We start from the raw sequence: 265,436 nt of genomic DNA on the forward strand, positions 1-265,436 counted from the left end.
TCAAAGGGCGCACTCAACAGTAGCAAGCCTCCTGGGAACCAGGGTCAGTGGGAGAGGTCTGAGATTCAACAACAACGAACAGAGGTTCCGAAATGGGCAGAGGACTTAAGCAGATGTTGCACCCAAGGGGATGGACAAATGTGCAGTAAGCATGGGGAGATGCGCGTCTCTGGTCATTGAGGAAAGGCAGGTCACTAGTGAGGTCCACCTCGTGGCCCTCAGGCTGAGCCATCAAAAGAAAGTGGTGGCAAAGATGGAGAACCAAGGCTGAGGCCTTGCACATTGTCGGGCCCCAGAGGCCCAGGTGACCCAGCCATGCCTTGGAGCATGTATTCAAAATAATCAAAAGCAGGGGCTCAGAGACCTGTCCATTCCTCCCGTGTCCACCACAGGGTTGTTTACAATAGTAAAAGATGGAAAGCACCTGTGTGTCCATGCGTGGTGGATAAGGCATGGCCTGTGTGTAGAGTCCTGTCCGGCCTGAGAGCAAGGGGGTCCTGGCGTGAGCAGCATGAGCCCCCTCAACTGGAGGAGTGCAGGTGAGTCCACCTGCAGGAGGCCCAAAGCCTCTGACTGAGAGGTGGCAGGCAGGAAGGACGGGACCCAGGGCAGGACACTGTTCAGAGGGTCCTTTGGCAGCCACTGGCACCAAGGGAGCTTAGCTTAGCTTTTTGCTCTGCCCACCAGCAGAAAGTGTCCAACTGGCAAGTGTCAAGAGGCTGAGGCAGGAGGATCGAGAGTTCAAAGCCAGCCTCAGCAATGGCAAGGCGCTAAGCAACTCTATGAGACCCTGTCTCTAAAATACAAAATAGGGCTGGGATGGGGCTCAGTGGTCCAGTGCCTCTGAGATAAATCCCCAGTACCAAAATCAAAACAAAAGAAACAAAACACCAATTGCCACAGTGTTGGGAGTGCGAAGTGTTCCCAGCAAGTCCAGGATGTATAACCTGTGTGCAGTAGAAGCCACAAACGTCCTGTCACTCTATGTGGGTGAGATGCCAGTCCTTCTGAAGTCAGCGCATCAGTGCTAGCCCAGCAGACCCAGAGAATGCAGGGAAGGAGAGTGGGTGTAAGGGTCCGCCCAGGGGGAGGCAGAGCAGCCAGCCTCAGGGTGACTGGTCCACGGGCAGGATCTAGGTCAGGGCCACCCTGTGGGACTCTGGGCTGGTTCTTGAAAACCTACTCTGAGGTGTGAGGTGGGCGAGAAGACCCCCCCCATCACCAGAGACTCACACAAAGATGATGCAGAACACTCGCCCAGGCTCCCGCAGTCCCCGTCAAAACCATCTGAGTTTACTTTTCATCAGACTTTTTTACACAGTTCTGTCTCCCAGGAGTTAAGCAGAAAGCAGAGCTCCCTGGACCCATACCGGCAGCTGCGGCCACCACCAGCACCCGCACCCGCACCCGCACCCGCGCCCGCGCTTGACACCCACGGCACACAGGCTTCCGGTAGTCTCTGGCCTCAGGGGTGCGTCCCCTTCCCTGTGTCTTTCCCTGGCCTCGGCTTGCCTCTTTGCAGCGCTAGTCCCACGGTCTGGGTGCCCACAAGTGTCAGAACTCTGTTGCCCTGAGACTTCGCTTCCCCTGGGCAGAGACCAAGCCCCAGGGAGGGTGCCTGGTAGGGGACTCCCAGCTCCCTCTGGCAGAGTGACTGCCCCTGGTTCACACGCTCCACAGTGCACAGCTGCCCACCTTGGGTTGGGCCACTGGATCAGGTGTGCAGGGCGTCCACGGCTGTCGTCCATCGAGATTCCTGGGCAGTGGACCTTTTTGCCATTTGTGTCTCTTGGTGAAGAGGGCAGATATTGTGCCCACTTTAAAACCACGTCTTGGGGCTGGAGATGTGGCTCAAGCGGTAGCGCGCTCGCCTGGCATGCGTGCGGCCCGGGTTCGATCCTCAGCACCACATACAAACAAAGATGTTGTGTCTGCCAAATATTAAAAAATAAATAAATAAAGTCAATTGTTTAAAAAAAAAAAAAACACGTCTTGTTTGCTTCCTGTGTGTTGAGTTTCAAGAGTGTGTTCTGAGTGTCCTGGACAACAGTCCTTCTTCAGATATGTCTCATCTCACAGATATTTTCTCCCAGTCTGTCTGTGTTTTTCTTCTTGAGTTGATTGGTTTTTAAATGCTTTTCTGCTGTCTGGGAAGGGGCCAGGACGTTGCACCTGTCAGGCTGCATCTCCAGCTCCTAGATCAATTGTTTTTTTGAGAAAGAACAAAAGCAAATCAGGGAGAAAGGATCGTCTTCAAAAACTGGTGCTAGAACGATTGGATATTCATATGTGGGAGAAATTCGATCTATATTGCCCACCATATAGAAATCAACTCAGATCACTGATTTAATATAAAATGTGATCCATCAAACTTATTCAGGAAGTTGAGTTGGGCAGATTTTGTTAATCTAACACTAAATGTGTGGTCCATGAGCAAAGAAATGAGTCAACTGGACTTCAACAAAATGAAGCACTTCTCTCCAAAAGGCAGCTCCAAGAGAGCGCAGAGACAGCCCTTGGCAACTCCCCTCTGCTGAAGGCTCGTGTTCAGAACACAGCAGAGAGCAGGAGGTTGCTGTCACCCGAGGCCACCACCTTCACAACACAGGGACCATTATGATCTGAGAGGTCATGAAGATGGAGCAGCCAGTGGAGCTTCACAGAGGTCCTGCTTCAGGACAGCGGAGACCAAGTGTGCACACGCGTTCCCTTGCTCTTACTGCACACAAGGCACCAAGGCACCGCGAGGCTGGGTGCAGCTCAGCCACAGCGGGCCAGCCTCCCACGGAAGCCCTGGTTTCCTCCCCAGCACTTCAAACAAAAAGACTGTTACCAGGGACTGTGGTCTCGCTGTGATCCCAGCAAGGTTTGTAAGGAGACCAGCCTCAGCAACTTTGTGAGACCCTGTCTCAAACTAAAATAAAAAGGGCTGGGGATGTGGCTCCATGGTAGAGCACTGGCCTAGTACATGGGAAGTCCTGGGATCCATCCCCGTACAGCAAAGTAGATAAATAAAACAGTGTTACAATCCTGTTGGGTCACAGCCTCATTTCCAGAAGATGCATCTTGGCCAGGTACTTCACGTCTACCTCAGGGTCCTGAGGGGCCGGACATCTGCAGTACTGTCAGAGCAATCACAAACTTACACCTCTCCTGGGGAACATATTTGTATAAACACAAAGCAAATCTTTAGTTATTTGATCTTGTTTGGGGGATATTGTGATAATTGGATTATATTAAAATTTTTTGAATAAAAAGTGGGAAAAAGAAAAAAGAATTAAATGTACCCATAAGAACAACTAAAAGGAAAAAATAGGCTGGAAATCCTTGTAAAGTTAAAAATGCACTGTATTTTGTAGGGATTCCATTTCTAGGACCCTCACATACCCCAAAAAATGCCCTAGGGTGTAGAGAAAGGTGCAGGGATGCAGCCGCGCTGTGGACAGCCAGGCAACCACAGCCAGGTGGCCACTGACCTGCACTGCTCAGCAAAAACTGCCCTGGAGGGCTGGGGATGTGGCTCAAGCGGTAGCACGCTCACGTGGCATGCGTGCGGCCCGGGTTCGATCCTCAGCACCACATACAAAGATGTTGTGTCCGCCGAAAACTAAAAAATAAATATTAAAATTCTCTCTCTCCCCCCACCTCTCTCTCTCTCACTCTCTCTTTAAAAACAAAAAAACAAACAAAAAACCTGCCCTGGAGACTTCCGGTCCCCTCAGCAGCATGCCAGCCGTGTCCCTGTACCAATGAGCCTGTCATGATCTGCCTTTTCTCTTCCGTGGCATGGGCTAGGCAGTGTTTTCTCAGGGCACCAAGCACCAGGTACACAAGAATAAAGATATAAAACTTTTCCAAAAAATAGGCAATGTTTTGTAGAGAAAAATCTGACAAAGGGCATGTATCCAGAAGACACAAAGAACGCTCACAACTAACCAAAAACAAAAAGACAAAATTTTTTTTTTTTTAAAGAGAGAGTGAGAGAGAGAGGGGAAGAGAGAGAGAGAGAATATTTTTAATATTTATTTTTTTAGTTTTCGGCGGACACAACATCTTTGTTTGTATGTGGTGCTGAGGATCGAACCCGGGCCACACGCATGCCAGGAGAGCGCGCTACCACTTGAGCCACATCCCTAGCTGAAGACAAAATATTTGAAGATGCTTCATTTAAAAAGAAGAGAATGGCCAATACACACAAGAAATATTTACCTTCATTAGTCATCAGAGAAATGCAAATTAAAATCACAAGTGCTACCACACACCTGTTCGAATGGCTCAAATTTTAAAAACTGACACCACCAAGTTTGGGCATGAATGCAGAACAAGTGGGGCTCTCCCAACACTGCGGGTAGGAGCTCAGAACTTTTTTTTTTTTTTTAAAGAGAGAATTTTTTTAATATTTATTTTTTAGTTTTTGGCGGACACAACATCTTTGTATGTGGTGCTGAGGATCGAACCCATGCCAGGGGAGCGCGCTACCACTTGAGCCACATCCCCAGCCCCAAAACTTTTCTTAAATGTGGATGCACAGTACGTGTGTGCCTGGTTGTTGCCACAGTGCAATCTGTGCCCCGGTGCAGGCGTCCTCTTCTGGCTCAGCCCTCGCACTGCCAGGGACTGAGCCCCAGAGAACACCCGCAGGTATCTCTGCCGGCACCAGTGACCACTTGGCAGCAGGTGCACCTTTTCAACAGAAACCAAGAGGGTGAAACAGGACACGATATTCTAGAAGAGACGGCTCCTGTGGGTGGCAGGCCACCCTGAGTGCGATCACCAAAGCACCAACTGCAAGTGCGAGGGCGACGTGGCATAAGTCGCTAGGCTAGGCAAGGGGACAAGCTGCAGCCCGGCTGGGTGATGGGAATGAAATGTGGATAAACCTTCGCCGTGTGCGCCACTCTTTTGGAACCCAACCGAGGACGTGAACCCCAGGACTTGAACACCCAGAGGCCACCCTGGCCGGCTCAGAGGCGCGTGGCTGAGGCCCAGTGCCGCGCTGGCCCGCTTCACCTGCGCGGGGATGCACGGGAGCCCAGGGTGCAGGAAGGAACGTGCAGGTTCCAAAATAAGCAACAGCTGGAAAATCCTTCAGGTCCCTGGGCCGGGCAAGCGACCCCGCCAAGCTGAGGGTGCGGGCAGGAGCAGGTGGCTGGCCCCAGAGAGGACTCGACGTGAAGTCCACTCGGAATGCGGAGCGGGTGGACACCCCCAGATGTCTGGTCCATTTAATAAAAGCCTACAGAGGGATCAAAGAAACGAACAGACGGCTCACAAACCAGCCCTTGAACCCGCAGAAAGGGCATTTGCTCCACTGGCACGGGAAACAAAACAGAGGCCAAGCACTGGCCCTGCGAGGAGCAAACAGAAGCACCCTGCGGAGGGATCTGGCGAGGCCAGCAGGACTGGCCTGTCCGTCCGACCCACGTGCCCACGTCCATGAATGTACCCTGGAGATGCACGGTAGGAAAATACAAGTGCTCCTGGTTACTCGAATCTGTATTTTATTGAAAATTGGAAATCAGTTAAATGCCCCTTCGGAGAGCGGTCGGCTGAGTAGCCACAGCACATCTATATCCCCGAGTCTGTGTGGCCCTGGGAAGCAGTGAGCCGGCTCTGCAGCCCCGACGCTGCACTTTCCAGGAGATTCCACGGTGGAAAGAGCAGAGGGCAAATGCGCACAGATGCTCCCGTAAGAAGGGGCCCAGGCCTGCCCACCTCCAGAATGCACACTGGAACTTCCTGTAAGAAAGGGTGCCCGAGCCTGCCCTCTGCCAGAGTGTGCTCTGGAGCTTCGTGTCATGGTCTGCACGGCCACGAGGAAGGGCGGTGGGCCTCGGGGACTTCAGGGGAAGAGTGGCCCCACACGACCCCACGCAGGCCGGGAGCAGCCAACCCAGGGAGCGCATTCCCCTTGTAGTCGTGGGTGGGAGTGAAGAACCCTCACAAAGCTCACCTTTTTATGGTGGGTTTGTTTTGTACAATTGTGTGACAAACTATTTAATGTCTTCTTATTGAGCAAAGCAGTCAATGTGTGGATACCGCTGGAAGCCAGGATTCTCACCATGGAACAGAGTTGGGTAGAGGGAGCCCAGAACCCTATGAGCTTTTTGTGAACAGCTCGCGCTCAGCAGACTCAGGAAACACGTCTTGGTGCCGGTGCACCCGCAGGTACACGTGCAGTGCCTGCAGTGTGCACGTGAGCTCACGGTAGTGACCTGTTCTCTGTCACCCTGTGCCTGGCAGTATCCCACCCTGAAGTCTGCTCAGTACAGCATGACTGCACCAGACTCCCCCAACGCAGTGCTAGACAGGGTGGCCTCCAGAAGCAACTGCAAATGAGAGACACTGCCTAAGAAAACATCTGAGACGTTCATTCTCATTCTTTTCAACATGTTTACCTCCTGAAATCACCTGAATGCACGTGAGGGCCTGTGAGCACAGAAGCTGCAGGGGTGGGAGGGCAGGTGCTGAGGCCCTGGCCATGGGCAGCACGTGCACCTGGGGGCAGTGCACAGTGAGGGCCACCACCAGCCAGCTGCTGGGACTGTCTTGCCTGGCCTGCTATCCCCTCTTGGTTGTGAGGGTGCCCAGATGATGAGAAGGGGTCCCCGGGGCCACCAGTGCCTGTGGCAGCAGCTCTGAGGCCTTGTCCTGTCAAGCTGTGTGCCCCAGGAATGGTGGTGGACAGGTCCCAGCCCTGCCTGCCCTGGGGGCAGTGTTGGGGGCACGCTGTCACCTATCCCCTTTGGACGGCTGGACAACTCTCTCCAGAAGCACCAGCCTGGTCTGCAGGTTGATGTCAAAGGGAGGCAGTCTGGTCAGGTTCAGACTCACACCACTGGTGCCCAGGATGCGGGCCAGGACACGGTGTGTGTCCCTGTAGAGGGCCAGGTGGCTGGGGGCTGCCTCCAGGAGGATGTGCGTGTAGGCTAGCATGTCTGCCGCCCCGGGCTGCAGGTCCTCCCTCTTGTCGTATCTGGGGAAGAAGATCGGGCCGTCCCATGTACACCCATCCCCACCTGCCACCTGCGCCACTTGACAGCCCTCCCCACAGCTCTGGGTGCCCCATGGGGACCTGGAGGTGGCCTCAAAGAGGAGCGCTTCCAGAATCATACCTCCAAGCACTGTTGACTTGCAAGAACCGCGACACACCTGTCTGGGCGGCGGCTGCGTCGATGTGCAGGAAGACATCTAGGGGGACCACACTGGGTGAAGACCACGCGGGCCCACAGGCGGGCCCACGGCACCCCGGCACCCACCTGTCCAGGGGGGCACCAGCTCGTGCAGCCGCTGCATGGCGATGCCACCAGGGTAGTTGAAGTGGGAAACGCGCAGGCACACGGCAGCATAGGCGGCATTCACCACCAGGTGTCCCGCCACAAGCAGGGTCCCCGCCTTGTAGAGCCAAGACTTTCTGTAATTATTCAGCCTGAAAAAGGAATGACTGAGTTCCACAAGGAGTGCCCAGCAACGTCCAGGACAACCTGCTCCCACTCAGTCAGTCACCGAGGACATGCAGCCCCCTCGCACAGGTGGTCACAGGCCCCTTCAGGAGGCCTTTCCACCCGAGATGCCAGTTTAAAACCTAAACTCTCAGAACAACGCATGCTCTTAAGGATTCCCAAGTCACTGCGGGGCCTGAGGGCTTCTGCTTCTGCTGTGAACAGTTAGAAGCAAAGAGACCCAGGCCTCAGGCCCCAGGGAGGGGAGGACTGGCACCATTCCACCCACCTCCAGGAAAACTGACAACGGGCAGCATGCGAAAACCACCAGCCAGGCCTTGCTCCCCACACAGTCCCCTGCTGAGGGCCCCCTGCATGACCCCTCTGTGCAAGAATGGGTTCTTGTCCTGTCCTATCCTTGAGAGCTGCTGACCATGACCTTCAAGCCACCCCACCTGTGACTGTGACCTTCCACCCCTCCGAACGCTGGCATGCAATCTTCCTTATAGGCCTTGCCACCCACCTGTCCCAGTCTAAATTCCCAACAGTGTCACCCCCATGTTTGGCTTCCACCTTCAAGACATGAACCCACGTCCCCAGCTGTGCTCTCCTCAGTCTGGGCCTGGCCTTACCCAGATGCCCAGGCTTTTGCTGCCCTGGGGCTGACCAGTGACTAGAGTTAGGTGTTGCCGCGCTGCATGGCCTACGGAAGACAGCCACAACTCTGGCTCATTACAGAAAGTTCACCAAGGTCAAGGTCGTGGCTGGCCTCTCCTCCACCTTGGGCAACTAAGATGCAGAGTTTCAGCTTATGTGACTTCGCCCACCCCACTCCAGCAAGGGACTTCAGCAAGCAAGCTCTGGAGTGGCCCGGGCCTAGGTGCCTGCGGGAGGGCTTCCGCCCTGCTGGGGATTCCTGTTTGCCATGGCTCATGCATTGGAAAGCCTACAGTGTACAGCCTGACCCTACCCTGGCCATCCAGGACCATCAGACAGACTCCCAGCAGGACTAGGGCCCAGCCCCACCTTACACACTCCCGTGGCCACGGTGGTGCAGAAGCTGGCTCCTATCTGGACAAGCCAGTGTGCCCACCAGGTGCCCTCACCGCATGGGCCAGCCCCAGGGCAGGCAGCAAAGCCCAGCTACGGACAGGCACCAGCCAGCAGGGTGCACCCAGCCCCCAGGCTTCACAACATGTCCCCTCTGTCAGTGCCCACCAGGGAGCAAGCTCTCCTGCGAATCTTCAAAGACAGCGGCCAAGCAGCAGTGCAGTAGTACGGGCCCTGGCTTCATGCCCAGCACCACAGGGACAGGGAAGGAAGACAGCAGCAGGAGGGCAGGACTCACAGGTAGGCACAGCCTCTGGCGGCCACCACGTTGAGCACTGGGAAGGTGTAGATGATGAAGCGCAGCTCCTTGTGCGGGAGCAGGGAGTAGGACGCCACGAAGCCCAGCGCCGGCAGAGCCAGCACCCGCGCCCGCCTGTCCATCACGCCCAGGGGCACGAAGAGAAGGCTGCAGCCCAGGCCCCGGGGCAGGGCCGAGTAGAAGTACCACAGCAGTGGGGAGGTCTTCCAGCCAGGGTTAAGGAAGTGTGGGTGAGAGGGCCATGTCCACTTAGCGGAACCCCAGCTGGGCAGCAGGGTCGAGGCTCACCGGCCTCCTATTTACACAGCCTGCTAAACATGGTTGGGACCCTCATGGGACCCATCAGGGCCAACATCTCAGGAAAGGCCAGGGCTCAGCCTGCACCTCAGAAACAGCAGAGGGACCCCAGGCACAGCGGAGGGGGTCCCTCCTCTTGCCCCTGTCCCCACTTTAACAACAGAGCACATAGGTGCCATGGGCCCTGGGGAGCCACAACGACCCACATGTGTCTGGGGCCCTCCAGTCGGCACTTCTCTAGGGTGGCTCATCACCAGGACTCGGGGAAGCAGGGATGCGCCATAGGGAGGTGGGTGCTCCCAGGGTGCGTACAGGGAGCCAGGGAGGACAGTCCTCAACACCCACCCTGCCTGCAGAGGCACACAGGATACGCCCCAGTTGGAACTTTTGTTCAGGACAGTGTTGTACCAGAGCACCTTTCCTTCCGGCCACACAAGGTAGCGCCAGAAACAGGAGTCCACAGTGACCGTCAGTCCTGGTAGAAACAAAGTTTCCCAGTGAGGAGCATGGCCACCTGTCACACGCAAGCCCTGGAGTCCTCCCCAGGGGCAGTCAGCCCCTGCAGAGTGGCCTCCTGGCCACAGACACCACCGTCTGCTTCACAGGAAAGCTTCTGACCATGCCAGGGACACCACTTCCCCAACAAGAGCTTCCCAGAGCTGCAGATGAGCTGCCCCTCCCCACCCAAGGCCTTCCACCCAGCTGGGCAGCTCCCAGGACAGAGGGGCAGGCAGAGGATCCCAGGCAGCAGCAGAGAGCAATCATGGAGCCACCACAGAGAACAGCTTGCCGGTAGCTGGACTTAGACCCTTGAGTACTCTAAAGTCAGGGTAACTCTGTTTAACATTTCTTAAAACCCAAATTTCCGTCCTTGTGAAATAAAACGAAATCCACCTGAAACCAGCCTGCAAGGCCAACCTACCTAGACAGAGCGCGCCCGCAGGGACGGCGTGCTGCAGCAGTCTGGCCACAGAGACCCTTCTGTGGTACAGCGCCAGCAGCAGCATGAGACCCAGCAGTAGGCACAGCTCAGCCCGGAAGATGATGGTCGCAAAGGCCGAGAGCCAGATGAAGAGGGTCCACCGGTGCTGTAACCAGGCCGTGAGGGCCGGCAGGACTGCAAGACATGGGCACCTGTCACAGTCCCACCCAGTTCAGAACACACCCATGCAACGAGGGAGGCTCATAGCATTGTAAGTCACAACCGCCATGCAGTGGGTGCATCTGAACCCAGCCCTGAGAACAGAGGGGCCTGGCTTCGGATGACGGGTGGTGTTTCTGAGGAGCTCAGCTCAGGGCAGGGTCTTCCGGCAGAGCCTGTGACTACATACCCACAGCCAGGGCCAGCACATTGGGGAGCGTCCGCGAGCAGTAAAACATCAAGTGGAACTGTGTAGCCGTCACCCAGCAGAACATGGTGGCCACCGTGGCCCCAAACTGTCGTCTCACTTCTTTTTGTAATGCCCAGAGTCCCAAAATCACGCTGAGCCCGAGGACTCCTCTGACTAGACAGACAGACAGACAGACAGCAATATCCATGACTGAAGGGGACAGTGAAGCATCCAGTCCTTCCAGGTGTTAGGGGACAGGAAAGCAACCCTGAGGGGTCATCTCTGGTCCCAGAATTAGAGACCTGTGCCCTGTCCTTGGCACTTCTGTTGGGAACTGCACTGCCTGGCCCTAGTTCTGCCCTGGGCCCCGCGAGCTGGCCAGGGGCCCAGGAATGAAACAGTGGCCATGGGCAGGATGCTGATGGGAGCTGCCCAGAGCCAGTGGGCTTGTGGAGGTGCCCAGGACAGGGCTAGCAGATACCATATGTTCTTGGAGTAGACAGACCTCATGGCTGCTGCCAGAGACTGAAGCTGGGAAGAAATGGCCTTCTGGAGGCCAGGACTGCAAAGTGCCCCTGTGAAGGTCACAGGCCAGGTGACATGGGCAGCCTCAGGGGGCTGGTGCTACAGACTCGAGAGGCCGAGCTGGTGTCTGTGGGGTGGGCCTGCCCCGGCTGTTTGGAACTGATGTCCACGAAGAGGCAAGTCCAGCTGCCGTTCTAGCACTGAGATGCCACTGGCGGCTTCCACGTGGTACTCTGTGAAGTTCCTTTATTTCCTTTGAGTCTGTGTCTGAGGCCCTTCACCTGTACCTGGGGTTACCTCTGCCCTCTCTCTTCCTGGGTGTCTAACCATCCCTGAGTGCCCAAGACAGGGCTGGCAGACAATGACAGTTTATGATACAGCCCCAGTCCCAGGGGACATTATTGTCTTCCTGTAAGGAGTCAGTCTCCAGACTGCCTTAGTGCCGTCAGGAAGGAAGACAGCAGCCAGGCCTTGCTCTCAACCAAATGAGAAGCGTCTCTCCACTGCCCAGGATACAGAGGCCTCTGGGGAAAGTGCACCCCAACCTGGAAGTGCAGATTTCCTCCGCAGACTGTGGCCCAACCCTCTCTACCTGCCCCTGCGCCAAGACTTCTGCACAACAGGCATAACTAGCTAGCTGCCCATGTGGTGGTCAACCTCCAAGTCCTGATCAGCCCTTCCAAGAAGCAGAGCTGCACTTTAAAAGGTCTCCATGCAGGCTGCATAAATGGGCTGTGAGAATAACACGTCTGAGTGAGTTGGGAAAACTTAAGTATGATTCGTATTAGATGTGATAAAAACTTACTGAAGAGGAAAAATGATGATCACTGCCTAAAAAGAACCAGCCATTGGGCCTGGGTTGTGGCTCAGTGGCAGAGCGCTTGCCTCAAAAGCATGAGGCACTGGGTTTGATCCTCAGCACCACATAAAAATAAACATATTAGGGCTGGGGATGTGGCTCAAGTGGTAGCGCGCTCGCCTGGCATGTGTGCGGCCTGGGTTCAATCCTCAGCACCACATACCAACAAAAATGTTGTATCCGACAAAAACTAAAAAATAAATATTAAAACAATTCTCTCTCTCTCTCTCTTTAAAATAAATAAATAAATAAATATATTATTAAAAAAAAAAAAATAGAATCATGTGGTGGAACAATGTACACAGAAGGTTCTCAGTCTAGTTTTGGGAAAAAACACAAGCAACAAAGTGCAGTTAGCAGCAACACACTATGGTGCTCCACGGGACATGTGGCACCAAAAGGTGACTGCTAACAGCTTACAGGAGACTGAGAACAAGGAGAGCCTCAGGCTTTCCCACAGAAACGGCCTTGGCCCAGGAGCCAGAAATGCTGACTGCCCAGACATGGCCACTGCACACTGCCTGTGTGTGCTGTGCCCCAAACATCAGCACACGCATCCATGTCACCACACATCTCACAGACACAGGGAAGTCCCAGAGACCTGTACATAGGCCAGCACAGTGGCCCCCAAGAACGTGAGGCTGTCTGCCTACTCCCCAAAGCAGGCCCACTGTCCTGCAGCAAGGACTCTTTGCATTGCAGGCTGTCCCGCTGAGGAGGGAGCCAGGGCCTCACAGGCACCTGCCTTCCCACGCTGGCCCTGTGGAGGCACAGAGCATGCCACCCATCCCTGGTCTGCCTGCAAGGCCATGCTCTGAGCCTCAGCCCAAAGTGACCGAGAGCAGCCAGGCACAGGCACACCCCTATAATCCCAGAAGGACCCCAAGTTTGAGGTCAGCCTCAGCAACTCGGTAAGACCTTGTTGCAAACTGAAAAATAAGGACTGAGATGTAGCTCCGTGGTAAAGCACCCCACCCCTGGGTTCAATCCCCAGAAGCAAAAAAAAATTAAGAAGTAAAAATAAAAGCAACTAAGGGCTTTTGACATTTGGAGCTGTAAGGAGGACATTCCCAAATGAGAAGCAACCAGCCCCACAGAGACTATGTGCTGCTATCACAGTCCACCCTCACCTGTCAGCTGGGAATAAAACCTGGACACTTCCAACAGTGAAAGCACATAGACCAGGGGGCTGGAGACTGCCGCCATCAGCAGAGGCCCGAGGAACGTCCTGGGGACAACACCGGGAAATTCATGGTGGTCATACTGCAAGAGAGGGGGCAGTTGGCACAGCGGTCAGGCAGGGAGCACACTGAGGTCCTCCCCAAAGGCATTAGCAGCCTTACCTTGTCCATGTCCAGTCGGTGGTACAGCAGGTCGTGTGTGGCCTGCAGGTTGAAGCTCTCCTCCACCTTGGTGTAGGGACAGGAGAAGAGGTGGACGGCCGCGACTGCAACCAGCAGCCCCAGCAGCAGCAGAGGCTGCCGGCTGAGCGACCTCTTTCCAGCCATGTGGGGCTTTAGACTTCACGTGCCTGGGACAGATAACAAACTGTCAGAAGCCTACCCTGCACATTCTGAAAGGATAAGTAGACCCTGGAGCTTCAGAAACCATGCCTGAGGTCACATTTGTGAGATCTGGGGGAGGCAGGCAGGAATGCTGTGAAATCTGGAAGTTAAAGGAGAATCCTGCATAAGAAGCTGTCTGTCCCAACATGCTTCGAGTGCTGTTGGGAGGCCTACTGCAGGACCTGCAGTCTGCCCTGGGAATCAGGTGAACCAGCCAGGGGAGACAGACAGGCGCTAGCAGGGTAGGGGCTGGGGGAGGCCCACATCCCAAAGATGAGAAAGGAACAACCACAGGGGTGCAGCAGGCTGGACGCAGCACAGCTGCTGGGGACATGGGGTTCAGGGTGCTACAAAGCTCCACCCTCCAGAACAGTGGGGTGGGACTATGGATGTCCACCCTGCTGTGCTCTGAACTTCCCAGGGGCCTGGAGCAACACAGGCTTTCCCCAGGTGGCACCACACTGGCCATGGCCCTGAATGTGTGCCATTGACACTGCCTGCCAGGAGTCACCCAGTCCTAAAGACGGCTTCAGGGACTTATGACATGGAGCTGCTGAGAATCCATGAGACCACCCAGCTGCACCCCTGGAAGACCTAGGAAGAGGAAGGGAAAATGCTTCTTCATGTTTCTGGGTGATTTAAAGAAGGTTTGATTTTATCCAGTGAAATCCAGAAAAGCCAGAAGCAAAGCGAGACCATGCCCTGGGACTTACCATTTATTAACACCACTGCCTGATTAGATGGTTAAGAAGTTGGTGCACTCCAGAGAAAGCAGAGGGGCGTCCTGGAGGAAGGGGCATCTACAGATCAGAAGGAGCAGAGACCATGTGGTGGGCAGTGGGGAAAAAGCAGAAAGAGACTTAAGTGGTTTTAGAAAAACCAAAATGGTACAGAAAAAAATACAAAAATTTGGTACCAAGCTGGACACAGCACACCTGCAGGCTGAGGCACGAAGATTCCAAGTTCAAGGCCACACCGCGTGACTCAGTGAGATTCTGTCCCCAAATAAAAATTTTAAAAAGGGCTGGAGGTGTAGCCAGAGAGGGAGTGCTCCTGATTTCATCACCAGCACTGCACGTGCACACACACCATTTCAGTACCAAAGAGATCTCAAGGCCACTTAGAACCACTGTCCACAGTTGTCCCCCTCTTTTAAACTACCGGAGGCCAGGGTTTTCTGCTGTTTTTCCCAACCAGGGTCACATCACAATCAAAAACGGAGGCTGGCCCTCCGACCCAGCACCAGGAGCGGGCACTCACACAGCTGGGCTGAGGAAGGCCTGTGGCACAAAGCCTCCGCGGGCCACGTCTGCATGGGGACGTGCTGGGCCCAACTTCCCGGGCGGCAAGGGGACGCCCTCCCTTCCCGCTGCCCGGGGACCACGGAAACCGGAAGCACCGACACGCACGCCACCGGCAGCTGCGCGGGGCGTGCAGCTTGGCAGGGACCCTGACACAGCGTCCCAGCCGTCTCTGCTAGAGGTCAACACCCAAGCGAATGTCCAGTCCCCAGGTGAGGGCCGCCCCCAGGTGAGAGACCCGGTCCTCACGTAGAATTGGCGGCTGTCACGCGCAGGAACGCCCGAGGAACGATACGACCAACGCAGACTAGAAGTCTCCTTCACTCTCCCCGAGTTCCCAGCCTCGGTGGCGCGCACAGACCTCTTCTCACCGCCCGCACAGTCCCTCGGAGCTTGACGGCCGGGACTGCCCTCAGCCGGAAGCCGGGCGGCGGAAACAGCGGAGGCAAGGCCCTTTCCCGAATCTAACATGGCCGCCGTGTCTCCGACTGCCGCCACAGCGGAGCGCCCACCTGCCCAGAGTAAAGATGGCCTCCACCGGCAGCAACGAGGGGGCGGGGCGCGAGTGCCGCTTCCGATTTCTCCGCCCCGCCCCCTCCCGCTGGTAGCTGACCCGGGGCCTTGCCATTGGTCACCGCTCGTGGCGAGCCCGGATTGGGCCACATCAGGCTGGGACAGATCCAGCCGGCCAATGGAGGTGTGCGGGCTTCGGGATGGGCGGGGCCTCGGCGGCGCCGTCAAGTAGCCCCGGGAACGGCCGGCACGCTGGCCGGGTGGGCGGAGGCCCAGCGCTCGGCCGCGGTTTGCCGCCTGTCGCCCGCCCGCCATGCGTCCACCGCCACGCACCGCGCTTGGGTTTCTGCTGCTGCTGCTGCTGCCGCCCGCTCCGGACGCAGCTCGGAAGCTGACGCCCTGCCAGCAGTGCCGGGCACTGGTGGACAAGTTCAACCAGGTGGGCCGGGGCGTCGGGGCGGGAGCAGCGGGGACCCCGATAGGGATCCTGGGGCGGTGGGGCCGGGGCAGTGGGAGTCCTGGGAACCGGGCAGGGTCGCGGAGACTGCAGAGCTATGGACGCGAGGTCCCGGCTGTGCGAATCAGTGTCTCGGGGGACCGCAAGGTTTGGGTCATGGTGGGGAGTGCCCCCCTGGGGGCGGGGTCCCAGATGCAGAGTAGTCTAGCCCGTCCACCTCCTCAGGGGATGGCCAACACGGCTAAGAAGAATTTCGGTGGCGGCAATACAGCCTGGGAAGAGAAGACGCTGTCCAAATACGAATTCAGGTTGGCTCCCAAGCACCACCGGGGTTGTTGGAGGGCCCTATCTTGAAAGCCCAGGGTCTGCCTTTGGAACCTGCGATGAGGACAGATACACAGAAGGATCCCTTAGATGCTATCACCTGTCCTTGGTCTCCTCTGCCTCCGGCCTGGATCTAATGTGATGGCCCCTCACCGGCCTGGCTGCTTCAGCCCTGCCCCCTGTCCCCTGTGGTCCATTCTCCTTGCATACACGGGATGACCTTTTGAAAATGTTAACTGAACACCAGCCTCCTGGAATGCTCCTGCCTGATTTACAAATTGAACCTCATCATAGGTTTGCATCTGTAGGTAAGAAACAGGTTTAGAGGGCTTGGTACTCCAGGGTTCACGTGTCCACTTGCCCCTTGGAACATCTCCCACAGGATAAGGGAAGAAGTGTTCTTTATCCCTGACAGGTGGGATAAATCCCCTTCCCCCTCTGCCCAGAGCCTGGTACCTGCCTGCCCTCCCTGACCACCCCAGGGTATGGGCTGCTGTCCTCTATCCATGTGTTGGTTTGAGGTCTGCTTCAGTAGAGGGGCTGTGGTCCCAGCCTGGCCCACAGTTAGGGCTCAGGACTTGTCTGAGTGAGTAAGCCAGTGCCCCCTGATGCTGATGGTGTTTGTGTTTCAGTGAGATCCGGCTCCTGGAGATCTTGGAAGGCCTGTGTGAGAGCAGTGACTTTGAGTGCAACCAGATGGTGGAGCAACAGGAGGAGCGCCTGGAGGCCTGGTGGCTGCAGCTGTGAGTGTGTGGCCTGGTGGCACCTGTGCAGTCACCAGACATACCCAGAAGTTGCTGAGGCAATGGTGCTCCTATGTCCCCATTGTCCCTGTCTCCTGTTTTAGTCATATGTTACCATTTTTTATTACCAGAGTATGACTCTCACAGCCAGGAAGCTAGCTAGAAATTCCTATGCACACCTAACTCTTGTCCCCCAGAGGGGCCTCAGGAGCTCATACAGTGCCCTGTACAATGCCCCCTGCCCTCCAGGTCTCTTCCCATACTCGGTAGCAGTCTGAAAATATTACATGGAAAATCCAGAAAAGAGCAATTCATGCATTTTATTAAGTTCTTGTTATAGTATTTTAAAAATTGTTGTTATTGTTGATCTTTCACTGTGTCTGATTACAAATTGAACCTCATCATAGGTTTGCATCTGTAGGTAAGAAACACATTTAGAGGGCTTGGTACTCCAGGGTTCACGTGTCCACTTGCCCCTTAGAACATCTCCCACAGGATAAGGGAAGAAGTGTTCTTTGATGCTGCATTCAATGGACATTTTCAAACCATTAGGAAGAAGAAGTACCCTGACCTGTTCGAGTGGTTCTGTGTGCAGACACTGAAAGTGTGCTGTTCTCCAGGCACCTATGGGCCAGACTGCAGTGGTATGTTCTTGGGGAAATTTCAAGTCTACATCATTCCTCTAGTTTCTTTCTGGTTCCCAAGTGGTTAAAAGCCCACGGGAGTACTGGACTGCCTTAGCTGCATTAGCTGGTGTGTGGGACCCTGCCTCCTGTGTGCAGCAGGGACCCTCCAACACCTGCCCTGGGGGAGCAGCATCTCTGCTTAGCTTCAGAGAAGTTCTTCCTCGGACTGCAGAACTCTGAGTCAGTTCCAGTGCTCTTTTGGTGCAAGGATCACAGACTCAGCAGCCCCCACACTGCAGAGGACTGTGGCTGGGTTGTCCACTGGCCCTGATGTGAAGCACTCATTGAAATTCGAGCTGCAACTTACTGTTGGGTTATAGAAGCCAGTCATGTTAGTCAGGCTGGGTTAGGTGGCAGTTCACGTTCACACCCTGCCTCCAGTGCTACAGCCACTTCCACCCATCTCTCCCACTTTCCCTGGCTGCGTGCTGGATGCACATGCCTCCCGGGGGTCCCACCACCTATGCACAGGCAACCTTGAATCGTCCCAAAGTCATGCTTTGTAATGAAACCAGGAGATGTGGCTTGTTCCTGTGCAGGTAATCCAGCATCAACCCTGTCAGCCCCTGGAGGCTGGTGTCTCCAGGTGCCATAAGCAAACTCGCAGGCTTATCTATTAGCAGGAATGTGCAGGGCTTGGATTTTAGTGAGAAATCCAAATACTCTTTGGTTAAAAGTAACTTGAGGGGTGTCCTGGAGTTTTCCCACCAGCTGCCCCTGGGTGTGTGGTGAGTATGGGTTTTTGTCATTCTCCCCCCCACTGCCCAGCATGCCAGGGGGGCTCTGAGAGGCCCTGCAGCGGAAATGGCCACTGCAACGGAGATGGCAGCAGACAGGGGGATGGGTCCTGTCAGTGCCACATCGGATACCAGGGACCGCTCTGCAAGGACTGTGTGAGCAGCTACTTCAGCTCACTGAGGAATGAGACCCACAACATCTGCACAGGTAGGCCCAGTGCCAGTGTGCTGCCCAGCCCACCTGACAGTGAGGCTGTGGGAAGCCCTCTGCGGGAGCTGTGGAGGTGGGAACAGGGGCAACCAGGGACTCCTTGGCCCCACGTGTCCAGGGGAGCTTAGGAGACCTGAAGATGTGACCCTTAAGAGAGACCCTTAAGCCAAGTGCAGTACAGCATGCCTATAATCCCAGCCGCTTTGGAGGCTGAGGCAGGAGGATCATGAGTTCAAAACCAGCCTCAGCAAAAGCAAAGTGCTAAGCAACTCAGCAAGACCCTGTCTCTAAATAAATCACAAAATTGGGCTGGAGATGTGGCTCAGTGGTGAGCAATCACCTAGCATGTGTGAGGCACTGGGTTCGATCCTCAGCACCCCCATAAAAATAAATAAAGTTATCACGTCCATCAACAACTAAAAGAAATTCAAAAGAAAAAAAGAAACAGCCCTGAGCCAGGCCAGGGTGCACCTCTGTAATCCCAGCAGTTTGGTAAGCTCAGGCAGGAAGATCACAAGTTCAAAGCCAGCCTCAGCAGCTTAGCAAGGCCCTGAACAATTTAGTGACACTCTGTCACAAAAGAGCTGGGGCTGGGGTCAATGGTAAAGCGCCCTGGGTGCAATCCCCAGTACCAAAGAAACACCACTGAACAGCCCCCAGAAGGAGAAGCTGCTCACGCCTGCTGTGAGACGTCCTGGGAAGGACTCGAAGTCTCTCGTAGAGTGGCAGGTTGTCACCCCTGTGGTAGGTGCCCTTGGTTCTCGGGCTTGGCACTTAGTGGGGCACACGGGAGGTGCTCATGGCCACTCAGACGCGCTGAGCCGTGCCGGAGTTGGCTGCACAGGAACTAGGAGGGCTCTTGGAGGCCACTCGGGTGTCTGACCCCGCCTGGTCCCTGTGCAGCTCCCTTCCTGCGGATGGGTCCTGCTAACCCTGGCTTGGCCACAGCTCCAGGGCTGGGCAGGCTTCCCCAGGGGCCCTCCCTTGAGGGAGCCTCCAGGGCTGCCCGTCAGGTCACACAGGCCAGTGCGGCCTTGGCTCACACGCACAGTGTGGTTGCAAAGCCGCCCTCCCTCCCGCAGCACAGCTCTCCCCATCAGCGCCCTTGCCCAGGGGAGCTGTTCCTGGACTTCTGCTCAGGGTGCCTCTCGGGGACAGGTGAGGCCAGGTCTCGGATCCCTGCACCTGTCTTCCTCTCTCAGTGTTGGGGGCGTGCCCACCCAGCCCGTTGGCTCCGGAGTTCGGGTGGCTGTCCTCTCCGGGCCTGGAAACCCTCTGGAGTCCTGAAGGGCCCCGGAGCCTGCGGTCTGCTTGCCTACCGAAGTCTGTAAATACCGGAACCACACTAGCAGATCCCCCTGCTGACCCACTCTGGCTTGCCTGGAACTTTTGTTCTCCTTCTTTCTGTCCCGCTGTTGAACTCGAGGTCCTCTTTCTGAAAGGAGGGTAGAGATTGCAGGGCGTTTCTGACGCAGCTGCTTTGCCTTCCAGCCTGTGACGAGTCCTGCAAGACATGCTCGGGCCCGACCAACAGAGACTGCCTTGAGTGTGAAGAGGGCTGGGCGCGCGTGGAGGACACCTGCCTGGGTGAGGAGGGCACCGGGCCAGGGGACCCCACAGGGGCATGAGGGTCGTAGCAGGCTCTCATCCACTGCTGTGTCTCTGCCCTGTTCTGGTTGGTGAGAAGGTGATCTGGTGTTTTCATGGCCTGGGTAGAGGCTGACGTGTGACAGTTTTAGGAAGGACTGTCCCTGCCACAGTGTCCTTGTTGCCAGTGGCCCAGGGTGGCTGGGAGCTGCTGGTCCAAGCTGCCCCCTGGGTGGCTGACTGTACCGAGAGCTCACCTTCCATCTCAGGCAGGGTTGGGGGCCTCCCTGGGCCGACACCCCACTGTGCCTGTCCTGTGGGGGGGACCTCTGTCCTGGTGTGCAGGCCCAGAGAAACTGAAGCACACACCTCCCCTGGAGAGCTGTGTCCAGCCACCAGCTGCCTGTGACCTTCCACCACCCTGACTCACAGCGGCTCTGGCTTCTTGCCCGACAGGGGAGATGGCCCAGATCCCACCTTGGGGCACTGCCCTAATGCAGGCCTGCTCTGTGCTCTGCGTCATGGTGCTGGGAGGCTCTGTCCTGGCCGACACACCATTGTCCGCTTGTTTCCTGCCTGCCTGTGGCCACCACCTGCTCCAGTCTTCTTTTGTGTTACCCCCTCTGCTGTAACCACTTTGTAGCATCCTGGAGAGCGGGCACCAGCCTGGCCTTGCTGCAGCCAGGTGCTTGGTGGTGCCCTCCCCGTCTGCGGGCATTGGTTTTGGTCTTTCCTCTCAGCAGCTGCTCAGCCTTAGGCACATTGGGGGCATGGCCCCACAGGTTTCACCCTGGGGGAGGACACCAGGTGCCCGAGTACCAGAGGTTTGTCACGGCTCCCATTGCAGCCCGTCCACCTGGTGCCAAGTGCCCAGCATGACAGGCTGCCACCTCGTCCCCACCCCTGCCCTTGGAGGTCTCAGGATGGTGGCTGTGGGGACTGGTGTCCACCCAGGCAGCCTTGCTATTCCGTTCCAGATGTGGACGAGTGTGCGGCCGAGACGCCTCCCTGCAGTGAGACACAGTACTGTGAGAACGTCAATGGCTCCTACACGTGTGAAGGTCCGGCGTGGGCACATCGTCCTCTCTGGGCTGGGGGGCTCTTGGACCTCAGGTCCACCGGTCACCTCTGGCCCTGCCACAGGCCTTGGTCCTCCTCCCTCGGCAGCATGCTGCCAACTCGTGCGTCACACGAGGGCCTGGGGGCACGGCCTTCTCCACACTCCCTTGAACCGTCTGGTGTGTTTCTCACCCTTACGTACTTGGGCTGCCGTTGTAGCTAAAGCTTTTAACATTGACTGTTGTCTGGGATCACTTTTCAAATTGCCCTGCCAGGGGGATGTATGTGGAGGGTCATCCTGTCCCCAAGAAGGTCGTGCCGCTTCATTGTCCCTGCAGACCCCCATGTCTGCAGCTCTGCTGTTGCAGCCGGGTCCTGACCAGGAGATCACACTGGAGACCTTGTAGTCCCCAGCAGAGATTTTCCCAGGCTCCTCCTGGACGGACAAATTTCTGTCACCCATCTTGAGGTGACTTTGGGAAAAGTTCAAGTCCTGTTTCCACTTCAGCAAGAGACTTGGGGAGGGCTGTTGTATTCCGTGCTTCTCCTGCCCGGAGTGCTTTCTCTCGGCTCTTTGGGAGCTCGATGGTCGCAGGTGGTCATTACAAAGTCACTCCAGTGGTTGATGAGGGAAAAGCCTGAATTCCCACCTCTGTGGGCACCTCTGACCCTCATCAGTGTGGCTCAGGCCCTGCACTGGCGTGGAAGGTGGTCTGACGTCCCTTCCCTCCTCGTTTCTAGAGTGTGACTCCACCTGTGTGGGCTGCACGGGAAAAGGCCCAGCAAAGTGTAAAGAGTGTGTCTCTGGCTACTCGAAAGAGGATGGACAGTGTGCAGGTCAGTGATCCTGTTTCGGCCGAAGATGGGACCTCCCCGGGGACCACTGTGAGCCCTAAGAAACCATCACCCAGTGGGTAGGAAATTGCTCTCCTTTTCCTGCAGATAGGTCCTCCACCTTTCCTGGGTGGGGACCGGGGGATGGTGGCCAGTTGTAGCCGTGAGTGCTGAGGCTAGGGGTGCTCAGCCCTTGGCTCTAGGCCACTCACGGTGGTGTCCCAGGCTTCCTGCCTGCACACTGCCTGGTGTCTCTTGTTTCCTGCAGTCAGGGGCCTGGCCTCCCCCTTGAAGCCTCTCCTGATCTCCGTCACTCCTCTCTCTGACACGCAACCCCTGGGCCTCCCGGGGTGGATTTCTTGGTCTCTGGTGTGTGTTTGCTAAAGGAAGTGATCTATGGAAACTGGACGTTTTTATTTCAGATGTAGACGAATGCTCACTAGCAGAAAAAGCATGTAAGAGGAAAAACGAGAACTGCTACAACACCCCAGGGAGCTTCGTCTGCGTGTGTCCTGAAGGCTTCGAAGAGACGGAAGACGCTTGTGTGCAGACGGCACAGGGTGGTGAGTGAGGCGGCCTTGGCTCCCAGGTGCTGGGCTCGGGGACACCTGCTGCCTGTAGGAACAAACAGGAGAGCACTCTTGGGTGACAGGTTCCTGGGAGGCAGCTGTGGGCAACCTCGGCAGCGCACGCCGGGCACCAGCTCCATAGGACACAGACAAGCTGGGGCAGTGGACAGCACCTAGTGGAGGAGTAGTGTTCAGGCTGGACGGTGGGGTCCAAGGTGAGGCCAGGTCGGCAGGTCGCTGCAGGGAAGGAGAGGTGGAGGGTAGGAGAGCAAGATGGTCCCACTGAGGGTCTGGGTCAGTTTTCTGGGGCTTCAGCAACAGAAGGGTACTCTCTGTGTTCTGGAGCCCGAGGTCAGGGTGTGGCGGGGCCTGCTCTTTCTGAGCCTGTGAGGGAGGGTCTGTCCAGGCCCTGTGCTTGGCCTGCAGACAGTCGTTTCCTCATCTTTACATGGTTGTCCAGGCATGGGTGTCCAACTCTCTGAACTGGGGTTTCTGTGAGGAGTCCTGGTCCCATTGGCCCCAGGCCCACCCCGGCGACCTGATCTTTAAGATCAGCTGCAGATTCCCTATTTCCAGACAAGAGCACACTTGCAGGTGCAGGGTGGGGAGGCACAGTTCAGCCTTGGGCGGGGGTCTTGTAAAGTTCTAGAATGTGGAGAGGGAGCGGGCAGTGTTCAGGGAGATCACAGCAAGAGTTGTGCAGAACCAGGAAGGTAAGATCCAGAAGCCCCGTCCATAGGCCCTGCCTGTGCAGGAGCCAGAGAGGAGGGCTTGTCCTCAGCAGTGAGGCAGGGCGGGAGGCCAGGCCCCAGAGCCCTGGGCTGCCCCGGAAGGCTGCAGGTCCAGGGGGAGCCAGGGCATGGGCCAGGGGTGTTGGGACGCGAGCTCCTGCGTGCCCCGTGTGCCCAGTGAAGATGGGAGGCCTTCCCGTGGGCCTTTGGTCAGTGATCCCTGTCGCCTCCTGACAGAAGTCCCGGAAGAAAGCCCAGCCCAGCCACAGCCGCCCTCACGTGAGGATCTGTGACAGCGTCGGGTCAGTCAGTCCCACCCTTTAAGTTATTGAGAGTGGCGTCCTGTGGGAAAGGCGGCCCTGTGGATGGCGGGGGAGGAGCTTGTCCTGGGAATGGGACGCTCACCTGGCCCTTTAAAGGCTGCACTTCTCGATTGTTCTTGAGCAGATTTGTATATTTTGATACCATTCTTTATAATAAAATTGACCATTGAAAGTAGTTGGAAACAGCACGCGCGGGCTCATCTCGCTGACCCTGTGGGCCTTGAGCACTGCCCCAGCAGGGACAGGCAGGACTGCCTGGGCCTGCAGAGGGCGCAGCAGAGCAGCATGTCGGGGCGCAGGCCTTCCCCAGCAGGCTGTGTCGGGAGGGCCCTGCCTGCCCTGCTGCCCGGGCTCAGAAGTGCCCCTGTGTGGAAGGCTTGTTCCCAGCCAGTGGTGCTCTGGGGAGGTGGGGAGCACCCTCTCCTGGGCTGTTGGGACCCCGTCCCTTCTGTGCGCTTTCACTCCCACCATGACACTCTGCCTCACCATAGGCCCAAGCAAGGCGGCTAATCAGTCAAGGATTGGAACTTTCACAACCAAAACAAACCTTTGCTCTTTTTAGGTTGATAACCTCAGGTGTTTTGTTTCTAGAAGAAAAAGCTGTCTGGTAGCAGTGCAGCCTGTGACCTGCCAGTCAGTGGTGTCCAGAGCATGCAGGGAGGAAGGGGCTCAGGTGGGGAAGGACCGACTGTGTGCTGCTTTGAAGAAGAGGAGTCCCACCAACCCCAGGGTCAGGTCCTCGTCTGAGAATGAAGAAAGTCTCAGAAGAAAGTCAGCTGTGGGGTGGAGAGGCGGTGGCCTCCTGCAGCCCCACTGGGACGCCCCCTCCCCACACGCCCTGCACCTGCCCTGCTCAACAGAGAGAGACAGAGGACAGACCCTCCACTGTGTCCCTCCAGGAGGGAGGCTCGGGTCCCCAGGGGTCCGCCAGCCCCAGCCCCCTGGCTTCTTGGTGCCCTCCTGCTCTCTCCTCATCCATGTGAGATGGTGGGAAGGGGTGACCCTCCTGCTGTGTCCTCCTTCCCCTGCCTGACCGCACAGAACCATTGGCCTCACCTCCGCGCACAGGCCGACATGTCACTCTGATTTCTCCCAGGTCTGTCCGCCCGTCCCACTTGCCACACTGGCTCTCTCCTCTCCATCTCCCAAGGGGACTGAAAGCAGCCTGGCTCACCCTGGGCAGGCTGCCTGGTCCAAGTGGGTAGGAGCCTGAATGGGGACAGAGGTGGCCAGTAAGCTGACAGAGCTGTCTCCCTGGGAGCTAAGAGGACTGTCCAGAGACTACTGCAGTATTCAGGCCCAGTGGCCTTGGTCAGCAGGGAAGCAGCTGGGGAGACCCACTGGGGCTTCTAGAGTGGGCAGCACATGGAGAGGGCAGAGTGATGGTGGGAAGGAGTGAGAGGCAGGGAGTGGGCAAGGATGTGGCTGAGTCCCTGGGGGACCAAATGGCCACTGGATCTCAAGTGGAAGGATGGAGCCTGCCGCAGTCTGGCTGGGCACAAATCACAAGCCACTGAAGCAGGAACAAACTTTATTTTTGAACTGCAAGTAAAAACCTCACACACGCTCCCGGGGAATTCTCCCAAATCACACGCGGCTCGTCCAGGAACCCACAGCCGGAAATATCTCTCCCGGAAAACCCTCCTTCTGCACTTCCCCAGCCAATGGGAACTCTCGGGGAATCCCCGGAAATCCCCATGAGAACTCCAAAGTAGTGGGAGAACTCAAAAGTGGCGGCAGAGGCAGATAGTAATGCCTCGCCTGTCAATCAATACTGTTGGCAAAATGCCAGGGGCAATACAGACTCGGCCATGGCTCTCAGCATCTCCCCCCTTGTGTTTAATTAAATAATAAGCAATGTGGCTTAGGGACTGTGCCTGTTAGGTAGTCCAATTCAACATATGGTTCTTCCCCGTCATCGGATGAGCTGACCTCTAGGCGTCAGCCTCCTGTCTTAGGTTGGTACCCCTGCGATTGGATCATACCCGTCATTGACTACCGATCCAGCATACAGCCATACTTGTGGATAGGCCTTTGCACCAGTGGGGGGGTGAGGTTCTTTGCCTCACCTCTATTGGCCCCCAAATTTGGCCTTGGTGCCAGTGGGGGGATGAGGTTCTTTGCCTCACCTCTGTTGGCCCCCAAATTTTAGACCATCACTAGTAGAAGGGAGGAGGATGCAAAATGCCACGACACTAAGCCAATTGAGGGCTCCTTTGAAAAATTGTACCACCGGTAACACCATGAGCGAAAATACTCCAGCACTACCACAATTTGCTGCACCAACAGATAGTTCACAATGCATACAAGTGATACATAGTCCAGGCAAGTTCTGCAAGCAGTTCAAAGCGGAGGAATCTATCAATATGTCCATTTCCTCCCAAAGTAAATCGACTCCTTGACTGAGCATTACTTGTTGAGTTATTATTCATTGATGTATCAGTTTATACAGTTTGTTGTGATAACTATCGAAGAAGCTGTAGTTTGGTTTTATCTTTGTCTTCACCGGCACTGGGATGAAGACAGGAATTCTGGCAATGATGCTAAAAAAAAATTATGTAACATTCCAACAGGCACTAAGAAAACAACTTTTTTGAACAATTTACATTATCCTGAACAGAATTATTAAACATAATAAAAAGGAAAGGTGAAAGTAAACAAACAGATCTGTTAACCTGCTTATTTGTTCACATATTAAAACAATTTTCAACAGCGGTTTACCCAATCTAAATTAAACCATTAAAATCACGTGAATAAAAAAATTCGGATCCATTTATTCATGAGTGCTCCTCATATATGATCTATGGACATACGCACATACAGACATACAACACAAAACAGAAGTGTGCACACATAACATACAACACATAAGACAATAGTAAAGGCCTTGTAGCTTTACCTAGGTGAAATATCCATTGCAATGTTTAAAAACTCCACAGTCAAAAAATAAAACTGATCAGAAAAACATTAACCTAGGTCTGTATGAGCTCAAAAATAAAATAGAACTTTATGATGTGGGAAAAGGCAATAATAAAATAGATATTGAAAAAAGTATCCTGGTTAATCACTGTCACAGATGTAAGAATAGCCAAACTGGAGCTCTGGATATCAGCTGTTATGGATTTGAGTCAAATCACCTTTTTTTTGGTCCGTAGAATTCACTTTGGTTAGTTTCTCTGGAATCCAAATCGGCTGCTGTTCTCCCTGTGGAAACACACAAACAGACCCCCGACTCCAGACAGTCACTGGGTCAGGACCTTTCCATTGTCCTATTAGAATATCCTTCCAAAGCACCTTAGGCTTATGTACATTTTTTGGACACATATGCCTTTCTGCAGCACTAAGCCCTGATGAATCCAAATTTAAAAAGTTTAGAGTAGGGGCTGGGGATGTGGCTCAAGCGATAGCGCACTCGCCTGGCATGCTTGCAGCCCGGGTTCGATCCTCAGCACCACGTACAAACAAAGATGTTGTGTCCGCTGATAACTAAAAAATAAATATTAAAAATTCTCTCTCTCTCTCCCTCCCTCCCTCTCTCACTCTCTCTTTAAAAAAAAAATAAATAAAATAAAATAAAAAGTTTAGAGTAAAAAGGGTTATTTTAAGTTTATCTTTGGGGGATATATACCCCTTTCCAATTCCCTCTTTTTGCTTTAATAAGTACATTTTAATAGTTTGATGAGCTCTTTCAACTATGCCTTGTCCCTGAGGATTGTATGGGATTTCTGTTATATGAGTAATGCCAAATGATGAGCAAAATTGTTTAAAAGAGGTAGAAGTATAACCAGGACTATTATCTGTTTTTAACTGTTTTTGGAACGCCCACAGTGGCAAAATTTTGTAAGCAATGAGCTATAACATCTTTAGTTTTTTCTCCGGCATGAAGGGAGCCCATCAAAAATCCGGAAGAAGTATCAACTGTAACATGCAAATATTTTAATTTTCCAAATTCTGGCAAGTGTGTGACGTCCATCTGCCAAATATGGTTAGGTATCAGTCCAAGATTAACTTGTGGTAAAAAGGTCACACAATTTTGACATTGTTTTATTATTTGTCTAGCTTGTTCCTTAGTTATTTTAAAACACTTCTGTAAAGTATTAGCATTGACATGGAACCTTTTATGAAAATTTGTAGCTTCTTCTAGTGTAGAGAAAATATGTATGTCATGTGTAGTTTTATCTGCTAAATCATTGCCCAAACTAAGGGCTCCAGGCAATCCTGTATGTGCCCTGATATGTCCTATAAAGAACGGATCTTTTCTGTCCCGGATTAGACTTTGTATAGTGAGAAAACAGTAGAGGAAGGGGAAATCCTACCAGCATCTTGAAGGGATACTATAGCATTAACTATATTCTGACTATCAGAAAATAAATTAAATACAGAATCTTTAAACATCACAAAAGCTTGTAAAACTGCATTAAGCTCTACCTTTTGAGCTGATTGTTTGAGTACTAAAAATGTAAAAGTTTGATCAGGGGTAACTACTGCTGCTGTACCATTATTTGACCCATCAGTGAATATATTTAGAGCATTCATGATAGGGGTTTTTCTTGTCATTTTTGGAAAAACTACAGGATGCGAAGACCAAAAAGACAACAAAGGATTAGATGGTAAGTGATTATCAAATGAAACATTAGATTTACACATGATTATTGCCCAAGTATTTAACTCATTAGCTAACTCATCAATTTGATCCATAGTATATGGAGTAATAATTTTATTGGGAGAAATTCCAAACACTCCCTTTGCTGCTTTTATTCCTTTGAGTATTAATTGTCCTACAGCCTCAGGATACCTAGTAAGAATAGTGTTAGGAGAATAAGATAAATGTATCCACAATAATGGACCTTCCTGCCAAAATACTCCTGTAGGAATATTTTTTGTTGGTAGTACAATAAATAATAAAGGCAAAGTTATATCAATTCTATCCAAATGCATATTTTTCATATATGTTTCAATAATTTTTAATGCCTTTCTTGCTTCAGGCATTAACATTCGGGGTGAATTTGGATCTGATGGACCTTTTAGGATATCAAATAAAGGTCCCAACTCTCCTGTTGGTATGCCTAGATAAGGCCTTATCCAATTTATGTCTCCTAATAACTTTTGAAAGTCGTTAAGTGATTTGAGTTGATCTACTCGCATTTGAATTTTTGGTGGACGGACCATGGTTGAGGATAATAGAACTCCTAAATAATTAATTGGAAATTTTAATTGTACTTTATCTATTGCTATCTCTAGATTATAATTTTTTAATAAATTTGTAAGTGTGGATAACATTCTAGCAATGTGTTTTTATCTTTGTGTGCTAACAATACATCATCCATATAGTGAAATATTTGTAGTTCAGGATTTTGATTTCTAAGTGGCTGGATTGCTTTGTTAACATAAATTTGACACATAGTTGGGCTGTTAGCCATCCCTTGAGGGAGTACTTTCCATTCATATCTCTGATCAGGACCTTCATGATTCAGTGCAGGGATAGTAAATGCAAAACGTGGACTATCCTCGGGATGAATTGGAATTGAAAAAAAAAAAAACAATCTTTAATATCTATAACTAAAACATGCCAGGTTTTTGACAAAGCAGACAATTGAGGAATCCCCGATTGAGCAGGTCCCATAATAACCATCTCATTATTAATGGCTCTTAAATCTTGCAATAATCTCCATTTACCAGATTTCTTTTTAATGACAAAAATGGGAGTATTATAGGGAGATACGGAAGGTTGTATATGTCCCTCTGCTAATTGTTGTTTGACCAGGTCATGGGCTGCTTGTATCTTTTCTTTAGTCAGGGGCCACTGAGGAACCCATACTGGTCTTTCTGATTTCCAAGTAATTTTTATTGCCTCAGTGACCCCTTCTGAAAACCCAGTCCATGTCTATTTATTCCTTGATCTATTTGAATTGGTGCTGCTATACCTTGTTCTTGTTCTCCTAATCTTTTTTCTTTCCTGAAACCTTGTCTAGCCCTAATGGTGGGCACATTTGGATTGATGTTATTTGTTAATGTCAAACCTAATTGATCTAGGACATCTCGTCCCCATAAATTTATAGGAAGATGATCCAATACATATGGCTGTATAGTTCCTTCACGTCCTTCAGGATCCTTCCAATCTAATACCATTGCACTTCTATGGGGATTAGTTGCCACTCCTAGGCCTCGAAGCGTTTGAGTGGCTTGTTGTAACGGCCAATGTTTTGGCCATTCTTGATGAGATATGATGCTAAGGTCTGCACCTGTATCCAGTAGCCCATTAAATTCATGTCCTTGAATATTTAGTTTTAGCATGGGGCGAGAATCTAAATTTAAAGACAGCATAGCCCAATCTACACCTGTGGAGCCTAATCCCCTGGAACCTCTTTCTATACTACTACTGGAAAATTTATCATGCAGGCTGGGTATTATTAATATCTCCTGGTGAAATTACTGATATACCCTTTGGAGAACTAGCTATAATTTTTATTTCACCTTCATAATCGGTATCAATTACCCCAGGACTTATCATAAGTCCTTTTAGAGTAGAAGAACTGCATCCTAACAATAAGCCTACTGTTCCTTGGGGAAGAGGTCCTTTTACCCCTGTGGGAATGATTTGAACTCCCATCTCTGGAGTTAGTACTGCTCTGGCGGAGGCGCAGATGTCCAACCCTGCGCTCCCTCTGGTTCGTCTGATGAGGGAACTGATGGATAATGTGTCCTGGGCACTACCCTGATGCTGTTGCTGGGTTCCTCCATGGGGTTTCTGGGTTCCTCCAGTGCCCCGTATATTTGTGGTCGTGGGCCCCGGAGCATTGGGCCCCCCTGTCCATTTTTTGGCAATGGAGCCCGATGCCTTTCTCCAAGACACCTGGTCCTTGTCCATTTTTTGATAACGGAATACCCTCTATGGTCTTTTGAGAACGGCATTCATTAGCCCAATGTCTTCCTCTATGGCATCGTGGGCAAATACCCTGGTATTCTATTCCTTTGATACCTAGCTTTGTTAAGCCCTCCTCCTATGGGGCAATTCCTTTTAAAATGTCCTTTTTGTTCACAATTGTAGCATGTTTTTGACCTGGCATCTAAAGCCTGTTGTACTGCTGCCAAGACTTGCCCTTGTTCATTAATGTCTCTACATAATTTAATATATGTGTTTAAATCTTCATGTCTCCATGGTCTAATGACCTCTCTGCAGCAACGATTTGCTTGGTCATAAGCCAGTTTTTTTTATAAATGGCATTTCTTGTTCTGTATCCCCCAAAATTCTGGAAGCTGCTTGAATAAGCCTATCTACAAATTCAGCGTAAGGTTCATTAGTTCCTTGTATTACCTTCGATAATTGTCCTTGTAAATCTCCATGCCCCTGTAGAGTTTTCCATGCCCTAACCACATCTACAGCAATTTGTGCGTATAAGCCAGGATCATATTCAATTTGTTGCCGTTGACCCTCATAAGGTCCTTTTCCTAACAACATATCTAGATTTCTTTGAGGGTAACCGGCTGCTGCATTTTGCCTAGCTGTCTCCCTGCAAAATTCCTCATTGGCAACCTTCCATAACAAATATTGTCCTCCATTTAGCACAGATTTACACATACTAGCCCAATCTGCTGGCGTCATGTCCAAGTTGGTAATGGATTCGACCATGCTTACCGTGAAGGGTGCTTGAGGACCATAAGTTGTTACAGCTTCCTTTAACTGCTTCACTGTTTTGAAATCTAAAGCACGGTGAATTCGCTGCCCTCTTGCCTGCTCAAGTACAGGGCATGCTAATCGTTGAGGTCCTTTCTCAGGATCCCATCTATCAGCTGCGGGGGTTGAGGGCCACTCAGCTATCTCCATAGGTGGAGCTGTTGGTTGAATTACGCCCTCTGGCGATAGAACGGTGTTAGTAGCAGCCTCCTGTTGTAGCTTTTTCCCTAATAGCTGTTTCTCCTCTAAGCTTTCTTCCTTTAAATTTTCTTCCTCTGTCTGACTATCTCGAGAGACCTTCTCTTTTGCTTGATCTAAAATGTCTTTCTCCATGGTCTGAACCTCTAACAATTTACTTAACACTCTTTCAGTTTGTTTTTTACTAATTTCTAATCTGTTATAAAGATAATGCAACCCAATAAGATAACACAAAACAAAACCGAAACAGAATGAAACAAAAACAGAACAAAAAATCGTTGTATCAATTTTCCTATTTTCTTGACATGTGCATTTGTGGTCTATTTCTATCTCTTCCTCAGGGGCGAACAACTTCAAACCTTGAGCCAACCATTTGTCCCAGTCTGCCTGAGAAAATTCTAGGCATAGGCAGCTTGAAACAAAAACAAAACAAATCAAAACAAGAATACATTGTTTTTTAAAATGTTCACACATTCTCTCGCCTTCCCTTAGGGGCGAGCAATTTCACTTACCCCCAAGCTTCAGATGTTCCCCGTACGGGCCGCCAATTGCCGCAGTCTGGCTGGGCACAAATCACGAGCCACTGAAGCAGGAACAAACTTTATTTTTGAACTGCAAGAAAAAACCTCACACACGCTCCCGGGGAATTCTCCCAAATCACACGCGGCTCGTCCAGGAACCCACAGCCGGAAATATCTCTCCCGGAAAACCCTCCTTCTGCACTTCCCCAGCCAATGGGAACTCTCGGGGAATCCCCGGAAATCCCCATGAGAACTCCAAAGTAGTGGGAGAACTCAAAAGTGGCGGCAGAGGCAGATAGTAATGCCTCACCTGTCAACCAATACTGCTGGCAAAATGCTAGGGGCCATACAGACTCGGCTGGCTGTGGCTCTCAGCAGTCAGGAGACAACCAGGACCCCCCCAAGGGCGGCACAGATGAGGGAGGTTGTTGGAAAAGGCAGGTCTGCACTGGAGGTGCCTGGGGGTTCAGATGTGTGTGATGGCTGGCAGCTGTCTGCAGGTGGTGGGAGGCCAGGGGAGCTAGAAGGAAGCTCCTGGCCCTGGGGTACCTCAAGAAGTCGGGATGTGGTGGGAGGGGGTGGGGCGGGCACCTTGTGCACAACAGCATGTGGGGGTCCAGCAAGCCCAGCTTCCTGCCAGGTCCCCCAGGTGGGGTGGCATGTGAAGCCAGGCCAGATCTCAGTGGCATAGCCCCAGAGCTGCAGCCTCTGTCCCCTGAAATCCAGAAGGGTCCTCTAGGTGGCACTGTGCTCCAGCTCTGCCGCCCAGGGCAATGTAGGGTACAGGGCATGTCTCTCTCCTGTGGATGGTGGCCTGGGGATGGGTCGTTGCTGGGACACTGGCCACCGCCGGGCTCCCGCACCTGTCTTGGGGCGGAGGGAAGAGGTGAGGTGGGCAAAGGTCAGCTGTCCTTGCCCCTGGGGACACGCCCCAGATCCCCCCCATCTGCCCCCAAACTGGCACTGCTGAGTGACCAGCTCCTCCTCTCCTGCTGAGGCTGGAAGGACACCAGAGCCTCAGCTTTCTCACCTGTGAACAGGGGGGGTGTTTCCAGCAGAAGGAGCTGGGGCCATTGGGGGTGACCTGGCCCGAAGTGGGAGCAGGGAGTTGGGCAAGGGTGCGAATCGGGCAGAAGGGCTGGGCGGGGCTGGGCAGGACGAGGGGCACAGCGGGCTCCACGCGGGAGTGCAGGGACGTGGGCCCGCGGGCTTGCTCATCGGCGCCCCTACCGGCCTCCAGGGGTGCCCCGGGGCTGGCGCGCGCCTCCCGCCCGCAGACTCCCGACCTCGCCCAGGCCGGCAGGTGGGGCTGAGGGACTGTTCAGGCTGGGCCATGGCCTGGACAGCTGCTTCCTGAAGCCCTGTGACCGCGACAGGCCCACTCCCCTGTCCCTCACCCCACCGCGGTCCCCAAGCGTGGGCGCAGCGGGAGTCTGGCAAGTTCTCTCTTGGGCCAGCATCAACATTGCACGGATGGAAAAGGAGCCCTCCTTAGGTGACCTGGGTTTGCCCAGTGCTTTCTCACCTGACCTAGAGCTCTGCCACAACTGGTCCTAAGGTACCCACCTCCGTCCCTCTCCTCAGCAGATGGCCTCTCTCCAGGTCAGCAGGGAGTTTAGTCATGAACCAGGGAGTCAGGGGTTCTGCCAGTCTCTTGGTGGGAGCTGAGGCTGGGGTCGGCAGGCAACACAGCACATTCTGGGGCCTCTGCCCAGGTCCTGAAGGACACACATCCAGGTCCGGCACACAGCCAGACTTCATCCCAGCAGAACTGGCCTTCCCTGGCCTTGGGCCTGTGGGGCGGGAAGCTTCTGGAAGTGCCCTGCCACCACTCCCCCACACTAACTCCTGTAGAGTGTGTCTTGATGCAGGGGTTCTGGAGACTGAGGTCTCTGTGAGCCCCACATTCTCAGCAGTTAGTCACTATGTCCCCAGGAGCTTGGAACAATGTCTGGAGACACTGGTTCCTATGACTGGGTGAGGGAGGGAGTCAGTGGGGCCAGGGATGTACTCATGCTGGGAACACAGACCTGCTCTGTGGGGACAGTCACACGTCTTCTGCAGTGACCAGTACATTCTCACCCTGAGGCAGCCTCACTGTCCAGTGGGTGCATGGCCTCTGTCCTCTCACAGCATGGCCGTGTGGTCACTGTGCCAGCACAGAGACTGATGGCTGGCTGGCTGTGTCACCTGCTAGGCTATTATCTCTACCTGGTTATCCAAAGCCTCCTGCATGGTGATGTATTCTGGTGGGTGTTAAAAGGAATTTAAATTGTCCATATCTAGCCAGACACAGTGGCCACACCTGTAATCCCAGCAACTGAAATCTGAAGCAGGAGGATTGCAAGTTCAAGGTCAGCCTCAGCAACTTAGTGAGGTCCTGTCACTAAATAAAAAATAAAAAGGGCCAGGTGCAGTGGCACATGTCTATAATCCCAGGGGCTTGGGAGGCTGAGGCAGGAGGATTACAAGTTCAAAGCCAGCCTCAGTAGCTTAGCAAGGCCCTAAGCAACTCAGCAAGACCCTATCTCTAAGTAAAATATAAAAAGGGGGCTGGAGTGTGGCTCAGTGGTCAGTGAAGTACCTCTGAGTTCAGTCTCTAGTATCAAAAACAAAAAGTCCACATCTGTGTGTTAGGCCATCTGCATAGCTCTCCCCAACCCCCTCATCCCTGACAGCTCCATCTTTCTCTGACCAGCCCCCTGAACAGCCAGACAGGCCACTTATCCACTATTCTATCCCACATGCCCCTGTAGGGGCCAGACATCTATGAAGATGCCAGGGACCACCACCCTAGCATCTTTTGGGTCTTAAAATAACTTCCAGGATGTCACACTTGTGGTTTACTCTGTCGAGGACAGTTGCAGAAGTCTGCACTAGACTTTTCTGCTACTATGGTTACGTATATCTGTCCCTCTCTGTTCTAGGACTGGAGAAATGACTCCTGATGGCTGTGCACACTCTATTGGTGGTATGACCTGGCTGCCATAATGTCCACCCTCTGGACACCTCCCTGTCCTGTGGGAATCCCCCATCCTTATGGCCAGGACAGCAGTGACAGGTAGGTGTGGAGGGTGTCATTGTGGAGTGACTGGGGGAGCACAGGGGCCTGTGGCACTGTCCACTCCAAGAGTCGTTAAACCCACAGGGGTGTCAGGCTGCTGGCCATGCTCCAGTAGATCCCAGGGGTTGAAAATGAGCATCACAGGCGGGGGCGGGGGCCGGGGGGGGGGGCAGTAGGCTGGAAGAAGCAGGGCCTGGTTCCTGGGGACAGTGTCTGCATGTGGTTGGGTCCAGCCTGGGTCCTCTGCGGGGACTGCAAGCCCCCCAGGACACACTCCCTCTGTGCCTGGCTCAGCGCGCTCTCAGAACGCCCACTGGGGCTGGCTCTGCTCCAGGAGGGACTGCGGCCAGCTGGAGCAGAAAGACCTCCTAAAGACCTGCCTCGGATCCCCGATCCCCGGGGTCTTCGGAGAGATGTTTTAGTATCCCACCCGCTGTCAAGGACCCGGTCCTTTGGCACCCATTGCCTGCAGCCGGGCATCTTGTGCGGAGGGCGCCCCGGGCTGCGCCCCCCCAGGCCCTCCGCCGCTGTAGGGAAGGTTGCCCTCCGGCCTCTGCGTCCTTTCAGCCGGGGCGCGCGGATCCCACAGCGGTGGGGCGACAGCGGGGCGACCCCTGAGAGTCCCTTCCCGCTGGTCGGCGCCCTGGAGACCCCATGGCAAGGAGGCGACGGACGCGCGCCCCCGGCCCTCCTTGAGCGCGCGCCTCGCGGTCCCCACTCGGCCGGGCGACCCAAGTCTGCGCCGCGCGCCACCGAAGGGCCACCGCCCTGCGCCGCAAGTCCGGGCGGGGGCGCGGCAGGCGGGAAGCGCGGGGCGCGGCGCTGGCGGGAAGGGGCGGCGCCGGAAGCGTCCGCGGCTTCCCCAGGGCCCGAGGAACGAGGGGGGCGCCGGCTGCCGGCCGTGCGCAGCTCCGGGGGCTCGCCCCGCCCCTGCGCCTCTCCCCCGCCCAGCGGCTCCGGGAACTCCCATTGGGAGCCAATAACAACGCGGCGGTGGTGACGGTGGCGGCGACACCGGAGCTTTCGGGGCTGAGGATTCTTGGAAAGCACTTGGCGACAGGTGACCCGCGGCCGGCGTTCTCGGGAGTCCCGCGGACGATGACCCCAGAATGGCACCGAGTCTAGGTTCCGGAGCCCTGAGGAAGCTAGGGGTCTGCAGAGCACGTCGCAGAGCTGCAGCGGTCCCGCCAGTCCAGCGCGCCACGCGGGCCCTGGACATCGCGGCCGCCAGCGGGCGCACGTCTTTGTGCGTCGTCTGCAGCCTGACTGGGCCCAAGGAAGCGGGGCGCCCACGCCTCCCCTTGAGGCTGGGACACACGCCAGGGCTGGGGCACATCCCTTCTTCAGGTTGCGCCCACTGTGGGTTCCGGGTCTGACCTTTTCAGCTGAATCACTTTTGCAGATTCAAAAAGTCAGCGTAAGAGCAGGGGCTGTGAGGTCCACCCCCCACACCACCCCCGCCTGGGGCGGCCCCGCTCCTCTGGTCGCTCAGGGCCCAGCGGACTCCTCCCACATCACTTGTCACTGCTGACACTTGGTTAACCTGCCAAAGGTGGGGCAGGTGGCGGCAGGGTCAGTGGCCTGGATGGCAGGAGCTCAGCCTCCACAGCCCAGCACCGCCCCTCCCCACCCCACGTGCTGTCTGTGAGAGCCAAGCCCAGTTTCCAGCAGCCTGCTGCACCCTGGGTCCCCCGCTACCCCCTGTCCCGGGCCTCACTATTAGCACCCTCTTAGCCTTCGGTGTCGCTGGAGAGTTAACTCTCTAGCTGCTGCCCCAGGTGAGCCTGGACCCCCGGCCCAGCTGCTGCCCAGACAACAGTGGCCCTTGTCTGACCGCCTGGGTGGGAGCTGGTACCAGCCCCGGGTGTCTCCTGCCCAGCCCCCACCCCACCAGGCTGCCCGCATTGTCCATTCACCCTCCGCCCTCACTATTAATAGCTCTCTGGGAGAAGCATTTGCTATAAATAGCCCCCAGCCCCTCACATGGGCTCATCAGACCCTGTGCCTGGGTGCACACAATCACCCGCACACACTGCATACTGCACACTGCGCGCTCCGAGTAGCATGCTGGGCACCCTGCCCGTTCCTGCCTCTTTAGGGCAAAGTGCATGGAGGGGCACCACCCCACCTGCCCTCCAGACAGATGCATGGCCATCCTTGTGCCCCTCACCACCTGGGGTGGGAGGCTGACCCAGCCCTGCCTCAGCTGGCCGGGCTTGCTTCACAGCCCAGCCCACTTCTGTGGGTCACTCAGGAGCCTGGCCTGCAGGCTCTCCCTCACTCTTGAACTCTTTGTGAGGCAGACACTGCAGCCCACCTGGCAGAGCACCCGATGGCCGAAGCCAGCCTGAAGGAAGGCCTTTGGACCCCTGCCCACTCCCGGGGTCCAGCCACTACAGGGACCCAGCCCTGGCTGTCTGCTCTGGATACTGCCAGGTCAGGCATGAGGATCACAAGGTCCTATCAAGCCCCATGGAGACACAGGCTCAGCACAGCCTTCACCCACTGACTCCCACTCAGGGACCCCAAGGTGGCTCAGCCTCCCACCTGCCCTATGGGCCAGGCGTCACTGAGCTCCCGTCCCATGCTCTGACCCCAAGGCCTCAGCAAGCAGGCAAACTGTGGTCCCCCTGCGACAGGGTGGCTGCCTGGCCCAGGATAGCCTTCCCCGCTCAGACGGCCTGGCCCCTGTGGTTGGCAACAGGATGGGGAATTGGGGGCTGCTGTTATTGTGTAGAGAGGGAAAAGGGAAAACAACCCTGTTTACGGAAAAGGCGCGTCCGGTGCCGCTGGCCAGTGGCCTTCCTGGTGGGACAGAGGTCCTTTGTTGGGAAAACAGGAAGCGAGGGTTTCCATGACCTTCTAGCCACCCGCCGGCCGCCTGCCCCAGCTTCCGCTGATTCTCAACAGCTCTGCCAGCCATCAGCTGCTGCTCTGTCCATCCACTTTTTGTCCATTCCTCTGACTGGTGGCCAGGCGACCAGCTTTGGGACAGATCAGCCTGTCAAAGTTCATGGGCAGGGGTAGGTCACCTGGAGAGCATCTCCTGCCCTTGGTGCTCCCAGTCACACAGGAAGGAACACCTGCAGGGCTCCAGGTGCCTGGGTGCAGGGGAGCTGAGCCCCAGGCTTGTGGCTGCTTGAGTGCAGCTGCCCGAGGCCAGCCTAGCCGAGCCCAGGAACGTGAGTGTAAGCGGTCTCTGTCAGGTCCTGATGGCGTGATGCCCCCAGGGTGTCCAGAAGCTAACCCAAGGAGCAAGGGCCTGTGCACAGCTGTGTGCCAGGGACAGCTGGCCAGGCCTTGGGAGGGGCCGAAACACCCAGAGGCCCCCAAGATGCAGACACTTCTCCACACCTGATATGATCCTGGGGGCAGAGTTCACTGTGTCCCTGCTGCCCAGGCCAGAATCCACCCATGGCCTAGACACTGCTCTGTTCACTAGTGGTTCCTTCCTGATGTGGGTGGCTGTGCACACCTGTGTTCACATATGCACCAACACCACACATGCCACAGTTGTGCTCAGTGTCCTCACATGCACACGCATGGGACACACATACTCACACACCCACACCATACCACACACAGGCAGGCGCCTCTCATCATATGCAGAACAGGAACAGCTGTGCCCCAACCAACCGCATCTCAGCCATTCCCCTGCCCGGGCACCTACGTCTGCCCAAGCTGGCCTGGGAGGGTCTCAGGACCAGGCTTCTGTCTCTGCAGAGCACGCAGAGTGTGCTCCATGGCGTTGGCTCCGCACCCTCACTGCTTCTCTGACTCTCTGGGTGGGTTCCCCAGGCTGTGCTCCCTCTTGGGCCCTTGTGGGTCTGAGGTGTCCTGTGTGGTGCTTGAGGCTCTGGGTATGGTGGCCAAGAGGACTCAGCACTGACCTCTTGGGGTGGAAGCTGCATGGAGGGAGGCTGAGGGGACCCCTTTGTTGCAGAGATGAACACAGTGTGCCACCTGGGATGGGGACTTGGAGGCGGGGGGTCCCAGCTACTTTACAGGTTGCTGATGGGCCCGGAGGAAGGACTAAGGTGGGGCAGAAGGCCAGGCATGCAGCAGGACTGATATGGATGTGCTGACCTTGTGCCTCAGCACAGAGCCACCCTGGGACCACACCCGTGTCTGGCTGTCAAAGAACTCGCAGGTGGGAGAGCCGGGAACGGCAGGGACTAGAGGCAGGGAAAGGCCCTGGTGCCACTCGGAGGGCATCTGCTGCCCTCCTCCTGTTGCAGGTGTGCTGCTCAGGTTAGGTTCTTTAGTCTGGGTCCAGCATCCCTAGTCCAGATCTAGGACTCATGGTCCAGATCAAGGGTCCCAGGGGTCACCCCTGTTCTGTCACCAAGGGGGACCCATGATCCACACTATCAGGCTTACAGCAGGTGCTCAGGCTCCACCCCTCAAATTCTTCCGGAACCCAAAGACCTGCATGCTTGAAAGGTCACAAGAGTCCAAGGTTGTGCAGGTGAGAAAAGGAGGTGGGGCGGAGCTGTCCTCCAGGGACCCCGCAGCAGTGCAGCAGCTCCTGGCCAGGAGGGCAGCTGGCTGAATGGAAGGGAAACCAGAAGTAAAGGGCCCGGGTGCAGGTGTCCCCTCCCACGGCCACCTCTCTGCCGTGCCAGTGTCTACCTCTGTCACCTCTCCAGTCCTCTGCAGTGCGCAGACCCAAGGCTCCCCAGAGGTTCACTGGACAGGGAGTGAATGAAGGAACCACCGTCCACACAGCCCTCCAGCTCCTCCCCGCACCTCCACCTGGCGGCGGGTGGACGACGTGTGCGTGAAATGTGTGTGCGAGCTGCCCTCCGCAGCGCCAGCCCCACGCAGACACCCTCCCAGGCAACAGAGGCTGCCCGTGCGTGGGAGGGGAAAAGGCCCAACAGGCAGAGCATGTGACTCTGGAGCTGCAGGCAGCACCGAGGTGTCTGGGTGGCTGAGGCCACCGCCCCCCCTTCTGGAGACACAAAGCCGCAGCTGTTCCCGGCCACAGTGGGCCCGTGCAGGGCAGTGTTGTAAGGGCAGCTGGGTCCAGGCTGAGGCCCCAGAGAGGAGGGTCAGGGTCCAATGGACTCGCCCACTGTGGTGAGGTCACCTGACAGAGTGGGCAGTGTGAGGACCCCTAGTGCCCACCACAGCCTCCAGGCCGAGAGTTGGCCTCCGTGTCCAGATCCCTGTGTCAGGGGTCCTGTCATCCCACTTGGAAGAAAGCTTCAGTCCCTGGACCTGCAGGCTGTGGGATGGAGCCCGAGAGAGGAGCCTGCAGCCATGGGGGAGCAGCCTGGGGTCACCACGGGGCTCTGGCTGGGTGCCTGTGCCTCAGCTGCTAGGGGACCGAGGGGCTCCCCAGGCCCACTCAGGCAGCACCTAGGACGCATATACCCTTCAGATGAAAGGTCAACACAACCAGCACCCTGACTCTCAGCAGGTGGCACCTGGAGGCACAGAGAGGTAGCCGAACCACAACTGGGTCTGCCCCAGGCACCATGAGCTGATCAACAGCCCTATGAGAACAGGTCATCTGCCCTTGAAGGAGAGCTGGGCACTGGCTGGAGCCCTGGCAGGGACAGGGAGGGGAGGGGAGGGGTATGGATCCAGAACGGGGTGCTGGCCCTTCACTTTGGTCAGCGATGGATTTGGGTGGGTGGTGGCAGGAGGGCTGGGGAGGGAGGTAAATGAGGACTGGAACAGGGGGCACTTGGGGGACGTCCTGGGGAGGGCAGGGGAAGAAACCGTGAGCCTGGGCCAGTGGCATCTGCTACAGAGAAGCAGAGGAAATTCCCACCAGTGAGACCTGGGTTACAGGAGGGGTCCAGACAGGGGGTCCTGAGCCCAGCAAGAGAGGGGACAGGGAAGGAGGTGGCTGGGCACTATGGACCAGCCCAGTGGAGGGCAGCCATGGAGTCTCGCTGTGAGGATTGGCCTGGAGTCCACGCGGAGGTGCAGAGAGGCTGTCCCCATAAGAGGTGGTCTATGAGATGCTGTGGGGGGCTGGTGACCCACAGAGGGAGCCTGTAGGGGCACCAAGCAGGTGTGGCAGCCAGGTGTTGGTCAGGGAGCAGAAGAGCAGGTAGGTTTCTCCAGCCATGTGGTGGGGAGGCCACGGGGTCAGGTGTATGTGATCGGAGCTGACTGGGGGACAGGAAGGAGTGTTAGGGGAGTGAAACCTGGGGACTGCAATGGGAGGCCACCAGGAGGCTGCCAGCAGAAAACAGGCAGCAGCAAGTGACCACAGGGATTTGGAGAAACTGGGCCTTCGTGCCTTGGTGGTGGGAATGGAACCCAGGCAGACCCAGGCTCAAAATGCCAACCACGGAGCCCCAGGCCTCAGACTGTCTGAAGTTCTGAAGACCAGGGAGTCCACGCAGACGGGCTGCACCTGCTGGGGGCTCTGGCTGAACCATCTCTGGGTGGAGGCGGGGAAGAAGGGGAAAGGTGGGAGACCCATTCAGACAGTGGCACCACGTGACCCAGCAGCCCAGCTACCGCAGGGACAGGCCTGGAGGACCTGCTCAGTGAGGAAGCCTGTCCCAGGAGGACAAGCATTGCCTGAGTCCACTTGGGTGAGGTGCCTGGGGTGGCCACATTCATAGACAAGGAGTTAGTGGCTGTCCCAGCAGCTGGGGAGGGGACAGGGTTTCAGCTGGGGGGGTATGACAGGTCCTGGAAATGATGGGGTGGCCGCACAGTGCTGGAGCTGGGCCCAATGCCACTGGACTGTACCCTTTAAAGTGGTTACATGGAAAAATCTGTGTTTTCCTGCCGAGTACCGTGGCACACGTCTGTCATCCCAGCAGCTCGAGAGGCTGAGGCAGGAGGATTGCGAGTTCAAAGCCACCTCAGCGACTTAGCAAGGCCATGAGCAACTCAGCGAGACCCTGTCTCTAAATAAAATACAAAAAAAAAGGTCTGAGCTGGGATGTGGTTCAGTGGATAAGCACCCCTGGGTTCAGTCCCCAGTAACAAAACAAAATAAAACCCACCTCCAGCCAAGTTAGTGAGGCACAGCATGTCTAGTGGCCTAGTTAGAGCAACCACGCGTGGGTGAGCAGGAGTGGGAACCATGCTGTCGCCAGGATCCCACGGGCTCCAACACTGGCATTAAATCTCGCCTTGCTCCACATAAAGATAAATGGTGAGATTTACAATAATGTCTTCAAAATTTAATTTTTCCTCACTTAGAACTGCGCAGCAGAAGACACAGGACAGGCTGAGGAGAAGAGCTCAGCACTCACAAGGCCACTGTCCCCTGCTTTCTGAACAAGGGACCCCGGATTCTCCTTGTGCGCTGGACCCTGCAGAGCCAGCAGCCAGCAGGGCCTGCAGTCAGGCAGAGAAGCTGATGCAGATGGTGGCAGCCTCCCCTCTCCTGCCCTGCTGCAGCTTGAGCTGGGTACCTCAGCAACGGGGTCTCAGGAGGGACCCAGCAGACCCACGAGGGGTGGCATGGTGAGGCACAGTAGGGCGCTAGGAAGAGGAGTAAGCGGGGCGGGCCTGCAGGTGCTGGCAGGGCTCTGCTGGGTGACCTGTCCCCGCGCCGTGACTGCATAGGTCCCGAGCTCTTTTAACAATGTCTGCATTCACACGCTTTTTCCACTTGTGCTAGGGATTGAGCCCAGGGCCTGGCACAAGCCACGTAAGTGCTTTGCCGCTGGACAGAAGCTTCTTTGGGCTTCTCTCGCCTTGGAGGGGCCTCCCCCACCTCTGGCCTTGGGAGCTCAAAGATGCTGGGACTGTGTAGTTTCCCACACCTACCAGTTCCCCTCAGGCAGCAGGGTATCTGCCCACCCCTGTCCCCTAACTCTACCCCTGCCTGGGCTCCCACCACCCAAAGTCCATCTGCACTCTACCCACCCTGTCCTCCCCTGGCTTCCCAGAGGGGAGAGACCCTGGTGTCTGCTCAGAACCAGGGAGGACAGGGAGTTGGTCCCTGTTGGCAGACTTCCTGCCCCGCTGACCTACAGAGCCCTTCAATAGCTCAGAGGGGTGCTGGGCATTGGGCAGTGATGTCCTTGGGCCTGGGGTGCCCACCCTCCCTGACACTCAGGCTGCTCCGATGAGGAAATACTCTGAGACCCAGTGGGGCCTGGGCCCTGACGGTAGCCAGGGCTGGGCTTCGGCAGGCTGTCCCCAGCAGGGAGAGGGCCTCGGGGCCATGGCGTGTGGGGCACAAGGGGGCTGGGGCCTGACCTCTGATGGGCAGGGACATACTTGAAAATAGCCAGACTCAGCCCTGCGTGGCCAACTTCAGTGCCTGCTGTGGCTGGTGAGGAGGTCACAGTGCTGTCACCTGGGGAGTACAGAGGTTTCCTGGGAACCCATTTGTCATGCAAATGTGCCTCCTGGCCCTGCCGCCTGCCCCTGGGCTCTGCTGTCTGTCCAGGTGGACCTGGCTGGTTGCCTCCGGGAGCCCCCTGCAGTGCTGGCCGCTGAAGGACATTCCCTCATTAACAGGGCGCAGCTCCAAACCTGGCCTGGCTGGGACTTGACCCTGCCCAGCGGGGGGTGGGGGCGCACCGTGGCTGAGCCTCAGTACCCAGCCTGGCCCCTGCCAGCCGCAGCCTGGGCCCCCCACGTGAACACTGGAATGCCGGGGCACAGGACAGAGGGCCTAGGCCTCAGTACACCTCCTTGCTGTGCTGGCCTGGGAGCCATGAGACATGTGGGCCTCTCGCCCCTGCACCCCACAGGCCGGGCCTCAGCCCTGCTCAGCCTGCCACCGCCCTGGTTGCTGAGCCTGCCCCAGCTGTCCCCCACAGGGCTGTGTCAGCTCCCTTGTCCCTGGGGCCCAGGCTCAGGATGTCTAGGCTGTAAGTGAGGGCCCTGCCCTGGGGCTGGTTAGCCTCTGGGCCCATGTCCTCCGTGGTTAGTGTGGCTGGCACTGGGTCACTGAGTGACAGAGGCTCTTCTGTCCTCCTGTGGGCTCAACGGAGTCTCAGTGTACCCTGTCCTGCCCCTGTGCAGCGTCCAGGCACCCAGCCAGCAGGAGGCGGGCTCAAGCTGAGCACAGTGCCCACCCTATGGCTGCCTCAGCACTTGACACTTCATGAGACTGGCCAGCTTGGCCACCATCAGTCCTGGGAACAGACGGCAGCTCTGGGACCCATGGAGCAGCCCTGTGGGCAGGGTGACATGGCCCTCTCTTGGGGCCCTTCTCATGCCTGGGCCCTACCATCAGCGTCTGTGCCTCAGGGTGGCAGGGGGTCCCTGAGGGCCCTCAGCACCGGCTGCCCTCCAGCCTGGGCCCTGGGCCTGTGCCTCTCACTGTCTGCCCCCTGAGGTGTCTCCCTCAGGTACACTGTCACCCAGTGGTGAGATGGCTCGGGCGCGTCACTTGGTGTAAACGGGCCGTGTTTCCTGTGGCTGGAGTGATGTGAGGCGAGAGAAGGCCATTGGATGTGGAAGCCACCCAACACCCGCTGCGCCCATCGCCCAGTGACCTCTGCCCTCCAGCCCTCTGTCCCCCCAGCTGGGCAGAATCTGAGGTTCCCACCGGCCCAAATAGCAGCCCAGCCCTGGTGGACCCCTTCTTCTCCCAGCCCCTGCCCAGGCCCTTGGGGAAGAGCCTGTCCCTGTCCTGACCCCCTTTCCTGACCAGGGCTCTTTCTAGTGTAGATTGGGGACCTGGCCACCCTGCCTTGGGGCAGTTCTGGGACTGATGGAGAGCCCTTGGGGGGGGAGCCAGGAGCCCTGGCAGGGTCATTCCGTGGCTGCCACTCACTGTCCAGACAGCATCAGCACCCAGGAAGGATGCCCTCTTCAGGACTAGAACCAGGACTGTGCAGCCTGGCCTCTGTCACCGCCAGACTCCAGAGGAAGCCCAGGGCTAAGGCCAGGTCCCCAGAGCCAGTGGAGACAGCCGCCCCAAAGGAACCTGCAGGGCTGCGGGGAGCTGGTGAGTCCTCCCCCGCCCCGGGAAGCCTAGGCAGGGGAGGGCCCAGCACCCAGGAGGTGTGGCGAGGAGGGCTCCGTGGAGTCTGCAGGCTTCGGACAGGGACCTTCGTGCTGCACGTCCTGCCTGGGCTGCCCTGCCCACTGGCCCTGAGCCACGGCCAGCTGGGGACACGGTGTGCGGCAAGAACAGGGTGTGTGTTTGCTCAGGGTGCCCGGAGCCTGGTGAGGGACAAGGGCCCATTGTATCCCAGGCTGCCCTGCCCCACTGGTCTATCCACAATGCCCCCACCCATCAACCCTGCTCAGAGACCCCACCCCTGTCTATAGCTGCTGAGGGTCCCGTGGGGCAGCTGCCCTGCTAGGCCTGCTCCATACACACTAGGGGTCTGCTGCAGCCCCTTCTCAGGTCCTCTGGGCTGAGCTCAGAGAAGAGGGCCTGGCCGGGCCCCTTGCCAGAAGGGCCTCAGGGGGCAGGGGTGTGGATGGTGGCGGGGTGAGTGCACTTCCAAGGCCACTCAGCTGCACTGGGAAGTCTAGGGACAGCCCTTCCCCTTCCCCAGCTGTGAGGTGTATCTCAGGCTCCAAAGGGCCTTGAGGTGGACAGTAGTGCCTAGCTCACCAGTGAGGAACGGAGGCTGGGGGGTCACCAGGACAGTGAGGACATGGACACAGCAGGCACACATGTGAGTCATAGCAGAGGAAGGACTGGCCAGGTGTGCAGAACTGGTCTGACCAGATGCGGGAGGTGTGTGGGGGTGTGTCTGTGCTTGCTCACCTGGATTTGCGGAGGGGCCCACCAGGAGGCAGGCGGGACAGAGGCCACAGCCTGCGTCATGGGCATCACCTACGGCAGCATGATGGGCAGGTGGCCACCGGCGGGGGCATTCGCTTACTGGGAGTGGCAGGGCAGGTCTGGGTGCTGAGCCTTGATAGATAGGCCAGAGGGAGTCTGGCAGGCAGGTGGACAGGGCCCAAGCAGGCACTCCACCCGCCCTCACAGGTCAGCGATGCATTGATGGGGACGTGGACATACCACAGTGGGTGGGATCAGGCTGGGTTGCCAACAGGCCCCACTAAGAGGCCAGACCTGGCTGGGGCCCAGTCCCTGGGGAGGCCAAGACCCAGCTCCACAGCCCCACCTCTGGTTCCGCCCACAGGCCGCCGTCAGTGCCCTCCAGAGCCCTTGAAGTGGCTGAAGCAAGGCCAGTCTGTCGGCTACCTGAGGCTGAAGTGGCTTGGCCAGCTCCATGTTGCCCCTGCCCAGGTCTCACAGAGAGGCTCCATGCCCAAGAGGCCACTAGTCACCTCTGCTGAGGTCTCAGAGACAGACTCTCGGCTGCAGTCCCTTAACCCAGCTGGACCGGCTCCTTCTTCCCTTGAATTGCCCCACTTCCTCCCACCCCAAGCCCTCTGTCCAGGACAGCTCCTCCTGACACTCCTGCCCCAGCAGTGGCCTCGCCTCCTCCCTGATCGCAAATCCTTCCCAGAGAGATGCCAGCCCCACAGGGCCAGGGCTCTGCCCTGCCTGCTCACTCCTGGTCCTGGACTGACTCAGGTGTGGCCACCCAGACTGGCTCCCCTGTGGCCACTTTGCCTTCCTGAGCCTCAGTTTCCCCTCTGTAAGTCAGGACCCAGAGGAGGACGGGGCCAGGGCTGGTGGGCAGTCTGAGGGTATGGACTTGGTGCTCGGCTCTGCTGCGCTGCTCCCCCACTATGACAAGCTATGGTCCACCCTGACGCAGGACCTGGAAGGGCCCCACCCCTAGACCTGAGCCCAGTCCAAGCCGGCACACACCCCATGGCTTGCCAGCCAGCCTTGAGCAACAGGGCTCTCGGCCAGGTTGAGGCTGAGATGGCGTGGGAAAGAGCAGGTGTTAGGTCCTATGGGCGAACAGCATTGGTGGGGGATCCTGGGAGCTGGTAAGGACAGGTCCTCCCGGGGAGCCCGTGGTCCTCACGTTGGAGGACAGTGGAGGAGACCCAGGGAGCCAGGAAGGGCTGTGAGCAGGGCAGGGACACTTCAGAGACAGCTCCAGAGGCTGTGAGGAGTGAGTAGGGCCCCGTAGGGCATAGGACAGTGGACAGGGGTGCGGGCCTGTGGGGACAGGCAGGGCCCGAGGAGCCGTAGGGATGGTGCAGCAGGCGATGGCTGAGTGAGTGCCATTCTGGCTGTCCCTGGGCAGCCTCTGCCCTGGGGTCCCAAAGAAGCTGACTCACCCACCTGGGAGACACCAGGGCCAGGTCGAAACCCCAAAAAGGTGCGTCCCAGAAACCAAGAGTCAGGGCTTCCCTCCCACTGCCTCGGGCAAAGTCACCCAGATGAGGGTGTGGCCAAGACGGGGCACAAAAGGCAGAGAGGAGAGATGGGGCCTGGTGGCCCATCCCACCTGCTGGGCAAAGCGCCAGTGTGGGTTCGTATGTCCTAGGCTGCAGGAGTTCTGGAGAGACGTGACTGTGAGTGGGCCAGGTGGGCACCTCTGTGCCCGGGGATGCTGGGCCCGGACCTACCTGCTCAGCTGGATGGCTCTTTCCCCAAGGGACCAGCTGGAGCAAAAAGCTGGTTCTCTTTCTCTGGGCAGCCCCCATCTCAAACAGGGGCCCCTTCCCAGCATCACCTGGTGGATGTGTGCCTGTACTCCTGAGCAGATGTGGACAGGGGTTGGCCTCAGCGGTCAGTCAGGACTCCAAAGGGCAGATCACCCCTGCCCCTGGCCCCATCAGACCCTGAGGGACCCTGTGGGTCTCCTTCTCCTCTTGCTGGCACTGCTCAGTCCTGAACCCAGACAAGCCACTTGCTCAGGTGGCAGTGGCCCTGAGGCTGGGTGCGGGGCAGGCTGCCTGCTCAACCCCGATGCCCTGGTCTACCTGCAGCCCAACCCCCCACCACCCACCCTCTCCCCAAGAGGCGGGTATCCCAGGAAAACACACCCCAGCCAGGGACAGCACGAGGCCGTCTGGGAGGGGGAATATGCAGAGGGGCAGACAGGACAGGTGTGAGCCAGGTGGGCAGCAGGCTCAGCAAAGTTAGCCAGCACTGACCCAGGAGCAAAGGGCACGGGAACCCCAAACAGCTCACACCTGCAGCACCACCAGCCCCAGCAGGTCCTTGGAGGCCTGCAGCAGGCAGCGAGGACACAAGCAGGTGTGCTGTGGACAGGCCTCGACCAGGCCTCACAGCCTCCAGCAGAGAGTCCTATGGGACCCAAGCACCCACCGAGGTCAGAGAAGGCAGAGGTTCTGGGTGGAAAGTGGCCCAGGGCCTGCATGAAGCTGGGATGGGGAATTTCTTGGGGGTGGGGAGGCCAGCCAGAGAGTGAAAGTGCAGAATTCCTACCATTCTTTCCATGTCTGGGCAGTGACTCAGCTCTGAGCTTCCTGTGCCTGGCCAGGAATGTGGGGCCAGGAGGCCAGTCTGCACCCCCTCCCCAGCATGCCAGAGCCCTGCCCTTCTTCCTCGCCAGTGCCGCCCACACCCTCACTGCCTGTCCTGCCCATCTCTTGCCTCGCCTGGCTCTCCGGGCCACCATTTCACAGGCAGAGAGGACTAGACCCTGAATCTTGTGGAGAGATCCACACAGGGGGGCCATGAGGTCCTGCCCCACCCTTGCTGTGACTCAGATACCCCACTTAGGTCGTAGCAGAAGAAAACACAGTGACCTCTCCCTGGGCCTTAGGCTTCCCATCTGGACATTGGACATTTGGCAAGACCCTAGGTGTCCAGCCCTTGGCCACCCAAATGAGGCCACCCATCTCCTTTCTGGAAGAGAGGTGGAGTCCAGGGCTGCAAGACTGGAGGCCCTGCCCCTTACCTGGTGACCCCAAGGTGGCTGGGATGGCCTGGCTCTCTGCAGTGCATCAGGGGCTGGGGGAAGAGGAGGCTGCAGCAAGGGTGCCCGCTCTGGGGCCAGCTGGACGATGTACACACGGCCCAGTGCTCACCTGGGAAAAGTTGTGGACACAGGTGCGTTGTTCCCTGCACCCTGGTCCAGACTGAGCAGCCACCAGAGTGCTTGGGATGTCCTCCACACCAGACTGGCTGTCCCAGCTGCCAGCCTGAGAGTACCAAGCACAGCACCTCTCCAGGACACTCCTGGCAGCACAGTTGGCTGGGCTCTGGGCACCCAGAGCACACGGGGTGTGTGAGGTGAGCTGACCAAGACCTGGAGGCACCCCTCAGCAGAGGCTGGCTTCCCTTCTGGCCTGGCCTGGAGGCTTCTCCGCCCACCCCAGGGAGAAGAGTGGAGCTGTGGCGGCCTCCCCACGAAGGGCACCCTCTGGGGGATGTCAGGGGCCCTGCCAAGCTCAGCGGGCAGTTCTTCCCGGCCCTGTCCTGCTGTCCTTGAGCCCCCATCCATCTGTGCGTCCCTGTGCTCTGCTGGCCCCAAGGACCTACCAGAGGCTAGAGGAGGCGGGGCCCAGGCTGCCAGAGCTCTGGACCCCGCCTGCCCCATGAGTGTAGGCTGGAGTCTGCCTTTGGGAGTGCTCAGAGGGGTCCACTGAGGCTAGGGAGGGAACCTGCCCCAGCCCCATCTCTGACCCAGACTCTGCCAGCCCACTCTGATCCAGGGCCATGAGGTAGGTCCTGGCAGGGCATTCAGCTCAGAAGTGGCTGGACTGTGTTCCACCCGCAGGGCCACTTCCCTGTTCTTGGGAAGTGAAGGGGGTGGGCGGAGAAGCCTCCAGCCAGCCCAGAAGGGAAGCCAGCCTCTGCTGAGGGGTGCCTCCAGGTCTTGGTCAGCTCACCTCACACACCCCGTGTGCTCTGGGTGCCCAGAGCCCAGCCAACTGTGCTGCCAGGAGTGTCCTGGAGAGGTGCTGTGCTTGGTACTCTCAGGCTGGCAGCTGGGACAGCCAGTCTGGTGTGGAGGACATCCCAAGCCCTCTGGTGGCTGCTCAGTCTGGACCAGGGTGCAGGGAACAACACACCTGTGTCCACAACTTTTCCCAGGTGAGCACTGGGCCGTGTGTACATCGTCCAGCTGGTCCCAGAGCGGGCACCCTTGCTGCAGCCTCCTCTTCCCCCAGCCCCTGATGCACTGCTGCATCCTGGGACCCAGGTGCTCCTAGTGCCGCTTACTGCCTGCCGGGAGCCCCTCCCAGGAGCCAGACCTGGGTCCATCTGGCAGAGGTGGGGCTGGAAGCTCCTTGGGGAACAACAGCACAGCCTGAAGGCAGCATCAGCTTTATGGGCTCCCACACCTGCCCCAGCCTGACCTGGCTCCAGGCTGTGGCTGCTGGATCCAGTCCCTGCCCAAAGGCCTGAGAAGAGAGGGGCCAGGCGAGGGGGCCTCCTGCATCAGGTGCCCCATAGGTGCTGAGCTCTGGGGAAACACACCAGTGCTATTCTAGTGCTCCTCCAGCAGAACTCTGGGTCCTACTTGTTCTTGCTTAGAACCGCTGGCTGCCCCCACCATGCCCCGGCCCATTTCTGAGCCATTAAAGATGGAGACCCACAGGCTTGCAAGCCCCAGACTGTGTGGGCTGGCAGGGAGGGGCCGCTGGGCCTCATCTGAAGCTGCTATCTGTCTTGCTGCATCCAGGCCTGACCTGTTCCTGGGCAGAGTTCATGCTCTGGCAGCAGCACTCCTCTCTGAGTGCACGGCAGGGCCAGCTGCCAGACACAGTCTCATCCTGCTCCTGAAGTTCTTCCTCCTGCCAGGGCCACTGCTGTCTCTGACCACATGCACAAGGGGGTGGGACAACAGTGCCCCCCGGGGCTGACATGGGCAGCCCAGGCAGGTATGCAGCAAAGTGCTCACTAAACGGGCACATCCAAGGTCATAATCATGTCCAAGCCCACATTTGGGGGAATGTTTGCTGAGGCCGTGATTCCTGGGGTTCACCAAGAGAGGGGTTCCTTTGTGACCTGCTGGGGTCCAGGCACCACCTGGGGCCAGTCCTAGGACCATCCACAGCAGCTTCAGAACTTCTCATCACTGCTGCTGCAAGTTCCAGGCTCCAGGGTTCCAGAAGCCGCTAGGACTCAGGTCATGAGCCCCTACCCCTCTGGGAAACCACCTGATTGACTCCAAACTGCATAGCCCTGATCCCAACCCTTGGCCAGTTATGGCCCCAGCCCTAGCCAGGTGCTGGGCCTCTGGGCAAGTTCTTTGCCCCCACCTGCCCCCTCTTCTACCCAAACTTGGAGACTCAGGAAAGCTAGGTTCCCTCCAAGGAGCCCCGAGTGAGGGGAGCTGTGCTCCTGCTGACTTGGGCCTGCAGGCTCTGAGCTCCCCTGAGGCCACACGCAAACCCCTCTGGACCCCTGGGGATTCGCTGCTGTGGCACCTGGAGTCTCAGCCACTCAAGGGGTCAGGGTGTGTCAGCAGAGGCAGCCCTGCACCTCAGCCCCTGTGGACCCTGTAGAACAAGTAGGAGGAGTCACCCTGGCTCCCACCAGCGGTAGCTCACTGGCCTTGAGCATCTCCCCAGAGGTGGCTGGGCCATGTTGGGCCCTGAGGCCAACTTGTCCTAGGAAGCCACAGGACTCTATTGATGAGGTTCTGGGGTCTGTGCCTGCAGAGACAGCTACATCCTCCTTAGCCACACCTATGAGGCACCTATTGTGTGCGGTGGAAGTGCCTGTCAGCCACAGGCTTGCACAGGCCTCATTCTGCAGACAGGGAGACAGGATGGGAGGGGCTGGGCATGAGCTGCCATTCCAGGCCAGGTCATGGCAGGTCGAGGCCTTAGCTGGGTCATGAGCAGGGCCTGGGCAGAGGGAACCCAGGCTGGGATCAGGGGATGTCCCCAAAGGTGAGCCAGGGAAGGCACTGCAGGAGGTGCCGACCAAGTTGGCCCAATGTGGTCCAGCCCAAAGCTGCGGGTAGCCTGGCCCTAACCAGAGGCCACAGTGCTTGATGGAGAAGCACCTGCCCCACCCAATGCCCAGTTCAGGCCTGCTGCCACAGGGCCCTTGCAGTCCCTCTCCGGGCTGCTGAACCCAGCTGGGTCACCTTGCCCACTCGGCTGTCAGGGACCCTGTTTGAGCCTGGACATTCCATGGCACCCTGCTTTGCAGGATCAGGTGAGGACAGGTGGCCATCCACACATATAGGCTCAGGCTAAAGGGTGGCTTGGGGTGAGCACCGCTCAATGGCAGCAGGGTAACACCAAGGGGGCAACAGCTTCCAACCCTCCGTGGCCGCAGCTGGGCCAGAGTTCACGCGGGCTGCCTTCCCAGTTCCTCCCGAGCCCTCTCCTAGCACTCCCAAGCCTCTGGGGGCTGTTGCAAAACCCGACCAGCCTCTCCAGCTCTTCTCCCCGCGGGTGAGCGGCTGTGCCAAGGAGTGTGGAGGCAGGAGGGGAAAGGGTGCCACCTGTTCCTTCTGTGTCCTGAGAATACCACTCCCAGTCAGTGTCACCTGGCAGCCACCCTGGGTGCCCGCACAGGGTGTGCAGTGGGCCTGCGTGGTGCTGACCCAGCTGGTCAGGGCCACGCTCAGGAGGGGTTAGACTACACAGTGCCCAGCCTGGAGCACCAGGGGCCAAGTGTGGAACCAGTGCCAACTGGGCCTTGAGGGCTGGGGAGGAATCAGCCCAGGCCAGGCCAGGAGTCCTGAAGTGGAAACCAAGGTCAGGGTGCTGGGTGTCCTACTGTGCCTGACTGTCACTGGGACCGACCCTGACAGCCGAGGGGGCACATACTGGAGCCCAAACCAGGCTGGAGGGGAACAAAGGGGCCCTTGGGAAGGAGGCATGAGAGGTGACACAGCCACAAGCCCTGGTGGGGGAGGGGCAGCGAGAACTGGACACACCCAAGCTGGAGAGATGTCAAAGATGGCCTGTGGTCCGTCCAGGGCAACTGGACACAGATTAAGGAGACCCCATCACTGGCGTGGGACTGGGGTGGACAGACCCCAGGGAAGGGAGAAGAGGGCCCACAATGCTTAAAGGACACAGGACAGAGAAGGGTAGCTGGGAGAGTGTGGGGGAGGCACCCTCAAGTGTACTCACCCCACTGTCCCCTCTGTGACGCCCAGCTTAGCAGGAAATCTGTGTGTTCCCAAGTTGTCCTGAGCAAGAGTACCTGTGTGTGTGAGTGGTGATGTGTGTGCACGGACGTGTGTGTGTGTGTGTGTGTGTGTGTGTGAGAGAGAGAGAGGGGGAGAGAGAGGGAGAGAGAGAGAGAGAGAGAGAGAGAGAGACACGGGGCTGGGGATGTGGCTCCAGCAGTAGCGCGCTCGCCTGGCATGCGTGCGGCCCAGGTTCGATCCTCAGCACCACATACAAAGACGTTGTGTCTGCCGAAAACTAAAAAATAAATAAATATTAAAATTCTCTCTCTCTAAAAAAAAAGAAAGAAAGAAAGAAAGAAAGAAAGAGAGAGAGACTAAGAGGATCTGGGGCTGCCCTCCATCCCACCCTCCCTTCTTCCCCAATCCAGGGAGGCCAACCTGGCTCCTGTCACCACGGCGACAGCAGGACAGGGTGACCCTGTGGGACTGACTGTGCATGGTGTCCACACCACTGCAGGGCAAGGATGCTGTGAGCTGGGTCTGCTCCTCAAGCCCCCTTTTGGGGAAACGCCTGCTTTGGGGACAGGCAGGTGGAGGCCCCAGGTTCTCTGTGAGGCTGCCCCTCTCAGCAGGACATCCAATGGGGCTCCCAGTCAACACTGGCCCTGCTGGCCTCTCTGCCTGTAGGAGAGCCCCAGCTCTGTGCCCATGGGCCACACCTGCTCATGGGCCCAGAGCTATTTTTAAGGTCCACTGGATGGGCCTTCCAGGGACCAGGAAAACACAGGTGGGGACTGGTACTTGGCTCTGTGTGGGCCTTGGCCAGGAGGGACCTATGTGGCAGGTGTGACCTAGGGTCATACCCCAGGGGCCAAGTCCAGGGTAAAAGCCCACCCACACATCTCTGAGACTGAGCCTGGCTCCCTGAACAGAAAGGCAGAGCCTCTGTTTGCCAAGCTGAGAAGTGGAACAGATCATGCCCCGCCCTGGGCAGGGGCAGGGCCAGACACAGGGGTCCCCAGGGCTCTGCCCCAGTCATGGTGTCTTCGGTGGCCACACAGGCAGAACCATGAGGTCCCCCACAGCCACTCCTTAGACCAGAAATGGAGAAGGAAGGAGGCCTGATGTTGGATGGGCAGCCCCTGGCAGGTGGGGACGAGGCTCCATTCTGAGTCCAGATGAGGCCACAGACCACACAGGCGTGTGGAAAAGTGGACCCACCGCACACACCTATGCTGGGAGAGAAGGGCTAGGGGGCCCACCACCCCAGGAAAGGCTGCCTCCTGTCTGCCTCCAGGACCAGGCTGCAAGACCCCTCCCCAGTCCGAGAGCCCTCTGGAGTCTTGCACAAGAGGAGCTCTGCAGGGGGCTCGGGGTCTCCAGCCCACCTGTCCACAGGGGAGCTTACCTTCCTGTTTCAGTCAGTTTTTTTTTTTTTGTTTTTTGTTTTTTCTGCAGTGACCAAAAGACCCGACAAGAACAATTTCAGAGGAAAAAAAAGTTTATTGGCACAGGTTCAGCGGTCTCAGTTCACAGACGGCAGATCCATCCTTTGGGGCCTGAGGTGAGGTAGGACATCATGGCACAAGAGTGGGGTAGAAAGGAAGCCCAGGACACAGCCACAAGGAAGCAGAGAGGGGTGGGGGCGGGGGGGGGGTAGAAAGAGACAGAGAGGGAGGGAGGGAGGGAGAGCGGTGGGGGGAGAGGGTGAGTTCCCCTCACCTGGGACCACACCCCAAGGGCACGTTCCAGCTACACCCTAACTCCCCAGGGTTACTCCCAGGTGATCCTCAGCAGAGGATGGAGGCTAACTGGGGAAAGGCCCTGGTCACCCACCACTTGTCCTCTAACCTCTTTTGCACTGTCTCACACAGGAGCTTCTGGAGGACGACTCACATCTAAACTATAGCATCACCCCAGATCCTGGTCTCCCAAAAGTGACTGAGACCAGCCTGAGTGACAGCTAGGACGGGGTGGGGGCACTGGCCTGGAGACTCACACAGTGGATAGTGGCCCACTGTGAAGGGACCAGGGACGCAGCTCCTCCCAGGTGTTGACCCCTCCATCAGGACCTGCCACGGCCACCACCCGGATCCCAGACTGTTCTCCAGCACTGCCACCCTCCCCAGTCTGAAGGTCCAAGGTCCAGTAGAGCCTGGCTGTCCTGTCATAGGGGAGGGAGCCTCAGCCTGTCCTCTGTAAGGACCTGCAGTGGACAACAGCCCCTCCTGCCTTGTCTGCAGAGAGGTGGGCTTGGGCACCCTACCTGGGACTTAACCCTGTGGGGGGGGCCCTGTGCTGGCTGGCATGGGAGGCCCTGGTTTAAATGGCCAGCCCTGGCCCTGCCCTCATGGACCACACTACAGAAAAAGGCCAGTCAGAGCCCCTAGGGCCGAGAGGGAGGAACACAGGCCAAAGAGCAGGAAGAGACAAGCAAGGCTGGGTCCCCAGCTCTGGGCAGATGGGGTGAGAGCTACACAGGGGCTTCTGAGTCACAGAGGGTCCTGAGCTGGCCCTCTGCTAGCGCAAGGCTACAGGACCCTTAGAAAGGCTGGGTGGGGGTCACTGGGACCAGTGGAAGGAAAGTGCTAGTGCTGGTGAAGGATGGCAGCCAGGCTTGGGCAGCTGGAGGTGCTGAGGGAAGCCCAAGACAGGCGTGTGCAGGGTCAGCCCAGGGGGCTAGAACAGCCCCACAGTGCTAGGATCCCTGCCTGGACACCTACTGGGAGCACCTGACAATGGTTCCTTTGGTCCCACAGCCCTTAACTCACTCTTGGGGCCAGGGGAGCTGGCAGATGGCCACTCACACCCAGAGTCCTGAGTTGCTCCTAGGTCAGTGACTTTGGACTGGACAGAGAGCAGCAACCTGTAGGATGATATCAACCCTGGAGAGTCTGGGGTCTGGACAAGAAACAGAAAAGGGAATGGGTAGGCTCAGGTCCCTACCAGGATCGTGTGGACCAGGGCCCGATCACAGCCACCGCTGCAGGCGGGGAGGACCCTCTGGTAAAGGAGAACAGCCGCCAGGGCGATGCCAAGAAGATGAGGGGCAAAATGAGAGCCCTCAGGCACAGGTTGGCAGGGCAAAGGAGGGCAGGCATGTTCTGGAGGGCCTGGGGCCATGTTCGGAGGTCTGAAACAGGGAGAAGAGGTGGCGCCCCGGGCAAGGCGGGGACTTGGTCGCCGCGGAGCGGCAGCAGAGGGGTTCTCCCCATACCGGGTGAAACGTGAACTGGGGTGCGCAAGGCGCCAGTGACGTACACGCACAGTGTAAGTTACACAAGGCCTCGGGGTACCGCGGGGGTTCTTCGAGGACTTCTCTTATCAGCGGGGCCGGGTACCCACTGCCCTGCGCGCTCTCGGGGCCCAGCGGGGAGGGGGGGGGAGAGAAACGCGTGTCTCGTCGGCCAGGCGGGTGACCTTCCTCTAAGCCGCCTGTAGGCGGAGCCGGAAGGCCCCGCCCCCCGCCGCCACTGGCTGGGGTCCCGGTGTCCTTTCAAAACCCCAGTTCTCATTGGCTCCCGCGGCCCCTCCCGAGGTGCGCGGCCACCGCCCGCGCGCAAGCTGCGCGTGCGCGGAGTGAGCGAGCGCGCGGCAGGGAGCCGCTGCACGCCGTGCGCCTCCGCGACGCCACTACGGCAAGCTAGTCCCGTCAGGTCGCCGCGCCCCGCCCGTTGCGCGGCCCTTGTCTACCGGGCAGGCGAAGCCCGGCTGCCCCGGCGTCACGCCGGCAGGTTCCGGGCTGCAGCGCCGCGCGGGCCGCGAGCGGAAGGGGGCGGGGCCTCGGTCGGTCCCGCCCCCGCGGAGGGATACGCGCCGCTGCGGCCCAAAACCCCGGGGCGAAGCGGCCGGGGCGTGTGAGCCGCTCGGCCTGCTGCGCGTCTACGCGGTCTCCGCGCGGCCCGCCTCGCCGAGCGCCGGCCTCGGGCCCCCAGGGCCGGTGTGCGGCGCGCCCGCCCGATCCGCCAGGCTGCTGCGGCCCGGGAGGCCGCCCTCCCGCGTCCGCGCCGGCCCGGCGAGAGGCGGCGCAGAGCGCGAGGCCGCCCGCGATGCTGCTCTCCAAGTTCGGCTCCCTGGCGCACCTCTGCGGGCCGGGTGGCGTGGACCACCTCCCAGTGAAGATCCTACAGCCAGGTACGCGCGCGGGCGCCGGGCGGGCCGGGGCGGGGGCAGGGGGCGCGCCCTAGCCCGCACCAACCCGCCCGCGCGTCCCCACAGCCAAGGCGGACAAGGAGAGCTTCGAGAAGGTGTACCAGGTGGGCGCCGTGCTGGGCAGCGGTGGCTTCGGCACGGTCTACGCGGGCAGTCGCATTGCTGACGGACTCCCAGTGAGTAGGCTGCCGGGCGGACCCGGGTTCTCCCGCGCCGCGATTCCGCTGCCGGTACTGACCGCTCACGTCCCCTCCGCAGGTGGCCGTGAAGCACGTGGTGAAGGAGCGAGTGACGGAGTGGGGTAGCCTCGTAAGTCCGCGGGCGCGGGACGGATGGACAGGCGGGCGCGGGGCGGGTGCCGCCGCGCCTGGGCTTTGTGCGCTGACCGCCTTGTCCCCCAGGGCGGTACGGCCGTGCCCCTGGAGGTGGTGCTGCTGCGCAAGGTGGGCGCGGCGGGCGGCGCGCGAGGCGTCATCCGCCTGTTGGACTGGTTCGAGCGGCCCGACGGCTTCTTACTGGTGCTGGAGCGGCCCGAGCCGGCACAGGACCTCTTCGACTTCATCACGGAGCGCGGTGCCCTAGACGAGCCGCTGGCGCGCCGCTTCTTCGCGCAGGTGCTGGCCGCCGTGCGCCACTGCCACGGCTGCGGGGTGGTGCACCGCGATATAAAGGACGAAAACCTGCTGGTGGACCTGCGCTCGGGCGAGCTCAAGCTCATCGACTTTGGCTCAGGCGCGCTGCTCAAGGACACGGTCTACACCGACTTTGACGGTGAGCGTCGCGGCGGCCGCGTTCCGGCAGAAGCAGGCGACTGTTGAGCGGCCGCGCGCCGCTCCGGATTTGCGGGGGTGGGGGCGGGGGAGCGCCTGGGCTGTCCCCTGAGCCGCGTTGGGGCGCTGGGATCTCTTTATTAGGGAACTGGGGTGACAGCCTGGGAACCCCACGGTGCGCGCATGACGCAGGGCGCAGTCTTCTGTTCGCCACTGCCGCCCCCCTCCCGGAGCCTGGGCGGCGCTCGTGGGACTCCCTGCCTGCGTGCAGCGCGCGGGGGCGCCGCGGCAGAAATCCCCGCATTGCGGAGCGCGGGGAAGCCCGGGCTCCCCGCCTCCTGGCCCTCAGCGTAGTGGGCTGGGGCGGGGCCTAGCCGGGAGGCCGCTCCCGTCGCATCTGTTTGTTGTGAAACTGGAGCTCTGGCTCATGTGACGCGCTCCTCCGCAGTCGGGCCAGCTGGGGGCGTGCTGGCCCCTCCCTGCCGGTCCCTCCGCGGTGGGCAGGCCCACGGGGTGTTTCCAGCCTGATGACACGCAGGATTTTGAGGCTAGGCTAGGACTAATTAGCGGGAGCACCCATCGTGTGGGCCTGACCCTGTGTGTCCTCTCAGGCACCCGGGTGTACAGCCCCCCAGAGTGGATCCGCTACCACCGCTACCACGGGCGCTCTGCTACCGTGTGGTCCCTTGGTGTGCTGCTCTACGATATGGTGTGTGGTGATATCCCCTTTGAGCAGGACGAGGAGATCCTCCGGGGCCGCCTATTCTTCCGGAGGAGGGTCTCCCCAGGTGTGTAGCTGTGCATCTTGCTGCGGGGAGGGGCTGGGAGTTGAGCCCCTCTGATGCTGTCCTCTCCCCCACAGAGTGCCAGCAGCTCATTGAGTGGTGTCTATCCCTGCGGCCCTCCGAGAGGCCCTCGCTGGACCAGATTGCTGCCCACCCCTGGATGCTGGGGGGAGAGGAGGGTGCCCTTGAGAACTGTGACCTGCAGCTTTGTTCCCTGGACACTGACGATGGGGCCAGCACCACATCCAGCAGCGAGAGCTTATGAGGAGGAGCCTGGACTTCCTGCTGGGGGCTGCGCTGGGCTTAGCGGACCTCCCAGAATACTGACTTCTCTTCTGCCTGGGCTGTCTCCTGCAAAAGCAGTGACCTCTGACCCCTGGTGACCTTGCCCTTGGCACCGGGCCTGTTTCCTTTGCTTTGAGTGCCTTTTTGAACGCTGCTCCCTGGGACTGGGTTTTCTCGAGCTCTTCTGTCCAAAGATGGCTCGGGGCAAAGCAAGGTCCCACCTGCCCTGGGTGGATACTTGAACCAGAGACTTCTCCCACCCTACTGCCCCGCTGGGGGGGGGCAGTCTTTCCATCTGATGGTGTCTGATCTGGAGAGCCCACCTCCTTGTCTCCAGTCTCATGGTGTTCATCTGGGCATGTCCCTGCACAAGCAATGCAACGTCGGGCCTCTGCTGCCCACTGCCCCACCGAGCTGTGTCCATGCGTGCCAATGTCAGTTATTTATGGTGTGACCCCCCTGGAGGGTGCCCCTGCCCGCCGGGCTATTTATTCTTTAATTTATTTGCTGAGGTTACTTCCTCTGAGCAGTCCTCCAAGCCCCTGGGATGGCCAGGGGCAGGCAGGTTGGGGGAGGCTGTGTGGTCCCTGACCCTGGTTCTATTCCTGCACCTGGAGTTGGTCCCCAGACCCACCGTGTCTGTAGGAGGAGGGACTTGTACAGTGGCTAACTTAAGGGGAGTGGGTGATTCTGCCACCTTGGGCACTCTGCCCCGGGGTGGGTTTTAAATTATTGACCTTGTACAGTCTGCTTGCTGGCTCTGAAGGCTGGGGGTGGGGGGCCAGAGTCTCAAGCCCTTAATTTATTTTAGCAGCCGTGTTTCTGTGACCCCGGTGTGAGTAGGCATCGGGAAAGTGTGAGATGTCTGGAGATCATATTTTTTATACAGGTATTTCAATTAAATTTTTTTTGTACATAATGGATCGGATGCCCTGTGTTGATTGGGCTGGGTGTTTGGTGGAGAGGGGAGCTCTGAGAGGAGGGGCCCAGACTGCCTCTTCCTGGTGTCCCCGCCCTCAGGCCAGGGTCCTGCAGTGGTGCTGGCCTGGGTGTCATCCCATTCTCTGCACCAGCTGGGGGCAGCTGGGTCCAGCAGGGTAGTGGGAGGACAGTGCTGCTGTCAGCCTGAAGGCCTTGCCTGGGAATGGCCTCTGACCTCTAGGAGGCCCAGCTGGGTGAGAGATGGAGATGGTCACTCAGGTGTGGAGAGGGAGAGGTGTGTGCTCCCTTGTGTCTGGGACTAGTAGGAGTTTGTGGGAGGGATGGGAGGTGTCAGAGGCGAGTGCTGGTGTGTGCAGGTGACAGGCCTGGGGTCATGAGGTCAGAGTGCTGACCAAGAGGCAGCCGCAGTGGTTGGGCACTGGGCTGAGAGGTGTGGGGAGGGGACCAGTGGAGCCACGTCCAGGTGTGGAATGGGTCAGGTATGGTATGTCTGGTGGGTAGATGTGGTGTAGGCCCCTGGCCTTGTGTCCCCTGCCTCTGGGACTTGTGTGGTCACTAACTAGCATCCAGTGCTGGGACTTCAGAATGGGTCACTGTGACCCCCAGAGAGCCCTGCCTGCCACCTGCCAAGGAACCATGGTGGGCAGTGGGAAGCAGCCTGGGGCTGCAGCAGAGGTGGGGGTTTGGCCCACGAAGTGGGAGAAACCACCTTTTCTTGTCCAGCAAGCAGGGAGGGGGCTGGTGGGTGGGGGCTCCAGCCCTATCAGAGCATCACTAGCCTTTGAGACTGGGAGGGGCGCCTGGCCTCACCTGGGAGTGTGGTGTCTGCTCTGCCTCTCCTGAGAGACCATGGTGGAGGCTGGGCCCTCCCAGGTCAGCCAGGCAAGGGAAGGGGCAGGGAGTAGCGGCTCGCTCACAGCCTGGACCTGGTCAGCCCTCCCTGAGCCTGCTGGGGAGCAGAGGTTCTTCAGTTAATGCACCCCTCCTGCACACACCAGAAATGGGTCTTCAGACAGCACCACCCTAGGGTGGGGCTCGGTGGAGCACTCAAGGGTTTCCTGGTGTAAATGCCCCTGGTGGGGACAGTTCCACAGCCACCCTGGTGACAGTGACCCTTTGGTCACCATGGGCCAGGTCTCTCCACTTGCTAGCTGAGGGTGCCCTCCTATTCATCTATCCACCTACTTCCCCTCCCCTTCATCTCTGCGCATCCATGCATCTGTCCACCCATCTGACCACTGGATAATCCTCAGGGAGCTCACCTCTGCTGGTCCTGCAGGAACATCTTGGCTGTGATGGTGGGAGTGTTGTGGGGACCCAGCAGGGCAGCGGGTGCATGGTGGCATCTTGGAGGCTGACCCATGTCCAGGACAAAATGCTCATGGAGGGTGGTGCTGGTCGGCCTGCTCAGCACAGAGGTCAGGTGAGCAGAGCCTGTGGGGGCTTCCCATAGCGGCCTTGTGCCACGGGTGTCCTGAGGGATGTGCTGTTCTCTGCCACACACCAGTGCTGGCGGGCAGTGTCCTAGCACTCCACAGTCGGGTGGGGAGCATACTCATGGGCAGCACATAGCTTGCCATAGGCCACTGCCCAGCAGGGGTTCCCAGTCTATGCAGGAATGTGCCAGGCCTGGGCAACCTCAGAGTGGAAGGCCAAGCCACCTCAGGGGTCCAGCCTGCCTGGGACCCTCTGGGACGAGAGGAAAAAGGACGTCAGCTCTGCTAGGCCCACCTCCCCACCCCACCCACAGTCCTGTCTACATTCTGATCATGGGGCCTGGGGTGCTGCTGTCTGCCCACTCCTTGGCCTGGATGCCATGGGTGTCAGTAGCTCCACCAGGCAGGGACTCCCAGGTTGTTCTAGGGGACACCAAGGCCCAGAGAGTCAGGTACCTGTGTTTGCCAAACTGTGGTAGCCCCCCCATGCTCCCGAATGGGGCAGTGCCAGTACCCCGGGTGGCAAGGGTGTGGGTGCAGGCCCCTGGATCCTGGCCGCCTAGTCCAGGGGTGGCATGCTGAGGAGCCTGTGGCACCGCCAGGCCCTCCTCACCCTTCCACTGTGGCTGTTTGCAGGGCTGGGCACCACTGCTGACCGAAGGCACCCTACTGAGTCCCAAGTCCTGGGGCTGTCCTTCTTGGGGGTGCCAGGAATTCACAGTGTCGGCTTTCTGTCGCTGACACAGATGTGAGGTTCACTGGAGAGGAGGAAAGGTTTGTCCTGGGCGTCGTGTCGGAGGTGTGGTGCCTGCCTGGTGCTCAGCCGCCGCTCTGGGCCTGTGGTGGTGTGGCATGTCACGTAGGGAGCATGTCACGCGGGGAGCATGTCACGCGGGGAGCACGCAGCCCTTGTGCTTCATGGAGGCAGAGGCTGGAAGTTGGGCCAGGAGGGGCTGTGGAGCCTGGGAGGCAGGTCCAGGAGGGGCCACGGAGGCTGTGTGTCAGGGCCAGGAGGGGCCACAGAGGCTGGGTGTCAGGGCCAGGAGGGGCCACGGAGGCTGGGTGTCAGGGCCAGGAGTGGCCACGGAGGCTGGGTGTCAGGGTCAGGAGGGGCCACGGAGGCTGGGAGGCAGGGCCAGGAGGGGCCAGTCTCAAGACCCCCTTCAGGCATGCCCATGGCCAGGTTTCCTCAGCAGGCCCTGCTCCTGCAGCTTTGCCTGCTCCAGTGGTGTGGAGGCTGGACCTTCCAGGGTCCCTGTGGCCCCCGCAGAGGCAGCCCACAGAACACACCCTGGCAGGGCTGCTGCTGCTTCTGCCTCCAGGGCCACTTGGAGGGCAGAGTGTTGGCTCACCCCTGCTCCCAGGTCCTGGGTGTGGAGTCTTCAACCCCCTTCCCCAGAGCCTCCCCTGGGCTCTGTCAGGCTGTAGGTGTCCCATGCTGGGGTGGACTTGAGCCTCTCCCGCCCCAGGCCCTGAGGTCTGGTCACTCCCTGGAGAGAAGGCCCAGCAGAGCCCGATTCAGCTTCTCCAGGCTCCTGGGTGGGGGCTGGCTGGGGGTGTTCAGCCCCTTCTTCACTGACTGAGCAGTCTCCAGGACAGCACTGCCCTTGGCCACTCAGGCCCAGGCGATGGTCTGTGGACCCCTGTCTTGCTCACACCTGCAGGGCATGCAGCAGGCTGGCCGGTGCCTGTCAGATCTGGGTGCCCAGCCTCCTCCCTCTCAGTGCAGGAGGCCATGCGGAGGGCAAGGGTCCTGCTGACTCTGCAGGTCCTGGGTGTGTGGGGGACTCCTGCTGCTGGGGGCAGGACCTGCTGCTCACTGGACTCATCCTGACTCTGCAGCCTGGGGTTAGGGTCTCGGAGAGTGGTCCCTCAGACCCAGGGCTTCTTGGGGCCCACACCTCCCCAAGGCCAGCGCTGTTGTCCCTGAGGACATCTGTGGAGCTACAGCGGAGAAGGCAGGCCACCCCAGAGGACCGTCCATCTGCAGGCTGCCCTGGTTTCTCCCCTGCTTCCTCTCCCACTCCAGGAGAGACTGCCAGTCCCGAGCTCCCCTCTGCCCGGGCCCACACGCTGTCCTCGCTCAGGCCTGACCAGGTGGCCCTGATCATCCTCTGCTAGCCTGGGCCCCATCACCACACGTCTTCATATCTTTAGTCAATTTTGCTGACTTAGCACATAAAAGTCTCCTGCAGAACCACTGGTCAAGCTCTGGGAACCCTCTGGGCCCTGATGGCAGGGGTGTGGTGTCCCGTGTGTTCACAGGCTGTCCCACGGGGTTGTCTTGCTCACAGCCAGGCCCCAAGCAGGTCATAGGATGAGCCAAGGCTGACATGTCCCCAGTCTGCCCTGTGTCCTTGAGGTAGTGAGGCCACCATCCGTGTCTGCCTCTCCTGGCCTGCTCACCCACTGGGCCAGAGGCCAGCTCGGCTTCTCAAAGAGGGGGGCTGGGACATAGACTTCTGTCTCCAAAACTGGCCGCTTGCAGCGGCCAGGGCCTCTGTTTTTCTCCTCTGAGGCAGCTCCAGAAACCAGAGCTAAGGCTCGGCAGGGCTCTGGCGCTGAGGCTGCACGGGAGGGAGGTGATCCCTAGGGCCCCCGGGGCCACCCACAACCTGGGCACCCAGACCCCCATGGGCCCAGCTGCCCTGAGCAAGACCAGGGCACGTCTGGTCACACAGGACTTCCTGGTAGGCTGGGCAGCACCCTGGGCAGCGCCTTGGGCAGGCCAGGCACTCACCCATTTGATCCTCAGTCCAGGCTTGAGCCCCAGCTGGGGTGGCCCACAGGCCTAAGTGTTTGAGTGTGAGGACACTTGGCACCACACAGGGCCTCCGTGAGGGCAGTGTTCAGGAGCTGCTGGGGCCAGTATCAGGGAGTGTCAGCAGACCTGGCCCCTGCCCACAGGTAGATAAAAGCCTGGCGGTCCCTGTTCATCCCTGGCCCCTGGCCAAGGCTTGGGTGCAGGCCCAGGCAATCCTGGGCCTCGGATCCCTCCGTGGGCCTTTCCTCTGCAGAGGCCTCTGGTGGGGGTGCCTGCTCTCAGCATGGGCCTTGCAGGCAGCCGTAGGGACGTCCAGGTTTCTTTACCTAACTGAGCCCCACTCCTTGCCCTTCCCGGGTTCTGACAGGCATGGCCATGCAGTGGAGGGTAGGGCCTGCTTCTCCGTCACTGGTCACTGCCCTCCCCTGGTCTGGCACTGCAGGAAACCCCTCTCAGAGGGCCATACCCCAGCTTTCAACCAAGGTGGGGGCAGGGTTGCCCCGGGATGAACAATAAGGGACCTCCCTTGGGGGTAGGTCACTTCTACCAGAGGCTGAGTCAGTCAATGGGGGAAACACGGTCAGGGAGACCGGGCACTGGTCAAGGTGTAAGCAGCTGCACAGGCCCAGACCCACCACTGGAGCCCAGGCCCCTCCACCAGGGTGAGTGTGGTGAAAGGCTCAGGAAGGAAGCTGCTGCCCACCCCCTCTGGGAGGTCACTCAGCCCTGCCTGGCCTGAGCTGCCCGCTGGTCTTCCATTGATACAGATGGTATCAGAGAGAAGCCTGAGGCCCTGGGGCCCAGTGGATGATGGGGGCCATGACAGGCTTCTGGCTTGCAGCCCTCCCTGTGGCTGCCTGCAGAGGTGGGGTCCACAGGGGGGTGTAGGTTGAGGGTCTGGCCCACCGGTGGCCCTCTTGGGCTGTGCCTGCCCGAGACAGAAGCCGTTACTTCATTGTGTCCCATGGGCTCCTCACAAAGACCACTGTGCCCAGTGGCTCCACGCTCTGGCCAGCACGGCAACCAGGGGACCAGAGAGAGAGGAAGTACTGGTACCCAAGGTCTTGGGTTAGACCCAGCCCAGCTGAGGCCCCCCAGGAGCCTCACCAGGCCTGGCTGGAGGACCAGAGGGTGCCCTTGTCAGGCAACAGGGCCACTCTGGTTGGCAGGTGCTCTGGATCTGAGGAGTGGCCAGGTCATGTTGTGGCTTTCTTCATACCCAGTTTCAGGGATCCGGGGCCCTGGGTATGAAGGAGCTGGGGAAGAGGCCCTGTGTGCCTGGCCCTCCTGCCCAGGGCTGCTGGTCGGGCTCCCTCACCACGGACAGTACGGCCACAGGCACGTGCGACGTGGCCTGGACCACCGAGGTTTGGATGCTTTCTGGGCTCACCCATCCCATGTGTAGGGAGGCGCGTAGAGAGGACTGGGGCCCGGAGGTTCCCAGACGGCATCTTGAACCACATGCACAATGGCCGGCTGGGTCCCAAAAGGGGCACCCAGTGGGGTCCATTCAAGTCTCCCTCCCTCGCCTGCCACCCACTGACCTCCTAGTCTCATCCACCCACCCGTCCCTCTGCTTTCCAGTGTCTGCTCTCCACACCTTCCCCCATTCACTCGGGAATGAGCCGGACCCCTCTGCCCCCCGACGGGGCTCAGCCCTGCCAGGCAGCAATCAAGACACAGATTGGCAGGACAGTACTCACAGATGAAGAGACGCAGGGCCAGGGTGCAGGTGGGACAGCAACCAGCTCTGCAGAGACCTGGGAGGGGCTGCGGCAGGGTGTGCAGCAGACACACAGTCCCTGGGGCAGGCCGAGGAGCCGGGGTTAGGGGAGAAACAGAAGGGCTGTGGAGTCCTCTCCTGCACCCTGGGCCTGGGCAAGAGTGCACAAGGGTCAGCAAACAGGAGGAATGAGCAGAGGGAGGCAGGGCCTCAGGGGCAGGAGGGTGCTGTGGCTGCCGCTGGGACATGGGGTTGGGACAGAGAGGGGCAACACAGGTGACCCATGCTGGCCCTAGAGCAAGTCAGGGGCTGTCTACCTGAAGCACTAAACCCAGCCCTGGAGGACCCTGGGTCCCAGCCCTGTCCTTCTCCTTTCCAGGCCCTGAGGCAGCCTTTTCAGTCTGCCCTGGGCAGGGGCCAGCAGGGTCCGTCCTCCCATAGGAGGGTTCACGTAACCCTATGAGGTCTCACGTGTGCTCATGTCTGGGTGTACCAGTGAGGGTGCACGTGAGTGTATCGGTGTGTGAATCTGTGTGTGTCTGGCGTTTGTGCATGTGGGTGTACGTCTGTGCCTGAGTCTGTGCACATGGTCTGTGTGCACCATGTGTGATTCCATGTGTGTTGTGTGTGCACCTCCGTCTGCGTGTCCGAGTGCCTGTGCACTTACGCAGGTCACCTGCTCTGGGCTGTTCCCCTTCCCCCACCCCCACATGACACCAAGTGTGAGTCACCCCCTTCCCTTGAAGGACACATGGGGGAGTCTCCTGTGACTCAGTGCCTCCCAGGAAGCCCGGTCAGCCAGGACCACAGGAAGGTAGGGGAAGGGGACACTGGCCACCCAGGAGCAACCTAGAGCTGGGGAAGAGGCCCTGTGTGCCTGGCCCTCCTGCTCAGGGCTGCTGACTGGGCTCCCTCACCACGGACAGTACGGCCACAGGCACGTGACCTAGACCACCAAGGTCTGCCTGGGTGGGACTGTTCAGAACTTCCCTAGGACAGCGTCCTGGGCCCCTAGGACCCACTTCTGAGGAGCTGCCTAGAGGGCATCCAGGGTACTGCAGAGTTGGGGTTGGCTCCCGGAGGACTGGGGTGCTGGCTGCCGAGGCAGGAGGGCAGAGGATGGGCCAGGCGAATGTGGAAGGCGGTGGTGTGGGGGTGCTGACCTGTGGAGCGTCCAGGTCAAGCTGTTCAGCGCAGGCAGGAGGAGGGCCGAGTGGCCGGAGTCCAACCCAGGGAGGAGGTTTGCCTGAGACGCTTGGGAGGGCAGGAGGTCAGTCTGACCCAAGCAAGGCTGGAGGCTGGACAGACGGGAAAGACCTTGCCCCACAGACGCAGGCCCACGTGGAGCCCCTCCGTCTGAAGCACAGCAGTGAGCATGGGCAGCCTGCAGCAGCCTGGGCGTGCTGACGGTCACGGGCATCGCGACTGCTTGTCCTGGGGAGTGGAACAGAGCTTGGGGTGGGACTAAGGACCGGGGCTGTGGTCCCTGGTCTCTCAGCTCCCCCCCCACCCCCAGCCTTTGGGACAGTCTGTTCCTACCACGAGGTTAGCCGGGCCCAGCCTCAAGGCACCTGACCCCTATGCCCCATTCCCAGCTGGCCAGCTTAGCTGTGGGCACCCTGAGCCAGCAGCGGGGAGAAAGGGGGCTGGGGAGGGAGGTGTCCAGCAGGCCTGCTTAGAGAGGCATTGTGCCTTTGCCCAGGTCACCCAGGGACACCTGCCGGCACAGTGGGCTGGACCACAGGGTGTGGACAGGGACCAGCTTCCCATGCTAGGCCCAGTCCTGGGTGGGCAGCTGCAGAGCTGGCTGCTGTCCAGCTCCCTGGCCATGGGACGCCCAGCTGGTCTCTACCTCTGGCCCTTCATTCTCTCACACAATTCCCTCAGGGGTAAAAGCAGCAGAAGACACCACCCTTGGGTCAGTGGGGTTTGTCCAGTATCAGAAGGCAAGCCCCGAGCCCACCTGGCCTGCAGCAGGCTGTGCCCTGAAGGTGGTGAGGTGCACCCTTCCTAGGCTGGCCACGCTGCAGTGGTCTCACCTTGGGAACAACCGAGCAGGGTGCAGGGACCCTGGCCTTGGGTCTGCAGCAGTATGGGAGACCAGGCTGGCCCAGCCACCTCCTGCCCAGCCACCTCCTGCCCTCCTCCATCCTAGTAGGAGCCCAGGCCCATGAATGCTGGCCCCTGATAGCCTGCCCAGACCTGGCAGAGTCCACTGGCCGCGGTGCCCCCTGCAGGCCACAGGTACGGGCACTCGTACCTTCCTGCAGGCCCCCAGCCGTGTGCCCCAGCCGTTGCCAGGTGCAGGCACCACTCCAGCCCAGATGGGCACAGGGCTTACCCCACACAGGTGGGTCCTGCCCAGACCCAGGCTCCTGCCTTGCACGAGGCCCCTGGCCCTTGATCCCTAGTCCCCTGCAGGACTGGGAGGCCCCAAGAGATGGGGCCACACTCAGGGACACTCTTCCCAGTGCCCATGGGATAAACTACCATTTGAGCGTGTGTGGCAAGTGTGTGTATGTCACGTGTATGTGTGTTTATGGCATGTGGGGTGTGTGTACATGTGTGTGTATGTCACGGGGTGTGTGTACATGTGTTTATGTCACGTGGTGTGTGTGTACGTGTGTGTATGTCACGTGTATGTGTGTTTATGGCACGGGGGTATGTGTACATGTGTGCATGTCACGTGGTGTGTGTGTACGTGTGTGTATGTCACGTGTATGTGTGTTTATGGCACGTGGGGTGTGTGTATATGTGTGTGTATGTCACGTGTATGTGTGTTTATGGCACGGGATGTGTGTAAACTTGTGTGTATGTCACGTGTATGTGTGTTTATGGCACGTGGTGTGTGTGTACATGTGTGTATGTCACGGTGTGTGTGTGTACATGTGTGTATGTCACGTGGTGTGTGTGTACGTGTGTGTATGTCACGTGGTATGTGTGTTTATGGCACGTGGGGTATGTGTACGTGTGTGTATGTCACGTGTATGTTTATGGCACGTGGTGTGTGTAAACTTGTGTGTATGTCACGTGTATGTGTATTTATGGCATGTGGTGTGTGTGTACATGTGTGTATATGTCACGTGTATGTGTGTTTATGGCACGTGGGGTATGTGTACGTGTGTGTATGTCACAGTATGTGTGTATGTCATGTGGTGTGTGTGTACATGTGTGTGTCACGTGTGTGTTTATGACATGTGGGGTATGTGTATGTGTGTGTATGTCACGTGTATGTGTGTTTATGGCACGTGGTATATGTGTACGTGTGTGAATGTCAGGAGTATGTGTGTTTGTCCCGTGGTGTGTGTGTATGTCACATGTATGTGTGTTTATGTCATGTGGTGTATGTGTACGTGTGTGTGTCACATGGTTTGTGTGTTTATGGCACGTGGGGTATGTGTGCGTGTGTGTATGTCACGTGTATGTGTGTTTATGGCACATGGTGTGTGTACATGTGTGTGTATGTCACATGGTGTGTGTTTATGGCACGTGGTGTGTGTACGTGTGTGTGTCACGTGGTGTGTGTGTTTATGGCACGTGGTGTGTGTGTACATGTGTGTGTATGTCACATGGTGTGTGTGTGTATGTCACGTGGTGTGTGTACATGTGTATGTCACGTGGTGTGTGTGTGTCACGTGGTGTGTGTACATGTGTGTGTATGTCACGTGGTGTGTGTATGTCACGTGGTGTGTGTGTTTATGGCACATGGTGTGTGTACATGTGTGTGTGTATGTCAAGTGGTGTGTGTGTATGTCACGTGGTGTATGTGTACATGTGTGTGTATGTCACGTGGTGTGTGTGTATGTCACGTGGTGTGTGTGTACATGTGTGTGTATGTCACGTGGTGTGTGTGTTTATGGCACATGGTGTGTGTACATGTGTGTGTGTATGTCACGTGGTGTGTGTGCTCACGTGGTGTGTGTGTACATGTGTGTGTATGTCACGTGGTGTGTGTGTACATGTGTGTGTATGTCATGTGGTGTATGTACGTGTGCGTATGTCACGTGGTATGTGTGTTTATGTCACGTGGTGTGTGTAAACTTGTGTGTATGTCACGTGTATATGTGTTTATGTCACGTGGTGTGTGTACATGCGTGTGTATATCAAGTGGTGTGTGTGTACATGTGTGTGTATGTCACGTGGTGTGTGTATGTCACATGGTGTGTGTGTACATGTGTGTGTATGTCACATGGTGTGTGTGTATGTCATGTGGTGTGTGTGTGTGTGCTCACATGCTCCTGTGTGTTGCGTAAACGCTGGGTGGTGACAGGAAGGGACCCGCTCCTCTGGAGGTCAGTGACGGCCTCCTGGAGGCAGGCCCTGGGGGGTCCTGAGGCCAGGCTTGGAGTGGACCTCAGGCCCACACTTCAGGGTCCTGGAGGCAGCCGCGACAGTGGGCCAAGGGGCACTGGGCTCTTCCAGGCTGCAGGGTGGACGGCGGCTCCAGGACAGGAGCTGGCGGGGCGGGACGGCCTTCTTGCAGTGCAGAGCATGCACAGAGCCCAGGAGAGGGCCCAGGCAGGAGAGTCCCTAAGACAGGAAGAAAGCCCTCCTGGACCAACCCTGCCTCACTGCGAGCACATCTCCGAGAGTCAGAGGAGAGCCCCTGAAGCCGGGGAAGGGAGTGTTACAACAGCTTGACTGGGGGTGACTGGCACACCATCCAGCCGCCCACTGAGCAGCCCCGCCGTCCACCCACACTTGAGGGAATTCAGAGAATTTGCTGCTTGTGCGACCATCCCCACCAGCCAGTTTTAGAACATCTCCGTCACCTGAAGGTGCCCTGGTGCGGGTGGGTACCATCCCCGCCCCAGGCAGCCACAGCCTCTGCGTCAACAGACCCGCCTTCCCGACAGCTCAGTGGAGTCTGGCTGCTGCTGGGCATGCTCACTGTGAGTCCATTGGTGCTCAGCTGTGTCCACCGAGCTGCCCGCACTTGGATAAGCCATGTTTGCCTGTGCACTCGGGTCCCGTCCTGTCACCACCCAGCTTTTACCCAACACACAAGGAGCACGTGAGCGCGCGCACGCGCACACACACACACACACCACATGCCAGTGCACGGGTACTCTGTGTGTTCCTGCATTTGGGCTGTGGTCATTCAGGCCCAGGGCACAGTGGACACGCTGTCATTTCTCTCGGGTAGATGAAGGAATTGGGTCCTACGGAAGCTGCTCCGCATTCCCCTGGTGAGGGAGTGCCGCTGCCTCCAATCCCGCCAGCACTGGTGGCCTCCCAGGAGGCCCTTTTGGGGTGTGAAGTGAGCCCTCCGACTTCCACTTGGATACTCCTAGTAGCCAATGGTGTCACCACCTTTTATCTGTCAAAAACTTTCCTCTCTTCTCTGTTGAAATGTCTAATGTAACAACGTCTTGCCGATATTTTTACTATTTTTTTAAAATCATGTTTATCTATTTTATTTACATCTAGGAAACATTCTGCCCCTGAGCTGCAACTCCAGTCCTTTCTGTTATGATTATCTTGAGACAGGGCCTAAGTTGCCCAGGCTGGTCTTGAACTTGGGATCCTCCTGCTTCACCCTCCTGAGTAATGGGGATTACAGGTGTGTGTCACTGCACCCAGCTCGTTTTTAATTGGGTAAAATATATAACATTTTACCAGGCGCAGTGGCGCATGCCCAGAGGCTTGGGAGGCTGAGACAGGAAGATTGCAAGTTCAAAGCCAGCCTCAGCAAAAGTGAGGCGCTAAGCAACTCAGTGAGACCCTGTCTCTAAATACAAAATAGGGCTGAGGATGGGGCTCAGTGGTTGAGTGCCCCTGAGTTCAATCCCCAGTATCAAAAAAAAAAAAATGTGTGTGTGTATATATAGTTTTAAAACTTACCATTTAAGCATTTTTAAGTGTTTGTTTTGTTGCTGAAAGCTCAGTCCTTGTCCCCGATGCCAATCCATAAGGAGGACACAGTTTTGAGAAAAAGGAAAAGAAGGTCTATGGCTTTGTCAGCAAAGGGGAAACGGGGACCTGTCCCATCAGCAGGAACAGGGGCGTCAGAGGCGACTCCAAGGCACACGTCACCTGTCTCTGTGGGAGCTGAAATTCACTTGTTAACCTGGGAGACACCATCCCCAGAGTAGGAGGGCTTCCTGCCTATGGAGGGTGTGTGCTGGGACAGAGGAGTCTGCCCGACGGGAAGACAGTGACCTGTTTCCCTGAGGTCAGGGAGGGGGAGCTCAGGGAGGAGCAGGAGAGAGGAGGAGAGAAACCTGTCCCATTAAAATCTGACCTGCAGTGGCAGAGCAGCCAGGGCGGCCGAGTGTGAGTGTGAAGTGCGAGTCCTTTGTCACAGCGGCAATCTGCAAATGTTTTCTCCCAAACGTCACTTCCTTAATGAAGTCATGGAGCATGGAACTGTCAGTGTGATGGGCTCAGTCCCTCTCCTTCACGGACCCTGCCTGGGTGTCTGTCCAGGGGACTGTCTGGCACAGTCGCGGAGATTCCCCTTTGCTTTGAGTTCAGGGTTCCATGTCTTCACGGTTTCATTTGGGCTCATTTTTGTGATAGGCATGAAGCGAGGGGCTCCACTGTCTTTGACACATGGTACCTGGACACGTTGTGTCATGGTGGGACAGACAGCCCTTTTCCCCACGGGAATCCTTGGCACCGTCGTTAACTGACCGGTCCAGATGGGCCTACCTGGGCTCCATGGATCTGGACGTTGATCGCTCACTTTATTACTATAGTTTTGTAGCAAGTTTTCAAATTCAAAATTGTTAGTCCTCCAACTTCATTCCTTTTTGAAATTGTTTGGCTATTGTGAATCCTTGCACTTTTTATATAAATTTTATGATCAGATTGATAATTTTTTCCATACACACACACAAAAAGATCCTGTTCACGTTTTGATGGGCCTGGGGGAGCACGGCCTTCGAACAGTAGTGAGCTTCTGATCCTTGGAAGTCCGATGTCCAGAGCTCCTCAGCACCGCACACTGGGAACGCTGTGGGACGTCACTGTGCCAGACTGTTTTATTAAGCCCATTTCAGGTATATTTTTATTTTTGAGGCTGTTGTGAATAGAATCGTTTTCTCAATTTCATTTTCAGTTGCTGATGTGTGTCACTCTGGATGTGGCAACCTCCCAAATGGCTCTTCAGCCCTCTCCCTTCTCCTGCCGTTTGGTCACAAATACAGAAGTGATAACTGGAAAGTACCAAAAAGTCGCAGAGAAAAAGAAGCGTGAGGAGGACATCCCAAGAACTAATCTGCAGGTGTGTGGATCTGAGCCCCCACCAAGGGGGTGCACAGGTAGGCTAGCCCGGAACCTACAGCAGAGCCCTGGGAAGTGAGCCAACACAGGGACCATATCCTACAGGAGGTTAAAATGAAACATCAGCTTGGAGTCTTATTATATAATATAAAAATTTCCCAGGACAGAAATAAAAACCATTGGACAGACGAGGAGGGTGAAAATCCCAGCCACAGCTGGCAGCATGCAGAGCCTCGCACGCGTGATCTGTTCATCAAGGACTCCAGAGAGCTCTTGTAGAGATGCTTGAACCAACAACTGCAAACAGTCCTGACATAAATACTGGCTCAGCAAAGAAACAGGAGGCATCAGGTAACGGAAAGCTTGTCCTTATCCCCGATGCCAATCCAATCATGAGGACATGGATTTGAGAAAAAGGCAAAAGAAGTTTTATTGCTCTTCTAGCAAAGGAGAAGCACAGGCCCCTGTCTCAGAGCTGTGATCCTGCCCACTGGGGGCCAGAGGTTGTTGACGAGGTGATTGAAAGGCTACGCTCCAGGTGTCCCTGCTGTTCTCTGTCCAGTGTCATCCTGGGGGTCTGAATTGCTTCATATCAGTGTGGACCTGTGCTCAAGGCCAGACAACTCAGCTGAGAGTGGAAAGAAAGGTGACCCTGTCCTCTACCCCGCCCCAGATTAGTGATGGGAGAGATGAGGGAGGGGAAGGGAATGAGGAAGGGAAAGAAGCTCATCTGTTCTAGATCAAGCCACAGTGGCAGGGCGGCAGGACTGTATCCAAAACATGACGTGAGACGGGGCTGGGGCTCAGCAGTAGAGCGCTCCCTAGCATGTGCTGGGCCCTGGGTTCGACCCTCAGCACCACATAAAAGTAAATGAATAAAATAAAGGTATTGTGTCCAACTATAACTAAAAACATATACACATAGAGTGGACCACTCTTGAAAAGGAGAACCAAAGCACAATCTTAGAACTGAAAAATGCAATAACTAAAAGAAAAAAGGACCTCACTGGTCAGACTCAATAGCAGAATGGACAGAAGAGAGGAGAAATTAATCTGAACAATAGAAAAACAATTTAAGAAAATGAACAGAACTGGCACAATGGTGGCCCTGATACCCGTGTCCCTGGAGCCCTAGGAGTGGCGTGTCAGACTGAAAAAATATATGGTAAAATTCTAGCTGAAAATTCACAGAGCTTAGTGCACGACATAAACCTGCAGATTCTAGAAGCAGAGAATTTCACTCCAAGGTAGGTTACTTTATAGCCAAATTCTGAAAACCAAAGACAATAAGAGAAAACTTAAAAACAAAGATGATGTGTTACCTACAGAAGAGCAGTGGTCCCCGGGGTGGGACACACTGAAGGAGGACAGGAGGACAGGGAGAAAGCACTCAGAGAATGAACTGTCAGTGCAGACTTTTGGTCCCAGCAAGTTGCCTCGACCTTGATCCGGCCTGGACAGAAATCTACAGCCAGCGCAGCTCACAGCTCGCAGCTCCTGGTGAAAGGCCGACAGGGTCAAGGTGGGGATGGCCCCTGCACCTGCAGAGGAAGAGAAAACTGTCCTTGATTACTATGTAGAAAATCCCAAGGAGTCTCTTAAAAAAACGGAGGAAGCCTGGGGTGTGGGGCGGTATGCACCCCTGTAATCCCAGCAGCTGGGAGGCTGAGACACCAGGATCAAAGCCAGCCTCAGCAACTCAGCCTCAGCAACTCCCTGAGAGCCTGTCTCCAAACAAAATACAAAATAGGGCTGGGATGTGGCTCAGAGTTGAGTGTCCCCGAGTTCGATCCCTGGTACCAAACACAACAACAACAACAACACCAATACATAAACAAACAACAAAGGAACTCCCAGGAGGAGTTCCGCCAGGTGACGGGACCTGGAAACCCAGGTTTAAAAGGTCACCATTTGTCACCTCTCCCAAAGTGCCTGGGCCAGCTCCTGACAAGCACAAGTTCTGTCAGGGGGAGACTAAAAACCCTCTTGAAACCAACAGCAAACAAAATACCAGAAGGGCAAAGCTCCACCAGCGGAAGACCCACTGTGTGTATGCCCTGAAGGCTGGGCACAGGCGGTCGTCAGCTCTGCCCAAAGTGCTCCACAATCTGACAGGAAAGCCAGTCGAGATTCCAGCTGGATCTTTCGGGGAGTTGAGGAGAAGCGGATCTGGAAAGGCAAGGAAACAGAACCAAAACAAATTTGAGAAAGAAGGAAAATGTTGGATGGGCACACCACCCGATTTCCAGCCCAGGTGGCCAGGGCTGTGGTGGCACAGCACGCCCAGGCGGAAAGCGACAGCCAACGCCGCCAACCCATGGCCCAGAAAGCAGCCTCTTCGTCTCTGAGAATGTGAACCCGTGGGTCAGTGCCACTCACAGACCCTCTGGGGTGTCCGGGAAGACCTGGGTGAACTGGGGAGGGACACTAGGCCCCTACACACCTGGGTGACCTCCCCAGGAGCAGGTGCTAGCTCCACTTCTCCAGAGGTGGGGGTCAGGTGACCCGGGGGCATAGAGCTGTCCACACTGTCCCAGTGGGAGCCTCCCTTTGGTTCTTGTTGGCAGAGGCCCAGAGGCCCTGGGTCACCCAGGTAATGGTCACACTGGACCTGGACCATCCAGCTCATCGAAGACTCTCTAGGGAAGAGAAAGGAGGGACCGAATCACCTGAGCTCGAAGTTTACCTGAGCCCATGGCTGAGTGTGGACGTCTGGGGCCATCTCTCCTCATGAGGGAAGCCTTCCATGGGCCAGGGCCTAGGGGACATCAACCACTCTTGTCCTGGGAACCTGTGACAAGAGCATGTCCTTAAAGACATTCCCCCCAAGGCAAGCAAAGCAGAGGAAGGGGAAAGGCTTGACCCTTGAGACCCTGGCTCTGCCCCCTTCCTTATCCCTGCCCAGGGAGGCTCCAGGGAAACGTCCACTGCCTCCCACTGCCTCCCACTGCCGCAGCCCGGCTGGCTGGGCAAACCAACGGTGTGTGTGTGTGTGTGTGTGTGTGTGTGACGAATAACTTGTGTATGTTGATGCAGCAGGAGTGGGAGCCGTTCATTGTAGGACAACAGAGGTATTTATACGTCCACACAGCTTATCTAATTAGCATAAACTCCATACAGCAGTCAACCGATAAGGAATCTCCACACTTAATGGCTCACTGGCTACTTCACAAACCACTCCAGCTGGCATTTTGCCAGGCGCCACCCTGACTTGTTTACAGACTCTAACACCCCACCCTTCCAAGAGCCCTAAGCCAGGTGCAGGCCCCGCACCCCTCCTAAGCGCACACCTAGCAGGTCGCAGGTCGCAGGTCGCGCCCCCCGCCCCCAGCTGCTGCCTGTCCTTGTCCCTACCAGTGCCCTCAGTCTAGCACAGATGGGAAACCGCGACCCTCCCCGCTCAGCCTTGAGGCCAGGCAGAAACCAGACCTCGAAACCCAGGAGGGAGGTGGGCCTGGGGATCGAGCCTGTCCCCACGGCACTGGATTTCGCTGGAAGGCAGGTGGCTCCCCTTGCCCCCAGCTTGGGTTGGCTTAACCTGCGCATCTCGGAACCAAAATGGCTTGGAGATGGCTCTGGCTCCGCGGGGCTCATGTCCTTCTATGTGATCAGGGCTGAGGCCTCTCCCAAGGGCTCTCCCAAGAGCGCCCCGCCCTCTGTCTGTCAGTCCTCATTGCGCCACCCCACGCCTGGCCTCTGGTGTCGCGCAGGAGCCAGCTCCCCGGCTCCCCTCCCCACAGAACCGTCTCTCACACCCCTGGCCAGTCTCCGCCTTCCCCATCCCACCTCTGCCCCAGCCCGTCCAGCCCACCTGCGCCTGGGTCCGCTTCCACCCTCCCCGCACGCCCCGTCCTACCGCCCGGCTCTCCACCCTGGAAAGCCACGTCTGTCCCCAAGTCTCCTGCTGTACACCGCAGTCCACGGTCACTGAACCCCGTCTGCCGGTGTCCTGTCCCTCCTGTTCTCGTGGGACCCACGAAAGCCGTAAGCTCGCTGTGCCGCGCTTGGGCCAGCGACCTGCGCGGAGCCGTCCAGCCCGCGGGAAGGAGGATGGAGGGCTGGGGCCCGTGGTTCCAGGTGGCTCCCCGCCCCGCGAGCCAGGCCAGGGGTAGTTCCAAGTCGCTTCACAGCAGAGCGGAACCCTAACGGAAGCTGGGACCGGCGTCTCCCGGGCGTTCTGCGCCGCAGGAGGCCGACCCCTCCCGCCCCACCCGGAACGCGCGGCCCGTGGGCTGGGCGGGTGGCGGGGACGCCGGTGGCCGCGCGCTGGAGGACGCACGGCTGGAGGGAGCCGGCGGGTCGCCCCTCGCCACCGCCTCTCCCGTTCCTCCCTGGACCCTGCGCACGGCCTGGCCTGCCACCACCCGCAGGGTCCGCTGGCCCCGGAGCCACCTGCCGCCGCCCGCGCCGCTCGCGGCTGCCAGACCCCAGCCCTGGACGTCCGCCTTCCGGGTCTCCGCCTTCGCCGCTCTCCACAGCCCCAGGGGGACTCGCCCCCAGGCTCCCCCTGGCAGGGCTCGTGCCCGGGTGCGCCCCGCGCCTGCTGCAGGCCCTGGCCCCTGCTACGGGCGCAGTCCGCCCGGGGACACGGTCCGGCCACCCCGGAAGGATCTGTGCCTGTCCACGCCTGCGAAACTACCCGCGTCTGTCACCACACGGCGGTCTCTGCCTACCTACCGACCCGTCCATCGCCCAGCCTCCTGCCCTCCTGGGCCCTTGCTGCTCCCCCTCCAGGGCTGGCCACGCGGCCGGCAGTCCATCCTGCGGTCCAGACGGCTCGCACCTCCACCGCGGCTGCAGAGGCTTCAGGTCTGCGCCCCTGCTTCTGCCCCTGGCCCTGTTCTCCTGCGAGCCGGGGTTCCTGGAGGTAAAAGCCCCTTCACCGCTCGCCCCCCTCGGCGACCCGCCTCTCCCAGATCCGCGAAGGCACGTCGCTGGGCAGGCGGCTCCTCCTGCGAGTTGCAGGGAACAAATCTAAAAAGGAGCCTTCCCTGCTGCCAGCCCGGGGGAACCCCAACACACCCCTTCTCAGAGCACCTCCTGCAGAAACTCTGTAGACCCTTCCTGTCACCTACGAGGACTGCAATCCCTTTGAAAAGCTGCTCAGCCATCAGCCTCCCCAGGTCGCAGCCCAGGAGTGTTCCTCCCAGGGCCTGGGAGCCCTCTCTCCTTGGGACACCCGCCTGAGTCTCCCTGACTCGGCACCTGTGGCTCTCACAGAGAGGCCTTCACACACACACACACACACACACACCCACACACACCAGGTAGTTTAGGATGGTTCTGCAAGTCCTCTTGAAAAAGTGCTCTTCACTGAGGTAGAACTCACACAGTATAAAGGCTCCGGGTGTGGAATGGGTGGCATCCACCGGGGACCAGCGCCTCCCTCCCAAGAACTGGAAAGTCTTCCCCGGCAGAAGCTCTGTGGCCGCACAAGCCCTGGCCCCAGGTCACAGCAGCCTCCCCCTGCTTCTGTCCTCTGGAGGGGCTGGGCTGTGTTTCACTCAACAGCGACCTGAGATTTGCCCAGGAGGCAGCCTGGGTCAGAACTTCCTTCTTAAGGCCAAATGATATTTCCGGGTGCTTCAGCCATCAGTGGACACCCAGGTCCACTGTGAGGCCCTGGCCCTGAACCTGAGTTCCTGCCGTCAGTTCCCCTGGGTGGACACTATGAGTGGAATCGTGGCCTCACCTGGCACTTCTCCAGTTACCTTTCCCAAAGTCCCCAGGCTGCTGTCCCCTGGGGCTGTAGCATTCTTCGTTCCAGGAGCAATACACGAGGATTCGAAGCTCTCCACATTGTCTCCAACACTTACTACTTTCTGTTTTTTTCATTCTTTTACTTGTAGATGGATACATTTATTTTATTTTATTTTATGTGGTGCTGAGGATTGAACCCAGTACCTCCCAAGTGCTAGGCAAGTGCTCTGCCACCAGCCACAACCCAGTCCCTGTCTATTTTTTTTTTTTAATAAAAGAATAGTGATCCTAATGGGTATGAAGTAGTATCTCACTGTGGTTTTGCTTTCTTCCCCATTTTTAATTGGTGCATTGGAATGTACCTAATGATGGGCTTTACTGTTACATATTTGTGCACACACACAATGTCACTCCTTAGCCCTTCCCCCTCATCCCTGACCCTGTGGTTTTAATTTGCAGGTTCTTACTTGCTAACAATGTTGACACTCTCTGCATGTGATTATTGGCAACTTGTATATTTTCCTTGGAAAATGTTTATTTGAGACCTTTTTAAAAACTTGGTTTGTTTTGTTGTTAGATCGTAGAAATTCTTTTTATATTCTGGATACTAGAGCTTATCAGAGATACGATGTGCAAATTTTTTCTTACATTCTGTCAGTTGACTTTTTGTTCTTTTTCTTTATTGTTGGTTGTTCAAAACATTACATAGTTCTTGATATATCATATTTCACACTTTGATTCAAGTGGGTTATGAACTCCCATTTTTACCCCGTATACAGACTGCAGAATCACATCAGTTACACTTCCATTGATTTATACATTGCCATACTAGTGTCTGTTGTATTCTGCTGCCTTTCACTTTTTGTTCTTTTGATAGAGTCATTTGATGCACAGAATTTCTAAAATTTTGATGAAATCCAGTTTATTTTTTTCTTTTGCTGCCTGTGCTTTTGATGCCATATTTAAGAAACCATCGTCAAATCTAATCATGAAGACTTCCCCCTATACTTTCTTCCAGGAGTTTTACAGTTTCAGCTCTTAAATCTAATCTTTAACCCATTGAGAGTTCATTTTTGAAGGCGATCTAGATAAGGATTCAGTTCCATTCTTTTGCTGTGAATATCCAGGTTTTCCAGAACCATTTGTTGAAAACACCCTCCTTTACCCTCTGGGTCCCTTACTCTGCTGGAGGTCAGTCCTGGCTCTCGATTCTGGACCTACATGTCTACTCTTTTTTAAAAAAAAATATCTATTTTTTAGTTGTAGCTGGACACAATACCTTTATTTATTTTTATATGGTGCTGAGGATGGAACCCAGGGTCTCTCACGCGCAAGGCAAGCGCTCTCCTCTGAGCCACAGCCACAGCCCCTACATGTCTATTCTTATGCCCGATTCACACCTTCTATTCCTGTTACTTTGTAGTGCGTTTGGAAATCAGGACATAAGCTTTCAAAATTGTGGCTGCGCTAGGTTCGATTCTCAGCACTCATATAAATAGAATAAATGTCCATTGACAAGTAAAATAAATAAATGATGAATAAATCACTTTGGCTATCAGGAACACTGGGATTGCTTCTTTCTCCTTTATTTTTGTTCTTTTTGCTGTCTCTTCTTCCTCGTTGTTTTTTTTTTTAATTATTTCTTCTTATTTTATTTAATTTATTATTTGTGTGTGTGTGTGTGTGTGTGTGTGTGTGCTGGGGATTGAACCCAAGAGCCCATAACCACTGAGCCCCATCCCCAGCCCTATTTTGTATTTTATTTGGAGACAGAGTCTCACTAAGTGCTTAGCACCTTGCTGTTACTGAGGCTGGCTTTGAACTTGTGATCCTCCTGCCTCAGCCTCCCGAGCCACTGGGATGACAGGTGTGTGCCACCGTACCTGCTGGATTCTTTAGGATTTTCTACACATAAGATCTGACACCTGTGAATAGATTTTGATTTTTCTTCTCTAGTGTGAGTGCCTTGCATTTCTTTTTAACTTTTTTACCTAGCTTTACTTTTTACTGGTGCATATTAATTGTTCAGGACAGTGGGTTTCATCATTACAAATTGGCACATGCACAGAGCTTGCCAGTTCCTCCCCTGCCCTCTCATGGGCTCCTTCCTCTGGCTACCACATTTGAGAGAAAGCAGAGGACCTTGTCTTTCTGAGTCTGGCTTATATCTACAGATGCCCTGCGGTTCCATCCATTTTCCTGCAAATGATGTAGTTTTGTTCTTCTTCCTGGCTGAAGAATACTCCACAGTGTACATGTACCACATTCTCTTTATCCATTCTTCTGTTGACAGACGGCTGGGCTGGCTCCCCACAGCTTGGGGACTGGGGTGTGCTGCTGTGAGCATGGCATGCAGGCATCTCTGAAGCTCGCAGACTTAGTTCTTTTGGGTAAATACGGAGTGATGGTATGTGTAGCTGGATCTTATGGTGGGGCCAGTTTTAGTCTTTTGAGCACGCTGATTCCCAGAGTGGTTGTGCCAACAGGGTATAGGGCCCCATCTTCCCCAGCATTCATTATCATTGTGCTCTTGACGATCGCCACTGTGACTGGGGGAGATGAAATCTCAATGGAGGTTTTTTTTGTATGTGGGGGGGCAGTACCCAGGATTGAACTCAGGGGCACTCAACCACTGTGCACATCCCCAGCCCTAGTTCATATTTTATTTAGAGACAGGGTCTCACTGAGTTGCTTAGTGCCTTGCTGAGGCTGAGGCTGGCTTTGAACTTGCAATCCTCCGGTCTCAGCCTCCCATTGACGTAGAATTAGAGAGGCAGTCTGTATAGACAGGTAAGTCGAGTCAGGTCAGATCAAGTCAGGCCAATTTTGAGTGAGTCCCGGGAGGTTGGAGACTGCCCGCTGAGGGACTGAAATGTCAATTCCTCAGAGCCCTTCCTCACCCTTATCATGAACCTGCCCCTGCGCCAACCTGTTGCTAAGGTGCCCGGATCGCCCCTCCCTACAGGGAGCTCTAAGGTTGTTGATAACGTGTCCTGGGCTGCTCCATCCTGCCCTGCCCCCTCCGCCCACCTGGTTCCCACCTTTGGGCCCTCCACCCAGCATCCCTGGGCCTAGTCGCGTGTGTGCGCAGGAAGGAGAGGGAAGGGGAAGAGGGCAGGAGAACAGGAACCTAGGACATAAAGGGCAGAGCCCCTCGCTTCTTGGGACACCAGGACGCCAGCTAAGGCCCCTTCTCCATCCCGGGAGAAGGCTAGGTGACCCCTTTCTAAATAAACCCTGCTTCAAATGCTTGCCTCGGTTGCTTCTGTAATGTCAGACTTCAACGTGTGGGGAGCCGGACTGTCACCGATGAGCACGGTATCGCGGTCATTAGTACTTCCTCGGAACGTTCAGCTGGTCACCATCTGGTGGGTGGGCTGCTGGAGCCTTTGGTGGTCGAGTTTCTGAGTTTCATGTGGATGTTCATCTCTGTCCCAGGAGCATGGTTGGGCACTGGTCAAAGTTCAGGTGACCGTGGCTGTGGGGTTTGTCTTTGGGTCTCCTACTCTATTCCATTTGTCGGATGAGTTTGGAAATACTCCTCCTCTTTCTATTTCATGGAATAATTTGAGGAGCATTGTTTTTGGATCTTGTTTAAGTTTTTCTAAGTCTCATCCATGAATCTGCCTGGCCCTGGACTTCTCTTTCTTTGGAAGCCTTTATTACTGTTTCAATCTTGTCACTTGTTATTGGTTTTCTATATCCTCTTGGTTCAATTTTGGTAGTCTGTATGTGTCTAGAAATCTATCCATTTCTTCTAGATTTTCCAATTTATTAGAATCTAAGTTTTCAAAAATAGAACCTACTGATCCTCTGGGTTTCACTGGTATCTGTTGTAATACCGCCCTCCCCTTTTATTAATTTTTTTTTTAGTTGTAAGTTGGACACAAAACCGTTATTTTATTTTATTTTTTTATGTGGTGCTGAGGATCAAACCCAGTGCCTTGCACGTGCTAGGTGAGCGCTCCACCACTGAGCCACGACCCCAGCCCATAATAGCCCCGTTGCCATCTCTAACTATATTAATTTGGGTCTTCTCTGTCTTTTGGTTAGTTTAAAAGTTTCTCAATCTCATTTAGCTTTTCAAAAAACTTCATTGATCATCTGTGTTGTCTGTTCTCAATTTCAGTTTTGACCTTTTTTGTTTTTGGTACCAGAGATTGAACCCAGGGGTGCTTAACCACTGAGCCACATCCCCAGCCCATTTTTTATGTTTTATTTACAGACAGGGACTCACAAAGACAAGGCTGGTTTTGAACTTATGATCCTCCTGTCTCAGCCTCCTGAGCCACTGGGATTACAGGTGTGCACCACCACACCCAGCTCAGTTTTGATCTTTATTATTTCTTTTTAAATTTTTTTTAAAAAAATTTATTTGTTTATTGTATGTGGTGCCAGGGATAGAACCCAATGCCTCATGCATGCTAGGCAAGTGCTCTACCCCTGAGCCCCAGCCCTGGCCCCTAAATTTTTTAAAAATACTATTTTTAGTTGTTGATGGACCTCTTTACTTTATGTATTTATTTGTATGCAGTGCTGAGAATCAAACCCAGTACCTCACACATAGTAGGTAAGTGCTCTACCACTGAGCCACAACACCAGCCCTATTATTTCTTTAATTCTACTGGTTTGTGGATTGGTTTGTTCTTGTTTTATAAGACCTTGAGATGCATCATTAAGTTATCAATTTGAGATTTTTTTTAAAAATAGTGTAGGAACTCATAGCTAAAACTTTCCTCTTTCAGATTTTGCTATGTTGCATAGAATTTTAAGATCTTTCCCCAATTTCTTTAATAACTTGCTCACTCAAGAGTGTATTTTTGATAGGCAGAATTAATGTTGTCAAAATGACCATTCTACAAAACACTCTATACATATTTAATATGATTCCAATCAAAATTCCAATGACATTCCTCATAGAGATAGAAAAAGGGAAGAGAACAAATGAAATTCATTTGGAAAAATAAGAGACTCAGAATAGCTAAAGCAATCCTTAGCAGAAGAGTGAAGCAGGTGGCATCGCTATGCCAGACCCTAAACTATACTACAGAGCAATAGTAATGGAACCTGGCATGTTACTGGTACCGAAATAGACTGGTAGACCAGTGGTACAGAATAGAGGTCACAGAGACAGACTCACATAAATACAGTTATCTCATACTAGACAGAGGTGCCAAAAACATACATTGGGGAAAAAATAGTCTCTTCAACAAAGGGTACTGGGAAAATTGAAAATTCATATGTAGCAAAATAAAATTAAATCCCTCTCACCATGCACAAAGTGGATCAAGGAATTAGACCAGAGACTCTAGACTAATAGAAGAAAAAGTAGGCTCAAATATTCATCATGCTGGATTAGGCCCCTACTTCCTTAACAAGACCCCTAAAGTATAAGAAATAAAATAAAGAATCAATAAATGGGATGGTTTCAAACTGAAAAGCTTCTTCTTAGCAAAAGAAATAATTTGAGGTGAATCGAGAGCCCACAGAATGGGAGAAAATTTTTACCACATGCACATCAGATAGAGCATTAATCTCCAGGATATATAAAGAACTCAAAAAACTTAACACTAAAAAAAATGAATAACCCAATCAATAAATGGGCCAAGGAACTGAACAGACACTTCTCAGAAGAAGATATGTGATCAATTAACAAATATAGGGAAAAAATGTTCAACATCTCTACCAATTAAAGAAATGCAAATCAAAACTACTCTTAAGATTTCATCTCACTCCAGTCAGAATGGCAGCTATGAAGAATACAAACAACAGTAAGTGTTGGTGAGGATGTGGGGAAAAGGCACACTCAGACATTGCTGGTGGGACTGCAAATTGTGCAGCCAATATGGAAAGCAGGGTGGAGATTCCTTGGAAAACTGGGAATGGAACCACCGTTTGACCCAGCTATCCCACTCCTCAGTCTCTACCCAAAGGACTTAAAAACAGCCTACTGCAGGGACACAGCCACATCCATGTTTATGGCAGCACCATTCACAATAGCTAACCTGTGGAACCAACCTAGGTGCCCTTCAGTAGATGAATGGGTAAAGAAACTGTGGTGGATATACACAGTGGAATATTACTCAGCAATAAAAGAGAATAAAATCATGGCATTTGCAGGTCAATGGATGGAGCTGGAGAATATCATGCTAAGCGAAGTGAGCCAATCCCCAGAACCAAAGGCTGAAAGTTGTTTCTGATATGTTCATGCTGATCCATAATGGGAATGGGGGGACATGGGAGGGATGGAGGAACTCTAGATAGGGCAGAGGGGAGGGAGGGGGTATGGGGTAGGAAAGATGGTGGAACGAGATGGACATCATTACCCTAAGTACATGTACAAAGACGCGAATGATGTGACTCTACTTTGGGAAAAACCACAGAAATGAAACATTGTGCTCCATTTTTGTACCATGAATTGAAATGCATTCTGCTGTCATGTATAACAAATCAGAACAAATAAATAAATAAATTTTAAAAAGTGTATTGTTCAATCTCCATGTGCTTTTATATTTTCCATAGTTTTTCTTACTGTTGGCTTCTAATTTCATTTCATTATGATCTGCACACTATTTTTTTTTTTTTTTGGTACTAGAGGTTGAGCCCAGCTGAGTCAAATCCCCAGCCCTTTTTATTTTTTATTTGCGAGAGAGTCTCGCTGAGTTGCCTAGGGCCTTGCTATCCTCATGCCTCAGCCTCCAGAGCTGCTGGGATCACAGGTATGTGCCACCGTGCGCAGGGCTTCAGGATCTGATAAGATGCAGATAATGATTTGTGGTCTGATATATGATCTGTTCTGGAGAAAGTTCCATGAGCTGATGAGAAGAAAGTGGACTTACCATAGGAGGAAATATTCTGTAGACGTCCATGAGGTGAATGTGACTTAAGTATGGTTTAACTCTGCAGCAACTGTGCTGAGTTTAGATCTGGATGATCTATCAGTGAGAGTGGTCTATTAAGTCACTCACTATTATTGTATTGGAGCCTATGTGAGCCTTTACGTCAAGTGGTGTTTGTTTCATGAACTTGGGTTCAGTGATGTTGAGGGCATATCTATTTATAATCATTGTGTCTTGCTGTGGATTGTTCCCGTCACCAGTATGCAATGACTTCTTTGTCTCTTCTGAGCGATTTTGACCTGGCGGCTGCTTAGCCAGGGGTGAGAGAGCTCCCACAGCCGACTTTCAGATCCCATTTCATGGAATACTGTTCTCCATCCTTTTACTTTCTGTCTGTGAATGTCTTTGACTGAGAAATGCGCTCCTTGTAGGCAACCTCCAGTTTGGTGTGGTTTTTAAATCTAATCTACCAGTCTACTTTTAATTGGAGAATTAAGATCATGTGCCTTCAGTGTTATTAGGGAGAGGTTCTTCCTGTCTTTTTGTTTTATTCCTGATGTCTGGTTCATTCCTGATTCTCATTTGCATATCAGCTCTTCTAATGAGATGTTCCCTGTGCTACTTGGCTGTGTTTATCTGTCTCTTCTGTGTCTAGGACTGTCTTCTGCAAGGCTGAATTAGTGGTCATGATCTCCTTTACTGTATACCTATCTTGGAAGGTTTTATTTCTACTTAATTCAGAAGGATAACTTTGCTGGATATTGTAATCCGGGTTGACAGTTATTTTCTTTCAAAGCTAGAAATACATCATTTCCTGCACTTCTGGCCTTTAGAGTTTCGGCTAAGAACTCTGCTGTTACTGTGAGGTGTTTGCCTTTATAAGTGACTTGGCATTTCTCTCTTATGGCTAATATCCTTTCTATGTTCTGAATTTTTGGCATTTTAAGTATAATAAGACCTGGAGAGGTTTTTTTCTGGTCTTATCTATCTGGGGTTCTAAATACCTCCAGTATCTGTATGTCCATCTTCTTCCTGAGAACAGGGAAATTTTCTGCTATTGTTTCACTGCATAAGTTTTCTTTTTCTTAATATTTTTTTTTAGCTGTAGTTGGACACAATACCTTTATTTTTATTTATTTATTTTTATGTGGTGCTGAGGATCAAACCCAGGGCCTCGAACATGCTAGGCAAGCGCTCTACCGCTGAGTCACAACCCCAGCCCCGAGTTTTCTATTTATTAACCTGTCACTCCAATCCTTACTCAAGACCTACGAGTCTCAAGTTTGGTCCTCTGATGTTCATATTTTCTTATTTACTTTTTCCTACTGTCTGAATGTCAGTCTGTCTACCCTGTTGTGGTTTGGATATGACGTATCCCCCAAAAACTCACGTGTGAGACTGTGCCAGAAAGTTCAGAGGAGAAATGATGGGTTCTGAGAGCCGTGACCCCATGGGATTATCTGAGTGGTGAGTGAGGCTGGAGGAGGTGGGCACTGGGGCCGTGCCTTCGGGGCTTATGTTGTGTATCTGGGGAGCAGGGTCCCTGTCTGGGCTTGTGACCATCCTGTGAGCTGCTTCCCTCCTGCACACTGTCTGCCAGGAAGTTCTGGTGCATCTCAAGCCCTGAGGAATGAGCCAGCTGCCGATGGTCTGAGACCTCGAGACTGTGGGTCCCCAGACACACTTTCCTCCTCTACCGTTGTTCTGATCAGCCTTTTAGACACAGTGGTGCAACAGCCAACTAAAACACTCTTCAAGATCTGACACTCTGAGCTGGTCTGTGGGTGAGACCTCCACTGAACTTATTTGGTTTATTGAGTTTTTAATTTTGAGATTTCTATTTTGTTCTTTTTCAGAATCTCTGTATCTATTTTTTTATTTTAAATTTATTTATTTTAATTTGTTATACATGGCAGCAGAATGCATTTCGATTCATAGTGCACATATTGAGCACAACTTTTCTTTTCCCTTGTTGTTCCCAAAGTAGAGTCACATCATCCGTGTCTTACTACAATCATGTCCATCTCGTTCCACCTTTCCTACCCCATACCCCCTCCCTCCCTCCCTCCCCTCTGCCCTATCTAGAGTTCCTCCACCCCTCCCATGTCCCCCCATCCCCATTATGGGTCAGCATGAACATATCAGAAACAACTTTCAGCCTTTGGTGTTTGGGGATAGGCTCACTTCACTTAGCATGATATTCTCCAGCTCCATCCATTGACCTGCAAATGCCATGTTTTTTTGCTCTTTTAACTCTGAGTAATATTCCACTGTGTATATCCACCACAGTTTCTTTATCCACTCACCTACTGAAGGGCATCTGGGTTGGTTCCACAGTTTTAGTTATTGTGAATGGTGCTGCTATAAACACTGATGTGGCTGTGTCCCTGCAGTAGGCTGTTTTTAAGTCCTTTGGGTATAAACTGAGGAGTGGGATAGCTGGGTCAAACGGTGGTTCCATCCCCAGTTTTCCAAGGAATCTCCATATTGCTTTCCATATTGGCTGCACAATTTGCAGTCCCACCAGCAATGTCTGAGTGTGCCTTTTCCCCACTTCCTCGCCAACACTTATTGTTGTTTGTATTCTTCATAGCTGCCATTCTGACTCTCGGTATCTATTGAAATACTCTTTCATATTCTATATTGGCTTTCTTAGTTAATTCCTTAAATTTTCTTTGAACTCATTAGTATTTTGCCAGCCAACTTTTTGAATTCTTCAGCACTTCATCCACTTCAGTATCTATGGATTCCATTATGGAGGAGTCATGAATTTTGGGGGTGTGTCTTATTACCGGGTTTTCTCATGTTTCCTGTGTGTCCCCGTTGAGATTTGCTCACCTGTGGGATGGCTGTCTCCTCCACAGTTAGGTGAGGGTTTTCTAGTGACGGTTGACTCTGTAGTGAGTTCTGGGCTGGGCTGTAGTGAGCATCACAGCACCCACTCAGCGTGCTCCAAGAACCTGCCTAGTCCCCAGGACCTGAGAGGAGAGAGCGACTACGAACAGCAGTGACAACTTGGAAGCCAACCTCATAGTGACATGTAGTAAAACGTCTCCGACAATGCACTGCTGCAGAGAAGCAAAGGAGAGTGATGGCACAGGCTGGAAAATCAGGCAGTAAAGAATGTAAAGTTAATATTACACCTCAGAGAACAAAGGGCTAGGGAAAGAAAGACAGGGGAGAGCAGGGAAGAGAGACAAGAAAGACGAGAAAGGCAAACTAGAGAGGGGAGCATAAAGGAGAGCAGAAGAAGAAAGAGACAGCTGGGGTTGGGGCTCATGGTGCAGCGCTGGCCTGGGTCTGATTCTCAGCACCACATATAAACAAATAAAATAGAGCTCCGTTGACAACTAAAACATATTAAAAGAGAAAAATTAAAGAAAGACTAAATCCAAAGAATAAATTAACACTATTATTATTTTGATACTTTTGTGTGTGTGTGTGGTGCTGGGTTGAACCTAAGGCCTTGTGCATTGCCAGGCAGAGGCCCTACCACTGGGCCCCATCCCCAGCCCTTTTTATTTTGAGGCGGGGCCTCGCTAAGTTGCTGAGGCTGACTTTGCATTTGTGACCCTCCTGCCTCTTGCCTCCACCTCCGAGTTGCTGTGATCACCGGCTACATATGAACTTCAAAAGGAGACGGGGTTGGAAACAGGTGAAGGGGCAGGCGTTGTGGCTCAGGGGTGGCGCGCTCGCCTAGCACGTGTGAGGTCCCGGGTCTGATCCTCAGCACCACAGAAAAATAAATAAAGTAAAGGTATCGTGTATAACTAAAAAATAAACATCAAAAACAGGTGAAGTTATATAAAAATGTGCAATAACAAATAATGAGTGAGATTTAAACAAACCAATACGGCGGCCAACACTAGCAAAATCAAAAACTAACCCCAGGGGCTCAGGGCAGAGCCCTGGGCGAGATGCTCAGCACCACAGAAAAACGACCAGATAAACCAAAGGCATCCTGTCTATCCACAGCTACAAAAACAAACAGCAACAACCTTAAAAACCCTAACGTCAAAATATTGTGAAACAAAACCCACAGAAATTTAAAGACGTCACTGATGTTAAAAACGCTGGACTTCTCCTTGGGGAGGTTTTCAGGAGGGACTTTTTTCAGGGCCGCATCTGGACTCGTCCGCGCTGTGGCTGTGCCGGTCAGGGGTGGCCTCGGAACGTCCGCGGGGAGGCCCCGGGCCCCACCTGCCCTGCCCCGGGCGGAGGCGGCTGCACGGCGCGGCTGCAGAGGATGCGCGGAGCCCGCACCCGGCGCCTGTGCGCAGTGCCCGCCGCTGGCCAAGAGGGGAGGGCTCCCAGACCCGCGCCCGCCCTTCTCCCGGTCCGAGGGCCGGTCCGAGGGCCCGGGCCCCGCGCACAAGCCTCGCGGCGGGAGCCGGGCCGTGCGCGCCAACGCTCTGCGCCGAGCTCGGAACGCGCGCCCCGGGGTGGTCCGGGCCCACCTCGGAGGCGCCCCCACGACAACACTCGCGGCTGTCTCCAGAGCAGATGAAGAGCCGGGCTGCGTCCTTCCCCGGGCGGCAAGCTGGGGCCACCCGACCGAGCGGCTTCCCAGCGCGCGGGGGACGCGGGGCGCAGCCCGCCGAGCGGCCGGTGTCCACCAAACCCTCCGCTTCTCTCCCGCGCCGCGCCTCCCGACCCGGCGCTGCCCCTCCCGTCGGTGACCTCGCCCCTGCCCTGCCCCAGGCCGCTGCAGCCCGGCAGCAGGGAGCCCCTGTCGCGCGCCACCTCGGGGTCGCGGTGGGTCTGGTTCTGCACCTCGGAGTTGTCGCTGTCACCACCGGGCCGCGTGGCTGGCTCCGGCTCGGAGCGCGGGGACAGGGAACTCGCAGCCTCGATTACCCTGCGCCCCGGACGCCGGGGGCCGCGCTGCTGGCCCCTGTCCTGGGGCGGGGATTCAGTGCTGGGCACAGTTTCAAAGCGGGCGTCGGGTCTTGTCCCTGGTGGGCTGAGCTCGACGTTAAGTGTGGGCTTTGCACATCCGGCCCTTGTCCCGTTGAAATTTCCTTCTGTTCCCGGCTCACGGAGGTTTATGGTGGAAGGCGTTTGGATCCTCTCCAGTGCCCTTCTGCCTCCGCTGGGGTGCTCGTGCGTTGTGGCCCGCCCTTCTGCTGCACGTTGAGCCAGCTTGCATTCCTGGGATGAACCCACTTGGTCCTGACGAACATATAATCCTTAAATAAGCTGAATTCAGTCTGCCTGTTGTTAAGAAATCTTGCATCTAGCTGGGTGTGGTGGCACACATCCATGATCCCAGGGACTAGGGGGCTGAGGCAGGAGGATCTCCACCTCAAGGCCCACCTCAGCAATTTAGCAAGGCCCTAAGCAACTTGGTGAGATGCTGTCTCAAAAATAAAAAAATACAAAGGGCTAGGGATGTGGCTCAGTGGATAAGTCCAACTCCCTGGTACAAAAAAGAAGGGAGGACGGGATCTTGCATCAATATAGAAATGGGTATTTACCAATCATTTTCTTTCTTATGGTGTGTCCTGGCTTTGGGTTTAGGGTAATGCTGGCTTCACAGAAAGAGCTGAGAAGTGTTTTTTCCTCTTTTTTTTTTTTTGAATGGTTCTTAAAGAGCTGGGTTTTCTTTAAAGGTTTGGTGTACTTCTCCCGGGAGCCCCCGGTCCTGTGCTTTCCCTTGGAGGTTTTGAGCATTGATTCCATCTCCTTACTTCTTAGGAGTCTGCTCCATTTTCTCTTTGTCCCTGAGTCTGTTTTGGTAGTCTGGGCCTGTCCCTTCCATCTGGCTACCCAATTTGTCGCTTATACTATTCTCTTTTAATCCTTTTTATTTCTATATAATCGTTGTAACGTCCTCACTTAATCCGTGATCTCAGGGAAGTTAGTCTCCTCTCATTGTCAAAGTCATTAGAGGCTTAATGATACATGGGAACACCAGTTTATCATTTATAAGGACAGAGAAAACTTCCATGTAGAAGAGACACTGGGGTGGCCTGGCCAGAGTGTGTGTTCTCAGTAGAAGAGTACAGAGAGCCATTCTGGTCCTGCAGGACACAGGGTCAGGAGGACTGGGTGCGTGTGCATCTTGCCCTAACCAAGGTGGGCACAGCAAGGGGAAGCGTTTGTGGAATTGATATTTTCAATGTACTCACTTTTAATTTGTTGATAGTCTCTGTTTTTACATTTGGTATGCCACTAGTCTCCAGACAAATCTTTACTACTCCCTTCTTCCTACTAGGCTTCAGGGTTAGTTTGCTCTCTAATTTTTGTAGAACTGAAATGTGGCATCTATTGAAAGATTTAAAGAGATATTATTATTATTATTATTATTATTTTACATTGAAGGAGATTTCTCTAGGGTCACTAGCTGACCGCAGAGATAGCAGAACAGAAACTTGAGAGACTACACTTAACAAGGAATACAGGCTTTGCAAATGCAATTTGGAAAAATCACTCAACAACTGGACTTCTAGAGCCTTGAACAAGCAGAGGCTGAGAGGATCTGATTTTGAGAGTTACATTATAATACTCAAGATGTACAATTTTCTTTTCTTTCTCTTTTTTTGAGGGGGTCTGGGGGTTGAACCCAGGGGTGCTTAACCACTTTGCCACATCTCTAGACCTTTTGATTTTTTATTTTGAGACAGGGTCTTATTAAGTTGCTTAGGGTCTTGATAACTTGCGATCCTCCTGTCTCAACCTCCTGCATCACTGGATTACAGGCGTGTATCACTGTGCCCCCCAAAATGTCCAATTTTCAACACAAATTGGATGACATCCAAAGAAATAGAAAAGTATGACTTATTTGCAGGAAAAAATAATTTTACAGAAACCATTCCTGAAGATGTGCAGACACTGAAATTGATAATAAAAAATTACTGTCTTGTATATATTTAACGAGCTAAAGGAGGGTGTGGACAGAGGGAATCAGGCCAGCAGGGTGTAAACAAAGAGATGGGCCAACAAAGGTCTGTAAATCACGACAAGGAGCCAATAAAAATCCATGCTGAGAAGCACAAGAGCTGAAAGGAAGTGTCCCTGAGGGTCACCCCCAGATCTGAGCCCGGGCAGGAGGGTCAGTGAATTCGAAGGCCAGGCCACTGACATCACCACGGAAGGGAAGAAAGAAAAAATGAATGAAGAAAGACGGCATGACGGTGGGACGCCATCCAGCACCCAGCACCACACCGTGGGAGTCTGGAGAAGGGCAGAAAGGTATTTGAAGAAATAACACCACCAATTTCCCAAACTTGATGAGGTGCATGGATGTGTGGACCAAGACCCTCAGTGAAGTCCAGGGGGGGCTGGGCTGGGACGCAGAGGTGGAGCACCTGCCTGGCACGTGGGGGCACGTTATCAAGTCTCAGCACCACATATAAGTAAATAAATAAAATAAAGGTTTTGTGTTCATCTACGACTAAAAAACATTTAAAAACCCAAAAAATACAAAGAGAGAGAGAGAAAGAAAAAAAAAAAACTCCAGGTAGGATAAACTCAAAGGGATTCATCTCAAAAAATGTTGTCAGGACAGAGGAAGATGGCTGCGAATGGAGTGCATCACCCCCGTGTACCGCATCACTGTGCAGGTGAATAACGAGTTAGAACGGCCAAAAGCTATCTTGTTAGGAATTTCCAGCAAAATTGGGGTGCACCGAAACCTAGAGGAAGGATTTCCATCGCCCGAGGATCAGTTACTGGGGCTCAACCGCGAGTGAACCGTCCGCCCGGAGATTCAAGCTGTTTGTTTGGCGGTGGCGAGCTAGCAACCAGAGAAACGGTGCTGCAGATTCTGTGGGCTCCTGCCGGCTGTGCCCTCACTGTGCTCCAGGCTGAGTTCTGGGTTTGAGACGGGGGAGGAAGCGGTCCAGTTCTGTCCTCCACACTGGACAGCCCACGAGGAAGCCAGGGGCCACCGTCTTGGAGAGACAGATTGCAGCTCATTCAGCGATAGAACAGGTGTGTGTCATTTAGACCATCTCCCATACAGCGGGGAAATCGCATAAAATCTCTCCCTGGCTTTCCTGGGGCGTGATTAACAGAGTGAGCGTGAATAGAGGCGTGGGGAAAGGTAAAGGCACCTGACCTCCAACTCCCACCTCCCACCAGCGGCGAAAACGAAACCTGTCTCGCCAGCTCTCGGAGGAGGGGCTAGCGGAGGGAATCAAAACAATAAGGTGCCGGTTCCCAAAAGCCCAGCTCCACGTCCAGGAAACTGCAGACCCAGAGTGTAGCTTGAACTGCCCAGAGGTATCACACTGGGAAAGGCCTGGCTGGAGGAGAAGCCAGGGGACTAGAGACCAGGAATGAACCTAAGCTAACAGGTTTTGAGAGACATCAGGGGCGGGAGGAGGGAGCGGCCTCACACGGATTGTTTCCTACAGCCAAAGGGCAAAATCCTGGCCCGGAAGGCACAGCACCACCTACTGGAAGCGAAGAAAATAGAAGCCTAACAGTGCCCCCCTCCTTTTTAAAAGTTTTTTAATTTTTTAATTTTAATTTTTAAAAATTATATTATTATTTTTATTGTAATTTTATTTTACTGCATTTTATTTTTTTTATTATCATTTCTTTTTCTTTTCTATTCTTTTTTCTTTCGTTCCACTCTCCCTCTCTCTTTCTTGGTTTGCTTCCTTACCTTTTCCCCATCTTTCCTCTTAAGCGTGACCACCCAGATTACATACAACTTACTAAATGCAAATAGATGAATACTACAAATCGGTCTATAGTCTGCCTAAACCCTTAACTACCCCCAAGTACTCCTGTCTATTTTCTTGTTAATATCCGCCTGCATTTGAGCAACCCCCCAAAGAAGCTAACATATACTAACCTCCATACCATCAAATCGCCCGACCTTAACATAAAATCCTAAGTTCAAACCTCAATTCTATACATGCCATCAAATTCTGTAGGCCTTTAATGAAACTAATGAATTTACCTTAAATCACAATTAAATCCAACATTTCTAAACATTGTCTCCCAACACAAAGGAGAGATATTGGAACTATAAAAACCAAAACAAATTTAAAGAAGAAAACAGAAACACAGCAGTCAAACAGAGTTAGAAAGTAACGTGAGCTCCATGAAAAACAAGGGAAAAAGGATTACAAACAATGCAGGACAACTTAAATTCACAGGAGAACATAGAGGCATCAGAAAAATGGACAGAGAAAGAACTCAAGGCATGCCTAACTCAGATGGAACGGAATCTTAGAGAAGACTTTAAACAGCAAGTCCAAACAATGAAAGTATACTTTGAAAACGATAAGCAAATTCAAATGGCAAAGAATGAGCTCTACCAGGAGATAGAGATTTTAAAAAAATCAAACAGTAATCCTAGAAATGCAGGAAACCATAAACCAAATTAAAAACTCAAATGAGAATAGACTAGATCAAATAGAAGTCAGAACATCAGATAATGAAGACAAAGTTTATCATCTTGAAAAGAATATAGTCAACACAGAAAGGATCCTAAGAAATCACGAGCAATCCATCCAAGAGATATGGGATGTCATAAAAAAACCAAACTTGAGAGTCATTGGGATAGAAGAAGGTGTAGAGGTTCAAACCAAAGGAATGAACAATCTATTGAGTGAAATAATCTTAGAAAACTTCCCAGATATGAAAGATGGATTGGATTGCCAAATCCTGGAAGCCTACAGGACCCCAAACATGCAAAACTGTAATAGACCAACTCCAAGACACATAATTATGAAGATATCCAACATACAGAACAAGGAGAGAATATTAAAAGCTACAAGAGAAAGGAGGCAGATTACATTCAGGGGTAAACCAATTAGGTTAACGGCTGATTTTTCATCACAGACGTTGAAAGCGAGAAGATCCTGGAACAACGTATTTCAAACGCTGAAAAATAATGGATTCCAACCAAGAATACTGTATCCAGCAAAATTAAGCTTCAGATTTGACAATGAAATTAAAATATTTCAGGATAAACAAAAGTTAAAAGAATTCGCAGCCAGAAAACCAGCACTGCAAGGCATTTTGAGCAAAACACTACAAGAAGAGGAATGAAAAACAGCACCCAAAACTAACAGTGGGAGGTAACTCAGTAAAGGGGGGGAAAATAACCAAAAAGGAAAAACTAGCATATTAAAATAAATAAATAAATAAATAAGCATGACTGGAAGTACAAACCATATATCAATAGTAACCTTAAACGTTAATGGCTTAAATTCACCAATCAAGAGACATTGGCTAGTAACCTGGATTAAAGAAACAAATCCAACAATATGCTGCCTTCAGGAGACTCATATGATAGGAAAAGACATACACAGGCTGAAGGTGAAAGGTTGGGAAAAATCATACCACTCACATGGCCCTCGGAAGCAAGCAGGAGTGGCCATACTCATATCGAATAAAATCAACTTCAAACCTAAGTTAATCAAAAGGGATAAAGAAGGATACTATATACTGTTAAAAGGAACCATCCACCGACAAGACATAACAATTATCAATATGTATGCACTAAACAATGGTGCTGAAACATTCATAAAACAAACTCTCCTCAAGTTCAAGAGTCAAATAGACCACAGCACAATAATTATGGGTAACTTCAACACACCACTCTCTCCATTGGACAGATCCTCCAGACAAAAGCTGAATAAAGAAACTATAGAACTCAATAACACAATCAATAACCTAGACTTAACCGACATATATAGAATATATCAACCATCATCAAGTGGATATATGTTCTTCTCAGCAGCACATGGATCCTTCTCAAAGATAGAACAACGTATTTCAAACGTTGCCATAGGGCAACTCTTAGTAAATATAAAGGGGTGGAGATAATACCATGCACCTTATCTGATCATAACGGAATGAAACTGGAAATCAATGATAAAAGAAGGAAGGAAAAATCCTGCATCACCTGGAAAATGAATAATATGTTACTAAATGATCAATGGGTTACAGAAGACATAAGGGAGGAAATCAAAAAATTCTTAGAGATAAATGAAAACACAGACACAACATATCGGAATCTATGGGACACAATGAAAGCAGTTTTAAGAGGGAAATTCATTTCCTGGAGTTCATTCCTCAAAGAAAGAAAAACCAACAAATAAATGAACTCACACTTCATCTCAAAAACCTAGAAGAGGAAGAGCAAAACAACAGCAAATGTAGTAGAAGACAAGAAATAATTAAAATCAGAGCGGAAATCAATGAAATCGAACCAAAAAAAAAAAAAAACCATTGAAAAAATTGATAAAACTAAAAGTTGGTTCTTTGAAAAAATAAATAAGATCGACAGACCCTTAGCCATGCTAACGAAGAGAAGAAGAGAGAGAACTCAAATTACTAACATACGGGATGAAAAAGGCAATATCACAACAGATGCTACAGAAATACAGAAGACAATTAGAAATTATTTTGAAAACCTATATTCCAATAAAATAGAAGATAGTGAAGATATTGATAAATTTCTTAAGTCATATGATTTGCCCAGACTGAGTCAGGAGGATACACACAATTTAAACAGACCAATAACAAAGGAGGAAATAGAAGAAGTCATCAAAAGACTACCAACCAAGAAAAGCCCAGGACCGGATGGGTATACAGCAGAGTTTTACAAAACCTTCAAAGAAGAATTAATACCAATACTTTTCAAGTTATTTCAAGAAATAGAAAAAGAAGGAGCTCTTCTAAATTCATTCTATGAGGTCAATATCACCCTGATCCCGAAACCAGACAAAGACACTTCAAAGAAAGAAAACTACAGACCAATATCTCTAATGAACCTAGATGCAAAAATCCTCAATAAAATCCTGGCGAATCGAATACAAAAGCATATCAAAAAAATTGTGCACCATGATCAAGTGGGATTTATCCCTGGGATGCAAGGCTGGTTCAATATACGGAAATCAATAAATGTTATTCACCACATCAATAGACTTAAATAGAACCATATGATCATCTCGATAGATGCAGAAAAAGCATTCGACAAAGTACAGCATCCCTTTATGTTCAAAACGCTAGAAAAACTAGGGATAACAGGAACTTACCTCAACATTGTAAAAGCTATCTATGCTAAGCCTCAGGCTAGCATCATTCTGAATGGAGAAAAATTGAAGGCATTCCCTCTAAAATGTGGAACAAGACAGGGATGCCCTCTCTCACCACTTCTATTCAATTTAGTTCTCGAAATACTAGCCAGAGCAATTATACAGACGAAAGAAATTAAAGGCATAAAAATAGGAAAAGAAGAACTTAAATTATCACTATTTTCTGATGACATGATTCTATACCTAGCAGACCCAAAAGGGTCTACAAAGAAACTATTAGAGCTAATAAATGAATTCAGCAAAGTGGCAGGCAGGATATAAAATCAACACGCATAAATCAAAGGCATTCCTGTATATCAGCGACAAATCCTCTGAAATGGAAATGAGGAAAAACACTCCATTCACAATATCCTCAAAAAATAAATAAATAAAATAAAATACTTGGGAATCAACCTAACAAAAGAGGTGAAAGATTTATATAATGAAAACTACAGAACCCTAAAGAGAAAAATAGAAGAAGACCTTAGAAGATGGAAAAATACACCCTATTCATGGATAGGAAGAACTAACATCATCAAAATGGCGATATTACCCAAAGTTCTCTACAGGTTCAATGCAATGCCAATCAAAATCCCAAGGGCATTTCTTGTAGAAATAGAGAAAGCAATCATGAAATTCATATGGATAAACAAAAGACCCAGAATAGCAAAAACAATTCTAAGCAGGAAGTGTGAGTCAGGCGGTATAGCGATACCAGATTTCAAACTATACTACAGAGCAATAGTAACAAAAACAGCATGGTACTGGTACCAAAACAGGCGGCTGGACCAATGGTACAGAATAGAGGACACAGAGTCCAATCCACAAAACTACAACTTTCTTATATTTGATAAAGGGGCTAAAAGCATGCAATGGAGGAAGGATAGCATCTTCAACAAATGGTGCTGGGAAAACTGGAAATCCATATGCAACAAAATGAAACTGAATCCCTTTCTCTCGCCATGCACAAAAGTTAACTCAAAATGGATCAAAGAGCTTGATATCAAATCAGAGACTCTGCACCTGATAGAAGAAAAAGTTGGCTCTGATCTACATATTGTGGGGTCGGGCTCCAAATTCCTTAATAGGACGCCCATAGCCCAAGAGTTAATAACAAGAATCAACAAATGGGACTTACTCAAACTAAAAAGTTTTTTCTCAACAAGAGAAACAATAAGAGAAGTAAATAGGGAGCCTACATCCTGGGAACAAATTTTTACTCCCCACACTTCAGATAGAGCCCTAATATCCAGAGTATACAAAGAACACAAAAAATTAAACAATAAGATAACAAATAACCCAATCAACAAATGGGCCAAGGACCTGAACAGACACTTCTCAGAGGAGGACATACAATCAATCAACAAGTACATGAAAAAATGCTCACCATCTCTAGCAGTCAGAGAAATGCAAATCAAAACCACCCTAAGATACCATCTCACTCCAGTAAGATTGGCAGCCATTATGAAGTCAAACAACAACAAGTGCTGGCGAGGATGTGGGGAAAGGGGTTCACTTGTACATTGCTGGTGGGACTGCAAATTGGTGTGGCCAATTTGGAAGGCAGTATGGAGATTCCTGGGAAAGCTGGGAATGGAACCACCATTTGACCCAGCTATTGCCCTTCTTGGACTATTCTTTGAAGACCTTAAAAGGAGGGATACTGCCACATTGATGTTCATAGCAGCACAATTCACAATAGCTAGACTGTGGAACCAACCCAGATGCCCTTCAATAGATGAATGGATAAAAATAATGTGGCATTTATATACAATGGAGTATTATGCAGCACCAAAAAATGACAAACCATGGAATTTGCAGGGAAATGGATGGCATTAGAGCAGATTATGCTAAGTGAAGCTAACCAATCCCTAAAGAACAAATGACAAATGTCTTCTTTGATATAATGAGAGCAACTAAGAACAGAGCAGGGAGGAAGAGCAGGAGGAAAAGATCAACATTGAACAGAGAAATGAGGTGGGAGGGAAAGGGAGAGAAAAGGGAAATTGCATGGAAATGGAAGGAGACCCTCATTGTTATACAAAATTACATATAAGAGGTTGTGAGGGGAAAGGGAAAAAAAAAACAAGGGAGAGAATTAAATTACGGCAGATGAGATGGAGGGAAAAGACGGGAGGGGAGGGCAGGGGGGATAGTGGAGGATAGGAAGGGCAGCAGAACACAACAGTCACTAATAGGGCATCATGTAAAAACGTGGATGTGTAACCGAGGTGATTCTGCAATCTGTATACGGGGTAAAAATGGGAGTTCATGACCCACTTGAATCTAAAGTATGAAATATGATATGTCAAGAGCTCTGTAATGTTTTGAACAACCAATAAAAAATGTTGTCAAATTGTCAAGGAAAAAGAAAGAAGCAGCAAGAGAAAAGCAGCCTGTCACATACAAGGGACCTCAGTGACACTCTGAGCAGATTCCTCATCAGAAGCCTGGAGGCGGAAGGTGGTGATGTATTTAAATCCCGAAAGAAAAGCAACCCTGTCACCTAAGAATTCTAGGTTCAGAAAAACTGTCCTTCAAAATGAAGAAGAAATTAAGATTTTTCCAGATAAACGAAAGCTCAGAAGCTCACACTGCACCTGGGCCCTAGAAGGGGAGTTCTTTAGGCTGAAATTCAGACTCTAGGAAGTAACTCCACATTATATCAAGAAATAAAGAACAGCCGTCGAACTAACTATATGGGAAGACATAAAATATTATAGCTGTGGTTAGGAACATTTTTTCCTCTATGTGATATAATAGGCAAATTTATAAAGCAAGAATCATGAATCTGTTGACAGGCACGTAGCACATAAAGATACATCTGTGCCGGTCATACTGGGGGAGGGATGGAGCCACGCCAGAGCCGTGTTTGCGCACCACTGAAACCAAGCTGGCATTACTTCACACTGATTGTTAGAAGTTCAAGGTTTTGATTGCAATTCCCAAGGTAACCGTTGATTTAAAAATGGAAAAGTAGGCTGGGTGCAGTGGCAGCTTGGGAGGCTGAGGCAGGAGGATTGTGAGTTCAAAGCCAGCTTCAGCAATTTAGCAAGGCCCTAAGCAACTCAACAAGATCCTGTAGCTAAATAAAATATTTAAAAGGGCTGGGGCTGTGGCTCAGTGGTTAAGGGCCCCGGGTTCAATCCCAGGTACCCCCCCGCAAAAAAAAAATGTAAAAATGGAAAAGTATTCAGAAAAGAAAAAAAGAAGGGCTTAAAATTTTTATATTATAAAAAATAAATACCCAAAAAGGCAGTAATGGAGAAATTAAGGGGAACATTTTTAAAACATGTAGACTAAAGGAATGACTGAATGGCAGAAGTTAGTCCTTACCTACCAGTAACTACTTTAAATTACCCTCCAATTAAAAGTCAGGGGTAAGGCCGGGCACAGGGGTGCACGCCTGTCAAAAAGCCAGACTCAGTAATACTAAGTGAGGCACTAGGCAACTCGGTGAGACCCTGTCTCTACATAAAATACAAAACAGGGTCGGGGATGGGGCTCAGTGGCACATGTCCTGAGTTCAGTCTGCAGTAAAGAAAACGGACAGAGAGGCTGAAGGTAAAGGACGAACAAGACACATTGGTGGTGACGAGTGGGGGGGCACGCTAGTGTCAGACACCTGGGCTTGGGTCTGTGCCTTGGAGAAGGCCGTCATTGGTCGTTGCGGCTCTGTGCAGTGCGCTGTGCCGCGGGCTGGGGTGGACCAGGCCCCCTGTGCCTCTGGAGCAGCTCATGACCTTCATTTTCCCGGGGCCCCGACTCCTTTCTGCTCATCTGGAGAGGACTCCCTGCGTGGAAGGAGATTTGATTCCATTTGTCTGGGCTTTGGAGTTTCTGTCTTTTGCGGTGCCGGGTTGAACCCTGGTGGCCACCGCTGAGCGGCTCCTCCAGCCCTGGGACAGCTGACTTGATTGTCTGTCCTGGGGGAGGGATGGGGTCACCATAAAGGTGTGCTTTGCCTCCCTCCTCTTCACGTCCGTACGTGAGCTCCACCCTATGAGCCCCGTCCCAACCCTGCCCAGGACTGTCCCTCCCCTGACCCTACTCTGCTTCTTCTGAATGGCCCTTCCTGTGTCCTCACTACTTCACTAATTTTAAAGTCTGTGCCTGGCTCCCTTCCCCTGGTCACCAGGGGAGTGGGGTTCATTCCTGTGGAAATGAACAAAGGTCTAATAGCTGCCGCCAACTTGCCTGGACCAGCTCCTGACTGTCCACAGCGGTTCTGCCACGTCCCCCTCCTCCGCTGACCCAGGCCAAGACACTGTTCTTCCTACTGACACTCACCTGCGGGGAAAGGCCACCGCCCTACCTCCCACACAGCTGCCCACCTGCCTGCCAGGCCCTCCCCCGGCCTCCTTGGCTCATTGGACCCACAGCCCAGGCCCCACCTCTGCAGCCATTCAGGCCTCTGCCGCTCCCAGGGACCACCTAGTTTAGGTGCCACCGTCCCCGCTCCCCAGTGGCTCTCCTGGGTGCATCTTCTCCATGCCAAGCTGGTGTGGGCCCCCAGCTCTGGCTATCTCTGGCTTGCTTCCTGTATCCCTGTGCAGAGGTCATCTCTGGGTGGAGCGACCCAGGCCCGGACTGCCTGAGCCTGCCCTGGAGTGTCCTGACCCAAGGACCCTTGGCCCTGGGCAGACCCAGACTTGGTCCCCCAACTGCAGAGACTGAGAATCTTCCTCGATGACATTTTTTCTGTGCTGGTCATTGCCTAGAGGCCCAGTGGGTGTGTGACACACGCTTGATGGGTGAGTGGACGAGGCACAGACCTCTGAGGACTCTCCCCAGTCAAACTGTGGGTCTGGGAGGACCCTGCTGTCCCCCTCGGGGTGGGAACTCGCTGCTTCTCCAGGGGCACCCCTCGTCAGCCGGCCCCACTCCTCAGCATTTCCCTGCTGCGCAGGTGTGGCCCAGTGGGGTGGGGTTTCTGTGGGGAGGGCACCGTCGGGCATGGCAGTGGACCAGGTGGCTGTGGGTCCTGGTGTCTCAGAACCCTGGGGAGTGGGTGTCAGATCCAGCCCAGAGCCAGGGAGTGCTACTGCCACCTGGTGGCAGCACACACACCCTCCAGCAGCGCCTCCCTTGTCTCAGCAAGATGGCAGGGCAGCGGAGGTCTGCGGGAGGCCTGGGCCTCACCTTTCCCACCCGTGGGTCATGCAGGGCCATGTCTGGTGGCAGCAGGGTCCCGCAACACCCTCCAGCAGACCTTCCCTCTCAGACTACAGGGGTTCCCGTGCTAGTCTGTGCGAGAGACTCGGTGGATCCAGGGACAGAGAGGCTGAAGGTAGAGGACAGAACAAGACAGACGGGTGGTGACGAGTGGGGTGGATTGGGGTGGGGGCTTGGACATTGTAAGGGCGCCCGTGTGGCCAGGAGTCAAGAGCAGGAACTCGTGCCTGACGCTGGTCATCCACCCACACGGGCCTCTCTGGGGAGGGGACAGGCTGTGGGTGGGGACCCTGGAGATGTGGGAGCAGAGCTGCAGCCAGCCATCCCGAGGCCCGAGGGGCAGGCCTTGCCCAGCACCCAAGTCTGCCCTCTGAGCCCCTTGCCTGACCTGGCTTCTGTGCCCCAGTGTTGAGGGCACGACTGCTCCTCTATGGGGACCTCTGGAAGGGGGTGTCTGGCCACACCACGTGACACTGGCCCCGTGTAACCTGAAGTCTACTCTGAGAACACTGCCTCACCCCCTGGCAAATCCCAAGGTGCCCCTTCCCTGGGGCCGGGACAGCCTGTGGGGTGTCCTGGGGTCCAGCCTCATGTGGGGTGGGCCCCATTGCTTTCCATGGTCTGGCCTCGTCCCTGGCAGCTGCCACTGTGACATCCTTGCCCCTGCCATAGGCCTTGGCCCTATTTTAACTAGTTCATGTGGGTCCCATGTCCCCAGGGGCAGCCTGGCCAAGGCTGGAGGTCAGAGGGTGCCTGCAGACAGCAGCAACTGGCCGTGCAAGGCCAGGCCGGGTGCCTGTCTCTGTACCCAGACGGTGAGAGCAGCTGGGGAGGGCAGCTGCAGGAGAACTCCGGGCGGGGGGCCCTAAGGCCTGCTGCTGAGGGACCCTGGCCTGGGGCCCAAGGTGATGCTGTGGGGCAGAGAGGCCCTCTGTGGTCCCTCTGCAAGCAGGGCACCTGAGGGCCCTTTGTGAGCATAGAACATTGGAGAACCCACCTGCCAGCAGACGGCCCCGGGGCAGGAGGCCCGTCATGAGGGAACTCAGGAAGCAGGCTGAGGGGCTTCAGCCACATGGGATGGAAGCAGGACCCACTGGCTGATGTCACCCTTGGCTGGGGACCCCCACCCTCCTACCAGCTCAGTGCCTGTGCCCGCGGCCCAGCCTCTTTCCCACAGGGAAATATGCCCCAGGTCTAGAGAGGTGGGCTGGGGCCTCTGTGCTTACAGGTGGGCACTGGACACCCATCCTGCATGGCCACTGGGTAAGTGGAGTGGGCTGGATTGTCCCCAGGAGTGCTGGCCTATAGGCAGAATGCTGCAGGAGAGAAAACTCACGCCCACTTCTGCCCTGATGGCAGTTGGCAGCGGGCCAGCTTGGCAGGGCCTGGGAAGGCCATCCAGGAGACAGCCGGCCAGGACACAGAGCCTGGCTCCAGAGCCTGGCCCAAGGCCCCCAGCAGGACTGCTGCTCTGCGTGGCAGAGGCTGCCACATGGGCCTTTCCAGGTGACACACATGCTACCCTAAATGTGCCCTCCCAGTGTCATGAAAGGGGCCACTGTGACCTGAGTGGATGACCTCAGGGTGGATACAGGCCATGGAGCCAGGGCACTGGTCTCAGGGAGTCCATGTCGCTGGGCCCCTGACCCCCGTCCCTTGCCAGCTCTCCAGGCTGAGGCCCAGGGGGCTCCGGTCCTTTCACAGGGCTGGGGGATGTAGATACCGTGTCTGTGACTGTCACTGAACACCAGGACGGGAAATCCACAAAGACAGAGGTTTATTCGGCTCACAGTTCTGGAGGCTGGGGAGCCCAACAGCATGGGGCCCAGCTGAGGTCTGGTGCTGGTGGCCTCTGTGCTGAGGGAGTCACGAGTGGAGGCTGCGCAGTGTGCCCACCAGAGCCAGCTTCTCTAACAGATGGCCGTGACCCCGGGGGCTTGCCAGGGCCCCACCCCTCAATGCTGCTGCACTGGGGACCAGGTTTCAGGGGAGATGAGCCACAGCAAGCGCCCCTTGTCCACACGGGTCCATCCAGTCTCTGCTGACAGAACCCTTGGTCCTGTACAGGGGCCAGCAGCTGGGGGCCTTAGGGGCTTTCCCGATGCCTGGGTCTCCCTGGGGCCCTCACCCCTGGGCCCAGTTGGCCCACTGACGACCAGAGGACCTAGAAGTCCACTGCCATGGAATCTGAGGGGCGGGACCCAGATGACCCCCACTCCCCGCTCAGCACCGGGCTGGAAGGAAACAGGTGCGAGGGACCTGGACCCGCACAGCCAGGTTTGTTGAACAGGTGAAGGGATGAATGAAGGCGTCCTGCGGGCGGGCAGGGACGCGGGCGGGCGCGGAGGGGCTCCGTAAGAAACACCAGGGGGAGACTGCGCTTTCTCTAAAATAGCTCTGTATGCACCGCCCTCTCGGGCCGGCTCCGGGCCGCCGGGCACGCTCCCTCGTCCCGGTCCTCGCCTTGGTCCCGTCACGGGGTCCACGGGCTGCCAGACCGCCCGCCGCCGAGCGGCACGAAGGAGGCGCCCTCCAGGACGGCGGCGCAGAAGGGCCGGGAGGGCGTCAGGGAGCGGCACACCAGGCACGGCGGGGCTTCCAGGTCCGGGGCGCGCCCTGCGGGAGAGAGGGCGCTGAGGCCACGCCCCGCCCGCCCACGCCCCGCCCACCGCGGCTCGAGGGCCCCAAGGCCACGCCCACCCCGTGGCCAGGCCCAGACTGCCCTGGACTCAACGGCCACGCCCACCGCCCCCGACCTTGCCTGAGAGCCTCCGCCATGGCCACGGTGGAGACACCAGGCAGCTGCCCACCAGAACCTGTCCACAGCCCCAAGACCATAGCCACCATCTCAGCTGTGCTCACCTGTCCCTGAGACCTCATCTGCTAGCTCTGGCTGCACCCACGGCCATGACCACGCCCACTGGCCCCTGAAGCCGCATCCGGCGGACTGAGGACTGCGCCGTCCTCCTGAGGCCACGCCCCTCGGGGAGGCAGTCCTGCTCCGGGTACGCCCACTTCAGGTGGCCCTCACACTCTGACCCAGGCCTCACACAAATCCAGGCCAAACAGTGGGGGCGTCCTGTCTAGGGTGAAGGCCTTGCAGTCGAGGGAGCCCCCGTCGTTCCTCCCACTGGCTTCCCAGCCCAGAAGCGAAGGCGATCCCGCCAGGGGCAGTAGGTCGAGGGGCTCTGTGTCCTTGCCCCTGCCCTGTGGGACTCAGTGTCTTGGGACACTGCGCAATTCAGGCTTCCGGAGGCACCGCACCGTCCGCACCCCCAGAGCAGTACCCAGCAGCACCACCAGCTCCTCTGGGAGGCGCCCCCGCCCTGCTGGGAGGTCAAGGGAGAGGAGCCTGCCCACGGGGCGGGGCCCAGGGCTCACGACACTGGCCACAGCTACCACCTCCAACCCCCAGGCCGCCTCTGGCCTCCTCCCTGGGTGGCACTCAGGAGGACCAGTGGCTAGGCTGTTCTGGGAGAAGCCCCAGCCCCTCCCGCCCTGGGCCCAGGACCAAGGTGGGAGGTGGGCCCAGGGCAGCCAGGAGATGAGGGCAGGTTGCTCCTGTCCACACCCGCGGCTAGTGGCCCTTGGTCTTGGCTGCCTGGCCAGCCCTCCTCAGGGAAGGGGTGGGCCTAGGCCAAGCCCCCTGCCCCAGGTGAGATCCATCTGGGCCGGAGGCCACATCTGCAGCAGTGGTCAGGGTCAGGGACCCAGGTCGCGAGCTCCTAGAGGCAGGCTTGAGCCTTCATGGGGAGGGAAGGATGGGTCGGGCAGAGAAGGCCCAGGCAGGTGGCTGAGGGGCAGAGGAGCTGCCTAGATGAGGCAGGCGCCCAGGCCGTGGGCCGTAGGGCATCCAGGTCAGACGTGGGCATCAAAACCCAAAGCGCCCCCAGGAAGTGAAGGAAAAGCTGGCAAAACTGTGAGGAACCATCGACCCCCGCAGGGCAGGGGGCCAAGGGGCCCCGAAGCTGCTCCTTCTGAGGCTCCGCCCACCAGGGCGGGGGCTGTGGGTCCCCGGGGAAGAGCACCCCTGCAGGGGGTGAGCCTCCAGCAAGAGAGCAGCCTCCGCCCAGGGCTGCACCTCAGTGAAAGCACGGCACCAGGACACACCTTCCACACCTTCCACACCTTCCACACCTGCGCCCCTTGGCCAAGAGGGGTCTTCCTCTGTGCTGAGCCCCGCGGGCGATCCCCAAGTTAGCCCCGAGAGATTCCCAGGGCACCGGGTTTGCAGAGAGATGTCTGGGGCATCCTTCCCCAGGGCCCCGTGGAGGCAAAGGCCACTCTAAGAGAGTGCAGAGAAGGCCCGCGGCTTTTTTTTTTTTTTTTAAAGAAAATGAGCAATTTATAATAAAATATGAACAAGTGTCAGCAGACAGAGCCATCAGGGCCAGGGACTTCAGTTATTGGGGTTACCAGACCACTAGACACAGAATACGCACACCTTCAAATACACCCTAGAAAGCACAAGCAAGAAAAAGAACTAGTATAGAAAACGAATACAGTCAGGTACAATGGCATCATCCGTAATCCTAGCGGCTTGGGAGGCCAAGGCAGGAGGATAGCAAGTTTAAGGCCAGCCTCAGCAATTTACTAAGGCCCTAAGCAACTTAGTGAGACCTTGTCTCAATATAAAAAATAAAAATGACGGGGGAACAAATAAAAATAATAGTAAAATAAAAGGCACCCCTGGGTTCAATCCCTGGTACCAAAAAAAAAAATGAGTACATATTGTGTGAATGTGTGTGTGTGGGGGGTGGAACCCAGGGCCTCATGAATCCCAGGCAAGTGCTGTACCACTGAGCTACACCCCAGTCCAGTCGTTTATTAAAAAGTAGAACTTCTAAAAAATGAAAACTAGATTAACTGGAATTGAAACTCAATGGATTCAATCCACTGAATTCCATGAAGACGGAATGAGCCAGAGCCAGGCAAGAGGGCATCTCAGACCACAGTGCAGGAACCCAGCCGGCCGAAGGAGACAGCCCGGTGGCCGCACTGTTTAGAGAGCTGGGGGTGGAGGGAGTCCGTGACAATGACAGCGGCGCACAGGTTGAAGAAGCCACAGAACCCAGCTTGAACAAGGAAGACCCAATTCCTTATCCAGAGTGTATCCAAAGGGCCCACGCGGCGGGCTCTTTGATTTGTCTGCTGAAATTCTAGGTTTCACTGTCACCAGTTTCAAAACGGTGCTATTTGCCTGTTCTTTCCTCTGCAGCTGAAGACTTTTCCACTATTTAGAATTTCAGTCCCCTGTGAGTCTTTTTCGTGAAGCGTGGAGTCTGCGAGGCACAGTGCCACTCGTCCCCGTCACTACTGTACGGTGGTGTCCCACTGTGTAAAGCGTGGCAGCCAGCTGTGGGTTGTGATGCCACTCCTCAAGGTCTGTCTGGCTTGTCGTCCCTCTCTGCATTCCCCCATGACAGGCAGCACGTGTTCCTGTGTCTTCTGCCTGCACCTGGAAGTGGGCTGCTGGGTCCTAGGGTGGGGCATCTAGAGTGTGCCAGTCATGAAGCTCTGGTTTTCTTTTTCTTTTTTGGTACTGGGGGGATTGAACCCAGGGGTGCTTTTCCACTGAGCCACCACATCCCCAGCCTGTTTCCCTCTCTGTTTTATTTTGAGGCAGGGTCTTAGCTAAGTGGCTTAGGACCTCGCTCAGTGGCTGCGGCTGGCCTTGAACCCCAAGCCTCCTGCCCCAGCCTCCTGAGCTACTGGAATTACGGATGTGACCACTGAGCCTGGCTCACCCTTCTAATTTTTTTTCAATAAATTGTTTTTTAGTTGTTGATGGGATTATTTTATTAATTTATTTATATGTGGTGCTGAGCATCGAACCCAGTGCCTCACATATGTGAGGCAAGCGCTCTACCACGGAGCCTCGACCCCAGCCCCCTGATTTTATTAATACAACTTCGTCCTCTGTTACTAGCTTGGCTGCCTAAGTTACCCTGATAACTTAGATTTCCCCTTTTGTTCTTCTCTTAAGCTGTACGCGGCACTCCCCAGCCTCATAAGTAATTAAAAGTTATTAAAAATATAAAAGAAGCGGTCTAAAGGCCAGGTTTCCCAGGCACGGGGAAGCGCAGCATGATATGCCCGGGACTCGCTCTGCGGCAGAGTCTGGCTTGTCATCAAGGGGACACCTGCTGACCAGAAGCTCCCTTGAGGCATTCTCATGAATGAGAGGGACCCCAAGGAACTCTGAGGTCCGGGAGGCCGAGGCCCGAGGAGCTCACACAGGTCAGCCTAGGCAGTGGCTGCGATGGCGGCGATAACGCCCGTGGATGGGCCAGCGTCGAGCTGCGTGTCCACCGCAACCTGACGGGTAGGGGGGTGGGTCTTCCCTGCCTCAAGGTCATCACGTTATCTGGGTCGGGGCAAAGGTATGATTTTTTTTTCCAGTGCTGGGGAGCAAACCCCCAAAGTAAGATTTTCTTTGCTTTGGGCTTTGTTAAATAGTAATTTTTAAAAATACCTTTGTTTTATTTATTGGTTTATTTTTATGTGGTGCTGAGGAGGGGATCGGGGCCTGGCGCAGGCTAGGCCAGGGCTCCACCGCTGAGCCACAACCCCAGCCCCTGTTAAATAGCAATTTGACCAGAGACAGAGTGCACAGCTTCCAAACCAGAGGAAGAGAGACAGCAGGGCACAGTGGCTCACACCCTGGATCCCAGCGACTCTGGAGGCTGAGGATCTCAAGTTCAAAGCCAGGCCGGGCAACTTAGCAAGACCCGGCCTCAAAACAGAAAGTGAAAAGGTTCTTTGGGCCAGAACCTCCGTCTTCCTGCACAGGGCAGGGAGGGGCCCACACGTGTTCTCCAGGCTGGTGGGAGCATGGAGCTGTCCCCTTGTACCATGCATCTACAAGGTATGTAGAATCTACAGGAATGGTGCTGTTCAGAGAGCACGCCTGGAGAGTGTCCCCAGGGAAAACCTGGGAGAGCGCCTGGCATTACCCAGCACACTGTCACCTGGCAAACAGGCAGTTCTGCCGGAGGACAGTGGTTCAGCGTGTGAACTGAGCAACTCAGTCTCAGAGCACAGACAGCTTCCTGAACCCTGTGAAGGAGAACAGTCAGGAAAAGGCAGCCAAAGAGAAAGGCCATTCACTGGAAGGCAGCCACCCTGTGCAGAGAAGCCCGGTGAGGACCGCCCAGGAGCGCCTGCTGGGAGCTAGCCCCGTGGGGCAAAGGAATAAAGGACTCTGGCCTGTGAACACGGTTTCTTAACTGAGTAGCAGTGTGGGGGTCCCTCTTCCAAAGAAAGAGTCCAAGGAAAAAGTGGGTGGCTGGGGACGCGGCTCAGTGGGAGAGCCCTCCTGGGCTCAACCCCACCCCCAAAGAAGGAGAGCTGAAATGAGAAAGAAACAAATCCATCCAGAACAGGCGGGAACAGAGGGCGAGGAAGCTGGACTAGGTGGGCTACAGGGCAGTTAGCTGAAGTGGAGGGTGACTGCTGGCCCCACCTGCTGCCCTGTCCCTCCCTGGTGCAGTCAGGACTGTTCTGGAGACGGTGCATAGCAGTGGTGCCGGTGGCTCTCAGGCCGCCCACTCCCCGTAGGCGGGTCTCTGCGCAGCAAGCCCACCCTCAACGCCGCCCTGGGGGCTGCCCATGCCCTGGTGTGGGCTGGCGGCCTGGTGACCGCTGGTCAGCACCCAGGGCTCCCTCTGACTGCAGAGGCGTCGGACTCCTTGCACACCTGGGGCAGACACAGAAAGCTCAGGGAATGTGCAGAGTCTCTCAAGAGAACAAGGGGCTTGGAGGGTGGTCACTGAGCAGCCGGAGTGTGAACGGCAGAGAACAACGGACACAGGCACTCGCAGAGACGACACATGTGCAGTAGCAACCAGACCAGGTGTGATGACACGCACATGCCCTCCAAGGAGCGTGCGGCGCAGTCACAAGTCCAAGGTAGTGGGAATGCAGATCCTTAATCACCAGTTTCCCCAAGTTGGCCTATGGGTTCAATGTGACTCCCACCGCTCCCTCAGCAGGGCTTTCTGTGACACTTCATAAGACAGTTGTGACATGTGTCAAGAAGAGAGTACAACCAGAGGGACCCTCCCCTGCAGATATAAGATGCGGCAGCTGGGCAGTGTGGCCCTGCGCTGGGACAAAGGAACTTCCAGCAACGTGGAGCAGGCTCCAGGCCCAGCTGTGCACCCAGGCGGGACATCAGCCCATCAGAGGAAGGTTGTCCAACAAGTGGCTGAAAAGACGGTTGTCTGTGTCGATGTAGAGTTCGATCCGTACCTCACACTGTGCACACAGATCGACTTCAGATGGGCTAAAGGTGTTCATCGAAAAACAGAACTTGAAGCTCTAGTAATTAATACAGGAGAGTAGTATTTTAAACTTTGAGATAAGGAAAGATTTCCTAAAACCAAAATAGCACTGAAAGAAAAAGATCGATAATTTGGCCACACGAAAATGAACAACTTTTGCTGATCAAAGGGCATCTTTTAAAAAACTGAGGACAAATTGCTAACTGGGAGAAAAGGCAACGGTAGGAATTGACATTTCACAGAAGGAAGTCACACAACCAACAACGCACACCAAGAAACCCAGCTGTCAATCAAGGGTGTGTGAGACATTAGCACAATCAAAACCACCACCCGTCACCCCTCCAGTCCACTCGCTGGCAGCACCTGATGACCCACTTCTGTGGGTCCAGGAGGCCTCTCACAAGCTTCCCGTTGTCTCCTTAACCGAAGCATCAACAGATCCCATGAGCTAGCAATTCCATCCTGGAAATACACTCACAAGACACTTGCTCATGGCCATGGGGCATAAGGATGTTCACAAAAGCGCTGCCCCAAAAAGCAAAGCCTGCTACAGCCTAAACGCAGCCACGGGCGAGCAGGTCCAAGAGCTGCAGGATCCCCACAGGGACTGCAGCCACAGGGACCAGCGACATGACGTCTGTGGGAATGTCCGTTCCCCACCATGGGGCACTACTATACCTCCTTACAAGTAAGAATGGCCGAAGTTCAAAGTCTGTTAAAAGAGAGCACATAGGCTCAATAACGAGAATCAGAAAGGGACGCCCAGGCAGGACTGGCGGGCGTAGGAATAGCGGCTCAGTGCTGGGGAGTCCCGCTCCACTGCCAGGCCGCGCTCACACCAAGGGTGCCCAGAAAAGCAAAGCAGGAGGGCGTGATGGGCTGAGGCCGCTGCGGCGGCAGCTCATTACTTTATCACAGTGACTGAGAGGAAAAACAGCCCAGCAAGGACGTGAGTGTGTCATGAGCTGAGAACCACGATCAGCCACAGCACGTGCACCTGAGGCCCCGGAGTGAGAGAGGAACGAATGGACGAATCAGATCGAGTCCTGGCCAGGTGATTAAGTAAGGAAAAAAGGTACGACGATGATAAGGGTGAAGACGATTCATGAGATGATATGATCGCCTATGTGAAAAATCCAAGGGAATATTGATCCATAAAACTGACAAAAGTGTCCTGTGAGATGACTGGATTTAAAAAATCAACTCCATTTCTATAAACCAGCTGTATTTTACAATAGAGGAAAAAGAAGAATAAATCTACCCAAAAGAGAGCAAGAGCCTTACAAAGAGAACTACAGGGGTTTATTGAAAACTCTGAGGGATCAACAAATGGAGAGCCACCCAGTGTTCACAGACTGGAAGACTCGAGGCCGGGAAGGACTCGGCCCTTCCCAAATTAATATGTGAGTCTGATTTAACCCCAGTGAGAGCCTCGGCTGGTGCTCCTCTGTGCACCCTGTCTAGAGCGCAAGGAGCTCGGGGCCTGTCCAGGGAGGATGAGTGTGGGAAGCCAACCTTACGGACGACTGAGTTACACTCCCCAGCTGGGTGCTGAGGCGCTCAGTCACAGAAATGGGTGTGTCTTGCTACAGCCCCACGGGTGAAGCTAGGCTCACCTGTTCCTTTGTAATATCACCCCTTGGGCTGTTTAGGATAGAATCCTGCATGGGAGTGCCTTGTGTGTGTCCCCTTCTCTTACCCTGCCCTTGGGTGTGGCCTACCCAGGTGTCAGTCAACCTGCTGACAGTGGACATCATGAAGACAGACTCAGACCCCTGAAACCTGACCCCTGGCCTCATTTGAATAGCTTCTCCTCAATAAAAGGGGTCAGCGCTGCTCTCTCTCTTTCTGCGGACCCTTAAGGTCAGAGGAGCCGTCACAGCGACCCCAAAGAAAAAGGTATTTGTGTCTCTTGTGTGGTTATTTCGTGAGCCCAGTTAGCCCAGTTCAACTGGAGTGACCCCTGAGCCTTTTGTCGCGGCAGAGGAGGCTGGGACCTGCCTGGGGGATGCAGGCCCAGGGCAGAGCAGACCCACGCAGCAGGCCCAGTGGACGCACACCAGTCACGGGGGGATGTGTGCCCAAGAGCGGGGAGAGGCTTTCCCACAGGGGCCTGTCGGCACCCACAAAAGTCACCTAGACCCTGACCCAAAGGACACTACAAGCCAGTTCCAGGAGACCTAGGGGTAAAAGGCAGCAGCAGTCTGCTGAAAGACTCCTCTGGAAGTCACCTCCGTGACCCTGTGCTAAGAAATCACCTGACCTAGGAAGTCGATGCTTACATCGAAGGACACCCCGAAGGAGTGCAAAGACAGGACACCGGGTGGGGAGAAGGTCTCTGCAATCAGAGTCAGCTGAGAGGAAACTGCACATGAAGAGGAAGACCAGCACTCGTGGAGCAGTGGACGGGCACATTCCAGGACAGGGAACCTACGTGGTCACCAAGTGTCTGAAAGAGCGATTTGCATTCCATTTATGAGTACTGTACACCACAGAGAGGCCCGTGCTGAGGTGTCGGGAGCAGTGGCCGCTGCAGGGGTGGTCAGAGTGCAGACCAGCCTGCTCCCTAGGCTGCTTACAGCACCCAGGGAATGGGTTGGCAGTGTCCCCCAAATCACGTCCATCTGGAACCTGTGGAGGTGACCTTATTTAGGAACAGAATCTTTGCCAATGTCATCAGTGAATGACGTCATGCTGGAGCAGGTAGGCCCACCTGCTGTCCTTATGAGGGATTCTGAACGTACAGGCACAGGGGCAGTGTGCATGGGGACAGACCTAAGGGGGTGATGCAGCCAGCAGCCCTGGGAGCTGGAGGAGGCAGGAGGGAGCCTCCCTGGAGCCCCCACAGTCCTGCCCACACTCTGGCTTCCAGAGCAGAGAGTGTCTGTTGTTCTCAGGCTGTGGTACGTTGGGCAGTGCACACACCCAGCTAAGGTGCAGCTGTCTGTCTGCTGACCTTTCCCCCAGGCCCATGGAGGCCCCTTAGTCTTCCTGGAGACACCGTCTTAATAATGTAAGCCTGGAAGTCACCCACACTGGGATGCCAGGCATCAGGCAGTAGGACAGACAGGCCTTGGTGACAGGTAGGACAAGGGGCTGGCAGTGTCCTCCAGGGGCACTGCCAGCCCTGCAGAGGTATGGTGCTGCTCCTGCCTGGAGCCCCCGTGGGCAATCCGTGCATCCGCACGTCCAGCAGACCTGCTGGGAGGCGGGCATACCCAGGCACTGGGGATACAGAGGAGGGGACAGAGCGGCAGCCCTGCCCAGAGCTTCCCATCTAGGGGAGACTGGCATGGCCAGGAGGGCTGCTGGGAGGGACCAGGTAAAGTCAGACAGACAGATTGACCACGGAGGGGACAGCCAGTGGGAGGGGAGTGCACCAGGCAGAAAAGGTGGGGGCTGGCTGGCCCTGGGTCTCATGGCTACACTCGGGGCAGCACTGGCGTGCAGATACAGTCCAGCCACACTGCCCCAGCTCAGGCACGACATGGCTCCATCAGAACCTTCAAGAAACCAAGGCCAGAGCCTGGTGGTTCCGCCGCTTTGGGAAGCTGTTGGTCTAGTGACATTTCCCTTGCCTGGCTCTGTTCAAACACTCTGGCACAAACCTATCTGCACTACATCCAGAGAGACAGGGCACCGCCCACCGAGACCCCGGGCAGGGACACACTGGAATTCCTGCTCCCAGCACTGTCTCCACCAGAGACCCCATGCTGATGCCCCAGTCCCATCCCTTCAAGACACAGCCGCTGCAATCCCCAAACAAGCACAGGTGACCTGGGGACACAGTCCTGAGCGCGCATCTCACCTGCTGCGGCGGGTGGCGTGGGGGACAGCGAGGTCTGCACCGACTTGGCGCTCTGCGGCGCGGGCGCCAGGGGGCGCACGCTCAGCGAGCTCGCATCCAGGAGTTCGGCGGGCGGCGCCTTGGAGAAGGTGCTTTTGGGGGCCTTACTGTCCGCGCGCGGGCAGGCGCAGGCGGGCAGCGCGAACTTCCCGCCCGCCTCGGCGTGCGCCGGCCTCGCTCTGCAGCTTCGCTCTGCCGGCCGCTGCGGGGGCGCGGGCAGCGGGGAGCAGAGCGCCTTCGCGTCTTCCCGCTTCCAGTCCTGCACAGCCCCGCGCGGTGCGCCGCCCGCCGGGCCCAGCACGGCCGAGGGGCCCCGCACTTTGAGTAGCTGAGCGTCGCAGAGGGAAGCCGGGAAATTGAGGTTGGTAATGGGCGGCATTTGCCTCTTGGCCTTCTTCATGCCAATGCCCTCCACGCAGAGGTCGGATCCGTTGAAGGGCGGCAGCTCCACCACGGGCTGGGGAGAGGATGCGGAGCCAGGGTGGGCCTGCACACCTGACTCCGGGGTGATGTGGCCCCAGGTGGCTCTTGGGACCTGCAGGCCAGGGGTGGTCCTCTGACCCCACACCCGGGGACCAGAGGTGCCCTTCCTCCCAGTTCTGCCTCCGTGGTGAGGCCTCAGCCAGGCACCTGGGCCTCCTTCAGAGTGATCTAGGGCACAGGGCCTGACCCATGGTGCAGAAGCCCAGAGGTAGAGGCCCCAGATAGCCCTGCTGTCCAGCCTGCTGGAGACTTCTCCAGGGGAGGAGGCCCAGCAGGCCCTGGAAATGCAGCCTGGAGTCTCGGGGAGCCCAGGGAGTGCTCGCCAGGACCCAGCCGTGGCCACAGAGTCAGGATAGGGGCTGAGAACCAGGGGCGCAAAGTTAGACTTCAGAGGTCCTGGGACAAGGTGGCCAGGCTGCCCAGACCTCCCGGGGTCTGGAGTGAGCTCTTTGCTCAGTGCAGAGAAGACTGAAGTCAGGGGAGCAGGGCAGGCCTAGCGCTCAGCGCACACCAGGACCAGGCTCACCAGACCTGGGCTCTGGACCCGTGTCCTCCAAGATCCAGCAGGGCTGGTGGCCTGTGGCTCTGCCCAGCTGCTTCCAGTAACAGGAAGTGGAGGTGGCTGCAGCTTGGGACCCAAACCCATCCCATGGACAGGTGCTTGCAGCCAAAGGGGCAACTGCTCTCTTACCTGTCTCCACAGAAGCTCAAAGTTGCCGATGTCACAGTTGCGGTCGACCTTGCGGTCCACCACCACCTTGATGGTGTCCTCCTGTACCTGGGCACAGAGCTGGGCTGTGACGGGTGTGGATGGGTGCATGGTGGGACTAGAATTGATCTCGATCAGCCAGGGCTTGAAGTCCCGCCCGAGGATGAAGTCTGCGCCATAGAGTTCGAAGCTGTTCTTGCGGGCCTCCACGTGGTCCTGGGCCACCTTCATGGCATTGGTGATGGCCCTCTTCATGGAGGGGTAGATGACGCTGCCCCACATGGCCCCACGGCCCCGCTTCTGCAGGTACTCCTGGAACCTGGAGCTGGACCACATGTTGTGGCCAGGCAGCAGTGGGCTGCGCCCCTGGTCATTCCTGAGCCGCTTCTGGATGGAGTGGTTGCACAGGTGGATGGCACTGCAGGGCAAGGTGCTGTGAGGCCTGGTGCCATCCTCCATCACCCGCCCAGGTGGCCCAGGCCTTGCTGTGCTCGGGACCCCACACCCAGGTGGAGGCAGGAGGGGCCCATGCCAGTGGACTGGGTTCTTCAGGCTGTGCCACCTGGGGCCACCGGGATTGTCCGGAGGCAATGCAGAAGCCCAGGGAACTGTCACAACCTCCCCAAGACTGTTTCCCTATCTGCATGTTGGAAGGGACACTGACCCTTGAAGGGCTGATTTGGTGAGACAGATCCTGTGACATCTTAGTTATACTCTTATCTGGCTCTAAATGGATTCAAAATAAACACCACCTTTTGGGAGACTATAAATGCGACATTGGGGACCGAGGACATTTTTGTTTGAACTGTAGCTGTGTCGGGCCAGCACCCTGGGCTGGGAGTTCCAACCTGTTCTGGGGGCGGGATCTGCTCTCACAGCCACACGTGAGCACTACCATGTGAAGTAGAGGGAAAGGAAAGAGGTCGGAGCTTCTGGAAGCTAGAGAGCCGTGGGGCCAGGCCCTGGGCCTACAGGCCCTGCCTGCCACTCGGGTCTGTGCACAGGCGGCCACAGCCACGCAGGCAGACTCTGGAATCCTCTGTCGGTCCAGGTGGAGAAGCAGGCTCGGCAAAGGTGTGGGACCTGCAGGCAGGCGCTCATGGCTTGGTGAGGCATCGTGGGGCAGGCGTGGGGCAGGCGTGGGGCTGGCGGGGGCTCCCTGGGGTTCTTTGCACAGAGAGTTCCCAGATCCCCTCCCTCTGGACCCCCTTGTTCTGGACAATTAGCCAGCAGCCCTACCTCAGGTGTGACCTAACAGGTGGGACTTGGGTGTGGCTGCCCACCCCCCGTCAGGGTAGAGTTCATCCCAGCAAGGTCTCTGTTGGGCCACTCACAAAACTGCAAGAGGAAGCCCTGGTTCGGGCAGAGGCTGGGGATGCTCGTGTGGATGGCACGTCCCTTAGGAGTCACAGACAGGCCCTCACTGTCCTGTCCATGCTGGTACCTGGTGAGGTGGGGTTCACCACCGTGGGTGCCCTGTTCCCGGATGTCTGAGCCTCTGCCTGGTGCCCCAGTGCTTTGGTGGTGGAAGGCGACCGTGAGTGTGTAGAGCGGTCGGCAGCTGGAGCACCTGCCCACACACACCCCAGTGCTTGGCACTGTGGGCATGACAGCCCTCCACTGACCTGTCAAGATTGTCCAGGGAGAAGCGCTGTGTGGAAAACCGCAGGTAGCTCTCCTTGTAGAACCAGATGGTCAGGGGGTTCCAGTCTGTGACGAGGAACCACTGCCTGATGTCGAACTTGGTGTCATAGATGAGCATGGGCGTCTCGATGTACTTCTGCACCACCCACTTGTTGTCCTTGGTGGGCAGTTCCTCAGCCGCCAGCTCCAGGATGTCCTCCACCCGGTCCATGCACACTATGTCTGCAAGAGGCCACAGCTCAGGCCTGCGGCACGGCCTCTATGGTCCCAGCTCAGCTCCAGCGCCCACCTTGCCTTGGGTCCAGGACCAGGAGACAGCACGGCCAGCTGGGCAGGGCAGCTTCACCCTCAGTGGAGGAAGCCACAGTTAGTGCCCAGCTCGCCCACTGCAGGGCCACCGTCCACACTCCAGAGAGGGGGATGCAGAGATCCAGGAGGGACATGGCAGGGGCAGTGGGACCTTCGAGGGCTGGACAGTCAGGACACTAATGGTGCCCTGATGGACGTGGTGCGCGTGGGAGGTGGAGTCCCTGAGTTCTCTCTCTGTGCCGTGGCAGGTCTGCGGTTCCCATCACCCCCTTAGGCCAGGTGACTTGCAGTGGCTGGGACACGTGGGCAGGAGGGCAGGCCTCACTGTGTGCTGGCGTCCCTGCCTTTCTCTGCCGTGACAACTCTGAAGCCTGAGGGAATGAGGTCCCCAGGTAGGGGACTTGATGGGCAGAGCGCCTGGCGGTCTGCCCAGGCCAGCCACAATGACCACAAGCCTGAGTGACAACGTTTTGCCGAGGGCCACTGAGATTTGGGGCTGCCTGTTTCCTGACACCAGGGGTCTATCCTGGGTCTATCCTGCCTGACACAGGGTGGAGGGACGCTCTGTCCACAGAACTCCAGAGGCACGAGACTGGTCCCTTCAGTTCCAGGGAGTGGAGACCCTGCCTGACACAAGAGCTCAGGACATGGCAACCAACTCCTGAAGTCACTGAGCCCCAGGCACCTGGGCAGGAGCAGGGAGAGCCCAGCAGGGGCCAGAGAGCAGTGCTGTGCTCTGGCTGCAGACAGGGGTCAAGGTGCCCATGCAGTGGGAGGAAGGTCTGGCTGGCTGGACGGGCAGGGTACAGGGCAGGGGTGGGCAGAAGAGCAGAAAGAAGTCTGCAGGACACGGGGTGTGGACCACACCTGCCAGGCAGGAGGAGGCTCAGGGAGAGGGTCAGGACTGAATGCCACAAAACCACACATTGATGCATGTTTTAAGATCACAAAGATCAACAAACTATTCAAAATACTTCAGGATGCAAATAGAATATCCAAACTGAAAATAAAGCTGACTCGGACACCCAGGAAGAAGAGGGCATTCTGGATCACAAACAAGAGGGTGCCGCGAAGGCTGTCCACAGAGGGAATCTCACAGCACTGGGGACAAGTGAGTCCAGCACTCAAGTCAGAGATAAGGGGGACGTGCCTAACAGGAAAACTGGAAATGCCACCAAAAATCGATTGAAAACACGGGTAAATTGAGAAAACCACCTTGAGTTCTACCGAAACACACAAAAACACTCACTCCATTAGGAAAAAATCAGAATATAATAATGGCTGTAATTTGAGAAAATGAAGTAAAAAACCTGAATAGGCAGTACCCACAACCACAGACAAAATCTAAGCAGTGTTAGGGCTCTGCTCTAAGAGAGAAGCTGGTCTTTGCTTTAGCTGATTAACGTGTCTAGTTTTCAGCACTGGGGATTGAACTCGGGTGCTTTACAAACCCTGAGCTACACTGGCAGTCATTTTTATTTTTTATTTTGAGACAGGGTCTCACTAAATCACTGAGGGCCTCACTAAATTGTGAGGATGGCCTTGAACTTGTGATCTTCCTGCCTCAGCCTCCTGAGTTGCTGGGATTGTAGGTGTGGCCACCACACTCAGCAAGAGTCTGGGTTTTAGGGATGAGTTTGCTAGTGAATTAAGGTGTAGGAATCGCTCCCCCTGAGATGAACGTCCACCCTCTGTTTTAAAGGCTGGTGAAGCCTGTCACTAAGCTCAACCAAGGTAACAGAGAAGGACGACCACAACCAGTCTAACCTGGGAATGCAGACAGGAGACACTGGTTAGCTGGCAGACCTGAACCTAGCTCTGAGACGGGATTGTGCGTCCTCCTCCTCCACCAGGCACCTGTGAGTCCTGAGCCCCCAGTGACCGCCACCCCAGCTCCCCACCCCCCCACAGGGCCACAAGCTGGAGACCACGGCTCGCTCCCGACACCCCTTGGGTGGGTGTCAACAAGGGTGGCTCGTGCCCATGGAGCGCCCATTCCCGGGGCACTCACCTCGGCCCCGGGACTTGGCTGCAGGCTTGATGATCCAGATGTTCCGGAACCCGTCGATCTCTGTCTGAGGGTTCACAGAGGTGATCTTATTCAGCAGAGCCTGGCACTGCGAAAAGTAATTCCTTGAACTGGAGATGAAAGCATCGCCACTACAAAGCAAGAGGCGGAAAGTGCGTGAGGCTGCAAAGCTGGCCACGCCCAGTGCGCGTGGGTCTAGGACCGGCTGGGGCAGGCCAGGGTGTCCTGCCAACCAGAGCACAGCCGGGGACCCAGGCCTGCCAGAGTGCTCCTGGACAGGGTGGCCAAGAGGTGGGGACCCACCTTGTGGATCTGGCTGCATGTGTACCCAGGATGCCAGGCCTGGGGCCACGTGAGAACCACTGGAGGTGGCCGGTCCCTATGCAGAGGCTCCATCTGCATGTACTGCATCCGATGGTCCCCCGTAAGAAATGGACGTGCCATGCAGACCTTCCAGTCCACACCAGTGGCCAGTGACCACCCTGTGAGTCCACTGCTGCCCAGACCCCAAGATATTATTGGTGGCTTTGCAGAGCCAGGCAGCAGTGGCCTGACCCAGGAGGCCCCAGGAGGCCCCAGGATCTTGGGGCACTAAGGCCAGTGGAGCTGCCGAGCATCTCAGAGTCTGCGGCACCCTCTGCACCTGGAGAGGCTCCCGTGCAGCACCTCAGCAGCCCACGGCATGGGACCCTCTGCGGGTGGCAGCCCAGCAGCTCAGGAGGAAGTACCAGGCCGCGTTTCCTGCACAGGGCCCAGCACACTGGCCATGACCAGGCTGAGGGGGCATCTGGGTTCTGTTGCCCTGCTGGGAGGGAGGGCAGCACCCAGGAGAAAGTGAAGCCTGGGGGCCCTGGCCATGTGGGCGGCCACCACTGTGGAGCTGCAGTGGGGGGCAGGAGAACATGAGCCCCCAGCAGTGACTGCCCTTCTGGGGGCAGGGGCAGGGGCAGGGAGGGCTCTGCCTTGCTGGCTGAGTAGCAGTCAGGGCTCCACTCCCGAGAGCCCTCCTGGGTGGTGGAGCCGCAGGGCGTCGAGGCTCAGCGAGCAGGTGCAGCCCCTGCCCCAGAACGCTGTGGCCTGAGCTGGCCCCAGACCTGCCGCGAGGTGGCTCCTGGCCACAGGCTGCTCCCGTGGCTTTGGCTTGGGCAGGTTAAGCAGTGGCCGCCCCAGGGGAAGGAGTCTCTCAGCCTCTCCCAGGACACGGCGCCCAGGTCTGGAAGGACCCCTCCTCCAGGAGCTGCCCCGCCTGGGTCTACTGTGGAGGGGAGCTGGGAGGCCACAGCTCTGAGAGCCAGTGCGCGTGAGCCAGAGCCCAGCCGGGCTTCAGGAAGGACCGACAGGCCAGGCTCTGGACCCTGCCGCTCAGGAGAACAGATGGAGTCACTCCCACCCCGACATGAGAAAGGGTGGTGCAGCCGGCCAGGCTCACTTGGCCAGTAAGGACACGTGCACCTGAGGCTCCCTGCTGGCCCCTCCAGAGCCCAGACCAGACTCCACTGCCCACCCCCTGACCAGACGCAGGGGGCCTCCGTGACCCCTGGGACCTGCCTTTTTATTGAGGTCTAAGAAATGAGGTCAAGCGCATAACGCCCTACCCAAAAAGGGGAGTGCTCAGCACCCAACTGCCAGGAGGAGGAAACGCTGCTCCCAGCAGGTTCCCTAGGACTCCGCCCATGGACAGCAGCCACTTGCGTTGTGACTTTCTACCGCCTGCACCGGCTTTGCCTTGAACTTACACCTGGAACCACACACGCACCCTGATGGCCTCTCAGGACAGGCTGCGAGGCTCACCTGGCCGCTGCGCCACGGGCAGCAGAGCCAGCGCCAGGTCTGGGCTCTCGGAACAAGGCCTTTCTGAGCACACGCGTCCGCCCTCGTGGGTGAAGACCTCGGGATGACCAGTTGTGGGAACCGTGGGAGTTGCAGGGGCCCACACGTGTGGGGTGGGTGGCCTCCGGATCCAGGAAGCCGCTCTCCCCTGGCGAGCTCCTGTCTGGGGGCATCTGAAAACCTTCTCTTGTGGACTCCTGAACGTTTCCATCGGACGCCTCTTCCTGACCCACAGCAGTCCTCAGTGACTAGGGGAGGCCTCACCAGACCCGCGGGCTGTCATGGTCTCCAGGACACTGCGTGGCTCGCCTTTCCATTCGGTCCACAGTGCGCCCCAGTCGGCTGGTCACCACTGAGACCAAGAGACCCGACAAGAACAAGAGAAGGGAAAGCTTATGTGGGGCTCGTGGTTTAGAGGTTCAGTCCTTGGGCAGCTGACGCCATAGCTCTGGGCCCAGATGGGCATGGGGAGGAGAGCAGCTCAGGGCAGGGCACCAGGAAGCAGAGAGCTCTGCTCACCAGGAGCAAAGTGTGAACCCACGGGCCACCCCCGTGACCCAGCTCCTCCGCCACCCCCACTGCCAGCAGTCACCACCAGCTAACCCCTGCCGGTGGGTGAACCCACTAACCAGGTTACGGCTCTCATAACCCCGTCACTTCACCTCTGAACCTTCTTGCCTTGCCTCATGAGCTCCGGGGACGCCTCGCAGTGAACCTCAACACGGTGCTTTCTGAGAAGCGAACGGCTCATAACGGCCACAGCACGCACGGCATTGGTCTTCTCGTCCTGGTGGACTGTGGAAATCTTCCCTGGGTGCTGGAGGTCGCCCCAGTGTTGGTTTCTTAACTCTCTCACATCCTGTCTCAAGTTCCTCTTTGTGTGTCTGTGAAGCAGGATTCCACGTGCTGCCCGTGGTCCCAGCGCCGTCCACTGAGGGGCCTGGCCTCAGGTTACATGGCCAATTGAATGAGGACCCGTTCCTGGGGTCTCCGTCCTGCTGCGCTGGATGGATCTTCTATTCTATCCCAATATCCCTTATTATTACAGACTTAGTCTTGAAATTGGAGCATAAAATCCTCCAATTTTGTTTTTCTTGATCGAGCCTTTCTTGTCTTAAATTATTATTATATTGCTGTATACATTTTAGAGTCACTTTAATTTCTCTTGCCTCCAAAGAAATCCCTGCCCAGATTTCAGTTGGGATTCTGTTGACCTTTGGGTTGGTCTGGAGGAACAAACCACACCAGTAAGTCTCCTGATTTGTGAGCACATTTTTACACGCTCATACACATATATTAGGCACCTGACACCTCTGAGCTTATGACTTTCAGTTTAGGGACTTGAATGAGTTTTGCTAGATTTATTTCTAGATCTGTTGTTGCTTTTTATTGTATACTGTGATTTTAAATGTCAGTCTTACCATCTCTGCTAGCACATGGAAATAGAATGACTTTGTATTAATCTTGAGTCCGGAGACTTTGTTAAATTCACTTAATTCTAATGTTTTTAAATTTCTTAAAATTTTCTATGTGCACCATCACACCATCTACAAATAACGAGCCTCTCCACCGGTGCTCTTTGTCTTTCCCCTGTCTCCCAACTGCTGGACGCAGCAGCCTGCTGATCAGAGGACTGCTGTGAGCATCTGCGGACCATTCTGATTTCAGGACCCACTTCAGTGTATCCCACCAAGAAGCATCAGCTGTGGGATTGTCACAAACCACCCATCCACAAGCTTTTCTCTTCCTGGTTTGCTGAGAACTTGAACATGGACAGGGATAAAATCCTATCAATTTTGTGTATGTTGAAATCATCACTTAATCTCTTCTGCAAAGGTGACAGAATTTGCTGGTCACTTTTTTTCCTTTTTTGGTATGGGGGTGAACCCAGGGGGGCTCTACCACTGAGCCACATTCCCAGCCCTTGTAATTTCATTTTGTTCTGACTCAGGGCTCACCAGTCTCCAAGGCTGGCCTTGCACTGCATTCTTCTGCCCCAGCCTCCTGGCCGCTGGGACCACACCTGGCTGCCATGGGTCACTTTTAAATGGGTTTCTGGGTTTCCAAATGTGCATCTTTCACACCTGTCCTCTGAGGTTGCTGTCTGGCTTAGCCCTTTCTCCAGAGCCCATGCCTCCATGGCGTTCACGCTGGGCATGGTCCCTGCACCTGCCTGGTGGGCGCTTTGACCGTCAGGTTTCACTTCTGGCTCTGAAGGCGCCTGACCACGACGCGCCCGTCTGACCAGATGCAGCCACACCAGCCTCCCTTGCTGCTGCTTCCCCTGAGCTTCTTCTCTTGGTTTCACTTCTGAGTGTCCCGCAGTCACATGTAAAAGGGGTCTCCATGAACCTGGTTGAGTCTTTGGGGGTTTTTTAAAGGATTACTCTGGAAGTCTTTGTCTTCAGGGTACTTGCTGCATTTAGTGGAAAGGGGTAATTTTGTTTCTTCATTTCTAATCTGAATTATGCCCATGTTATGTACAACACGCATATGTTTGTAGGCTACATAAAGACGAGCAAACACGTTACTTACACACAGCATTGCATCTTAACACGGACTCACCTATGTGAATATATTCAAAGGGCTCCGTGATTCTTATGTGCTTGGAAACTGGTAAGATGTTAAAAATCAAGAACCTATGTTCAAATTATAACTCAATAAGTATATTTTTAAACTTAGGCTGAAATAGAAGAAGTGGACATATGATCACCAAGGTGTATGTGGACTCCCGGAGAGCCGGCCAGACCATTCCCTTGGAAAGTCTGTGTCTATAGTGCCTCTGTGCAACTCTGACGCGGGTCCTGGGCTTGTGACAGGGCCCTGGGGCCACCGATGACCTCACCATCCATGCCGTGGTGTGTCTGGGGTCCTGAGCCACAAGCACAAGTTAGCTGGAGGTGGCGGGCCCGCACACAGAGGCAGAATGGGGGCCAGAAGCAGCGAGGCTCTCTGCAGTGACTTCCAAAGTGTTCTCCCAAAGAGAAATGCAGGTAGATGGGACTCCAAGAGCGGAGCATTTTCCGGCCACACCCCTCATACCAGGATTCTGAGCGCACCCCACAAACCACCTGAAGAATGGGCAGGAGACGCGCCCGGGCTCAGAAGAGCCTGTGAGGAGAAGCAGCAGAGACCGACCTCCTTGGTAGGAGCATGGGGAACACGCCCACTGAGGACAGAACATTCTGAGGGGCCAGCAGGGCGGGGTCTTCCTGTGATGGCGTGAGCTGTGACTATGTAGGAGCCGCCCTGCACGGCTGTGTTTGGCTGAAGGGAGGACTCAGGCTAGTATCCAGAGTGGACCAGAAGGGCCTGGCACAGGGCAGGGCACAGCGGCCAGGGGGAGGCAGCTGGCCGCACACTGCACCTGCGGTAGCCAGCAGTTCCCCAGAGCCGCGGGACAAGGCCCCCTCAGGATGAGCAGGAAGACAAGGACTCCCAGGACCGCTGCCCAAGCCACTGAAACCAAAGCCAGAACCTCGGAGCAGCAGGAGGAAGCACCTGGCCTCCTGGACAGGAGAGTGCTGAAGGGTGAGGGAGCCGTGGCCGCAAGGCACAGCCGAGCAACCCAAGAACTCCGCAGATGGAGGACTCCGCTCCAGAGGAGACGTCCTTCAAAACTGAAGGGACAGGCTGAGAAAGCCGCAGACCATCCCTGGAAGGAATATCAAAAGCAGCTCCTCAGACGCAGTTGAGGGCCACAGGAGTCAGGAGCTGCCCTGGGAAGGGGCAAAACGCAGAAAACCAAGCAGGACTGGCCCTGCAAAGCCACGGAGAATGGCCCTGGGCAGCTTGGAGCCCAGAACCAGTGGACCAGGGTGGGCGCCTCAGGGAGCCAGGGCTGTGAGGGAAGCAGGGCAAGTGCCAGTGGGCAGTGGCAAGGGAAGGAGGCACAGCAACCGGGCAGGCCACCGGCAGGGACGGGCGTGCCACAGGGTGAAGCACAGAGCCCTCAGGGCTTCCTCACCAGGTGGCAGGGGTGGGCACAGCGGCCATGTGCCCCTGGACAACCTGAAGAGGACCTGCTGTGCTGCCAGTCCTGGCCTCTGACCCACGCAGCACTGCGGAAGCAGGGTGGACGCAGGAGTGAGGCCCAGGGGGCCTTTCCTCTGGAGGCATGTGGGTCATTTTCTTCCCGGCTGCAGGCTGGGGCTCAGGCCGGGGGAGGGCGTCACTGAGGGAGGAGAGGCCACGTGGCCATGTGAACTGTCACTGGGCCTTGCCAAGGGGCTGGACGCACAGCGTTTCCCAGCTGTCCTCCCTCAGTGGAACCTGGGTCATCTGCACAGAAGCAGTGAGGCCGCCCCGGCTGTGGGGCTCTGGGCCGGGCCTGCGGCAGGCTTCTCACATCCCCCAGACACCTGACCCAGGGCTGGCCCACGGCCACCCACAGCTGTCAGCTGGACCTGAGGATGCAGCTCAGAAGCACTGACTGGCTGAGGACCTGGGCCCCTCGCCATGGCTTCACCGCCACAGGGTGTGGCCCCAGGAGACGTCACACACAGCAGTCCCCACTTCCTTCCTGCATGAGGTCTGGCTGGCAGGAAGAACCGAGGAGCAGGAAAAGAGAGCAGAATGTGAGTGGGGACCCAGACCTGGTGCCAGAGCCAGGCAGACCACCAGCAGGGATGGGCGTGCCACAGGGTGAAGCACGTGGGTCCAGACGGAACCAGGAGACCTCAGACAGGGCAGTGGAAGATACCCAGGTCGGCCTCTGAACAGAGCAAGGAGACCAGGAGACCCACCGGGTGGTCTCCACGATAAAGCCAGGGTGCAGGGAGGCCGGTGGGCACGGGGAGGCCAGTGGGCGTGGGGAGGCCAGCAGGGAATGGGGCCTGGCAACTCCTGTGGAGGCAACAGACAAGAACTTCTCTAAACCACAGAAGACAGCCCTAGATTTAAAACTCCCCAAACCCTGAGACAGAGAAACCAAAGAAAGCCACATCCAGGCACAGCAAAGTCAAACTTCAGGAAAAGAAAGAGAAAACCTTGAAAAGCAGCCCAAGAAAGAGTGCTGGGGGCATGGCAGTGGGAGCCGCAGCTGGCCGCATCATGGGGAGGCACTGTAGAGAGCTCCCCAGCTGCCCGGCCAGCTCGCCCCTCAACTCGAAGACCAGCTGCAGCCTGCACAGGAGACTTGGCAGCAGACATGGGGAGGACCACAGGCTGGAGAAGAAGCGATGGAGGCGCCTCAGGGGTCACTGCCTGCAGAAGGGAGACCCTGGGGCAGGGGAGGGGCGCTTGGCTGCTGGAGTCTCCCACTTGTCTAGGGAACAGTGAGACAACTCTGAGGCAGACCATCAGAGTCGAAGATGTCCAGAGCGATGCAGAAGTGTCAGAGGGAAAGGCAGTGGGGACAGAAAGCAGGAGGCCATCTGTCATCAGAACAGAGACTGCAAGCTGGACACTCATGGCATCGTGTGCAGAGGGCTCCTGGCCTGCACTGATGGAAAGACAGCTTGATGGGCAAACAGCAGGCCCAACATAACTGCTTGTTGTTTATCTTTGCAGCCCTGGGGACTGAGCCCGGGGTGCCCTACCACGGAGCTGCAGCCCTGGGGACTGAGCCCGGGTGCCCTACCAGCCCTGTTTATTTACTCTTTTATTTTGAGGCAGGTTCTCACTAAGTTTCCAGGTTTGGCCTTGAATGTGACCCTCCTTCAACAGCCCCCCAAGTCTCGGGGATGACAGCGACACTGTGACACACTTTAAATATAAAGGTACCAATAGATAAAAAGCAAAAGGTTGGAACAACAACAACAAAAAAGATCCATACCTTGCAAACTAAAGAACGCTGGTGTGGAGGGTAGGGTAGCTCAGTGGAGAGGGCCTAGCAGGCCCCAGGCCCTGGCTCCACCCCGCAGCCACACACACACACACACACACACACACACACACACGCACGCACACACGCACAGAGAGTAAACAGAAGGCCAGCATCGCTGTTCTTTATCAGAAAAAGTGGAAAGTAAGGGAAGAACCACTCAGAAGAGGCTAAGAGGGTATTTCTTTGCGACAGAAGAGAGATCTCCTGTGATCACAGAGGAGAAGGCCACCTCACTGCATCCGAGCCAGCGGCCACAGGGTCAAGAGGGACACAGAAGTCTCCAAATGTGGCTGACAACTCTAAGGTCCCCGCGGCATCTCAGGAAGAAGGAGGGACACCATCAGGTCCTCAGAGGAGTGCCAGCACCTTCGGAGTACCCAGGGGCCACAGAGCGGCAGTGCCGTGTCCACTGCCCACCTGCCTGCCCCGCCCTTGTCCTCTCGCCCCTGGCTGGCAGGAAGCAGAGGCGAGCCTCCTCCCAGGTGGCCAGGCCTCGGGGCTAGCTTGGTCCCCTCCTGACAGCGTGTGGCTGCCAGGTTCACCCCCCATCACCTGCACCCACGCTGCACACCACACCAGTGACAGGGTCCACTTTGTGCCTCAGCAGGACAGGAAGGAGGAAGGAAAGAAGGGACAGGGACCAAAATGCCCTGGGATGGCATGGAGGCCCAGCAGACCTCCTGAATGGGGGCTTGTCCCCCTCCTTTGTCCCAAGGGGCCTGGGCCGCCTCTGCCCCTCTCTTCTCCCCCATGGAGGCTGGGAAGGACTTGGCCCCTGGCGGAAGGGAGGTGAACAGGGCTGTAGCAGTAGGGATAGTGAGCATCCTGGACAGCCCAGGCCTGGGCAGCCCTGCAGACAGTCCCTCCTCACCTACTACCCAGAGCCAGCCAGGTGCCGCTGCTCAGACCTGCCAGGCTGCTGTGTGATCAAGTGAGGCTACACATAAAGGTGGTCCCCAGAGGCACCCGAGGGTGTCTTCCTGTCCACAGCCAGCAGGGAACTGGGGGACAGGCAGCAGAAGACCTGGGCAGGCCAGCACCAAGAAAGGCGCCCAACACCCAGGCAGGAGTCCCAACACCCAACACCCAGGCAGGAGTCCCAACACCCAGGCAGGAGCCCCGACACCCAGACAGGAGCCCCGACACCCAGACAGGAGCCCCAACACACAGCCCAACACCCAGGCAGGAGCCCCAACACCCAATAACCAGGCAGGAGTCCCAACACCCAACACCCAGGCAGGAGCCCCGACACCCAGACAGGAGCCCTAACACACAGCCCAACACCCAGGCAGGAGCCCAACACCCAGTCAGGAGCCCCGACACCCAGGCAGGAGCCCAACACCCAGACAGGAGCCCCGACACCCAGGCAGGAGCCCAACAGCCAGAAAGGAGCCCTGACACCCAGACAGGAGCCCAACAGCCAGACAGGAGCCCTGACACCCAGGCAGGAGCCCAACACCCAGGCAGGAGTCCAACAGCCAGACAGGAGCCCCGACATCCAGGCAGGAGTCCAACACCCAGTCAGGAGCCCTGACACCCAGGCAGGAGTCCCGACATCCAGGCAGAAGCCCCAACACACAAGCAGGAGCCCCGACACACAGCCCAATGCGGGCTGAAGTCCCACTGCTCAGGCAGGAGCCCGACACCTGGACAAGCACCAGACATCCAGGCAGGAGTCCAGATGCCCAGACAGGAGCCCAGCACTAAAGGCGGCTGGCCCCAGGAAGCTCCTGATACCCCCAGGGGAACGGAGGCCAGTGCAAGTGCCCACATCCGCGCCTCTGCACTCAGGGCCATGGGAGGCATGTCTTACTGGACAAGGGAGTAGTACTGCTGGGTCAGGTCATTCCACTCATCCTCGGAGAGCTCCTCTGTGCTGCTCTCGGACACGTCGATGTCCTCGTGCTCCAGCTGCCCCAGGTAGGCCTGGCACACCTTGCAGGCTGTGTCCACAAGCTGCCCCGAGAGGCTCCTGAACTTCTCATCTGCATCCTCAGGATCTGAAACCCAAGCACAGGGGCTGTTGTGTCCCATGCCAAGGGGACAAAGGCCATCACTCAGTCACAGAGGTCCTCTAGGCAGCCACCACAGGGTGATACCTCCTTCTGGGCAGGGGACCTCTCCCCGCACTGGACCGTCCTCCTCTGCTGGGCGTGCACCCCTTCCCCTCTGAGTACACCCTGCGACCAGACAGCTCTCCTGCCAGCAAGGAGATGCCACTTGCAAACTTTTTTAAAAACTCTGACATGACCACATTGGGCGACTGCAGGTGCTCTCCAGCACTTCCGGCTTCTCAGAGCACATGCACAGATGTCCCCGAGGCCCTGCCCCTGCCCATCACAGGGCACCACATCCTTCTGAACCCCAGGCCTCGGGACCACTGTTCAATCTCAGGAAGTGCAGGGTGAAAGCAGGTCTTGGGCAGCATCGGGGATGTGGGCCCTGACTGAGAGCGACCATGGCCCCCCGGCCCTGGGCGAGCCTGCAGTGTGTGCCAGCACGGGGGACTCAGGACTCGCTTGCAGGGGCAGCTGTGATGTGGCACAGACTCCCAGCAACACTTCTGCAGAGATGACCGCGGGCACTCAGATTTCCTCCTTTTTTTTTAAATTTGTTTTTAGTAGACGGACACCATACCTTTATTTTATTTATGCATGAAAGTCACACTCCATTCTCACAGGAAACAGCTGAGAACATGAAAAACTGACAGCTCTTCCCTGATCTATCAGAGAAGTGAGGCAAAAACACCGTCTCCAAGCTGGAGAGACAGACGGACAAGCCCAAGTCTGAACTGCTGGAGGCAGGGGCACAGCAGGTGGACACAGAGAGGAAGTCCACAGGAGCAAAACTCACTTAGGTGGGCTGTGGAGCCCAGTGGAGGCTTTGCCCTGGATGCCCCAGCTCTTGCTCTCCACACACGGGCTGAGCACCCACATTCTGTGTGGAAACCCTCCCCTTGACCTGCAAGGCAGACTGACTCTTCCTTCTGGATCTGTCATGAGTCTAGTCTTTTTGCTATTCCATTCTGAATGTCTCTCTGTGTGTCACATCCGACTACATATTAAATAACTTAACTATCTCACTTAACAGATAACATCAAGAGGCTAAAGAAGCTGGACGTGGTGCTGCATGCCTGTAATCCCATCAGTTTGGGAGGCTGAGGCAGAGGATCACAAGTTCAAAGCCAGCCTTAGCACCTGTGAAACTGCCTCAAAATAAAATACAAAAAAGAGTTGAGGATGTGGCTCAGTGTAAGCACCCCTTACTTCAATCTCTGGTACCAAAAAAACAAACAAAAAAACTAAAGATCAGATGCAGGAAAATAATTTGACAAAATCCAACACCCACTCGTGATAAAAGCCCTCAGGAAGAAAACTTCTTCAATGCGAAAAGAATACCCACCACAGATGCACAACTAGCATCACACTTAATGGTGAGAATCAGCAGCTATCTTGCAGGGATCAGAACAAGGCCAGGACATCCTCTCTCACCACTGATTTTCAACACTGTGTTGGAAATGCTAGATAATGCAGCAAGACAAGGAAATAAAAAGTATACAGATTGGAAAAGAAGAAATAAGACTGTCTTTATTCCAGATGGCATTGTTGTCTATGTAGAAAATCCAAAACAGACACACACACTCCTGGAGGAAATAACTTTATTATATAACAACAATGAACAATTGGAATTTGAAATTAAAAACAAAATAGCATTTATATTAGCACCCCCAAAATTGAAATATTTACGTATAAATAAGAATAAAAACATATGTGTAAGATCTGTGTAAGAAAAACCCCACAAAACTGTGATGAATGATCTCAAAGAACTAAATAAATGAAGAGTTATGCTGTGTGCATGAGTAGAAAAGACTCAATATTACCTTAATGTCAGTTCTTCAGAGTTTGGTCTATACATAGTCCCAACCGAAATCACATCAAGTTATTTTGTGAATATTGACAAACTGATTCTAAAGTTATACCTAGAGGCCCAAGACCAGAATCTGCTTCAACTCCAAATCGAAGGAGAAAAACTAACCTAACTAACTCTAGCTGACTTAGCAACTTCTGTGCCTGCTGTGGTCAAGACAGCATGGTCCTGGGGACAGAATACATAGAGATCCGTGGACAGAATAGAGTCCAGAACAGGCCCACACAGATGTCATCCTCTCTACCAAGGAGCAGATGTAACCATGGGCAAAGACAGTCTTTCAACCAAGGGTGTGGAGCAGCTGGGGGTCCAAACGCAGAGGCAAACAAAACCAAATCCAGGCACAGAATGCACATCTTCCCTCAAATTAACTCCCAAGGGTTTCAGGCCCCATGTAAAGTGGAAAACTACAGAACTCCCAGGAGAAGAAACAAAATCCAGACGACGTGGGGTCTCGGCGCCTCTTCACGGGGGGCCAAAGGTGCCATCCGTGAAAGAAATCACTGGGAAGTCAGAACTCATTAAAAGCAGATGTGTCTGCTCTGTGAGAGGCCCTGTCAAGGAGAGGGGAAGACAAGTGGCCACCTGGGAGAAAACACCTCCCAGTTTGGTAACGGAAGGATCCAGCGCAGCAAAGAACTCTTGAAACAGCAAGCAGACAACAGCCAGATTTAAGATGGGACAGGAGATCTGACAGACGCAGATGCAGAGACGGCCAGCAGTGCAGGACAGGATGTTCCACATCCTGTTGCTGGGGAGCTGGAGTTAATAGAGGGTGATGCTGTGACCACTCTGCAGCACCAAGGACATGCAGCACATCTGTGAGCGCAGGCTGGTGGGAAGGCAGGGTGCCACCACCTGGGTGCCACACAGTGGGCGATTTCTCATGGAACTCAACACATTCCTGCCACAGTGCCTTGCAACCGCACTCTGTGGAAGACTCACACCCACAAGACCCGCCCACGGAGCTTCACTGCAGCTTCATCACACAGGTGCCCTTGGGGCGAGCAGATAAACAAGCCAGAGTGCCAGGTCGTTCAGCCCTGCAGGGAACAGCCCTCAACCCATGGTGGACAGGACCTCAAAGGGTCATGGACAAGCAAATAAAGTCAGTCTGCAGAAACTACGGTCCTGGGACTCCAGCTATACCACCTTTATATGGAACAACAAAGGGACCAAGGCCACAGAGGCCAGCTGAGCCAACCACAGGTGGCCAAGGGGACGTTGGTCACACATCTTCAACGTCCCACCTGGACAGGCAAATGAGGCAGCAGCTCCAACCTGAGGCAGCCAGCGACATTTCTCTCTGCTTCCACACCTACCCCATAACGGCCCTCCCCTGTTCACCTTCCGCTGAACTGGGAGCCCCCGGAACCACTTGTGGCCTGGGACTGCCACATTCACAAATCAGTTTGCTCAAATACACGCCTTAAAATGCCAACATTTAGCCTTTGACTGTAACAAATGCACACTCTTGGGGGTGGCAGTGGTGGGCAGGGTATAGGAGACTCCTGTACCTTCTGCACAATTTTGCTGTGAAGCTAAAATTTGCTGAAACAAATCTTCCAGAGTAACCCACTTATGTCCGTAGGCCACAGGGGGGCGGGAGAGTGTGGTCCTCTCCTGAGGCAGCACCCTTGGCACTGTGAGCTCTGGGGCCACTGTGGGATGAGGGTCATGACCTCCCAGGCCCCCAGTAAAGGCGGAAAGGCCAACCAGTGAGAATCACTGGGAGAGCCAAATGCGCGGGCGCCAGGGACAGGGCTGCTCAGACCCTAGAACCACGGTGCCACCCACCCGCCCTTACCTTTCCTGGGGCCAGTGTCGCTTTGCCTGGCTTCCTCCCGCCTCCTGGACCTGTTTCTGTTGTAGTTCTGGTGGCTGACCACCCACTTGAGGATGCTAGAAGCCACCGTGCGCCGGAAGTCCTCTGGAAGGAAATGGAGGCCTCAGCTGCATCCCCATCCCACGTCCAGGACTGGGGATGGGGATGCAGTGGGCAAGGCAAGGCTCCCCTTTACTCTCAGCCAGCACCTAAGCCCTGCAGGGCCTCACTTCTGCCCCCAGCTGCCCTGTCCACCCCCCTCCTGTGCTTTCTTGGGTCCTGTCTTGAGCCCCCAGCTGCCCTGTCCACTACCCTCCTGCTCTTCCCTCCCTGTGCTTTCTCGGGTCCTGTCTTCAGCCCCACCCCCATCTCCACCAGTCTCAGCACAGGGCCAGAGAGATCTTTCTAGAAGCTCTTCTGCTACAGCTCCAGGATGCTCTGGGGTCTCCCAATCACTATCCCCATCCCAGGGCCTCTCTGGGCCCTCTGGACCCTCAGATGGCTGAGCCCTCCTGCCCAGGGGTCTTGTCTGCACCCCCCAGTGCAGATGCAGAACACAGTGGTGGGTCCTAGGTTCCCAGGCTTGAGGCCCAGCCTGGCTCTGAGCAGCACAGTGGTCACTTAGTCCAGGTCAGTGACAAGCAGGCAGAGCAGCTCAGAGCCAATCAGCCGACCCCCAGCTCTGCAGCCTCTGTCACCTCCTCCCTCCCACGCTCCCAGCATTGCCAGTGAAGTCTCTGGACTGGTTCTCGCTGAGTGCATGGTGGTCCTTCCTTAGCGGTCCTGGCCCTAGGCCGGTGGACTGTGGGCCCCAGGAGGCAGTCCGTCACTTACCCAGGAACTCCTGCTTTTCGCTCTCAGTGCAGAGGCTGTAGCAGCGCGGGAAGAAGGAGTCGGGGTTCGCCTGGACGTACCACGGCAGGCTTCGCATGTTCACACACAGCCCAATCTCCAGAGACAGCGGCACGTCAGGGGCCCGCATGGGCAGCCCGGCTGCACCGCACCCGCAAGGTGAGGACTGTTCGTCCACCTGGGACCCGTCCTTGGCTTGGCCAGTGTGCCCTGAGGACGGGGCTTCTGTGGCCCTGGGAGCACGCGGTGGTATAGCAAGAGGCACAGGGGCGCCCTGGGGCGTGGGCAGCCGGGCAGGTGCCCCGCGACCAGCCACCGGAGGTGGGGCATCCTGGGGAGGAGCCCACTGACCCGGCGCTGGCTGTCCAGCCCTGAGGCCCGGGGCCTGCCCGCGCTCCGCCCACCGGCGCCCGGGGCCCCTGCTCCGCCCACCTTGGTGGTGAAGGAGGCGGTCTTGGCGTAGTGGTTCAGCATCTGGTCGTAGGTCAGGCTGTGGTAGTCCACGACGTCCCTCTTGATAGTCCAGAGAAGGTACGGCATCTCGTTCTTTACCAACCTAGACTGGCAAGAAGAGACCTCTGTCAACAGCCGCCACTCAGGTCCGCCTCCTGGACAGCGGGACACTGCCGACACACGCAGGACCGGACAGGGCTGTGGCCTGAGGGCTGCAGCAGGCCTTCCACCACGGTGCTCCACGAACCCTGGGGGGCTGTCTTCTCCCCCACGGTAGGCGACGAGGTCTGGGCGGAGCTGACGCTGCGGCGGGCGACCCTGGCTGTAGGTGATTTTCTAGTAATGACCGGCAGTGGCGTGAGTGTGCTCAAATGTGACCAAGCGGAGACTCTAACATCCCGCCCCGATAACCCTGCCCCTTCGCCTTGGTGGAGTGAAGCCCCTTCCGGGCCAGTTTCTGCAGACAAGCTTGTGTGGCCCGAGGTGCGGACCGCCGGGCCGTGAGCGTGAGGGATCCTGCGGCAGGACTCCACCAGCTCTGGCCTGGCTGCTGGGCCTAGGGCCTCCTCCCACCCAGCTCGTGGCCACGCCCCAGACCTCCTGGTTCGCTGGACTCTGGGGCACTCTTCTTTCCAGGGTGGGACCTTTTCCCACCCTTAGAGAGAGGTCCATGGTCTGGGTCCTCACTTTGGGGTGGAGGTCTCCTTTCTAAATCCTGTTATGCATTCCCTTAGAAGCATAAGAGCACCCAGCAGGGGGGTAACCACGGCGCCGGGGTGAAGCATCGTGAGCAGAGCTGACACCGCTGGCCCTGCTCCCGGAGGTGCCCCGTCTTCCATGGCCACAGGCGGAATGTCCTGTCTCCCAAATCCACACAGGCATCTTCACCCCCAAGGTGAGTTTTAGGGCAGACTCTGGGAGGAAATGAGGTCACGGGGTGGAGCCCTCATAAATGGGATCAGTGCCTGTATAAAAGGACCTTGGAGAGACTCACCCTTCCCACCTTGTGAGGACCAGCAAGGAGTCCATCACCTGCCAACCAGGAGGATACCACCTGGCCCCAGGCGTCCAGCCTCCAGAACTGTGAGATGGGCCACCAGTGCATGGTCCTTGCCCAGCAGCCTGAGCTAAGGCCCCCGCTCCCTTTCTTTGCTGCACAGAGATGCATTGCTAAGTGGAACCCGCCCTGAAAGAGCCTGTGCTGGACACTCAGGCCCCAGGGCAGGGCTGTTTAGTCTCAGTGGCCCACCTCACCTGGGGACCTGCCCACAGGGAGGAGCCTGGGCTGTGAGCGCATCTCCCTCCCTGTCTGCAGCCCTGGATGACCCACTGTGGTGGCCCCCAGCGCAGCCTTGGTATGGGACTCCCAGCCTCCAGACCCTCCACAGCGGTGAGTGCCTCAGCCGCGGGTCCTGCACGGCAGACCAGGACAGGACCTGGGCTGCCACGTGCAGCTGGAGTTAGTGCTGTGAGCTCAGAATGGTGTGCTCCTTGGCCGTTCCTGAGGTGTCTAGGCACACTGGCCTGTTTTTCTGTCTTTTCCTGGTTGATTTGTGAGTTCTTATAAATACTCTGGATACTTGGATTCTTAGGTCATTTGCACCACTCGTACCTCCTCCCACACTTCAGTGAGGCACATGTACCTTCTCCATGGAGGGTCCTCTCCAGAGCCACTGAGTGGGGGTGAGGTGCTGCAGCTGCTGCGGGCAGCTGTGTTTGTGGAGACCCTATCTGGCGCATGGCCACATCCCAGGATCTGCCTTACAGCACAGCCAGCTCCCCACCGCCCCACACAACCCAGGCCCACAAAGGCCCTGACCCATCTGCGGTGAGCTGGGTCTGTTGTCCCTGCTTGTGCGGGCCAGAGTGTGCGCCAAGGGAGATGGTAGCACGAGGGACCTTGCCAAGGCATGGTCACCAGGGCCCCTGGGCCGGTGCGTGGGCCTACCATCACACTGTGGATGTCCTCCATCTTCTCCAGGGCTATTGCTTGGTTTTCTCTGATGTCAGTGCATTTGTTATCTGCAAACAAAACATGCATGAGAGACAGGCTGGTGCAGCCGGGCACCTCACTGGAGCCCCTCCACCGTCAGGGTCATGTAGCAGACAGAACAGCCACCTAAGATCTCCGTGGCATGGCACCCACCTGGGGTAGTGCCAGGGTTGGGGCCCCGGGGCCCTGGAGGCCCAGATGTCCCCATGTGGAGGGGCAGTGGAGGCAGCCCAGAAGTCAGCATGATGGAGTCTTAGGACCTGGGCGGTGGAGGAGGGTCCCTGCTGGGACTTGGGGGTGGGGGAGATGTGTGGCCTGAGTCTCCACGCCCTGAGACTGTCTAGTGCAGACACACTGTGCAGAGCAGCACAGGGACAGAGGGTCCTGGGGGAGCAGCTGGCATTGTGGGCGCCTGAGGACTGCAGGGGGCTGGGCCAGAGGGGGAACACTGGGGCTGGGCATGGACATGTGATGTGAAGAAGTGACCAGTACCCTGATGGGCTTGCCCAGTGGATGGGGAGCTGGGAAGGTGGTGGAGATATGGAATGAGACCCCAGCAGGAGGGGGCATCCCCACACACAGCTCGGCCCTGCGACAGACTAGCAGAGCGCCCCCTACGGAAGCACAGGCCTCTCTGATACTCTACCAGCGGCCCCGTCCCCTCCGACCTCCACACTGGGAAGGGCCTTGGGAAGGAAGTGGAACTTCTTCTCTACCCAGCCCTTCTTCCGCAGAGCGGCCCGGATCACCGGGTAGTGTCCATAGATGGAGAAGATCTTCTTTTCCTAAAATGGCAGACATGACTTAACAGAAGCACAGAGAGCCAGGGGTCTGTCTCCCCCAGGGGGGTTCGCAAAGCAGAAGGAGGCAGACTGTGCAGAGGGCAGACCTTGCCTCCTGTTCGGAGAATACCGCCCGGTTGGGTGGGGGGCGCCTGTGCAGCGGGGCTCACCCACGGCTGGGACCAGGGGCTCATGTGCTTGGGGCATGGTCCCCAGTGCAGGTTGCCAAGAGGCACTGTCTTCACCAGGCAGGCCTGGGGGAGGTGGCTAGGCCATTGGGGGCTGCCCCAGGTCTCCAGGGCCACGTTAGCTCTCCCACAGTGAGCTGTTATAAAGATCACCTGGCCCCCGCCGCTCTGGCTCCCTCTCTTCCCACATGTCCTCCCTCTTGCATGCAGTCCCACCTTGATGCCATCTATGGTGATGTGATGCCAAAGGGGGCCTCACCAGGGGCTGCACAGAGAGGGCCACCTCAGCTTGGAGTTTCAGCCTCCAATACATGAGGCAAATAACATCTTTCCTTGATACAGTTCCCAGTCTTGGGTATTTTGTTATAGCAACAGAAGACAGACTGACAGTCATGAGGGCATCCCTGAACCAAGGTAGAAGATACAGCCTGGACTCAGTCACTGCCAGGCGCAGGGTCAGTGGGGCTGAGGCAGGAAGAGGGGCTGAGTCACCAGGGTCCTGGTGGTCCAGGCACACTGAAGGTGCCATGCTGAGTTGAACTCTGCAGAGCCCCTGCTGCACCAAAGGCAAGGCCTCTGTCCCACCCTAACCAACAGGTGCCTGCAACAGGGAGGTCAGGATGTCACCAGGACTGTTGACGTCATTCGTTGACTCTGAATTAGGGAAAAGTCAGGCCCCGCTGGGAACCAGTCAGGAGAACCCTGCAGCAGCCGCAGAGCTGTCCCTTCCCCACTGCTGGCGAAAGGACACCAAGGAGGCCTTCCGATGATGCCCAGGGAGCTCAGAAGCAGACCCTCCAGCCCACCCTGCCTGATGTCAGTCTTGAGACCCTGGGTGGACACCTCCAGGCTGCGCCCCAGAGATTGCAGGACGGTCAGCAGACGCTGTTCTATGCAGCTGATCCTGGAAGCAGGTCATGCAGCATTAGACCACTGCACGGTCCCCAACAGGGACCTGTGCGCCACGCCCAGGAACACATAGCTGAGGAAGGCCGGAGGCCCAGCCGCCCTCCACTTGGCAAGCCCAGGCAGCCTGACGGGCCACAGGGAGCTGGACAGTGCGAGAAGGCAGGCTCCCTGTGGCTCCCCAAGGCACACGCCAGGCTCTGCTCAGCCCCATGCCCTGTGCTGCATGACTTCACAAAATAGGCTCATCTTGGTAAGTCAGCAGAATACCATTCCAAAGGCACCACAAAAGATGGCAAGAGGGCTGGGCTGGGGCTCAGCGGTAGAGCGCTCGCCTCGCATGTGTGAGGCCCTGGGTTCAATCCTCAGCACCACATAAAAATGAATTAATAAAATAAAGGTATTATGTCCAATTACAATTAAAAATATTTTTTAAAAAACTATTTTAAAAGTAGATGAAAAGAGTATAAGACTCTTATCACATGAGACAGAAGGAAATGCAATAAAAAATGTCATCGGTCCAGGGCTGGGATATGGCTCTGAGGCAGAGCACTTGCCTGGCATGCACAAGGCCCTGGGTTCCACCCCAGAAACACACACACACACACACATACACACACACGGTATCAGTTCAAGAGAAGGCACAGAAAGAGAAGAAAAGAAAACTGAACAGACAGGATACGATGAGCAAATGAAATCAGACAGCAGACCTGCTGCACACCCAGTCTAATTACAGGCAAGTACACTACACACTCAGGCTAAAGGACAGACCATGCATTTTTGTTTATAAGTCAACTCTGTTGTTTATAAGAGATCATTAAAAAACATAAACCTACAGCTAGGTTAGAAAATAAAAGGATAGACACAAGACAAAATAGCATTTGAGACGAATAAACATTATTAGAGTAATCATTTCATAATTTGAAATAGTTTCAACTTACCAGAAATATACATTTCTGTGAACCTATTATGAGGGCAAGAAAGTATATAAAGCAGAAATGGGCAGACCTACAAGTAGACAAGCCACAATTACATCAGGCGATTTTAACGTGCTTTTCAGTAAATGATAGAGCACAGATAAAAAAACCAGTAAGGCCACAGAAGATCTGAACAAGTCGAATGACAAACTCTCCCTAATGAGTGTGAATGGACAACTGTATGCTCACTCTCACGCAAATTAAGAAAATGTTAGGCGTAAAACAAGCCCAAGCATCGCTCAATGGAACAACACTCCATGTGTCACATTCTCAACCACAAAGCAGGTTGGAAAACAAGGACAGTACACTCCAGAAAACCTCAAGTACAGACATGAAGAATTGTGCTTTCAGGTAACTCATGGATCAATGAAGAAATCATAATATGGATGATGAGATACTTTGGGCTGAATAACAACAAAAATTCTACAGAATAAAATCTTATGACTAACAGCTAAAGCAGTACTTAGAGGAACATTTGTAGCCCTAAACGCTTATATATTCTAAGCTTTCAGGGAAAAAAATGTGAAAATCAATGAGCGGCACAGTCTTCTTACATGGAATTCCAGAGAGGTCAGAGGTCAGAGATGGAAAGCACAAAAAGCACACCGTGGTGGTCAGGATTTGGGGCCGGGAGGGGACACCTGCAAGGGCCAGGAGGGTGATGGAGCTTTCCTCACCGTGACTGACACTGCTGAGACCTGTCCTGCTGGCTCTGCCCGGAGCCCAGCCTGTGACACCTTGCTCCTGCCGCCTCAGGGGAAGGTTCAGGCAGGAGGCTGCTGCAGGTGGCTGGTGTCAATGGCCTTTCACATTCCTGCCCCAGCGCGGCCCTGGGAGTAGGACCACCAGCGCCCAGGCAGCAGTCCCTTCCCCGGTCACCTGAGCTTCACGTTGTCCCCCACACAGGACAAGACACCTTCTCCATTTCCCAGGTCCCATGTGGGTGTCGCAGGGGGAGAAGACGGGCTTCCTGCCCTCCCCCCAGAACCCAGGAGCCTCCACCCCAGAATTCCTCTCCCGTGGCACCAAGCCCCGCCCACACCCCAGGGCGCCAGGCACTGGTCACCACGTCGGCCCCCTGGGGGAAGGGGGGGGTCTCTGAGCAGGGGGATATCCCTGGCCCTCCTGTCAGGAGAAGTGTGCAGACGGACATGGGGCCACACCCACACCACCGGCAGGGAAGTGTCTCCACCAGCAGGCCGCCAAGCCCAGCAGACACTCTCCAACTCCCAAACAGATGCCTGCTTCAGAGAGTCTCCCCTGGTCCCAGAGGTCTTACCCTGATGGCTTTTTCTGTCAACTGCCGTGCTATTTTGTATCTGTCCAGTTTGGGGGAAGATGCCGAGGCTTGGGAAACTCCTTGCTTTGATTCTGCAAAAGAGAGACAAGCATCAGAACAGAGGACAGAGCGCCCAGTTCCACACCACAGCACCCGACCTGACGGGGTGCTCAGCCATGGTGTCCCACTGCCCACCCTCCCAGTGCATGTCCCCACCGGGCCCACTCACCTCATGCTCCAGCACCCAAGCCCCACAGCCTCTCCCCTCTCCCCTCTTCAGCACCTCTGCCCGCCACCTCCTCCCCAGCCACCACTTCATCCTCCTCCCCTGGTGCCCTCCCTGCTGCCCCAGAGCAGAGGCAGGGCGCAGGCCCAGGGCCTTCCACAGACCCAGGGCTGGGAACCCATTCTGCAGAGATGAACCAAGACCACTGGATCATAGGGACGTCAGTGGGACTGAGGGTCTCACAACATCACCTGGAAACACAGCCCCAGCCACGTGGGGTCACGGGCACAGATTTTAGGGGCCAACAGACCAGTGGGGACAAGGACTTGAACATGACCTTCAGAAATGTGACCCACTCCCAGACACTGCACAGGTTTAAGAGCTGCTCCGGGCGGGGCACATCTGAACTCAGAATTCAGACACCAAATATCAAATCCTGAGTGAGGTGTCTCCAGCTCTGCTTATTAAGGAATTTCTAGTTGTATAAGCATCTATCAGAAAATAATAAAAGTGAAACACAATGAGTTAAGGGTGTATCCCAAGCAGGTGGAAAGAACACAATAAAACCTGAAGAAACTGTAAGAAAAAGAATAAAAAGCAGACGTTAATGAAAGATATCATTTTAAACATAATAAAGCAGATCAACCAATCCCAAAGTTTGGACTAGTAAAGTTGACAATGCCGTGGTGAGGCTGGTGCACAGACGAGGCTGAACCCTGACAAGAAGATAGGAAGCACCAGGCATGGTGGCCACACCTGTCATCCCAGCAGCTCGGGAGGCTGAGGCAGGAGGATCACGAATCCAAAGCCAGCCTCAGCAATGGTGAGGCCCTAAGCAACTCAGTGAGACCCTGTCTCTAAATAAACTACAAAATAGGGCTGGGGGTGTGGCTCAGTGGTCAAGAGGCCCTGAGATCAACCCCTAGTGCCTCCCCCACCCACCCCAATAAAAGGCAGGAAGCTCCAGGGACGGTTAGGGATCTGGAGACACTCTGGGCTTCACAGCAACAGACCTGAAATTTAGATAAAATGAACACATTCCCCAGAAAATTCAAATTACCAAAACAGACTTAAGAAATAGGAAATGTAAAGAACACTCTACCTGCTGCAGAAACTAAATCCTAGGCTGAACACCACCCTGGTAGGAAAGCTCCGGGCCTGCTGGCCTTGGGGCGAGCCCCGGTGAACTGCTCCTTCTGGGGCCACCTTGTCCATGGGGCCTGGATATGGCCAGGACAGGCAAGAAAGTGAGGCCACACACAGGCAGCAAGAACGAACACCAGGGGCTGGGGATGTGGCTCAAGTGGTAGCGCGCTTGCCTGGCAAGCGTGCGGCCCGGGTTCGATTCTCAGCACCACATACAAACAAAGATGTTGTGTCCGCCGATAACTAAAAAATAAATATCAAAAAATTCTCTCTCTCTCTCTCTCTCTCTCCTCTCTCACTCTCTCTTTAAAAAAAAATCTATAAAAAAAAAAAAAAGAACGAACACCAGAAGAGCCTGGTCCAGAGGTGGACAGGGTCCGCTCAGCCTCAGGGCTGTCCCATTCTGGGCTCGGAAAGTGAGCCCAGCAGTTCCCCCACAGAGAGAGTCAGGGAACCTGACAGCAGGGCAGGAAGGCCGCCTCCTGCAGGGACAGCACAGAGAGGCCGATTCCCACAGCCCGAGAAGGCCGTGAGCAAACCCCTCGGCTCCCCGGGAGACAGCTGGCAAGGGCCCTGGTGTCTTGGGCCCTCCCTGCAGGAGGACCAGGCCTGCTGGAGGGGTGAGGTGTGGGAGGCCCAGGTGGCCTCAGGGCGTGGGAAGACCAGAGGGTGCTCCATGAGCCAGTGGAGACCACCAGGCACCACCATGGTGGCCAGCCCCACGAGCCGACTGCCCGTGAGCACAGACGCGCAGACAGCACCACCAAGGGACCTCACCAGCCCCCGGCGCCTCCGTCACACCAGCCATCCCTGGAAAGCGGGCCGGGCTGAACAGCTGCGCTGACCTGGGGAGGCCTGAAGGCCTCTGGGGAGGGACCCTTCTCACTGAGCTGGTCAGCCACCCATGTGGGAGGCGTGGCCCAAGGAAATATCCAGAATGCCGACCCGCTGGGCGGTGCTGGGCAGGCAGGAGGCAGGAGGTGGGAGGCCCCCACAGGGGCAGCTGTACCTCACACCCTTTCTGCCACAGGGGCAGCTGTACTTCACACCCCACCAGGTCACACCCCCCAGAGTGGTTCAGGATGACCTCCTGGAGTCCTGGGGGCTCAGCATTGCAGCCTGCTCCCCCGCCCTGTGTTCTTCACAACACACAGTACTGACCAAGGGCCCCAAGCCACCTCCTGCATGCTATCCCTGCACCCTGGAGGTCGGCCCCAGGGTACCTCCAGAGCTGCTGTGCTCTCTGCCTGGGTGACCCTGGCCACCGCCTGCTCTTTGGTTAAGTCCAGGACAGCAGCGACAGTGTGGCACAATGGGGTCTGTCTTGCTCCAGACGCTGGGCAGGACAGAGCACACAGCACCCCTGGAGGCATCTTGGCAAAGCCCCATTGAGCTACTGATATCTCTTCTAGGCCCAGGGCACACTCACTGGGCAGAGGGACAGGTCAAGCACTCCAGGAGGCCACTGGCAGACAAAGCCTAAAGCAGGGCTTCCCACAGAACAGGTGCCCTCCTGTGCAGCAAGTCTGGGTCACGCAAGCACAGGGCAGAGGCCAGAGGGGGTTAAGAGGAGCACCCACAGGCAGCATGCAGATGCTGACCAGGGCAGACACTGGCGAGGAAGTGGGAAATAAGACATCTGCTGGGAATCAGGTTTTACTAAGGTGCTTTTGTTAACTTGAGTGAGTGTGGAAAAAGAACTTGGTTACCTAAGTAAACATCACTTTTGGAGATGCATAGTAAATACCTAGATACATACTAACACTTAGGAACATTAATAAAAATTTAGGGAGACATTTCATAACATTAAAAAGACTTATCAGGCTGGGCTGGTGGCACACACCCGCAATCCCAGCAGCTCAGGCAGCTGAGGCAGGAGGATTGCTAGTTCAGAGCCAGTTTCAGCAACTTAGTGAGACCCTAAGCAACTCTGAGACCCTGTCTCTAAATAAAATACACAATAGGGCTGGGGATGTGGCTCAGTGGTCAAGTGGCCCTGGGTTCAATTCCTGGTACCCCACCAAAAAAGAAAAAAAAAAAAATCAATCTGCTCAGCTACTCAGGGAGCTGAGGCAGGAGGGTCACAAGTTTGAGGCCAGCCTTAGTAACTTAATGAGTCCCTGTTTCAAAATAAAAGTTAAAAGTGTTAGAGGGTGGGCTAGGGCTGTAGTGGTACAGAACTTGCCTAGCATGTGGGAGGCACTGGGTTCAATCCTCAGCACCAGATAAAAATAAATAAACAAAGTAAAGGCATTGTGTCCATCTACAAGTTAAAAAAAAAAAATGGTTAGAGGGTGTAGCTCAGTGCTTACCTAGCATGTGCAAGCCCCTGGGTTCAATCCCAGGTACTTAAAAAAAGAAAAGAAAAGAAAAGAAATCAGTTTGTCTGGAAGGTACAAAAATTCCAAATGTGTATACACCTAATAATATAGCTTCAAAATAAATAAAAACAAATTGAAAGAAGCAAAAGACAGAAAAATCTACCATTATTTTGGGATATTTTAACCTGCTTCAGTAAGTGGAAGATTAAGCAAAGGATTCATAGAGTACAGGAAATCTGGACATGGTGACTAGCCACCTGGACCTCATCCCCATGCAGAGGGCACCTGGGGGCCCCAGGAGCATTCCCAGCCAGCCATCACCACTTTCCACAGGGCTGATGAGATGAAGCCGGGATTCTCCATCAACTGCCAAACCAAACCAGGAAGTAACGACACCAAGACGAGGAGACAATTTCCTAAATCTTCAAAAATCAAGTAGCACACTTTAAAAAGAAAACAAGGAGGAGAAATCAAGTGGAAACTTAAAAGTGCTTTGAAGTAAATGATAAGGAAAATATGATACATCAAGGCATTACCATGCAGTTAAAGTGGAAAGAAAAAGGAAATCTATAGCTTTTAATTCATGTTTCAGAAAAGAAAACAAATCAACAGGGCACAGTGGCCCACACCTGCCATCCCAGTGACTCAGGAGGCTGAGGCAGGAGGACAGTAAATTTGAGGCCAGCCTCAGAATCTTAGCAAGACCCTGCCTCAAATAGAAAACAAAAAAGGCTACCATGTGCCTCAGTGATAAATCACCTTTGGGTTCAATCCCCAGCACCACAAAATAAATAAAAAGTGTTACCCAAAATGAAAACTCCCGGTCTAATGGTATTTCACATCAATCTCTCCAAATATTTAGGGGGAAAAACTTTATATAAGCCACTTCACTAAATAGGAAACTCTTTCCAACTCTTTTTATGAGGCCATAATTTAATATCAAAACCTGATGAGAACACTAGGCAAAAGAATAGTGTATGCCAATGTCGCTCATAAAGATAGGCACAAAGATCTTAAACAATGCATTTGTAAATCAAATCCAGTAACAGAAAATGCAGCATAACCACATGGGGTTTTCAAATACTAAACCAATTTTTATCAACAGAACACATCATATAAATAGTCCAAGGGTTGGGGATGTCAATGCTTTCTTCTCCATTTGCATTCACCACTGCAAATGGAGAAGAAAGCATGGCATCTGTTCATTTAAAAACTCCTGCTAGGCCATCGATAAAAGGAAACTTTACCACCTACAGAACATCATAGTTTCCACTTAAGTTTGGGGACAAAATAAAAATGTCCACTATACCATTTCTACTCTGTTTTTCTGAGAACACTAGCCAATGCAATAATGCAAGAAAAGAAAAGTCATAAAGATTGAAAAGATTTGTAGAGGAGGACTGTATACATGAAAAATCTAAATGAATCTATTACAAAGTGTACTTAGAAAGGTCACCAATTACTAAGTCAGTGCACTAAAACAACTGTGTTTTCAGAAAAGGTGAGAAAAATGAAACTGAAAAATGTCATCTATAGCATCTAAAACATCAAATATCTAGGAGTAAATCTAGCAACAGAAGTCCTGTGTATATGCACAATGAAAACTATAGACACTGCTGAGAAGAATTAAAGGAAAGTCAGATGCTGATGGGCTGGAATAGTCAATATTGTTAAGATTTTGATTCTCCAAAATTGATCCATAGACTCAATGTAATAATAATTAAAATCCCAGCACAGTTTGTATGTATGTAAATTAACAATTTGATTCAGAATTTACATGGCAGTGCAGAAATCCAAGAAAAACTAAGCAATCTTGAAGAATAAGGTCAGGGGACTTAAACCACCAGATAGTAAGACTTATTATAGAGCAACCAGAGCCAGGCGTGGTGGTGCATGCTTATAACCCCAGCTGCTCTTGAGGACGAGGCAAGAGAATTCAAGTTTGAGTACAGCCTGGACAACTTAGCAAGACCCGTCTCAAAATTTTGAAAAGAAGAAATCTCCTGGAATCATAATGGTGGCACAGGGTCAGGATGGCCAGCAAAATCAATAGGATAAAATGGGAACCCACACTTGAGAATAAGGATAGCCAGAAAGACCAAAGAACAGATGGGGATCCATGACTGGATGACCCCAGGGGACCTGCCAGGCAGAGGCTGAATCCCCTACAGAATGGGGAGTGTGCAACCTGGTTGACCCCTTGATATGCAAATGTGGGGATGACCCCTGCTTCACTCCATGTGCACCACTCAGTCCCAAAGGGTTGCATACCCAAATGTGAAAAGTGGAATTATAAAGCTTCTTTAAAACAAAAACAAAAACAGAAACAAAAAAACCTCAGGGTAGAACTCTCTGGACAAGGGAGTAGGCACAGAGTTTTAAGCAAGACCCCAAAGCACTAAGGATAGGAGATCGATAAGTAATCACACTGAAGCCAGAAGCCCTGGGTGCTGAAGGAGTGGTTGAGTGACTTAAGTGACCCCACAGATATTTATGATAGGCTCTGACAAAGAACTGGTATCCAGAACACACACGGAATTCCCACGTCAGCAATAAAATAACCCGACTCGACCACAGCCAAGATCTGGAAGGAGCTCTCCAACGGGGCTGCGGGAAATGCAGAGAGGGGCTGTGGGCGGGCCAGCTCCTACCCAGGCTGCAGAACTGTCAGCACTCCACAGAGCAGAGGGGGTGCCCAGCTGTGGTGCGGATTTCACTCCTAGGACTTGAGGTATTTACCAACCACGACCCTGTCCGATGAAAGGGAAGCGCAGGAAGGCAGCGGAAACCTCAAGGGAAGCCCAGTGGGAGTCCCCACCCCACCCTGCCCAGCGCCTCCCCCGGTGGGCCTGGGCGAGACACCTCCCTCTGAGCACCTGTGACCTTGGCCTCGCGCCCACTTAAGGCTGAGGACAGCGGGGACAGCCCGTCTGAGCGCTGCCCGACTCTGGGAAGCAAAGGCGGGTGCAGACTATTTTCTTCTCGGCGGTCTCCATCCGACAAGGCAGAGGACAGCTTCTGGCCTGGCTCCATGATGGCCTCCAGCTCCTCCTTCAGGCTGTGGGCACCTGCTGGAGAGGGGCACGAGGGAGCAAGGTCAGCAGGCAGGCTGGTGGGAAGATCCAGGTGGGGCACAGGTCTGGGAGAGGGTAGGTCTGGGGGCGAGGGTCTGGGTGGGAGGATAGGTCAGGGGTGGGGGGATAGGTGTGAGTGTGAGGGGGTCTGGAGTTGGGGGAGACAGGTCTGGGGTGGGGAGACAGAACTAGGCTGGAGGGACACGCCTGGGACACCAGAAAAGGGAGACATTTAAGGAGTTCCAAGGGGAGGGGAGCAGCTCTTCCCGGCGGGAGGGGGGTGGGCAGGTGGAGGGTTAGGGTAGGGAGGTTCTGGGGTTCCAGAGGGAGGAGGGCGGGTTCCGAGTGCGGGGAGCAGGGGCCTGTGGGGTCAGAGGTGGGGACAGGCAGGCGTTGTGGGACCGCTGCTCACCCGGGACCGGCCCCGAGGCGCGCGCCGCGCCTCCGCCCCCCGCCGCGCGTCCCCAAGTCCTGCGGTTGCCCAGGGCGACGGGCCCGGGCTGCGCGGCGCTTTGTGCAGGACCCCGGCGCTGGCGGTAGAGCCCGGGACGAGTGGTGCGGCGGCCGGCCCGGGGCGTGGGGCTGCGCGGACGCGCGGGCGGCGGAGGGCGGCGGGCGCTGCGGTGGCGGCGCGCGGGGGGCGTGGGTGGCGCGGGCTCAGCCGGGTCGCAGTCAGTGGCGCTCAGGCTGGGCTCCGGCTGGGGTTCTAGTCCCCGGCTGCTGTCCGAGCAAGCGCGGGGGCGGGGGCCGGGGCACAGGAACACGCGGGCCATGCGTCTGGGGAGGGCCCGCGAGTGGCCGCGACCCCCGCCCGGGTCACGCGCTTTGGCCCCGCGCGGAGGTCGGGGTCACACGGACCCGCCCTGGCACTTAGGCCCCTGCCAAGTCACAAAGACCGTGGTCACACCCTGCCCCTCCCGGGGCACCAGTCCAGGCCCTCGCCCCCTTGCTGGCCACAAGACACCCCACCGGGGCCAGAAGTAGGGGGTGCAGGGGCCGGTGTTGTGGTGGGGTCCTTCCCCACAAATGCATAGGGCCCTCTCCCTGGACAGGGTGTCCTCTAGAGGGTGGTGGCGATGGGGTGGCAGGAGCAGCTAGTAGGTCCCACAAGGAGCCTGCAACAGCCTTGGCACCCTTAAGGTCATTCTTGGGAGCAGACCCACTCTCACATGGGCACTTCCTGGTGTTTTGCTGGACCCATCTTCCTGGCCAGTATTGCTTGCCATGCAGGACCCCTGCAGTTCCTTTCTTCTTTGTCCCTGCCAGCCCAGCTTTTTGGGGGGTGGTTAGGAGAGACCCGCCCACTCCATCAGGGTATTCACTGCTGGGGATGGTTTAGAACATGGAGGTAATCTACATTTGGTTTAGATGCATCTTTATTTTGGAAGTTCTCCCCTCTGTGCACAGGTGGGCAGCTTCTCCTGGGCTGGCCAGTGCCTTCACCCACCAACACCTCTGCTCTGCCCCAGGCCCCACCTCCAAGGGTTATATCTAAATCAAGGAATCAATACCAAGGTGCCCTCAGCTCAGCTCACCCTCCTGTTCTACATCTCCATTTGTTAAGAATGTGGGCAGGCAGATGCCCGGACACCCCACATAAACAAACTGCTGGCCACATTTGTATGTTAGCGTTTATTGTTCTAGCGTATTAAATGATATATAAAAAAAGTGTAAATCAGAACTGACAATTTTGAAATTCCACTTGGGTTGTTTAGTTCTGTGGAGTGCAAGCCAGTAGTGATCCTCCAGCCACATCTGTCCCCTGATGACCACTGCCCCAGGGCAGTCCCTGTGACTCCCACCCACTCTCAGGAACAGGGGAGCAGATCCCACCTGGCCTCCTCACGCCAGAGCTGCAGGGAGGCAGTGGCCTAGCCTGAGGACCTGGGCCTCACGTAGGCAGGAGAATGACCTCCATGGTGGTGCTCATCTGGGCATGGCCTAGCTGGCCCTGACTTTGTCCTTTGGAGCTGCCCAGGACAAGGGCTGCAGAGAGGTCACCCAGGGCTGGAGATAGCTGCTTTCTTGGCACCTTCCAGCTTCCTGAGTCTTATCTGCATTCCTCTTCTCCAGCTGAACATAATGACCTCCCAATCATGATTCCTGGCAACCAGGGCCACTGGGATCAAGAGTAAGATCTGCTGAGAAGGTCCTCACGTGCCCCTGGCCAGGCTGCCCATCCCACCAAGTCCCTGGTTTACTGGTCCATTGGTGATAATGGCCTCCAGGCCTTTCTTCAGCCTCCCTGAGGTGGGGGCAGCGGTTAACACCCAGCTCAGTGGACAGCAAACATCAGTGCCTTCCTGAGCACGGCTTCTCCTCTTGTCTGCAAAACATGCTGGTACCCAACTCACCAGGGATTAACAGGTGCCATGTCAGCGGGAGGATCCTGTGTCCTCAGAGGGTAGGCAGAGGGCACACAAGCCAACTTGTGGCCATGGTTTTAACCGAAACTAATATTATTCTCACCCAAACTGTCCCTGTAGCCTGGCAGCAGGCAGTGACAGACATGCTGGAGAGGTACACAAGTGCCTGAGACACCAACAGCTGACCCTGGCCAGAGCTTGGTGAGCAGGGATCAGTCAGGCAGTGAGAGGCCTGGGGCACAGGGACTGCCCACGCTTAAATGGGGTCTATCCGCAGGAGCCAGGCAAATGTGGAGACCAGCTTCAACTGTCACTGCTGCAGGGTGGTGAGTGGCTACGCAGTCAGATCCATTTTTCCAAAGCCCCACAATCAGCTCCCTCCCTGAGAACACTGGCGGTCAGTGGTCATGCAAAGCTCCAACTGGACCTGAGGATCCCAGGGACACCCTCCAGGGCTGGGGAGGAGGTGGAGCCTCTGGCATGCTGGGTGTATGGAAGACCGGTGGGGACTTGGGGTGTGGGAAAGCAGTGGCAACTATGTGAAGTGGCCAGTTCTAGGGGTGGGACAGAGCGCTGGCCTGCTCTGGGCGGTGGGGAAGGATGCTTGGCGGGCTGGGCCCTTGAGAGGTGTCATCTCAGAAGGGGAAAGCGCAAAGTGAGGAAGAGCCACAGCACACACAGGCCACAGGGAAGGGCACACCAAGGAAGCTGGACCAGAGAGGCCTGGAATGTGGAGAGGCCTCTGTCCAGCTGCCCCTCTGCCATCTTCGCAGGGGCCTGGGTGGCTGGGCCACCAAAGTAGCATTAAGCTGACGGATCCCACAGGACAAAACAGCCCACATTCACCTACTCCAAAGTTAAGTCTGATGAGAATAAAAGCTGCCCTCAGAAGGGAAAGGGTGTGTTAGAGAGTCGTGGCCACAGGACAGTGGGGTCTGTGCAGCTGGGCGTCTACTCTGGTCACTGGGCCATCTGCACCACAACGGCTCTCCAGGCTTTCTCCTTGTCAAACTCCTTCAGGGGGCTTCTGGCCACCTGTGAGGCAGACAGGACCTGGGTTAGCTCACCAGAGCCACGCCTGATGCAGAAGGCAGAGCAGCAGCCCCCCATGCACCAGCAAGCTGGACAGGAGGTTGAGAGAGGCCTCCACTGTCCTGCTGTCCTCAAAATGACAGGCCCCTCCCTCAGGGTTGGTCTCTGAGTCTCTGCACGTATGGAGCCTGGGGTGGGGCAGGCTCCAGGGGTGGCTGGGCACATTCCTGGCAGCTGAGGAACAGGTCACCTGAGGCAGAGGTGACTGCATGCTGCCAGGCAGCAGGGAGGACAGCAGCCAGCCTCGTGGTGCATCCAAGCGCTAGCACGGGCAGTTCTGGACTCTGGAAGCACAAGGTGTCCACCTAGCACTGCCCCATTCTGGACTTGACCCAGAACCAGGAGGGTCTGCACTAGGCCAGGGACAATGCTGGGACAGACAGGAGACCTCCCTGGAGCAGAGAGGACCAGGTACAGGGGCCCTGTGGCTGCTGCTCCCAAGGGGCCATGAGCAGCTTTGTCCAGGGAGGGGCAGCCCACAGAGAGCTGCTGAGCCCCTGCTGTCAGTTGTGGCAGCCTCAGGACTCAGGCTGGCAGCAGGAGGTGGGCAAGAGGCAGGGTCTGAGCAGAGGGCCATGCAGGTGGCTGTGGCCTGGCTGAGGGGTGGGCATGACAACCTATATTCCAGGCTGGTGGGCACCCCTCCCCTGAAGACCTGGCACCCTCTGGAGCCAGGGAGGGAACTCTGATGCATGGGAGTCCCTGGAAGGAGGCTCTGTGTTTGTGAGAGCAAAGAAATTCCTGAGGCCCTGGTACTTTTCAGGATCAGAAATGGGTTTGTATTTGCCTAATTATTTTTTTAAAATAATGTGTTTCCTAATTTACTTCTTCAAGATTTTTTTCTGGGTTAAATTTAAAATACAAAAAAACATGAAAGGTTTTGAAGGACATTAGTGCAGGGGATGGTCACCTCCCCTGGGTTCTCAGAGGCCCCCAAGACAGGGAGTCTGTGAGAACAGGCCACTCACCTCCCCCTCTGGGCGCTCCTGGTGGCCAGTCTGGGTGTCCCAGGACGTGCACTGCAGCTTTGTGCTGACCTTGAAGCTCACGCACTGGATGGCGGTGCCAGTGTTGAGGCCGCCCTGCAGCAGCAGCACCAGCAGCAGCAGCAGCAACAGCAGGTCATAGGACTGTGAGGCAGATGGAGCTGTGAGCGACCAAGCAGCAGACCTGCCCACGGGCTTCCCCAGCACCCAGCACCTGCCAGCCCCATCAGCCACTACCGTCCCCTGCATGTTCTGCTGGTGGTGTCAACAGGCCTAAGAGTGCCCCAGAGGCTGCCAGGCCCTGTGGACAGCATGACTGCTGCTCCTGTCCCCACCTCAAGGACCCCAAGGACAGATAAGGAGCCTACAAGACCACTGTGCTTCACACCTCAGAGGGGAGCTGGCAGAAGGAACCACACCTTCCAATGAGGGAAGGAGAGAGAGGGTGGGGGTCCCAGGCAGTGGGACTCTGACCCACCAGCAGAGTGGCCCAGCTGTTGGAGACGTAGGACCGGGTGCCGTGAGGAGGGGAAGGAGGTGGGAAGGGCTCCGGGGAGGAGGACAGGCCCAGAGTCCTCCTGGCAGCCAGAGAGCCCAGGCCAGACATAGCACCTAGGTGCAGCAAGGGAAAGCCTCCGTAAAGCACCCAGCACCTTCTTCTCCACACAGGGAAGTCCCTCCAGGTGGCCCATGAAACACAAAGCACAGGAAGGAGTACAGCTGCCACTGAAGGGGAGGAAGTAGGAGGAAACAGGGCACAGTTCCCAGAGGACCGCAGTGCTGGCCTCCTGCAGCCCGGCCCTGGATCTGAAATGCATGTAGAAAAGCAGGTGTACCCCAAGAGAAGGCACCCAGCCCTGCCGGGCAGAGAAGGAGGCAGGTGCCCACTCTACCATGGGCACAGGGTCCTGGCACAGGTGGAGACGGCCGTGGCAGAGAATGGGAAGAGAACAAACAGACCTCCTGGGTAGGAGCACTGCAGATGAAGGGGCTGAGGAAAAGATGGGTTTTTAATTTTTTAAACAATGAAGGGTCTCATGACACAGGTCTAGCTGGGTCCCGGCCTGTTCTTACAAAACCTGGCTGAAGACGCAACTCAGATGTCCAGATGCAACTCAGGACATGTTGAAGAAACTCCCCCTTGCAGGGCCAGGAGCAGAGGGGAAACCACTGCCAGGCCCTGAACCCTGCTCCACACCTGGAGGGCGCCTCCCCAACAGCAGCGCTCCAAAGCCCCCTAGAAAGTGGGCTGGAGATGGGAGCAGAGCTTGCCGGGCTCAGTGAGGCCACACACGCTTCACCTGCATGGCCAAAGCAGCCTCCCCCTGCCTGAGGAGGAGATGACCAGCCCACAGCATGGATGCACCGTCCCCTGCAGGCCCTCTCCCAGCCAGCACTCCAATAAAGTGCTGTGCAGATGGCTGGCAGTGGCTGGGCTCCCATCCCTAGGGCTGGTGGGATAAGGCTGGTGGTTACAGCTGTACGGGGTAGTAAAGGAGGACAGAAGAACACTGGCTCCTGGGTGTTCAGGAACCACCAGAATAAATAAGTTAAAAAGAAAAAAAGTTGGGTATGGTGGCCACACCTGTAATCCCAGCAACTGAGGCAGGAAGATTGCAAGTTTGAGGCCAGCCTCAGCAACTTAGTGAGGCCCTGTCTCTAAATAAAAAATAAAAACAAAAGGGCCTGGGAATGTAGCTCAGGTGTTGAGCACCTCTGGGTTCAATCCCCAGAAACAAACAAACAAACAAAAAAGAGCCAAGGTCCAGAGTGATGGTTTTCGAGTCAACCTGACCAGCATGGAAGGGAAGACTGTGGTGATGTGGCTACCTCCTGGACAGCAAGTCAGCAGGTCTTTACACAGCTTTGACTCTCGAACCATACAAATGTTTTAAACATTTACAAAATATCATTAAAAAGGAAAAAGGAGGGGCTGGGGTTGAAAGCTCAGTGGTAGAGCACTTGCCTGGCATGTGTGAGGCACTGGGTTTGATCCTCAGCACCACATATAAATAAATAAAGGTATTGTGTCCGTCTACAGCTAAAAAAATAAGAAAAAAAGGAACCAAACCCTAAAGCTGAACACATTAGAAACCATACGCTGTGCATGGCACAACCCTCAGGGAGCCACACAGCAGGTGCCCGCCCTCCTTGGTGGGATGGACCTTAAGACTGCCAGTAGGGACGCCGGCCCCTGTGGTGGCAAGCAGCTGTGTGTGCCTGAGAAGACAAAATCTGGAGCCAGTGCACAGCAGCCAAGGAGCCCCGTGCCTGGAACTGGAGCAAAGAGGTGCAGACCAGGACTTGCCGAGTCTGACTGGAGACAGCATGCAAACCCCACTGCTGAATAAGTCTGTCCAGCTCTGTCCACCGAAGGTTCGGGAGCTGTGGTCCTCAGGTGTCAGTGCTCGCAGCCCCATCTACGCTGTGCACACTGTCCCCACCCAGCCCTTGTGCATGTCTGGACAGAGACAGAAAGGGCAGGCCTTCCGGTGTCTACCAGAAGCACAGCGCTGGCCACAGTTGGGTCAACTTGAGTACTGAGAGAGGGACAGCTGTGACCCTCTAAAGCCTGGAAAACTTGGCGGGTCCTTGGCGGTGCTCAGCAGAGGAGGGTGGCAGCCCACCACACAAAGCGCCAGCACAGGAGCAGAGGAGGGGTCTGAGACCCCAGGCTTACCCTTATTCATTCCTGAGGTAAAAATGCCACCCTAGTGCCCTCACTAGACCAGGGGAAGACAGCAGGGACTAGGACCTGTGTGCAGCCAGAGCCTGGCCAGAGCCCAGCTCCACAAGCACCCTGCACCACATATAAATAGGTAAAGGGATTGTGTCCATGCGCCCCATGCATCCAGGTGCGCGGGGGCCTCCCAGTCAGGGAGGAAGGAAGAGGGCCCCTGTGCTAAGGAGCCAGAGACCAGGCATCCACTGTGGGGCTAAGAATCACATGAGGACAGACACCAAACAACACTGTGTCGGAATTTTGATGGTCACAGGTGTGATGATGAGACTGTGATGTGTGGGGGCAGCTGTCACTTTTAGAAATGCTGACCTAAGGCCAGCCAGCATGAAGGGTCAGTTGTCCACGCCAGACTGCACTTTCAGATCCTCCCATCAGTAGGAGCAGCAGACGCAGAAGGCAAGCTGCTATGGCACCTGTGTCCACTGCATGGTCTTTTCAGTCTGTGCTGAGGTTTCTGGGAGTGAACTCTAAGGAGCCGTGAGGAGGCGGCTGGAAGGCCACGCAGAGCTCCACCTGGAGACAGTCAGACTCTAGCTTTTCTCTGACTGACCTGCGCCCTCAGTGCAATTCCGAGCTAGACCCAGTGACAGCAGTGTCCCACAGCTAGAGAAGCAGAGGCAGCCTGGGTGGAGGCCAGGGCAGAGCTGCCCACTGAGCGGCGGCAGCAGGGCAGTCAGGTGGGCAGCCATGCCACTGTCCAGGGGAAAGGCACGTTAGAGCCACCTCACAGTGCACGCACACTGGCTGCACCTGCGGCCGACTGAGGAGCCACTGTGGCCACATGGTAGGTGCTTGTCTGTGCTGGCCACTGCCAGGACAGATCCAGTCTGCCCCAGAGTCCTCCTCAGACTCCTGCTGACTACGAGTGGCCGATTCTAGGAAGTTGCAGAAGAAAATGAAGGGTACATACTTTGATGGCTGGTGGGTAATCTTTGAAGATCTCCACGAGCCTCACCACGCTGAAGGACAAGTACCCGGATGCCGTGAACAGCAGGGGGGACGTCAGGCTGCTGATGGCCAGCAGCACCTCCACCTGGGGAGGCAGGCAAGAGCAGACGGGGTGGGCCATGTCACTGCAGTCAGCAACGGCTGGGCTCCTCAGGCAGCAGGCGCCCAGCGCAGGGCAGCCTTGGGAGCAGTGGGCATCACAGGTTGCCCAGCCCTTCCACACACCACTCCCGCTCACCAGTCCCTGCCTCGGAGATCTGTCCCGCTGACCTCCCCATCTTCCCAACTCCTACGGTACTGCAGGTCAGACTGGGGAGGGGCTTTGAAGCCAGGAACAGATGCTCCCCGCACAGAGCCTCAAGCATGGGCAGCACAGGGCGGAGGACAGCCCACTGAGAAAGGACTGGTTCCTCCCCTCCCTTGCTCAGCCTCAGGAGTGTCTCTGTCCACATCCGAAGTGCGCACTTCCCTGCTATCCACAGACAGGGCAGCCCAGAGCCCTCTGCGGGCGGTGGGTCCAGCTGCAGCCCTCCCACTGCCTCAAGAGCTGCTCCTCCCTGGCCCCCCCCCAGCCCCCGCCCCAGCCCTGCAGCTGCCAGTGTGGGCCAGAGCCTTGTCTCTGGCACGGGGGAGGGGCAGGCAGAACTTCACCAACCAGGCACTTGCTGGGACACTCCGCCGTCACATGACTGGCAATGGCGCTTGGAAAACACTAGAAGAAAAAAACAATAACAGATTTTTTTCTTAAATTTTGAGACAGGGTCTAAATTGCTGAGGGCCTCCCTAAGCCACCGAGGCTGGCTCTGAACTGGAATTACAGGATCACCACGCTCAGCTGGGTTTTGTGAACAAAGAAAGATCTCAGAGCCGCTGCAGTGAGATGGAGTGTTGTGCTCTGCTCCGCCACACTGAGCAGTTCCTGCTTCCAGCCAGGGCCGAGGAGGTGGGGCCGTTTGGGGCTGATGGGTGCCTGGGCTATTCCCTGGGGGCCTGGAGGCAGGTGGTCTCTCACTGGCTTGCTGGGCTCCTTGTTCCTTGAGCATTCATTAAAAATTTTAAGCCCCTAGAAAATCTACAAGAATGGTGTGACTCCCCAGAGTCACCCTGCTGGTGCCTTCTGTGCCCTCAGCTGAGCACCTGGTCACTTGTGTCCACACACTGGGGGTGGTCCTCACACAGCAGGTGTGGTGCAGTCCCGGCTTCCATCCTGCAGACCCTCTGCTTCCAGATCCAGGGTCCGGTTCCCTTCACACTCTGCACCTGTCTGTCTGTGGGCCAACTCTCGGCTCGGGCACCCCTGAGGGCTGCACACCACTGCTGCTCAGGTTCTCCCTGGGTGTCCAGGTGCTTCAGGACTAGACAGGAGCTGCAGCTCCCAGGCGTCCACGTAGCCCACTGGGTCAGGCATCTGCTGGCTCTTCCCCTTTGAACTAAGAAGTGCCTCTTCCCATCTACCTCAAGGAGCTTGATCTAGTTCCACAGAGCAGGCAGAGGGAAGGTGGTGGGTGGCTACCCACCTGGGTGTGCCCTCTGGTCATCCCCCTGGGCCATCACCCCTAGGCCTCCGAGTGCCTAACATGGCCTGGTGAGCTAGTGACCCAGGCAGTTTCCCAGCTCCAAAGTTCCTATCCACATCCTGGGGCAGTGGTGTTGGCCAGTGACAACTGACTCCTCTCAAACAGGAATGACCTTTTTGTCAGGGCCCTGAGGAGAAGGTAAGTAAACGCAGAGAGAGTTGATGAGGGAGGTGAAGGAACTGCATGTGCAAAGTCCCCGGGGTTGGACCAGATGTGGCTGCAGAGGTGGGTTTGGCCTCAGCCAGGAGGCAGAAGCATCCACACATTTCCCAAAGGGCCTCTGGCTACAGCAGGAGAAGTGCTGAGGAGGGAATAAAAGATGGGGCACAGCCAATTAGAAAGCAGCTGGGGTGGCCACCCACCATGGGGAGAATGGGGAGGACCCGGCCTTCAGCCTAACTCCAGGCCCTGGACCCTGCCTGGCGTCCAGTGATCTATGCCCTTGACCTCTCTGGCCACCCCTGGCAGGGATGCAGGCAAGCCAAGCCAGGTAGCTTCCTACCCGAGAAGGTGTCCCACCTGAAGTGACCCACCCTCTTCCTGGGGTCTCCTTACCCCACAGCTGCTTGTTCCCTGCAGGAGGAGGGAGGGCCCTGTGGGTGCATTTAGGAATGGCCAGGGGACAAGGAAGAGCACCTTCCACTGTGAACTTGGTCTCTGCACTCAGGGGCTCAGGGTCTAACCCCCAACCAGCTCTGTTGCAGACACAGACATCAGACATGTCCCCTGCTCCTTATGGGGACTGTGTGCTCAGGCTGCACCCTGGGGAGCTCTCCTCCACCCCACCCACCTTCCTGCCAGCTGAGTGGCTCACCCCACCCCCATTCCTGCACTGTCCCAGGAGCCCCTGGGCAGAGAGGTCTAGGGAGTCACGGGCCCCCAGGGGGAAGCGAGCTGCGGCCCCCATGCACCACCCAGGCACGTCAGACCCCACCAGGGCCAGTCTCCCTACAGTGGGGGTCGACTGCAGCCAAGCCTGCGGGGCAGCCTCAGGAAGGACCGCTGCTGCTCTGAGGAGATGTGGACAGGACATGGGTGCTTGCCATGTCCTGTTCTTTTCTATGAGATGGTAGGGCAAAACTGAAACGTCCGCAAGGCCAGGCATGCAGCGTGGACAAGCTGTGGCTGGTGGCAGGTGCAAAATGACGCCTGGGGCCCAGGTCTTCTGCACAAAGTACAGAGGGATAGCAGCTCTGGGTATGAAGGGATACTGTGGTGTGACGGTCCCCAGGGGGGCCAGGAAGGCCGACTGGTACACACTGTGCAGGTTTGGGCTTAGCCCTGAACAACGTGAGATCACATGGCAACTGAAAAGACCTGCACAGTGACCTGAGGACCAAGTTCAGAACAGAGGCCATGCGTCCACACTTCCTTCGTGCCAGGTGTCCTGCTAAGCATCTGCTGTATCAGCATTTAGTATGAATCACAGCAGAAGTATCACATTCTATAAAACATATGCTACAAGTTGCATGGGATAATACAAGTAATTGGCTGTCTTAGGAAACACAGGAGTGATATAAAATATTAGCAACGAATATAAAATCACACGCTGATCGTCCAGCCCTATTTCCAAGTATTCTGGGTCAGGGGCCAGCAGGACTCTCTCCAGGTGCTTTCCTGTCAGAATGCCATAAGACAGAGCTCAAGACCAGCCACCTTGGTTCAAGAAGAGGAGCCCATAGCTGTGGCCAAGACTGTGTAACCAGAGCAGCTGTGCATGGACAGGGTGGCCAGCCAGGAAGTACTCACAGCCACTAAGATCCAGAAGAATGTCACTGAGAGGTGTGGGCCTGAGACCGCTTCATCCACGTTCATAGCAATGACCCCACCGAGGACAGCAGAGACACCAGCGATGACCTCGACCACCTGGGAGGGGACAGTGGGGCAGCATCACCTCACAGGGCCACCACTCTGAGGGTCTGCACCCCCATGAGGGAGAAAAGGCACCGTGTAGATTTCGGCTCCCAGGGTAGGCCATGGGGTCAGTGGGTGGCCTGCTCTCAGGCTGAACAGGCTGAGCCCCTAGAAGCTGATGCAGGGGACCCAGCTGGCCTTGGGTGAAGCTCACGGAGGCCACGGGAAAGCTGGATGTGGATGTGGCCAGCAGGAGTGCCAGAGGACACACTGTCACAGGGCTTGTGCTGGGGACAAGACTGGCTGGTCATCCTCCTTGCATTCAGACCCCACCAGACCCCACATGGACAAAGAAAACTGCCCCGTTCAGAGCAGTCACAACACAGGACAGAAAGCTCCCCAAAGAGAGGACACCTGCAGAGGGCGGTGACGATGGCCCACCACAAACCCGCAGGGACACCGCTGGCCTGGAACTAACACTCTACTGGGCAAAACAGTCTCCATGAATGAGGTGACCTGCAAAAGTGGAAGCTGACCAAAACAGACACCCCTCCCAAGGTGTCTGAGGAAGATGCACTAAACAGGAGAAAAGTGGGGCAGGAGGAGGACAGAAGCTTGGCAGAGGTGGACACAGAGCCCTGGGAAGCCCAGGAGCAAGTCAGGAGCCAGACCGCGGAGGCAGGAAGGCACCTGGCGCCCTCCCCTCCCCAACCAGGCCAAGGGGAGAGATGCGCACTGTCTACAGGAGGCAGACTGAACAGGAGGAGGTCTCCAGCTGAGAAATGTGCAACTTCTAGTCCAAAACCACCAGGAAGAGGATAGGAGAAGCCTCGGCTGACCCAAAAGAAGGCAGGGGAGGAGGTAAAGGCAGAGGAAAAAATCCAGAAGTAGGGAGGAATAAAAAGGGTAAAATAGATAAAATTATGTTAGAAACCACTCTCAGAGGAAATAGGCTAAACTCAAAAGCCAGGCAGATTAGATAGAAAAACTAAAATAGAGCCTTGCACCATTATAAGAAACATACCCAAATATCACCAGAATAAGATAAGCTGGAAATAAGAAGGGTAAAGATGCCTTCGGCCGAGGCCAGCAGAGGACAGTGATGTGCTCACGCAGTGGGAAGAGTCCGTGGCCGGCCCTATCCGACACAGAGAAGGTCGCTACACAATGCTCAAGGAAGAGCGGCTTGTCTGTAACTGAGAACACGGGCTCCCAGATCCAGGCTGGAAAGCGACAGAATTACAAGGAGAAGTCAGTACCCACACTCTACTGGAGGTTTCTGAACCTCCCCAGGAGAACAAGCGATCCTGAACAAACAGGAAATGGAAAGGGCCTCCAGAGCTGGAGGTTCCAGGGCACAGTGCAAGCCAGGCCCCTCCTTCTTCAGCTGAGACCCCAGGAAGCTCAGGAACACCAGCTTCTCTGAGCAAGGCACGGCTGGCCCCAGTGACGGACAGCTGCAGTGGCCTCAGACGAGGGCAGGACTCACGTGCACGCCCTGGCCAAGTCCTGGACATCTTCAAACATGAGAACGAGGATCTGACCCAGCCTCACACACCCAACCAGTGAGAGGAGATTAAAAGGGAAGTTTTTCTTACCGAATAGGATTTCAGGACCCGAGTAGGAAACGGCACTTCCTCCAGAATGTTGCTGCTGTCGGAGACGGAGCCCTTCAAGGAAGCGAGGCTCATTAGCCACAGTCATGGGCTCGGGGTTCAGCAGTGCTGACCATGGCATGAAGGGGCCACTAGCTGGTGTGGCCCAACAGACTTAAGGGGCATGCTGAATTGCCACCACTGCGGGTCTCAGGCATCATGGGTCCCAGGCACCATGGGCCCCTGGCACTGTGGGCAGTCTTGGGGGCAGAGATGCCTTCCTAGGTAACAGCCAGGGGCACCACCCCACGCCCGCCTCCTTGTGGCCTGAGTTGCCTATGGGGACCCTGGGGCAGCCAGGCCACATCAGGGTCATGATGCCATTGTGGAGGCCACCCACCTTCTTCCTCCTGCAGGGCTCCTCACTGGACCGTGCAGAGATGATCACTGTGGCTGCCATGAGAAGCTCCAGCAGGAGGAGCAGAATGAGGTTGAAGTTTATCTGCAAGGGAAGCAGGAGCCTCAGCCGCCCTGTTAGCCTCTCATGGTGGCACAGCAGGGCAGGCTGCGGGCCGGCGCCCAGCCCCAGATGGGCCATGCACCCCACACTGCCTCGGTCCCAGGCGGGCCTTTGGGATTTTTGTTTATTTCCCCACTCTCATCAAGGACTATGCAAGAACATGCTGCGGATGGATCAGGTTGTTGGGTGGCATCTGCCGTTCCCTGAGCTAACCCTCTCACTTATACAACAGGCTGACACTCGGTTTACAGCAGCTCCCAGTGTGACTGCCAAAAACTGCAAACACAGGGGTCTGAAGGGAAACAGAACTATTCTGGGTCCTGACTGCACTGGCAGATTCCAGAATTTGCACTCTTGTTAATATTCTCAGAACCAAGCCAGTCAGACCCCCTGAGAAAGGCAGATGCACCCTGAGAACTGAACCAACAGCCTGTCCGCCAATAAAAGATGGTATGTGCTTTCTCCTGTTTGCCAGCCCTCAAAAAGTATGCTGTGCACTCCTCCATTCTCCACTGGCTCACAGGATCGCTCAACCTCAAAACCAGGGCATCACTAAAGCTGGAGGCCTGGCCTGCCCATCTTCAAGCATGGACTGGACCAGAGCCTGCTTCACACCACCACTGGCACATCTGCGCTCCTCCCTCCCTCCCCTGTGGCTGAGCCATGGAGTCTAGAGCCTTGCCTGGCAAGTGCAATGTTCTGGATTTGATCCCAGCCCCACAAATACATAAACACAATAACAAGACAATTTAACTGATAACTAAAAACTAAATTTATAAAAGAAAGAATGTGCTGGATACAGTGGTGCACAACTGTAATCTCAGCTACTTGGGAGGCTGAGGCAGGAGGATTGCAAGTACTAGGCCAGCCTCAGCAACTTAGCAAGACTCTGTCTCAAAATAAGATAAAAAGCATGGGGGTGTGGCTTAGTGGTAGAGCACCCCTGACTTCAACCCCTACATACTGCAAAAATACACGTTGAACCACATGAAATTAACATTAGCATCTCAAAATACACAAAGTAATTAATAACAGAACCACAGGAATAGGTGAACCAATGGTGATAGGTGAACAATTTGACATACTTTCCTCAGAAACTGACAGAGGAAAAAGACAAAAGCATTAGAACTCTCACAATCACAAGAAAGTTGCTGCATTAACCATGTCCCCTTTGATGCTCTTCCATCTGGGGCTGGGCTGCCCTGGACAGGCTGCCCCTCCTAGGGCTGGCTAATTCTGGGATTGGCCAACGACATCATGTTCAAAGCACCCAACCTGCGCCCTTCTATCTGCTTGCCCATGTGGGGCCACCACCCACCTACCCAGTCAGCCCAAGGCAGCCAGGGACAGCTCTGTGTCCAGTACCTGCTGAAGGTATTCAGACTGGCTGATCCTAAGCCCACTACATGCCACGCCTACTCCTTCCTGGCTCTGCGCCACCACTGGTAGATCCATGCTCCTCCCTCCTGCCCTGTGGCTGAGCCACGAGTCACAGTGGGGATGCTTCCTCTGCCTGTACCAACCCTGATGCTCCCCTGAGTGGCCCTGCGTGCCCCTCCTCTGGGGTCTGTTAGACTGTTAGTCTGTCTTTCAATAGCCGGCATCTCCTGCTCTGCTGACCTCACCATATCTGAACAGTAAAAAGCCTGGATTTTAAAACAAATGCAACTAATAAGCTCATCTACAAAACTCTGCATGCCAAATAAGGCAGAATTTCCATTCTTTATAGTAGTTGTATAGTACTAACAGAACTGAGCAACTATTAGTCCATAAACAGGCCTGGTAAATTTCAAAGAACCAATGCACTCTAGATCATGTATTCTGGTCATAATACAATAATGTCATGCAAAAATAAGCAGCTGATATTTAAAAATAGGGACTGGGATTGTGGCTCAGCTGTAGAGTGCTCACCTAGCAGGTGCAAGGCCTGGGTTCTATCCTCAGCACCACATAAAAATAAATAAATAAAATAAAGATTAAAAAAAAAGAAACCAGACCCATGCATCTATTTTTTTGGGTCCTAGATAGTTTATGGACTTTGTTGTTGACAAGAATGGAGTCATGTTTTTTGTTTTTGTTTTTTAAGTTGGACACAATACCTTTATTTATTTATTTTATTTGGTGCTGAGAATTGAACCCAGGGCTTTGCACGTGCTAGGCTAGCCCTCTACCGCTGAGCTACAGCCCAACCCTGGAGTCTTGTTTTTTTTTTAAGTTGTATTTTCAGATAGACTACTGCTAGTACAGAGAGACACTTATTGAATTTTTAAAGAAAGTTTTATTTTGAAATATTTTTTTAAATATTTATTTATTTTAGTTATTGGCGGACACAACATCTTTGTTTGTATGTGGTGCTGAGGATCGAACCCGGGCCGCACGCATGCCAGGCGAGCGCGCTACCGCTTGAGCCACATCCCCAGCTATTTTGAAATATTTTGAAAAAAAATTGTAATAATACTACAGACTTCCTATATGTCCCTTTTAAATATTTTACATTTTTATTTATTTATTTTTTTAATTTTGAGAGAAGGTCTTGCTGAGTTGCCCATGTTATGGGCCAGGCTATATGGGCAATGACCAAACAGATTCCATTTTGCCCTGAAACTCCACGTCCTATAAGAAATGCTTCCCTCAGGGAAAGCCCCACCTCTGTACCCATCAACAGTTGCTTAGCATAGCATGTTAGGCAACACAACATGCCAATTCTTATACAATGTAAAATTGTTCTCTCTTTGGTTCCCATTTTTCTTGGATAATGTACCCTGTCAGAGATTGACTGTCTAGATGTTAGAAACCATTCTTTAACTTGTACACAACTAGAGATGTTTTGGCCCACTGTCTTTTCTGCTTGATTTTAGATCTCATGACATTTATGGGTTTTGAATCACAGCAACAGTCATGTAGACTTGCAGCCTACCCCCTTGGACCACCAGCTGATGGACCCGGACCTCCAACTGGTGAATAAAGTTTCCGTCTCCTGCTTTAAGACTGACATGGTGATCTATTGCAATCTTGTCTTAACACCCAGATGGCCTTGAACTTGTGATCCTCCCGTGTCAGCCCCCAAATTGCTGGGATTACAGGTGTGGACTGTCACTCTCAGCAACTTACATTGTTTTTTTATAAGTTGGTTTTGTGTTTCACAACTTTTCAGAATTCTTATTTTTCTTCCATCCTAGGAGTGAAACCCAGGGGCTCGAGCACGCTGGGTAAGTGCTCTGCCACTGAGCCACAACCCAGCCCTTCATCTTGTTCCACAGTTTAATTTGTATCTTCGTGACAACTATCATGCCAGTCTTTTCAGAGACCCAGCTTTTGGGTGTGCTGAGCTCTGTTCACTTGTTTGTTCCATGTTATTCTTTTCCTTCTATTCAGCACCCTTTCACCACTGTACTGTCCTGATGAGCTGGTTTCCTTCCACTGGAGTGGCCAGACTGTGACCTGGATTAGTCTGGAAGTTCAGGCAGGCTCTGCTACACTGCTCTGCTGGGGGCTCTCTGAGCATCCCCTGCCCCTTCAGCCACCTGCTGCCCCCCCACCCACACTGTGCAGACTGTGGGAACGATCCCCTCCCTAACTGTACACTCCCTTTTGACTGTCCCTTCTGCTTCTTGCCAGACCCTAAAAAACAGGCATGTGGGGCTATATTTAAATAGCACCCACTTATTGATTTATAATATCATTATATTATGACCAGAATACATGACACTCAGAACTGCAGCTCTGAAGGCCACGTGAAAACAAGAAGTCCGTATCTCTGCTGTCCTCTGACTGGGAACAGTGTGAGTTGATGACCCCGGGCAGGCAAAGCTGCAGGATGCTCAGGCTGGTGGGGAGGACTTGCAGCAGGCGGCACTCTGAGCCTGACAGAGCACAGGCATGACCCACAGCCAGCAGCCTCACTCCTGTGGCCCAGAGCAGCCTGGCAGAGTGTGCAGGCGCAAGGCATTGACATGCCACCAATAGGGGACGTGGTGGTTTGGAACTCTGGGGAGAGTGACAGGCTGCAGAGACCTATGACCAGATGGGCAGGTAGAAGGATCAGGAATGGGTGCGCTGTGCCACCAGCTGCCAGCAGCGCACACCTCCGAGAGCCCAGAGGACCTGGTGACGGCTAACAGGACGCTCATGGCACGCAGCGCGGACCCAGCCTGCAGCCTGTCTGGCTCTCCCCACTGTGTGGTGCTCTGCCCCGTGGCTCATGCCTGTGTCCTTGAGCACAAGCACAAGCAGCTCCAGGACTTCCTTCCTGGTCCCCACTGCTCAGTCCTGTCATAGCTCTGTGGCTGGAGCTCGGGTGGTGCTGGGTTCTGCAGGTACGAGGCCCAGAGATGCAGGGCTGCGGCTCCATGGCCACCAGGGGATGTAGTTCACCCCCTTTCACCACGTGGTTATCCGTCTTGTCTCCCACTCTGTAGTCCACCTGCGTGTACAGGCACTGTTCTAGGTCACGGACATCTGTTTAGACAAGGAGTTTTTGATGGCAAGTGTCACTGCTGTGACCTTCACATGTGTACTGCCTGGTCACAGATGTGAAGCAGTTCTCCAGGGCTTGCACCTGGGGTGGCACAGCATATATTTTAGAATGTCCAGCAAATCCCTAACAGTTTTTCAAAGGGCCTGCACTGGGCATCAGAGTTTCCCTGGGTGTGCGTTGAGCATGTGGATGGCTCTCGCTGGCTGTAGTACGCCTCTTCTCCCTGCTGCGCGCCTCTTCTGCCTGCTGCGCGCCTCTTCTGCCTGCTGCCAGGCAAGCTGAGCCCAGTCCTCGAAGGCTGTGGCTTCCTCCTGGGGCACTGGTCTCCCTGGGGAACTGAAGGGGTGCTCCATGTGTACTGGGCAGCTTCCCCATCCATCACCCTCTCCCTCACAGCATGCTTCAGAGTCTCAGGTCTGGATCTCCCTGGCAGGTGGGAGGTGGTCCACCCCAGGTGACCAGGCACTTGTGTTCCAGATCACAGACTGCCATCCATACATGTGAGGAGGCCCAGGCTGACCCAGTCAGGGTTGTTTCCCCTGCCTTTGCCAAGACCACCCTGGCAAGGACAGCTTTTTAATAAGCCTGGGGGTGTGCCCCAATCTGTTCTTCAAGGGGCTTCCTTTCCCAGCCCGAGGTTCTGTGCAGAGCTGCAGGAATTCCATGCATTCTGGAAGATTCCAAGAGGTATCCCCCCCATGCAAACATGTATGAGTCTCCTGCATGGCCTTGCCCTCCGATGGTTCAGGATGTCTTGAAGAAAGAAGCCTTGTATGCCTGAGTATCTGATAATAACTAACAGAAAAGACTCTTCTAAAAGTCATGTTGTCCTGAGTTAATCTGTCTGACCAACAGAACTGCAATTGACAAATCCAGGTCCCAAAATGTGCACAGATACCCAGAAGCCATGTAGAGCTCCCTTGTCTGCTGTGTCTACTGCTGCCTTTATCAAGGCCTCAGGCTGCATCCTGCGTTTCTTCATCTCCTAGGATCTTTCAGACTGCAACAGCCTCTTGGTAAAGATGATGTCAACATGAGATGCCATCCGTCCCAGCAACTGAGACAAGTCTCTTCTGTCCCCATTGCACCACGCTGACAGAGACTTCAGATCCCTGGCTAGACAGGGCCATCACCCCTGTCATCTCAAAGCAGCCACAGAAGATACATCTTGACCCTTTAAGAATAAGGGATCACAAGGCTGGGGGTTGGGGTGACATAGGAATTTGGGGATACAGAAAAGGAAAGACAGTCCATCCCAAAAGAGAAGTACCCCCAGAGCTATTGGGATGCAGGAAACACCCATGCATTTTTTCAATGCAAAACAAGCATTGTGAATAACCCAGCCTGTCCTTAACCTGTACTGGGGCCCTCACCCTTGATCTTTGCCCTTGCCTGCAAAAGTTACCCAGGTGCCATGACCAAGTGCAGAGAAAACTGGCCTAGAATTGTGTACTCTGGCCCTGGCTTCACCTCTAGTGCACCTTGTGGCCCCTGTACCTCCACATTAACACTCACATCCAGGGGTTGCTGTCTCTCCCTCTGGAGATGGCCTGCATTCTCCCTTGAATGGATATTTCTTACTTTACCCCAAAAGACATCTCCCTTGATACAGTCCACATATTCCCCGGAATGTATATCTGCTTTCCTAAAAAAGGAAGGGCGCGCCATCATTTTTTCACTGTAGGGTCTCACAGATCTCAGATTTCTGGATTTATCCCAGGAATTTGATATGTTTAATTCTACAGAATGATATCTGCATGTAGGTTGTTGATACAGTTAAAAGTTTTATGCTGTTTTTCATGTTCAGCAAGTTTGCTACATGCTCTGAGTCCCTGTGTGAAACTGGCAGGAATCCCTCTTTCTGTAGGTGGCAGGTAGAAGTCCCTTTCCCATCCTTCATTGTCCTTCTGTTTCTCACCTTGCAAGGCTAAGACACTTCAAATTTTGTTGAGGTTTTTGTTTTGTTTTGTTTGGTACCAGAGATTGAACTCAGGGGCACCCAACCTCTGAGCCGTATCTCCAGTCTTTTTTTTTTTTTTTTTAGAGTCTCACTAAGTTGCTGAGGTTGGCTTTGAACTTGCAATCCTCTTGCCAAAGCCTCCCAAGCTCCTGGGATTACAGGCATGAGCCACTGCACCCAGTTGGTGATATTTTTATTTGGAGGCAAAATTGAGGTGACAATGTTCTTCCACTTCCCTTAGTAGTATGTAAACTGACTGTGTCTTATGACCGACAGCATCACAGTTACTAAAACGTGTTTTTGTCCTGCCAGTATGGAGCCCAGAGCCTGCTCATGCAGGGCGAGCACTCTATCACTGAGCCACATCCACAGCCCTGTCACTATTAATTTTTAAGAGTTGTTGCAAAAGAGATGTTAAAATATTGCTTATAAATAAATTAATTCACTGAAATCAGTTAAATGTTCAGTGGAGATAATTCTCCTCAAAAGCATAATCAAGTTCTCAGCACTGTCAATTTGGGAGTCTTGGAAAACATCAGGGCATATCCCCACTCACTCAGACATCCACTGCACCCCCTCAGTGCTGGCAGAAGCCAGCAGCTGATGTCAGCAGAAGGTGTGGCCCAGGTCCCTTCCAGTGACTCACGTTGATCGCTGATGGATTCAGGACCAGTTTGCACCCAAACCAAATCAAGCACGTGGTGGTGACAGCGAATGTGGAAACAAACAGTATCTGAAAGTTGGGAATCTGGAAGACAAGGCAGCTCATCAGCTAGAACCCTGAGCACATGAGGGGAAGCACTGGGGGTGGCCACCTATCCCTGGGCAGCCCTATGGGCAGCCCTGTGGCGGACCCACCTCCCCCACGCCCTGTCCTGTGGAGGCTGCCCAGAAGGACTTACCGCACTGACATTTCTCCTTGAAACAGCGAAGCTCACGATGGCTGAGGGGATGCACTGCAAAGAAAGCAGAGCTGGTGAGCACCCTGCTGACCATGGCTTTAGTCCCAGCCCTGCAGTGACAGCAATGCCTGATGGGATGATCCCAGCCATGTTGGCAAACAAGTGTTGGGAGTCACTTGATGCAGGGGACCCTCGACACTGACAGCCCCAGTTACTTCAAAACAATTTATCCTGAAAAAGGGTTTCTAGCCAGGCACACTTGGATCCCAAATATAATTTAGTATCATTGCACAAGACCAGAATGGTCTTACCTGGAGAACTACACAGAAGGAAAAAGCCTTGGTGGGGAGGAGGCACAAGAGTTCTCTGATGTCCAGGGTCCCACAGCCCAGGAGTGCTCATCCAGGCCACACACTCTGACCCCACTATGGTCCCAAGGCTGGGAGTGGGCCAGCTAATAAGGGGACCAAACCCTGGGAGGGGCTGTGGATAGGGCCTCTGAGAAGCAGAGAGGATGTGTCTGCAGACAGTGGGGATGCGAGCAGGAGGAGCCCATGGGGGGCCTGAGCTGAGGATCCAGGGGGACAGGTTGGCTGGTGTCCTAGGGGCCAAGCTCTGGTAGCCAAGACAGGCCACCAGAGGCAGAGCTCTCTCCCAGACAACTATGAGGGGGAAGGGACACTGCCTAATGTGGAGCCGACCTGAAGCACTCTGGGTCTCAGGTGGAGGTCACTGCCCCTGACAAGGGCAGCTCCCATGGTGAGGACCTGAGGCCAAGAAGGTGGTTCCAGAGAGCAGGAGGGAAAGATGTCACCTTCTGCTAAGAAGGTCTGTCCTAAGAGCCCAAGGGAGATGCTGGGCGTGGGGCGTGAGGAAGCTCATGTGTTGTCTTTTAGGGCACATGGCCACTGATGGGGTGGGGCAGGAGAACTAGCTGGAGGCTGGAAAGGGACAGACTCCCAGGACCTTCTGCCTGTACAGGCCTGTCACCAGCTGGAACCCCAAGGAGAACCCAGACCTTGGTGGCTTTCCCTACTGACACACAAGACCTCAGTGGACAGTATGCTCTATGATTGAGCTGGCCAGACAGGGGATGGCCGGAACCACAGGACCTGGAGGTCTGCAGTTGTCTCTCCTCCCCTCCTGTGAGGACCACTGCCTCCTCCCCAGCCAGCCTGGGGAGGAAGTGAAATTCCATAAACAGGGCACCAAGCTTTGGTCCCCCAAAGACAGATTCCCCCACCAGCTCACTGTCAGCTGGAGCCTATGCAACTGCAGGTAGGAATCAAAAGTGCTATTTCTTGTACCAAGTCTTGGGAATGAGATTCAGACCTACTTCACTGGAGCTTTAGAAGTAGTAAACCCTATTTGAAGTTAAAGTCATACAAGAGATCATTGAATGAGAAACAAGTGGCAGGAACCGAAAGTCAGGGCAGGGACTAGGGCACTGGCAGGCATGGCTGGAGGGCTGCTTACAGAGCCTGCTGCACACCGTAAGTAATCCATCTCAGAGGGGAACACGTTGCCCAGGTAGAGGGAGAATCCCGAGGTCACAAGAAGGCAGCTCTGCAAAATAGCAACACAAACTCAGTTCACAACATGGTTCTGTCTGCAAATTACACATGCAAGGAGTGAGTGGCCTGACACTGCAGCATCTCAGAGCCTGCATCTGGCCTTGCCTGACCAGAGCCCTCTCCAGGGACAAACGAGTCCTATGCCTAAGGCCAGAGCAGGGACCTCTGTGATGTTATTTAGTGGAGAAGACAGGGGCTGTGTTAAAATCAAAGGCAAGAAGTGGTACCTCTCCCCAGGGAAGCCCTAGCTCCACCTGGTGTGCCCATGTGACAAAGGTCCACTCAGAATCTGGACACAGTGCCTGCCCCACCGCTCTGCAGAAGCAAACCCTAGCAAACATCTAGAACTGGCTGCTGGAGTCAGACTCTACAGCCCAAGGTCCGGGCTAAACCTGGAGTTGTGAAGAGGCTGCTGAGGGCCAGGTGTGGTTGTGTCCATCCATGGGGGTTGCTGCAGGTTGGCCAGAAGAGCCTGGGCAGGAGAGAGGTTGCAGCCAAGATGTTGGTTCTTAGTCCAGAGCCACAGGGAACTGGGTCCTGCCATGGAATGGTGTGTCCAGGGGCCTGTCCCTCAGCTATGAGGACCACACCACTCCTTCAGGTCTCCAGCTATCTGCCATCTATGTAGGAACATCCCAGGAAAGACACTTCAACATTTGATGCAGGCCTGCCTGGGGCCAGCTCAGACCCGAGACCCCCTCCCACCCTTGCAGCCTGGGCCTCAGGGACCCACAGGAGTAAGGAGGCCACCTTGAGCTAGTGCTGACCGTGGGCTCAGTACAGTCCCCTGGTGGGACAGCAGTAGACCTGTGTGGTAGGTACTAATTGGAAAAAACAATTCAGAGGACACAAGCATGATAAACTCGTCAGTATTCAAGAGGCTCTCCAGCATTCCCCTGGGGGCTGCTCCTGCCCATCTCTAGCCTGGGAACAAGCAACACCTCCGCCGGGGGCCTCGGGCCACTGTCTTCACTGAAGGGGTGTGCTTGTGGACCTCACCCCAGGGCCGTTGTCAGGCTACTCACCCCCATCAACACGGAGAAGACCCAGGTCTTGTAGCTGAAGCACGAGGGCAGCCTCTTAGACAGCTGAAGGTCGCCAGGCTTTGCGTCCGGGGTGTAGCTGCCCTGGTCCTGCCGGCCTGGGTCCTGCCGGCCCCGCTCCAGTGTGGGCATTCGGTCGTAGCCCAGCTCCTCCCTGAACTGCCCCTCCCGTGTCATGGCACTGGGGACAGGCATGCTGCGAGTGGTGACATGCGGCCGTGCTGAGACTCACAGTTACAGGCCACCGTTCACTGGTTTGTAACAAAATTGTCAACTTTGACCCCTGAGAAAGCTTCAATTGCAATAAGCTGTTTTCAAGAAATAATTTTTCTTAACAAAGAAATATTGTGCACACAGAAATGCTATGAATTTAAAAAATAAATACTTATTTCTATAAGTGAACAAATCACTTTTCCAGTCAGACAGACCTAGGCAACATGGATTCGGGGTAAGACTTGAGGCTTCACTTGCTTTGGCAACCTGGGTCCTCAAACACACACCACTTCCACTCAGTGAGCAACTTCCTACACACCTCACTCTGCCCTGGGGTCTCACTGCTACTAGGCTCAAGGTGGTGACTGCCCAGGAGACAGCCCAAGACTCACTTGTTCTGCAGCTTACGTCTGTGTGCTTACCTCCGATGCTGTCCGGCCGTTGGGAGAGCTCGTCTTGGGGTGAGGGGCTTCCAGCAAGAACTATTCACACATGGAACAAAAGCCCAGCAAAACTGCACTTGAGCCAAGGGAAGGAGCACTGCCTCCTGAATTTCAATGAGATGGAGTAGATCCTAGAAACTTCGCTGCTTGGTTGTGTAACCGTGGCTCAGAGCTGTCCTAACCCAGCAGGAGAGAAAGGGCCTCCCTGCTCCTGCTCATCACAGACTTGCCAGGTGGGCATCTCCGAGGAAGAAGCGTAGCTGAGAGCAGAGTCCACCATGTGCAGGATCCCGGCCAGCCTGTGCCTGGAGCATAGCTCTATTCAAAGGGTGTACTACATTCTCCTGCAGCCCTTTTCTGTCCCCTGTGATCACATGATGGAATCTCCTTCACAAGGTCACACAGACCTTTCTGTTAAGTACTGGCTGGACTGGCCCTTGCTGTGGTCCAGGTTCCGCCCACTGGTTCCTGTGGCAGTCCCTAGGGCTGGCATGGTATCGCTGCACCCTTTATTTCTGCTCACCAAGCAGAGAAAAAGGACATGAACATATTTCATCCAGAGACACTGGCCCCTGGCAGTTTCTTTGTGAAAACTGGCTCTTTAAACCACAAACCCACATCAAACCTGGACACTGTTGTCAAGTTTCAGATCACGGGGGGTTTGCTTGTATCAGCTTCTCAACCAAGCAAGGACTAGGGATGATTCACAGAAACTAGCACCTGTGAAGTCAAGAACTTATTTTGAGTGGGTTGAGAAACTTTCAAAACTTTTAATTTTAAGGCAATTAACAGTTACAGAAATTGGTCCAACTGGATTGAACCCTGTGTTTCTTTTTGTTTGAAGAAAAATGCGGAGCCAATTTCACCCTTTGGAATCTTTCAAAAGCTGCTCCCTACCAAGAAACAAACAGTGGCCTTGACTCAGAAGTTGCAAAGCACACCCCAGGGCCCCCAACGCACAGAGTAGAAGTGCATCCTCCTGGCTGGAACAAGTCCTGTGCTCCTGCATGCTCTTCCAACCATTCTGTCTCAGAGCCCTTCCTCCCTCTGCCCACTGAGCCCTCCTCTGCCCCGACATTTACACGGCCTTCAGCAAATATCTGAGTGAACAGCGCAGGCCACGGTCCTCCACACAAAGGTTCCTGCATGGACAGGAACACGTGTGCACCATAAATCATGTCAGCCGCATGGCACCTGACCTTCTGTCTCCAGGAAGAGAAACAGGAGGGGGACAGGCCTCAGTGAGAAGACTTGAGAGCCAAGGCATGCTGAAGCAAGGAGGGCAGACAGAAGGGCTGGTGGCACGGCAGGTGCAAAGGCCCGGGGTGGCCTGGGCAAGGATGGAAGAAGTGGGCACATGATCCTGGGATGCAAGGGTGTCCAGGTACAAGATGCCTGTGGGTGTGCAGACCACTTGCTTTTGACTCTGAGACAGACCTGCTGGAGGGGTCTGCTGGAGAGCAGGTGGGGAAATAGGGCAGGTGCTGCCTGGCACCAAGGTGGCAGCACTGGGAGTGGAGGGAAGAGAGCCATTCAGGAGAGACCTGAAAGAGCCAATACTATGTGCTGTCAGTGGCGTGGGCTATGCTCAGCCAGCCAGGGGGAAGCAGGCTCAGAGCTAGGGTCTTGCTTTTCATTTTGGCAAACCTGTGGATGTCTCAAGTAGATGGAGTTCAGGGATAGTCCTGCCTGGCAGTAACTTCCACCACAAACCACCCCTGTTGGGAAGCTGGACCCGTGAACCCAGCCCCCATGTCAAATGCCCTGGTCTCTAGGGTGTCTCTTCCTACCAACTCAATACATCCCTGGGATCCTTCTCATTCACCTGTGAACTCCCAGGATGAGTCCCAGGATGAGTCCAGGCACGGCAGGACTCCACAAGTGTATAAGGAAGGGGTCACTCCCTCCCAGCCCTCAGAAAGGAGGTTGTCAATCAGACTGCCAGGTCTGGTCTAGTAAAATACAGATGTCCTGACCAGAACTAGTGGAACCTTGGCCAACACAGCAGAACACACATTGCTCACAGCAGTATGTGGAACATTCTGGCAAGAAAACTATTTGTAAGAGAAAGAAAGCCTCAATAAATTTCAAAGACTGAAACATCCGGGTTTTATTCTCTGACCATGACCAAATTAAACTGGAAATCAGGAAAGTTCTCAGGAAAATCTCCAAATTTTTATAAATTAATCAATCTATGTTAAAAAATTAACAAAACAAAAGCCCCTGTGGTCAAAGTAGAGATCACAAAGGAAATTGGAAACTCAATGAAAATGGAAGTCAAATTTTGTAGGATACAGATAAATCAGAGCTCAAAGAGAAACTATTAAATTTTAAATGCTTACATTGTCTAGAGAAAAAGTTCCCAAATTAATCAGATAACTTTCCACCTGAAGAAGCTAATAAAAACACAAATTAAACCAAAAAGGTAGGTGAGAAATAACCAAAAAATAACTGAAATAGTAAAGACATACACAATAAAGACCAATGAAACTTGGAGGTGTTTTTAAAAAGACAACAAAATCGACAACTCTTAAGAAGGAAACAGAAGGCTGACCTGAACAACTGGCCTCTGCAGACCGCGCACCCACGAGAGACCGGGATGGACAACTTCATGCCAGCAATCTGTCAGGTGGGAAGAAACGGACAGGCTCCTCAAAGGGCGGAATCAGCAAACCTGGACAACCCTACAGCCACGGCAGAAGACGGCTTGTCATTTAAGGCCGTCCCACGAGGAAACCGCAGGCCGATGGCTTCACCAGCGCTGGCTTGAGTCCGCCAGCCTACAGCCTCCACAGGAGGAAGGGGAGAGGGCCGGGGCCAAGAGGAGGCCAAGGCCAGGACGCCCCGGGGCGGAGGCAAGAGAGAGCCCTGGCCCCGCCCCGGCCCCACCCAGGCCCACCTCTGCCCTGCGGGGGAGGCCTCCCGGGCCCGCCCCGACCCGCCTCAGGTTGCTGCACGCACTACTCAGGCATGACGTCACTGCAGAGCGCGGGGTCTTCCAGAATGCTGACCAACGCCAACCGCCAACCGTCGCAGGCACGCTGCGCTCCAAGGGAGTCAACGCAGGCGCAGGCGCAGGCGCAGGCGCAACCGCGGCGCCCCCATTGGCCAGGAGCAGAGAGAGGCGATTGGATCCGCAGCAATCCCATTGGCTGAGCTCCGCGGGCGGCGCCCCCATTGGCCGAGGGAGATAGCCGCGTGCCGTGCCTCAGGTGGCCAGCGAAGTCAACTCGGCGGGGAGAGCGGAGCCATGCTGCGCCTCGCGGCCAAACTGGTGGCCTTTTTCTGGAGGAGGGAGGACGTCCCCGAGGAGGAGCCCGGGCAACCAGAACCGGAGCTCGCGGAAGGTGCGCGTGGGGTGGGCGGGCGCCCCTCAGAGAGCCTCCGCTGGGAGGCCCAGGGCTGCGGGCTGCGACCAGCCTGACCTGTGACCTGTGACCTGTGACCGTGACCGTGACCCCACGGAGCCGCCTACCCTCGCGTGTTGGGGCCGCAGCACGTTCTGCGCTGCGCGCGGACCAGGGCCTCGCCTGTCCTCCAGCCCCGTCAAGCTGAAGCCGCGCCTTCAGCTTGGCCATCAGCTCCTCCCCTCCCAGCGCAACGCAGGGCCGCCCTTTTGGCTTATGCACAGTTCCTGGTTTGGACACGGGTCCTTCCCGCTCTTTCTGGGAAGAACGATCTGGCAGTCCATCTCCATCAAGGCGCCCTCTTGCTCTCGCGTGTGTGCCTGCGAGGGCACCTCCGACTCTGCACGCCTCTGCCTTATCTCTTTCCCTGGCGTCACTTGCAGTTGTGAGCTTTCCTCATTCCAAAAAAACGTCATCCGACCCTCTTCAAGCGTGCTTTCTGAATGTGATGAAATCGCTCCTCCTCTTGTGCCGCTAATGCTGGCAGACTGCCTCTCCCTGGTGCAGCTTTCCCCCAAGGTTACAGCTGTTTCTCCCTGTTCCTCCTTCTCTACAGGAATTGAGTTCAGGGTAGTGCTTCCCTTTGGCTTTCTCTAACCTCTAAAACGATGACATTCTCCACAAGAGAAGCCAGAAATATCAGAAATAGAGTGAATTGGGGGCAGCACAGTAAAGGCCACCCTATGCTGATGTGTTAAGGCCTACAGCCAACTGCAACCTGGAGCAGGTCACTCATCCAGCTGGTCTCATCTGTAGAATGGCTTTCAGCAACAGCTTGCACTCCAGCAATGTGCATCACTGAGATTGCTCAGCTCTGATGTGGCCTGGGCCCCAGGCTTTCTCCTGTGAGAAGTCGCCGGGAAGGCACAGCAAGGACTGCAATTACAGTTCTCAGGAGATCTCTCTGGCTGAGGGCCAGTTGGTTCTTTCCCAGTCTCCCTGGGCTGCTGCCGCTGCTGTTCTTGATAATAATAAGGGAAGATGATGGTAACAGTTCCTGAAAGCCAAGCAGTTGATATGGCGCTCTGCCCCATGCCAGCCACTGAGTACGTTGTGTGTGTGTGTTGGTACTTGACTCTCCAACAGCACTCATGGGTAGTGACCAGTATTCTCTCCATTTCACAGATGGAAACTGAGAAGCCCAGGGTGATACATGGCAGTAGAAGAGCCAGGAGGCAAAGCCAGATAGTTTGGGTTCTCCCTACCACATCTACCACCTATGTCCCCCAGAACCTGAGCCTCTGCCCCAGAAACCCTACATTCCAAACACTCCATGCCATGTCAGGGTCTCTACATCTCAAATCCCGCCCATAGGCTCCTGTCCCCTGTGGATGCTCATGGTCTTTCTCTGGTAGGGCACAATTGTAGCTGATCTTGCTAACCTCTTTGCTTGCCTGTTTCAGGTGACACTAGGTTGAAAACTGTGCAGGGTGTCGTGACAAGGTACTGTAGTGATTATGGCATGATTGATGACTTGATCTACTTCTCCAATGAGGCTGTGACTAGCAAAGTGCTTCTGAACGTTGGACAAGAAGTCATTGCAGTTGTTGAAGAAAACAAAGTGTCAAATGGACTGAAAGCAATCAGGGTGAGTCCGGGTTCATTCAGCAACTGTCTGTATGCTCCACATTTGTCAGCCTCTCAGACATGGCCTGGCCAAGGGAGAGTGGAGTGTATCTGAAGGGGAAGCGTTTGTTTTAAAGTTCAAAAGGTAAAGTTTGGGGATGTAGCTGTAGCTCAGTGGTAGAGCACTTGCCTGGCGTGTGTGATGCATGGGTTTAATCCTCAGCACCACATAAAAATAAATAATTAAAAAAGGTATTGTGTTCATCTATAACTAAAAAAATTTTCAAAAAGGTAAAGTTTGCTTATAAATGTATGCTAGAATACTGTTAACAGTTCTTTGTTCTTCTAGCCATTTTTAAAAACTGTTCTTTAAATGATAATGATTGAATCCTTTATTAGCAGGTTAGCAAAACTCAGTGGACTCTATTATTCAGCAACTTTTTCACATAAAATAGTATTTTTGTAGCACAAATTCTTGGAGGTACAATTGCTAAGTCAAAAGGGTATGCAGATTTCATAAGATTATCATCAATTTGGCATTATTAATATTGTATGAGTTTATAGTCTCAGTTGCAGAATGGAGACTGCCTGCTAACTGGTGTTTGCAGGGATATCATTATTCCTGAGCTTGGAAATATTTGCCAGTTTAGTAAATGAAGAGTGATCTCATGATTTTGTGTGTAAACCTTAAAGTATGTTATTTTTTCAAATTTTTCACTGAGATATCTTCATATCCTTTATCAACTTTTTGTTGGGTTTAGCTTTTTTGCTTATTAAAGCTTACCTAATAATGAAAATTAGAGCTTTTAAAGGAAATTTATTATGTGAAAGTGTTAAAAATATTTTCTCTAAGATCATCTTTGACTTCGTTTTACAGTTTCAATTTTTTTTTTTTTTAAAGACAGAGAAAGAGAGAATTTTTTAATATTTATTTTTTAGTTTTTGGTGAACACAACATCTTTATTTTATTTTATTTTTTATGTGGTGCTGAGGATTGAACCCAGCGCCCTGCGTATGCCAGACGAGCATGCTACCGCTTGAGCCACATCCCCAGCCCTACAGTTTCATTTTATGTAGTTAAATGTGTCTTAATTTATTGGATGGATTTGGGTCTCTTAAGCATCCTTTGAGAAGCCAGGCATGTTGGCACATGCCTGTGATCCCCGTGGCTGGGAAGCTGAGCCTCAGCAGCTTAGCAAGACACTAAGCAACTTAATGAGACCTTGTTTTAAAAAAAATAAAATAAAAAAGAATCCTTTGAGAGGGTTATTCTACTTCTTATCATAAATATTCACTCAGATTTTCCTCTGAAAATTATTTGTTTATTGATATTAATCTTGAGTCATTTGTTGTGTCCTGTAGACTGCCAGATGTTCCTTTTCTCACAGCTCAACAATCACCCTACTGAGACACCTACTTTTTTCCTGCTGACTTGAAAGGTTTCTTTCCATGTATCAGAATCCCACTTTCTTGTGGTTATGGGTCCCTGTGTGTCCTTTGGATCCCTTTTGCATGGCCACTATCACTGATGGTAGGCAGGTTTCCTTTCCTTACCTTTATTTGTGGGTGGAATTTGCTTGGCTTTCATATGTTCTGGGCGAGATGTATTTTTTGTTGTTAATTTTCTGCTCTGATTGTTTTTGTCCTGAGTTTATGGATTCCATTTAGGCTTAATTGACATAAACTTTAACTATAAATTATGTCTGTTTATTTATGTAGTTTTTTCACAACTTAATAGTATTTTTAAGGTTCTGCAAACTTTTTGAGTTATCTCAAGTAATTTTGGGGTTTATTCCGTTATTGATATGATTTTATTTTTTTATTTGGTACCAAGGATTTAACCTAGGGACACTTAACCACTGAGTTCATCTCCAGCCCTTTCTATTTTTTATTTTTGAGACAGAGTCTTGCTAAATTGCTTAGGGCCTCACTAAGTTGCTGAGACTGGCCTCAAACTTGTGATCCTCCTGCCTCAGCCTCCCAAGTCTCTGGGATTACAGGTGTGCTCTGCCACAAATATTCAGTATAATTTTGCATAGTATTTTCAAATTAATCTTTTTCTTTATAGGAAAGCTATTGATTTTTAATGTAACTTATAAGGTGGCAAACTTATTGAGTGCTTAACTACTTCTTGGAAATGCGTGGGTTATATAATGTTATCTTAATGTTTCATATCATAATTTTTAAATGATACATATAAAAATAATTCAGATTGCAGAATTACATTGGTCAGTGTGTAGCTACTTGAATTTATTAAAACTAAGTAAAATTTAAAATTGGTTCTTCAGTTTCTTCAGCCGTATTTAGCAAGTGCTATTTGTAGTAGCAGCTGCCAAGTCAGGTGGCACAATCAAAGGAAGTCCATGCCCCACAGAAGGTACTTGAGGCAGCCCTGGCCTGGATGCTGTGATGTGGGAAGCAGAGCCTTTCCATGCTCCCAGCTGCATCTCACCTCTCACACCTGCGTCTTCCAGCCACGATGCAGTGTCTTTCCACTTGTGAGGCTTCATTCCCTCCCTCAGTGGTTTGCAGTTGGTAGGGTAAATCTTACATCTCCTTGTTGTTTCCTAAGTATCCTCTTTCTTTTGATGCTCGATTTCCTCTTCAGATTCTTCAGAGTCTTATAAAAATAAAACTAATTTTGTGTGTGGACTTTGTATCCTGCTACTTTGCTGAGTTTATCAACTCTACATTTTTGGGAGGGTAGGGACAAAAACATGCAGCCGTAGCAGTTCTTATGAATACACATGTGTGACCCAGTCAGCTCCCAAAGGCCTCACCTGCTAACCTGGGACAGCTTTAGGTCTTTTACATGTGAGATCAAGCTATGTGTGAACAGAGATAGTTCTACTTCTTCTCGAGTTTGGATGCCTTTTATTTATTTATTTATTTATTTTTTAGCCTAATTGCTTTGGTGAGGACTTGCAGTGCCGTATTGAATAGAAGGAGAGAGTGGGCCTCCTTGTCTCCTTCCTGATCTTATGGGAGAACTGTTCATCTTTGAGCGCTGGGTTGATGCTAGCAGTGAACTTTTATTTATGACCTTTAGCACATTGAGGAAGTTTCCTTTTACTCCCGGTTTGGGTAATGTGTGGTGAAGAGATGTACAGTTTAATCAGATGCCCTTTTTTTTTTTTTTAGATGGACACAATACGTTTATTTTATTTATGTATTTTTATGTGGTGCCGAGCATCGAACCCAGTGCCTCACACTTGCTAGGCAAGCACTCTACCGCTGAGCCCCAGCCCCAGTCAAATGACAGGTCATGTGGTGTCTTCTGGTCAATGTGGTATGTTCTTCTGCTGGCTGGAGTTCAGGTGATGGGCTGCTCTTGCATTCTGGGATAAGCCCACTTGGTCATGGTGTATAAACCTTTCAATATGCTGTACACTCATTTGCTATTTTGGTGAAGATTCTCATCTGCATTCATGAGGTATTGCTAGATAGACTTCTCTATGGTGATAAATAGTATTAGCAGGCGGGGCCTTTGGGGAGTGACTGTCATGAAGGCAGGGGCTTCATAAATGGGATTCATGCCCTTGGAGACTACAGGGAGCTCCTCATTCCTTCTCGCATTTGAGGACATGTTATGAAGGTACCAGATGTGAACCAGGAAACAAGTCCTCACAGATGCTGAAACTGCTGCCTTGATCTTGGACTTCCCAGCCCGAATGGACTAAGATAAGATGTTGGCCTGCAGTTTGCTTATTTTGTCCTCCTTTTATAACGCTGTAAGTTGGTGTGTGATTTGTCTGTCTTACAGGTAGAAGCTGTCTCTGATAAATGGGAGGACGACAGCAAAAGCTACGGCAGAGGGCTGTCCGACTCCAGTCCCCGGGTGCTGATCGGTTGCGTGACTTCCCTGATGGAAGGCACTGGCTATATTAGTCAGACCACGTACTTCTCTCTGGAGAGCGTGTGTGAAGGTAGCTGGATGGGCTTCTGCTTTACATTTAAGATTGGGCTTTGCGATTTTAACTGGCTTGGATTTGAGATAGCAACGTGCATTCTTGGAATGGTTGGGTTCAGTCATGCCTCTGCCAGTGCCAGCCCTATGCAGGGGTCTCAATGTTAACTGTAGCCCCCCAAAATGACATCAACAGGCAGCTGCTGGGGATTTTGAAATCTGCTCTCTCTGTGGAACTCCTGAGTCCTGGGAAATGCTGCCTGGGATTGTCTATTCCCCTCAGCCATACCAACAGGAGGCCATTGCCTAGGTGGCCTTGTGGAGAGAGGTCTCATGGAGAGATGGGGAATGTTTCAAGCTGTAGACATTGACAAGAGACACACGAGGGAAGGCTTACCCTGAGGAGTAAAGACAAGCCCAGGCAGAGGGTTTTGCTGATAACAAAAAACTCAATTGAGGCAAAACCAACTCCTCTGGAAGCTGAGGGAGGGTCATGCTCAGAGATGTCCCTGGGTGGCAGAACGGCCCTGATGTAATCCTCTGGCTCAAAGTTTTGAGCCCAAATTGTGAGTGGCCTTTAGCCCAGGAGCCAAGTGTCGGTCCAGCCCAGTGGGGTCTGCCCTGTCTCAGGTGTCTCTCTGGTAACCAGTATGGTTGCTCCAGGGACCTATTCTCATCTTTGACATTCCCAAGGTCTTCAGATTGTTGTTCTAAAGCCTGTGCCCCATCACCGCCCCCCCATCCTTGCTGTCTAACAAAAGAAAAATCTGAATATATTAGAACAGTTGTGATATTGATAATCTGAACTGGGCAGTTGGATGTCATTTCTCTCTTGCCATTTCAGGTTTCCAGCCGTGCAAAGGAGACTGGGTGGAGGCTGAGTACTGGATCCGGCCAGGCACGTGGAGCAGTGAGGCCATATCAGTGAAGCCGCTGAGGTACAAGCGCATGGACAAGGTAGTGTGTGACAAGTGGCTCCTCCCTGTGTTTCTGCCACACCTGCCTCCAGGATTCACTTCCATGCCCCAGGTTCTCCCAGAGGTTCTGGGAAACCTAGGTGAGCGCAGCTCAGCCAGGCCTGTGTTTCCTCGGGGAAGTAGAGACGACCCTGAGTACTCACAGATGTGGGCGTGTGTAACATGTTCTAGGGGCAAAACGTGCCTGGTAGAGAATTGTGGGGTGAGTGGGTGGGCTGTGGGACCTCCCTTCCTCCTGAGCTCGTGTGATTGGGGAGTGAGGTGGAAATGAGGAGGAATTGAGTTTGCACCAGGGCGAGATGGGGGCACGGCTGTTCCGTGTCTGAAAAGTGGGGAAGGTCTGTGGGCCACCTCTGTAGCCCTCTCAGCCCGAGCTCACAGACTCCGCACGTCCTCCTGGGTCAGGCCTCCTGGGTCTGCTGCAGAGTTGGAGAGCTGTGCCCCTTGCCAGCAGTGTTGTCAAGCTCAGCACCACACTCGCAGGTCTGCGTCTCCAGCCTGTGTGGGAGGAACGGGGTGCTGGAGGACAGCATCTTCTTCAGCCTGGACTCCCTGAAGCTGCCGGAGGGGTACACGCCACGGAGGCACGATGTGGTCAACGCCGTGGTGGTGGAGAGCAGTCAGTCATGTTATGTGTGGAGAGCGCTCTGTATGACCCCTGTGAGGAGGTAAGTAGCAGCACTCCTGTTTGGGTGGGGACAGGCCAGACTTGAGGAGTCAGTCATGTGCTATGCCACAGTGGTTTGGATGACCGTTTCCATGCAGTGCTGGTCCCCTGAGATACACTGCTCAGTGACATTGCAGCCTTCCTAGTTCATGTAGGTACACCCTGGTGCTCACACAAGGACAGACTTGCCTCAGGACAGTCACATTTCTCAGAACATGTCCCCATCTGAGAACGCATCACTGCCCTTTGGTAAGGCAGAGAGCAGGCCTTCCAGGTCCCGCGTTTGCTGTAGGAGTGAGTGTGGAGGGCTCAGCCTCCCGGTGGAGTGCAGGTAGATTTCCAGTGTCCTTCTTGTCTCTTAGTCCCTTCGTCCTAAGATGATGACTGTCTAAGCCCCTTTTCTGTTGCTAATGACACAGTACCACAGACTGGGCAAGTTATCAAAGAAAGAGGTCTGTTTGGGCTCAGGTTCTAGTACAGGGTCAGGGGCTGCATCTGGTGATGAGCTTCTTGCTGGCAGAGCCCTAGGCCATGCAGGGCACTTCATGGCAAGAGTGCCTGGCATTTATTTGCTGACCCCTGCAGATGACTATTAATGCATTAATCACATGAGTGGATTAACCCTTTCATGAGGGCAGAGCCCTAATCACCTCTCTAAGGTGCCACCTGGTCCCACTCTTACCATCTTGTAATGGGGATTAGATTTCACCTGAGTTTCAGAGGAGACAGAGCCTAATCAGATCATAGTGATAATTGCCATTTGGTGTAGAGTCTTGTATCGTTTGTTCTTTCATGTTTTGGCATTTAAAAGCACATGTTGGACATAGTAGGTTCTTGGGGTGATTGTAAGGGCATCCTCGCATGTGGTGTCCTTCTTGTGTGAACACACATAGCGTGGTGTGGCCCTTCCTGAGCCCTGCACATGGCTGACCAAGCCCTGCCTGCCTTTTCCCTGGGCAGGTTCCTCACTCCTTCATTATTCTCATCACTACCCCATTTCCTCAGTTGAGTGCAAGCTATGTGTGGGGAGTGTTTTGTCTGTTTTCCCGCCCCACATCTGGTGCCCAGCTTGGTCTCTGGGTTGGGCAGGCCAGCCTTGTGTCTCCCAGTGGCCACAGGTGCATGAGGGAGGTGCATGAGTTGACCAGTGGTGCTCTGCCCTCACTCTGCTCAAGACCTTCACCTCACTCTGGCCACGTGGAGCCTGTTTCCTTTCCCAGGGAACCCTGCTTTCCTCCTGGGGCAGGGAAGAGAGACGTGGCCCTGTCTGCCAAGCAAGGCTAGCTGATCACTGACTGGAGCCCCAGCCCTGGGTCTTGATGACCACAGGCTTCCTCTGCATTGTGCCTTGCTGTAAAGCCCCCTCCGTGGCCTTGAGAAGCATGGCCAACAGGTCTTACTGTGGGCCTGTGGTTGGCATGACCACTTGAAGGACATGCCCCACCACTCCACCCTGCTGTCTTCTTCAGGCCACAAGTGCATGGAGGTAGAGGTGTATTTCTGCCCCACAGCACATCTGTCTTCTCATCCTCGCTTGGGTTTCCTGTCCAGGGTGTGGTGCTGCTAGGCTGTGGAATCGCGCGTACACTGCCCCTTCTTGCTGGGGTCAGGCCTCATGTGCAGCTACTAGACTTTGCTTCCAACCTTGGCTGCCCCCTGTAATTGCAGACTCCTGGTATTCCCTGTGTCTGATTGACAGCACAGATAAGCAAGGCAGCTTCTGTTCAACGCTCAGTCCCAGTACCCCTGAAAACAGCCTGTCCTGTACGTGGGTTGAGCCAGAAACCTGGAGGCTGCTTGCCTCCCTTCTTACTTCCTCTGGCCTCATCCATAGCAGATGTGGGCAGTGCACACCAGGCCTTTGCACAGAGAGGGGAGAAGAGAAAGGAAGGGACAGTACAGACCCAAGAAGGGACCACTGAGTTTGTGAGCAGGGCCAGAAATGGAGAGGTTCATTCTAGAGGCCTTTTTTCTTATGGGCTGCAGGCCAGGGTAGTGCTCAAGACTGGGTTGACCTTCTGGGCAGAGTGAATGGCAAAGGGAAAAGACACTCTGTTTTGAGGCAAAGTAAAAACTTCTCATCTTCAAAAGAGCCAGACTTGCTGTAGTTGGCGCTGCTTAACCAGAGGTGTTGGGAGCGCACGCTCAAAGCCCTGGTGATGATGCCTGTCGCCACACATTGCCATGCCGAGCTCAGCAGGTATGGTGAGGTCTGCCTCTGAACACAGATGTGGAAAAACTACCATAAGTGTGAGGAGGCGACTTTCAGCTCCCTTTTAGTGTTATGGTACCACTGTCACACATGTAGTCCCTTGTGAGGACACTGTCATGCTGCCTGTCACTGCGTGTCAAAGCAGAAAGTGTCTCTTCCTCCCTCCCTCCCTGCCCTGGACCCTGGAGCTGGAGAGAAGGGGAGAGGCCTGATGACATCTGTGCTGCCTGTCTTTCTAGACTTCTTCTGTGAGATAGCCTGCTATCCCTGGAAATTCTGGGTCTTAGGGAGTTTCTGCCTGTAGTTAGGTGGGCACCTCTAGGCTCATCCACAGTCTGCCCTGGAGCTAGAGCAGGGACAGAGAGCAGGGGCCTTCTTATGTCCCACACCTCTAATTGGCCCTTGCTTCAGGGACCCTACTGCTGCTGGTGAAGCCCCAGAGGAGTCCTGGGGAGCCCTGCTGTTGAAAAACAAAGGCAACATTGAAGTCACAAGGATGACAGACTTTGGAACCCTGAAGGAAGGAGGAAGCAAAACCATGGTGATCTGCATAGAGTAAGTGCCTCTGGGGGTTTGAATAAAGCGACAGGACAGCAGAAGTTTCAGCTGCATGCCTGTAGATTTTCGAAGGCCTGTAGAACCAGCTGGACTTTCTCTGTTTATTGTTTCCCTCTGAGAATATTGTCAAACTTTTGACTCCAAAATGTCTTTTTAACTTAAACCCATAAAGGCATTTGCAGTTGCTGTTCGCCAGGTTGATTTCTCCTTTGTGGTGACTGCGCCTCAGCTCTGGAAATCTGCAGGCTGTTCTCTTTCCTTCTTCAGGAATAAAGGAGACGTTCCTCAAGACCTAGTCAGCTGCAAACTGGCTGGCTGGGACAGAGCGCAGCAGTTCAGGTTTCAGACCCTGGACAAAGGCCACACCTGCCTAGAGGAGTCTGTTCCAGAGAAGGAGAAGCATTTTTCAGATGACGATGTTAATTCGTTAAACAGCTACCAAAAAACCTGTGGTGATGGGACACTAGAAAACACAGAAGTCTCTCCAGGTAGGCAGTCCAGCTGCTAAGGAGGAGCCCGTCCACGCAACTGTCACAGCATAAGGGCTGGGATCTGAGGCAGCTTGCAGTCCATGAACCAATGGGGTCTCAGCCTCGGCACTTGGTAGTGGTTTATGCTAAAGTCTTGGGTCTGGACCCTTCTGCTCTTAATGTTTCAGGGCTAGGGAGGGGGACCAAAATAGCCTGACAGTACCAACTTCAGCTTCCAGCAGAGCCTGTGTCCTGGTGGGGCGGGTTGGGCTACAAGGTCAAGCTGTAGACTGAGTTCCTGTCTGGAGGCTCTGATCACACACCTTCCTCCTGCCTGCTGCTTCCTCCCGAGATAGGCTTTGTGTGCATCTGAGTGTTTCTGTGTCTGGCCATTCACTTCCAGCTATATTAGAAATGATTTACCTTTTGGTCTAACTTTGGATTTAAACTTCCTCCTCTAGGTGGCTGTACCTGTGAAGAAGAAAGTAGAGAAAAAGAAAACAACCCATCAAAGAAGCAGCTGACGGAGACCACGCCCGGGGGGCTCATCCCTCCAGGGGGAAAAACCTTCATCGCCATTACGTGTGAAGCCAAGTAGGCCACTGGGGGGCTGCAGAGAGCTCCTCGGGGCCCTGTGCATGTTCCCTCTACACCTCATCTGGGGTTCTTCTCTGTTGGGTGTCCTAAGAGTATCTATGGCTGTCTGTGATGTAACCAGGTCACAAGGAGAAGCACAGGTCCAGAAAGCAGCCAGTCGAGGCAAGGGGTGTCCAGCCTCAATGTCTTTCCTAGTCCTCAGCAAATGACTCAGGGTCTTTACAAAGAATGTAGAACATTCATGATCCATTGGGTATGAGCTCCCTCCACGACTTGTAGCCCTCCTGATTGTAGCCCTCTAAGGACTCCTGCACTGTGTCCTGGGTCTCGGAGGCCTTGGTTTATCCCTGTGCCTCCCCACCTCCCCGGGCATCTGGCTAAGACACAGTGCCAGGAGTGAGGGCCAGAGGAGAGAAAGAGTGGGATGGAGCTTCCTTCCCACTCAGACCCAGCTTACACATCTGGCCTCCATGCACCCCTCTTTCCCCTGGGTAGTTGCAACCAGCTGGGCACCTAAACCTGTCCCTGGTTCCTCCTTAAGTCCCCTGTGGAGGCTGCTTGCCAGTGAGTGGCCATCTCTCAGCTGGGCATTCGAGTCCCAGCCTCCTTTTGTCTCACCAGTCATCTGAATAACTGTCTTGCATCAGGGCCATCAGTGTCCATTTGTGGGTGACAATTATGCAACAGTAGTCCTTTAGTGAATCACGTGAGATGCTGTCCACCTAGCTGTGGTAGCATAGGCATAGGTGAGAGTAGAGCACACCTGCACAGAGTATGCTAGGCTGGCCACTGCTAGAAAGGAGAAGAGAACAGGTGGAAAGCAGTACTATTGGTGGTTAGGTGACACTCTTCTCACTTAGCATGTCACCTGGAGCTGGGTGTGGTGCATGCCTGTAAGTCCCGGTACTTGGGAGGCCTAGGTAGGAGGATGGTTGATTGCAGGCCAGCCTGTTCAACTCACCAAGACCCTGTCTCAGGAAGTAAAAAAAAAATTAAAAAGGGCTAATATTCTGGCTCAGTGGCAGAGTGCTAGCCTAGTGGCTGGAGGCCCCAGGTTGTCTCCAGCACATGCTCCTGTGCACATGCGTGTGATCTTGGCAATGTTGAAAACAGTGTTTGTTCTGATTAAGTTAAAGAGAACTACAGGAAGGACAGTTTTAAGCCCTTGATTCTGTCTTGGGAAAAAGCATTGTTTGTTTTATGAAGTAAACTTCTATGTAAGTTCTTAAAGCCTCAGCCTGACTCTCCTCTTTAGCCCTGTCACTTTCCCTGTGTGTGCCGAGGGGAGCTATGGCCCGTCTGGCTGCTGATTGATGGTTTCCCTTGTTTCTCAAGGCACTCGGGCCGCTGCAGGGAGCTGCTCCTGCTGTGCTTCTCCAGCTTCCTCATCGGGCGGCACCTGGAAGTGAATGTGGTCAGTGGCGAGGAGGCACTGATTGCCATACGTGAGCCCTTCTCCTGGAAGAAGCCTAAAAGCTCCCAAGCATTGGCCTCCACAAAGACGACTGTTGTGGTGACTACACAGAAGAGGTGGGCCCCTGAATCCTGCAGCTTGTTGATCAGTACCGGCTCTGGCTGTGGACAGGCGTGCGTCCTGGCAGGCTGGGTTTGCAGTGCTTTTTCCTCCTGTATTTGGGGCAGGGTGCATTTTCATAGAATGCTTAAGGTCAGATTTTGTCTTTGCCACTGGCACCACCATGGCAGTGTGGAGGACAGGGCAAAGTGCCTGCATGTCCCAGTGCCCTGCTCCACCCTGGAAGGTCCCAGTGTGACTCTCGGAACAGACTGGACTTGCCCTCTGCTCCTGATGACCTCTCCTATCTCCTGAGGGCAGGACGAGCTCTGGCATCCGGTGTCCACACATGTGCCCAGCAGCACCGTCAGCCTTGAGTTAACATGATGCTGGCTAGTGTCCTCCACGGTAGCTCAGGCGTCCCGTGCAGCTCACACTGGGCAGTGAGATTGCTGGGTTGCTCAGGCTGTATGAAGGAGTGCCACCATTTCAGAATGAAGGGAAGGAAAGCAGCATGTTCTCTGTTAGCCGCTGGCTGGGGATACATGGTGTGCTTTAGTGGCTGTCTCCTGCATGATGGGGCATTAATCTGGCACTAGCACCACAGCGGGTTTGGCGCAGGTGCTGCCCAGAACCCACTGGGGTGAGAGACAGTGCTTTTCCAATACTGGAAAATTTCAGATTTCAAGTCACATGTTATCCCAGTGACAGTTTGAGATAAGGGTCAGGGGACTTTTGTCGATGAAGGCCACAGGGAAGTGTGATAGCAGAGAAGGGTGCTGTATGACTGGTAAAGTCCAGAACGTGGTTTGAGTCACAGCACTACTACCAAGAAGCCGTGTGACTTTGGGCAAGTTGTTATCGCTCTCTGAGTATTGGTCTCACTTATAAGTGGAGTCCCTGCTGCAGAGGGCTTGAAGAGTAAATGAGGTAGAGCATGTCAGATGCGCAGCCTTTGGGCACAGAGCAGGCAGTGAATGCTGATGGTGCTGCTCGCCTCAGGGCACGTTCTAGGTGGGGACCCAGGAAAGGAGCAGCTGTCTCCATAGCCTGCAGCACAGAGTCCTGGATGATGGCAGCTGGTGACGCCTGGTTCTCACCCAGGGGCACAGGAGTCACAGCGGCTCCATAAGAGAGAGTGCTGCACACACCAGCTGCCACCAGAGTCTCAGTCCCGGGGCATGTATGTCCTTGGTGTGATAGCATAGTCCCCTTCAGGTGTCTCTAGAGCACGGTCGTTGGTTTCCTGGTGGTCAGCCTGTGGACCAGCGTGCCTGGCCCTGGTTGGCTGCAGAGTGCCTGCCCAGGGCCCACACCAGGCGCTGGTGTTCAGTCTCACTGCTATTAGACCTCTCTACCAGCACCTCCTTGCCAAGTCCCCAGTATGTTGTGTGCTTAGGTCAGAGTGGCCAGTGATCTACTACGTCCTGGTCTTTTGGTCTCCTTCACTTGGTACCTGTGAGGAGTCGGTGCCTGGCACTAGGTCTTAAGCGTCCCTGCTTTCCCAGCGAGCTTCCCAGCTGTGCTGCTCTGGTGTTGCCCTCTGCTCACTCAGGGGGAGGACGCCCTGTTTTTTGGTGGGGGTAGTGGCCTGCCATGCTGTCAGTGACTCTGGGGTGGCCTGCAGCTGTCCAGCCAAAGCTACACTCGACCTAGGTGGACGGTCTCTGAAATTCCAGTCTCCTCATCTCCCTGGCCCTTTTTCTGCATCACTGTTTGACTCAGGGTCTCATGCATGCTAGGTAAGTCCTGCACCACTGAGTCATACCCCGGTCCTTTTAAAATTTTATTTTGAGGCCAGGTATTGCCAGGTTGCCCAGCCTGGCCTTGAATGTGAGAGCCTCCTGTCTCAGCACCACAGCACACATGCTAGAATTACAGGCATGGCCACTGCACCCAACTCTCAGAATTTGAGTGACTCAGTTGACCCTGTTCTTGGAGAAAGCAGAGGCTTGGAGAGTAAAACCAGCTTTCCCCAGGGAGTCACAGTAAAAACAAAAACAGTTAAGGCTGCCCAGGTGTTCTTTGCAGTGATGTGTGGGTATAGTGTCTGATACTCATGTCCTTATTAAAAACACAGTAACAGTTGGGCTCAGCGGGACATGCCTGTAATCCCAGCAATTTAGCGAGGTCCTCAGCAACTTAGACCCTGTCACAAAAAAACAGGGTGGGGGGTGGTGCTTGGAATGTGGCTGAGTGGTAGATTGAATCCCCAATATCCAAAGAAAAAAAAACAAAACATGTAGTGAAAACCGAGTTCATTAAAAGGCTAAAAAACGGCTGTCTTCAAATTCCCTGGTCCAGTAGGCTCCTGGGAAGCCAGTCTGGCTCCAGGGGGAGGAGCAGTCCTGCTGCCCTGCAGAGGTGAGAGGCCTGCTAGAGCTGGGGAACTTGGGACCCAGGACCAGGAGCAGAGGCTCGGCACAACCAGCCTACGCTGGTGGCTCCTGTATCTGGTCCTCCTGAAGCAGAAAGTGAAGTCTGATCAGGTTGAACACTCTTCATTCGAAAATTCAAAATCCTGGAGTATGAAGCTTCAGTGCTGATGTGGTGCTCCAAAAGCTTCAGATTTTGAAGCATTTCACATGATGGATGCTCAGCTGGTAGAGTCCACACAGGTATTCCAAAATCAAAATCTCCTAAGTCTGAAATACTCTGGTCCCAAGCATTTCGGATAGGGGATACTCCAAAACTACACACGGAAATGCTGGGGTAGCAAAGAGCTGCTTTAACTTGTGGATTTGTGTCTTAAGGAACTCGCGACGACAGCTCCCAAGCTTTCTTCCACAGTACCCGATACCAGACAGGCTGAGAAGATGTGTGGAGCACAAAGTGGACATCCTGACCTTCCAGCCACTGCTTGCAGAGGTAGGACATCAGAGGGTTCCAGGCCATGCACCCGTGCCCCTCACACAGTGTCCCAACAAAAGCAGGAGGAACCTTCAGTTTCACCATAGACAGCCTGAGCTTAAGGGTGACATGGGAAGGGCAACTTGGTGTGTCTCTGAAGACTGCCACTGGGGATGTGGGGCAGGGAGCAGGGCTTTTGCCAAGCCTAGCACTCCAGGGGCCGACGGAGCTGGCTGTCAGGGGAGGCTGAGAAAGTTGGGTCTGTGGGAAAGCCTCGTGGACATGTGAGCCCCTGTTAAGGTCAGCAGCCAGGCAGGAGAGTTGGGGGCAGAAGTGTCCACCTGGCCTCGGGGAGCATTGTCCTGTGCCGGGAGGCACTTGCTGTCAGGAATCTGAGGTCATTCATCCAGAAGCACGTGGGTGACTGTGAAGTGGGGCATGGCACGACCCAAGGACAGGCTGGATGGCTGGAAGCGGGTGTCGGGTCATGGAGTGCTTGTTCTGCAGGACAGGCCTTGAGCTGTCAGCAGGCTAGGGTGAGAGCCATGCAGGAGGGACAGACAGACCTGCGTGGAGGGTGGGCCAGTGCTCCTGCAGGCCCGGCTCAGGGCCCTCTGCAGCCTGAAGTGCTTTGTGCCTGTGACACTGACGAGGCGGGCAGTTGGAATGGTGCTGGCTTCCGTCAGCGTGTGGTGGCTGCGTGGCCATGCAGCTGAGGTGAGCCTGATACGTGTCTGCTCCTTGGCTGACCCTGGTTTCCCGCCCCTTGCATGTTGGTCTCCTTTCCCAGAGCTCTGTGTGAATATTACCCACAGCATGGGTAATTTATTCTAACTTCTACTCAGCAGTTTTTTTAGTTTGAGGTTCTGGAAGGGCTGAGTAACAGCCCTTGCTGATGTCCTGATCAGTGCCTGGGAGCCAAGGATGTGACCTCATTTGGCAAAGAGACCTCTGTCAAGGGAATGAGGTCGAGAACCTGGACCTGGAAGCTGACCCTGACTGAGTGGCGCCACATCATTTCAAGGTCCTTATAGAGAGGCAGGAGGGTCCAAGGTTGAGGAGCATGGCATCTGCAGAAGCTCAGACTACGCTGCTGCTCCCTGCAGCCTCCAGGACGAGCCGCCTGCCATACTTCAGAAAACACCCTGACCCCTTCTGTGTGCTGCCAGGCCACAGGGTTGGTTGTGGTGGCCTAAAAAGCTCACCTGACCTCCGTGCTGTGTGAACATAGCCAGGCTTTTCTGGCTTGTGCCTGGTGATGCTGAGGGAGGGATCCCACACACAAGGTCACAGTTTGCGTGATTCCATTTGTACAGATTCCCAGAACAGGTTAGCCCTCAGAGACCAAAGAGGTGGACAGCTACCAGGAGGGTGCTGGACAAGGCGCGTCCCCTCTGGGCTGTTGGGTGTCTTGGAAGGATAGGTGAGGTGGTTGCGGGAGGTCGTGACTTCTCCGAGTGTCCTGTTCTGTGAAGTGGTTCATCTTAAGTGTTTTTCCTGCCTCTCTTGAGAAGACTGTGTGGCTTTCTTCCTGAGTGTATTGCCTTGGTGACTCACATTGGTCTTCAGGGGATAGGCTCACCTTGTGTCCCTGGGTGGACCCCCACCCATGGTGCTGTCATTGGTGTGTGCATTTTACTCTGCAAGCCCCAGACTCTGTGGGGTTCCAGTGCCAGGGCTGGGAATGAAGGGAAGCCCGGCATGGGTGTTGGCAGGGTGCCCTGAAGGACCCTTTTTACCTGCTGGACAGCCTCCTGACAATAGTCTGATGGTGCCCATGGTCCCACCCCCAGGAAACTTGTTCATGCTGACAGGTGCTCTTGGAGCGCTCATCTGACCTGCTTCAGCTTGTGCTCCCTAACCCTCACTCCACACAGCTAGTGCAACCAGCATCCTGTGGGAAAACCTGTCCTGGCCCGGGGCAGCCCCTTGTTCTTGAGATCCACTGTGCAAATTTGACACTGCCTCCCTCCAAAAAAGAAACAAGTTCAAGATCTCTTTCAGGTTCTGGGCAGGGAGGGCACCACGAGTCAGAGGGCCGTCCTTCTTCCTGAGTCCCGCCAGACCAGAGAGACAGGTGGAGCTGCTGGAGAGGCAGAGGCAAGTGGCCCTGTGTGTTCAGTCTCCCTCAGGGGCCCAGAGAAACTCTTCAGTCTCACCTTCGCTCTCCTGGGCCCTTGGGTGTGGCAGCGTCCTCCCGGTGCCCAGGCAGCACCCTCACTGTGCATCTGCCATCACATACCACATGCCCACGTGAGAATTTTGCATCTGCGTTGGTGGGAGGTATTGGTCTGCAGTCGTCTTTCCTTGAAGGGTCCTTCGTGGGTGCTGGCATAGTGCCCTCAGGGACTTGGAGGAACTCTGGCCTTGTGGCCATCCTAGAGTCCATGCAGAACTGGCCCCACATCTTCCTAGTGCTGATGGAAGGTTCCAGGGATGCCTGGTGACTGAGCTCTTGGCCCACAGACTGAGTCAGGAATTGCTTCTTCTAGCTCCCTATTGGTTCTCTTTTCTCTGCGCTATGGGGATTTTCCCTCTGAAAGAATGATTTCGTTTGAGTGTCTGAGTGGTTGCAGGCAGCTATTGGGCTCCTGTTAGGCTGTTGGCGATGGTGCTTCTCTTTCCTCAGGCACCTGGCTGGCAGAGGGCTGCTCACTGCATCAGTCTTCTCAAAGAAACAGCTCTTTGCTTTTGTTGGTTTTGTCTTGTTCTGATTTCCCTTTCATCTGTCACCTACTGTGTTCTTTTGTTTTTGTTTTTTGTCTTTTTTTTTTTTTCCTTTCACTAGTGTATTTGGTTTCTTTTGCTCTTTTTTTAAGAAGGAAGCCAAAGTCATTTGGTTTAAAATCCTTGGTTTTTTGCTAACGTAGGTTTTTAGTGTTAGAAAATTTCTTCTTAAGTACTAAATTGGCTGTGTCTTGCAAATTTTAATACATTATATTTGTATTTTCATTTAGTTCAAAGTGTCTCTTTCTTTTCCTACTGACTTCTGATCTGTGGTTATGTAAAAGCATGTTGTTTCTGAACCTGTGGGTACTGCTGACTTGATTCCACTGTGGCCGTCAAACATACTTTATGACTGAATGCCCTTGCATTTATTGACAATGCAGCCTCTTTGGGTAAATATTGCTTGTATGTTTGTCTTGTCTCAGGAATGTCAGTTAGGTGAAGTCAATCGGTGGAGCTCTTTATTTTATGTTTTTCTTATTTTATTGCTTTTTATTTTATTGTTTTAAATTTTGAGGTAGGGTCTCACTGTATTGCTGAAGCTGACCTAGAACTCCTGATCCTCCTGCCTCAGCCTCTCGAGTTGCTGGGTTCCTAGGCGTGCACCACTGCCAAGCTTCTAGTGCTCCTTACTCTTTTGTATAAATCCAGATTTCCATTTGGCATCATTGCACTCCTGCCTGGAGGACTTGGACTCTTCATGTCATGCTTGCCTATGGGATCGATTCTTTCAGTCTTTTATTCTGAAGAAGTCCTATTTTACTTCCATTTTTTAATAGGCTCTACTGTAGAGCAGTTTTAAGTTCACAGAGGAAGGTACAGACATTTCCACATAGCCTCTGCACCCAAGCTCAGCTCCCCGCCATCTACATTCCCACCAGGGTGGTACATTGCTGAAATTGCTTAGCCTACATTGACATGCCCTGGTGGCCAGAAGCCCATAGTTTATGTTAGTGAACTGAATGTTGAACATTCTGTAGGTTAGGACAAAAGGATAATGTCATGCTGAGCACAGTGACTCACTCCTGCAATCCAGCAACTCTAGAGGCTGAAGCAAGAGGATCACCAGTTCCAGGCCAGCCTCAACAACCTAGGGAGATCCTGTATCAAAATAAAAAGGGTTGGGGATGCAGCTCAGTGGTAGAGCACCCCTGGGTTCAGTTCCCAGTACAAAAAAGTTAAAGTATAATGTCACGTGTGCACCAATATAGTATCACATAGAGCAGTTTCACTGCCCTGAATGTTCAGGGCTCAGCCTTTTTGTTCGGCCCTCCCTCAGCCCATGGCAGCCACAGCTGTTTCTTGTGTCTGTAGTTTTCCTTTTCCGGAATGCCATGTGGTGGAGTTATACACATGCAGCCTTTTCAAGTGGACTTCTTTCACTTACAAAGGCACATTTGATTTTCTTCCATGTCTGTGCACGTCTGGCAGCCCTGTTCTTTTTAATGCTGAGAATATCCCATAGTCCGGCTGGACCACAGTGTGTTTATCCACTTCCCTTCTGAAGGACGTCTTGGTTGCTTCCAGTTTCAGAAATTAGAATAAAGCATGATGAGACACCCAGTGCATACTTTCTGCTAATTTTAAAAAATATTTTTTTAGTTGTAGATGGATGCAATGCCTTTATTTATTGATTTTTATGTGGTGCCGAGGGTCACACCCAGTGCCTCACATGTGCTAGGCAAGTGCTCTACCACTGAGCCACAACCCCAACCTAACCATACAGTTTTAATGACTGTGGCTTCATAGTAGGTTGTTAAATTATGAAGTATGAGTCCCCCATCCTCGTTCTTCTTTTGAAAGATGACCGTTCAGCATCCCTTGAGATTTTCTATGAACTCTAGAGTGAATTTTTCTTTTTCTGCAAAAAGTATCAGTGGAATTGTGATAGGAATTGCATTTAATCTATAGACTTTGGTTAATGTAGACATTTACTGTTCTGACATTAAGTGTCCATGAACATAGGTTGTGTTTCTATTTATTTCTTTCTTTGAGCAGTATTTTGTAGTTCTTAACATACAAGTCTTTGACACTTTGGTTAAATTCGTAAGTGTTTTTTGTGCTATCGTAAATGGAATTATTTTGTTACTTTCTTTTTCAGAGTGTTCATTGTTAGTATTTAAGAGATGCAACTTATTTTTGTGTTTTTGACTGTATCCTGCTGCTTTGATGAATTCACGTATAAATTCTAACAGTTTATTGTGAAATCTTTAGGTTTCTTACATGTAAAGTCATGCCATCTGCAAACAGATGATTTTACTTCTTATTCTAACTTGGATACCTCTATTTTCTTTTCCTTGCATACTTGCTCTAGCCAGGAGTTCCAGAAATGTGTTGAGTGGAAGTGGTGAGAGTGGGCATCCTTGTTCTGTTCCCGACCTTGGCGGAAAAGCTTTGCATTGGGAAGATGTCAGCTATGGGCTTTGATGACCTTTACTGTGTGGAGGAGACTCCCTCCTCCCTGTAGCTCCGTGTCCCTTGATGAGGGCACTGGACTTGTCATGCTCTTTCTGCATTAATTGAGCTCGTGTACGTTTTCCACTTGGTCCTGTGAAGGTGTACGCTGCTCAGCAGCCTCCAGAGGCTGCGCCACCCTGGGTCCCTGGAACAGGCCTCCTGGTCGTGGCACGTGGCCCTCTCAAGGGCTGCGCCACCCTGGGTCCCTGGAACAGGCCTCCTGGTCGTGGCACGTGGCCCTCTCAAGGGCTGCGCCACCCTGGGTCCCTGGAACAGGCCTCCTGGTCGAGGCACGTGGCCCTCTCAAGGGCTGCGCCAGCCTGGGTCCCTGGAACAGGCCTCCTGGTCGAGGCACGTGGCCCTCTCAAGGGCTGCGCCAGCCTGGGTCCCGGGAACAGGCCTCCTGGTCGTGGCACGTGGCCCTCTCAAGGGCTGCGCCACCCTGGGTCCCGGGAACAGGCCTCCTGGTCATGGCACGTGGCCCTCTCAAGGGCTGTGCCAGCCTGGGTCCCGGGAACAGGCCTCCTGGTCGTGGCACGTGGCCCTCTCAAGGGCTGCGCCAGCCTGGGTCCCGGGAACAGGCCTCCTGGTCGAGGCACGTGGCCCTCTCAAGGGCTGTGCCAGCCTGGTCCCGGGAACAGGCCTCCTGGTCATGGCACGTGGCCCTCTCAAGGGCTGCGCCACCCTGGGTCCCGGGAACAGGCCTCCTGGTCATGGCACGTGGCCCTCTCAAGGGCTGCGCCAGCCTGGGTCCCGGGAACAGGCCTCCTGGTCGTGGCACGTGGCCCTCTCAAGGGCTGCGCCAGCCTGGTCCCTGGAACAGGCCTCCTGGTCGAGGCACGTGGCCCTCTCAAGGGCTGCGCCACCCTGGGTCCCGGGAACAGGCCTCCTGGTCGTGGCACGTGGCCCTCTCAAGGGCTGCGCCACCCCGGGTCCCTGGAACAGGCCTCAGTTCTTTTATTTCTGGACTTAGATGGTTCCTCCCTTCTTGGGCTTCTGAGCAGCCACAGTGTGTGCCTCCAGCCCGTTCTCTCTCTACGTTTTTTAAAATTTTATGTGTGTGTGTGTGTGTGTGTGTGTGTGTTTGTTTTTCAGTTGTCAGTGGACCTTTATTTTATTCATTTATTTATATGTGGTGCTGAAAATCGAACCGAGGGCTCATACCTGCTAGGCAAGTGCCCACCACTGAGCCCCAGCCCCAGCTCTCTCTTTTCTTGGAGTCTCTTAGTCTGGCTTTGGTGTCCTTTGCAGTGTGGCCCCTTAGAATGATTTCAAATGTCCTCTTCAGTGTTGGAACAATGTGTGACAGGTATCATTCTTCTTTAGTGTTTAGTGGAGTTTACCGTGAGGCCCTCAGGCCCAGGGCTGTTCTCCATCAGGAGGGTTTTGACCACTGATTCAATCTCCTTAGAAGCCGTAGCTCTGTTCAGAAGACCCAGCAGAGAAAACAGTGATGACAGAGGCATGGTCACTAGGGAAGGGGTCTTCCTGCCAGAACTCCCTGGTCCTCTGGAGGCTGAAGGCTGGGAAGCATGCTGACTGAACCCTCACCAGGGCAGACCCTTGGGTGGGTGCCAGTCATGTGGACATGCTCACGCTGGGCTGCTGCTCCCTGGACATAGGCCTCCTGGACCTGCTGCTCTGCTCTCACGGATGTAATCCTGTTTTTTCAGCTTTTGAACATGTCAAACTATAAGGAGAAGTTCTCTACTCTGCTGTGGTTGGAGGAGATCCATGCAGAAATAGAACTGAAGGAGTACAACATGAGCGGAGTCACCCTGAAGAGGAACGGGGACCTGCTGGTGCTGGAGGTCCCGGGGCTGGCGGAAAGCAGGCCCTCCCTATATGCAGGTGCGCTGGCCCTGGGGGTCCCTCCCACTGTCTCTCCCATCTTTTCATGGAGCGCTCCACTTGGACACCGTCAGTGCTGTGTATATGTTAAGCACGCCGCTTTGTCAGCTCACAGTTGTCTGGGAGCTGATCCCAGGACTGTTCTTCGTTCACATCCTCGGGGCTTGGTTTCACAGTATAGCAGGAGACATTTGTGATCTTGTCTTAGTTTGACACATGATAATTTATGTTTTGACTAGGTGACAAACTGATCTTAAAATCCCAGGAGTACAACGGGCATGTCATTGAGTACATTGGCTATGTGATCGAGGTAAGAGGACTCCCTCCTGACCCATTGGGCTGACCCATTCATTCTCAGGAAAGGTGCTCCCTTAGGCTTTGGCTTCCTGTTGGGAAGTGTGAAGATAAAGTAAATCTTTAAATAATCTTTGATGTGTGAAAGGAACTTGGTGTCTAAAGAGATTCTGTCATTTCCAGTCTCATAAATCACCTATGTTGTGATGCCTGCATTGGGTTGACTTGGACACACTCTAGAAGAGCCGACAGGGCAGTACCCTGCACAGGGAGGACTCTAGAGCGTGCAGAGCTCGGGGTGGGGCAGGAGGTCCCGTTGGCTTGCTCACATCGCAGCCTGGACCTCCCTGCCTGCATGGTGTGTGCTTCTCAGGCTGATTTTCGCTGCTGCTATCCTGAGCGAAGTCCCAGGAGTCCTGCTGGGAGCTGCATGGGAAAGACCTGCTCAGTGTGTGCAGGGAGCCCATGCTGCCCAATGTGGAGAGGGAGGGGCATGCCCAACTTCACTCTCGTGGGACCAGAGGCTCTGATGAGGATTCCGAGGGGACCCACATAGCTCTGGTGTGGAGCTGTGCTGTGGCTGAGATGAGAGGGAGGTGTTTTCCTGAGCTCAAGACTCTAGTGACCCAGAGCCTCAGCTTTTGATGGCGCTGCAAATCACACTTGGTCCCGGGCTCATCCTTGGGGGTGCATGAGTGGCAATGGTGGAAGGTGCAGGGAGGACGGGCTTGTTAATCTGCTTGAGAAGAGGAGGGTGGCCTTGAGTAGCTGGAGGGCATGGAGAGCCCTGGAGAAGGCACAGGGACTTGGGCAGCACTGGAGGCTAGCGGCTTTGTGGTCAAGGTGTCTAGGCTTCTTGGAAGAGGCTGGAGCAAGCTACCTGACCAAGCCTCTTGCTATGGGTGTCAACTGTGCGAACTGGTGGAAACAGAACAGTATGATTCTGAAACAGTGAGTGGCTCCCAAAGCTGCCACTGAGGTGGGCAAGCCAGAGGAAGGGGCAGGTGCAGAATGCAGCCGGCTAAAGTGCATGGCCAGGTCTCAGGAAGACACACCCTGCCCACCCCCTACCCTCCTCCTACAGGTGGCACAACGGGCATCACTGCACCTGGGGTCAAATGCCGACACCATGGCCATCCTCAGAAGCAGGTCTTCCATCCCTAGGTCAGTCTGGAGTGTCTAAGCAGTACAGTGCCCCAGCACAGGGACACTGGGCACCTGGCACCCCTAACTGCTGTGCTGCGATCACATTATCGCTCCTCCTTTTCTTTGAGTTTGAATTCCCCTGAGACCTGCTGAGCAGCCTGAGTGAGAGCCAGCTGGAGAGCTCTCCAGTCTCAAGTCTCCTTTTTCTGGTGAGGCTTCCACTCTGTTAAGCTGTAGGGACCATCCTGTCACATCTTCTGTACCCACCCAGAGGGGATTCAGAGCAGGAGCCAGGAGGAGAGTCCTTGTCACCCGAGAGAGTGTCAGCCTGCACTTCTTCACAGGCCCTGAAGAGCTTGCTCCTGCTTCTTTCCCCAGGATCACACCCATGAGTCCTGTCCCCCCACTGGCACGCCCTGCACCCTGACGTGTTGCCAGCACATACAGTATTGAGAATGAGAGGATGGGGAGAACAGGTGTGAGTACCAGCATGATCAGGGCGGGACCCTGGCCTCAGCCCATCCATCCAGCTGGCAGTAAAGCCAGTCCCTCCTGCTGGTCAGGCCCACCAGCCCCAACCACACTCCATGTGGGAAAAGATCACCCCTATGTACCTATACCCGTGGGCCCCTGAGCACTCATCATGAGTGGCAGTGTGCTGACAGGGCTCAGGGGTCTGTTCACCTTGCCAACTTTTTAGCCCACTCCAGCTGTTGACAAGTGGCATGAGGATCCCACAAATTGCCAGGCGACTGTTTTACCTTTCAGACCACAGACCAGTTACGCATCAAGGAGGAAAGCTCTGGGTACCAAAGCCTCCAAGTAGGACCAGAGATCTCAGCAAGAGACACTGTCCACTAATTCCTGTGGGGTGGTGGCACCACCTGGGCACTCGCACAGAGCTCCGGTATCGGAGGCCGACTAGCACTTGACTGGTTTGACTCCCCTGCTGCCCGGTGCGGCATCCTAGGGTCACGCTGTGATCTGGATAGCCCCGTCTTCTAGGGTGCGAGCGACTGTGTCTTGTGCACGGGTGTGCCTTCCCACATCCCCATGAGTGGAGCTTCGCTCACCTGTTCCTTTGTGATATTACCTCTTTGCCCTATTTAGGATCGAATGTTCCATGGAAACGCCTTGTGTGTGTCCCTGTCTCTTACTGTGCCCTTGGGTATGGCCTTCTAGGTGTCAGTCAACCTGCTGAGAGCAGACATCATGAAGATAGACTCAACCCCCTAAAACCTGGCCTCTTGCCTCATTTGAATGGCTTCTCCTCAATAAAAGGGGTCAGCACATGCTCACTCTCTTTCTGCGGACCCTTAAGGTCAGAGAAGCTGTCATAGCACCCCCCCAAAGAAAAAGGTATTTCTGTCTCTTGGTGGTTATTTCGTGCAGTCCAGTTATTTCAGTTTCCCTGGAGTGACCCCGGAGTATTTTAGTCATGCAACCCGGCAAATGGCGTCCCTGGGTGGGCAAAAGGTCTGAGTGTTTAAGTTGCCGGGAAAGTGACACTCTGGGTCTAGAGGCAGAGTGGGCCACCCGGCTGCTCAGGTGGTGCATTCTGTGGGTCCCCCTGGCTGTACTTGGTTTTGCTGTACTTGGTTTGGCCAGCGAGCACGGTGAGGGACTCAGGTCCTGAATGGCATGGCTGGCGGAGGAGACCCAGAGAACAATTAGTCACCACACTGAAGTCAGATTGCCATCTCCAGCCAACAGGGACCCCACTCTGGCTAGTTGGGCCCTCTACAGGTTAGCAGTTCTGGAGCCTGGGGAGAGAAGGCTCCTGTGCTGAGTCTGTATCTAGCACTGCCCACTGGCCGTGCCCACAGAGGGCCTCCTGCCTGCCCTCCTGTCTCCCTCTCTGTCCTCACTTCTTAGTGCCCTGCATGGTTTTGCAAAGCTGCCCTGACCCTTCATGTTGCCTGGTGCTACTTGTCTTTGTCTTTCGCCTTCTCACTCCAGGCACAGCCTCTTAGATTCCTCTAAGTGGTCAAATCAGCCTGTGGCATCCTGACATCACATCTGCCACAGCTCTCTGCCCTTGCCCTGGTGTTGGGAAGCTAACACGGGTTAGCCTCCTGTGTGTGTGGTGATCTCTGGTCATGAGCCCACGTTCATTTCTGCAGTCTCCTCTGGTGAGCTGGCTGTCCCTGTCATGGAGTCGTGGCCCCATCTGCTGAGAGTAGAGGGCATTGACCGGGGTCCTTTCCAGCATGTGACTCTTCATTGACCTCATGCCCATGGTCTCAGTCGCTCAGATGGCAGCTTCTGCGCCCTTTGCTGGTGTTGGCCTGGCCCTCAGGAAGTGGCCCTGCCTGAGTGGTCCTTATTTACCTGAGAAGGTTTGAGCTCCTTCTGCAGCTCGGAGTGTTCCTTCCTATTTTTGCTTCCCGTGTTTGCTCAGAAGTTTCCTCTTCCTGCTTGCCCAGGAAAGAATATGAGGATTGTTTAATGCAGAATCTGGCTTCACCCCTTCCCACTGCCAGCAGGAGGGCAAGTCTAAATGACCTTTCTGGGGCAGCTGTGACCGACAAGAGCACCTGGCTGCACCTGCAGCTGTTGGCTGGTTGGCCTCCTGAGTCAGTAGCCTGGCTCAGCCCTGTCTCCTCAGAGCCTACGCCTGGGGAGACACTGGCTAAGTGTGGCTGGTGTGAGTGGAAACACTGACCATTGACTCCTGTTTGTGTGACTTAATGACTTCAAGATGTGATTCTTTCAGTTAATTTTGCAGATATTTAAGATATAAAATGTGGCTCACATTTGTAAAATGAGTTTTTCTTGTTATTTTGCTGGACATGGATGGATTATTCCAAGAAGTCAAGGTTAATGTAAGAACTTGTCTAATGTAAATCCCTTGTCTTTTTTCAGATTCACGAAGAAGATGTAACTCTTAAACTTAATCCAGAATTTGAGCAGACGTACAACTTTGAACCTATGGATGTGGAGTTTACATACAACAGGTAGGCGCCAGGTAGTCCCACCGTGCCCTCCTCACCGTGATGGGCATGCTCCCAGCAAGGCCACTGACGTCTCCCTGGGGATAGGGAAGCGCTGTGTTGACGCCGTGTCTGTGGTTTTGGGTGCTCTGTGTACCACTTGCCTGTGCCTGTGAGTACAGCTTCATTATAGATAACTTGTGAGATAAAGACGCAGATGATTCTATGCTCACTCATTTTTGGAACTTCCCTGCACCCAGTCCCGTCGCCCATGTCACCTCCAGTCCACTAGCTCCTTCGCCTCACCACCCCTTTCTGTCTCCCACTGACCTTTCCAACCATTAACTGGAGCTTTTTTTTGGTGGGGGGGACTTGGCCTGGGACCTGTGCTTCTCCTGCCTCAGCCTCCCAAGTACTGGGATTACAGGCGTGTGCCCTCACTTTTATAAGAGATTGTATGTCTGTGTATGCACATGTGTGCATATGAGAAGTGCGTCCTTTGGCTTCAGTTCTTCTGAACCTTTTGGAAGGCTGGTTGCTACGTGCAGTTGCAGGAGCTGTGCTTCTCACTGAGCATCGTTACCAAGAGCGCCCCGGTCCTGTCTGTAACTGGGGCTCCTATTTCCACCACTGTACTCTGCGCTGTCGTGTGACTCTCCACCCCCATCTGCTCCTCTGTTGATGCACATTCTCATCATTTCTGAAGTTGACGGTTTGCTTATTAAACAAGATGCGTGCACACTTGGGTGACATTGCAGGGTTGGCAGTGGCGGGTCCACACCTCACATGGGTGCACCTGTGCTTCCAGGAACAGTGTGTGGGACCGTGCCCCTGAGCCTGGTGGTTAAACTTCACAGTTTGTGCCAGCCAGGTGGGCAGATAACACACTTCATTGTGATTTTTCTTTAAACCAAGATTTTTTAAAAATATTTTTTTTTAATTTATTTTTATGGGGTGCTGAGGATCCAACGGGGCCTTATGCGTGCTAGGCAAGTGCTCTGCAGCTGAACCATAATCCCAGCTGCCCTCATTGTGATTATACCTTGCATTTCTTTACCTACAAATTGAGAATCTCCACATTCATTGGCCATAAAATTTTCATCTTCTGTGAAATATTTGCTTGTATCTTTTGCCCTCTTTTTTATTGAATAATTTGTCTGACTTTTATTATTTGCAGGAATTTTTCTGTATTCATTATGTGAAACTATTCTGAGATTTTAAATCTTTTCTGGGCTTGTCATTTATCTTTTAACTCTATTTAAAATTCTTTCATTAACTGAAAGTGTTAATTTTTTCAGGCTCATCAGTTCTTTTCTTACCGTCGTGCTTGTTCTCTGTGGTTTGAGAAGTCAGGGCTGCACCCAGTCTGGGCTTTGTGGAGGGAGAAGGGGCTGGGGAAATGGAGCAATGGAGCTAGTTCTCTTTTAAGGTGTTTGACCGTGGAAGCAGAGGGGCAGTGCGTGTGGCCTCCACAGGGACACTGGGCTGTTTGCTATTGGGGTGAGAAGCAGCAGAGCAATGAGACGTGTTTGGAGCCTAGGAGAATATGAAATGCAAGGTTGAGGGGAGGTGTGACCAGGTGGGCCACCGGGGACAGCGACCTGTGCAGGGATGTGCAGGGGTCCATCTTGCTGGGGTGGGAGGGCGGAAGATCTCAGCTGGTCAGTGAGCCTGAACTTCTGGTAAAGCCGTTGCAGCCAGCGGCAGTATGGCTGGTTGTGAGTTTATTAGCATTCCTCCATTGGTGAGGAGCGGGACACCTTTTCACAGTCGTGCCATTTGTACTTTCATGGGTCACACTTTCAGTGAAACATCTTAGAAATCTTTGCTTAACTCAAGATCCTAAGAGAGTCCTCTGGGTACCTTTTGTAAAGACTCTAGTCCTATTCATGAAGACAGAGCCCTTATGGCCTTCTGTCCTTTCAGAGGCCCCACCTCCAAACACTGTCCTGTCGAGGGTTAGAGTTCTGGGGGATGCACACACTCCGTCTGTTGTATGTGGCTTTGTGGCAAGTTCAGGAATCAGGCAGACCGCGCTCCACCTCGCTCTGCCCGGAGTTGTCTGGTCTTCTAGGCCGTCTGTGTTCCCACACGGATTTTAGCTCATCCGTCAGTGTCTATAAAAAGCCTGTGGGATTTGGATCAGAATCACATTAACTCTAGGTCAGTTTAAGGGAGAATTGTTGATGTTAAGTACTGAGTCTTCCAATGTCTGAAAACGCTGCGTCGCTCCATTGATTCTCCCCACTTCTTGTCTCCGTGTCTTTTGCAGTGGTTTGCACTATGCAGTGTACAGGTTTTGTGTATCTTTTGTCAGTTATTCCTACTTAAAGAAATTTTAACTATTGCAAGTATCAATTTTAACTTAAGTTTCCAATTACTAATTTTCAGTATTTATAAAAGCAATTGATTTTTGTGCCTTTATCTTATGTTCTGCAAAATTGCTAAACTCACTTACTAGCAGCTTTTTTACAGATTACATAGGATTTTCTACATGTGTAAGTGTGGTTTTAAATGAAAGGTTCCTTCTTCCTATCTTGCCCTGTGCATTTTGTGGTGTCCCTCACCCTGGGACGTGGCCTGAAGCCTCTGGGCAGGGTTGTGCGGCCGTGGATGTGGCCCACCGCCTTATTCCTGACCTCGCAGGCTGCCAGTCTCACAGGATCCTGTGCCGTCCCTTGGGGGGAGGAGACATAGCCCTCACTGGCTGGAGTTTCTAGATGGGGATGGACGTGATGGTGTCCAGGGCTCTCTGCTACAACACCATGGTCCTCCTGTCTCCTGAGCGGTGGAGGTGCTGGTGAGCTCCTGGGAGCAAGCACCGTGGCTGTGACCAGGCACTGTGTGTGCAGGTGTGCCACTCATGTCTGCATCGGTGTGGAGGGCTGTGTTAGGCTGTGGCGTCCACTCCTCCGCCTTTCTGGGAGTGTGTGTGGAGTGAGTTCCTTTTCTCCCTAGATGTTGGTAGAATTCACCTCGAGGCCCTCTGTGGCTCGGGGTTTGTGGGGCACTCTTCTTTCCCGGTCCCAGGAATGGAACCCAGTGGCCCTCGCCCCCAAGCTCCTTTGCCTTTTATTTTGAAGTAGGGTCTTGCTGAATCACTGAGGCTGGCCTTAACTTGCCATTGTGCTGCCGTAGGCATGGCCACTGTGTCTAGCTGTGGGCACTTCCATACTCCCTGTCCTTAAAGACACAGGACCCTTGGGTTGTCCGCTTTTCCCTGAATGGGCTTTGGTGTCTGAAGGAAGCTGATCCACCCAGCTCTAGCTGCTTTGCGAGAGTGGCTCCGTCTCCCAATGGCCCCTTCCACAGCTCCCCGTGCGGGCTCCGCTGGCCGCTACTTCTGGCTCCTGGTATCTCACGTGTGCTCTCTTCCTCTCTCTCAGCAATCTGGCCACCTGTCTGTCATTCGATGACCTTCACACAGACGCTAGCGCTTCTCATCTCACTGCTGTCTGTTTTCTCCAGTGTCCGTGGCCCTGTCCCTAGGTCCTGCCTGCCTTTCTCTGGTTTCCTCTGGTGGCGGGGAGTCTGGGGTCTGAGCCTTTCTTCTTGCTTGGTGCTTGGTGCTGGTGAGTGCCACCCTCAGGGAAGTGTCCCAAGGGCTCTGCCCCTGGCCACTGTGCCACAGGACCATCGAGCGGAGAGGTTCTTTTACCTGGGTGCAGTGACGCTCAAATGCAGGGGGAATTGTCATCCTTGACGCTGTACCCTCTTCTTGGACAGTGGCTTCTTTCTCTTCCTTGTCCTTTTTTGGGATTCTCGTTTACTGTCTCTCTCCTGGTACCCTCCGGTCTGTTTTCTTTTTTCTAGTAATTTTCTGGTGCTTTGTGTCTTAGTCTTGTTTCTTATTTTAGGGAAATGCCTTTGGTATTTTACCCCTTAGTGTATTGATTGGTCAGGTCCTATTTTAAGGTACTGATTTTGAATATTTTTTAGTTACCTCTTCAACATTTCCTGAGGTAATTGTGTTTTCCTTCAGCCTTGCAATAGGAAGTATTTCAGCTGGAGAACTTTGTGACCACCTTTCTTCTATACCCAGAATGAAAGGAGGTGTTTTGGTGAATCCCGAGCCTCTAGGCTCATGGCTGGGCTGCACTGGTGCTTCTCCTTGGCTCTTGGGAGGCCAGACGGTGGTCTCCGGGTGCCGGTGTGGTTTTCTTGCCTGCTGCTTTCGTTGTCACGTGTTTGGAGTCTGTCATGGCAGTTCTGAAAAGACGGTGAAGTCCCTCTTCTCTCTGCCTTGGTGAGGCTGGGGTGCGTGGGTGGCTGTGTTACTCCATGGAGGCAGTGCTGTTGAGTCCTCCGTGGTTCTTTTCTAGCTCTTGCTCCTTGGGTGGAGGTGGTCATGCCCAGGCAGGGTCCATCAGGGGCAGAGAACTGGCTGCCCTCGGGAGGCACTTTGGTAGACCTCACAGACCTCTTGCCGGGCTCCACGCCATGGGGGTGGGTCCTGCAGTGACCTTGAGCACCACCTGCCCTTGCCGTGCAGTTGGGGTTGAGGGGTGGCCCTGCAGGCCCATGTCTGCCCTTTCCAGGTTCCGAGAGGCTGCAGCAGCTCCTGGGGGACCCCTGCCGCGGGACCCTGGTTTTCTTTACAGACCGTCCTCTTCATTTGCACTTTGGAGCTGTGGCCATCCTGTGTCACTAAAGATGGCTTTTATTTTCCATTTTTTTCTTCTTGGTTATTTTCAGTGAATTTCAAGGGAGCAAACCCTTAAAATACCATCTCCCTTCTGTTAACACGGTGATATTGGCATTGTCCTGACACTTCATGGCTGCACCTTCAGCTTCTTCTACGCGCCTGCTTCATGCGTAGAATATAGAATCCAAGCTCTCCTGATAACATAAACTCTCTCTTTTTATAATTTGGAATAAAACTTGTGATTTTGTGTAGATAGACCCAGTAAAGCACTCCTCACACCCCAGGGCTGCCTTCAAGGCCTTATAAGACCTGAGCTCTACCATGGCCTTTATTTTTCAATGCTTTGTGAAGGACATGTTAGTTTGACGCCTTGGAAGATTCTCATCTTAGTCTGACTTATGTTGCTGTAACAGAATGCCACAGACCAGGCAATTTATAAGAAAAAGAAAATCATTTCTCCCAGTGGTGGCAGCTGGGGAGCCCATGTGGCAAAAGCTTCTTGCTGCACCTTGAGGAGCAGCAGACACCAGGGGCAGGAGAGCATCTGGAGGGAGGAGGGCGGGAAAGGGGAACTCGTCTTCCTGACAAGGCCTGTTAAATGCCCCATAAGTGTTGGAGAGGACGTTCACCCATGCCGGCAGGCCCGTCCGGCGAGCTTTGCTGGCCTCCATGGCTCCAAGCCACGTGGCTCACTGTGCTTTCTCTCTGGCAGGACCACAAGCAGACGGTCGCACTTTGCCCTGGAACAGGTGGTGCACTTGGGTGTGAAAGGTAGAACTTCGTGGCCTGCTGGCCTTGCTTACGTTTGTCTTCCCCAGCGCTCTCCCAGGCTTCCTGCAAGACTGTGTGTGAAGCAGTCTCTTCCAACCTGTGTCAGAAATGAAGCAGCATAATATCCATGGTTTTTACTTTTCTGTTGGGAAGCTTGTGGGTCTTTTACTGGTTCAACTACATAAAAAATAGCATGCTTGGGCTGGGGTTGTAGCTCAGTGGTACAGCATTTGCCTAGCATGCATGAGGCACTGGGTTCAATTCTGAGCACCACATATAAATAAATGGATAAAATAAAGGTCCATCAACAACTAAAAAAATTAAAAGGAAAAGGAAAACATGCTTAAATCATTGGAAATAGGTCCATTATCCTCTGCATAGCTTCCCTTGTAATGTAAATCATTTTTGTACTCACAGAAAGACAAGTGGGTGACTCTGTTGTGAAGAATAGGCAGCAGTGGTGCTATGCCGAGTTCAGAAGTAGATGAAGGGGGTCCAGAGAGGAATAGAGTGGCATGTGGGCCACTGCACACAGTGAGCCAGGGACATTCCGGGTGCTGCCATGTGTTTCTTCTGAGCTCTTCAGTAATATCTACCCTCTTACCTTTTCTCATTTTCAAGTGTTGTTTCCAGAAGAAATCATTTTGCAGTCTCCTCAGGTTACAGGGAACTGGAGCCATGCCCAAGACACCAGGAGGAACAGAGAGCCCACCACCAAGGTAGTGCTTTGACGACTCCCACTGTCTAAGTAGGTGATGTCACAAATTCACGTCCAGGTAGATTAGCTCACGTGGACTAGAGAATTAGAGGAGCGTAGTCCTCAAATAAGCAAAATCAGTGAAAACCAAAGTATGCATAAAATTGATTTAGTGTGCATTTATATACAATTATATATAGGTGTAAGTTGCTGCAGTAAGTGGGGAAACAAGATCCAGGTGTGTATGTGATCTTGTTGTTTTATTTTAAAATTGGTTTTGGATACATTTACATAAGTATATATTCATAGAAAATGAATGCCCACTCAGCAATATTTTTCTTCCATGTTGGAAACGGAAGCCAGATGTTGCTGTAACAGAATGCCACAGACCAGGCAATTTATAAGAACAAGAAAATCATTTCTCCCAGCAGTGGCAGCTGGGGAGCCCATCTGGCGAAGGCTTCTTGCTGCACCTTGAGGAACAGCAGACACCAGGGGCAGGAGAGCATCTGGAGGGAGGAGGGTGGGAAAGGGGAACTCGTCTTCCCGACAAGGCCTGTTAAATACCATCAGTACTTTTGCCTCACACATGCCAGGTGAGCACAGTACCACTGAGCCACCCCCCAACCCAAGCAGCTCCTTCACATCTGTGGTTTTGTGAGTGCTACAAAGAGGTGCTACCTTTGCTTCTCCAGTCAGTCCCTCCATAGTGGCAGTGTGGCACCTGCTGTGTGCTAGGTGTTGTCCTAGACTCTCAGTGTATTTTTGAATAAGACAGAAGCCGGCTGGGGAGGCAGCTCAGTAGTTGACTCACACTCAACATGGGTGGGGCCCTGATTAAACACAAGCCACAAAGAGAAAGTGTGACTGATTAGAGCAGTCACAGTTAGCAGAGACGTTGAAACAGGTGTTGTAAGTAAGTGCATCCAGGAGCGTCAGAGAAAGACACATGCAAATTCAGTGGACATGTGAAACAAGAGGCACGCGTTGTCATCTCGAGGTGAGAAATGTAGTGCCTGTGATGAGCAGTGTGCTGGACAGAGTGGGCATGAGACCGTGCAGTCCACAGGAAAAGGGAGAAAACCAGAGAAAAGAGAGCAACCCCACTTTACTCTAAAACTAAATCTCTTTTTAAAATATGTAACGAGCACTGGTGAGTTGTGGGCCAGCTCGGTGACCCTAGGTTTGTGTGCCTGGAGTCCCAGAGAGGGCCACAGGGACTTCTGAGAGCCACAGTGGATAGCTGTGGATTTGAGAGATCTGTACGTGAGAAACTCCTCCAGCCCTCAAGAGAAGACTGGGCAGTGACTGGACACGGGACACCAGATCCCTCAGGGCCAGTGATGGCCAGCGGAGCGCATCTCCCAGCTGCGTGCAGCAGTGCCTCCACACAGACCAGAGGTGGGACAGCCCCTTTCTGAAGCAGCACAGAGCAAGTTGCATTGGGATGCTGTCTTTAAAGTGTGGAAAGGAAAGAGAAAACTGCCAACCTGGAAATCTGTGAGACCTCCTCACGGCTGAGACATTCCCACACACTGTGGTCATCTGACCCCTGGCAAAGGCGCCAGAATGTGCTGGAGAAAAGAGCCTTACAACAAGTGGTGCTGGGAAGACTGGTTGTCCACATGGAGAGGAACGGCCGTGCCCTGCGCAGAGTCAGCCCACCGTGATCTGACTGGGGGCGGGCCAGGAGCTCCATGTGCCTGTGGGTAGTACATGTGCCTGTAGCTAGTACAGCCACTTTGCAGTCACCAGGGAGGCTCCTCAGAGACCAGCCCTTGACCCGCCATGGGCCCCAGCTCTGCCACTCCTCACTATTCTCCCTGAAGAATCAAAGTCAGCGCGCGACAGTGAGACATACACACCCTGTTTACACCAGCACAGCTCACAGTCACCCCCTGTGGACCAACCTAGGCCCGCCAATGGACAATGGATGAGTGAGTGGATAAAGGAAGTGTGTGTGTGTGTGTGTGTGTGTGTGTGTGCGCGCGCGCACGCGCACGCACAATGAGGTTTATTTTACCTAAAGAAAAATGAAATTATGTCATTTGCAGGAAATGGAATTTGAGAGCATTATATCAAGCAAAATAAAGCAGATTCAGGTGAAGGTTTGTGTTTTCTCTCATGTGGAAGCTAGAGAATAAAATGGAAATAAGGATCTTGTAAAAATAGAAGGGAACCATAGGGTAGAGGAAAAAGTCAGGAAGGGGTTGGGAGGCGCTAGGGAGTGAGGTTGACCCAGTGCTGTTCTTTGCGTGTGCATGTATCACAGTGAATGCAGTTTTTGTATGATTATTATGCACTAATAACACTTTTTAAACATTTATTTTTCAGTTGTAGTTGACAAATACCTTTATTTGTTTTTTATGTGGTGCTGAGGATCGAACCCAGTGCCTCACGCATGCTAGGCAAGTGCTCTTCCTCTGAGCCACAACCCCAGCCCCATTAATAACATTTAAAAAAAAAAAAAATCTTTAGATGGGCCAGCTTGTGGCTCAGATGTAGAGCACTTGCCTAGCATGTGTGAGGCACTGGGTTAGATCCTCAGCACCCATAAAAATAAACAAATAAAATAAAGGCATGTGTCATCTCCAACTTAAAAAAAAAAAAAACATATTTAAAAAAAAAAAACTTTAGACATACAAAATCTGAAAGATCAAAGAATTAGTGACCAGCATACCTGCCTTGCTAAAAATAAAGTCCTTCAGGCATGAAGAAAATGGTATCAAATGGGAATAAGGATCTATGCAAAGTAGTGGAAACTACCAGAAATTAATTATACATATACAGGTAGTATAAAAACATTTTTATTTCTAAAAACTCTCTTTAAATGACTTTTTTTTTTTTTTTTGATAGCAGGGATTTAACACAGGGGCACTTAACTGTTGAGCCACATACCCAGCCTGTTTTTTTATGTTTGATTTGAGACGAGAGTTGCTTAGAGCCTCGCCAACTTTCTGAGGTTGGCCCCAAATTGGTGATCCTCCTGCCTCAGTCTTTGGAACTGCTAAGATTACAGGTGTGCATCATGGCACTGAACTAAAAGACACTGTGAAGCTGAAATGCCAGCAGTATATTGTGGATTTGTCAGATTCACAGGTGTAAAGCGTGCAGTGAGGACAGCACAAGCAGAAGAGTGAAGAACGATGTTGTGAGGTTTTTAGAGGATGTGTGAGGCCAAGCAGTGTCACTTACAAGTAGGCTGTAGTCAGCTAAAGACTGTCACTGGAAACCTGAGGCAGCCCTGAACAGTACAGAGTAAGTAACTGAGAAGTAGGGACACGTGCCCCAGGGTCTGTGACCTTGCTGATGTCCAGTCCACTTGGACAGTCAGAGAGAGGTATTGAAATCTGTGACTGTACCCAGAACAGATGAAACACAGAAAACATGTATCAAGGTGATAGTTTCAGGGTTTCTGGTACTAGAGATTGAACCAGGGTCATTCTACCACTGAGCCACATCCCCCATCCTTTTTATTTTTTATTTTGAGGCAGGGTCTTGCTAAGTTGCTGAGGGTCTTGCTGAGTTACCAAGTCTGGCCTTGAATTTGATCCCTCTGCCTTAGCCTCCTGAGTCACTAGGATTGTAGGTGTATGCCACTTGTACCCATCTCATGGTGGTAGATTTAAGTCTAAGCACATCAGTGTTCTAAACACTGCAGTTAAACAGTTTAGATTGTCAGATTAGATGAAAAAGAAATACCTACCATCGTCCTCAGTGTCCTCAAGGGCTTGGTCCAGGACCCAGACCATGCCCAGGGTACTAAAGTCCGTGGACACCCAGGGAGTCCTTTAGACACACAGTGCCATCTTGTCCAGCCCGCACACATCCTCCTGATGCCGAGTTGACCGCAGGTGGCATGTGATGCCTGGGAGGGCATAAACGCTCCCTCGGTGGTGGCCACACAGCATTCAGTGGGCAATGACAGAAGGTTTGCACATGAGGCTGCAGGTGTGGAACCCAGGGATGCAGAGAAGAGACTGTGTGTGCTGCCAGTGGGAAGCACACTTAAATACAAGGACAGGTAAGTCGAAAGTAAATGATGGGAAAAGATAGGTAAGGAATAAAGGCAATGATGCCAAACCATTCGTGTCAAAGAAAGTGGGTCTCAGAGCCAAGAGCTCTTAGAAGATGGAGAAGAACCAGGAGAAGATTGCAGTGTCGCCACAGGGTCATCCGTCAGGAGCACATGGCCGTGCTAGGTGCCTCCGTGCTGCAGACAGCCCTGAGTGCCTGGCTGCCTAGAAGTACCTCCAGCACCCCGACTCACGCAGCCACAGCACCACACAGGCCCAGTCAGCCAGCACTGTCTGCACCCCAATTTCAGAGTCCATGGAAGGAAGCAGTGAGTCCAGAGCTGGGACCGGAACAGCAACACCAACCAGAGTGACTTCAGAAGTCAGAATTCCCCAGAACCTGGAAATCAGGTGTGTACCCCCAAATAACCCATGGATCAAAGAAATGAGGAGTGGAATTGGAAAGTTCTTACCAGACCAAAAATGGTGACTCAACTTGTCAAAAGTTGTGAGATGCCACCAGAGACGCCTTGGGGAAAGTTTATAGCATCAACTGCCTAATTTTGAAAAAAGACTTCAAGTCAGTGGCCTCAGCTTCCTCCTTTAAAAAGAAATTAGAACGGGCACAGTGGCACACACCTGTAATCCCAGGGCTCGAGAGGCAAAGGCAGGAGATCACAAGTTCAAGGCCAGCCTCAGCAACTTAGGGAGACCCTGTCTCAAAGAATAAAAAGGACTAGGGATATGGCTCAGTGGTTAAGGACCCCTGGGGTTTAATCCCAGTGCCAAATAAATAAATTAATAAAATTTTTAAGAAGTATAAAAGCCAGACAAAACAAATAGAACTTGAATAAAGCAAAAGAGAATAATATACATTGAGTAGAAATTGAAGATGAATTGCTGAGTAAAAGTCAGTCCTTTGAGAAGATGAGTGAAGTTGCTGAACCTTGAACCAGACTGATGGGGTTATAAGAAATGCACTGCCCCCTGAATCCACGGGTGTTGGCTAACCGCATGCTTCACCTTCACTGACCACTGGTGCTTAGATATTTGGTCAGACCTTATTCTGGGCACACTAAGGTCACCGATCTCAAAGAGAAAAATTGTTTGCACAGCAAGAACAAACCTATCCTGTGAAATTCCAAGAAAGGAAAAGGAAATTTGTTCTTGTTTTGCTGTGTTACCTTAAAACTGCAAAGGTTATGGCTACACCACCTGCTGAGTGCCTGGGAAGGTGGGAAGGTGGCTGGGACAGCACAGGGGTGGAGGGGTTAGCCCCAGCACTGCATCTGCAGGAGAAAGCACATGTGCAGCTTGGCCCTGTCCACAGTCAGCATCCCACTGGGGCCACAGCAGTGTTCAATTTTCCCTAGAGAATTCTGGCTCATACAACTGTGAACAGATTACTGATTAATACAGCAACTTGCATAAACAACTTCCATATTAGTTGAAAGCACAAGTTGCTAAAGCTCCCTCAACAAGAAATCATGCTTGATTAGCCATAGATCTGTTCAAGAATGAACTTTCAGTTAGAAACATCACCACCTTCCCCACAAAAAAGCCTCTGCTACACAGCGTTGCTGGTGAATTTTTCAAGCTGGTGAAATTTTCAGGAAGATGACACCAGTTCTACAGACTCTAGCTCAGGGAAGTTTAATTTCACACTCGTGTCCAGTGTTGCTAGGTCTGGTGGCTCATGCCTGTAACTCCAGCACCTCAAGTGGCTGAGGTAGGAGGATTGCAAGTTCAAGGCCAGCCTGGGCAACTTAGACCTTGCATCAAAATAAAAAATAAAAGGTCTAGGAATGTAGTTCATTGGTAGGGCGCCCCTGGGCTCCAGCCTCAGTACCATGAACAAATGAATGAGTAAGCAAGCAGCCGGTCAGCGCATTGAGGACAGACTCCATTGCAGAGAGCTTCGGCACCTGAGAGCTCATCCTGACAGGTCAGGTGTCCACTAGAGGACACTTGGGATTTCCAGTACTCAAGGTGACACTGCATCTATGAAGCAGAAAAATAAATGGAATGGCCTTTTTCCCTCCTAGTGTAGTTTTCCTGACTCCTGCCAGGGTCACTTGGGAGCACAGAAGTCCAAATCTTGGAACAAAGTATCAGCAAGTTGAATATGCATGAGGCCAGGAAGCACTCCCCTTGGGAATGGGACACGGGTTATCCCTCACATCAGCCAGTGTCCTTCACCTTATTGACAAGCTGAAGAGGAAATCCCAAGTGTCCTCCAGTGGACACCTGTCCTGTCAGGATGTCCTTCCCCAGAGAAGCCTGCTCAGTGGTGAGGGCTCTCTCCTTGTGAGATGACAGGACCCTGGCATTTCTGTGTGACACTGAGCAGGCCCTGGTGGATGATTAGTGTGGCAGGGCAGAGGAGGAGGGACCTACAGGGTGTGTGGGAGTCTGATGGACTCTTCAAGGCATCCTCAGGGCTGAGCGGCTTAGCAGGACAGAAGACATGAGGCTGGTGTGCAAAAACAAGCCACTCACATCCTTTCACAGACACAGGTGGGGTGTTGGAATACCACTTAAAATAGCATCTAAATGTTTTAAGATCTCAGAGGTAGATCAGAGGAACTGTGCAGGACTGTCTGCTGGCCACTAGGGAGTGCTGATGGTACCTGCCCCAGCTCAGACTCAGTATGGTTTAGACACCTGTTTTTCTCCAAGTTGATGTATAAATTCAGAGCACATGCAGAAATGCACACCTGGATTTATACCTGACGGCAAGTGCAAAGCTAACGTGAGATGGCCAGAGCCCAGACCACAGAACTTCAGGAAAGCACACAGAAGACTGCCCCATCCTGTACTGGGAGGGTCATATGTGACCCATAGAGAAGAAGATGACAGGCTAGACTTCAGTGAAATGAAACAGCTTACCGTCAGGAGACACTGAAGACCACAGACGACAAGAAGAGGTAGAGAGAAGACCCTTATGCAGATCCTCCATCTTGAAAAGGCCTGGTGTCCAGGTCTTCAGCAAAGAACTGCAAGCTCAGCAGGAAGATGGCCAGCCCTTTACCAAAGAACACAGAGGTGGCCAACCCTGGGAAGGCCAACAGCGTTGGCTGTCATCGTAGGGGAGACAACCACAGTGAGCTACCACCACACACCTGTTGCAAGGGCCAAAACTTGAGAGGAAATGGAAAGCGCGCTTATATGTGGCTGTTCCAAGATGCATACTGAGAGTTCATGGCATGTTGGTTACTGCCCAAAGCTGGAAACGGCCGTGTCAGTCAACGGAAGAATGGACAGAGAAATGGGGTGTGTTCTTGGAGTAGAGCCCCCCCGACTCAGACATAGGACGGACTTACCCAGCAGCATGGATGGTCTAGGAGCCGTGGAAAAGGGCACAGGCCAAAGGAGTTCCTGCCACGTGCTTCCCTGTGTGTGAGGACCAGTGCAGCAAGCCTGTGGCACCACCTGGACATCACATGCATGTGGCTGATGACACCACAGTTGTGCTCCACGGCACCTGGCAACAGTTGTAGACAGATCACCTGGACAGAGGCTTCTGGGATAAAGTTTGGCAATGTATGCAAAATTTTAATGAGGAAACTTTTATGTAGCAGTTATACAGATCCAAGAATTTATCCTCTGAAAGTAGTCAAGTTAATTTACAAAGGTGCTTGCACAAGCAGTGAATATCCTTGTAATGGCAAAGAAGTTCCATTGGTCCAGGGCCAACTCCATCTATGTTTAAACATGTCTGCCAGACCAGTTCCTGGGCAGGCCTTGCCCAGTCCAGCTGTGCCTGGAGGGGCTGCCAGGACCACCCACCTCTGGGCAGCTCATCAGCCTCTCGCAGGCCAGCGGGAGGCCAGCTGAAGGCCAGCCAAGGAGTGGAAGGGTATGCCCTTGTTAAGTAAAATGTAACCCTTTATTTTGGTTTCATCGCCACAAAATTCATATTTGTTTTTAAGAGACATAGAAAACAAAAACTGATGGAATCTTTTGATCAGATATCCTGTATTTTCACTATATTTTGAAGAATATGACTGTGGCCCATATCAAGAGCTGTTAAGCATTAGAAGCAGATATTGGTAGATGTTTATGTCTGTTCTTGAAACTAATCCAGTGCATTCAAAGCTAAATTTTTAACATCCTCTGCATGATCATTTCTAGAACAGGAAAACTGGGAAGGACCAAACTAAACATGCCGGGAAACAGAGGCACACTGGGGCCAAGGACCTGCCAGGGCTGGCTGCCCTCACCATAGAGACGAGCAGCCTGGGTGCGTGAGTACCAGGGCTCAGAGCAGAGCGGCCGGCTGCAGTGGGTGCCACGAGATGCGGGCTCCCACTCTGCTCAGGGGACGGGTCAGGGCCTCATCCTGATTTTGGCTTAGGCACTCTAGAAAGACTCAGATTGTGGGTTATTTTTGGCCATTTGAGCTTTTAAGCAGTTGTAGACAGGTGTGTTTCAGACAGGTCTCAAAACACTGGGCTTGAGCAGTGCCCCTCCTCGGCCTCCCCGTACAGGGCTACAAGTGTATGCCACCGCACCTGGCGTATCACAGACGTTTTTAAATCCGTGTCCAGTACTCCAGGTGACACTGTGTCTATGAAGCAGAAAAATAAATGGAATGGCCTTTTCCCTCCTAGTGTAGTTTTCCTGACTGCCCCGCAGTGCTCAGATCGGCATTCCCAGGGGCGAGCTGTGCTGGCGTCTGTGTGGTGGACGTGCTCCAGAGCCTGTCTGCCGCTGCCTTTCAGCCATCAAGGCGTGGGTGCTTCGACTCCTGGCCGCTAACTGAACCCCTCTCTTCACTCCAAACACAGCCGACGAAACCCAGACCCCCAAAGCAAGAGACACGGAGTTCTTCAACCCAGTGCTGAATGAGAACCAGAAGCTGGCGGTGAGAAGGATCCTCAGTGGCGACTGCCGCCCTCTCCCATACGTCCTCTTTGGACCTCCTGGGACAGGGAAGACCGTGACCATCATCGAGGCGGTTCTGCAGGTAAGGTCAGCAGCTGGCTGCTTTGAACTCCGTGCTGTGTTCCTGCGTCTCAGCCTGCAGGATGGGTCAGTTCACACTGTGGTCGGAAGGGCTAAGAAGGCCAGCGCTCCATGGTCGAGCGAACTGGTGTGGATGCTAGGGTGGTGAAAGCCCACTTGGGGAGGTGCGGCTTAGTGTCCAGAACAGAACCACTGATCTTGTCACAGAGCTACTGCAGAAGCTGCCTTGGCTGTGGCTGAAGCTACCACTCTGCAGGAGCTGCCAGTGTCTTTTATATTTCAGATCAAATTTATGGAAATACTGTGTATTGAGTATTTCTGTGCCATTCAGGGTTCCGTTAGCAAGCTCACCTGAGTGCCTGCTGGTGCTGTACAGTGGTGTGACCTGGTTCTGCCTTAGGAGGTGGTTTAGGACCATGGGGAATGCAGAGCCTCACTGCACACCCTGGTGCCTGGGGATGCCTTGTGAGGCAGAACCCTTGCTGTGCTGTGTTCAGGGGTCTCAGGGGTCGAGCCGGCATCCACGTCTGGCAAAGCAGCCTGTGTGCAGGCCTGGGGTTCTGCTGTGCGGGGTTGAGAGTGATGATCCTCCGTCTCTTGTGTCTTGATGAAGGTACATTATGCTTTGCCGGACAGTCGGATCTTGGTCTGTGCCCCCTCTAACAGTGCTGCTGACCTCGTGTGTTTGCGACTGCATGAAAGCAAGATGCTGAGACCAGCCGCCATGGTCCGGGTTAACGCCACCTGCAGGTTTGAGGAGGTGAGCCCCAGGCATGGAGTGGTAGCAGGCTGCCTCCTCAGCAGGTGCCCTGGGCAGGCAGGGGCAGGGGCAGGAGGGTGACAGCCCCAAGCCGCCTGCAATTCTGGTGTGCCCTGCACACCTTGCTCACTGTCACATTCCAGGTTGTCTGTCCTGTCACAGGTGTCCTGAGCTTCCTGAAAGTATTTTGTTCCTCTCTTATTTCACCTGCAAATGAATTGTTCTGTTTTAGTTCTGTTTTGTTGGCTTGGTTACAAGTAAAGCTTCAGGGAAGTGGTAGGCTTCTGGTTTGCTTATAGACTGAAATGTTGCTTAAAAAAAAAAAAAAATTGAAGCCAGGCTCAGTGTGGTACACATCTGTAATCTCAGCCAATCAGGAGGCTGAGGCAGGAGGATCACAAGTTCAAGGCCAGCCTCAACAACTTAGCGAAAGCCTGTCTCAAAATAAAATTTTTAAAACGGGCTGGGGAAGTAGCTTAGTGCTAGAGCACAACCGTAACACATGAGGGTCCCTGGTTCCATTCCCAGACATCTCAAAAAATAATAATGAGTTAAGATGAGGAAATGTTGTTTCCTGGAAGGCTCTGCAGGGGTATGTTATGTTCATGGCTCTAGAGCCCACAAAACATGGACTTAATCAATATGAAAATGTAAAACATGCTAATTAAGAAAAAAGCCATGGGGCTGGAGATACAGCTCAGTTGGTAGAGTGCTTGCCTGGCATGCACAAGGACCTGGGTTCAATCCCCAATACCACCACCAAAAAAAAAAAAAAACCAGTCCTGAATCACTAGGTAGTTCCCTCCCTGGGAAGTGGCGAAGGGAAGATGATCTCAGAATTCATTTTGGCTTTGTCATTCTGCCCAGTTTAAAGGAGCACTTAATAATTTGAAGACCAAATGTGTTCTGCCTTCCTTGCCCTAGACCATCATTGATGCCATCAAGCCCTATTGCAGAGATGGGGAGGATATCTGGAGAGCATCGCGCTTCAGGATAATAATCACAACGTGCAGCAGTGCGGGGCTGTTCTACCAGATAGGAGTGAGGTGAGCGCGGTGTTGGCAGGGACATCTGTGGGAGGCCGACTGCGCAGAGGCCAGGTGGTGGGACAAGCAGCAGCCAGGGGCTAGATGACAGGCCAGGATAGCTTCGGTCCAACTGAGGAAGTGGTATTTGTGCTGGACCCTAGAGGCTCACACAGCCCAATAGAGGGACACGCCAGCAGATGGATGAGTGCATACAAAGATCCTGTGGTTAGAGGGCCCCAGGCATTTTACCCAGAGGGGCCTCTGGAGCTGGAGCCTGTGAACAAAAGGAGTGGCAGGAGGGGAGCTGGAAGAGGAGACTGTGTCCCAGGGATTGAGGTCCAGGGAGGCACTGGACATGGCCCCTGGTGTGGCAGGAAGATTCCGAGGCCTCTGTACATGGGGGTGAGTTGCTTAGAGGATGTGAGGAGGCAGGACACATAGGAAGTAGTTGGGCGCTGAGGTCCAGTTCTGTGGACCTCAAGCCCACTGGTGCGTGGGCTCTGAGGGAAGGTGGAGTAACGTGGGGTGCCCTGTTGACCAGAGGCACTTCTGCTGGACTTCCGAGCTATAGGAGGAGGCTGCCCGAGACGCACGCTCAGTCACTCAGTGCTGTGGGGAGGGAGGCAGGGACAGTGAGGGCCACCAGGTGGCGTGCAGCAGGCTGAGGTACCAGGAAGCCCCACCTTCCCCTGACACATGAGGGGCAGGCTGTGGCCTCTGGCGGGGGCAGCCTGAGGCAGTGGTTGTGAGGGTGCCTGGCCATGGGCTCCAGGCCTCTGCCAGTGTCACAGGGAGCTGCATCCAGCGGTCACAGTTGAGCCCATGCCTGCTGGCTCCTCTCACCTCGTAGAGCACGCCATGCACATGCCAGGGGGTGACAGGTCAGACGGTGACTGTTTTCAAGGACCAGAGTCTTAAAAACCCCATCTTCATCCTTATAACATGGCGTGTTTCTGGCTCGCCACCTGAAGTGCCCCAGGGCCACACGTGGCAGCTGAGGTCCCTGCATTGGATGGGGCAGGTCTGGACAGGGTAAGGGACTTTATCAACGCATTGGTGGCCTGGAGGTGGAGAGGCTTGAGCAGAGACAGCCCATCCTTCTCTTGTTCAGGTCTCGTGACATTGGGGTGCAGATTTCATGCAGGGCAAGGTAGCCTGGTGTGCAGAGCGTGGGTGCACCAACGTCCAGGTCCCAGGGGAAGAGGTGCCTGGCTGGGCCAGCTGCTGTGCTGGTGACAACCCAGAGCTGCAGCTGTGAAGCCCTACAGGACAGAGGGGGCAGTGTCTTCTGAGAGAAGTGCCTTTAAGTGACACCAGCTAATGCAGCACTCGGCTTCATCCTCCTGTGCTGGGTTAGTGTCCAGCAGAGGTGGAGAGCGCGGTTCACCTCCTCGTCTCTCACAGGGGCCCCGACTCTGGCCACGGTGGGAGGTGGGAGCGAGGAGCCTCCCTGGCACTTCTGACTACGGGTTTGATGCCCTAGTGGGATTATTGAGGCTTGGAGGCCAGGTAGGTGCAGGCAGTGTCCCCTCCACCCTGGGCGCGTCCTGCTCTCACCATGGCAGTGCCACCTAGAAACTGCTGGGTGTGTGGTGAGAGGCCAGTGTGGCTGGTGGGACCAGTCAGGAGGAGGTGCCCAGGCCACCTGCTGCCAGCTGCCCAGTGCTGCTCCTTGGCCAGTCTCCCCTCACTCCCAGGGAAGCAGGCAGAGAGGCGGAGCAGCCAGCCTGGGGTTGCGAGCTCACTCACAGTGGAGAGGCTGAGCCTGATGGAGCTCTGGGGAAGCTGCTGCAAGGCCATGCAGTGTCCTAAGGTGCTCAGGCTTTGGTCATGCCCACTCTCACACTGTCCTGTCCATGTCCTTTTGAGCAACACACAGCGCCAGGCACTGATCTGTCTCGGGCTCTCCTTGCCAGCCTGTACCCAGTCATTCAGCCGGGGAGGCAGGCACGCGGCCCTTCTGGGTGCCACTCGACCCACAGGTGCAGAATGGGGCCTGGCACCGGGTGCTAAGAGCCATGATGGGCATGACCACTCAGACACCTCTGCTTCTAGAGTCGGACACTTCACCCACGTGTTCGTGGACGAGGCCGGGCAGGCGAGTGAGCCAGAGTGCCTCATTCCTCTGGGGCTGATCTCCGATGTCAACGGCCAGGTAAGGCCTGTGTGCAGCGGCACACTCTGTCTCGTTCGCCCCGTCTTCCCTTGGCCAGTGGTCGTGGCCTCGGGCCAGGAGATCGCACCAGGCATAGCAGAGGGAGCTCAGTGCTGCTTGCTGCAGCACAGTGCGGGGGGCTGCCATGGTGAGTTTTTCACTCGCAAAACAAAGCGAAGAACATTCTAGGTGTTGGAGACCCAGTGGCAAAGTCAGCAGCTGCTCCCTGCCCTTGATGATCCCCCCCACCCCCGCCCCGTGCCAGAAGGCAGGGCTGGGCCTTATGCCTGCTCCCTCTGGGCTGCTCTGGGCCTCTCCCCTCTGACCCCCAGCCCCTCCTGCTCCATGTGCCTGTCAGGCCCACCTGCTGCTTCCTGTGGAGCCTCTGAATTCATCTTAAACCCCTGTTGTTCCCTGCACCCCTCGGCAAGGAGCAGTCATCTAGACCTGCCATGTGGGAGTGGGCTCCTTGTGAATAGGAGGGGTGAGAAAGTGCCCCTCCCTTTCCCCTCCAGAGGGCACACCCGCCTCCTCTCAGGTCCCCAGGCTCTGGGCAGATCAGGAAGGGTTGGGGAGGAAACGGGGCTGGTCCAGTTGGACCTCCAGCCTCCAGGCAGGACAGACAGGGACAGTCAGCCTGGTATGGCCACATGGGGGCCTCCACCAGGACGGAGTGCTGTCCACTTCCCTGCCCTCTGGAAGTCCTCATGGGTCCAGCAGCACCCTCTCTGTCTCTCATGCATCCACAGTGGACGTGGGCCCCGCCTGCACAGCCTGACCCTGAGCCGGGAAGCCGGCTGCTGCTCTCCCAGGGTGCTCCTCAGGTGGGGACCATGTGCTGTGCTGGGCCCCATCAAGCCCTTGTGTGCCACAGATTGTGCTTGCTGGAGACCCCATGCAGCTTGGCCCCGTCATCAAGTCCAGGCTGGCCATGGCCTACGGGCTCAACGTGTCCATGTTGGAGAGACTGATGTCCCGTCCAGCGTACCTGCGTGACGAGAGTGCATTTGGTGCTTGTGGCGCGTACAACCCCCTGCTGGTGAGTCAGCCAGGCCTGTTGAGTGGCTTGAGCACTGCGAGGCAGGAGTAGCCCAGGATGGCAAGCCAGCAGGGGAAGCTGCCACACTGCTGTCCGCCTACTTTCCCTTGTCCACTGGTTGTGGCTGTGAGCGGGCACCCCTGTCTGTCATGCCCAGGAGGCATGGAGCATGCACCTCCTCCACAGGAACACCAGTGTCCTCCACCCGCCCACGCCAAGGCTGCACCCTGAAGCAGGAGCCAGCACGGATGCCTGTCAGTGCATGGGACTCTTTGCCCACTGCCCTGCCTCCCAGATGGGATTTAGGCCCTTGCATCCGCTCCCCTTTCCCAGGAGCCATGCAGTGTGCCTCACAGGGCCTGTGCTGGGGCCAGGGACACCAGGCAGCCTGGCACTGATGGCAGGGGTCTTTGGGGTCCAGGACAATGGGAGCTAACTTGGAAGTGCCCCATCGCAGCAGGAGAAACGGGAACTGGTTCTGTAACTCTGACTAAAGTAAGAGAAGATCTGCCCGTGAAAGGCTGTGGGAGTGTCTCTGGTGAGCTCTCCTGACTTGAGGTGCTCATCCGACTGGGGACAGCCCTGTCACGCTGAACCCGGGAGCCTTGGGTCTGTGGGGCCTGTTGCAAGACAGTGAGAAACTGCCACAGTACCCCCCCAAAAAATGCCCAGCATGGTGGCCATATGCCTATGATCCAAGCAACTCAGGAGGCTGAGGCAGGAGTATCGCAAGTTCAAGGACAGCCTCATCAACTTAGCAAGAGTCTCTCTCAAAATAACAGCTGGGTGTGCCTCAGTGGTGGAGTACCCTGAATTTAACCCCTAGTACCACCAAAAAAAACTATTCTCCTAAACAGCTATGTCATTGCATTACTAACATGCCATAATACAAAAAAGAAGACAGGTTTCCATCTGATGGTGGATTCCTGGTGTGGTTGAGGTACGGTGCTCATGAGAGGCTTGGGGAAAGGGGCTGGAGCCTCCTGGGGCCTTTACCTCACTGAAATAAGAGGGGTGAGATTGTAGGAGGGGGTATTGGGGATCTTCGGGCTGAGGAGGGCCTCCCAGGCTCACCCACCTGAAAGGCACCCACTGTGGGAGGAGTGGACAACCCAGAGTGGCTGCCCCAGGAGGTGATGGTGGCCAGCATCTTCTGAACCTAGATAGGGTCCTGAGAGCTCTGCTGCCAGGGGAGGGGCAAGCCGTGCTCCAACCTCCTGGGCACCTGCCGGCGGCCTCTGTGGGAGAGCTGCTGCTGCCTCACCACCCGCAGGTGCACGCAGCAGTGGCCACCGGGCGCCAGGAGCCTCCGCCGGCCCACGGCTTGGTTCTGAAGCTCCCACCTGCATATTGAGAGCAGCTCTAGGGCACGTGGCTCTCAATATGCCCCAGGCCCTGTGCTGCTCTGGGCTGGTGGTGTGGTGGACAGGTGAGGTCTAGCGTTGTGATTGGCTTCTTGGAAGCGGGACACATGTCCTGCTCCCTGGATTAACAAGTCCCTTGCCCTGGGTCAGCAGTCCAGAGCGTTTGCCAGGAACCAGGGAAGAAGCGTGTAAGGTAAGCATGTGAACTTTGCAGACCAGATGGAGGAGGAGTGTGGAGGCGTCCTCACAGCGTACAGCCCATCAGGGAGGGCACCGTGGCTCTGCCTGCCTGCCTGCCTGCCATCCAGCGGAGGTGCAGGCCGACAGGGCTTGGCTTAAGGGCTGGGGTCATGAGACTGGATCCAGAGTGACGCAGACGGCACACAGTGGTGCATCTGGAGCCGTCTGTGCCCCTTAGGAGATTCCCAGCCCGTTAGGACCCAGGAGAGGAGCAGTCCTTGCTGTTAAACAGACCCTCGCAGAGACCGTCATCTGGGGAGCTAGGGTGGTGGCAGGTTTCAGGCTCAGGGAGGCATAGGCAGGAGTGGGGAACTGCCCTGGGGAGTGGACGAGCTCCAGTGCTGCCTCCCCTAGCGCTCTGCACCTGTCCTCTTCCTGCAGGTCACAAAATTAGTGAAGAACTACAGATCCCACTCGGCCCTGCTGGCGCTGCCCTCTCGGCTTTTCTATCACAGGGAGCTTGAAGTCTGTGCAGACCCCAAAGTGGTGACCTCTTTACTGGGCTGGGAGAAGCTGCCCAAGAAAGGCTTCCCTCTCATCTTCCACGGGGTGAGGGTAAGTCACACCTAGGACCTCGGATGCTCTGCGCCAGCCAGGCAGGAGTGCTCATTTCTGCCCCCTGTGTGTGGACTCACTGTGTCAGGGACTGAGTAGTTTCTCAAGAGCCTGGCGAGGGGCAGAGGGATGCTCATGGTCCCCAGGAGCAGCAGGCAACAGGAGGACTGCCACCAGCCTCTCCTGTGGGACGGCTCAGGAGTGGCCTGCAGGGTGGGCCTCCCAGGGCAGCATCTTGTGATGCTCACAGCAGTCAAGCACTGGTCCCAAGAAGAGGCCCAGGCTGACTGAGCACCCATCAGAAGGCCGGGGAGGCACGGCGGGCAGGACACCGGAAGTGGGGCCTAGGAAGCTTGCTGCCCAGCAGTGCCCACCCACCCTGCAGAGCACATCCATCAGCACCGGAGTCCCAGGTCAGGGGAGACCCCAGGTGACAGCCTTCCTCTCAGCAGGGCCTCACACAGGGAGGGGCTGGGTGCTCCACAGCTAAACACAAGTTCAGCCTTCACTGGAGCCAGACAGTCAGATTAGGAGTTAGGTTTCACATGCACTGCCAAAGAAGGAGGTTTGAGAGCTGGGACGGCACCAGACAGGACAGGGCGCACTGGTGCCAGGGACCCCTCCCGTGGCAGTGAGAGTCCAGGCGGCAGCTCCACACAACACAGCCCCTGCGCGGTTCCTCTCTAAACCCCTTGTCAAGAAACGTGTTTGAGGTCCATTTGTCTTCGGTGGCTTGGAGTCCAGTGGCTGGTGGAATCCCACCCTCACATGGGAGAGGAATTGAGAGGGGTCTGCTCTGAGGCTGTCCCTCCCTCCCTGACAGCCAGTGCTCCTGAGCCCTCAGTTACTGCCCACCGCCTGGCTGATTCTGCACACCCCCAGAAGCTGCCTGTGCATCAGAAAAACAATGAGAAACTGTATCCGAGGGGACCCCTCTGAAGTGTCTCGAGGTGAGCCTCAGCAGATGTAAGGGTGAGGCTGGAGAGGCTCGAGGCTATGCCCAAGCACAAAGCGGGCCCTAGGTGCAGGTCTGGTTCACGCAAGGCTTCACCTGGCCCCTCTCCACAAATTAACTAGTGTGCTCAGTGCAATCTAAAAATTACCACAGGCTTTACGTGAGAAACTGATTACAAAATGAAGTTGTGGATTTTTTATAAAACAATTAGTCTTAGTATGCTACAAAACACACTGACCTAGCTGAGCAGCTCAGGAGGCTGAGGCAGGAAGATCGTGAGTTCAAAGCCAGCCTCAGCAAAAGCAAGGTGTGACCCCATCTCTAAATAAAATACAAAATAGCGATGGGGATGGGGCTCAGCAGTTGAGTGCTCTGGAGTTCAACCCCCAGTGCTCTCCCCAGAAAAAAGTCACTTTAGTAAATAACAAACAACATATATGTAGTTGACTAAAAGAAGTCCTGAGTTGGTCCAAAAACTTAGAGAGTGTGTGTGTGTGTTGTTGGGGTTTTTTGCTTTTTTTTTTTTTTTTTTTTGGTACTACTAAGCAAACTCAGGAGCACTCAACTATTGAACCAAATCACCACCCCTTTTTGTATTTTATTTAATGACAGGGTCTGAGTTGCTTAGCTTAGGGCTTCCCTAAGTTGCTAAGGCTGGCTTTGAACTCATGATCCTCCTGCCTCAGCCTCCCAAGCCATTGGGATTGCAGGAACATAGGTGTTTTAATGTAGGGTCTGACGATGGGAGCGGCCCACCTCAGTGCTTAGGAGACACGAGATGGAATAAAGATTTCATCACACACAGGCCCCCAGGTACACAGCCTACCTGGCGGCCAAGCATGGAGGTCCAGGACTTGGGGGGGCGTGGGCCCATGCCTCTATCGGGCCCAGAGTGTTATCCAAACAGATTTCCCACAGGCAGTTTTAACTGGGCGTCCAGATCAAGCACAGAGTTCCAGGAAGTCACGTGCAGGCGAGAGGTGGTCACTGCAGCAGGTCTACACAGTCCTTGCAGGTGTGAGGGTGAGGTGTGGGCAGCCCAAGCAGGCCTCATCTAGCTGACCCATGGGGAGGTGGTCATCAGGGACAGCCATATGAGGCAGAGATCTAGGTGGGCCGCAGGAGAGCTGGGAGGAGGTGCAGAACAGGGACCTGTCAGGGGCTGAGCCCTGCTTCTGGTGTGAGGACGTCCAAGGTGCATTCCCATGGACGCTGAGGCAGTGTAGACTTGTGCAAGCTCACTGCAGTAGACTGATTTAGTAAGTGACCTCTAAATGCCGACTCATCTGCAGGCATTGTTCTGAGGATGAGGTGGGGTGATACTGCAGTCCTGCTGCTGCGGCCCACTCCTACCCTTGCCTAGCCCTTGCTCCCTGCACACTCAGGCTCCCTCCCCTGAGAGGAGATAGACCTCCACCTTGCTGGCTGCCCATCCCCCGCAGAGCTCGGGGGCAGCGGTCCATTCGCTGTGCCCACCCAGCCCTCAGGGGTCTAGGCAGAAGGAGGTCAGTAGAGGGTCTCCATGGCACCCACGGGCAGGGCTGAGTGCTGCTGTCTCACTGCCCTGAGGAAGCCAAGGCTCTCAGATCTTGGACTCTGCTGCCTTTGGATTCGACCACAGTGTTGGGCAGGACGGTAAGGCTGATAGCATTGACCATCTGGGCCCAAAGGCCAGGCTGCAGCCTCTGCTTCAGCTGGAAAGCCAGCTCATGCCTGTTCTCTGCTCCATTGTTTGCAGCATGTCGTCTTCACCCTGGCTCCCTTCCTTTGCTGACCTCTGGTTTCTTACTGGCTTTTAAGTCCCCCTCCCCTCTAGTCTTCCTCCGCCTGCCCTCCCAGACCTGTGACTTCTCAGGGACCTTCTTTTCCATTCAAGGGAGGTAGACCTCTAGGGCCCAGCTTTCCCGCTCCTGGGCATTTCTCCAGAGTCACTAGATTAGCCTTCTGTGGAGGCACAGCCACACCAGGGCCTGTAGCAGCCCAGCCCTCCTAGCCAGGCTGGGAACCAGCCCAGGTGCCTGTCAGTGGAGAGAGGACCAAGGATGGGGCACATGTACACCAGGGAGTTGTCCAGTCATCAGGAAGACTGGGATTGTGGGGCCGTGGGTGGGTGGGAACGGAAAACCTCGTGCTGGGGGAAGTAAGCCAGACTCAGGAATCAGGGGGCGTTTCCTCTCCTGTGTGGAACTAGAGCACAACAGGCAGAGAAGGCCTGGGGAGGGGACCAGACGCCACAAAGGGAAGATTCTCCGGTGGCGGAGAAGGAGGGAGGAAAGGGGGGAAGGGGGTCCAGTTTAGCTGTGTGCATATGCAGATATACCACAGGGAATTCCACCTTCATGAATCTCTACAGAGCACCAATCAAAAATTAACAAGCCATCAAAAGGAGGGTCAGGAGAGCAGCGGGTGGAGGGAAACGGACCGGACGTGTCACACATTCCACACAGGCGTCATTTGTCAGGAGCCCAACTTCTATGTATACTTAACGCTCTGATTAGAAAAGTACCAAGGGAAGCAGAAAACAAAACACTCCATTTGAAATGGAAAAAAAGGATGGTGGAGAGTAATTTTCTTAATTTCCATGTGACAAAGAATTTTGTGATACCTCATTTTTTCTATTTCTGATTTTATTAAGTTCTGATCAAGGACTTTGGCCTGTAAACTCCTGCATTTAGGAAAGTGTGGCCAGTTAGGTGTCAGCTTTGGTCATTGTCCCAAGTCTGTCCTGTGGGAGTTGCCAGCTGCTCTGTGCCCTGCTCGGGACAGGCCTGGTGTGGCCCACGCTGTGTGTGACGGAGAACTTAAAGCGAGCTTCTCCTGCAGCTTGGCTCAGGCTGGCGCCCACACACAGGCCCCATCTCGCCCTCCTGTGCGGTTCTCCGTGGCAGCCAGGTGCTGCTCTCACCGCACCAGCCTCTGCCTGAGGAGAGACCTCAGCTCCCTTCTCCTGTGTTACTCAGAGTCCTCTCCACCTTTCCTGATGTTTCCAGTTCAGCATTTGCTGTTCCTCGGATTTTTCCTCCTCAGTGTAGAAGTTCTGCTCTAAGTTTCCATTCTTAGTCTTCTTAAAACTTTACTTCAGTTGTTCATTGTAAATCTGAAGGGATAGTTGCATATAGCTTAACAGAAAAAAATTCTGAAAAGTAGTAAATTTTTGTTGCCTTACATGGTGTTTGCTTTTTAAAATTGGAACCTAAATACACATAACAAAGTCTCCCACGTGAGCCATCCTGAGTGTGGAGCTGAGCGCTGTTAGTATGTGTGTCTTGCTCTGTACCCAGCATCCCAGAGCCTTGTCATCTTGCTAACCCAAATGCTCCCCAGTGAATGCGGGCACCCTGCCCTCCTTTCCTGCTTCCTGCAGGACAACTGGGAGGAGGTGCAGAACTGTGTGTGTGAGACTCACTTAGGAGTGAGGGTCCGTGACCCGCGGGACCTCTGCGTAGAATGGCAGTCTTGGCTCTGCCACTGAGCTGGTGTCCTCTGGGTTCATCCAGGTCCTGGCGTGGGTGTCAGAATTCCCTTCCTTTTAAGGGCTGAACACGGGAGCCCGCGCGCCTGTCACCCCAGCAACTCACCCGGGGACTTGGAGGCTAAGGATCGGATTGCAGGTCCCAGGGGGCCTTGGCAACTTAGGGAGTCCCTGTCTCAAAGTAAGAACAGGAGCCGGGGCGTGGCTCAGTGCCGAGCCCCCGGGGCACCTTCCCCAGCTTGCCCCCAAGCACCCGCTGCTGTGGCCCACTGCGTTTTGTTCACCCCCCTGTCCATCAGTGGACACTTAAGCTCTGGACACTTGCTACTAGTTTAAAAAGACTAAGAATGGAAACTTAGAAGTGCTGCTGTGAACGTGGAGAGTGTGGAGGCTCTGGCGGGAGTTCTGTGGGCCTTTCTTGCTCTCCACAGCAGCGGCGCGGTCCGGGCTCCTTTCTCTCCATCTCTTGCACCACTTTACATCTGTACCAGCAGTGCACAAGAGTTCTCTTTTCCCCATATTCTCACCAACAGTGTTTCCCCTTTTGTTTTTTTAATAGTATCATTCTGTGGCCATGGGGTAGGTTTTTTTTAGTGTGCTTTGCAGTACTGGGAACGGAACCCAGGGCCTCCCACGTGCGAGGCACTGCTCTGCCACCCAGCTGTTTCCCCAGGGAGACAAGTTTTGCTAAGCTCCCCAGGCTGGCCTCAAATTCCTCCTGCCTCCACCTCCCAGGTAACTGGGATCAGGGCTGTGGCCACATGGCCAGCACAGGGTGGTTTTGGTTTGCATCTCCCTAGGGATTGGGGATGTTGGGCAGCTTGTCCTGCCCTTTGTCTTCTGTGGAGAAATAGCAGGTCCTTTGCATGCGCTTACTTGGTTGTGGGTTTTGTCGTTGAGTGGCATGAGTTCTCAACGTATTGGGGACATTTTCTCCTGTCCCAGACTGTCTCTGCACTCAGGATTGTTCTCTGATGAGTAAGTGTAGTTTTGAGGTCATCCATTTTTCTGGTGTTTTATGTTGCTTCCTGTGCTTCAGCATCACGTCCAGGATGTCACCACCAACTACAATGCTGGGGAGCTTCCTCTGTGTTCTCTTGTAAGTGCCTGCAGACCTGGTCTTGTCCAGTCTCTTGTCCATCTTTAGTCAGCATCCACACGGGCCCAGACGAGGCCCAGCTTTGCCCTCTCGCAGGTGCGCATCCAGTCTGAGTCATCTGCTGGGAAGACTGTCCTCCTGGTGGCCTTGGTACCCTTGCTAAGGACATTGAACTGTGTGTGTGAGTCTCACTTATGAGTATCCTGTGTCTTGGTCTGTTTGTCCCTAGAGCAGTGCGTCCTTCATGCTTCAAGGAAGAGTTTCTCAAGTTGAGAAATGTCATTTGTTCTCTCCTGGGAATGATCCAGAGAGTGACAGCTGCCCTCCCTGTAGCCAGGGGCTGGCTGGAGTGGGCAGGACGTGAGCACCTAGCTCTTGGTGGACTGCCGGGTCTGTGCAACTGGCTGCAGCTGGCTGGTTCCTGTCAGGCCACGCTGTCTGCTGCACATGGCTCCCAGGCTTTGGGCACATGGCCTTTCCCCTTGTGGGCCATGAACCCTTCTGTGTCAGGCCCTGCGTGGCCTCCAGCCCAGCCTGCTCCTTGACAGCGACTGCCCATCCTGTCCTCAGTGGTGCTCCCTGAAGGAATTCTGCCCTGGCCTTCCACTGGTCAGCCCTGAGGCAGGTTGTACGGCGTGTTGTGATTGCATGACTGTTTAACACTTGCCCTCCTAGATTATAAGCCCTGCATGAAAGAGGGACTTTCTTTTCTTTTTCTTTTTCTTTTCTTTTCTTTTCTTTTCTTTTCTTTTCTTTTCTTTTCTTTTCTTTTCTTTTCTTTTCTTTTCTTTTTTAAGAATGTGACCTTTATTTTAGTTGTTGTTGTTCCTTGTGTGGTGCTGAGGATCCAGCCCAGGGTCTCCCAAGTGCTAGGCAAGCGCTCTAACACCGAGGCCCAGCCCCAGCACCTGAAAGAGGGACTTTCTTTCTGTCAATTCAGTGTGTATTTTATAACATCAGGGATCCCGATCCTTGACCGTGGGCCCGGGGTGATGGTCACTGAGTCAATGCAGTCTTCTCTCCTCGTTACCTCAGGGCAGCGAGGCTCGGGAAGGAAGAAGCCCGTCATGGTTCAACCCCGCCGAGGCTGTCCAGGTCATGCGCTACTGCTGCCTGCTGGCCCGGAGTGTCTCCAGCCAGGTGTCTGCCAGGGACATCGGTGTCATCACGCCCTACCGGAAACAGGTGTGCCCGCAGGGATGTCCCTTGTTCTACAGTCACTGGGGCCCAGGTTCCCCATTTTGTGGAGTCTGTAGAAGGCAGAGACAAACTCATTGTGAACAGCAGCAGGTTTTTAGAGAAGCAGGACCACGTTCGAGTGCTCTGGAGGGAAGGTCTGCAAACTGCTTCCCCCAGCCATCCCTGCTCTGCAGAGCTGAGCTTACTTCTGTTTCTAAATGGTTACATCATAAAACTTTGGAATACCCTGGATATTTGGCCCTTCAAGGAGAAGCTCGCCAACCCCACTGTCAACCGGAGCTTCTCAAAAGGGGTGGTGTGTCATCCTTGAGGGGACTCTGCTCGTTCTGTGTGGCTCTTCCACCTAGGCACAGGATGGTGGGTGGCATTACCCTGTGTTGTGGTTAGCATTTTACATCACTGTGACAAATGACTTGACAAAAATAATTAATAGTTTGTTTGGGGCTCACAGTTTCAGAGGTTCAGTCCCTAGCTGGCCGACTCCGCAGTTCTGGGCCCACAGTGAGGCAGCCGCCATGGAGGAAGGGTGTGGTGGAGGGAAGCAGCTCGGGACCTGATAGCCAGGAAGCAGAGAGAGCTCTGCTCACCAGGGACAAAGTATAATTCCCAAAGCCATGCCCCCTGTGTCCCATATCCTCAGTGATCCTCCAGTCACCACCCAGTTAATCCACTCAAGTGGATCAATCCACTGATGAGGGTGTCCTCTGGTAATATGATCTCTTCACCTCTGGACTCTCCTGCATCGCCTCTCGTCTAAGCCTCACGCCAGTCAGGCTCTCCCTGAGCTGCACAACAGGGCCCCTGCACTCCTGCCTGGCCTGGAGCGTGCTGGAGTGTCAGTCCCTGAGCGCTTCTCCTGGGGGTACAAGCCACCCCGCCCTGGGGAAGAAGCCCCGAGAGGCAGGCAGCAGCCGACCACATAGGTGAAGGTCAGGGGGCATGCCCTTGGTGTGTGCCCTGCACGGAGCCCTTCAATCAGGCCGTGTCTCTTCTGTGCCTGAGGTTGAGCCAAGTGCCTGGCGCTCCAGCGGCAGCGACCATGAAGGCTGGAGCAGGTAAGCCTTTGTGCCATGGCTGCCTGCACTCAGCTTGTCCTGTCCTGGTTGAGGCTTTGTTTTGTTCTGCTTGAGCAGAGGGCAACCCAGCTTGGTGGTTGGCAGGTGTGGCCCGGCAGTGGGCAGCAGTTGTGCTTACCACCAGGAGCAGGTAAGACTGCCCTCTGCTGGCGGAGGGTCTCCTGGCTTCACAGCCTCAGCAAGGAGTGGCTCATCCAGCCTCACCTCTCGGGTGGGGCTCAGCCCTTCTCTGAGGTCACTCTGCACTAGTCCCTGGGCCTGGCCTCACCCCAGAACAGAGCAGCGCTGTCTTCACCCACGTGCGGTGTTTCAGGCATCAGCACCTCTCAGGTTGGGTGCCTCTGGTCTCCAGAGCCCAGAGGTGTGTCAGTTTTTTCCAGCTACATGGCTGCTTTGGGCGCACCTGGCTATTGCCATCCTGCCTGCCACGTCCTGACCTGGAGCCCTCAGGAGAACCAGCCCATGTGTCACGAGGCTGGTCCAAAAGCTCAGGCCCGCCCTTGTGGCTGCGCTCAGGCACGGGTCCTTGAGCCACGCTGGCCCTGAGCCAGGTGAAGCTCCCAGGCCTCCATGCTGCCCTAGTCTCTGCACAGCCAGCTCGGCTAGTTGCCTGCTTCAGGGTCTGTCCACTCAACTGATTTCTCTTGGGGACCAGTGAGAGTCCACCCTCTACCGTATTCCACACCCAGTCTGGCACATGTGGGCCTGGGAGCCCTGAGACATGGAGAGGGGTGAGTCGTCGCCCTGGCAGGAGCAGCGAGGTCGTCAGTTGGCTGAGAACTGCTGCAGGCAGCCTCCCTACTCCCAACCCTGATCCAGCACAGCCCTGGCCAGCCTTCAGAGCCCCTGCCTCCTCTAGCCGCTCCTCCGCAGGTCCCATTGCCCCCCATGTTGTCTGCTGTCCTGCTGGGCTCTGCCACCCTCTCAGCCTGGGACTGGCAGGCAGGCTGGGCCTGGGTCGGCCAATCTGGGCACAGGCGCGAGCATCCCCTGTAGGTGTCTGAGGTGCAGCCAGTCGCGGGGCTGTGCTGCCCTCTCGCATCTTTGCAGCCTTTGCCCTGCACGTCTCCTCACCCCCTTCCCTAAGGCTGGGTGTAGGCATGGCTTGCAGGGGACACAGAGGCCATGCTCTGAGGTGACCTGGCTGGGTGACCAACGGGTGCTGAGGGCCTACCTCTCCAAGGCACATGCTGCTGGGACTGCCTTGGAGAGGGGCTGCTGGGACTGCCTAGGGGTGGGCATGGGGGCCTCCTTGAAAGGGCATTGAGAACCTCTCTCTGCTCACGGCCCTGGATTCACTGTTGCCTGGGAAGTTGCTCCGTGTGATGCCCATCTATGTGGAGCTGTGTCTAGTTCTTTCAGCCGCACATCTTTCCACATTGTTCTGGGCTCTGCCCTTGGGGGCTGAGTTAGGGGTCTCATCCAGCTGCACCTGGCTTTGCTGTTGGTTGGGGTGTTTCTGATTCTTGCATGGTTGGACATGCACTCGCTCGTAGCCTTCAGTCTGTGGGCGTATGCTGTCCCTCAGGCCTCCATCTACCCGCCGCCTCCTGGCTGTGTTGGTCTTATCTGTTGCCCACTCTGCTCTCCAGAGGTCCAGCTGAGCTCACTCCTCACCACACGCCGGCTCTCCACAGGTGTCATCCCACTGCAGCCCCTGGCACCTCAGCCAGCTCCTCCTGCCCGAGCAGCACTGTCTCTGAGTTAGGTGGCTGCTTCCTGCCTCACTCACCTCCTGTGCTCTCCTTGGTGGTCACACTTGCTGGAGCTCAGCCCCACGGGGTGTGCAGTCCCCCAGAAGAGGCCTAGCAGAGGTCCTGGGGCCTGCTGCCATCGAGGTGCACATCCCACCTGTGAGCAGCAGTGCACCCTCTCATTTCTTAACCCCTGCTCCTGGGAGAGGGCAGGTGTTCCACAAGGAGCTGAGCCCTCCTGACGAGCAGTGTGTCCCCACTGAGTTGGACTGAAGTAGATGTGTTGTGTGACTGAAAGCAGCACTGCACGTGGGCTGGCATTTGCTGTACACCAAGATGAGAAAGAACTGATCAGATTTGTACAGGGTTATCTTTAACATTTCAACCTCTTTTAAAGGTGGAGAAAATAAAAATTCTTCTGCGAAATGTTGATTTGATGGACATAAAGGTTGGATCAGTAGAGGAATTTCAAGGGCAAGAATATTTGGTCATTGTGATTTCAACGGTAGGTATCCGCTGGCTGGCAGCCACCTCGCTGTTGTGGGGGCTGAGAACCCTGGGGTCTAAAGCGGCAGAGCTGGATGCCTGCCCTAGACAAAGTGCAAGGCGAGGCCTTCCAGGCCCAGATGCACCACAGGTGCTGACTGCGGAAGTTCTCCAGCAACCCAGAGGTCAGGGCCAGAAGTAAAGGGAAGTCCCCAGGAGGCAGAAAGAGGCAGCTGAAAAGGAGCCCCACCATGGCAGCTTCTGCAGCACTGCCGCCTGCGGAGCCAGGTCGGACTCACAGCCCCACGTGTCGTTACTTTTACGTTAACTTTATTGAAGAGTACATGTTAATTGCAGACAAGGTGAAAGTTCAGATACAACAAAGAGATTAGGAGCCACCTAAACCCTGCCACGTGGGGTCCCTGTCGGGCGTGTGGCCATGTGGGCATGTTCCCTGCTTCTTCCCAAACAGTACAGACTCCTGCTAGAACCTCTTCCTACACGTCTGCATGGGGCAAGAGTTTTCCATGCAAAAACAAGAACAAAAAGTGTACAATGCCATTTTTTATTCCTCTTTTGTTTTTCAGGTGCGGTCAAATGAAGACAGATTTGAAGATGATCGCTATTTTTTGGGTTTTCTGTCCAACTCAAAAAGGTTCAATGTTGCAATCACCAGACCCAAAGCCTTGCTGATTGTGCTGGGAAACCCGCATGTGCTAGTCAGAGTGAGTGTGCAAGACAGGGGACTGAGGAGGAGGGCTCTAGGGAAGGGCCAGGCCACCCAAAAGTGGCCGCTGAGGTGAGGGATGTGTGGGGCACAGGAGTCATGGCTCCCTCGTATCCAACAGGACCCCTGCTTCGGTGCCTTGTTGGAATACAGCGTTACCAACGGTGTGTACACTGGCTGTGATCTGCCTCCCGAGCTGCAGGCTTTGCAGAAGTGAGTGTTCCTGCTGCTTCCTAAAGGCTGGGCTGGCTTTAGGATGGCCCTGCCCCTCCTCTGCTGGCCCTCACTTAGGACCCCCACATCCATGCCTGCCACACTGCTTCCCAGGCTCTCTGCAGCCCCTGTACTGCAGTAGCCACTCTGTCCTGATCATTCAGGGCTCACACACACAGGGATAAACAAAGCACCTGGTAGGAACCCTGGGGACGGGGGCAGGTGGAGCCAGATCCACGTGCTGCTCCCCCCTGCAGCTGTGCCTAGAGGAGTGGGTCCAGCTCCCCGTGCCAGCATCTGCCAACAGAGGAGCCGGGCCCACTGGAAGCACAGCAGCCTGTGTGCAGGGGACTGTGCACCTCATGCTATGGGCCTGAGACCCTGCCTGCCCGTGTTCCTGTTTCTGCCTGTCCTGCAAATCCTGTGGCCCCTTGTCTTGCAGCCGTGGGCATTGATGTGGGCAGCAGCTGATCCTGCTCGGGCTGCTGACCTTGGCACACACCAGCATGTTCCTGCCATTTGGCAGTCACTGCTGCTACCTCCCCCCAATAAATACTTTGGTGACCCCTAACCTCCTGTGCACCTGAAAATGTGCCCATCATTGATGACAGTCTCACGAGGCCTCTGCCTGCCACTGACTGCAGTCTTTGGAACTGACCCCAGCAGCTCCATCCTGATCCAGACACGTGCTGGGCAGCAGGCTAGCCACCAGCTCTCCTCAAAGCATGCAAAGCCCCCTGGGTCTGTGGGGCTCTGCCTGGGGTTAAAGGGAGGTGGCAGCAGCATTCAGGACTGTCCAAGACCCAATACTTCTGGAAGGCTCAGCAGGCAGGCCTGTGCCGGGGCCTCTGCCTGACCTGCTAGCCAAGAGCTCTTTGGTCCCTGTGCTACATGGACACCAGGCTCTCTCAGCACCTTCATGGGTGGGCGGGCTCCCTGGGGGGCCGCGCTGGGCCTGTGGGCCTTCACTCCAGAGGCACAGAGTGCAGAATCAGTAGGTCACTGAGTCTTCGTGCCCTGGCAAACAAGAGGCCAGCACAGTCGTGCCCCATGCCAGCTCTGCCACAGCCACCTCCACCCACCCTGGGGACTGTTGCTGAGTTTGCAGCCCTTGGAGATGAGCGCTCTCCAGGTCCAGGAGGAAGCAGTGCCAGGCCGGTGCTGTGTGAGCAAGTGGGAGTCTGGCTGGCTGGCGGGTCCCTCCTGCCCTGCCAGTCCTGCAGCACCCTCCCTTCACAGGACTGCCCCGCCCAGGTCCTGGGGCAGCGGGAAGAGGCTGGTGTGGTGCCCTGGAAAGACTCACGTCCTACAAGCCTGCACCCATCCCATTGTGTCCTCCCCACAGGGACCGGCCTTGCCCAGGTGGAGCACTTAGGCCAGAAGGCCCAAGGGATGAGCCCCACAGAGGAAATGGCTTAAGGCCTCCCACCCCAGGGACCAGCATGGGCTAGGTGCCCTCCCCAGGTGGAGAACAGAGAACCTTTGGGGAGACACTTCCTCCAGATAGAACTGAGGGCAGATCAGACCAGCCAGGTGGTTCTGCCCAGTCCTGTACCTCCTCCACTCAGCAGCCAGGTAGTGTCCCATGGCTGATGGTGCCATCGACCCGGAGTCACCCACACAGCAGTCAGCCTTGCCCACCCCAGGGGCAGCGCCCAGCCTCTGCACACCTGCCTCGGGGCCTTCCTATGTCCCGCCCTCTATCTGCAGCTGCTCAGCTGCTCCCTACAGGCTCTTCTTGGCTTCATGGCCCCTGACTTTCCTTGCACCCTGTCAACATGAGTCACACACAGCCACCCGGGAGGTCTTCAGTGTTGGCTGGCATGTGAGCAAGTGAGGGCAGGAGCAGGGCCAGGCCTGACACTTAGAGGTGACCAGTCTGTCCCACAAAAGCTGGGCACATGAGATGGATCATGGTCCCGTGTCATCAGTGATGGAACCAGCCTCTGTCCTTCCACCACCAAGCACTGAGCTAAGGTCAATCCTGGGCCTTTGGGCTCTAGCACCTCCTCCCCAGGGCCAGTGCCCAGCACCACCCCTCACCCACCACCCCTCACCCTCCACCCCAGAATCATCCACACAGCCAGGGCTTCACCTACACCTGCTGGGATTTCACCTGGATATTACGGTACAGGAAAAAGGCCAGGCCTTGTGGGACCACAGCTCCAGAAGACCCACGGCCCAAGAGCAGGGGGGGTCCCGCAGACAGGCGAGACCAGCACCAGGAAGGTGGGAGTCCCTACGAGGACTTGGTGCCCTCTGTTGAGGGCAGGACAGAGTGGGTGGGAGCCCTGGGACAGGTGGCAGGGAGGAAGCAGGCTGCCTGGGCCAACATGGAGGTCTTAAGATCTGCACCTGGAGATCCCCAAGGAAACTTTTTTTTTTTTTAAAAAGAGAGAGAATTTTATTATTTATTTTTTAGTTTTCGGTGGACACAACATCTTTGTATGTGGTGCTGAGGATCGAACCTGGGCCGCACGCATGCCAGGCGAGCGCGCTACCACTTGAGCCACATCCCCAGCCCCCAAGGAAACTTGTTTAAAACAGCATCTTCCTGCTTGTTCTTAAGTTAGCTGAAATGTTTTTTTTTTCTTTTTTTTTTTTTTTTCATTTTTAAAAACTGTTGGTGTCCTTCCCAGCACATGGTAAGTATTGCCATCTTAAGGCAGAAGAGTCACGGTGGTTTGTCAGCCTCAGTGGAGGAATGAAAATGCCACCATCACCCATGGGACATCTGCCAGCTGTCGGCGGCAGCTCCTTGAACGCAGGACCTAGCCAAGTCCCACAGCTTGTCCTAGTGCAAAACATGCTGGACAGCTGTGCACCACACACCTTCTTGCTCTCCTGAGCATGGAGTGGGAGCTCAGACCCACTGCCCCACAGACACAGGGGGTGAACAGGTGAGGGTTCAGCCAGTGGGGCCAGAGTAGAAGGCACGTGGCCTGAGACAGAAGCTTGAAGGATGGAGTGCTGCTCACCACTCCTCCCCTGCTCGGCACCTGGCTGCCTATCCAGAGAGTGGACAGCATTCCACAGTGAGCACAATGGGGACAGAACCCCCAGCCGTCCTGGGGTTCACAGGGGAGGGCTGGAATTACCCTGTGCTGTTCAGACCATTGAAAACCTGGGGGCCTGGCCTGGCCTTTCCTGCCCATGTCTTAGCTCACCTCTCCTGCTTTTTGGAGACAATATACACATACACTGAGAACGTCATTGTCATAATTTGTGAAACCCTGCGGCTGAGCATGGTAAACAAGAATTTCATCTGGATCATCCTTACAATTAATTCTAAATACACAATCAAAACAACACACGTTGCCGTATTTCACCAGTAACTGAGCATGAGGTGAAGGTGAACTGGAAGCAGAGCCCTCAGTGGGCTGCAGGCTTCTTGGCAGGCACTCATGACCTCATGGAGGGTGTTGTGTAGGGCTGCAATGAGACAGGCTGCCGTGACATTGTTTTCCCATCTTCCATCCTCATGGATAGAAGAGCTGAGAGACCCTCTTCACCTAAATAAGAGATGGGATGAATATTTTGCTGTAGTACTTTTCCCTCAACCAGTCAGGCACCTGCTGGTCAATGCCACATGTTAACATATCCCCAAGAGAAAGGACAAGCTGCTCCCCAGTGCAGTTCCTTCCCCAGATAGCATCTGGGGAGAGCACCCTGCAGTCTGGGCTGCCTTAGTGTGAGAGGCAGACATGGACCCCACTCTCCAGTCCCTCATGCCTTCTCCTGGGAGGACCACAAAGCGGAGAGGCTGGGCACCAGGGGTCCCTGCAGGATCTGAGCCCCTAACCAGGGTGCCATCAAGGACCTTGGCTCTGGCTCCTACCCCACTCCCACCTAGGCCCCTCTCTGGGGATGAGGTTTCAAGGTGGCTACTGCAGTGGGTGGCAAAGACAGAGAGCTTGAGGCCCAAGTTCCAGTTTGGCCAGGTGCCCCTTTCCCAGGATTCCATGCTTCCTCTGCTAGATGTCAAGATGGTAACCATCCAGCAACTCTTAGGGACACAGGACCCCATCCACACATTTACCATTAGTTTTTACTGAGCATCTATTATGCTCCGGATGCTGCTCTAGGCCAAAACAACTGCATCCACTCTGCCACTGGCATACCAGGTCAGAGTTCATCTGGAAATCAGCAGCCTCCCTTATGCCAGAATCATCAACCAAGATGCATAACAGAAATAGAATGCCTTTTGTGCTGAGGATGTGGCTCAAGTGATAGCACGCTTGCCTGGCATGCGTGAGGCACTGGGTTCGATTCTCAGCACCACATAAAAATAAAGATATTGTGTCCACCTAAAACCAAAAAATATTTAAAAGAATAGGATGCCTTTTATTAGAGAAAAAGTGCATCATCTAGGAAATGACCTGATGAACTAATGCAGTTAGACCTTCATGTAGGAAGCATTTTGATTCTATTACATGATAGATCTAAATAAAGCAAGAGATGTACTATGTTCATGGATAGTATGACAGTACATATTTCAATTTTCCTCAATCTATACATTCAAGATAATTTCATTGTTCCAGCTAGATTTTTCAGAAACTTGACTAGATCATTCTAAAACACATATGAAAAATAAAATCTGTGTATACCCACATCAATATTTAAAAAGAACAATGGAGATACCTGCCCACTACAGATTAAGGAATATTACCAAGCCATCATTATACAAACAGAGGTACAGGGCCAGGCACATGGACCAAGAACACAGAGACCCATCTAGGATGCATGGCCAATGCCTGAGAAAGGGATCTGCAAGAGGGTGCTTGCTTCCTTGGCATTGAGAAAACTAGCTCATTTTGTGGAAAAGTAAGCTGCACTCCTACATGAAAATACTCTTCCAGCTAAAGATTTATGTCAAATTGGTAACATACTCCATGGGATTTTTTTGGATTGAAATTTTATGGTAGAATCATGTAAAAATCTCCAAATTACAAACTACTTCAACTGAACTGATTTGCCTCAAAATGCAAGGTTGTTTTCTAATACTTATTCTCTCTGAAGTCACTGAATGACTGAAACACTATCACTCCCCTGGACAGACACCAGATACCTTTGTGACATCAGAAAGAAAATCCAAAACTACAAGCCTTATTTAAAAAAAAAAAAAAAAAAAAAAAAGATGGTTTTGACTCCATCAAAATTAGCGATCTCCATTCAGACCCCACGGATGATAAGGCCAACAGACAGAAGGACATGGAGGGGTCTACAGCTGGTAACAAAGGGCATGTATGGAAAGGGAAGAACTGCAAACTGCCAGGGAAAGAGGGAGTTCAGAGGCACGGTCAGCTTTACTGCCCCAGTAATCAGGAGAGGATGAAGACCTACACCCTGCACCTGGGAGTAGATGCTAGGAAGCATGGCAGCCCACCCCGGAGTCCTCAGAGGGCTTTAGGGTGACTGTGCGGGGGGGTGTCTGGGGTACCTGGGGGAGGGTGCTAGAAGCAGCTGACTCATCGTGGAGAAAGCAGGCTGCAGAAGCAGGAGCACATCCTTCAGAGGTCAGGGTTTGGGGGGCAGAGAGGGTCGAAGGTCCAGAAACTGGCCAGGCCGGGAGGGGGTGGGAGCAGGCTGGGCACCGCACATCCCCTCCAGAACATCCCCGGGGGGTGGGCCGGCTCCCGGTGTGCTGGATGGATTCCTGCAGGACGTGGAAACCCCAGGCACACTACACTTCAAATACTGAGGGCGGGGGCAGCAGCGGAAGACCTGAGCAGAGAGTCCTGCAGGCGGCCAGGGCAGAGGGGCAGCCCCGGGCCCAAGGCTAAACCCACAAATGGGCCTGCTGTCCGTCGCTCCCGAGGGAGCAGCGGGCCTGGATGGCTCCAGATGTCGGATGAGGGTCAGAGAGGTGGCAAGGCAGCCCCAGAGCACGGGCGACAGCCGATGGCGCGGTGGGGCGGAGGTGCGGGGCTGAGGAGCAAGGGGACCCACACCGGGTGACATCGGACCACCGCCGTGGACCCGGAGGCCTGGAGTTGGGGGCGATGGCTGCTGCAGTGGAGGGTCGTGCGAGAGGGAAGACGCTGGGGAGGGCGCCCCATAGTGTCCGCGTGCCGGCGCCAGCAGGGGAAGCGGAGGCCCGGTCTCCCTGCCGATGCCCGCAAACCAGGCCGGACCGGCTCCGGGCTGGGAGCTGGAGAGCCGAGGTGGCAGGACGCGGAGCCGGGCGCGACCCGACCCCGGGGGCCCGCGGCGCCACGGTGCAGCCCAGCGCGCGTCCCCCGCCTCCGCCGCGCGCCCCCGCCCGCGCCCAGGGCAGGGTAGCCCGGCTCGGCCCATCCCGAGGCGCAGGGGCCGGGCACCTCAACTCCGCTCTTTTAATTTAAATATTTTTTGCCAAGTCATCGCCGGCGCCGCATCTACGTGGCGGGGGGTGGGGGCGGAGCCACGCCGCGGAGTTGCCGCAGGTAAACAGCCCCCTCCCGGGCGGGAGCGGGCCGCGCGGCCCGGGCTGGAGAGCCGCCGCCGCCCCCGGGAGGGACGCAGGGCGCGGGCCGGCTGCAGCGCGGCGGCGGGGGCGGCGGCGGCCCTGCGCCCCGGCGGCCCGACCCCTCCCGCGGGGCGGCGGACCCCCGAGCCCCGCGAGGTGCCGCGTCCCCACTGACCTCCCGGTCCCGGAGCCCCGCGCCCCCGCTGCCCCGTCCCCCGGCGCCAGCTGCCGCCCCTTCCCGCGCCCACCCGCTCACGCGCCAGCAGCATCCCGACGCCCCGCGCCCCCTCCCGCCGCGGGCCCGCCCGCGCCCCCCGCCCGCGCCCCGCAGGGCCGCGCCCCCGCCCCCCATGCACCACCTCCTGGAGCAGTCGGCGGACATGGCGACCGCGCTCCTGGCTGGCGAGAAGCTGCGGGAGCTGATCCTGCCGGGCGCGCAGGACGACAAGGCGGGCGCGCTGGCCGCGCTGCTGCTGCAGCTCAAGCTGGAACTACCGTTCGACCGCGTGGTCACCATCGGCACCGTGCTCGTGCCCATCCTGCTGGTCACCCTGGTCTTCACCAAGAACTTCGCAGGTGAGGCAGCGCGGGAGGCGGCGCGTCCGCAAGTGTCCGGCGCTGGGTGCTCCCCGCGCCCCCGCACGCCCCGGCGCTCACTCCAGCCAGGCCGCACCCACCTTGCCCGGCACTGTCGGCAGGGCTGTCCTGAGACCCTCTCTGTTTATTGCTGCTTTACCTTGCATTTCTTCAGCTTCAAGCCCCGGGAGGACTAGGCCTGCCCTTCACTTGCTGGGCTCAGATGTGAAAGGGACGTGGGGTCTGAGATGTTGAAGTGTCCATGTGAACACCAGAAAATGATCTTATAGGCGTTGAGGGCAGACAGCCCTGGGAAGGGATGGTGGGGACCCCAACTGCTGGGGGGGTCTGTGGAGCCCTGTTCCTGGCCAGGAGGGTAGAGGAACCCGGGTCTCTCAGGGACAGACCCAGAGATCCTCTGTAGGTCTGCAGCAGAGGAGGCCAGGCAAGGTGCACCAGGGAGGCAACATCAGGCTGGTCCAAGTGATGGTCCAAGCTGGCCAGGGAGGAGGGAGGGACTGGTCCACTCATGGTAGAGTGGATCCATGAGATGTAAAGGTGTTACCAGCAGAACCAAGACCTGGTTATGTGCTAGGGAGTGTCAGGGGCCACAGGTCACCCTCAGAGGTGCTTAGGTGCACAGTGGGGTCTCCTACTGACGTGAGCCTCTACTGAAGTGAACTGGACAGAGGGCATTGGGCTAGTCCCCAGGTGCTGGGGGAGCTGCACCACCTGGGGCTGGATGGAGACAAGGAGGCCTCAGCCCAGCTGTCCCCGGAAGTGCTTATGGCCCCCAGGGGCCAGTGTGTGACGGTGAGAGGGCTTTTGGAGTTCCTGTGCATCACTTAGGAGCTGTGTCCTCTGTGTACACTGGGCCACAGGGACAGGTGTTGCCTTTACACCTGGGTCTTCACCAACCTCTAGAAATGCCTCGGGTTTCAGGAGACCCTGACCCCTGGACTCCAGGCCTGGTGGTGGTCATTGTGCAGGCTGCCTAAGAAGCCCACTCAGGTGCAGGGGGCTCTGCTGGTCTCTTTCCTTGGACACTGTTGTCAAAGACCAACTCAAGACTAGATGCTCCTGCAGGCTGGACAGGAATCCAGTACACTGAGATCCAGTCAGTGTGCACACAGCCACGGTGGGGCCTCAGGTCATGCCCTAGTGCTCACCGAGGCCCCAAGGGGTCTCGGGACACAGTGTAGTAACCGTATCACAGCTGGATGTCATAAAAAAACAGAAACTTATATCTCATTGTTCTGGAGACCAGAAATCCAAATTCTAGGTTGTGAGCAGGGCTGGGCTCCCTCTGAGGCTCTGGGGGAGGACACTGCCTGCCATTGCAGCTTCTGGAGTTTCCTGCCTGTAGCTGTGGCACCCAAGCTCTATGACTGTCCTTGCCCAGGCAACTCCACCGCATCTCTCCTGGACCAAATTCCCAGTGATACAAGAACACAGTCACAGACACTACTCCACAATGACTTCATCTCACTTCGGTGGCACCTGCAAAAGCTGTTTCCGCATAGTGTGCAGACATGTGGCTAGGGGGTCAGCTCCACCCATGATGGACAAGCCTCCTAGGACAGACGCGGATTCAGGTGCACACTCTGCATGGGGCTCCATGTTCTGACACTGCTAAGCCCAGCTCCCCATCTCTGGGGCATCAGCACACCCCTATATCCAGCTGGGCCTGGGGCTGGCAGGCTCCAAGTGCATCCCTGACCCCAGGGCCTGCCCCTTCAGACCCTCTGCATTTGCACACAGACACACCTGGGCACCACATGCCCTGGCCCTCCCCCACTGCCATTCGGGGCCCACTGCAGTGTCAGGAGGGGTCCCAGTGCCTCTCCAGCACAGACAGGTAGAGTTCTGAGCAGCAGAATGTGCCCGGCCTGCGAGGTCACTCCAGGGCATGGGCCTGGGAGGGCTCTCTGAACTGCTCTTCCGCTAGTGAAGGAGGCCCGTGAACCCATGTCTTCCAAGCTCGACCACAAAGCACTGGCTGCTTCTCCTGCTGGCTTTGATCAGGGTCTCACTGAGCCTGAAACCATCCAGGGTCCCCAGACAAAAGGGAAGTTGTGGTACCACCCAGGTGGGAACCACATACGACCTGGGTGGACTTGGGGGGCCCCTGCCCACTCGTGGGAACTCCTGGGCTAGGTGGGGTGGAGGGTATGGTCAGAAGCTCTGGCCTCTCTAGAGACCCCCCACTTTCTGCTCTGGACAAGAGCACCAGGAACCTGTGCCAGGGTTCTGAGGTGTGACTGCCCTGAGAGGCTGTGGGGCTGCGTCTCGGCTCTGTGTCTGCCTCTGTCTGCCAGGACCTGAGCCTGAGGAGGCAGGCACAGGGCCACCAGGGTGAGCACCGGAGGCTCCCTCAGCCCTACTGGCTGGGCGTTTCAGTGGGTGGGCATCAACCCTTCTGGCTGAGGCAAGATGCTGAGACCCATGTCCTGTGTCCCTGGTTTGTGCACCAGGGACACAGAGTAGGCCTGTGCCGTGACCTGTAGAGGTGCAGTGGAGACAGGGCCTAGTGTGGCAGCACATGGCCAGTGCTCATCAGCCTGGCACCATCCCAGCGCCAGGGCCTAGCCTGCCCTCCTGGGGGGTCCCGGCCCTGGGTACAACCCGTTCTGCTGTGTTAGGACAAGCCCTGCCTTGCAACACAGCTGCTCACCACTGCGCAGAGCTCAAGGTAGAGGTGGACTTTGGAAGACCCCATGCCCCTGCCTGAAGACCAGCGGGTGGTGGGCCAGGGCTGCCATGAAATCCCACTCTCCCCCGCTCCGTCCCTCCCCTGGACTCTCTGCTGGGGATGGCATAGAGTGGGGGATCAGGTGGGCAGAGCCCAGACACACTGAAAGGGGAGAGCCAGGGGTCGCCAGATTCCTCAGATGCTGCTGAGGCCCTGAGGGAGGCCGCCTGCTTTCCTGAACACATCACCAGGCCCAAGTGTGCAGTGCCCCCAGGGTCTCCTGGGTGAGCCGCCCAGCCCACCCCAGGGGTGTTCTCTTCTCAGCTCTGACTTCCCTCTCAGGAGAGGCACCAGGGGTCTGCCTGGATCTAAGTGTAGGCTGCCCAGGGCCTGCACCGGCAGCCGGGGCCTCTCTGCCTCAGGGTCCCAGGGGGGCTGGGTCTCCAGGGTAAGCGCCCACTTGCCCACTCTTTTCCGCCACCTCTGAGGGTGAGCCCTCTCCTCCCCAGTGGGGCCCCCTTACAGGCCCAGCATCTGGGGCCTTGTTTTTGTGGGGATCAGTTCTGGGCATTCACTCAGCTGTGGCAAGAAGGGGCTGGGTGGGACGTAGCCCGGCGGGGGGCACCTGCTGGATGTACAGGCCCTGGATCCCACCACCAGGACTTAAAAAGAAAAAAACAACAACTGCCGCCTCAGAGTTCTGCAGTCGGGAATCTGAGTGAGGCGCAGGGGCTGGGGCTACGCCGTGGGCCCGGTCCTTCCAGAGCAGGTCTGTTCCTCCGCTTCCAGCTGCTAGGAGCACTGTGTTCCCCTCTGTCCAGCAGCACCTCCCTCTCTGGCACCCTTGCCGCTCCTCCAGCCCTCCCCAGCACCCTCCCCCGGGGACCGTAGGATCACACATCCCACCCAGATCCCTGTTACTCAGCCTGGGTGGTGGAGGTCTGGGAAGGACACTGTCAAGCGTGAGCCCGGGGACAGCTTCCAAGCAGTGGCCACATGGGTGTGTGCGGACTTCTCTGGGGCTGCATCAGGCACTAGGCTCCCGGGCACTGTACTGGGCCCCATGTCCCCAGGTCAGTTGAACAGGCTGGGCAGGTGCCTGGTTACCAAGCAAGCTTCTTGGGTGGGAATCCCAGTGTCCCCTCATCAGGGGCAACGATGCCCGTGGCCAGGGCCCATAGAATGCTATCCTGTAGGGAAAGGGCTGCCCAGAACTGCCTCTGTCTATGGGCTGGGCAGGCCTGTGTCTCCCCCAGACATCTCCCTGGCCCAGCAGGGGCCACAGGGCCCCTGGGAAATCCCAGGGGGTCCCCTGGAGGGTCTGGCAGCTGCCTTCTAGGCTGGGCATCTGCGCCCCAGTCCCACTGCCTCACTCAGTGGCTCTGCAGGGCCACCTCACCCTGCTCTGCACACCTCGGTGAACTGCTGCACTGCAGGGAGCACAGGGTACCTCCGTAGGTGCAGGCCCCTCAGGAGGAGGGTAGCCCCTAATTCCTGTGCCATGTGAACCTTGGGGCAGGCCTCTCACCTGCATGGTCCTGGGGAGCAGATTAGGAAATGGGCAGAGTGGCAAGTGGGGCTTGTCTCCCTTACTGCCACTGCCCAGCAGACAGGGAGGTGGTGGCAGGCTCTCCACACCGTGCCCCAGAGGCACTGCTCCAGCCACTCAGGGGTTGGGGGCCACCCCCATCCCAGAGCCTGTTTCCCTGTGGCCTCACCACAGGGTGTCACCACAGGGTGGGTGCATGCCCCAGGGAGAAGAATATCCACCTCTCTACAGCTCCTGGGATTGGTGATCGGGACCAAAAGGGAATAAAATGATATTTTTTCAACCAAAAGAACTGATCCCTCTGCCCTTTCCCTGTTTGCTTTTCTCTGAACTCAGCTCGGCTCTTGGTCTGGACACCTGTCCTCAGGGAACTCAGGCCTTGGGGACAGTCCAGGCTCCCATCTCATGAGGATGTGGTGCCAGCTGCTTCAAAGAACCCTGGCCCCCACCCCATCTAAGCAGGGCTCCCTCTGCCCAACCCACGCCTCCCTAGAACCCCCCACAGCTCCCCAGGACTGTCCCATAGAGTCTCTGGGCCCTGTCTTTGAAACCACCCTTGGTGGACCCACCTGGGTCCTTTCTGTGTGGACTGGAAGACACACCCCTGGTGAGAATGATGGCAACCACGGGATCTGCACTGGGTTCTGGAGGGCTGGAGGGGGCCTGCTGCTGAGTGGAGGCCAGGGCTGGAGGCACCCGCAAGACGTGGGGTCTCTGTGCCCAGATATGTAGCCAGCCACTGCTCCTAGCTCCCTGGGTCCCTGAACAGCTGCAACAGTGGATGGTGGTCTTCCTAGAGAGAGCTGGGGTCTCTGAGTCTCCCTCTGGGTGCAACTCAAAGGCTGGGCACCCACAGGCTGCTGAATGTGCAAGCCTTATAACATGGTGGTTCTGAGCTCACCTGCCCTGGTACCTGAGGGTGCCAGTCCCACTTGTGCAGAAGGGGGTGGGAGGAGACTGGAGCCCGGCCTGGACGCACATTGGCTAGGGGCCTCAGGCTCTGAGCCTCAAGGCTCCACTCCCAAGAAGCCTCAAAATCCAGAATCCCTGCATGGGCAGACCCGAGCTGTAGGCTGTACTGACATCCGGCAGACAGGCTCCTGGGGGAAAGGTGCCCTGCAGCAATGACCATGGGACTGCAGTTACAGTGGCAGGTGTGAAGTCAGGTCCCTGGCCAGGTTTGGTGGCGCATACCCACCTATAATCTCTGCCACTCAGGAGACTGAGGCAAGAGAATCCATCACAAATTCAAGGCCAGCCTCAGCAACTCAGTGAGACCTTGCATCAAAATTAAAGAGCTGAGGGTGTCTCTCAGGGGTCGAGTGCCCCTGGGTTCAGAACATCCCTAGTACAAAACAAAAAGGGGGTGAGTCCCTCCCTGGATGCTCAGGCCAGCAGCCAGGACCTGGGTTTCAGCTGAGCTGGGGTGTTGGAAGATGGCCAAGTGGTGTGGCCTGTCTTGTTCTCTTTGGGACTGTTTCCCCTTGTGCCCAGTCTCTGGGGCATTTAGAGACCAACATATAGATAGGCCAGTACCCGGGGCTGGCAGAGGCAGGGCTGACCACCTTGTGGGGGGATTCAGGATAAGATGGTGATCAGAAGATGGGGAGAAGCTAGTGGGGGCGGGTCCATTGGGGCACAGCATCCCTGCACAAAGCCAGTAGCTATGTGGGAAGGACTGCAGTACTGAGGCCAGCAGCTGGTGCAGGAGTGGGCCCCCGGTGCCCTTTGCCCCAAGCCCTTGTCTCCACCAGGCCAGTCCCACCTCTGTCTCCTCTCTGCCCCCAGAGGAACCCATTTACTGTTACACCCCGCACAACTTCACTCGTGACCAGGCGCTGTACGCCCGCGGCTACTGCTGGACGGAGCTGCGGGACGCGCTGCCCGGTGTGGACGCCAGCCTGTGGCCTTCCCTGTTTGAGCACAAGTTCCTGCCCTACGCCCTGCTGGCCTTCGCCGCCATCATGTACGTGCCCGCGCTGGGCTGGGAGTTCCTCGCCTCCACGCGCCTCACCTCTGAGCTCAACTTCCTGCTGCAGGAGATCGACAACTGCTACCACCGGGCGGCGGAGGGCCGCGCCCCCAAGATCGAGAAGCAGATCCAGTCCAAGGGGCCCGGCATCACGGAGCGCGAGAAGCGCGAGATCATCGAGAACGCCGAGAAGGAGAAGAGCCCCGAGCAGAACCTGTTCGAGAAGTACCTGGAGCGCCGGGGCCGCAGCAACTTCCTGGCCAAGCTGTACCTCGCGCGGCACGTGCTCATCCTGCTGCTCAGCGTCGTGCCCATCTCCTACCTGTGCACCTACTACGCCACCCAGAAGCAGAACGAGTTCACCTGCGCGCTGGGCGCCTCCCCCGATGGGCCGGCGGGGGCCGGGGGCCCTGCGGTGCGCGTCAGCTGCAAGCTGCCCTCGGTGCAGCTGCAGCGGATCATCGCGGGCGTGGACATCGTGCTGCTCTGCTTCATGAACCTCATCATCCTCGTCAACCTCATCCACCTCTTCATCTTCCGCAAGAGCAACTTCATCTTCGACAAGCTGCACAAGGTGGGCATCAAGACTCGCCGGCAGTGGCGCCGCTCCCAGTTCTGCGACATCAACATCCTGGCCATGTTCTGCAACGAGAACCGCGACCACATCAAGTCGCTGAACCGGCTGGACTTCATCACCAACGAGAGCGACCTCATGTATGACAACGTGGTGCGGCAGCTGCTGGCCGCCCTGGCCCAGTCCAACCACGACGCCACGCCCACCGTGCGCGACTCCGGCATCCAGACTGTGGACCCCAGCGCCAACCCCGCGGAGCCCGACGGCTCTGCCGAGCCTCCCGTGGTCAAGCGGCCTCGCAAGAAGATGAAGTGGATCCCCACCAGCAACCCGCTGCCACAGCCCTTCAAGGAGCAGCTGGCCATCATGCGGGTGGAGAACAGCAAAGCCGACAAGCCCAAGCCGGTGCGCAGGAAGACGGCCACAGACACGCTCATCGCCCCGCTGCTGGACGCCGGAGCTCGTGCTGCCCACCACTACAAGGGGGGCGGGGGCGACGCAGGCCCGGCCCCGCCCCCTGCCCCTGACAAGAAGCACGCCCGCCACTTCTCCCTGGATGTTCACCCCTACATCCTGGGCACCAAGAAGGCCAAGCCTGAGGCAGTGCCCGCTGCCCTGCCCGCTTCCCGGAGCCAGGAAGGCGGCTTTCTGTCCCAGGCAGAGGAGTGCGGGCTGGGCCTGGCCGAGGCACCCACCAAAGGTAGGGTACAGAGTGGTCTTGGGTGGGAGAAGGAGGGTGGACCCCACAGAGCCCCGGACAGGGAGCCTAGGAGGGAAGCAGGTGCTGGGGGCCGGCAGCCGGCGAACCAGGAGAGGTTGAATGGGCTGGGTCTAAGGAGGGCACAGTTGTGTTAGCGGCAAGGGCGAGGCACAGGCCTGTCCGCAGCTTGGAGGACCTCCCCAGCCCTGAGAAGGCAGGCTGGGCTCGGGACTGAAGGCTGCTCTTCCCCAGTGGACTTCAGCTCCCCTGGCCGCAGAGGTGCTTCAGGCAGATGAAGGCACCGTGTTCCGGGGGCAGGCTGCCTCTGCAGGCCTGGGGAGGGCCAGCCCCTCTGGGATGCTTTGGAGCCGGGAGCCTCTCCGCAGGCCCTGGAGGGCATGGGGAAGGGCACGGCAGCTGGTGGGACTAGAGTGTGAGGTGCCTGTACACCTGGCTGTTTGCAGATGCTCCACTCCCGGAGAAGGAGGCTCCTTACCCCACGGAGCCAGCTCTCGCAGGGCTCCCCTCTGGTGGCCCGTTTCATGTCTGCTCGTCCCCAGCAGCCCCTGCCACGGGCCCTCTGTCACCAGCCAGCCTGGGCAAGGCTGACCCCCTTGCCATCCTGAGCCGAAACGCCACTCACCCCCTGCTCCACATCAACACACTGTACGAGACTCGGGAGGAGGAGGAAGGGGGTCCCCACGTGCCCCCAGACATGGGCGACCTCATCACCATCCCCCCACCCCAGCAGATCCTCATCGCCACCTTCGACGAGCCAAGAACAGTTGTGAGTACTGTGGAGTTCTGAGGGCACCGGACACCCCAGCCCGTGAAAGCCCTCTGCATGAGCAAGGGATGTCCAGCCCCGAGTGGACATGGCCTCGCTCACCCAGTGCAGCCCACATCCCCAGTCTCCCATCGCATGCTGCGGGGCTCAGCACCCTCCCAGTGGGCCCGAGCTGGCACAGGTGCGTGGGCGGATTGGGCAGAAGGTGGGGTGCTGGGCTGCCAGATGAAGAGTTTATTTTTTTAGTCAGTTTTGCTGTGGACCAAGGCTGTGGCACGACAACTCGGTGCCCCCAGCCCGGATCCAACCCAGAGCAAGCCAGGAGGACACTTGGGGAAGGAGGTGCCAGCTGCAGAGCCACTCCCCAGGCATCACCGGCCCAGGGCTTGCCCCTGCAGGGACCTGATGCCCTCAGGTGGGGGCCCGGGCCACCCTGGGTCTGATCAACATGCACTTTCCTCAAAGCCTGACATACAGTTTATTTTACTATGGCTACTGTAACTGACGAGCATATTGTCATCAGGAGACTTAGGGTGAGTTGAAAGCAGAGGGTGTGTGTGTGTGACAGTGTGAGCAGAGATGGTGTGAGCGTGGGTGCAGGTGTGGGTGAGTGAACTGAGTGAGTGTGTGGGCGAGGCTGAACAGGTGTGTCTGCAGGAGTGCCTGGTGCATGTGAGCAGGAGGGCAGGGCAGGCGTCCAGGGAGGGACTCCTACGCAATAACCACGCCCCTCCTGGGCCCCAGCTGCCAGTGAGGCCCATGCGGCTTTCCAGGGGAGCCCAGGCCGCGGCTGGCCCCGTCCCTATTACCTCAGCCACCGTGGCCGGTGACAGTATCAACAAGGTAGCACTGAGCATATCAATAAATATTATTCTGATAACCGCCTGTGCTGCTGCCGAGTCCGCCTCCCTGCCTCTGGCGCCACCTGCCCACCCCCCAGCACAGCCTGTCAGCATCATCATGGGGGCACCTGAAGGGCCCAGAGTGTGAGGAGGGGAGCATGGCCACGGCATTGAGGAGCATGTGGAGGGCACTCCTGGAGGGTCGCCACTGGACTCAGCCCCTGGGCACAGGCACAAATCGGGGCTCCCACACTGAGGGAAGACGTCCCCTAGGTCAGATGCTTGGAAGCAGGGGGCCAGGTGTACTGCCAGAGGAACGGAGCTGCAGGACCCAGGACAGCTTCCAGGAGGAGGGGCCCTTGCTGTGGGCAAGGGTGCTCATCCTGTCAGGGGTCCCCTGCAGGGCATCTGCCACCTCAAGTCCAGGGTTTGGGGGAGCCACATTCCCTGCAGGTTGGACCTGTGGGCTCCTTGGAGGCAGATGGCTGGGGCAGATGGGGCCAGAATCCATGGGCAGTGGGAGGTATCAGCCCCAGATTGCTGAGGTCAGAGGGTACCCACCTGCTCCCTGGCCAAGGCCTTCCGGAGGCTCTCTAACAGGTACCTCTCTGAACAGTCCTGGACACCCAGTGTCCCCATGAGTCAGGATAGTCCACCCTCCAACTTCAGTGGCCAAGTATGCAGCCACCACATCCCAAGCCCAGGCGTGAGGGGCATGAGGACCAGGCTAGAGTCCACATTCATTTAAAACACAGGTTTTATTCTCAGAATGCTTAAAATTTTTATTACTGTTCAGGTGTGGTGAGGTCAGCAGAACAGGAAACACCGGCCATTGAAAGACAGTCTATTGTTAACAGACCCCAGAGGAGGGGGCTCCCCATTCCACACAGGGCCACTCAGGGAAGTACCAGGGTCAGTGCAGGCAGAGGGAGCGACGGGCAGCACCCCCACTGTGGCCTCCACAGGAAGGAGCAGGCAGGGCACGTAGGGGGCTTAGGGTCAGCCAGTCTGAATACCCTCAGCAGGTGCTGGACACAGAGCTGTCCCTGGCTGCCTGGGGTGACTGGGCAGGTGGGTGGTGGCCCCACATGGGCATGCAGATAGAGGGGCGCAGGTTGGGTGATTTGGACATGACGTCATTGGCCAGTCCCAGAATTAGCCAGCCCTAGGAGGGGCAGCCTGTCCAGGGCAGCCCAGCTCAGGGTGCAGAAAACAAAAGGTGTGGCTTATGCACCCTGTCCCCTGAGAGCCTGCCTCCCCTGACCCGGACACTTCCCTTGGCCTGCCTCCAGGGTGGCACTCAGCGTCTCACAGTTCAGGGAAGTCACCCTGTTGCCTGGACAGCTGCCTCCAGGCTGCTGCTCCTGGATACCAGGTCCTGGCCCCTTGGCTCAGCCCTCACTTCCCAGCACTTCTGCACAATGGCAAGCCGCACCTGGCAGCTAGGTGACCCCAGGAAGCTCACTGATGCTGGCCTCATTCCTGTCCCCTCACCCTCGCATGCAGACATGTCCCCGAGTTACCTGGGAGCCCACTGATCTGGGCAGTGCACACGAGTCCAGCTCCTGCACTTGCCTCGCAGGCCTTGCTTCCTGGCTAGTGAAGGGAAATGTCACTGGCCACAGAGTGTCCAGGCAGGGGCTCTGCATACCAGCCCCTGAGCTCAAGCAGAACAGAGGTGGACACAGGAGATCCTTGGAGTCTGATGGGACCAGGCAGCTGTTTTGCCCACCAGTGCTCTGGGCCACAGCCTTCAGGGCACTTCAGAGCCAGTCCCGTCTGGGAAGAGTTCTGTGTTGTGAACCCGTGGCCCTCTGTGCGAGGCTGACCTTCTGCAAGGGGAAGGGTCACCCGTCAGCATCCTGTACAAGTAGCCAGGCCCTGCGAGTGCTGGGGATGCTGCTGCCTGCCCCCCAGACCTGTCCTCTGGCTGTGTCCCCGTGGGCCACCCCATCTTCCCTAAATCAGACGGCCAGAGTCCTGAAGGAAAGGGTCCTGTTGGCCCCTTGGGGTCAGGAGAGACTGAGCCCAGCCTTTCCTCCAGCACTTCCTCCTCTTGCCTGTGACCAGGTTCCTACTTCCATCTGGTTGGGATGATTGATCCTGCTCCACTTCAGACCAAACTCCTCTGCGTGTGCATCTGGTTGGGGACCCAGGAGGGCCTTCCCTCCCCAGACTAGCAAATAGTTTCAAGCCAAGTTCATTTCTCTTCTTAAGGACCCAAGGGCCCCTCTGGTTTGGTACAAGTCCTGGTCACTGCTCCTAGGGCCACGTGGACCCCTCTCCCTCAGTCTCCTCCGAAGACCCTCCACAGCTCACTTCAAGAAGCCCCCCCTCTGGATGCTTGGGTGAACAGAGGGAGCTTCAGTGGACAGCCACCCAGGCTGAGGGCCCACAGTGTCAGGATAGACCCGCCCCCAGCAGCATGCTCAGAAAGGCTGTGACAACACTAAAGCTGGCTGTTCTCCAAGCACAGCCACAGCAGGGAGGCCCAGGCCCTGCCAGCATGGACTCCCGCTCTGCTCTCCTGCTTCTGGCCTCTCAGCCATGCAGAGTGTGGACTGAGCACAGGCCTCTGCGGGTGATCAGAGGGCGGTACTAATTCCCACCACCCACCAGGGGCTAGGGTTTCAGGCACCTTCCTCTCCCCGCAGGCCACCCTGTGGCTGCCAAGGGATCAGCATTGCCTTCCCCTCTTTGGTCCCCTTCCCTCCAGTCCTGAGCAGAGACAGCAGGGCAAAGGGTGCACATTTCCTCCTACTGAAGAGGACGTGTTCTGGGAGAACCCCAAGCCCATCCAGGTAGCCAGGCCTGAGTCCCAGGCCTCTTCCCACCACGCCAACCTAGAGCTGGGAACTTCAACACTCCAGACCCTGGTGCCTCAGGGTGACCTCGGTGGGCCTGCCAAATGAGTGGGGTGCAGCTGGTGGTCTCTGCTGGTGCTCCAAACCCACCCCTTGGTACTTTCGGCTCTCTTCGGAACTTGGCCTTGGTGGGCAGAGAGGCAGAAATGAGGATAAAGTCCAGGTGCAAGAACACAAAATGAGTGGAGAGGAGAGCACCAGCGCCATGGCTGAGCTGGTGTCCTTCCACCAAGGGGGTCAGGTCAGGCCCTCTGGGACCCAGAAAGCTGTATGAGGGAGGAGGGTGGCCTCCTGTATGGGCAGTCTGCTGCAGGGGACCTGCCTAGTGCAGCATGGGCAGCATTATCTCCCACAGTGATATAGCGCTGTGGCCACCCCCATACTCAAGACATGGGAACCTGTGACATCTACACATCACCAGGGTCAGCTCTTTAGAAGCTTTGGGCTGGGGCCTGGGAACTGGACAGGGCAACACTCCCACCTGGGGCCTGGTGGGTCATCAAACCAGGACCTGCTCTGGGCAGTCAATGACAAGCCTGCCCTGGGGCACTCAAGTGGAGAGAAGGATGCCTTCTCCCGGACCCCCTGGCCTCTTCCGCCCATTCACCAGCGCCTGGGCGGGAAGATAGGCACCCACCCGACCAGCTGCCAGAGTCTGGGACCTGACCCCCCACGGTCCTAATGCGGGGTGGTTGGCTTGGTCGGGGCCCCTGCTTCCGTTGTCCTGCCGGCCCATCCCTGCCTGCGCGCTGGGTCCCAGGAGGCCAGGTGGAGGCCTTGTGGGCGCGAGACCTCACCCCCGCGATCAAGTCTCTCTCCTGTCCCATTAATGGCTCACAGAACGCTTCGGTTCCAAAGTCACTGAGCCCAAGCCGTCATGTGGACGCCCAGTGGACACTGCCCCATCGCACAGACCTGGCAAAGGCGCCGGCTCTTCGGAGCCTGGCGAGGCCTCGCGATAAGAGAACGGGGACACCCAGCGGTGGGCGCTAGGCCCCGGGGACGTGGGACGAGAGGTTGTGGCGTGCGCTAGAGGGCGAAATGCCAGGCGGCAGGGCGCACTAGGACGCGGGGTCGCGGGGAGGACCGGGGCATGCGCTCCGGAGACGGGAGCGCTAGGACCTGGGGGCGCGGGGAGGAGCGCGGCGTGCGCTCGGGAGACGGGCGCGCTAGGACCCGGGGGCGCGGCGTGCGCTCGGGAGGCGGGAGCGCGGGCGGGCGGCGCGCGGGCCCCTGGGAGGCTTCCCGGCGTGCCGCGCGCCCGGGCCCGTCCGGCGGCGCGCATGAGGCGGCTGCGGAGCGCCGCCGACTGCTTGGTACGCGGCGGCCGGGCGGGCGGGGCGGCGGGCGCAGTCTGCGGCCCCCGCGCGCGTCGGGCCCCCGGGCGGAGTGCGGCGCCTCGCGGGCGCGGGCTGCCCCGGCCGAGCCCGGCTCCCGGGCCTGCCTGCGAGGGGCCGCCGAGGGGCCGGGCGGCCTTGGGCCGGAGGCGCCTCCCGGGCCGCCCGCGCGGGAGCCCGGCGGGCCTGGGTGTCCGAGGGCGCGGGGCCGCGGCAGGACGGCGGGGCGGGACCTCAGCCGGCGGCGTTTGTTGCTGTCCGAGGCTGGAGGCTGGAGGCTGGAGGCTGGAGCCCGAGCCCCGGTCCTGGGCGGCCCGGCGGGGCTCCAGCCCCACGTGGGGTCCCGCCCTCCGGGGCTCCCCGAAGGCCCTGCCCCTAACAGGCGTCCGTCTCCGCGGTAGGACTTGAGCGTGTGGGTTTCGGGAGGACGCGGTTCCGTTCCTAGTAATGGGACCGGGAGGGACAGCTGCCAGGCCGTGCGGTGGGCAGTGCGGTAGGTGTGGCCACGCACTGCAGCCGGCAGCCGCGTGGACAGTTGCGTCCCACCCTGGATCCTGTTACTCCGACCTGGGGCGCAGGGTTGCAGCGCCAGGGGCCCAGACGAGAGCCGCCTTACCTGCCCTTGAAGCTGATGGCCCTCTCTGGGCGACACAGGCTGTGTCGATCAGAGGCTCCTTTTCTGGGAGCCTCGCTGGGCGGAAGTTCCAGCCTCTGCAGGAGGCTTCTCCCACCCCGTGTCCATCTCCCACCCCGTGTCCATCTCCCACCCCAGTCCTGCTCTGTAGGGAGAGCTGGCTGGGGACATCTGACCGAAGTCCCACGCAGCACACTAGCCTGGTGGTGTGGCCAGGAATAGGGCCCGGAAACTGCCTGCAAGCTGCCGGGGAATTGGGGAGAAGAGAAGGCATTTATCTCCCCTGAGGGTAGCAGCAAGTGGTCTGCTGGGCTCCAGGGAGGACTGGAACCTGTCTCAAAAGGACAGAAAGCACAGGAAAGTGGAAGCCAGGCTCTGCTCCCCACTAGAGATATGGTGGCTGATAGGGGAGCACAGCAACCTGCTGAAATCACACCTAAGAGTATGGAAACCAGAGTTTGGGGAAGTGTGTGTGTGTGTTCACATCAGAGAGAGATGCTCAGACTCACAGACCTTGCGCCTGTAGCCTTCCTGCTTAACTGTCCCACGCTGGGCAGTACTGCCCTTGGTGGGTGGCGGCAGGGGGGCTAGGGCTGGGAGCCTCAGTGGCCCTGGTGCTGCATTTCTGTAGCTTGGTCATCATGGGGCTTAAGGCTTGGCTCCTGGCCAGACAGACTCCTCTGACCAACAGCCCCTATGAGAACAAGGCAAGACCCATTCCTGCTGCAGTCCTGGGCCTCTCCAGAGCAGCCTTGGAGTCATTCCTCCAACCCTAGAGGCCGAACTGTCCTCCTCAGGCTCAGGCGTGCCCTGGGCAGGCTGACCACAGACTTGTCTGCCACACCCGTGGGAGGGCAGGGCAGGCTGAGGCAACGTGGTCCCCTCCCATTTGCTGGTGGTGCCACGTCCTCCCGCCCAGCTGCAGAGGGTGTTTGTTTGCTTTTTTAAAGAAGTTTTTTTCCTTCATGCTTTGGCAACCTTGTTCTGCTGATAAATAAGAGCTGTTTACTTCCGCATATTAAGCTGGATTAAGGATGGTCATCTCCCATTTCCCCATTGAGCTGCTCCTCTGGAGCTGAGGGGTCTTCTCCCCCAGCTCTATCTGCTCTCCACCCTCTGCTTTCTTTTTTCCAGCTAGCCACACTGCCCTGGAAGGCAGGCTCCCCCAATCCTCCTGGCACTTCTCCCTTTTGTGTTTTGGTCAGTGCTTTGAATAGATGAAGCACTTTAAAGAAGGGAAGGAGGAGGTCCCTAGGGGTGAGGCTCAGATGAGCCAAGGCCTGTACAGTTTGGCAGAAACCTTAGTTGTGCACAGACCCAGAGCCAACAATGGTCCTTCCCAGACATGCTGACCCTTATAACACCCACAGGGTAAGGCAGTTTCCAGGCTTGAAAGCCCAGGTGCAGGGGAGTGGCACACAGCCATGCAGTGGTGTGGACTCCCCTCTCTCATACAGTGACTAGTGGTTTCAAGGGACCCGAGGACTAGGTTTCAGAGGCCAGCCTGGGGTCTGTCTCCCTTAGTCTCAACTGAACTTCCTCCACCCTGGCTCTAGTAGCTTCCTGCCCTGCCCTCTGCTGCCCCTTTCTCCATGGCAGTTCCTCTTCCAGGAGGCCCAGCCATGCCTAGAATGGCCTTCCTTTTGTTCAGCTCCAGGGCATGTCTGCGTCCCTGAACACCACATCAGGTATTCGATTACATCTAGAGAGAACCCTGTCCACCCAGGTGCTTCATCGAGTTCCTGCCTGTTGCAGATGAGGAATTGAGCTCAGAGGTGCTGTGCTGGCTCAGCAGTTCAGCCAGGTGCCACGGAGGCTCTCTGTGCTCACCACAGTGGGGTGGCCCTAGCGTGCCAAGGGGAAGAGCTTGAGAGAGCACTGTGTCCATTCGCTGCTCATTTCTTCTTTATCATGAAAGCTTTGAGAAGCATGTGACAATGCAGAGGCAGGTGTAAGCGCAGAGGATCCCAGCATCTGCGGGCTGGAGCCTTGTCCACCAGCACCTGACCCCAGCGTGGCCTCTGAGGCACATTCCCCTCAGCACACACTTCTGACACATACACATGGTCTGGAGACAGAACCGTGGAACCATGCTTCCTGCCGCAGCTGACATCACGGTGGAATGTTCTGGTTCCTTAGCATTACAACACCTAGTGGCCAGATTTCTCCAGTGGAAAGAGCTTATTTAAACAGTTTTCGCAAGCTGGGGCCCAAACTCAGCTCTGCACTGCCCTCAGCCAACTTGCCTGAGTCTTTTCCCTGGCAGTGAGCCGTGGCGTGAGTCTTGCCTGTGACTGTGTGCCAGGTGTCCCTGTCACGTCAGTTCTCACTCCTGCAGCACTATGAGCGGAAGACACTTGGATATGTTAATAGCTCTGCCAGGTGGTGGAGCTTCCTTCCACCAGCAAGTGCATGAAGTCCACTGAGCAGGTCCAGGAAGAGCAACACGAAGGGACAGGGCATGTGGCCAGCACTCAGCATGACACTGGTCTCCACCATGGCCCCAGTCACCTCAGGCATGGGTCTGACTGGTGTTCTGCTTGTCCCCCTTTGCTGTCTGACATTCCAGCCCCTCATTCCTAGAGCTCCTGGTACCTTTCTGAGGGACACTGTGAAACCATGACGTGGCACCAATCTAGGCCTTGTCAGCATTCTTTTTTGTGGGAGTGGCAGGGTACTTGGGATTGAACTCATGGGTGCTCTGCCTCCTCAGTCTTTTTTTTTTTTTTTTTTTTTGAGACAGGGTTTCCCTAAGTTGCCCATTGCAGTCCTCATACCTCAGCCTCCCAAGTTGCTGGTATTACAGGTGTGTGCCACCACACGAGGTCCCTTGTCAGCATTTCTAAGGCAGGTTCTTCTGCGTTGTTTGTCTTAAACTGAAGAAATGGTAATCTAAGGATGATAGCTGTCTGACGGACAGCCGTACTGTTGTCACCACCCACGCTGCCATTACTAAAAGAGATTGAAGGTTTCTTTGCAGTGATTACCACATTGCTGTGTCCTGAAATGGACTTCAGGAGTTTGGTACTACCTGACCTGATCCACTCCCGCTTGCTCTCAGTGCTGGGGGTGGCGGGGTCTCCTGTGTGCCTGCCCTGCTTGCTATTTTTGTTTTGTTCATCAAGGCTGCCGGCCTCTCCCCAGCCAGGCCCCACCTGAAAAGACCCTAGACTTCAGTAGTCAGTGTCAAGGTGGGAAGCCTCAGGTCCTACTCCCGTGCCATTGTGCCAAGAGCCCTGAGCCCTGTCCTGGGGCCTCTGTGAGGACCATGTCCTATCTCCTCAGGCGTCCATCGGTCAGGAAGCCAAGTCCCAGCCATGGAGGTGGAGGAGCAGCCACCTCAGGAGGTGAGGGGGGTTGCTGGGCGCTTCTTGAACAACCCTGGGGTCTGCAGCATTTGTGCTGCTGCAGCTCAGCTCGGTGGGAGATCCCAGGCACACTGCCCACCCCAGTGTGGCCTCTGTCACTCCAGCTGTTTCTCTGCAAAGAATTTGGCACAGCCACTGGGTTTTCTAGAGTCCAGCAGGAAAACCCCCCAAGGGGAAGGTCCCTGTAACGGGCTGGCCTGGGGGTGGCCTTCAGTGGCAGAGGTCAGCCTGATCTGAACTCTGGAGGCCAGAGTTCAGGGAACACAATCACCCAGCTTGGAACTCTCCCTCCACCCACAGGCTGATGGGGAGCCCGTCCTGACATCAGGGGCCTCGGGGTCAGTGCCCAGGGTGCTTTCCGGAGAACCCCAGAACCTGTGTATGTCTTCCCTTGCATCCTGGCGCATTTCCTGGGGTGGGCCCCTAGGCTGGGGGAGGCAGCTGGCCTGGCTACTGCTGAGAGCCTGGCAGCTGCAGGCGTCCCTGGCCCACCAGGGAGTGGAAGGAGCTCTTGAGTGCATCAGGAGCCCCTTCTTGCTGTGCCCCAGTTCTGCCTGCTCGGAGCCCCTGTCCTTTACCCAATCCAACCCTAGTTGGAGTTGAGCAGTGGCTGGGACACTTGGTCCCTTTGCTGTCACCTGCCCTGGGTGATCCCTTGTAGCAGCCTGGGAGGGATGAGGGACAGATGTAGCCTAGATGCCCATACAATCACAGGAGCAGCCATGGGTAGATGTGCCCAGGAGGCTCGCCCCCCCCCCACACACACACACACACACTTGCCTGCAGTGCTGGCTTCATCCCACTGTGGCCTTTGCTGTTGGTGTAGCTGACGTGGATGCCTTCAACCTGCTCCTGGAGATGAAGCTGAAACGGCGGCGAGAGCAGCCCAACCTGCCTCGTACTGTGACCCAGCTGGTGGCTGAGGATGGGAGCCGGGTGTATGTGGTGGGCACTGCCCACTTCAGTGATGACAGCAAGCGGGATGTTGTGAAGGTCAGTACCACCTCTGTTCGTCATTTGCCCTGGCCTGTTCTCCAGGGTCACCCCCACAGGCCTGGATGCAGGTCTGGGTGGGCTGAGCCCCAGGACTGCAGTGGAAGTTTGTGCTTCGACGTCAGTCATTAGAAGGTGGACTCTCACTGTGGCCCTGTGCTTTCTTCCCTTAGAAGCCCACCTGCTTCATGACTTTATTTTTATTTGTTTTTTAATTTTTTTGGTTGTAAATAGACAGAATGCCTTTATTTTACTTGTTTATTTTTATGTGGTGCTGAGGATCTAGAGCCATGACTTTATTTGTTGCTTAAAGAAGTAAACTGTCCCCCACAGCACAGTGTTGGCACCAGGCTAGTGCCTTTCTGGCCACCTCTGGGAGGGAGGGGGCTTGGTCTGGGTGTGGGCCCTGCCCTGTGGTGGCCAGCATGTATCTAGGAGAGAGGTGACCCACCTTGCAGACCATCCGGGAGGTGCAGCCTGATGTGGTGGTGGTGGAGCTCTGCCAATACCGTGTGTCCATGCTGAAGATGGACGAGAGGACGCTGCTGCGTGAGGCCCGGGAGGTCAGCCTAGAGAAGCTGCAGCAGGCTGTGAGGCAGGTGCGCAGGCAGGTGGTGGGTGAGGCCTCCCAGGTTTACATGGGGATGCGGGGCTGCCCTGTTCCCTGCAGAGAAGGTGTTGGGCTCAGGGCCAGGGTCCCAAGTGTATTGCATCCTGGCTTCTGATCAGCACCCAGCCTACTCTGACCCTCCACCTTGGCTGTGGAGAGGAGGAGGCATTTCTATCAAGTTTCAGATGAGGAAGGATAAGGTAGATGATGATCTGACCCTAAGGCAAAGATTCCTGATGTCAGGATCTCAGCAGCATCTGGCCTGCCTGTGCCCCACCTTGTGGCTACATGGCCCTCATCTGGCACTGCTTCTCATTCGTGTGTGTGTCTTGGGGGCAGCCCAGCACCATACACCCAGCTGCAGCCAGCTTGCACTCCAGGGGTATCCCAGACAGCTTGGCCTGCTGTTCACCTGGTGCCCCCCCAAGTGAGGGAAGTCACAGCGGACCTTCACAGGCCATCGTAAGAGAGGTGGTTCCCTCTCCAGCCAGGGATCATTAGCACCCATCCCATCCCCAGAGAGAGGGTCAGTAATCTGCTAGGAAGCACATGGCTGCAGCTGGGCACAGAGGAAAGAGGCATGAGTCAGGGTCTGGGAGACGCCAGCACCAGCCACACCTCAGTCCTGTAGGGAGTCTGAGCACTCAGTCTCCCCAGCTACAATGTGACAACACAAACATGTTGCTGACGGGATGGAGCGCCTCCTGTGTCCTGGTGTCCAGAGCATTTGGCGGGCTCAGCCTTCAACCTCTCTGGAGGTCAGATTGGTACCATGTGGTCTAGATTCCTGTGAGTCTCCTGGTGTGGCCTGAGCCCCAGGTGAGCAAGGACACTCCTGTCAGCAGAACATCCCCAGGGCTCCAGGCACCTTCCAGGGGTCAAAGGCCAACCTTGCTGGGATGTGGACAGTCTACCAGCAGCTCATAGGTAGAATCCACCCAGGGCAGTAGGCTTGGACCAGAGCCTCGTGGTCCTGCCATTTTCGGGGTGGTGGGGGATCTCCTAAGTGTACCCAACCTGCCTCAAGCTCACTGGTCTGGCCATACCCAGAGGCAGCCTGGGCTGTGATCTGTGTGAACATGGCCTACCAGGTGACCATAGTGCCATCCGTATTGGCCTTGGCAGGCAGGTGTGGCGAGCAGTGAGGCAGCCTCTTGGAGACCCTGAACATCACTGTTTGCCCAGGATCAGCTTGTGTCTCACACACATGGTCAGGCCATCTGACTGTGAGCTGGCCCCTTTCCAGCCCTTGACTGTCCTATAAAGAAAGAAAATGTCCAGAAAGAAAATGTGTTTGAAAGGTGGCTGTTGAGGCCAGGATGCCTCTGCTCTGGTACCCACCTGGACCCTCCTTACCTGCCAGGGCAGCCTCCCCTCGAGTGTGGAAGGAGCCCAAGGGTGTTGGGCACTGCCCTGCCTCCCTCCCTCTGGGCGCCACCTGCTAACATAAGGCCTCTCCCTGCAGAACGGACTCATGTCTGGACTCATGCAAATGCTGCTGCTGAAGGTGTCTGCCCACATCACAGAGCAGCTGGGCATGGCCCCTGGCGGAGAGTTCAGGGAGGCCTTCAAGGAGGTGGGTACCAGGCATGGCCTGCAAGGGATCGGGCAGCTGCTGCACCCATGAGTCCTGACACTCAGCCTCTGCTCCAGGCGAGTAAGGTGCCTTTCTGCAAGTTCCACCTGGGTGACCGACCCATCCCAGTGACCTTCAAGAGGGCCATCGCTGCACTCTCCTTCTGGCAGAAGGTCAAGCTGGCCTGGGGCCTGTGCTTCCTGTCAGACCCAATCAGGTAGGGCAGCCCACCTGGCCCTCCATGTACATGTCCAGCAGCTGTTCCTGCCTCCTCTTCCAGCTGAGCCTCCTCCCACAAGGACCCCCAATCTCCTCCCACCATAAACCCCAAGTAAACAATGTGGTGGTCCCTGCCCTGGGCCAGTAGGACCAGCCTTCGCTGGCCCATCTCTGCGGGGCTGGCAGCGTGCCCTCTGCCCCCAGCAAGGACGATGTGGAGCGCTGCAAGCAGAAGGACCTGCTGGAGCAGATGATGGCCGAGATGATCGGGGAGTTCCCTGACCTGCACCGCACCATCGTCGCGGAGCGCGACGTCTACCTGACCCACGCGCTGCGGCAGGCCGCCCGGCGCCTTGAGCTGCCACGCGCCTCTGAAGGTGGCGGGAGGGCCGGGCGGGGGCTCCCTGGGATGCAGTGTTCCCGCGCCGCCGCTGACCTCCGCCCTCCCCCACAGCCGAGCCTAGGAAGTGTGTCCCTTCCGTGGTCGTGGGCGTCGTGGGCATGGGCCATGTGCCCGGCATCGAGAAGAACTGGAGCACCGACCTCAACATCCAGGAGATCATGACGTGAGTGCCCAGGCCCCTCCCTGCAGCTCCCAGCGGAGGCCACGCTGGGTCCCCCAATGCACGCTGGTGCCCACACGTGGGGGGCTGGGGCTGGGGGACGTGTGCCCCAGCCAGGCCCAGCCCCCCCCCTTCCTCCCCCAGCATCCCCCCGCCGTCCATCTCGGGCAGAGTGTCCAGGCTGGCCTTGAAGGCCGCCTTCTTCGGCCTGCTGGGCTACGGCCTGTACTGGATGGGCCGCCGCACCGTGAGCCTGGTCCTGTCGCTGCCCGCTACGCAGTACTGTCTCCAGAGGGCGTCTGAGGCCCGGCCGCGCCAGTAGGCAGCCCGCGGGGGAGACGAGAAGCCGGCACCGCCCTGGAGTCGTCTTGGGTGCAGGTGCATTAAAGCCACCCCCCATGGGGGTCCAGGCCAAGCCTCGCTGCCCTCCCCAGTCCCTGCCCACCAAATAAAAGATTATTGAATCATCTGAGCTCGGGCCTCCCAGCAGCCCCCTCCACACCGCAGGGGCTGTCCATGGGCTTCAGCACTCAGGCCAGCTCCGGGGGCGGGATGGGAGGTGCCAGGTGCACAAGACCCGTCCCCCTGGGCTGGGCCCGGTGAGCTGCTGACTGTACCTACCTCACTGTGCCTTGTGCTGCAGCTGGCAGAAGCGTCTGGTCCCAAGTGCATCTCCCGGTGGGTTTAGGGCCGGCTGGTTTGGCGAGGGCCAGACGCCCCACACCGCTGTGTACTGGCAGCTCCGTGGGAGATTTGCTGACCTGGATGTGCCCTGGCTGCAATCTCTGCCTACAGAGCTTCTGTGTTTGGGGTTTTTTTAATGTCTAAAAATTTTTCACTCAGGTAATTTTAGCTTCAAAGAAAAACAAAAACTGAAGCAAATGTCAGGAAATACAAGCCTTAAATCCAGCTGGGACAAAGAGGAAGGCTTCCTTTGTGTCTGATCTGAGTGGGTGTGTGCACGTTGGGTCAGCTTGGGGTCCAACCCAGCCCTCTGGGGGCTGTAACCTGAAGGCTGGCACAGGCCAGGGCTGCTTCAGGTGTGAGGTTGCTGTCTAGGTCCACCCTCCTTGAGGTCAGGAGGGCCTTGAACCTGCTGTCTGTGCATCCAGTGGGGGTACCTGGGCCACCTTGACTCTTGGTGGACACCCAGACAGTCTGTGTGTCAGCCTGTGCCACACAGCGCTCCTGGTCAGCTGTGGCCAGCATCTGTATAACTCCCCAATCAGGGCCCAGGGTCATTTGTCCTGTGTTGACTGTCAGCTGAATCAGGTAAAACCCACCCATTTTGAGCTGGACAGGGACTGCCAAGCTGGCTGGGCTGTGTCTTCCTGTCTCATGTTTGTGGATTTGTTCCCTTAGAAATTGAAATAAATTCTAATTTTGGAAGCTCCTGCTTTGTGAAGTGTGTGGAAGTGGGGCTCAGGTGAAGGCACAGGGAGGTCCTGGCCTCCCATGCCCACCCCCCTGGGCCTGCAGGATGCTGAGGGCACTGCCTGAGGCCTGGGGAATGTGCCATCCACCTTAACAGAGGACACAGTTCTGGCACCTATGTATATTTAGCAAAGGCCTCCACCCAGAAAGGTAGACTGGGCCCAGCCAAAACAGCCTGCTCAGGGTCCCTTGATACCTCCCAGGACAAACTTGCACACCTGAGGGGAGGAGGCCCAGTGGGGACCAACAGCATGAACCTACTCAAAAAGAGACCCACAGTGAATGGGGACAGAGGAGGCTGGAATGCAGAGGGCTTGGCAGTGGGTGCTGGGTGGCCTCTTCCCCACGTCTGTTCCCTAGGAAGCTTGACTGGATGCCCCATGCTGGTGCTCTCTGGCCTGCATGAGTTCCATGGTACCAGCAGGTGGGCCTCACTAGCCCAGAGGTGGGCAGGGGCTTTAGGGATGCCACACCTATGCCTGACCAGGTCTTCTCTCCACAAGCCCCAGGTGGTGCTGCTGAAACCCCAAGGTCTGGCTGGGTGGGGCACGAGGGATGAGAGGTCAGGCACCAGCTGGGCCCCTCTACA

At 54.9% G+C, this 265,436-nt stretch overlaps 8 protein-coding genes and 2 long non-coding RNA genes across 21 annotated transcripts; 6 read left to right on the forward strand and 4 right to left on the reverse strand.

Moving 5' to 3' along the window:
• Positions 1-5,484: 5,484 nt before the first annotated feature.
• On the reverse strand, positions 5,485-15,134 carry Alg12 (ALG12 alpha-1,6-mannosyltransferase). Of its 3 annotated transcripts, none has more exons than XM_076855509.2 (12): positions 14,939-15,134; positions 14,102-14,188; positions 13,900-13,982; positions 13,167-13,354; positions 12,954-13,086; positions 10,440-10,613; positions 10,031-10,225; positions 9,480-9,583; positions 8,791-9,014; positions 7,260-7,429; positions 7,116-7,191; positions 5,485-6,976 (listed from the first exon to the last, which is right to left on the reverse strand). In XM_076855509.2, the coding sequence occupies exons 4-12, from the start codon at positions 13,329-13,331 to the stop codon at positions 6,733-6,735; spliced, it is 1,485 nt and encodes a 494-aa protein (XP_076711624.2). In that variant the 5' UTR covers positions 13,332-13,354; positions 13,900-13,982; positions 14,102-14,188; positions 14,939-15,134; the 3' UTR covers positions 5,485-6,732. The 3 variants fall into 3 exon arrangements, with proteins under 3 accessions (XP_076711624.2, XP_076711623.2, XP_076711622.2); XM_076855508.2 differs by lacking the exon at positions 13,900-13,982 and adding an exon at positions 14,324-14,383; XM_076855507.2 differs by lacking the exon at positions 13,900-13,982.
• Positions 15,135-15,432: 298 nt separating this feature from the next.
• Creld2 (CRELD disulfide isomerase 2) lies at positions 15,433-23,638 on the forward strand. The gene is made up of 10 exons (XM_076855511.2): positions 15,433-15,641; positions 15,885-15,967; positions 16,616-16,726; positions 17,279-17,370; positions 18,181-18,357; positions 19,852-19,947; positions 20,925-21,008; positions 21,748-21,843; positions 22,263-22,403; positions 23,378-23,638. Exons 1-10 carry the CDS (start codon positions 15,516-15,518, stop codon positions 23,431-23,433), a joined length of 1,062 nt encoding a protein of 353 aa, XP_076711626.1. The 5' UTR covers positions 15,433-15,515; the 3' UTR covers positions 23,434-23,638.
• Positions 23,639-45,403: 21,765 nt separating this feature from the next.
• On the forward strand, positions 45,404-56,471 carry LOC143397324 (uncharacterized). Its single transcript, XR_013091156.2, has 3 exons — positions 45,404-45,495; positions 54,229-54,334; positions 54,645-56,471. It is a non-coding gene; the product is annotated as an uncharacterized LOC143397324 (long non-coding RNA).
• Positions 56,472-56,628: 157 nt separating this feature from the next.
• Positions 56,629-59,681, forward strand: Pim3 (Pim-3 proto-oncogene, serine/threonine kinase). Its single transcript, XM_076855510.2, has 6 exons — positions 56,629-56,904; positions 56,989-57,098; positions 57,181-57,231; positions 57,324-57,693; positions 58,304-58,480; positions 58,555-59,681. Exons 1-6 carry the CDS (start codon positions 56,820-56,822, stop codon positions 58,740-58,742), a joined length of 981 nt encoding a protein of 326 aa, XP_076711625.1. The 5' UTR covers positions 56,629-56,819; the 3' UTR covers positions 58,743-59,681.
• Positions 59,682-110,150: 50,469 nt separating this feature from the next.
• Positions 110,151-147,483, reverse strand: Ttll8 (tubulin tyrosine ligase like 8). Its single transcript, XM_077109284.1, has 14 exons — positions 147,423-147,483; positions 140,758-140,849; positions 137,272-137,410; positions 136,581-136,654; positions 134,612-134,740; positions 134,162-134,276; positions 133,310-133,432; positions 129,389-129,575; positions 119,901-120,049; positions 117,562-117,802; positions 115,919-116,354; positions 114,706-115,201; positions 113,161-113,262; positions 110,151-110,311 (listed from the first exon to the last, which is right to left on the reverse strand). Exons 1-14 carry the CDS (start codon positions 147,481-147,483, stop codon positions 110,151-110,153), a joined length of 2,505 nt encoding a protein of 834 aa, XP_076965399.1.
• Positions 147,484-149,137: 1,654 nt separating this feature from the next.
• Positions 149,138-171,861, reverse strand: Mlc1 (modulator of VRAC current 1). 2 transcript variants are annotated; one of them, XM_076853392.2, is made up of 12 exons: positions 171,797-171,861; positions 171,144-171,357; positions 170,021-170,110; positions 168,545-168,598; positions 168,289-168,390; positions 161,086-161,187; positions 160,689-160,760; positions 158,986-159,102; positions 156,315-156,371; positions 155,622-155,744; positions 151,951-152,112; positions 149,138-150,925 (listed from the first exon to the last, which is right to left on the reverse strand). In XM_076853392.2, the coding sequence occupies exons 2-12, from the start codon at positions 171,354-171,356 to the stop codon at positions 150,851-150,853; spliced, it is 1,167 nt and encodes a 388-aa protein (XP_076709507.1). In that variant the 5' UTR covers position 171,357; positions 171,797-171,861; the 3' UTR covers positions 149,138-150,850. The 2 variants fall into 2 exon arrangements, with proteins under 2 accessions (XP_076709507.1, XP_076709508.1); XM_076853393.2 differs by lacking the exon at positions 171,797-171,861 and adding an exon at positions 170,511-170,590 and having other exon boundaries at positions 171,144-171,228.
• A 581-nt stretch (positions 171,862-172,442) lies between these two features.
• LOC143397327 (uncharacterized) lies at positions 172,443-174,935 on the reverse strand. Its single transcript, XR_013091157.1, has 3 exons — positions 174,779-174,935; positions 174,372-174,439; positions 172,443-172,537 (listed from the first exon to the last, which is right to left on the reverse strand). It is a non-coding gene; the product is annotated as an uncharacterized LOC143397327 (long non-coding RNA).
• A 132-nt stretch (positions 174,936-175,067) lies between these two features.
• Mov10l1 (Mov10 like RNA helicase 1) lies at positions 175,068-235,424 on the forward strand. Of its 3 annotated transcripts, none has more exons than XM_076853395.2 (26): positions 175,068-175,164; positions 176,628-176,812; positions 180,554-180,716; positions 181,542-181,654; positions 182,158-182,342; positions 184,965-185,108; positions 185,379-185,599; positions 186,043-186,175; positions 187,514-187,708; positions 190,445-190,559; positions 197,399-197,576; positions 197,816-197,886; positions 201,882-201,973; positions 207,307-207,365; positions 207,987-208,087; positions 216,213-216,321; positions 216,869-217,047; positions 217,660-217,806; positions 218,731-218,852; positions 220,890-220,989; positions 221,864-222,028; positions 224,014-224,187; positions 230,749-230,898; positions 234,081-234,188; positions 234,757-234,894; positions 235,018-235,424. In XM_076853395.2, the coding sequence occupies exons 1-26, from the start codon at positions 175,068-175,070 to the stop codon at positions 235,111-235,113; spliced, it is 3,540 nt and encodes a 1,179-aa protein (XP_076709510.2). In that variant the 3' UTR covers positions 235,114-235,424. The 3 variants fall into 3 exon arrangements, with proteins under 3 accessions (XP_076709510.2, XP_076709509.2, XP_076709511.2); XM_076853394.2 differs by having other exon boundaries at positions 207,987-208,084; XM_076853396.2 differs by lacking the exon at positions 234,757-234,894.
• Positions 235,425-241,677: 6,253 nt separating this feature from the next.
• On the forward strand, positions 241,678-251,284 carry Panx2 (pannexin 2). 2 transcript variants are annotated; one of them, XM_076855512.2, is made up of 3 exons: positions 241,678-242,133; positions 248,163-249,620; positions 250,372-251,284. In XM_076855512.2, exons 1-3 carry the CDS (start codon positions 241,908-241,910, stop codon positions 250,848-250,850), a joined length of 2,163 nt encoding a protein of 720 aa, XP_076711627.2. In that variant the 5' UTR covers positions 241,678-241,907; the 3' UTR covers positions 250,851-251,284. The 2 variants fall into 2 exon arrangements, with proteins under 2 accessions (XP_076711627.2, XP_076711628.2); XM_076855513.2 differs by having other exon boundaries at positions 250,085-250,525.
• Positions 251,285-255,370: 4,086 nt separating this feature from the next.
• Trabd (TraB domain containing) lies at positions 255,371-264,802 on the forward strand. Of its 6 annotated transcripts, none has more exons than XM_076855515.2 (10): positions 255,371-255,429; positions 259,370-259,431; positions 259,753-259,831; positions 260,279-260,445; positions 260,904-261,044; positions 262,521-262,631; positions 262,709-262,848; positions 263,055-263,227; positions 263,305-263,416; positions 263,558-264,802. In XM_076855515.2, exons 2-10 carry the CDS (start codon positions 259,402-259,404, stop codon positions 263,733-263,735), a joined length of 1,131 nt encoding a protein of 376 aa, XP_076711630.1. In that variant the 5' UTR covers positions 255,371-255,429; positions 259,370-259,401; the 3' UTR covers positions 263,736-264,802. The 6 variants fall into 6 exon arrangements, with proteins under 6 accessions (XP_076711630.1, XP_076711629.1, XP_076711632.1 ...); XM_076855519.2 differs by lacking the exon at positions 255,371-255,429 and adding an exon at positions 255,636-255,847; XM_076855516.2 differs by lacking the exon at positions 255,371-255,429 and adding an exon at positions 259,253-259,275.
• The last annotated feature ends 634 nt before the right edge of the window (positions 264,803-265,436 follow it).

This window comes from Callospermophilus lateralis, chromosome 4 (assembly GCF_048772815.1).
Source record: "Callospermophilus lateralis isolate mCalLat2 chromosome 4, mCalLat2.hap1, whole genome shotgun sequence".
In the NCBI taxonomy this organism is placed as follows: Eukaryota; Metazoa; Chordata; class Mammalia; order Rodentia; family Sciuridae; genus Callospermophilus; species Callospermophilus lateralis.

Excerpts from the sequence above, each read along its gene's own strand:
- Mov10l1 (XM_076853395.2), top strand. The coding sequence starts at position 175,068 with ATGCTGCGCCTCGCGGCCAAACTGGTGGCCTTTTTCTGGAGGAGGGAG. Across the intron at positions 186,176-187,513 it reads GCCATTACGTGTGAAGCCAA|GCACTCGGGCCGCTGCAGGG; the intron begins GTAGGCCACTGG and ends TTGTTTCTCAAG. Across the intron at positions 216,322-216,868 it reads CATAGAGACGAGCAGCCTGG|CCGACGAAACCCAGACCCCC; the intron begins GTGCGTGAGTAC and ends CTCCAAACACAG.
- Mlc1 (XM_076853392.2), bottom strand. The coding sequence starts at position 171,356 with ATGCCTGTCCCCAGTGCCATGACACGGGAGGGGCAGTTCAGGGAGGAG. Across the intron at positions 168,599-170,020 it reads TACGGTGTGCAGCAGGCTCT|TGCATCCCCTCAGCCATCGT; the intron begins GTAAGCAGCCCT and ends CTTTCTTTGCAG. Across the intron at positions 156,372-158,985 it reads TCTTCTGGATCTTAGTGGCT|TGTTTTCCAAGCGCCATTGC; the intron begins GTGAGTACTTCC and ends TTTTTCTTCTAG.
- Creld2 (XM_076855511.2), top strand. The coding sequence starts at position 15,516 with ATGCGTCCACCGCCACGCACCGCGCTTGGGTTTCTGCTGCTGCTGCTG. Across the intron at positions 15,968-16,615 it reads CTGTCCAAATACGAATTCAG|TGAGATCCGGCTCCTGGAGA; the intron begins GTTGGCTCCCAA and ends TTTGTGTTTCAG. Across the intron at positions 16,727-17,278 it reads GAGGCCTGGTGGCTGCAGCT|GAAGAAGAAGTACCCTGACC; the intron begins GTGAGTGTGTGG and ends TCAAACCATTAG.
- Alg12 (XM_076855507.2), bottom strand. The coding sequence starts at position 13,331 with ATGGCTGGAAAGAGGTCGCTCAGCCGGCAGCCTCTGCTGCTGCTGGGG. Across the intron at positions 13,087-13,166 it reads ACCGACTGGACATGGACAAG|TATGACCACCATGAATTTCC; the intron begins GTAAGGCTGCTA and ends CCTCTCTTGCAG. Across the intron at positions 10,226-10,439 it reads TGTGCTGGCCCTGGCTGTGG|TCCTGCCGGCCCTCACGGCC; the intron begins GTATGTAGTCAC and ends CATGTCTTGCAG.
- Trabd (XM_076855514.2), top strand. The coding sequence starts at position 255,397 with ATGAGGCGGCTGCGGAGCGCCGCCGACTGCTTG. Across the intron at positions 259,832-260,278 it reads CGGAGAACCCCAGAACCTGT|CTGACGTGGATGCCTTCAAC; the intron begins GTATGTCTTCCC and ends CTGTTGGTGTAG. Across the intron at positions 263,417-263,557 it reads AACATCCAGGAGATCATGAC|CATCCCCCCGCCGTCCATCT; the intron begins GTGAGTGCCCAG and ends TTCCTCCCCCAG.
- Ttll8 (XM_077109284.1), bottom strand. The coding sequence starts at position 147,483 with ATGGAGCCAGGCCAGAAGCTGTCCTCTGCCTTGTCGGATGGAGACCGC. Across the intron at positions 117,803-119,900 it reads AGCCAAGTCCCGGGGCCGAG|ACATAGTGTGCATGGACCGG; the intron begins GTGAGTGCCCCG and ends GGCCTCTTGCAG. Across the intron at positions 110,312-113,160 it reads TGTAAGCATCGACTTCCTAG|GTGTGCAAGGAGTCCGACGC; the intron begins GTCAGGTGATTT and ends TGTCTGCCCCAG.
- Pim3 (XM_076855510.2), top strand. The coding sequence starts at position 56,820 with ATGCTGCTCTCCAAGTTCGGCTCCCTGGCGCACCTCTGCGGGCCGGGT. Across the intron at positions 56,905-56,988 it reads AGTGAAGATCCTACAGCCAG|CCAAGGCGGACAAGGAGAGC; the intron begins GTACGCGCGCGG and ends GCGTCCCCACAG. Across the intron at positions 57,232-57,323 it reads TGACGGAGTGGGGTAGCCTC|GGCGGTACGGCCGTGCCCCT; the intron begins GTAAGTCCGCGG and ends CTTGTCCCCCAG.
- Panx2 (XM_076855512.2), top strand. The coding sequence starts at position 241,908 with ATGCACCACCTCCTGGAGCAGTCGGCGGACATGGCGACCGCGCTCCTG. Across the intron at positions 242,134-248,162 it reads CTTCACCAAGAACTTCGCAG|AGGAACCCATTTACTGTTAC; the intron begins GTGAGGCAGCGC and ends CTCTGCCCCCAG. Across the intron at positions 249,621-250,371 it reads GGCCGAGGCACCCACCAAAG|ATCCTCATCGCCACCTTCGA; the intron begins GTAGGGTACAGA and ends CCACCCCAGCAG.